Source organism: Haemaphysalis longicornis, unplaced genomic scaffold, assembly GCF_048455015.1.
Source record: "Haemaphysalis longicornis isolate Haplotype H1 unplaced genomic scaffold, Haemaphysalis longicornis Haplotype H1 scaffold_80, whole genome shotgun sequence".
In the NCBI taxonomy this organism is placed as follows: Eukaryota; Metazoa; Arthropoda; class Arachnida; order Ixodida; family Ixodidae; genus Haemaphysalis; species Haemaphysalis longicornis.
The window spans coordinates 111,425-399,782 of NW_027526446.1; the positions used below are offsets into that span (position 1 = coordinate 111,425).

A 288,358-nucleotide genomic window follows, 5' to 3' on the forward strand; every position below is an offset into this window, starting at 1 on the left:
ACAGAGTGCGCGCACGGTCAGCCGACCTATGGGGTCGTTCTCTGCATGCTTTAAAGATAAACGTAGTGAACGTTTCTCTCCTCTCCTCTGTCTTTTTCTTTGCGTTATTTTGAGAGACGCGTCTTCTCTTTTCTCTACGGAGTAGTCTGGCAGCTTCACGGCAGTCGCCAGGCATAACTGTTTTCTTCTTTTTTGTTGCTTTGAAAGACGGTTCTCGTCATATTTGAACTCAACCTCTGGCTTAAAGGTTGAACGGCCGGGCTTCTTTTCTCTAAAACATGTATTGTTCCTGTGCGGAAGAAAACACTTTTAGTTTACTTAAATCAGCATTACATCAGACTTTGGTGGTTCTGCGCGCCAAAGATACACCATGGCTATGAGGCACGGCTTAGTGGAGGGCACCGGATCACTCTAGACCCCCTTGAGATGTTAACGAAACAAACGGGCGTTTTTTGCGTTTTACCTCCATCAGAAAAAAGGTCACCACGGCCAGGATTCAACGCGCGTCCTTCGACTCTCCGTACACCTCATATAAGCCACAGCGAAGGTAATCCACTTTAATTTTTTTTTTGAAGTTGGCTGGCGATTACAATACTCCCTAATGCGATATGTGGGCGCAGCTGTTTAGCTGTTTTGACTCTGGAAAAATATGTTGAGGAAAAGAATTTCAGACGGACAGATTTGTATGATTACAGAAAATTATATTTCCAGTGGCTGACGAAGCACATGCAGCGGTTGACTCGCTCATTATTCAGAAATCACTCGGGGCTCTGGCGTCGGCGGTGCTGGGCCTCCGCTCTGGCAGCTCGTTTAGCTGCAGCGGATCGTTTAGCTGCAGGGTACGCGACCGGTTGCCTAACTCGCAGTTCAGCACCCACTCCCGATGGCTGCTGTGCGCTGAAGCAGCACTCACTCGTGGGTTCTCTCGACGGCAGCTATGGTGAGCCTCTGCGTCTGGGGCACGAAGTGCGCCTCAGGAAGGGCCCGCAAACTGCGTCTTAAACGAACGCACATCATCGCCACGCGCGCGCCCCCCATCACGTTTTCGCCAAGCGTCGCGCAGTCGAGCGCCTCGTGCAGGCACACCATATTGCCCCGTCCCTCGCTCTCCCCTCCCAATTTCTGGGCAGTATCCTCCCCTGCTTTCTTTCTCTCTTCGGACTTGCCATCGTTCGGTCGATGACACCGCCAGCAACGCTCCTCAGCCCACAAAGGGGCGCCAAAGGGCTGCGCCCTAAAAAGTTGGGCTGTTTCGAGAAAATCGCCGTGTTTAGATTAAGAATGTGCCGCATGCTCAGGCAACAGCGCTTTTTTTCTGTTGGGAAAATCGCAGGGACCTAATCGATGTCTCCAACACCAGCGATTTTACATCTCGCAGTTTCTGGTGTCACAAATCGTGAAAGCCTAATAGCGCAGTCCAACACTTCTAAAGAGCTCCATTTAACTAAGAGGGCTTTGCTCCGCCTGTTGACGCCATAAAAATACGTTTCGCATACTCGTGCGGGTCCATGACACCCCGTTGTAAGAAATAGCAGCTCGCACTTTTCGATGAACGGACTTGTTGCTTGCTTGTTTTAAAGAAGTACTATGGGGTATTTCGATGTGCGCAGATCATATGTTGTAGATTATTATTTACTGTGCTGATCGAATATTTGCCATATTTCGAAAGCTTGCGTTTAGAATTTGTGCCTTTTCGTGTTTTTGTTTAGTACCTATTTCAGGGAATACCTTGTGATGAGGTGTCGCTGCTCCAAATCAAGGAGAGGCCAATCCACCGAATTTTACGGGTGTACCCTACGGAAGACGCAAGTCTGAAGAAGAGGAGGTGGAGGAAGCTGTTCGTTCTTGGAGGCAGCATACAAATTTACACCGTATGCAGAACAAAGTAAAAATAGCACTTCAATCTATTCCATCCGGTAACGAGGAACGCAGGGCAGTTCAAGTTACTTCGATCATTTCGGATGCTGTTAGGTCTTCTCAATTCATTATCTCTTCCCAAACCCGAAAAGATGGCAATAGCCCGTGGTGGAACGAAGATTGCGCTCAGGCGTATAATCAAAGGCAGGCGGCTTGGAAGGTAATGCTAAGAAACCAATGCCCGTCTAATTGGACCAATTATAAATTTGCAGCCGCCATATTCAAACGGACAGTGTCTAAAGCGAAAGAAGCTCATAACACCCACAAGTTTGCCGCTCTCTCAAAGCTAATAATAGGCGATTGCTATACCAGTTTCTTCGCTCGAGAAAGGTGGTACAAGAGCTCCACAATGAAAATTCAGTGCTTCATTCAACACAGGAATCTATTGAAGCTCTCGAACAAATTGCACAAGAACTTAAATCCCGCTTTTCTTCTGTGTTCTCCGCTCCTTTTGTCAGTCAACTTTCTAATGTTGGTTTCAAGCCAGTGAAAATGTCGGAATAGGCTGACGTTGTTTCACAGCTGTCTGAGGCTGCTCCGGGGCCAGATGACATTACTGTGCCAATGTAGCAGTTTTTATTTGAGGAAACCAAGTTTATTCAACATAGTAAACACGTCACTGGAACATAGCTGGATACCTCCAGAATGGAAACTCTCTAAGATAGTGCCATTGCTAAAAAACGAAGGATTAGGTTACGTCCCAGATAACATCAGGCCAATTTACTTAACTAGCAACTTGGTAAAGCTCGTCGAGAGGATATTGCATGGTCGCCTTATGCAATTTCTTGAAAGCAATAAGATTTTAAGCCCCACTCAAATTGGCTTCAGACCCGGCAATTCCATTTGGAAGGCTCATATTGACATTAGGAGCCGCGTTAAAATAGCCCGTAGCCTAAAACACGTAAGCGCACTTGTTACTGTTGATATAACAAAGGCCTATGACAGCGTAGAGTATACTACCGTAATGTCACATCTTGAGAGTAGCGAAATCCCTCTATACATTCAATCGTGGATTGGTGCGTTTTTAACTGGAAGGACATTCTTCTGTTCGAAAGATGGCATATCATCTTCGCAATATCAGCAGTTTCGAGGGGTTCCTCAGGGGTCAGTCCTTTTTTAACAATCTTCTCAGATCAGTTCCCATAATGGATGGCATATCAACTTACGTTTATGCCGATGATATTGCTTTTTACTCATCGGGCAGAGACATTCATGACTTGTGTCAAAGACTACAAAAATATCTGGCCGCCCTAGTTAATTGGCTTAGCAGGCTACATTTGTCACTTAATGTGGGAAAATGTGCGGTCTTGGTATTTCCGGTTACCATCCCCATATCTTTATGCCTATTGTACCGACAGCAATCCATCCGTCAAGTTACAGAATTAAAATATCTCGGTTTAATCTATGATGACAAGCTTACATGGCGTCCTCATATTAAACATATTGCTACTAAAGAAGAAAGAGCTGCAGGCGTGCTCCGCAGGCTATGTAGCCACAAATTCGGGTTGCGTAGAGATACACTGTTAATGATATATCGCAGTTATGTCCACCTGGTATTAGAGTTTGGCTGCGTCCTATTTTCTGGTTGTGCGGCGTACAAATTAAATCCCCTATTTATCGTCGAGAGAATGGCTTTGCGACTATGCTTGGGATTGCCAAAATATGTAGCTAACCCTATTTTACACCTTGAGGCACGATTTCCTCCACTGAAGTTTAGATTCCAATTATTGACCGTATTAACCTTTGTCAAATTGTTTGGGCCCCCACCGCGTGACGCACAGTTCATTTTCCGTCTGAGGCATCTTCTTTAAGGCATTCAGTGGACGCGGTTCCAGAGACCCCAGATGGATCTAGTACAGTCATGGCTTCAGCCACTTCTCGCAGACCTTTTCCGGCTCCGCTCTACTTGTATTAGTGTGTCATCTGTTGAAATAAACTTTGATAATATCTTCCTCCCGAATGCAAAGATGTTGCCAGCCCGAATTCTAAATGGATTGCTGGAGGATCATTTGTCAACCCTTCATTCCCATATCGTCATTGCTACCGATGCCTCACAAGTTGATGAGAAAGCTGGAGTCGGGATATTCTCGCAGTATCTCGATTGGTCCTTTTCGATCAGATTACTTGATTACACGCCTATTTTCCACGCGGAATTATTGGCAATAATTTTGGCTCTTCAAAAACTTCAGCATAGATTTTCCCATGTAGTTATACTTTCTGACTCTCTCTCTCTGTGTTCCGCATTAACATCCGAAAAAGATTCTCCAATTATCAGCACATTCCGATCATTTGTTCATCATCAGCTTTGTGAGGTTCGGCTAGTGTGGGTTCCAGGACATGCAGGAATCTCATACAATGAGGTGGCTGATCAATTAGCCAGCATGTCTCTTGGTAGCCCAGTGGTCGTGCAATGTCCAAATGACAGTTTTCTATTGGGGGCGAGATCTAAACGCCTACAGCTACTCCAGGCTTATAAGCAAGACGCCCTTCTATCTTCTAGAGATTATAGCCACCTTCGTCATGCATGGAAGCCGATGTTTTGTGAAACAAGGCTATGCCAGGTAGCAATCACTAAACTTCGGTGCAAAAATTCCCCCACTAAATTTTTATCTGTATAAATCTCGTTTGGCTCCACCTCCGCAATGCCCTTTCTGCGACGAACTGGAAAATATAGAACATTTCCTATGTAATTGCCGCAGCTTCTCCCCAATGCGACGCACGCATCTGGAGTCAACCTTTAGACGCCTTAATCTTCCGCTATCTAGTTCCGAGATCCTATCACTAGGCGCTACCGCCCTAGGAGTCTGCCACAGGGATGTTGTGTCTGCCCTCCATTCTTATGTTGCGGCGACAGGCCGGTTTTCCTGCTAGCCAGCTAAACGTTCACACTTAGCTCATTTTTCTTCCTGAATCTACTTTCATATTATACATATTTTAAAAATTCTGTTCGGTATCTCCTTTTCTAAATTTTGGGATCTAAAATAATATAGGTCACATCCTCATTAGGTACAAAACTTCTTGGCCAATCCCCCGCGTGGGTATGTACCATGGTGGGAGGCAACCAACCAACCAACCAGCAAGACGGCCACCCTCGCAGTGTAGGCCCGAGGACCATAGCCGGCTCACCCGTCCGAGCCACCACCCGGGCTGTCAGCGAGACGACGGCCGACAACGAGACAACACGCTGTTGCGCCCGTCGGAGTATGGCGATGTTCCGGTGGCGTGGAGCGCGGGCAGCGAGGCCGCGCCGTGGCGCCGGCCTAAGCCATTCGTCCCGCCGCTAGCCATCGGCCACCATCAAGTCCTTGTCCAGCGGGGCACCTCATCGACTACAGCAACCTGTTCCGTAGTCAGCCCCAGAAGTGCCTATCCGAGTCGTCTCATCCACACCGTCTCGTCTCTGCGATCGCCGTCTGTGAGCGTGACTTCATAACTTCGCCCGCAATCATCTGTCCCTGTGTGTTTCCGCGTGTAGTACGCTCGTGTGCTGTAGTGTCTATTCCCGCTTTGTATATCAGTCCAGTTATTATAGTTGGTGTGTGTTCGTTTGAAAGAACGTAGTCCAGGCTCATGACTTTCTACGCGGTCCGGCCCAGCATTCATTACAAAAGTGGCGAGCCTGCCAGGATCCGCATTTTACCATCTGTAGAGGGGAGCCTTACTACTATTATTCGCTTTCGCCATACACCAAAATGTACATAGCCGGACTGGGAAAAATAATGAAAGCCTGACAGGGGCTAGGCTTGACCGGCGAAGAGCTTCGGAACTACTTCGACACCGAGCGCGAGAAACTTAAAGCGGAGTTAGCTCTGAACAGAGAAGAGAGGCCAGGCGACTTGGTGTCGATGTCGCTGTATTAAGACAAAGTTGTTTGCTCAAAGAAGAGGTCGCTAGCAATATGAGCAAAAGAAGGATGAAGAGAAAAGGGACGCACTCAGGGAGTATGAGAAGGGGAAGGACGAAGATGAACGAAGGATAGCTGCCCTCAAGAAGCAGATCGCCGCTCTGGAACCGCGCAGATGTCTCGTTCGTCCTAACTGCCTACCTCTTCCCCCCGTACATGTGCCAGGCTCCCAACCTAGCCACCCAGTGCCTGTTCAAAGAGAGCTTGACTTACAGGCACCTAACACCAATGACATTAACGCAGAAGGTCCTGAGGAAGATGAGCCACAGGGTTCACTTAGTCTCGAAGCGTGTTCAAATAACGTCCGGGAAGTCATTATACGAAAAGAACGCCAAGGTGTCAGTGAGATGTTTTCGCACTTACAAAGGCTACCGCGGAAACGAAAGAGCCGCAAGAAGACTGCGATGAACTCGGCCACGAAAACATCGAAAACATCCGTCTGTACTCCGCATGGCCGCGTACCCCAAAAGCAAGATTGTCAAGGGCGTTTTAGCATTGCGAGACTCCACGTTTGCCAATGCTGAGTAGCAAAATAAAATGCCATGTGATGCGCCACGCTAAGAGATTTTCAATCGGCTCATTATTTCGTAGGAGTGTAAGGATGTGCAACCTTTACACAGGATCAACCACCGCTAGCAGGATACCCCCGCGAAGCCGTACGGAGGGTAAAACAACTCCGTACAAGCATTTGCGCAAACGGGTTAACCCCAGACGCAAATAGAGGAGAAAGACACAAAGGCGTAAACAACGGAATATGTTTCCAAGAGTTCAAGACACACCGTCTCCTACCGGATTGTCTGAACACGAACATCCTGGAACTGCCGCACAACTTAGTACTACGTGCGCAAAGGCAATAAAACTGACTAAAATCATAAAGTAGCTTTGCAAACAGGCACTGCTTAATATTTACAGCCGATTTCTGAGATTATTACTGTCATAGTGCAAACTTGATGACTGAAAAACGTTTGCTTGTTCACCTTTCATGCCCTGATAACAAAAAAACAAACATGGATGCAGAGTAATTACGAGTACCACGCATTCTTCTTTGGTAGCAGTGACGCGCGATGACCACGCCCATTTTACACACCCAGGTGCTTCAAACACGTGTCGAAAATGACGTTTTTGTTTCAAAAATGAAAACAAAAGAGATTTTGAAAGGCCATTTGCTCATTTAACTGCAAACAGCTTTACTTGTTCGAGCAACGCCTGGAACGCTATGAAAAGGCGCTCTCAAACTATCGTTCAAATTGAACGATTTTGAATAGGCGCGGTCACGAAAGAGTTAAAAAGGATCACTAGCTTTCAAACCAAACCATGTACCTCTTGAGCGAGTTGTTCAAGCAAGTGATAAGACGCACAAGAGATGTTCTACCTGCATTTCTCATGCTGGGCGTCACGCAAAGTTGCCTTGGCCTGGCTTCCCGTGCGTGAGTTGAACCAAGTAAATCTGCCTTCGTTGACCAGCACAGGGTGGCAGAATTACTGTAGAATGTTATAACTCCTCTTAATAAACTTAACAGTGGCAATGAATATGCTTCACACTGTGCTACGATAAAGAAGCGCACTCAAGTCCTGAGTGGGCTCGCATAGCCACTGTGCCAGTGTTGTTCATATGTTCCGAAAATTGCGCTGGGTGCTGCAGCTTCGTGCCGTGTCACTGTCCGGTTCCTACAGGGACCAACTAATTAACAGCCAGGCCTGGCTTGAACTACCTTCTTTCATCATGGTACCCTGTGGGGTTCGTATGTTAGTACTAGTACGAAACCTGGTACGGCCACAAAACTTAGTACAGGATTCGGACTCTACGTTTTAGAGTCAGCCCAGAGTTCCTCACAAAATATACTACAGGAAAACAAGCATTTGCAATCACATGCCAAGTTGGATTACGGGAAAAGAAAACATTTTTATAGGGTTCATGCTTTCCTTGAACGCTTTAGTGGTACAGTGCAGTCCACTAATAATATCGAAAAACCAGAAAAAAACGATGGTATAACCAATCAATGCAGTATATATGGGCTGCTATAAAAAGTATGTCCACCATCGTTGTTGCACGTGACTCATATTTTCCCCTTGCAGTGAAAAATATAAATTGCAGAGCATACGGTTTGAGAAACAATGCCTGCATTTATTACATTTAACAAGAGCCTCAATTTGTGCCAGTTTATTTTACGACTGCCCAGGGCTCCCGGCTTATTTATTTCACAACCGCCCGCTGCTCCACTTCACCGCCCACTCCCTTCGTTAGGCCACCCGTTTGAAATGCGCTCCTCAGGAACTAAACCTACCCCTACGCAAGAGCAATGCCAGCAGCAGTGGGCCGCCCGCCCCGCCCGCCATCTTGTTATGTGAAAAGGAGTTTTTACAGGTGGCTTGGAAATCGCAGATTGTCAGCTGCACGCCAATGTTTGGAGTCAATGTTTGCGCTTATAACTTTCTTATTCTGTTTAAGAGCTTTCACTGTTCACGTTGGTGGAAGCCCCACAATGTCTGGTATCCAACCAGAGCTGTTCCATTTTTGTGATTAAAATTTGAAATCACTAAACTTACATCCCACCCCCCGCCGTTCTCAAAATATTCACATCTCAAAAATTCCTCGGGAAAACCACTGCCATGTACATCGCGTCGCAGATTCTGTGCACGCACTGTTGACAAAGCACAACCGTGTTAATACTTTTTGCCCAGAATTCTGCTGCACCATACACGCAATACTCAGGAAAACACCGACTAGTTTTTTTATGTTTTTAGTGTTATTTTAAGAGAACACATTATCAGAACACGGTGTGAAAGTTGTACATGAGTGCATGAGAAAACATCTCCAGTTACGTTGTAGACCTAAGTGACCCAACACACATTATGCTCGCTGCAACTCTTCAGTAACAGGGGAACTGCATTATGTGAGCGCAACTTATTGCACATTCATCTCAAATGTCATGGCGACGAAATCAAAGTAGCTTAATAAGCAGGTGTTCTGTTCTGACACCCCAAAAAATTATGCACATACAAATGCTTACCTCTGAATGAATGCAAGCACTGCAGCCACCTCGTTGCACCATTTTATGTTAAGGCAACAGTAGGCAGGCGTGTAGGCAAGGGCGTAAGGGGCGGGCCCACCGGTCCCATGCTCCCGCCCCCTTTCCCGAAATGTTTCGTGCCAGGCTGGGGTGCGGCTCAAGTTGCCTGAAGAACCTCCTGAAGTCGCCTGCAGGCATGGAACCTGCAATTTTAAGGCCATTCTTGGTCATATAAAGCTGAGAACAAGGGCTACGTCAACATCTGGTCCCTGTGCCTGCTCTAGATGCTGTACATCTCAACATATACAGCCCGGCTGCATTTCGCGCCGGATACACTGAGCTGCGCCGGGAACCTGCCGCCAGCCGATCGAGGCAGTCCTGCGTTTTCGCTGGCGGAACAGAACGGCTGGGAAATGGCGGAACAGCATAAAACGCCTCATATAGGCATACATGTGGTCTAAACTTCAGCCTGTCATTCCTTGTCTTTACACTGGTACAATGTGTAATAACATAACGCGGTGGGCGCTTTTCTGATGGAGTCGAAAGCAAAAACGCCCGTGTATACGAGATTTCGGCGCACGTTAAAGATCCCCAGGTGCTCAAAATTAATCCGGAGCCCTCCACTACGGCTCGCCTCATCGGCTGCGTTGCGTCGGCGCGTTAAACCCTAAAACCAATCAATCAATAACATAACAGATCATGTCACTGTATTTTGTTCAGTCCGCTATCAATCCTTGATATGTTTATTTTTCTACCGACATATTGACTATTGCAGTTCCATAATTTCTGCTGTACGAAAAGCATTGCTCTGTCCATCTTATATTTCCTCCACATCAACAAAACTACAATTTTCTTCATTGCAGAGCTTTGTCTTTTTGGCTCTATTCCATTGTTTCCTTGACCTCCCTCTTGGTTAGAATCAGCATTCTGTATTTGCTTTACCAGAATTTCACTGAAGCCATGTCTGTTCGATTTCACGGCTAGAAATAGAATGAAATTTAAGAAACGTGCAACAAGCTCAACAGTCAACAGCAATGCAATAAGGTGTTCCGCTACGCGCAAGTTTATTATTCACGTTACTAGCACAAAAAATAACAAAACGCGATTACTTAAGGACGAAGAAGCAGGTTTGCTAGCTTCACCACCATAATATATGAACGTGCCGGACGCACAGTCCACTGCGATTCTAAGGTTATCGCGTTAAAGCTACTCTTTCAAGTGAAGCAGACAGAACACCAGTTTTAGCAACTATTCCATGCCAGTTTCGTTATCGTCGGCGTAGATAAAAGGCAACCAAGGCTGTGCTTGATAACAACGAATGTAAAGCTTGAAACCAAAAGGGCGGCAAGTCAGTCATGCGGGCCATTGTTGCAGCGTGGAATAGCCAACAAAGGAGAGAAGAGTATGAAATCTTGATTTTCTTGGTTCCGAAATGAAACCATAGGTGACCTACGGTTCCGTTTCGAAAAATCAGTCAAGATTTTGCATTCTTGCCACTCTTGCCCAAGCGTGCCACAGGCCTACGAGGTTGGTGACATGCTTGGCCTTTCGATGCTGGCACGATAGCCTTCAAATCGTGCTCGACTATACTTCGTACCTGATAAGTAAACTTATTAGTCCCTTTCCTAAAGGAAAATCTAAAACGCGAATCTTGATAGTAAACTCTAAGTGTTGGCCTCCACTTCCGCCCGACGAACTTCGGGGACTGCGAGCCACTCACGAGCACACTCATGATCACACTCACGAGCGCGTGCTTGCATAACCGCCTGCTGTACGGATCACCCGTGGCCTACCGATAGACCGGCGAACGGGAATTTAGGTCATCGTAATCATGTAAGTTCCTTAAGGTGGGCTTTACTGTTAGCATTCATCATATACAAATCGCATGTTGAAGTCAGTTATTTCAAGCTTTGTTTGAAAAACAACGCACAAGAAGCCTTGCCTACACATTTCCTCCTCTCATCTTTTGAGAGACCACACACCCCCCCTCGGAAAAAATTCCTGGCTACGCCCCTGATACTAGGCATCATAAAGCAACTCCGTGGCAGAAAGAATTGTCACGTCTTCGAAGAAATTTGCAACGCCAAGAATTGCTATTCATGAGCAACTAAAGATGCGTCCACCCGAAAAAAAAAAGAAAAAGAGAAAGGAGGAAACGAATTTAAAAAGAATGTTGAAGCTAACTGTGTACTCCTCATTTGTCAGCTATAGCACGTGTTACAAATCAAAATTTCTTGAAAACTCCCTGCGTCAAAACATATGGAAAGATTTTTTGTGGACCATGATTCCTGCGTAACCTATGAAGTTCTGATTTTCAAATAAAAGAAACCGAAATGAAGTCAAGTGCCTAAAGTTATGTCACTAGAGCAGCAAAGTGTTAACAAATAAAACTGGCAAAGCAAAGCTTGTGAAAGAAGGCAGAATTGAAAATCACAGTTGTAAATGAGAATCTCGCAGTCCACAAGCCCTTTTTAATCACTCAGAATCACTTGACAACTATAGTGTGCGTGAACACGTATCCAGAACTACAGCTCAGTAGTGGGAAACATTGGTGTCTGAAAAATGAAGCAGTGTTTATGCCATTACCCGATATGGGTGAACGACTTGACTCATTACCTTTGACATCACCTTAGACAAATTAGTTCTCTCAAGTAGCCTCGCAAGCTCACCTCAAGCTCACATTTACCTTGCCTCTATTTCTGGACCTTACCTGGCAACTTCAACAAGGTGGAAATTTGGGCTGGTTGGTACATTTTTTTGATGAGCGAAAAAACAGCGCGAAGAACGGGACAAGGAAGGACAAACGGATCAGCGCTTCGTCCGTTTGTCCTTCCTTGTCCCGTTCTTCGCGCTGTTTTTTCGCTCATCAAAAAAATTACCTGGCAAGCTCGCCTCGAGGTCAGTTGAGTACAACTGAGTTTGACCTCGCCTGAGCCGCAACCCACCCTCAGCCTCACTTCAATGTTGACCACGTGTCAACCTCAAGCTCATAAGCCAGCACTTTTATCTCAAGTTGATTCGAAACATTCTTTAAAGACCTTGCGGCCTTTATGCACCTGGAATGGATACTTTATATATACTAGGCAGACGTGCTAGCATTTAGGAGTATCAATCAGCACAAGACAATATTCCAGGCAAAACTTTTCATGCATCTATCTTGCAGAGCATTGTAGAGATTTATCAGCATTGTATAATTGAGGCAAAAAATTTGCCACGTGATAACAGCGGTCAGTAATGGGTCTAAAGAATAATAAGTATATGTTGTTTTGCAGCTCATTATTCTCGAACAAGCTAGATGATATTGCATTTCTTAGAAATGACACTGGGAATAAGCACTGTGCATGTGTCACATTTGCAGCCTCGAGTTATAAGCCCTATTAGCTGCCAACATTCTTAGAGAGGTTTAGAAGGTATTTTGTTTGAAAGTATAAGTAGGTTGGGTTTCAAGAGCGCAAAAAAATTGCAAGTACACTGCAAAGTGTCTGCACAGAAAAGAATGCACACTGATATTCAAACTCATTAAAACCTAAGCTAAACACTCCATCTTATTCAACACAGGGAAGTTATTCGGTGGGGGAGGGGGGATCACATAAAAACAAACGGCCCCGCATCCTACCACTAAACCAATTTCTCACATTTTCTATGACCATATGCCATGCATTTGGATTACCACTTTCTGGCTACTGACACTCAGCCAGCTGCTAACCCTTGCTTCAAGTTACATTTCATTAGGCATGTAAGCTGCGCAAACAAGAACAGCACAGCTTCGTTTGTGAACCCATCTGCATTTCCTCCCTTGACGAGTCATTACCAAAACCAGCGCGACTTTAGCACTCATAGAAGTGACTCAACTTGCACAAAAATTAGGGGGGATGCTTAGAACTCTTCAAGAATGTGAAGGCAACTAGCATAATAATCGAACTAGTTGGACCTTCTGGTTAGACCTTCTGTTGACCTGCTGTCGATCTCTCATGTTGCTGCCCCCTGCCGCAGCTGCACCAATGGCCACTTTCCTCATGATGGCAGTTACGACGAGCAGCATTTCAAGCGGCTCAAGTTCCTTCAATTGTGGTGTACTTCTCGGTCTTCCCCGCCCGTGACTAGGTCCTGGTGCGTAGTCACTAGTGGCAATGTGGAAGGAAGCTCTGAGCGCATGCGGCAACATATACTAGGTGCGTCTAGAACGTTCTAGGATCCTTCGCCCCATCTCAGAACGCCCCTCCAGCAGTGCTGCTTCTCCTTCCCAAAGTGCGTTCTCGGCTCTGACTCAAATTTTCTCTATTACCAATTTTGTGTTCCTCACAATGCATTCCATGAAACAGAGGTTCCAGAAATCAATTCCAGATATATTCTTTTCTCAAGGCATGCAGAACTCAACCAAACAAGTGCAAGGGGTGAGCGGTAGTTGGAAGACGGTGCAGTTGTGCCAGAGCACGGATTGTGTAGTTTCCCTGGAACCCTTATTTTTAAATAAGGGTTCCAGGTACAAAATGATAATATATTATGTACTAAATTACCAAGTACACGTACCACAGGCATAGAAGGGGCAGTTTCCATCCATTCATCGAGATTTGTGGATGCCTGCAGTAAAAAGTAAGCAAATGTATGAATACACGGTAACCCAATGGGTATTTGAGCTAGCTAGCTCAAACCATTTATCCCGGTAGACGTGGCTCGACTTTTTTGTCAAGCCTTTGCAGGATAAATGCGTGCGTCCCTAACATGGAAAAAAAAGTTTCACAATGACACCATTTTAGAAAAAAGATACTCAGTTTACCAGACCAATGGCACTAGGAAAAAAAAGCACAAGGGGTGCTCAGTGACAGAGATTAAATGAGAAACCCCTCAGCAAACTTACTTGCTGAGATTAGAAGTATTGCAGTAAGGAAGCAATTTCATTAATCAGAAGTCGCGAAGGTGAAATGTGCATCAGCAAAGTGCCTGCCACATTACAAGTCCGGAAACACATCCACCATGGAATCCCAGGTACCCGAGTTAGCAGACATTGGCTTTCATACAGAAGAGCAAAACGAACCACTGGGAATAATTCGCTGCGAAGCAAGCATCAACATAGGCAGCAGACTTTTGGTTGGAGGTTATATATACCACATGCTGAACATGTTAAATATATTAATCACGGTAACACTAAGCACCATGACAGAGAAAAGGCTACAAGGTACCATTGTGGGCATACAAGCAGTAATACCTAACCCCACTCAACTTAACGTAGTCTACCCAAACTAACAAATACAATCACTGAAACCTCCAACCTACAGAACCCCAGTGCTAACTCAAATGGCAGCCTGGAACAAAATACACGAAAAAAATGTAGCTGGAGTCAAACTTCCTGCATTGCACCAAAAACCTATACGCCATCGAAGCAGCCACGCTGGATTCGGGTATGCCCGACGTAAATTTAGACACTACGCTTTTTCAGTCTAAGTCCAATCTAACAAAATAAAAAAGAAATGCATCGCTAATTTTGTTAAGTGGCGATTTGACTTTGTAAAATTTTGTTAAGTGGCGATTGACTTTGTAATGTACCGCCTTCTCGCAGTGTACCAGAAAATATACTCGAAACGCGGGTTTGGCGACGGCTCAGGGTATATAGTGCTGCACTTCCAGGTTTCGCCATGGCGAGTCCATTCGCAAGGTAATTTTTTTTTTACTTCAAAGGGATACACGAGAACTGCTACTGGGTCACACTGCCAGTGGTGCCGATAGCCACCCCGCGAAACAATAGCATCAATTTCGGCAATGTCATCAGGAGTATCGATCTCGTATCACTAGCAGATCGCCTCCCCGCTCTCGAAAAACTTCCAGCGCCACGCCGCATTTACTGTGCAGCCCTGTCGCACTGCAACGCTAATAACAAAGGCCGAAAGAGCGAACGGGTATTTCTTAAATTTTCCTTATCAGCAGCACGCGCCTCCTTCCTCTCATTCAGATCACCTTGCACTAAGCGATTCTTTACACTATCTTTCCAACTAGTGCGACAAGTGGCAAATGTCGATTAACTCCCAAAAAACAGTGTGCATGACGATAACCCGAAAAAAACAAGCTCTCCAGTATGACTACAGTATTAGAGGCACCAGGCTTGAAAACGTGAATGAACACAAATATTTAGGCGTCACGATTACTTCAACCGTCAGGTGGGATGCGCACATCTCTAATATTACTTCGGTTGCTCTGCGCAAGTTCTTTTATCTTCGCAGATGCCTTCGGTTGGCCCCTCACGCAACCAAGCCTTTTGCGTATACTACTTACGTAAGACCGGTATTAGAATATGCTAACATATTATGGTTTCCTTATACAGTCACTAACATTCAAAAGCTTTGCGCTGCTGAGCACGAGGTCGCGGGTTCGATTCCCGGCCGCGGCGGCCGCTTTTCTGATGGAGGCGAAAAGCAAAAACGCCCGTGTGTGCGAGATTTCGGCGCACGTTAAAGATTCCAAAAATTAATCCGGAGCCCTCCACTACGGCGCGCCTCATCGCCTCCGTTGCGTCGGCGCGTTAAACCCTACAATCAAATCAATCAAACATTCAAAAGCTAGAAAATGTACAAAGGAAGGCAGCAAGATTCATCTGCAACAAATATAAGCGCACTGACTCTCCCACAAATATGTTAGCAAGCTCTGGCCTCCAAAAACTAGCGATTAGAGCAAAACAAGCCCGCCCTAAATTTCTTTTTCAGAACCATTATAAAATTGACGCATCATTGTACATCCGTCCATCAGATTCCCGCGTTACTAGGCACAAACATTCACACACACTGAAAGAGTACTCCTACCGCAATGACACGTTCAAACACTCCTTTTTTCCACTTGCCATAAGGGAATGGAACTGTGTAGATTCCTCCTTAAGTAATGCGAAATCGTTATCTGACTTTGCACCAAAATTAGAAAATATGTTCTCTTAATGCGGTAACACTTGCATCCCCAAAGGCATTGCGCAACCAGTGAAAGCGTATTAGCGGAGTATATAAGTGTTAACTGGAGGGTTTGCAGGTTTGCTATTATTTGCCTGTGTACCACTGCATTTCATGCACAATTTCTCTTCTTTATGCTGTTGGTTCCTTTGTCTTGTCAGAGGTTAAAAAGGGTGACTTGATTATGCTTTTTGTTATAAGTGTGTACAGAGGTCAAAACTATTAACAACAACGCGGGAACGCGTTGCTTTTCATACGTGCAGCGCAGCCACGTGATAGCCACCGGCGTGACCAGCGTGATTAGGGGACGGCGCTGCGGCAGCTAGGCATGCGAGAGCTATTGCCGATGCTTCCTTATTTTGGGGGGAAGAGGTTCGACGCCGAAAGGCTTTCACCACGACCGCCGTCATCTACTATATCCAACATTATCTGACACTGATAACCAGCGCAGTGTCGTTTTCGCCTTTGGTATGGTTCCGATGTAAAAAAAAAGTTGAATGTGGGCCGGTCATAGCCATTCTAACGTAGGATGTGCAGGGAAGGAGGAAGCAGAAGTTGATGCAGCCGGGGACTACTTTTATTAAAATAATATATCGAGCGCATATCTTTGTGCCACACTCGTGCTCAGACGTAGTACACAATGGATGGAAGAATGGAAGAAGTTGTTCAGAGGTGAGGGGAAATGCTTCGGCATTGAGCGCATATGTGAACGATTGTTTGTGTTCTAAAAGCAGTTTCATAAATCAATTGCATTTCTTGACTTTTTTTCTTCGAGGACAGCTTTTGTCATTGTCTTCTTTGCGGGTGTGAAAATAAAAGAAACTAACGCTTAAATAATGTTGCGGGTGATTCCGCTATTAAAAATGACGGTGAAAACGTGGAGCCATGCGAGAGTCCTCGCCTCGCTTTGTGTGCCTGCGCATGCATGCTCAAACTCCACCGCGCCAATAATAAACGTCTTGAGGCAATTTCTGAGCCAACGCTTTTGTTTCGTCCTTTCCTGCACAACTTACGTTAGAATGGCTGTGCCCGACCCATATTCAACTTTTCTTTACATCGGAACCATACCAAAGGCGAGAACTACACTGCGCTGGTTATCAGTGTCAGATAATGTTGCATATAGGCGTTGGCAGCGCTAGTGGTGAGAGAATTTCGGCGTCGAACCTCTTCACCCAAAAAAGGAAGCATCGGCAATAGCTCTCGCATGCCTATCTGCCGCAGCGCCGTCGCGCCGTCCCCTAATATCGCTGTTCACGCCGGAGGCTATCAGCAGGCTGCGCTGCACGTATCAAAAGCCACGCGTTTGCGCGTTGTTAACATTTTTGACCTCTGTACATGGTGTAAGGTTTACATGGTGCAAGTTTACTTTACATGGTGTACGTTTTCAAGTGTGTTGCTCACGAATCTCAGCTCCGTATTCTTCCTAACTGTATAATTAAAAGTAAACTGATTTGTACATTTTCAGCTCTTATACTTTGTGATGGCTGTCATTTCACTACATTCCTGTTTCTGTTTTCTGCGCTGATATTTATTTGTGTACCACCTGCATGTACAATCTTTATGCCCACCTGCTATGGTCTCGGAATGAGATTGGCAGTATTGAAAAAAAAAATTAGCACCGCCCTCTTGGGATCATTAGAATTTTGAAATGCTTTATACCCAGGGAGCTTAACCATCGTGCCGGCTTCCTGCAGGGCTATAACTTCCGGCAATGTATCCCGGGATTGAGTGAGCATCTGCAAGTTTCCACGTTTATGGCGGTAGCTCCTGCAGTTCCACTGCCAGATGCGAATGACCTCAGCATCTTTACTCGATGGGCGATTCATAGTGCGGATTCATGGCAGGGCCAAATGCAATGGGATTGGTTATATGGCGTACAATGTCTTGAATAGAGGAACGCATTTCAGAGCGAACAGCCTCAACCTCAGAGCGAACAGCCTGTAGGGCGGTTACGCTAGCATGCAGCATTTGATGTAAATTGGTGTATTCGGTTTTTTGCTCCAGCAGTTCTTTCTGGAAATTTATTTCGATGTGGGCTATGGCTGTTCGGCCTGTTCCTCCTGGCTACAGGGTGGCGCGCGGGGGTCGTCGGATGTGGCTTTACGCTTCGGCGGGGGAGGGTTTGCGGACGAGGGCTCGCCAGCGAGTGTAGCTCGTTGCCCTGGAGCAGCTGTTTCCGAGGCTTGTGTTTGGCACGGGTCTTCGCTGTTTCCCCTGCATCACGGGATGGCTTTCCTCGATCCTTGGCGCCCCGAGTCTGGCGCTCGGAGCTGGTCGGGGCTGGTTGCGTGATGGAATCCAGGAAAATCGGCGGGCCCATCGTCCGGAGCCTTTGGCAGTTTTCTTTCTTCTGAAACAACCTGAGCGTACGAGGGATGTCGTTTGCGGGGCTGGAAGCGTCGGGGGCAGTCGGCGGAGCCCGTGACATGTGGGCCCTCGCACACAATGCACCCGGGGGTGCACGGGTGGTTTTCAGCGGAATTCCTTGCGCCGCAGCTGGAGCACCGTGGAGGGGGTCCTGATGTTCGGGCATACATCTTGCCGCTGCCCGACTTGCCACCAGGCCGCGCATGCCTCCGTCTTGCGACAGAAAGGCTTGTACCGGGGCATGCAATTGCCTTCGTGCTATCCCCCTTCTCAACTAATTCTAAAATCAGATAATTGCACACCTCTGCATTGGTGGTACCCTGCCTCGGTGCCATTTTACCCGTAAGAACCCGCTCTGCTGAACGTAGCGATTGAAGCTCGTAAGAATTCAGGTTTACCGAAGAGCCGCGCGCAATTAGCTGCGTTTTCAAGAACACCACACCGGCGTGATACCATTTCGAAGTGAGATGCCGGGGAAAAAAATAAGTATTTACCGTTAATTATGCTGTAATAGTAATAGTACTATCATAATTATAATATTATAATTCTAATTACTTGCCGCTTCAAACTCTCGCCCGTGCAATACACCGTCGCTTGCAGCTCACTGACTCTTTGTACTCACTCGTACAACCTTTGCGTACAGCCCACAGAAAACTTTTGGAGCGCAGGCTCGGGCAACTGTGACTCACAGCTGACTGAAAAAATGTGTCCGTTATCTGTGAAAATTACCCAACTCGCGAGCGACGCATGCTAGGGTATGTAACGCTCCGTTGCCGTCCAGCCGAAATAGCTCAGTTGGGAGAGCGTTAGACTGAAGATCTAAAGGTCCCTGGTTCGATCCCGGGTTTCGGCAAGCTTTTTTTTATTTTTTGACAATACAGCTTTGTCTTCTACCGTGTCTTGTTTTGTTTCTCATGGCCCTATAAACATGACCAGAAACGCTGCACTTCTATTTGCCTTTAAAAGCCACGCAGTAACTTAACAACAATGAAACATATTTTTCTGTCAAAGGACTGTGAGAAAGCCGACAAACGTGCACCTGCGTTTAATACATTTGGCTCACACGTGTGGATGTCCCTCGCGTTCGAAATGTTGCAATCACATGCGCATGCAGCTGTGAAATCTTACAATGGCAGGTTTTTCTGCCATTGTGAGGGCGATGCGACGCCACGTGCTCTAATCTTCAGTTGCAAAGTGTCCCAGAAATGTCAACCAGGGTTGTTTGCAATTATTTTCCTGTATCTTCTTTAACTTTGGTCACCCACATATTACGTGAAATGGCAGGATAGACTAAAAGTTATTGAATAATTAGTTTATTGGGTTATACAAGCGTGCAAATTATTGCAATATTTTCAACACTGCAGCCACATTTTGATGTGCTGGCCTCAAGCGACCGGTACCGCACGCCATGTTGCCCTGGGTCGGGTAACGAAGCGCGACTTTACCATAGAGACAGAAATACTGGTAAGAGTGGACACTCCCATAGAGCCCTGCGGCCGAATGACTGTACTGTAATGTAGCGCACCGAGCGGCCGGGTAGCCAAACTACTAACCATACTTACGTTCACTTTCGGTTTCGCGGACACCGATTTTGGCGGGTAGGTTGAAGGACTGAAAGCGCTGCTCACGGTGACGGGCATCGGTACGGTATTCGGACGCTTTCATGCAATAATTAGTGTTTATTTGAACATATTTTCAGGCTTTGTGCCCGCACGCTTTTACAAAAAAAAAAACCTTTTTTCTGAAAATGTGAAATTGCAATTTACAGTACCATTCACACTTGGTTAAGAATTCTGTCGTGTGTTCACATGTTGCCAAGCCACATAAAAGAGAGACATCATAAATGAAGAAATATTTATTGCATGACACTAAACGGAACAACAGGTTCAAATTGTCATCATTCTTTGCAACACACATAATAATAAACAGTGAGTAATACACAACAGAGATAATACACAGTAAAAGGAAAATACGTTTCCAGGAATGAAAAAAAATGCACAAGTAAAGCTATCACAACCACACAAAGGATTTTTTCTCCACGGTAATTGAAAATGCAGAAAACCCAGAAGACTCAGCCATCCACAGGTTTACTTGTATCTACGACACCCTCAGACTCTGTGCTCTGTTGCAGTCATACAAAAATATCAACCATAACATAATCTAGAGACTGGGATATTTGCAACTGTTTACAACCACTATCTCCGCAGATAATGTTTTTAGTTTGGCAATTTCTCCATTTAGGATGTGAAAGAAGGGAAAAAATTAGGCTTTGATGGCCTCGCTTATTTGATGAACTCTAATGAGGTCTATTGCCTCGGGGCAACTTCAAATCAGTAGCAGTAATTGAACAGAAATCACATTTTTGTGAAGATGCACACGCAAAAGGTTAAGAGGAAAAAAATCAACTTCCTATTGGTTCCTTGCAAGGGTGCATTTTCCCAAGAAGCCGGGTTACCTTGCGAAAGCGTCGCCTTCCCAGTAAAGGCAAAGGGCCAGGCGGGGATATTTTAGGTACGTGCACGTAGTCAACCGACAGGTTCCAGGCTCGATTAAGGCACACAAATTCATGCCTTCCGCTGTCAATACGAACAGTCTAATATAAGAAACAGGGAAGCAGTATATGCTTCTCGTGTATGAGACAATGGTGGCACATTGCAGAATCCCATAAGCATTTGACAACGTAGGTACCAACATGGTTGTCTTCATCTAGGCCAGTCCGACTACAGGCAGCACGTACGGTGACAAACGACATTTGGCATGACCTCTTAGCCTGTCAGTCTTCATAATGTAAAAGGGTTTTTGTGGATGTACTGTTTTCACAATATTACAACTAGCAGCAACAATAATTTGCGAGTGGAGTTTGGAGACTGTATACGCTGTTGTTAATGGTTTTATGAGATGAGGCATGTCAGTGATAAAAAACAGTTTGTTCCTTAAGTCAACGATAGTCTTTTCAGTGGTCGCGTCTTATTGAGTGCCGAGACTTGCGTTAGACTTTAGGTGCTAATGTCAAGGTTCAATAGATGGAATACAGTTGCGGTATCCATCAGAAGCATAAGGCAGCAAGAAGCATTGCAGGCAGTCATCAATGCAACTGAATAACTCTGGGAGAACAGTTGGCACGGCCACTTTTGTGAGTCCTGTGAGGGCAGGATCCATGAAGTGCTTACACCATATTTGGTATGGCGAATGCAGCTGGCTGGTTGGCTCTGTCTTGAGGACACCTGTAGACCTGCACAGTTGATAGGTGATATAGTACACAAACTGCTTGCAATCACAGATGACCTGCGAATAGTCTGTAAATTTCACTGCAACTAGTACTCAAGTATTGCCTTCAGTGCATGCCACCTATTTAAAACACAAGTTATTTTATTCTATTCAGCAATCATGCGGTCAAGCTATTAGCAACACTAAAAATATGGGTCTTTGTAATTTCGCAACACTGGTTAGGCACATTCTTAATGCAATTCAGCTACTGTTTGGGTTAACAAAAATGATAACGCTGCTCACATAGCCTGAATCCCTTTGTCTTTTTTTGTAAAATCAGGACGAAGAGCGAGAGCGAGCTGAACATAATACAAAGCTTAAACAAACCTGTTGCCCCACGGGCTCGCGAAAGAAACGCATCCCGAGAACGGGCACCTGGCGAAAGTATATTTGGGAGCTGTGTGGGCACCATGGCAAGCAGCAGTGAACTTCTATGTTTCTTATTTATTTTCTCTCTTGCTGTCGATATTTTTAAATGTTGCATCATCTTCCTTGTATACTTTTGTGTATATTTATTGTACCCTTGCAATGTACTTCAATGCACCCTGAGGGTATTATCAATAAATAAATAAATAAAAAGAAGCCACAAAAATTTACATTCACAGCCATTCAACTTATTACACAAATAAAAATGTGTAGTCTAATGTGTAACAAAATTTTAAAAGTATAATATTGTGTGTTAGCTTAATTTTAAATATATAGTTTTTTACCACTTGCGCCCACTGCCGGATGGTGCGTGAGTCAGGCCACTCGGCCACGATAAGCCCGTGTGTCCACTCTTCCAATTTTTTATTTCTCTATGACTTTACCAAAGCATACTTACCTGGTGCCGGAGTATCCGTGATCATCGAGGCGGAGCTCCCAGGGCGAGATGCGGGCATTGCACTGCGCTCGTGTTGACCCCTGCCACTACCGCAAACTGGGGCAGATGGGGCATGCAATTTTTGGTAGTGGGGGACTGCGTTCGCGCTACCCCCTTCGCAATCAATCCCAAAATCAGGAAATTGCACACCTCTGCATCGGTGGCACCCTCCACGGTGCGATTTTACCTCTGAGAACCCGCTCCGTTGAACGTAGTGATTCAAGTCCGTACAAATCCAGGTTTACCGGAGGGTAGGTAATGAACAGCATTTCCGAGAACTCCACACCTGAGAGATACCACTTCGAAGTGAAATGTTAGTATGCCATATTGTTAAAATATTATTAGTAGTAATTATTAGTATATATTATTGTAGTAATTACATTGTCATAATTGCAATTTTGTATTTGTATTTACTTGCCACTTCAAACACTCGTCCGTGTAATACACCGTCGCCCGCAGCTCACCGAGTCTCTTTGTAGCCACTCGTACAGCATTAGCGTACAGCCCGCAGCAGAAATGTTGCAGAGCATGCAGGCTCAGGCGACTCTGACTCACAGGGTCTGGAAGAATGCGTTTGTTATCTGTGCAAATTACGTAACTCGCGAGCGACGCCTGGTAGGGCATGTAACGGCTCATTGCCATCCAGCCGAAATAGCTCAGTTGGGAGAGCGTTAGACTGAAGATCTAAAGGTCCCTGGTTCGATCCCGGGTTTCGGCACGTTGGTTTTTTTTCTTTTTTGGGACAATACAGCTTTCTCCTCTACCGTCTCTTGTTTTGTTTCTCATAACACCATAAATGTGGCCAGAAACGATGCCCGCAAAACCCGTAGTATCTGCAGAGTGGCACGTTCATCGCATACACCATCCGTCAGGCCTAACTTTTGCTTAATTAGCTTGCGCAATTTCTACGCTTTTCTCTGTTCTGTTGTCGAAGGAGTCGTCACAAAAATTGCGACAGCTGAGACAGCGCAAAGGTATGGTTTTTAAAGGAGCCATGAAGAGAAATCACAAGTTTGGTTCATTCAAAAGATTGTCTCGTTAGAATCATACTGACACCACTTTTAACGTAAACTTCGCCCAAATAAGCTACATAATTGGGAAAAACGGGAATGGTCATGCGACCCACCAGCTCATTTCCCGCAACAGAACCTATGATGTCACATGAGCTAAGCTCTGCGATTGGCGGAGGCTGGCAGAAGCAGACGCAAATTAGGTAGAGCTTACAAACTAGACGAACGAGCGATTTGCGCTTAAATTTAGGGCACATTCTTTACAAAGCAATAAGAATGATGGGACAGTGGAAGTTACGAAAGCACATGTAAACATAGAAGTACTGATGCGTTCTGCTGTTCGTACTGCGCACAGCATGCTTGGTTTAGCTGCACAGCACTACGGGGCTTGGGGTTGTCTCAGACGACACTGGCCGATTGACGCAAGCAACGGTGTCTTACGTGACCCCATTTGTCGAGCGAGCACTGTTTCAGGGAACGAATATTTTCTCCCAGAACAAAAACAAGCCAGGTTTAAATGCGGGCAAAAACAAACCAAACGCTTGCCACGGTATGGTGGCGCTATCTAGGTTACGGAACGTAAAGAAACGCGGGAACAAATCAACACCGCTGTACACGGTGGAGACAACCTTTGAACGGTCCCGTGCCGCCGCAATTGGGCCAACTGGCTCAACGCGTTATTCTTTTCGTTACCCACGAGACCTAGCAACGCGAAACAGACAATATGATTCAAACGTCTTCAGTAAACCGCGTTGCGGCGATAATTTTAGCGCGGTTTTGACACAATGACTTGCTTCGGCGGCGAGCGAGCAACCGAAAATGGCGGCGCCAGCGTATACCTGTCTCTGCCCTGTACGGCGAATGCGTGAATGAAGGTAGTCTAGGCTGCAGAGCGGTCGGTTCCTGTGATGTCATTTGGGACCACGAAAACGCACGATTGAGCGGGAAAATCAAAATTTTAACCTAAATTGTTTAATTTCTCAGTGAATAAAGCACCGTTTGTATCCGGACAAGCGCTGGGGGCACTATAAAACACGAAATCTTTCGAATAAAACCAACTTGCATTTTCTCTTCATGGCAGGTGCCAGCCGCGGTGGCCCAATGGCTAAGGCGTAGTGCTGCTGAGCCCAAGGACGCGGGTTCGACCCCTCCGCGCAGCTGGTTTACAGACGGAGGAGAAAAACGAAAACGCCCATGTGTAGAAAATTCCGCGCACGTTAAAGACCCCCATGTGGTCAAAATTAGGGAGTTTTAGAATAGGGGGCCCTTGCGTTTGGGGCCCCCAAGAAGTTAGGGGAACCCAAACGCAACACGCTTGCCCGCGACCAGTTTTAGTATAGCGTTTTCCCCGGCCGCTTTGCGTGTTTCACTCGCAGCGCTGTTGCGGCAAACGAGCAAAGCTTTCGGAAGGCGTAAATTACAAAATTTTCAAATACTTTAGTGGGTGTACTATATTTTGCCTTCAATGCAACTAATAATGCAGCAAGTATAGTTAAAATATTTTTTTTCTTTTCAAAATATTGGAGCGTCAGCATAATGAAGTCAATACAATCCAATGTCAGTACTGCGGCTAGTTACTTCGACTGGGCTACAGTGTACTCATTTCTGTGCGCCACTTCTCACAGTTGTCTTTTCTCTTGTGTTTTCTTTTCTTTTCTCTGTACATAACTTGCAACGGTGCGCATAATTTCACCGTTTGTTTTAGCTTTTTTTCTTATTCAGTGTTGTTTGTAGTGTTCCTGATCGTTGTAGTGTTGTGCTCCTGTAGTGCTCCTCATCGTTGAACGATGCCTAAGTTGAGGCCAACCCGTGCCAGCGTCCTTTGTGACCAGCTTTTGTATTTAGATTTGAGTTGGGCGGACTTGGAAGACCTTTTTCTCGGCTACCGGGAGCCAAAGCCACGCCAGTACAAATCGAGCGGCGGCCTGCTGGACGTCAACAGCTTCGATGAAGAGGAGTTCCGGAGGATGTTCCGCTTCGAGAAGCAGCACCTCGACTTGCTCAAGGGGGAACTGAGAGTGCCGGATGTAATCCGAAGCAGCCAAGGTGTGAAAGTTTCGGGCCAGGAGGCACTCCTGATGGGTCTGCGGCGACTGCCATACCCCAACAGGTGGTGGGACTTAGAGCCGATGTTCGGTCGTCATTCGTCGTGCATGTCCAGTGTGGTGAACCATCTGTTCAACCACGTCGAGACCACGTTCGGCCACCTGTTGGGAGACCTCAACTCCCATCAGTGGCTTACCGTGGACGACCTCCCGGAGTTGGCCGAGGTTAGTACATGCTTGCTTACGTTACTCTTCAGCGTGGTGTATTGCACTCGCCAAGTTATGAAATACAGAAGGTACTGACTACAGTGACGGGGCCCATCGCTTTAAAATCTGCACTACAGTGACGGGGCCCCGTCACTTTAAAAGAATCACTACAGTGACGGGGCCCTCTCAATATAACAAAATCAAAACCAGCCGATTAGCCGCCGCTTCTCGTTCTGTGATTTTGTGTTGTGGTTCTGCCGCTGACTACGGACGTTGTAGTCCGTGGTTCGATTCTCGCACCGTGGTATTTTTTGGGTGTGTGTGTGCGTGCGTGCGTGCGTGCGTGCGTGCGTGCGTGTGTGTGTGCGTGCGTGCGTGCGCGCGCGCGCGTGCGTGTGTGTGTGTGTGTGTGTGTGTGTGTGTGTGTGTGTGTGTGTGTGTGTGTGTGTGTGTGTGTGTGTGTGTGTGTGTGTGTGTGTGTGGCTGCGTGGTTAGCGTTTTGTAACAGCAAAACCATTCACACGGTTAGAGCAGTCGGTCTTGGTTTTTTACTGAAGCGGCGAACCACTCCCGCTCACTGGAGCCAAGGCCGACGTAGCCATCGCCAGTTACGCCCGATCTCCTGTAATTATTACCAGTGATTAATAATTAACAGTGACTCTGGCTAGTCAGTGAGCGGAAGCGGTTTGGCCGGTTAGGTAAAAATCAAGACCGACTGCTCTCGCTGAAATATTGTGAAGCGGGCGTCGGGTGGCGGCTTGGAGATCCGTTCGGATAGAGCTAGAGTTAGTCCGACCATGTGTAATTATTAATAATGATTTGTAATTATGAGTGATTCCGGCTAGTCAGTGAGCGGTAGCGGTTTGGCCGGTTGGGTAAAAATCAAGAGAGACTGCTCTCAAAGCGAGTTGTGTTTCCTCTGGACGGAAATTTAGTGACAGCTGCCGTTCCTTCTGGACGGAACGCTAGACACAGCCTTTCCATAAACAAGCGCCAGGCAGCGCATGCGCCAGGCAGCTCGTGCGAACGACTGACTGGCAAAACATGTGTAGTGCATGAACAGATGAGGGGGCCCGTTACTGTAGTGCAGATTTTAAAGCGACGGGCCCCGTCACTGTAGTCAGTACCAACACAGAAACCCGGGGTCCGTCCGGCATGACACTTCTTTAAATAAGGGAGCCGAGGATCACATTCCTGCAAATTACATTCCGTGCACTGCATTGTAGTCTATGCTATGACACTTCAAAAAGTTGGCTCATAGCAAGCAGCGATGCAGTGAGGTCCACCTTTTGAAAGCTTTCTTCAATTTCAGAACAATAAAGACTACATTAAGACAAGTCAAATAGGGAACATGTATGAACAGAGCAATTGCTCCTTTTTAGTGCTAAAGAACTACTATGAGATCCTCCTGTGTTAAGCAGCCGACCTGGCATTTTTTTTTCTTTTTGTGCGTGCTAGTACGGTTACAAGCTTTCCTCGCATTGCGTGTTTAATTAAGACTTTCTTCACTGCAGGCTGTGCACAACAGAGGAGCTGCTTTGACAAACTGCTGGGGCTTTGTGGATGGCACTGCAAGGCCCATCTGCTGGCCATCCGTGGAGCAGAGGATCTACTTCTCGGGGCACAAGAGGGTCCATGCAGTCAAGTACCAGGCCATCATGTGTGCTAATGGCATAGTGTGCGAACTGGATGGGCCTTACCCAGGGCACAGGCATGATGCTGGTGAGTGTAGCTATTGTCGTCGGGTGTAGACCACAATAGCTGCGAAGGCAAAGGACACTTGTAGTGCTTGGTAAAGGGCACTTGTGGTATCGGGGCATGAGCGCAAAGTTTAACCTTTGTAGACAATAATGGGATTTTCAGCTACTAAGAAATATGAACACATAGCCATGTTTTCGACCAGCTCATTCTACAGCCATCTTTGCGTAATCTGAAGCAGAGACCTTTAACCAGCCAGCAACCGAGCAAAGCTCCGAATTCAGTGTCTCGAGGACAGCACGCCCCGAAGGTGAGATGTGTAAAGTGACCGTATTGTCCAAGAATGAAAGTAACGAAGAGCACCTTACAAAAACAAATCTTTCATTTGTCCCAATTTATTATTTTAAATGAAAAAGACGCGAGTGGCGGCTTGCGGGCACGCTGGCTGCCAGTGACTGCGAACCAGCTGCCTATGGCTTGTTACAGGCCGTCCATACTTTCGGCCAAAAGCAGGACCAACCGCTTTCTCGAAGCAGGGGGCTGGGAGAGCACCCTACGTTGCTATTTTTCACGAGAATCTTCTACAGCTTTGAATTTGACGCCTTTGGCGCTGTTATGTCAATGGCAAGGTAAAGAAAATACTAATTAGCCAATGTTTCGACACGCACGGTTAAAAAAATTCAATGCCCTTCTACTATATGAAGGATGGCCAGTGGAGCTGTGGGGCATAATGTTAGTCATCTCGTGGCTCATTGTCATATAATTTATTTTGCGATAGTTCCGGTAAAGCAACATTTACAGCCATTTCCTGTAACCCAACTCCCTCCGTGGATGGCCATGTATTGCCAGCAGACGGCATTTACTTTTCGTTTTACAACTTCACTACTGACTCAATAACACCAAATTTGGAGCCGTTTTCTGTAATCATACTAACCTGAGGCGGGCAACAAAGCAGCACGAGAACATACTAGCCGTGCTGGGGTTGTTCCTGCTCCCCACCACGGTTCTCGGTCGGCCCGCAATAGACTTCTCTCACGTGAAGAAGTCACACAGCATCACTGTTTCTGCCGCCGTCGCTATCCACCTTGACCACACATCCCTCCCCAACGCTTAGGAGCGCCTATGGCGATCCCTCCAGACTAATTCCTGCACCAGTTGTACCTTCCCACACAGACCAATTCCTGCGCCAGTCGTACCTTCCCTCACAAGGTCCATTCCTCTCAGTTCCCTTCCCCTAACTTTCTCTGTGACTGCCTTGACGCCTTCTCTCACACCATGTGGCCTGTCCTCGCAAGTCTCACGCCGCCGCCCCCCCCCCTCCACCACCTAGCCATCTGCAGCAGTGAGCAGTGGTAGGACTTGTTGGGCCACTCGGAAGCGGGGGTGCAGCTACTTGTGGTTGACCGAGCCGCCGCCCTAGCCACCGCAGCCACAACGTGTTCCTAAGCCAACTTGCTCGTAAAATAAAGGGATTTCTCTCTCACCTTCACAAATAGGTAACCATGCTTCCCGGCGAAACACTCAGTTTGGGAAAGCTAGCCTACAAAAACCAAGATCACACCGATCTTTTGAAAGTCGGCTTCACCTCTACGTGAAAATGCACTGTTAGCAGACTCACTTTAGGGAAAACATAAGCCGTCTTCTGATGAAAAATATGAAGGCCGTTGGACCACTTTTATGATTTTGTTTTATCCTCACTGGGATGTTTTTTTTTTGTTTTTTTTTGGGGGGGGGGGTAGAAAAACTTGCCTCAGAAGGAGCATGATGCGATATTACACCCGACTGCCGTAAAGCCCAGACGTAAAGCAGCTCCGCTGTTAAAAACTCCTTGCCCGACTCTGTAGCAGAGCGATAGTTGTTTCAATTAGGGCAGTATTTCTGAGGGTGCGTGAACAGAAATGGACAACGTCCCAAGTCTTAATGGTTCTGGATAACTTTGCTTCGGATATTTAGGTACGGCCACATGATAAAGCTTAACACTGCGTTCTCATAACTAATCTTAGGGGCTTTATTTTCCTAATTTATTATGTGTAGTTTTAGGGGTACGGTATATATTTCTTTTGTTTTTGTCATTTTTGATGATTATTTTTTCACACCGCCACAAGTTCGTGACATCCCGATGAGGTTTATGAACACTCACATCACCTACAAGCAGAGGCCAGCTTTTGTAGGTGCCCTTGCTTGTCACCGTCCGCCTTCCTTGCGTATCGCAATCTTTGCCGCCTGTATGAGTCCCATCTCTATGACATCGTCTTGTGTGGGTGGTGCTTCAGCGGCTTAGCATGCGGTCTTATAAATGATTTACGACCCAATCATTCAATATAAAGGGACTTGAGCGCACCACTTTGAAGCCAGTTTTGGGTGATAGCTTCACATGCCTTGGCTGCAAATGTGGAGGAGGGTGTAGTGCAACTCCTTTATGCACGTGTGGTGCTGTTTTAGCTCCTTTCTCCTCCCAGAATCAGTTGGAAGCACACAATGCGCAAGTGTTCTCTGCCCTCTTGGGGGCCCGTTTGATATGTTTGCCCCTTCGAGTGGGTGTGGATGTGAATGACTGCGTACTGCCGTTCCATGTCCCTGGAACGTGCTAGCTTCTTGCGTAGCCGACAGTCGAGTAGCTGCTCTTATGAGGTCATGCAATAGGAGCTTCATCATGCAGCCAATAGATTTGCATTGAGGACCAAATTATTGTTTGGCGCTTTTTGCCCTTAGTTGGCCTTGCGCCATTAAACTCCAAACATCATCATCATTGAGGACCAAATTGCCACTCACAAAATTTAGACTATCCAATTTATAGACCACTGGCAGCATTCTTTCCCTCCAAATTGCAATGAGATTTCATCTTTTTTACAGCGAAGCTGAATATTTCTCGGATTCCCCATTTTAGGTGTGCGGAAAAATCGGCGGCAGAAATTTTCATGGAGGGAGTTTGGTTACTGAAAAGGGCTGTCATTTCTGTTTTATCAAAACTATACAAAAATGTATGAAAATCAGCTGCTCCGACAATTCTTAGATCGAGCATGTGTCCCAGGTTTTCAGCAGCAGTCGGTGTTCCGTGAATGTGTGGGGAACCGTAACGAGGAACTGCCTTGGCCCCCTAATTAGGCTTCCACGCCTTTTCAACCCACCCACATCCTGCCAAGTCATCGAGAATGAGCTCATCCCCAACGCCCTGAACGGGCCCTTCAAAGAGGGGTGCTACATCTCACAACAAGATCGAAGCCCCTTCCGCACTTTCAAAGCTGTTTAGCGGTTACTGGAAGAGCGCGATGTCCGGCTGTACGAGTAGCCTCTGAATGGGGCCGACTTGCACCCCATAGAGAGCATTTTTGGGGAAACGAAATAAATTTTCTACCTCACCACGACGACCGCCGACTATTTGTGGCTGGCTGTAAAGGCGGAATGGGAAGTCAGGGCATGGTGAGGTACGCCTCATAGGTACGCCTCATTTCCCCGCAGAATTCATGACACCATTAGGGTGGAAGGTGCTTTGTAGCATGTAAATTACTTTCACGTAAATTATTAAAGTAAACCATTTTCATGTGATTTTTGTTTCAAAACATGCAAATTATTTTCATGTATTGAAAATTTAAATTAATCGTTCAGTCAAGAACCTACAGTTTACTATAGTTGGGTGTGGTATCGCCTCACACTCCTTCCGGAGCAGGTTTTCCTGCCACGGAAAAAACCAGTTCCCAGTATAGACAAATAGATAAACCTTATAAAAATAAAAAAAGGTACTAGGACATCCATATTTTAGGGAGGCTTTTATTGCCCCTGCAGAAATGCCTTCTAGCAACGCATCTGTCCTAAAGGTGAAGCCAACTAACGAAAAATCAGTGTAAGCTTAGTTTTTGTAAGCTGGCTTTTCCACATTGCCTGTTCCGCAGTGAAGCATGGCCATTTACGGATATAGTATGATTACAGAATTTTCATTTTTAGCATAGCAATACCGTGTTTGCAAGGTGTGCCCCACTATAGCGCAGTGAGGCTTTTGGAAGACCGTTACGCCCAATATGGCATGCCAGCAAAGCGGTAATTAAACATATCAGATAGGGCGGCAAGTGCAGTGCGAACGCACTCTTAGACCGGTGCTCCTTGGTTCCCGTCGGCACCCATACGCGGTGCAGCAATGCAGTTTGGCCACTGCTTGCGTGCTCCGTTTACTTCTGAGCAATCCTGTACATGCATGGTTGTCTGAGCAGCCTTGCTTGTGCGACTCAACAAAGTTGTTTTCCAAAAGGGAGTTGAGTGCACTAACACGCTATCTCATTGTCTGTATTTTTCGCAGGTATGCTGAGGGAAAGTGGGCTGTACGAAAAGCTGCAACGGCTGGTGCAAGGGACAACATACACGATATATGGCGACCCTGCGTACCCGTTGCGGCCACTGCTGATGCGGCCATATGCAGGCTCATCCCTGAGCCCGCAGCAGCAGAACTTTAACAGCACCATGAGCACCGTGCACCAGGCAGTTGAATGGGGTTTTGGGAAGACAGTAAATCTGTTTGCCTTCCTTGACTTCAAAAAAAATCAAAAACTTCTGCTACAGAATGTGCCACAAATGTACAAGGTGGCTACAATTCTCACAAATTGCCACACGTGTGTCTATGGCAGCCAAGTAGGCATGTTTTTCGGCCTGCGGCCACCATCATTGCATGAATATTTGCACTAACCTACCGTGCTGCATGTTTAGACATCCAGAGTAGTATGAAACGGCACTCTAGCCATGCCTGCAGCGATCAGCTAGAGTGTCATTGGATGACACTCTAGACACTCCGTATATTTTTTCCGTGCAGGCTGTGAGTAGATGTGTACTCTTGAGCAGATGTGTGTTGTTGTATGCCCTTAGATAAGGTGGTGGTGCTGATTGCTATTTGATTTTTAATGTATAAATGCAATATTCATGCATGCGCGGCCTGCACTACAATTTGTATTTATAATTTTGCGTGACTTGTACATTAAGTGGCGCAGACCCCGTCAAGTTGCTTTTGTTGGCTTTTTGTCGCTGTAAACATCTGTCCATGAGCACCACAGCTTGGCCCCTGGCGTTGGGTGATTGTGTTTACCATGTCTCCCTATTCTAAGTAAGCATCGTTGGACACACATACACATTGTAGTGTGTGAGGTGAACCGAAAGACAGTCAGTTTCTTGGAGCAAAAGAACACGCAAAAGTGGCGAAAGTGTTTTGCGTTGTCTCAAATTACAGGGTGCAGACCAAGTTGATGCCTTATTTGTGGGCGATCCCTGGTTTGCAGCTACCTGAGCCCAGTTGCGCAGAGGTGGGGTTAGCAATGGGGCACAATGTATGCCAGAAGTATTGGTCATGTTGAAGGTGGGACGTTGTTTGTGCAGACACTCTTCTGGGGCCCAGCTTGAGGAGGAGGTGGTGGTTTGAGACACCACTTGGGAACCAGATTTAGGCGCCTTCTTTCTGTCTGTTTGCTGTTTACATCTGCTCCTTTTCGGTCGATGTGCGCGCTCCACGGTGCTTGAAGGTCCACCCCCCCCCCCCGAAGTAAAATGGTTGCGCCCACTTTTGGAATGCAAGGCTTTTTGTCCGTGCTCTTGACATCTGTATGTTTGTGTATGTCAAACAAACTTATTGATTGATTGAAGAGTGCAACAGATTGACAGATGCTATTGTCAAGGAACCCGTTTCCTTTAAATTAAACTGTTTGTTTTTTCTTGTTTCTTCTTTTTTTCATAGTTTGTTTACTGCCACCGATACGTTTTGGATATCAGATTAACTTTTAACCATTTTGTTTCACGTTCTCGATTCCTTTTGTTGTTTGCTGCTACCTGTATGTTTTCGTAATTAATAAACTGTTACCATGAATTGCATTTTCATTGCCATTAGTGCTTTTGATTGTCCCCACCCCCCTCCCCTCAAGGCCAGCAGCACTTAAAATCTGACCTCTTAAAAACCATAGACTGCAAGATACAGAAATGACAGCCACAGTATGGGTGTGCTGGTCCAATTGGCCATTATAAATTGGAAATTGTAAAACCGGAATTGAGAAGAGTGCAACCATTATGGCTAGTACGTGAGCAGTGGCTGGAGATGTTTTGAAGGCAACTACAATTCTCATAACAGGCATTGCCATGGATTGGCTGTTATACCCAACTTTTTCCATTTGCTGGGCTTGCAGTAGTGACAAAGCAGCTGACTGTACATTTACGTTTTTGCTGTTTGCATTGTCTTTTGAATTTTCCCTGGTTAATGCCTTGGCGCTGCAGGGTAAACTAAGAACACCTATTCAAGCGGCCTGTAAAATGGCTTTTAGAGGGTGCTGCAAGAGCCAGTGCAGGCTCAACGTTCACAATATACGAAAAGCGTGCATGCCCATTACGCCCCTTGCTCATGTGCCCATTGGCACGTGCATCTCCGAGCCCGCAGCAGCATCGGCACTGCATGCCAAAAAGTGAGGCCTCTTTTTAACAGCGAAGCTGTTTACCAAATCGTTTGACTTCCACATCCACAGTTAAAAGAATAAAAAAATGCCCAGCGCTCGTGTGTGTGCCACGCGGCAACTAACCAGCGTCCCCGGCACACATTTGTCAAGCCAAACATACGACATTGTTGACCAAGATTAGATGAAAAAAAAAAAAACAGTGTATGCACACACTGTCTAGTGATCATCACTTCCAAAAAAGTGAAGGGAGCTCATGCGTATAGTGATGATGGAGTAAAGACCGTTGCAGCAGCAGCGAAGAAGTAAATTGGCTACGATAGTGGACTTAAATTGTTGTTGTGGTCATGAAAGTTGCATACAGCTTTGCTACCTTCATGCCTTAAGCATAACTGTCCCCCCCCCCCCTTTTTTTTTTAAAGGCCGCAAACTTGTTTGCTTTCTAAAAGCTTGAGAATTAGGAACCATTCCACTCTGCGAAAGTGGTTGACCAGCAAAGCGGTTTAAAATACACATCACACACAAGTGGTTATAAAGCTTACATATATTTATTTCCCTCATCATTTGGTAGTGGCAGGTAAGGGTGAATCTCAAAAAGAAAGAAGGAAAATCTTGAAAAGTAATAAACCGAACATGCAATCACTCAGTGCCAGGACACACGAAACCTTTCAAACAAATTTGCACTTCTCAAAGAGGACAACAAGGATAGTGTAAGATAGGCTAAACGACAACCCAGAAATGACAATCACAGATTAAGCAGGTGTGGGGGAACAGCATGTAGGAAACAAACTAAAAAGCTAACTTGGAAAACGAAGGAACTACTTGTGAAACGTAAGATCATAAAGGTGTCAAGTACGGTGAATCAACTTCAATCAGCAGAGCTGACAAAGCTGATTACTACAAGTTTAGCAAATGACATTCGTGCGTACAACATGGCAGTGATCCAGGAAACACTGGAACTAGGAGGAAGTTTGAAAACAGCTAAGAGGAAGACAATGTATGCACTCAGAGACAAGAAGGGCAACATTACACACAACATAGACAAGGCAATAAAAGTAGCTGAACATTTCAACACCAGCCTGTATGCCAACGACGTTATACCAGGGGAAACTGAGGGAATGAGCTTAGCTTGTAATGTCCAACTACAGTCGAGCCCGCATATAACAGCCCCACTTAAAACGAACTTTCTCTCATAACGAACAAAACCTGTGTAACGGTCAAAATATACGTTATTTCAATGACATGAAATCCCATGTACATTGAACGACTTTGAGCCCTGCCGATCGGTTACAGCGAATGACCGCACCGCGATGTGGGTTGAAACGACGGCCTCTTCCCAGCTCTGCCGGCGACATGCTACTGAAGTGGTTCATCGACGCACGGGCTTGCGACATTCCATTAAGTGGCCCAATGATGCTACGCAAAGCCAGAGACTTCGAATTTTGCCCAGGCAATGGGTGGCTACATCGGTTCAATGTGCGGCACGGCATTGTTTTTAAGTCGATTGTCGGCGAGGCGGCGTCCGCAAGTGACCAAGATGCTGCAGCGTGGCTTGAAAAAAATGGAGAAGTTATTTCAAGCTATGCGAAGTGTGACGTATATAACGCAAATTGAACGGTGTTATTTTGCCAGATGTTTCCCGATAAAACGCATGCTATGAAAAGCGACACATGCACTGGCAGGAAGCATAGCAAAGTGCACGTCCCACTATTTCTGTGCACTAACATGGATGGCAGCGACCGGCGCATGCCCTTCATCATCCTAAAATCGAACGAGCCACATTGCTTTAGGAGCTATGTGCCTGTGCACTACAGGCCTAACGCTGAGGCGTAGATGACGTGCGATTTATTCGTGGAGTGGCTGAGTGAGTTCGACCGTGACATGCAGAAACAAGGCATGCACGTGCTGCTCGTAATTGATAACTGCTCTGCGCTCCACGTGCAAACTTCCCCGACGGCAGTGACCCTGCTTTTCCTGCCACCCACTACCACTTCGAAAGTGCAGCCGGGGCGGGGCAAGAGCGATGCGAAGGAATCTGACGTGGATGATGACGAAACTTCTGAGCCTGCGCCTAGAGTGCGCCGGTTGTATGGGCTACATAGAGGACCTTAAACAACTTGTTTACGCCAAGGGCCTCGGCGAAGATCACGCGGTTGCTCTAAATAAACTGGAGACCGCCCTCATCAAGTCTGCCCCGCAGAAACAAGCAGCCATCATGAACTTCTTTGCGAAAAAAATACATTCTCTTTTGACTTCTGATTTCTTTTTCTTTACTTTTTTTTACACGGGTCCATTTACTACAAACTTCGGGACATAACGAATGGAGGCCGCGTGACGCTCAGGTTCGTTATAAGCGGGCTCGACTGTAGCAACTAAACAAGTAGAAAAGGCTGTCAAGGGCATGAAAAGAGGAAAAGCAGAACGTGACAAGGACATAATCTTGCATTTCTGAGAGGAACCCGCCGCGGTGGCTCAGTGGCTAAGGCGTTGCGCTGCTGAGCACGAGGTCGCGGGTTCGATTCCCGGCCGCGGTGGCCGCTTTTCTGATGGAGGCGAAAAGCAAAAACGCTCGTGAACGAGATTTCGGTGCGCGGTAAAGATCCCCAGGTGGTCAAAATTAATCCGGAGCCCTCCACTACGGCGCGCCTCATCGCCTGCATTGCGTCGGCGCATTAAACCCTACAATCAAATCAAATCATTTCTGATAGGAGGGGGAGATGGGCTGGGGTGCACCCTGCACTCATTCACAAATAAAAGCAGCTACCTCTTTCACTTAAAAGAAGAATATACAATGAAAACATGCTGCTGGTGATGACATATGGAGAGGAAACTTACCACCTCACTAAACAACAGGAAAGCAAAATAAGGTTGGCCTAATGAGCCGTGAAGCGAAGAATTACAGGAGCAACACTTATGGACAGGAAACGACCTTCCTGGATCAGGGAACAAGCAGAAGTAGATATCATACATGAAAAAATAAGTAAGTAAAAGGAAATAAATTAACTGAGGCTGGCTGTGTAGTGAGATGAAAGGTAACAGTGGATAACAAAAGACGGGTCTAGAAGACGGAGAAGGCCAATAATATGATGGAGGGACTAACTTGGAAAATTTAGAGGTAAAGGATGGATTAGCCAGAGGCAATTACTTTTTTATGGCGAGTGCTCGAATGACATTTAAAAGTGCCTCCTGCTGAGCCATAAACATGCGGTGTTCCTCCGCCCGCTGCTGGAGGAGAGCTTCCTGCTGCGCCAGCAATAATCGCCGTTCTTCTGCCCTCTCCTCTTGCTCCTGCTTTCTCTCCCTCCGGAGCTCGGCCGCCTCCTCCATCCGTAGCCGCCGCTCCTCTTCTCGTTCTTCACATGCAGCCTTCCATTCCGCTTTTCGCTGCTCTAGTGAGGCCCACTCGAAATCCAGGCGCTTTTCTTCTAAGGCGAGGCGCCGAAGCTCCCTTGAGTTTTCTTGGTCGCGCCATCCATTCCCGTGGGTTAGTCTTCTTTGAAAGAATTGGAGATTGTTCTCCGGTTCTCTGGGCCTGCTAACGCCTACAAAGTACCAAAAAAAGAAACACAAGATCATTACACTTGTTCTCCAAACAATTCTTTGTAACAGCCTTTTATTGAAATTCAGAGTGGCACGTATTGAGGTTTAAAGTTGAGTTCATAAGTGCTGTGGCTGTATTTTAATGAAGGTAAAATGGGACCTCATTTAAGGTTATAGTGATGGGAGGAAAAAAATTTACGTGTTTGCAGTTAAGCTTAATATCCCACACACCTCACAGCAGTGTGTAGCTTGGTGGCATAACAACTAAAGTGAGGTGCCACCAACTTTGTTCCCTTCACAGTTTCCTTTGCTTTTCCACTTGGTTTTGTCAATTGACTTTGTGTGAGCACTTGTCCTTGTTACATGTCGAGGCAGGCTTTGGGCCTTGTCCATTCTCCCCCGTGGACTTGTTTTTATATATGTCTTATTTAGTCGACTTTTCATTTCACTGTACTGGCCTAGTTAGTGTACAGTCGAAAGCTTTACGACAATAAACACAGGAGATCGTGCCGCTCTGTGCCTGCAGAGCACTCTGGTGAAAGGCTGACACACTCTGAAATACATTTAGTGGACACACTCCCTAAAGAAAAGTGCTGGAGCGTGCCATTGTCTGCGGTAGTTCTGTCAAGGCACGTGGAAATATCAGCGCGTGAAGATACAGCCCTTTCTATCACCCTGTTGGAAAATGAGAAACAAACTTTTTTGTTGCTTGATTTAAAAATAACTGTCTTATTGCTAGATAAAATGCCCCAGATCTGCAAGGGCCTTCTCTGCAATCGCTTCCAGGTATTGTGACGTAACTACCACAGCAGAGAAGTGTGTGATCAAGCGATATCAGGGAGAGTGTCTGGTAAACGTGCAAACTGTGAAAGCATGACAGCCTGTCACCAGAATGCTGTGCATGTAGTCAGTGTACTTAGTGTACTTAGTCTAAGTTTACTTTTTCAACTTCCTTTGTTTCACCCAACCATTGTTACTGCCGCAGAATGAATGTGCATTACATTTTTAATGCAATCGCTAGTTCTGCAAGCCCTGCCGAATTTGCATTTTCAACGAGTAAGTGCGTACAAGTGTCCCGAAGCAGAAAAGAATTATCAACTTGCCCCGTCTTCCTTGTGGAGCGTCCCTGTTGGGGCCGGTGCTCTGGCTGGTCGGTTGCGGGGGGAAGCTTGAGGTTGCCCGCGCACTTGGGACTTGGCTGGCACTGGTGGGGCGGTCGGTGCTTTGGCTCGTTTGCTGCGGGGGGAAGCTTAACAGTTCCCGGACACTTAGCACTTGGCTGCCACTGGCACCTCGGCCATGACTGGAGCTGGGGCCTCGGATGGTGGTGCCTTGCAGGTCATCACTGGGGCCCTCCTCACCACTGCTCCGCGTGTCTTCCGGGATGTCGTCGTGGTATCTCGCATTGTCTTCATAAACATACTGAAGTACGTCTGCGACGCCAGGCGATATACCATGCAGCCCTGGAAAACATTTTGCGTAATGCAAAAAAGTTGCAAATATTTTAAACACAAAGTATAATAATATAGCAACGATTTAAATGGTAGAAAATCGGCAGTTTTTTACGTGCATCCGACAAAAATGTTTTTCAATGCAGCTTGTACGTTCTATCAACAATACCAAAAGCACAGTCAACCACATGACATGAAAAAAGAAACTGCTGGACTCATTGCGCCCCAGTAATAATTTAAGAGTACTTTTTTACCACAGTGTACGATGAGCAACAACTCTGCAAAATGTTACTGCACACTTTTGGGGGACCGCTCCGAGCAACGCTGTTACAGCTGGGCAAGTAGAGTCGAACCTCGTTAATTCAAACTCAAAGGGGCCCAAAAATTTGTTCAAATTAAAACAAGTTCGACTTAACGAAAGCAATTGAAATACACATAACTTTGGTAGGACCGCAGCATCAGTTCGAATAAGCCACAAGTTCAAAATAAGTGAGTTTGAATTAATGAGGTTCGACTGTATTTGAAAATATTGTTACACAGTGGCAATACTCGAACCATGAATGATTATGGATGATCTATTTACAATATTTACAAGCAGCCGTGACAGCCTATGCAGGCTGCTTGCCAGCCTTTTCCTCGTCTTCGATGCCTGGCCGTGGCACCATGGGGCATTGTCCACCCGTGACAATATATTTCACAGCAAATGTTATCTGTTGCAAAAGCCCAATTCACGACAAAACTATTGGGCCGTGCATATTGTGCGAAAGGAACTATTATGTGAAGCGTAATTTTCTCTGATCGAAGCCAACTATGAAGCCCAGCCAGCCTCGTTTGGCGGGGAAGGTGCTGGTAACTTCAACAATTGCACTAAGAAACATCTGTATATATATATATATATATATATATATATATATATATATCTGAGGTTTGCGGGTGACTGTCATTTGTGGGCGTAGTGTATATTTTACCGTTCATGACAAAAACGTAGTTCTTCTACAAAAAAATGTTATAGCATAGTAAGGAAATGTTGCAGTTGTTTGACAGGGTTGCTGAATGTTGTCAAGTAGGAACTAATGATAGGGCAACAAAACGAAAGTTTTTCACGAAAAACGGAGCCAAAAAAAAAATCGATGACGACAGGCAGATTTACCACCACAAAATAACCGCAGGGTAAAGGTTTGATGGTCTGTGTTTCTGTGGGCCAGACCACAAACAGGAGCGCATTACCCTGTGTTTTTTTTTCTTGGTCGGTCTTTTCAGCGCCAGTTCTCAAGATAAAACTTCCTTAAAAACCGGACCACTTTTTTTTTTTACCAAATGCTTCCGTATTTGTACCCGGCACAAAATTTTCTCGGCACCAGACACCACTTATTTTTTTCACTCGGCGCCCCCGTGATGACACGGGCATCGGCGCCTACACTTGCAATCAATGGGCACGCGGTTGTTTTCTTGATTTCAAAAATAGCATTCAAAAATCAAAGAAACATGCTCGTGGCGGTCACTTACACTCGGGATTTTCCGGCTGCGTGAGGCTGTCGGCGGAGCTCCTGCTCACAGCAGCGGCCGCCGCGGTGTCTCGTGCAGTAGATGCCGCGGTCCGCTCTGCCGCAGTGTCGGAGCGCTGGTGCGAGCGGGCGACGGTTATTTTTCGCACCGCCGACCGCTTAATCTGGTAGCCGAACTCCTTTGCCAGATCAAGCGTATCTTGCAGTAGGTGGTGCTTTTCGTCATACTGCTCTTCAGTACCGGACCTGTAACGTAGCGCACGAACTCCTGAACTTCTGTAGGCGGCAGGTGACAGGCAATGAAGCAAATGCCACGCTTTCTGTCAACAAACGCAAGTGGTAGAATTGGCAAACGAAAGCAGCACTTACTTTTTTAAGTTTGTGCGATCTTCATGCACGAGCTGTGCGAGCAGCAGGTCGCAACGATCGCGGATGGCCCGCACAGTGAAGATCCTTTTTGTGCCGACTTCGATGTTTTTGGTGATGACCAGCCACGCTTTTGAGTCCTTAAATGGATTTTCTGCGCAAATTTCCTTTAATAAATTTATGTCATCCTCGACGGTGAACCTCGCTCGGGTATCTTGCCCTTTGGGGTCGGCCATTTTTGTCGATCACGCGAAGTCTCGCTGCCTGCGAGAGCGACGCAAGCTCCTCTTGGGGCCAGCTTTGGGGCGCCCGCTATTTCAGCAAAATAGCGTGCGCGCTAAACGCAAACGCAAAACCCCAAGGGCGGCTTGGGTTCTGCGCATGCGCAGTACGAGGCCCCAAGACGCTTGGGGGCCCCAGAGCGTTGGGGCCCCCTATTCTAAAACTCCCTATTAATCCAGAGCCCCTCAATGACCAGGTGTAGCCTCGGCGCGTTAAAATCTCCAAATAATTAAGCTTTTTAAGCAAGGAGAATACCGTCCTTCTTCAGGCAAACGTCAACCAATGTTTCCAGTGTTCCAGGGCCGTAGTCAGGGGAGGTGCACAACGGGCCCCTGCACCCCCCCCCCCCCTCCACCCCCGAAATTTTTGACGCCAGGCTCACGTGCGGTTCAAGTCACCTGAAAAAATGCCTGAAGGTTCCACGCCGGCAGGCGCGGAACCTTCAGTTTTGAGGACATTTTTGTTCATGCAAAGCTAAACACAAGGAATAAGCTACCCACTGATCCCTTTTGCCGCTCCAGATGCTGTACATGTCAACACATACAGCCGGGGGGCGTGCCCAACTCCGAATTGCTCCCGCAGCATTTCGCGCCGAATACGCTGAGCTTCACCGGGAACCCGCAGCGAGGCGATTGAGGCAGTCCCGCTGGCGGAACTCCACAGACGGGAAACGGCGGAACACCAGGAAAAGCCTCCTATGGACATACATGTAATCTGAACTTTATAGCGTGTCATTCCTTGTCTCTACTATGGAACAAAGTGTAATAACATGACAGAGCATGCATGTCACTGTACTTTTAAGTCAACTATCAATCCTTAATCTGCTTGTTTTCCTACCGACATTGCCTTTCATTAACTACTGCAGTTCAATAATTTCTACTGTATGAAAATCATTCCTCTGCCCATCTTGTAGTGCCTCCACATCATCAAAACGGTATAATTCTTTTTAATGCGGAGGTTTGTCTTTTTTTCACTTTTGCATTACTTCCTTGGCCTCCATCTTGGTGAGAGTAACCATTATGTATTTATTTAACGTCAATTTTACTAAAACCTGGCCTGTTAGAATTAACAGCTAGAGGGAGAATAAAATTTAAGAAATGTGCAAGAAGCTCAACACTCAACAGAAGTGCAGTAAAGTGTTCCTCTGAGTGTAGGTTTACGAAGGACGTTACGAGCCCACAACAAAATAACAAGAAGGCGATTACTTAAGGACGAAGGCGCAGGTTTGCTTGCTTCGCCGCCAAGTTACACGAATGGGCTGCAAGTACAGTGGAGTGCGACTTGAAGGTTATTGCGGAAGCGCAACTCGTTCAAATTAGGAAGACAAAACACCAGCTTTCGCAGGTCTTCTCTGGCAATTTCGTTATCGTCGGCGTAGATAAACCAAGTCTGTGCGTGATCACAGCGAGTGTAAAAGGGTGACAAGATGGTCGTGGGCGCCATTTTTGTAGCACGGAACAGCCAACAAGGAACAGAAGAGTGATAAATTTGGTCGTGGCGAAATCTCGATTTTCATGGTTCCGAAACGAGCCGCTAGGCCCCTGGCACGCTTTACCGCTCGATGTTCTCGCGATAACCTTCAAATCGTGCTCGACTGTGCTTCATAGCTGATTAGAAAAATTATTCGTCCCTTTCCGGAAGGAAAATATAAAACACGCGAATCTTGGTAATGAACACCAAATGTTGGCCGCCTTTTTCCGGAAAAGCCTGGCGAACTTCGGGGTCCGCACGCCACTCACAAGCACGCTCACGATGCGCTCACCAACGCGTGCCCGCATACCAGTGTGCTCTTCGGCCGAACGAATCACCCGTGGCCAGCCCATAGATCGGCGAACGTGAATTTAGGTAATCGTCGTTGTAATCATCATCATCATCATCTAAGCTTCTTGATGTGGGCTTTACTGTTAGCGTTTAGCATACACATGTCGCACGTTTAAGTCAGTTATACCAAGCTTCGTTTGAAAAACAACACGCAGCAAGCGTTCCTACCTACCCCTTCCCACGTTTTGGTCTAGCGCGAGCTTCGTTTGAAAAACAACACGCAGCAAGCCTTTCTACCTCCCCCTTCCCATGTTTTGGTCGAGCGCGGGTCCACCGGAAAAAATTCCTGGCTATAGCCCCTCAATGTTTTCGTATACCAGAATTCAAATTACTTCGAGTTCCAGCTTTCTTTTTACGCTGTGGCTCCTTTCTGTAGCACCATCGATAATTAGATGGAACTACACTAACAAAACCCAGGAATGTTTTTACGAGAAGATTTGTTACAATTTTCACGTGCTCATGCACGTTAGCACTGCTCGCCCACGCACTCCTGGCGCCTGATGTATGTACGATTCATGACATACTGCCGCTCCAACCGACTTTCTGCAATGGTTAGGCTGGTGTAGGTTCCCAAATATATACCCACCTCTGGTTTCTTCCAGTTGTCTACACGACAAAATAGTAGAGTCATATGGGCGTCCTGTTCCTTTCTTCTTCGTTCGCAACAAAGCAAACAGAAAGATGAACTTATTTCGCCGTTAACTAACCTACCTAGGTGTGACCCACACTCGCCCCTCCCGCACGAAGCCCCGAGACTAGAGAATAAACGTAATCACAACTGGATTTACCATAATCCGCTGCGATGGCGTAAGCACGACGGCCGGACGCGGTATGAACCGCACTTACTGTGTTCCCTGATTAGGTCATTGACTAACTGAAGGCCGTTCGTTCGTGCTTAGCCTACATTTGAACGCCTGATTCCCAAGTAGCTCGAAGCTTGCCTTTGCCGTCTGACTTGTTTTAGTTTAGGTCTGCCAGCTGCGAAGGGGGCCCGCGTAAGTATATTGCTTTATTGTTTTCCTACAGGCCTTCCAAAACGGGCCCAAAGTCTTGTTCTTATTCCCGCAAAGCGTCCTTAACCGCGTAAGAAAACAGTCATTTCAAATCCTCCTTGATGATCCCCAAACGAACCAGTGCGCGCTCGACCGCACGACGGCACCGAACGCTTCGCTTTTTCTGTCTCCACGATGGGCTGGAAAAGAGGCGATATACGCCAGCTCGGATCCGCGCCGAGGCCACGGAGCAGCCGGGGGGAATTCCACTGGCGAGCACCCGCGGCGGAGCACCCCGCTCGGACAGTTCCTTTTTTGAGTTCCAAGGAGCCAGCCGCATGGCATTCCTTCCAAGATGTGGGCCACTGTCCGCAACCAGGCGGGAGGCCCGGAGCGCTCGTATCGACGCTCGATTGTCGGAACGACGTAACACTTTCACTCGGGGGCTGCGCTCAGCGAGTCTCGCATCGCTTGCTTCGTTGGCCGAGAGTTCCCGGCCACCTGTGCGACAGGCACGCGCGTGTTCACACACTCGCCTCCTTTCCATCTTTTTTTCTCCCCGTCGTTGGTGGGGAATGAAAAAAAGCGATTGTGTTTGCGTGTTGATGCGGACCCGCACTGGTAAATAGTTTTTTTTCTGCTCTCGCGACAACCGTTCTGGCATCTCTGCGTACAAATATTGTTTGGCCTGAATGTTCTCCTTCGAGACTTGCACAAACGCTCCCACATCCCGGGGAGCCGAGTAACAACATTTTTTGCGCTATCACGCTGTGTGTGTGCATCCTTGATCGTAGCTGTATGTCGGTGCCATTGCACTGCACAGGCTACGGCTCTTTGAAACTTACAAATTACACTTTAAGTAGCGCTCCTACATTTTGTTTAGGGGCCGTCGTTGCCCTTTTCTTTTCATCCGTTTATATTACAAATGCCAAATGAGATACCTCATCATTCTTTCCTCGCGCAATATACACCCTGCTGCTAGCACAGCAAACTCAGCACCCGAAAACGTCTTCTTGTTACATTCTTTTCCACCGTCAGCGCTATGGGGCCACGTAGCATTCTCCTTCATCTTGCTCTTAGCTCTATTTGTTTTGTTGCCCGTGGAGCGTTTTATTGTTCGCTTGGGCATTCCAAAATTTGGGTTTTGCGCACTGAAGGCTATGAGGCGCGCCGTAGCGGAGGGCCCCGGATTAATTTTGACCAGCTGGGGATCTTAAACTTGCGCCGAAATAGTGAACACACGGGCGTTTTAGGGGCGAAGCACCTTAAGGCCGAGGCTTGTCCGTCCGGCGCCGTGCTCATGGCACAGCACCGTGTAAATCGAAACATCTGTGAACGAAAGGTTCGCAAAAGGTTAACAAGAACAAAATAAAAGGTTCACAAAATGGTTGGAGAGAGAGAGAGAGAGAGAGAGAGAGAGACAGAGAGAGAGAGAGAGAGAGAGAGAGAGAGAGAGAGAGAGAGAGAGAGAGAGAGAGAGAGAGAGAGACGCACAGCACCGCGTAAATCGGAATATCTGTGAACAAAAGGTTGACAAAAGGTTCACAAGACCAAACATAAAAGGTTCACAAAAGGTTAGAGAGAGAGAGAGTGCTTCTGGAGAGCCGTGCTGCGCATGCGCGAGGAGCATTGGATTTGATTAGATAGGATTGGATTTGTAATGGATTAGATTGAACTGTATTGGATTGGATTGGATTTTATTGAATTGTTTGGATTGGATCGGAAACCGTTTTCGCAGCAGTAAGCACTCTCACGGGTGATTTACGGTAAGAACGATCCCCAGTGCTTCCCCCACTCGTCATGATTCACTTCGTGGAGATGCGTAAATTTTTTGCTTTTCGTCTCCATCGGAAGAGCAGCCACCGAGGCGGTCAGGATAGCAACCGCTTCCTTTGGCTCAGCAGCACGGTTCATTACGACACGTTGCTTTTATGTTGCGCTTTTCTGCTTTGAGCGTACAGTTTTTTTGTTTTGTTTTGTTTTGTTCAGACATATGACTGGCGAATCCTAAACAAGGCAGTCCGTGCACGTTAAAACGACGGTTTAAAACGACCTGCTTCATGGGCATAGTTGAGTTCATTGACTCAGTATGCTTTCCGAGGAAAAACTAAAGGCGATTTTTTTTTTTTAAAGACAAATTGACCGAAGGTTCGTCCGCCAGCGGTCAGCGCTGCGAGTCTACGTGGTCAAGAGCTTCTGGGTGAACGAAACGAACGCAGGGCAGCAGAGGCCACTGGTCAGTCAGTGCGGATAGTCCTGGGACAAAAGATTAACGACCGAACGGTTGGCGGACAGCATCCTGGCTCACAACGAGCCCCCGAGCGAGCGCTTATGCGATAGCAAATCTTAATGACTGCTCCTTTCTGGCCGCCGGGAAAGGAGCTGCTCCGTACAGCCAGCACAAGAGATTAACCTTGGCGCAGCGCGATGCGTCGCGTGCACAGTGGATGTGGGTCGACTGCGCCACACGGGAGCAGAGTCCTGGGGTAGACTGCTCCGCCACGGCCCTGCGGGGACACAAGAGGAAGAGGGAGTCCTTTGGAAGTTTGATGACAGCGGGAGAAAGCGAAAGCGCTCGTTTGTTTGTGTTGCTGAGGCTTTGATGTCGCGTCGCATGTGCGCTTAGGCGGACGACGGGCTAATGAATGCAGCCTGCGGAAGTGGCGCCATATCACGTGCTCGTATGTAGCGTTTACATAACGTGCATACAATACGATTTACACGCCGGTTTCATATCTGTGGACTCGGATTCACGTAGCAAAGTTACACCTGAGCAAAGTCATAAACAGGAAAAAAATCAAGCAGCAATGTATTTTATTTGAAAGAGCATTGGAAATACCAGTTGTGTATTGCTGTTTTGCCTCAGACACGCCTATTTTTTTAAAGACGATGGTCTTTTCTTGGGCTACTTAAATCCAGAAATTTTGGTCTGTCTGTATTTCTGTATGTCTATTTGTCTGTCTGTCTGTGACTCGATTCAGCCACCCGGCCAAAGTAAAACAATGCCTGCGCAATAGTCTTAAATAGTCACAGCTAAATGTGCCCGTCTAAGTGCGGTGTAATGTTCATACTTGTCAACATTGTAGACGAATAACAAGGCATTATGCAAATATGAGACAACAAATCAATACAGAAGAGATATTTGCAGTGTTCCTTTATGTAAAGTCATACATGCTTGACTTTTGCGAAATTAAATACTTCATCAACTGCAGAAAAAAATTCACTCCGCCGTCGCCTGCTGTCGCCCGCGCCACTATAGCTTCTGGCGCCATTTTAAGAAATCAACCGGCAATAGTTACGCAAGGTTCCACTAGATAGGTTCCACGTTCTGCTTGCAACGCACGTGGAGTAGGGAAACGCGGTTCTATAGACGTTGAAGTAGGGCGCCTTGATTCACGCGCGTCTTCGCCGTACGGCAGCGTTGGCATCGAGACACCCGGTTTGGAGCAGTGGAACGCGGGAAATTTAAAATGATTTAAGCAAACATTTGGCGTCTTTACCTTGGGCGGAGCGCGACGCAAGAGGAACAACATGAGAAAGCGAAGGGAGGCATTTACTTGGCAAATGTCGACAAAAGATATCGTCTTTTGACGACATTTGCAACGAAAGGAGCAGATACGCGGCCAATTTTTCTTTTTGCTGAACCATGTTGACAAGTGTGAAGTCTTTCCAAATTTAGTGGTTTGGAAATGTTTTGCCTATATAAACTTCTCGTTCAAGAATTCTTTTAAGTTTTGGCCGGGTAGCTGAATCGAGAAACAGCCAAGCAGACTAGAATTTTCGGGTTTAAGACGCCAAAGTAGTCTATCACTTTAAAATATACGCGGCAATTTTGTGCATGCCGCGAAATGTGTGCTCCTCGTCACCGTATAATTTTGAGTAACAATTTTTGTCTTGCGTAGGTTATTTTGCGGCTCCAAATTCTCACGGCGGGGAATAATGCACGGTTCTCTAAGTGCTACAGACTATAGCTTATCCCTGCACGATCTAAATAATGATTCCACCTTTGTAGAGGGGGCTAGTGTAGAGTGTCGCTTGCCGTATTAGGTGGGAATTTTTGCGTGAACCCAGCGAGCCATTCAAATAGTGAGAAGCAGAGGTGAAGTACCCGTTAGGAGATGTATTCATCCCATTCCCAAGGATAAAAAGAGCTCCCGCAGATATAAGGAGATTTATTTATTTATTTATTTATTTATTTATTTATTTATTTATTTATTTATTTATTTATTTATTTATTTATTTATTTTTCTTACAGGTTCCCATTGGAACATTGAGTAAGAGGTGCGAGAGCATCAATAACACAGATTGAACAGAAGCAACTTACTATAAACATTACAACGTGGTCGCGTAGTTTTAATAAACACAAGAGGTAAGATGAAAAAAAAAACACTACAGTTACAAACAGAGGTGTCTAGTATAATGGCAAATAAATTCAAGAATGTTATACAAAACAAACGGTTCAGGCAGCGTCTACGACATGCGCACAATACTGTACACGGCAAGACATTGTACAGCAAAACAAGTTATACAGAGGAACAATGCCCTACACAATGGGCCAGTTAGGTACTCGCAAATAAATAAATAAATATACTCTACGCGTGGTTAGAGGTCTCACGCGCTTCTTGAATGTTCGCCGAAATTTCGCACTGACGGACTCTTTTTTTATATGTGGCCTCCCACTGCCGAGAATTGAATCCAATGCGTCTGGCACGGAATTATAATACCTTAGGCAGCGCGTGACTCCTCGCAGGGTGACGGAAGCGGGATTCAGGTGCGGTAAGTTAACCCCGGGATACAACAAAACTTGTTTCTGAACTAGTTGGAACGTACTTAAAGAAAGAAGAAACTTGGCGCACACTAGACGGGGACGAAGAAGACAAGAAACTACGTCTGTATCTGTCGCCTACATGTACCTGTCTTTTGGCGCCTGTATCATTCGGTTCTGATCATCTTCGTCCTTGTCGAGTTTGCGCCACGTTTCTTCTTTCTCTATTCCCGGGATGTGTGCCCGTATGGGTACATTTTTTTAGATGCGACGCTGAGAGGAGCATCTCTTGCCGGCGGCCCTGTCCCGCGTGCGTCCGTCATCCGCGTCCGCACAGCTGCGTCTCTCCTCCGCTCGCCTCCTCTTCTCTCTCCGATAGCGAACACTCTCTCTCAACATCTGCGGTCACGCTGCGCGCAGCTGCGCACTGTACGCATGTGCAGTACTCTCTCTCTCTCCGCGGTCTCCTCTCCTTCGGGCGGGCTGCGCATAGAAGCGGAGTGCCGTGCTCCTTCCGGTATCTCAGTCGACGGTCGTCCGCGCTTGCGTTTGCGCTTGCTCTCTTGCCGTACCCGACGATTGCTTGATGCGACGCCAATGGAACCTCCTTCAGCGTCGCATCACAGCAGGGTTCCGGCGAGGGGAGGTGGGCGTAATTTTTTTGAAGTTTGACAGTAAAGAGCACAAGAACACACATTTCTATTCGGTGATCAACCTTGGTTAAGTGAGAAAAATTTTCAGACGTAGGACATAAACGATGATGGCACGAGGACAGCGCCGGTCTTCGTGTTTCACGACCTTCGGCTGAAAATCTTTCGCGTTTTACGGTACATTTAAAAGAAATGAATTCTAAAAAAATAATATAGGGAAGCTTGCACTGATATGGAATACTTGAATCGCGAAGCTGTTGTAGGTGACCAATGTCAGACGCATGGGTATTTTCAGTAGCACCCTCTGCCTTTCGGTCCGCGGCCACTTCCACAGCCTTGCGAAATATCCGCGGCCTGGCCATGCCCAGAACTGCGAGGACGTTGCACGCGAGGTCTCTTGTACTCAGTGTTGTACACGTTCCTCTAAAATAGGAACTAAAGCTCGTTCCTCGTTCCTCGCCAATTTGGAACGAGTTCCCGTAACAAGTTCCTATATTGAGAAATGAACGCGTTCCAGTTACACTTCGACCATTGTAACTTGTCGTTACATTAACGTTACATTTGATTTTTTAAAATTAAAATATAGTGTCGGATAATTCCTGAGGCAAATTAAAGTGAGCAATCCTACACACACATCGAACTACAATATTATACGAATATGAACACCACCGGCAACAGATTATCTGGAGATAAAAAGAATCCAACGGAACGCTCCTAGACTGTTTTTCTCGGGGAGCAGCGGACGTATTCCAGAAATGCCTAAGTACAATTGTGGTGCTCATCTATGACAAGTGCAACATATATGGCGCTTTCCAATTGAGTCTTCAAACGGGCATTCAAGATACTGCGTTTCAGATGTGCAAGAAGCAATTTACTCACGTGCATGAACATAAATATCTTGCACAAAAAACCGCATCGAAAGGAACAATACATATGCGTTTAATGAATGCTCATTCAATATTACAGTATGAGTGGGGGAAGAATGTCCGGAACACATTTTGTGAACTTAGAAGTGTCCTTTGTTTGAACTCAGCAAGAGTTGCATCTCCATGTTGGTGTAGGACCAACGAACCCGTTTCTTTCGTCAACACATCGTTGACGATGTTGAACAGCCGTTTCACCAAAGTTCCGTGTGGTAATTGAGGATAAGTTTTTTAAGTCCCTCAGGCTCAGGAGACCGCCACCGCATGTGCTCATAGGCGTGTGTTAGCATGAAACCCGCCTCTCCGCGGACAGTGGTTGTTTTGTGTATATTTTGTTTGACGGTCGTTAAAACACTTGTGGTGCCGTACGCCTAACTTTGACCGTTGTGGTTTGCTCCTTAAATTTTCCCAAGCGCGAGCGTCGGTGTGTCAAAAACGCAGCTTCGGAGTGTTACTCTGCCGAATCGGTAATTCGTGTTCACCTTTTTGTCCCAGACTTATCTGCTGTACATTTATGCTACAGTTTTTGGCCTCCGGCTTCTCGCTGTCAGAACAGAGTAACTCTGCGCATGGCAGCAGCCACCAGCGACGTTACCACGACTCGGCTCGCTATCGGCGCCCGGCTGAAGCCCTGGTCGGAACCAGTCCGTAACAAAACACCACAGCCGTCGCACTGCTATGATACTAAGGGAAGGCGGCACAAAAACTCCCACCAAAACTGGAAAACAAATCGTCAAAGTATAACTGCCACATCACGAAACCGTAAGTTCGCTCAGTGCGGGAGAAAGTTCACGGCGGCGCGTTCGAGCGCCATATCCGTGCCGTGGGGCGATGGAACGTCCGAGGTCAGATTCGGCTTGCAGCTCTCAGTGATGGTTGGTGTTGCGCATGAGATGTAGCTCTCTTCTCGCTTTGGGCGACAGCGGCAATATTTCAAGAATCCTAGGTTGGGAACTTGACGTATACACGCGGTAAGCGCAACGCTGGCGACCCAGCCGAGAAGTCTGGTACGGGCCCTTCGACTGGCTCGGCTGCCTGTACTGTAGAAAACACGCGTGCGATAGACACGGTGCAGACACGTATTCTCCTACTCAGCTTTCACGTTTCACTCTCATCTACAAAACAAGAAGCCACGGCAGAAGACGAATCAAAGGAGCACCGAAGCACCGGTCTCATGCGCATATGCAGATGACGTAGCGACATAGCCGTGCGCACCCGGTGCAGCCTGCCCGACAACCTGCAGCCTGCCGCGTGGTTATTCTTCTGCCTCTGACTTTCGAGGAAGGACGCTTTGCAGCAGGGCGGGCAAATTAAGCATCTTATAGGAAGAGAAATACAGTACTGGCCTGTGGCTCTTCGTACTAGCTTCAGCCCTGAAGCCTTGGCATCAAAAACAGTAAAACCATAGAGATGGAACGTTTACAGAAGGAACGACGCTCCCTCTGCCGTTCCTTCGTAAACGTAACGAGTTACCGTTACAGTTACACACACTCTTAATGGAACGGTGGCGTTGCTCCGTTCCTCCCAAAAGAAACTAGTTCCAGGAACGCCGTTCCGTACGACACTGCTTGTACTATACTGAGCACATGCGCACGACGATGCGACCTCTAGCGCGAAGGGCGCTCCTACGATACTGAGCGCACGCGCACGTCCCCTCTCGAGTGTTGTGCAGGGTTACCAGATGCTCCAACCAAAAACCGCCCAATCATCAAGTCAAACTCGCCCAAATCTCGCCCAACGCAAAAACAAATCCCGCCAAATTTGGCTTAAAGCCGCCCAAAGTTTTGCAAGACATTAAAAAGCACATTTAAGCTCACGAATGTTTAAAGATGAAGGAAAATAATCTTGTAGTTACGCAACAGGCAACTGTCCAGAAAACTAAAACAACTGCGCTATGTGGCGCGCCATTGTAAAGGGCTCGTACACACGGTCATTTTAATATTTCGGCTTCATCAAAAAAAAAAAAAAAGCGGCCGCAGCTGGGATCGGCAACTCCTTTACTATGAGTGTTCACAAAACACACTAGACAAAGACGGCAAAACCGGCGCAACGGCCAAGATCAAAAACAGCACCGATCAAAGTAAGTACATCACTCGGCGTCACCTCTCGGTCCATATCAAACACAAGATTGGAACCGGATCGAACACAAGATTTGAACCGGAAAAAAACGCTTCGCTTGGTTCGAAGCTTTTACAACAATATCCGCTCCTTGCCAAAGGAATCTTAACATGAAGAATACTTTCTAGTGTTTCGTTAGACATACGGTTTCTTGGTCACATTTTGTTAGATACCTGACTAAAACCACGTTCTACGGTAACGTTTGATATCTATAGAGCTCCGGGTTTTCAGATTATACCGAAAAAATCGGAAAAACACTCGCCGGCAAAATTTTCCGCAATTCGGATTTATCCAATAAACACCGATTATAGAGCATGCAGCGGTAAAAACTGACAAAGTTCGAACTTCAAGCTAGCTAGGCTTCAAGGTAGCCGATTTTCAAGTGAGTGTTTCTTGAAACTGTTGACATAAGCCAACTCTTGAAAGGTTTTTCGTACTTCCAGAGCTATTAAATAAGTAATATTGTTGTGCCCCTCTCGTTTTAGAGAGTTCACACTGAGCAGTGGCCAGTGCTTTCTCGCTTCGCGCTCAGGCTTCTCAGCGAAAACCTTGAAGGACCCGCCGCGGTGGCTCAGTGGCTAAAGCGTTGCGCTGCTGAGCACAAGGTCGCGGGTTCGATTCCCGGCCGTGGCGGCCGCTGTTCTGATGGAGGCGAAAAGCAAAAACGCCCGTGTGTACGAGATTTCCGCGCACGTGAAAGATCCCCAGGGGGTCAAAATTAATGCGGAGCCCTCCACTATTGCGCCCCTCATCGCCTGCGCTGCGTCGGCGCGTTAAACCCTACAATCAATCAATCAAAACCTTGAAAGGCCATTTCCTGTTCTGAAAATCCTAACTTGAAAGGAGCGCGCTAGCATCAGCGACAAAAATCTAGTGAAATATGCTGGCGTGTATCGCAACGAGATGTAAAGTTGTAATAGGAGAAACGGACATGTTTTGTCTTAACTATTTGTGCCTGTGTACAGTCATGAACAAAACAAATGCGAACACGATAATATCTACACAAATAGCGCGGGTTTTTTTCCATGCAGGTCAGATTGATGCACGGTTTTATTACTGTATCAAAGTTGGCAAATGAGGCTTTCAAAATATTCCGATAGCGCACCCTTTCGTTACCTCCACGAACTGTAGTTTTCGATTTGGCGTGTTCCGGTTCATATGTCTAAGTTCGCCTTTCATTTGACCAATGCTGTTTGTATATGCATGTGTCTGCCTGTGAACTTTTGAGGCAATAAAAATTTGCTCCGAGCGTTCGGAGGGGTTCGTGTTCAGACATCATTTCACTCATGATCTGGGGTGTTTAAAATACTCCAGATTTAAAATTCGAATTTCGGAGAGTTGGATATTTACAAGATATAAACTCCGAAAAACATCGAGATTTCGGTAAACAATAAACCTCGAAAAGCACCCTCCTAATTTTACCAAAAATAAACTCCGAAAACCCAGAGCCCTAGATATCGGCAAAGATAAAAGGAAGACGACAAGCTCAGAGAGGAAACATCAAATTTTCTGCGGTATTTCTGGCACTTTTTACGTTTTTCCAGAATTTCATCGCGCACGTGTCCGACAGGCCATCAACATTTGCTTGCAGAATGCGATATTCATACAGGGGAAGAAGTGATTCTATTTTCTCGTATTGCCAAATAATCAAACATGGTGTACAGGTTTTAAACCCCCTTGGTACCGACACAACCGAGTGGCTGTTTCGAAAAAATTATAATTCCCAGTTGCAATGATCAAAGATATCAATGCGCAATCGGTGCACCAAATACCAGCTATAGGGACGTTTCGAACTCCTGCAGATATTTCGCTTACGCTTGAAATATTGCCTCAATTTGGTGCACGTGCCCGTACCGAAAACTCGCCCAAAAGCCGCCCAACCGCCGAAAAAAAATTTTTCCAGCCGAACGAAAGCGAAATTCGCCCAATTTGGCGCTTTTTCGCCCAATCTGGTAACCCTGGTGTTGTGGCAGCCGCTATCACGTGTCTTTCCGTCGTAGAGCGGGTAATGCGGCAGCGGCGCGACGCCTACGTGATAACGGTCCTCGCGGGGAGTTTTCAGCGCGCACGAGCCCCGAACTTACGGCCAGTAACAACAGCTCCGCTGTTATAACTAAATTTGAATAGAACGTCACGCGTGTCGTGAGACCAGCGAACCACGACACCAGCCTCCTACCACGAGCGAGTGGCACGATCGAACAATTTCTGCCCGCCGTCGTCTCAGCACCCGCAGTGTCCTGCATGTCGGCTCGCCCTTGCGTAATGCGAGGCGTCGGGGGCATTGCCCTCTACAAGCTCTTGGCCGCTCACGGGGACAGCAGGAAGGGCATTACGAGCACGGAGTGAAGGACAAGAGCAACACGACGTGGGCGCGTATGTGCACTGCATCGGCTTCCTTCCGGCTTCCGTGTCCGAGGTCTTATTTCCGGAAAATATGTCACGCCGTCGTGCGACGATTCCGGGAGCCAAGCACCGCCCTCACGACGAGACGTTCTGGAGACGCGTGTCCTTGAACTGCTCTCGAGGTACGCAGAGGGAAAGAGGAAAAACAACGAAGGAGTGCGTAATAAGGTCCGCACGACTCGCGCGGAGCCCGGCTCTCCCGGCTGTATTCATGCAAGAGGGGACCCGTTGGTAAGTGATATCTCGTAGGCACAATGAGCACGGCACTTCACCCTTACTAGATACCGGTCATTGGACGTGCTGACAATACTAACCAAATGTTATCTAACTCGTAGGCGCCTACCTGAAGGGTGGGTGCACGAGTGCCCGCAACTGCAATTTTCCCTCGCCCCGGCCATGTAGAAAAGAGGTTGCCGTAAGAAGGCGTAACCGCCTGCCACCCTACCACCACTTTCCTAAATTTTGAAGAAAAAGATAAGTATCTTCCGGAAAAAAGAAACCCGCCCCGATAGTGGCGTAAAAGTCAGCGGAGTTCACTGGGTTCTTACCGTCATCATGCTCCACATTATCTGTCGTTTTCTTTTTGTATTCTGAGCAGTATGATCGACTTCCTCGTGGCTTTGAAGCAGCTATGTCCGTGATCGGTGGTCTCACGCAATAAATTAATGTTCCTACTCCCCTTATATTTGGTCACACAGATCTCGTCTCCCTAAGCGTAAGCGTTTCCAGGAGGCACATGTTGCGCCAAAACACATGTTTGTATTATGCGTACTGACTACAGGTCGCGTCTACACGCGTTATGTTTTTTTTTTTTATTTTCTTTGCAAGTGGGCCCTGTAAAAGGCCGTACTCACTTTTTTGTGCACAACGATAGAGCTGCCACACATACAAAGTATTAGAACGAACATCGTTTCTTCACAGAGACGAGGATCATTTCTGACGACAATGCGAGCAGCCACATCAGCGAGGAGACAACGGCGCTCGCTCGCAGACCTAAGCTGCTCGTCAAGTATGTCAGGCCCATCCAGCAATTAGGCCCCCGGATTGCGTTACCTCGGTTACAGCGGCACCTAAGCAGGCTCGTACACTTCGCGACGGAAGGGTGTACGAGAAGACGGCCTGCAGATCCGCCGAGGCAAGCTTCGCGAAATTACCCGCGAGAGAGCTGTCGTTACGCGCTTGGCGTAAGCAACGTCTTCTTCATTTCAGGGGCCTTGAGTCTCACTTTCCGACAGAGGGCGTGTCCGTAGCCGCCTCGACGTTTTCCCGGGCAGAGCTGAAATTCCTGACGCAATTTGCTCGCTGCGTACCCTGCGCGCAGTGTGCAAAAACAACAACTATGCCGTGTGGGAGCGACTCGCCCCGTTAAGACAGTCGGTAGCTGCGCTCCCGTTGTCTTCCCCGCCTAATTCTGTTTCATAATCTCGGCCCTCGCACCGACCCGGCGTGGTTCTCACGGTGTGCCGCTCAAAGCGCGTGGGTTTCTGTCTCACCGTGCGCGCCTCGTGTTCGCGCGAGCGACCTTTTCAAACCCACCGGGTTTACGCAGGCCTGAATAAATGTTGTTTCTCTCTCTCTCTCAAAACTTCGCAGCGCCGGCGCGAGCAAATTATGTCCGACACGTGGTCGCGTGCGTATCTCCGGCCGTCCGCGTTTAGTACGTCCTTTGTTCCGCAAGACACGCGAGCCGGGTTTGTCTCACGTCGAGGCGACCTCGGTCCACTCTCGGTGGTGTCGTGGTTAGTCCGCTCCGAAACCGTTCTTATCTCTCATAGCAAGCCGGTGTTTGACGCTGGCAGAGTAGTGTAAAATGCCCCGTGCGGCAGTGCTGATAAACGTTTGCATTCTTCCCTTCAGGACTGAAAGCACTGAGTGATTTGCTCTACTACACATCGCTACTAGTGTCTGCTTTCCTTTCGTAGCGATTTTTTTTAAATCGCTACCGAATGCGTTCGTTGCTGCAGCTGAAAGAAAGCTGGCCAATAGCCACATCAGTGTTGTACACGTTCCTCCAAAATAGGAACGAAAGCTCGTTGCTCGTTCCTTGCCAATTTTGAAACGAGTTCCCGTTACAAGTTCCTTTATTGCGAAAGGAACGCGTTCCAGTTCCACTTCGAAAATTGGAACGTGTCGTTACATTAACGTTACAATTAGGTTTTTAAATTAAAATGTAGTGTCGAATCATCCTGGGCCGAAATTAAGTGAGGCATTTAAAACTCACGTCGAACTACGTATATTATACGAATATTAACACCACCGGCAGCAGATTTTCTGGAGATAAGGATAATGAAAAGAAACGCTCCTAGGCGAATTTTTTCAGGGAGCACCGGACAAACTCCAGACGGCTCGAGGACATTTCGGTGCAGGATATTTCGGTGCGGAAATTTCGGTGTACGGACATATCGGTGTGCGGACATTTCGGCGACCAAATTATCCGGTGCTTGCCTGTTTGTGACAGCCGTTATATTTTTATTTCCGCTTAACGTGGGTTATGGACAATAATCTGGAGCAGTGAATTTATTTTTTTTTATTGATGCCATGTTCGATCTTTGCCAGGTACTTTTAGATTTTCTACATTTATATATTTCTGTTTAATACCTCTCCCAGGGGGACACCTGTTATGCAGCCGATTGAATTCTTGACACACGTTTTTTTTTTTTTCATTTATGCCAGGTTGTTAATTTATATTCGCTCTTTTTTAGCTAAGACAATTACCCGTGTTTACGATGGTATACCGCCTCTTTTGTATTTTTTTTTTAAATTACACACCCTCAAATTACATAAATTCCATGCACACTCTGAATATCAAAAAAGTAACAAACATTAGCTAGCCCCCCAGAATGAAGAAAACCTTATGAAGAGTATTTCGTAGGCTGGGCTGCCTTGCTAAAATGAATTCGCGAACAGTGGTCTAGGATATTGTCGGGGAGGAAAAACGGGCCTTTTGGAAAACAGCCACATGTTCTAATGTCCTAAATGCTCAATAAGCGCGTACCGGTTGTGCATACAAATTCCACCCATTGTGTTCGGGACAACCAAACTTCGTTTAATGGTTACAAGCCTACATTTACCAAATTTTAATTCTTTGTTCTAGCGCCCCCCCCCCCCTTCTCCCACCTCCCGCCTGTACGCTAGAATATCGACCAGATTTCTTTTTCAGCCATATTATTTTCTGTTTCCCCTGAAAATCCTACTGGCGTGGTGGAGTTCACGGTCTCCGAAGCGACACCGCAGTGATTTTTTATTTTTTATTTAAAACATACTGCTAGCCCTTTTGTGGAGGCTTTTGCAGGAATTGGGTGATACATTCAGAACAATGACATAGCACACTTCGCGTTTAAAACAGAGAAAAAGCTTTACATTCACCATGGGCGCACGAAACCTCTATAATGTGACACAAAACGCCACCCAAAAAGCCGCTGAGAACACAATGGCCACTGTCGTTTGCTGGCTACGCCCTTCCACGCGTCGCGGTCATATCGACGGCGCCCCCACTCCCGGAATCGCTCTTTCTGCGTCTTCAGTCTCCCCCTTGAGAATTAACTCAGCAAGTCGCGCAGATCATGCACACCCCAGGTATACATCGCTTCCTCCCATTATAAGGAGCAAAAAAAAAAAATGAATAGGCTAGTGTGACGAGAGCGGCAACAGTCGTCTTCAAGTTTTCGAAGTCCAGTAGAGGCAATGGTGAAGCACAAGTGACACCCCTCTCTCTCTACTTAGGGGATGATTGCCGGCGGGGCTCAGCTTTCCTCTCCCCTAAGTAACGCCACCGTAAGTGCGATCGTTGGTTTGTTAGTTTTAAGTAGAACTGACACCGAATGCAACGAAGGCGAGATTGATTGAGAGAATAATTAAAACGAAATGCACCCGCGCCTAATCGACCTCGTATTTCTGTTGTTTTTTCGCCGAAGTTTTGCGGGGGGGGGAGGGGGGGGGAGAATAGGCTAAAAGCAGCAGCGTCTTGCACCGTTGGGTGAAGTGAAAGCAAAGCGCTTTGGTAACACTTCAAGTATTGGGGTTGTTCACATGAATGTTAAAATACAAAACAAAATGGTTGAACGGATCCAATATAACAACGTTAATTTTTACCATCTGCTACAGAAATTGGGTTTCACGTGGCAATGCTACGCCAGGGTTTAGCGTTCCTTTCCACGAACGGCGGCGCAAGCACAAGTCTGGAACGTATAATCATATCAAGTCACAAAAAATTACAATATTAAGCTAAAATGTTCAAAGAATGCCTGGGACATCCCCTCACTCAAAATGTCTGGGCCAAGACGTCGTGCACCGAGTTCCGTGCACAGAAATGTCCACACCGAAACGTCTTGGACCGAAATGTCCGACACCGAATTCATGTCCGGATCCCGTTTAGCAGTCCGTCCGTTTTGTTGGCTACGTTGTTACCGGGTTTACCGGGACCGGTCTGCTCCTGAGCGCGCGGAAGGGGGAGTAGGAAGGGTGCGGAGGCACGGACATGGCGAAGGCAGGCCCGCGGAACTAATCCTCCTACCGCGACGAATGCCCAAGTGCCCAGCCGGGTCCCGGTCAACCCAGTAACAAGGCATATGACAGAACGGACGGACTGCTAAAACTCTCTATTCTTTCCCCGCCAGGGAACAATTCTATCGGCCAGACGCGCATTCTGGCCTCCCCAGACAAACGATGAAGGGTGAAAAGCATTCTCGCGGCTACGCTATTCACCCGTCGAATGCCGTGTAAGCAACCAGCATGAAAGCAAGCACAAGCTGCGGCCTGCTGCATGGTTATTCTTCTGGCTTTGACCTTCGAGGCAGCACGTACGGCTGAAGGGCGGGCAAACTGACCATCTTATAGGAAGAGAAACGCAGTAGCCCTTTGTGGATTTTTGTACTCGAGCCTTGACATCAAAAACAGCCAAATCCTAGCGATGTAACGGCAGGAACGCCGTTCCTGCCGTTCCTTCAAAAACGTAACGAGTTACCGTTACAGTTCCACCGACCCTTAATGGAACGGTGGCGTTCCTCCGTTCCTCCAAAAAGGAACTAGTTCCAGGAACGCCGTTCCTTGTAACGCCGTTCCGTACAACACTGAGCCACATTATGGCTCGAGTGACGTCATTCGAGTCTACAAAAAACGCCCTGAACGGACAGAAGAGAAAAATCTACTGACCGATAAATATAGAAACAACTGGAGCATGCGCAGCATGCGCCACAGTAGGTTATCACAAGTACGCATATGTGTCAGTCAACGGAAACGCTCGAAAAAAGATTTCTCCCAGTTAAAAAGGACCACCGACGTATCGATCATACAATTATCGCCTTTTTGCTTTTTCGAGCGTTTCGGTTGATTGACACACATGCGTACTTGTGATAACCTACTGTGACGCATGCTGCGCATGCTCCAGTTGTTTTTACCAACTCCGGCAGTGATTAAAGTTCGGTTGAACGTTAGCGCTTGTCCTGTCTCCTTTCTTGTGTACCGCCTTTGGATTTTGCGCTAAACATATCTAAGGATGAACCAACCAGCACCCCAACAAGTCTTGTTGATTTGATTGTAGGGTTTAACGCGCCAACGCAACTCAGGCGATGAGGCGCGCCGTAGTGGAGGGCTCCGGATTAATTTTGATCACCTGGGGATCTTTATCGTGCGCCGAAATCTCGTACACACGGGCGTTTTTGCTGTTCGCCTCCATCAGAAAAGCGGCCGCCGCGACCGGGAACCCAACAAGTCTTGCTAAATTATCTACTGACCGAGTTTCCGAGTTATTTGATGGGCGTATTAGTAACCGTTCAAAAAATCAGATTTGGGGGTTTTTCGGATTTTGGGACAGACAGCCGATTTTCGTCGAATATATTTTCTCAATCCCAAATGAAATGGCATCACTTAGAACACCTTATCCCGAAACGGATTTTCTGATGCGCCCTAGAACTTTTGAAATCGGAAATTTTAGATCTACCAACCATACGTGGCCCGCCAAAAGAATGCTGGCAGGCATGCGAGTGACCCTTGCGGCAACATACTTCAAACTGCAAGTAAAATGAAAAGAGGTACTTAAAAACTTTTCCCCGGCTAAAACACCAATAACCTTTCGTTTTCCTTTATGCGGTTTTTAAAGGATGCGTTGAAAACGACGGAGTTGGTTGGACACGTACTTCAGTGTCGCGTTCAGACACTACATCGTGCCAACTTTCAGACTTCATAAGTTGTAGTGCAAAATTAAAATTATTTCCACCTGTTTATTTACAAATTCCTTGTGGTTACCCGGATATACAGGGTGTCCCAGCTGTCATGCACCGAGACTTTAAAAAGAGCAATGGCGTTACTGGAACAAAAGCTAGCGCACAATCTTTCCAGTACAGTGGAGTATCGACCAGTACTTTTTTTGTTAATGAGGCTTAATTAGATATAATAATTGTCTAACTCTAGAAGTACTGCCCTAATCATTGAAGTGTCAATGAGGCACCCGCAGTTAGATTGCTCTCGTGGTTACTTGTAGGTACCCACGAGAGCAATCTAGCTGCGGTATTTTCAGCGACGCACTAATTGCGTACTCATTTGTTCTGACTGATAAAGAAACCCCGCGGAATATGAAAAATATCGCGTGATGGCGCTCAAGCGCGCATCATAAACCATCGCCCTCAAATAAGCTGATTGAAAGCAACTGCTTCGCCTGTCGCCCGCCCGAAGAGACACCGCATCACCTTGCGCATGCATGAAAGAAGCAGGAACGGCCAGTTTCGCGGGGCAGATGTGGCAGATAAGGCCCAAACTCGGTCGCGATTTCTTCTTTCTTTTGTTTATTTTATTCTGGTTAACTCAGACGCAGCCTGTTTGAGGGCATTACTTGACGATGCGCGCGGAGGCGCTTTCACGTGGTATTTTTCATATTTCGCGGGGTTTTTTTCAACCATCAGAATAAATGAGTACGCAATTAGTGCGTCGCTGCAAATACCGCAGTTAGATTCCTCTCGTGGGTACCTACAAGTGTCTCATTGACACTTCAATGATCAGGGCAGTACTTCTAGAGTTAGACAATTAATTATAACTAAATAAACCTCATTAACGAAAAAAATAGTGTCCGCTACTCCAGTACATTGGAAACATTATGCGCTATGTTTTGTTCGAGTAACGCCATTGCTCTTTTTTTTAAATATTGGTGCATGATAGCTGGAACACCCTGTATAAAAAGCGGTGGCTTTCAATTGAGTTAGAGGGCATGCACTCCACAAAAATAGGTTGTTTGCCGATTTAACGCGCGGAAGCTCCACCTGGGCGCGCTGTAGCGCAAGGCTCCGGATTAGTTTTTACCACCTAAGGGGTCCTCAACGTGCGCCGAAATCTCGGGCACACGGGCGTTTTCGCTTTCGCTTGCACCAGAAAAGCAGCCACCTAGGACGGGATCGAATCTTTTCCAGTTCTCCCATACTTCCCCAGAGGGACGTTGCCTTCTTTTAAACCTATCCCATAAAAGTTAAAAGTTAACCTATCCCATAAAAGTTTAAACCTATCCCATAAAAAGTAGCCAGGTGGGGCGCGAATTTCAACAATCACACGAGGCCCCCATTGTGTCCCTAAGTACTAAGAACAAAACAAAAATAAGAAAAGATCTTACGGCGAGTACTTGGTTTTTAGATAAACTCTCTGGATAACGATTGTTGGCAGGTCTATTGCGCATGAGTCGGTTTAGCTATAAATACACGATGCTATCTTCGCTAATAAACAGTTGGAAGTGTAGCAACTCTCTCGTGTCCTCTTTCTTGCGTGTTTCTTTGCGCTACTCAGTATGTTCTCAGACCTTTATTAAGAGACAGAAATCAATCGTCTCAATCTTGTGAAGTCGGTCTATTCGCCGTGAAGTATGGTTTATTATTTTTTCTTATTTATACTAGAGCCAGTCTTCGAACTTTAGAAGAAACCAGCTGAACGTGGAAACAAAGGACTAACTGTTAACAAAAACTGACAGGGACAATGCTGGACTAGCAACTCAACGTTTATTACAAAGGTAAAACACGTATACCGGTTGTGAATGCTTATCACATATGAAGATATACATAACTTGCTGCGTCAAACATGTCCCTTCAAGGCCGAAAAACGATATCGCGAAAATGGGTCCTTGTTGCCCGATGTACTAAGACTTGGCACATGCCTGCCTAAGGTACAGCTTTTTCTTTTCGGTCAGCTGTACTGACGTGCTGACGGGCTGCTCACTCACGTCAGTACAGCTGACCGAAAAGAAAAAGCTGTACCTTAGGCAGGCATGTGCCAAGTCTTAGTACATCGGGCAACAAGGACCCATTTTCGCGATATCGTTTTTCGGCCTTGAAGGGACATGTTTGACGCAGCAAGTTATGTATATCTTCATATGTGATAAGCATTCACAACCGGTATACGTGTTTTACCTTTGTAATAAACGTTGAGTTGCTAGTCCAGCATTGTCCCTGTCAGTTTTTGTTAACAGTTAGTCCTTTGTTTCCACGTTCAGCTGGTTTCTTCTAAACTTATGCACCAACTCGCCCAGCAATAAACTCTCCTGTATTACCAGTCTTCAAAGCATGGCTAGCCGTTGTCTGTTAACTTTCGAAACCCACTCTCTTCAGTACTCTCCAAAGGAGAATATGTACACCACCTAAGAGAAGCGACGATTAAAGGATTTTGTACTCCCACACCATCAGCAACCAATTTTCTGGTGGTTATGAATCACCTTAAATGTTCAACCGGTACGCAGCCTAATTCCGAGTGAGTGAAGCGGAGCGAAAATTGCGCCAATTTTCCGCCACCGTATACATTTCCCAATGTATCACAGAAACAAATGCAGCCGAAGTAGTAGAGCGTACAGGAGTGGCTTGAGAACCCGCAGTCGCGCTCGAAATCAATAGCGGGCGCTCATCCCCTGTCCATTCTTGGCTCGTCCTACATAAGGGCACTCCTTTTGGAGGACGGAATGCGTGTGGTCTAAAAGTTAAACCTAGCCCCTATAGGCGTGGCCCCACTTTCCAAGTTCGATATGCTCTTCGCTTTCCGATGGCGATGCGCTCTAATTACGGTTCCTGGTGGTCGTGTTGCGCTCTGAATCTGCAGTGCTGTAATCACCCTTCTGCGGAAGGATGATTTGCGACTAAAACTGTATAGAAACGCAAAAAAAAGAACGGGCAGGTTTTTGATGGGAGAAACACTTACCTCAACAGTTAACAAAATCGGAACAATAATATCGGGGGTTGTTGCGCGCCACTGCACACATAAGTCGAGTCGACTCCTGCCATTACGCCGAACACGCGCATAGGTTTACGTTCCAAAATTCGATGTAATTACGTTCACTGGTCTGTCTTTTGCTGTTCGCTGAGGTTACTTCTACCTTCCAGAAATATTCTCGCCATCAGCTTATACCCATGTCAAACGTGCCTATTTAGGTGCACTTACGCCAAGTGCACTCGGGGTTTCCGAATGACACTTTGGCTGCGCGCTGCTAAACGACGAAACAAAGTGCCCTTGGCCATGATGTCATTTACGATAGAAGGCGTAAATATTATGCAAAATGACTTGAAATTTTCGTTATTTATCACGCGAGCAACAATGTAAACATTACGTTGTGTTTGCATTGTTCAAAATCGCAATCGGCGCCTCGCACAAGTCCACAGAAAAATGGAGTCGAGGCGGCAACTGAACACCGGCGCTGATATCTTCACTGTTATTCACTGCGACGTTATTCGCAGCAGCATTATAATTTGGGGGAATTATCCGAAAGCGTGCAATATAACAGACAAGGCTGAAACGGGAACACCACCACAGGGCCACAACAAGCCCCATAAGAAAACGCCGCCGAGAACGGCCGCCATGGAGCAAAACCCCACCAGGCGGCGCTGGCCCGTCGTTGCGAGCGACGTTATTTTCTTGTCTTTCATCGCCGCTTCTCTTTTTGTAAAAATAATTGAACAACAAAAAAATAATTAACTTGTAACACAACTTATTAACATCTAAACGCTCGCTGTTTTATGTTATCTTTCCATATTTTTCACCCCCAAGGCCTAGACGACGCACTCTGCGAGCCGGCGAGGGTGAAGTGTCTTTCAAAAACACACTCAGCTTAAAGTGCATTTGGTGGTAAGTGTCATTCGGGTTTGCCGTTTAGCTGCGCCTGAATGACATTTTAGCCGAACGCACTTTGTGAATGTGCACCTAAATAGGCACGTTTGGCAGGAGTATTATTCGTCTTTCAATGTATGTAAATAAAATCATTTTGTCAGTCATGCATGCTTTGCCCCATAAAAACTTGCCCATGTGCTGTATACGCATCGTAATCAACAGCTTCCCACTAATTTGGGTATTGAAGTATGCGAGGCATGCGAGGTAATGCGAGGTAATACGCAATGCCGCTACTGATTGGAGGCAGGAAACGCTGGCCAAAATATTTAGCTGCGTTGAAATACGTTTCGGCTCCTACGCGAGAGCCTTGTTCGCAACGAAACCGTTGGTACATTGGGACACGTTCAAGCGAAGCCGAATATGGGGCGCTGGCGTTGCGAGTAAACTGGAGGCAAGTTTGCTCCAGTTTACTCCCTTCACCCCGTCCGATTCAAAGTTCGCTCCGTTGTTTGTATGACCGAAGATTTCATACGAAAATACTGCGTCAATTATTTCTATTTTAGCAGTATAGAGCTCGGTATTGGTTTTCGGAAACGTAAAACAAGCATCGAAACCATATGATGGATTATAAGGCACCTGGGAATCCCCTCCGCATGTTTTCGTGGCGAAGATTAGGTTTGTAACTGCTCTCGAAAACGGGGGTTGACGTCTTTCGATGGTGAGCGTATGCGCCAGTCTTTGCCGCCAGAGAAGCCGAGCACAATTAAGCGACAAGCGCCCTTATACCCTCCTCCATCAGCATGTGCAGTGGTCTAAAACAGCTTCGCTGGACATCCACTTTCGCATCGCGGGATGGCGGCCATTTTTATTTCACTCTTCTAGTGGTGGTGGTGGCAAAACGTTTAATGAGCCAAAGGAAATGGGTATAAGGGCGCGGTTAGCCTCCTAAGTCCAGGAGGCCTCTTGTCCGGGCTGCCTCCAGTGCGCGCCGCATCAGGGCGAAGTAAAAAAAACAATTAAAGCCGTTCTACTCAATGTGAAAGCTGTCTTAAGTGCAGAGCAGTGATTCGCCATAATGGACAGTACCGCCGTTATCCTCTTACTGCTACCACTCCATGCAATTCAAATTTCCCGCCTTCGCAGTGCTCGCGCGCCTCCTGCCTGAAACTGCGCCAGCAGGAGTTCTGTTCTCTTTGTGCTTTTCTCCCCGCACGTGCCGGCGTTGCACTGCCACATTTTGCGTTTACTGTCGTAGAAACCAACCTAAAGGGCGTCGTTAATTACAGGAACGCGGGCGCTGCCGGTTAACTACGTATATTTTTTCCTGAAATGTACCTATAGCTTTCTTTGCGATAATCAACGGGAAGATGTATGACAAGCGCCAGCGTTTCACGAGTTTCGAACGCTAATGATTATATAAACCGCTTGGCTTTCGAAGCCTTTGGGGTACGCCGCGAACAACAGCGTTATCCCGGGACGCCGCCATGGTGCTTTATATACTTGGGTCGAGCGAGCGAGCTAGGACGACAAGGCGAGCGCCTAAAGTGCTCTGCACTTAGAACAAAGAAATACTAATTTGCGGAAAAGTACTCGGCGCATGCTTTACCAACCCTGGCCTCTCACCTGATGGAACGAATAGATGATTTTGGCAATTGCATTGAGTGTCCCACTGACGTCGTATTCACAGGCTGCAATTTTTTTTTTATTTTTTACGCCCTTAACCATAAACGTGGCTGCCGCAGCCTGAGGAGCAGAACTCACAGCCACCGTGTCGCCTGGACACAGTGGGAAAAAATGCGATAGCATGAGTTCGGTGAATTGAAGCGATAAAAAATTGCGAAACGCTTCGTGCGAGAACTGATAACGTTTGTTAAACAGGCTGCACTAGTTTTTTACGCATTCGTGGGGGTCGCCGCAAGCGGAACCGCCGGCATAGCAATTACGTCCTTCGTCAAAGCGTGGGAATAAGCCAAGCGTAGCCCCCATCAGCCTTCGTGTGCAGCAACGCTGCGTGTCTTGTTTGCCAAGATTTTTAGATCAGTTTCTCTCAACGCCAATTTAATATTAAAGGCCACAAAGGAGAGAATGAGGCGAAGGGTTGCGGATAGGAAGTTTAAGTAAGAAGCAGATGCAACATTTCCGCGTTATGTCACAATGACAGCAAGGGAAGGGCTTTTACATACCTTACGGCTACAAAAGTACATCGTTGTGTGCACAAGCAGCGGTACGGGTGAACGCAGAAAGGTCGAGAAAGTTTTCAGCTGGAAACCTTGTGTTTTTCTTATGACAAGTTGAATTTCCTGAAAGGGCAGTTGTATTTCCTGCCACTCTTCATGGCACCAGGGCACCAGGGCTGTAATTCTGAGTTACGTCTCTTTCGAAAATGTGCATTTCGCGCCTATTCCAATCGTTACACAGTTGCACCAGCGAGGCCTCTGACCAATGATATGCACAGAAGCTTCACACGGAAGCCTTGCCTGTCCTGCGTCACATCCGGTCGTCTGTTTTCAGCCAGTGAGGACTCGCTCGAAATGAACGCCTTGAAACGGAGATGGAATGTACACAAGTGAGAATTCCGCCCCCGGTTCGGCGGCCCGAGGCGCGCGCTTGATTGGCCACACGCGGTACACCAATGCACGTGCCACTTGCACTGTTTCTGGGTGGTGGGTGCGGAAGCCTCAGCCTCGCGAAGAGAACCGGGCCTCGTGCAAGCGATTCGCAGCCGTCTACTATTAGGTCGCCTGACGACCGCTCGTATAGACAACCGTGCACGGGCGCCGTTAATCCTGCCACGCGCCTTGAGTAATCATCCTTCTTCGGAACACACATGTAGCTCGCAAAGCCGGGTAACCCATTCTTGGACCACTTCGGAAAGGTGCGGGGGAGAGGACAGGGCCTTGCGGAGTGCCATGTAAGAGACAAGCCGAGGCAAGGGTGGTGTTTACGGAGGAGGGCAATCTAGGTTAGCCCGTTCCTTTCCCCTTCACGCTTCCTCTTCCCTGCGTCAGTGTTACCTCTCGCGCTTTGTCTTGGCCGATTCCTCGTCCTCCCCCTTCCAGATCCTCCGGCGGCTTCTCTCTCCCTCCCCTGTCTCACTAGCGCGGTATCGCCGTCGAAGTGCCGTTAGTCGTTTGGGATACCCCCATGGCGACGGCGTGCATGGGATTCCTCGGCGTCTGGGTAAGTGTCTCTGTTTACGGCGTCCGCGTGTGTGAGCTCGCATTGAACGCCGGCCGGCCGCCCGGTCACGCGCCGTCGCCTCCTGTTATATTTGCGCTTTCCGCAACGCACATACGCGCCTCGTGCCGGGTGCTTGAAATCAATATGCATAACTTCACTCGGCAGTGTTCCGACCAAGGCCAGGTTGTTTTGTTGCACGTTTCGTTTGGCGCTGCTTCATCTGTGGGCTTTTACGTACCTGTGTATGTTTTGCGAATGATGATCAGGAAAAAAAACTATTTTACCGCGGTTCGTCTGTGCAGTGCTTGGTGACATTTTCCACCCATAAAATTTCTCTCAGATCATTAAGATGACCCAGGTAAATAGTCTAGAAACCTAGAAAAATTTGTCTAGAATCTAGATACGTGAAATTTCGGAACGCACAAAAAATGTTTCATAGAACGTCCAATAATTCTTGTGCAATTCATAATCACTGACCGTATATTTAAGCCGATAGCTTCGTTGTATCTTGAATATGGTAGAAGTGTTTCATGAACACGAAATTACTCACCTCCAATATCGAATATGTGAAAGCTTTTCGCTTAAAATTGAACAACTCTTTAAAATCGTCCCTGAAAGAACTGAAATGCGCTGCTAAGCTGCTCCAGCGTAGGCAAGTTTAAACAGAACCGGCTTCCCTAGTTCTCACAGATCTGCACATAAATCACGCCGGTAGGTATGTCTCGGCCCAAGGGATGCTACTCCACATGTTTTAACCCCGCGAATATGGACAGCGTGCTCAAGTGGAGGTATATGTGTGACTTTGTTCTATACGCGCACGGGGCAGTTCCTCGCCGAGTGTACACTCAAAAAATGGATAAAATGCGAATACGTTAACTTCAGATTAAACGAAGTTAAAACCTTTGAGGGCTCCGGATTCAGCAGCAGTCTGATGATGGGGCTAGTTAATGCGGCTGCCTAAAACTTGCCGCTGTTCTAAATGTCAGGTCCATGTGCGTTTTCGCGACAGTGGGGCTAAGGGAAAAGCCCGTTTGGTTTCGGGCGAAACGAGTGACGTCCACTGCTGTCAAGTACAGTGTTTTCTCGTTCACGTTTCTCACCTTAGTGAGCAGTAGCGAGGTCAAATATGTACGCTTACAATTAAATGCAGTGGCCTTCCATTACGCCCCTTCTTAACGTCGCATGGAAAGTGGGGCTATGCCGGCCCATCTCTTTGACGCAGGCGTGCGCCTAAAATATCTTGAGAGTATTAGACCAATGCTGTGAGCTAAAAAAAATCGTTGGTGGATGCCCAACACGAACTTAGAGCATGTATCAGGTGTGCGCAATCACGTAGATCATACTACTCGTACACGTGTGAAAGGGATGTTCAGAACTAATGTGCACGTTCCCAAAGTGAGAAACACGTGGACGTATAATAAGTAATGATGCTTCATAGCTCTTTCGCTCAGAGGAAAACGAGACAAGTTTCATCCACAAAGTTTTACAACAGGTAAGCAGTACAATAATCTCCACATTGGATAGGGTACGGAACGGTATTTAGAAATCATTTTAAACCTTTTCAATAGCTGGTTGCCTATACATATCGGTAGGTAGGTAAATAGGTAAAACGTTTACTGAGCGAAGAGGGAAAAAATTATTTCTGCATCGCCGTTTTTCGCAAGCTCATTCATTCAAAAGTGGCGCAGACTGTCGGTGCAAGCGACACAGCCCAAATGGACGCACAAACAGTTTTCCCGATGTGGCAGTTAAATGCGAGGCCGACTAGTTTAGGACCGGGTTCGGACCCATGGTCGGCATCAAGTCGGAACCGACTGCGGCATACCCGCAGCATTTCTATTCCAGCCCAGACATTAACGCGCTCAAATCAATGCAGCTACTCGCTTACATGTCTCAACCAAGAAATCTATATAACCTCACAGATATATACCCTGAAACATTGCAATTGCTTTTTATGGGGGAAGCATTTGTTGGCACCTCCATAAGCCACTCGTAATCGAATTCCTTCCTTCCGTCCTTGTGCCCGGTTTCGTTTGTGTACTTACAAGCCTTCGCGCTGTCCGCGGTCAACGCCCACAAGCCTTCAAGCAAGGCTGTCCGGAGCAGTGGGCCGTCTTCTGCGGCCTGTTGTTTGCTCACGCCCGAATGGCTTCATCCAAGGGCAGGCAAGAAAGCTAAACACAACGCGCAACGGCGTCCCTGCTTCGTTTAAGCAAACAGGGCGAACGACGACCTGGCAGAGAACTGCGTCGTCTACATTCTTCGCCGCACGGCTGCTACAATTTCCGTGCACGTCTTCGTAAAGACTTAGCCACGACCCCACCGTGCCTTCGTGTAGGACCACGGAAGAAAATATCGCACAACAGCTTCGTGGAATTCCTCTCTGCTGAAACGCTTCGCATTTAAAATGAGATGAAATAGAGCCTTCGTTCTCCACCGTGACATTTAAAGAGGCTTAAATAACACCAGCCGAGGAATTTTGTGGAGCCGCAGCTCGCCTGTTTTTGCGACCGTCTTCTTTGCGATTTGCCGTAGCTTTGTGAGCATTGTGGGGAGACGACAGTGAGGCTGGCAGTTTTTGTTCTCGTCTGCACCATACATTTACACACATGGGTTGCAAATATGCGCTAAAACGAATCCCTAATGTAACGCCTTCGGTATTTTAAGGCGACAACATATAAATTCATCTCACTTGTGGAACTTGTACAGCATCTGTGTTTAAACAGTCGGGCAGGGGCAGAAGCCTAACACATCATTTCCCCGTTTAAGGCTAAAGCCACAAGTGCCCCATACTGACAGAAAGCGCCGTACTTGGTGTTGTAGCCCCGTCTACGAAATGGCGGCCGCTGTATAAAAGAGTAAATGCGAAATACGAGGGAATAAGGTTCCAGTGTTTTCTTTCTCTCTACTTTACTTTGTGGGGAGGGATGGGGATGACACGCACAGAAGCTATAGACCCGGGCTATGAAGCGCGCTGTATTGGAGGGCTCCGGATTAATTTCAAACACCTGGGGATCTTTAAGGTGCGTCGAAGCCTCGACGCGCGAGCGTTTGTGCGTTTCGTCTCCATAAGAACAACGGGCGCAAGAGCAGCGACCATACATTAAGCTACCAGTGTTGGCAGATTCTCAGAAGGTAATAGCTTCTACCCCGGTATATGCTCGTTTGAATTCTAAATCCTCTAGTTCGAGCTTCTTCAACCGTGAGAGTGTCTTCTATACAAACCACTGCATGCCAAACACTATTAGTTGGTGACGGAGATCCCTCTGCCTTCGTAAATAAAGCAAGCAACCGGAGCCTGGCTACTGTTTAGTTTCCCACCCCCCTCCCCCTACCTTTAAGTTTAATTGCTATTGTTGTCACGGATATGAAGGGTGTCACCAGATTATATCCACTCGTTCGCAACCTTTCTGAGCGTGTGCGCGTGTGTATGTGAGCGCCCGCGTCCCAGTTTGTGTGTCTGTTACTCCTGGTAACCGCGAAAGCGCCCAGGAGTATTTCGCGTCGTACTTGTGTTGCTTGCTACTTTGCGTAATCTTTCTTAATAGACGGTAGCGCACTTCCGGGTTCGCACCAGTGGGGGTTTGGTTGATACCATTGTCTACGCACCTTCAGCAGTACGCAGCGGGCCGTACACAGTACGCGCCGTCTGCAGTACACAGCGTCACCGACCGAAGTACATGGTGTCCGCAAGCGACAAAGTGTAGATCGCGCCTTCTCGCAACGCACGTAGCCCCACCGACAGAGCGCATAACTAGCCCGCGCGCATGCATTGGTCGAGAAACGAATGCGGATATTTTCTTTCCTAGCCCGCGGCAGACGTGCAAACAGGCGTGGCGACCACGCTGCAGCAGTCATTACGCAGATCGCATCAAGCCGGCTACGGCTCGAGCTCATGGCACCTTTCGCGATGCCGCCCACTTAGATCGCGGTGAATGATAGTGCAGTGCAGATGGCTCCGTTCGGGCATGGGCATCTTGCAAAGATCGAGTACTCGTCGGTTGGCCTGGCTGTATTTTTTTTCTCTTTAGATCTCCGTAATTGCTTTTAGCACCACTGTTTAACCCTTGCGCTTTTTGTGCCTGTTGAGTTTGTTGTAGATGAGGCCTTTCCTGTTCCATGTATAATGCTTTCGAAAATGGCAGCCAGTTATTGAGGAGAAAGGGTGTCTCACCAAACGCGAAAAGTGACTGTAGTTGTAGTCGTCATTGTCACCGGTGTCGAAACAAATGGTACCAAGATGGCCACCGCTGTCGAGAGAAAAGCAGTTGGGCTCGCGTGGTGTTCGAACCCGGGGCGCCACCACAGCAGCAGCCAGGTGCGCTAACCGCAGCGCTAACCCCCAGAATGAAACCTAACTTGGCTCGATCGTGTGCCGTGGCGGGTGCACGTGGCGGCACTTGCGTAGAACGGGTGCACGTGCAGGAGAGCACCGACTGTGAGGAAGCTGCATCGTAGAGCGGCTAGCCTGCCCAATTTTCGTCCAAAGACGATTAAAAAGAAGACGGAGACGCAAACACCATGTAGGCGTTCTGAAGTCTTTGACAATCGCTAGGCTTTCGCCCCCAAACCACGTAAGCAGGCTTAAGTGTAATGAGGTAGCGAATTGGACGAGTTGGAGCGCGTACATAATGGTCAGCGCAGACAAAAACCAGACAATAAGAGTAAGGACGTACGACACAAGCGCTGTCTAGCAATTGAACTTTTATTCAAAAAAAAAACGCGTGTTATATGAGCAAAAAAGTGAGATTAAAAACCACAAACGGCTCACAAAAACTTATGTCCCGCCACCACTTAGACGCCCCACTTGTCTAGGCAGACAACCTCATCATCTGTAAGCTAAATCATCATCAACAACCTCATCATCTGTAAGGCATCTTGAGTGACCTCAAGTCGTTTGGTGTCTCCGGCAACATGCTGAACACCCTCGCTATCTACATGTCGGAAAGGACCTTTCGAGTGAGGGTTGGCAGTGCACTTTCCAATGTATATGTGCAGGAAAATGGCGTTCCTCAAGGCGGTGTCCTGAGCTGCACACTATTCATTGTTAAGATGAACTCGCTCCGGAAGGCATTGCCACCAACAATTTTCTGTTCTGTATATGTAGATGACGTCCCAATATCTTTTAAGTCGTGTAACTTCTCAATTTGTGAACACCAAGTCCAGCTTGGGGTGAACAAACTTGCTGGCTGGGCGGACACAAACGGTTTTAAACTGAACCCTGTAAAAAGTACTTGCGTTGTGTTCTCCCGGAAGCGCGGAATTCATGCGGACCCTGATATCTCTATTAATGGTGTCAGAGGGGAACAGAAGTTTTTGTTCTGTTCCCCTGTCAGAGGGGAACAGAAGTTTTTGGGATTAATATTCGACAGTAAACTCACATTTATCCCTCACTTGAAACACCTCAAACACAAATGCCTAAAAACAATGAGCATTCTTAAAGTCCTGTCACACCAATCTTATGGTGCTGACAAGCAGCTCCTCCTGCGGCTTTATACTGCAGTGGTAGGATCTCGCTTGGATTATGGCAGTGTTGTGTATGGGTCTGCGACGAAGACGGCGCTAAAAATGCTTGACCCGGTGCTTCATTTGGGGCTTCGTCTTGCCTGTGGCGCCTTTCGCACTAGCCCCGTTGAGAGCCTCTATGCAGAGTGTCACAAATGGTCCCTGTATTACCAGAGGGCATACACTAACTTGTTGTATGCCTCTAAAATCATGTGTATGACAAATCATCCTTTTAATTCAATCATTCATGATGCATCATCAGAGCAGCTCTTTGCAAATCGTCCATCCATTTCCATGCCGTTCCCTCTCAGAGTGAGAGCAGAAGCTTCTGAGCTGGCTGTGTCATTTTCACACATCCACAGCACACCCATTACTGATTTTATTGCGCCGTGGCAACTCCGGGCAGTTTGTTGTGACTTGTCCTTTCTGCAATTTGACAAAAAGAGGGCACCAAGGGTAGCCATTATTCAGCATTTCCTCTTCCTGAAGGAGAAGTATCAATGCGCAGAGTATTACTGCGACGCCTCAAAGACAGCTACGGCTGTGTCTTGTGCTGCGCATGGGCCGAACCTCAACGTGTGTAAAAGAATGAACTCCCACAACAGCATTTTTACGGCTGAAGCACACGGCATTTTACTTGTTTTACATCACATCGTTCAACATCAAATTTCAAAGTCCATAGTGTTTACAGATTCTCTTAGTGTTGTACGTGCACTTTTTATGTGCAGCTTTCCCGCTCATGGCAGTCCTTTCAAAAGTGATTGCTCTGCAATTTTTTAGCGAAATGAAAAGTTCTTTTGCAGAGGTAATATTTGGGGTGAATAGTTACTTTGTGCACAGTTTCAAGTCGCGCACTTTGCGCGACTGGGTTCCTGAGCCATGGGAACTATCCCATAGAAATGCATGGGGAGTTTGATTTGACAGCGAATTACACAAAAAATTATTCAGAAATCTGAAATATTCTTTTAGCGTTTTAATCTTCGAGTTCACTTCTAGCTTTATGCCAAATATCATTTCCTTAAAGTGGTTTTTCTAGGTTCCCGAGAGGTTGTAATTTTGAGCGAGAAAGCTGGGTATGGTCAAGAAAACGCTCAAAAAATTATGTAATCAATCTTGTTTTTAAGGCCCTTATGTCGGCATACGCCTCAAGTCTTGGAATAACAATATGTTGGGTTTCTGGCCACTGCGGAATAGCCGGGAATGAAACCACAGATCAAATGGCCACTGCTGGTACACTCTTAAATACAGTGGACATAGCAACAGTGCCGTACACAGACATGAAGCCACACATTGGACACCAACTTCGCAACGCATGGCAAACACACTGGAGTGAACAAACAGATAACAAGTTACACGTAATAAAACCACACTTTGGAGCATACACTACCGTGACTGACACAACAGACACATTGAAGTTACCTTAGCTAGGTTGCGGATAGGCCATACACATGTAACACACTCACACCTGCTCACTGGCTCTCCAAGACCCATGTGTAGCAGGTGTGGGGAGGGCCTATCTGTAGTCCACATCTTAATTACATGCAAGGCACTTGACACAACAAGACACAGACACTTCAAGGAACTATACAGACAACACATTCCGTTACACCCTTCCTTGTTTTTGGGTGACAATGCCATCGTCTCTGTGCAACGCGTTTTTAAATATTTGTCTAATGTTAACTTTTTAAACTTCATATCCTATCATGCGTAATCAACACTGGCCCTATACACCAGCCATCTCCATTGGTTTTATTTGATTTTACTGTTATTCTGGCTTACACATTTTAGTAACCACTGTTTTCTGTTGTATAATTTTGTTTGGCGCTCTTTGCCCCAGCTGGCCTTGCGCCAAAAAACCCCAACCATCATCATCATGTAAGCTAAATTAACGGATGGCTCACGCACGTGTCTCCGCTCTTTATAATCTTATAAGCTTCGGCTATTTCCCGCGTGCGCTGGGTTTTGCTTCTCATCATCACGACTGTCCAATTAAACTGAAGGGCGTACCATCCTCGCACTTGTCCCGCCACTGCAAAGAGTGCGGCTTTTTCTATTGGCGGTGAGCGCGACCACGGGCGGCGCTGCGAAGCGCGTCTCCGTGACGTCGGCTTAGGGATTCTCGCATTTGTCGTCTGCTTCACTCGGCCTCGCTCTCCCTGTTGTTTCTTGGCGCTCGGTTGACTTTTGGTGCTTGTCCGCCCCAGAATTTGCGTGTGCGTAACTTTTTAACATAATAAAAGACTTAAAATCGCATACACTAGCTCAAGGTGTGATTCAAAGCTTAGTTTTTGATAACGCTCTGGAAGAAACATTGCTGGCGTCGCCCAATTCCTATGAAGCCGGTCCTGTGCGGAGCGCGAAGAGTCGGAGCTAGGCAGCTCCTGTAGCCAGCAATCCTTCGAACGAAGCGAACAGCCAAAGTCAGCGAAAATGAAAGACGAATTCGGATCCAGGCTTTCGGGGCTCTCGGCTTTCGCAGGAGGCATTACGATTCCCGGTAATCGTATGTGGTAAAACAGTTTTTGCAACCTTGCCGAACGCTCGAAAGTATTGTATTATATCAATTTACGTTGTCATGGCGTGAAGGTATGCCGACATGCATTATGGGATGCAAAAAATGTACATCGGGTTCCAAATAACCTACTGTGTGCCTAGGCGCATGCTGGTTTTACAACAGGCTGCTAACCAGTATGGATGCTTGTTGAGAAAAACGAGTAACGTGTACGGTAAAAATACAGTAGCGCTATGTTTGTTCGGACCTCGAAGGATATGTCGGTACATTTTCCACAGCCATATCTTCCCAATATTAACATATGCGTTATATTAAAACTGCACTCCAGATGAGGAGTAGCAGGGGAGAAAACTTTATTTTGTTAAATAAAGTTTTCAAAATAATTTATTTATTTATTTAACAAAATAACAAAAGTTATTTTGTTAAATAAATAAATAAAACGAGCTCGATTTTACTGTTGTAAAATCGAGCTCGTTTGTGGGCGGGCTCCTCCATCCAGGACAAGACAGTTCATCCCGAGTAGGCCAGGAGCTGTTCTTTACGCCCGAAAGACTTGGAAAACAATAAAGAGCTGCTTGGACATATTCATCGGTTTCGATTCTTGTTATACTGAAAACCGTCACGTATACTATTTATTGCGTTCGTTAGCAAGTATATCAAGCCTTCAACACCTTATTAATGTCACAACTGTTCGGGTTGAGATTCAGTTCATAACGATAATAGGGAGTTTTAGTATAACGTTTTAGCTGTAGCGTTAACGTTTTGCGGGCCGCAATCGCGAACGGATAGCGCCTCGTTATGCTACGGTTAGCGTGCCCGCTAACGCTATGGGCACGCTAAAGTGGTGCTTTCCGCTATACTAAAACTCTCTAATGATGGTTACGATAGAAATTCGGGGCACAAAAGCCGCCTTCGAGTGCTCTGGACAGCGTTGCTTGCGCCGTTTCGCGGTGGCGTAGAACGCATCTTCCCATCACTTTTGCATGTAAATAAACAACGCGCGCTGAAAATATGCACCTTCTTGTACGCAGCCATAACCAAAGCCAATTTCTGAAGAAGGCACTGTATGCCTTACAGCGTGAAGAAAATATCCACACGAACTTTATGAGCCTCCCAAACATCCCCAAACCTCCTAATAAAACGTTTGTGACGGTGTAGAGAAATTAATGCGTTGGGCACAGAAAAAATAATCATCTGATATGTACAAGTAAACAACAACGAAAGAAATAGAAGATAGCCGTTTTATTTCCCGCTGTGCGATGCGCGTGTAGGAACCCGCTTTGGCGCGTAGCATATTAGACTGTTCAGTCTTGATAAGAGCATCTCAAAAATACTTTATGGAAGCCTACGTATTTTGAATACTTATCGATGAGCTCTGAGCACTGAAACTCGAAAATAAGGTAGAAAGGACGAGTTACACACGATCATCTGACCGATTCTCTGAAGAAAGTTGTTCTCTGTCTCCTCGTGTGTTGCAAACCTGCGCGGGATGCAGCTTGAAATTATTCAGAGGTGTCCGAGGCTGGCAAATGACTGAATTACTGGAAATACGCCTTTTAATTCACTAAAGCATCAAATCAGGCGATTTCTAGCACAGGCACTGCTGCACCTCACAAGCGGGCGACCGAGGCGCGACCGTATAGCAGCGGCGCGAGTGCAGCAGACGACAGCGGCGCGAGTCCCTAAGCTGACGTCAGAGCCAGGGGGCGCCACTCAAACATCTCACCGCCAATAGTAAATGCACAAGAGGGAATTTGAACCAATACTAAGTGAATGCAAGAGCCGAGAAGAGCTTCCATATAGCTTAAATTCTTGCCTACATGAAATTGCGTACATATTTGAGGGCGGATAAATTTCCATGCAACAGGGTATTGTGCCTAGAGCACTCGTTTGTCGACTGCGATAATGCAACCATTTTTAAGTGCCGTCTCGCGCAACAAGGGATACTGCAACTCATTCGCCAGTCACGTAACGACCGGCAGGCCAAGCAGCAGCAGGTCGGTGGACGTTATTGCCAAGCAAGTGATTTGCTGCCTGTCACTACGAAATAAGGACGTAACGTGTACGCGGAAAGACAGGCTGACCAAAAAAGTATAATTTTCCGTAAGGTTGTGCGTTTGAGCAAAGTAATTTTATAGTGTACATGAGACATTCTTCGTTTGCGCCTTACTTTTTACGCACACTTATACACCAGCTATTTACTTACACAGCCGCACACATAAAAACAACGCAGAACAATCATTCGTGTTCGACCTATACACATTGACACGAGGTAGACTAGACGGCTGTTATGGGGCCGCGGTTCATCCAGCTAATCACCTCTTTGTGGGCAACGACTCCTTCATTTTGTAGCGTGAGCTACACTGGCCGAGGTTGAGCAGTTTCGCGTGGCTCCTGAAGAGCCATGCTGCGCATGCGCAATGAGCAGTGACGTGACACGGCGCACAGAACGTTGCTCGCTGCCCGGCGTCTCTCACACACCCCACGCGCCCAGCGCCTTCGCCGACCTCCGTTCCGCACGTGGCGGCCCGGTCCACTTTATGATCATGCGAGGGGTGGCCGGGTGTGGAACCGATGGCTCGTGCGTCGCAGCAACACCGGCGTGCGTCTGTGGAACCAGCTTAGATCTGGGGCGATTGGTGACGCTGCGCCGGAGCCGTTTCATAAATATACACGTGTCACATGATGCGTATACCGCGTTTTTGTCATTGAAGTAGCAGTAAGTATGATTATCAAGCTAATCCTAGACAACCAGGAAAGCTAACAATAACCAGCAACGCTACGTGCATCCTGGCATAGCCGAGCTAAGCCACTGCTAATTTTTTTATTCTCATGTCACATTTCCTGCTCATACACTTTCTCACCTACAACGGCCTCGACCGGGACGCTATGTCACGAGGTGACGACGAGGGGGTCGTTGGGACATACCGATGCGGTGTTGAGGGAGAACTATTGACGAAGTCGGAGCTGTGGCCGGCACGCACGTAGCCTGCGCTGGTTCTGTCTCACGGCCGACATGGGGCAAATACCGTTAAATCGGGATACAAAGAAGTCGACTGAAATTCCCAATGTTTCGTTGCACCCAGGTTTTCGTTACATGCCGGTTTCGTGTTTAGGCTCGCGTGAATAAAGCAGAAACGAAACCAAAATGACAAAATGAAATGGTGACAAACCTAAAGTGAAATTCAGATCGGTGGTGGTAAACTCACTCTTCAAGGATTTATTTCACAGCGAAAACTGCGTGATTTGCGCCAGCTGCTTTCCCAGTAGCTGTCACTACACGGCCCTGCAAAGAAGCACTTAGGTGTCACTTTTGCCTTTTGAGACTTCTTGGTGCCCTAATTCGTTTCAAGGACCGAACTAGCGCTGGAAGGGCGCCTTTTCATGAACTTGATGAACTTTAGTCTCTTTTCTGCACTCAAAATTGGTGAGACGGTGCTAGCGGGGATACTGGAGACGTTCTTCTTTCTCGCTGGCGGAGACGGCATTTGAAATTGCGAGCTTGTCTTGGAAAGGCGAAACTTTTTGTTTCCTGGCAGCAGAATTCATCATCGGCGAAGGGACGCCACAGATAGCAGTGGAGACGCCCGAATACACGCCTAAAGGCGGGCCTGTAGTTTGCCATGTGGGCGAATGTATCTGAATTAGTGCAGTTCTCTGGCCGATAATTCGGAGAAAAAAGTGCAAATACAATGACTAATCAGCGTATTTTCAGCCGATTTCTCAAAAAAAAAGTGCGGAAAACAATGACTAATCAGCTTAGCGAGTTCGTTACATCAAGGTTACCCGTCGCAAGGCATTCGTTATATAGAAGTCCCAAATACATGGGCTTCAAAGGGGCCAGCAATGGGCAATTAAAAAAAAAACTCGCTAGATGCAGGAATTTGTTACATAAAAGTTCGTTACATCCAGGTTTAACTGTAGTGTTAATACATCGCTAATCATCTACCATGGTTCCTCTCATATTTGCCAGGGCACCACGTGATAATATTTTTGCCGCGGTACGAAATTAAAGATAAATTAAAGATACCTGGCATTGTAAACTGTTCCCAAGTTCGTCACAAGATAAACTTATAAACGTTTTCTATAGCTTGGAAGTCATAGCCACATTAGAGTGCTCACGGCGATAGGTGAAACATCTCCTGGCATTTGAGGAAGTCTTGCTTGTGCGCCCCCAAGCTGCAAAGACGGATGCGGAAGAGGTCGGTGGTTGCCCAAGCGGCGACAGCGTGGGAGAGTATGCGCCGATGGGTCTCCGGCGGGGATGGCGGCGGGGGCTTTGCGAGTAGGCTTTCCCGACAACATGGCTAAGCACTGGCTGTTTGTCGTCACGAAAACCAGCCGGGTAGCTATCGGACTGGGCCGACTGGGCCGGGTAGCTGTCGGACTGGGCCGAAAAAATCTCGGACTGGGCCGAGATATAGGAAAAAATCTCGGACTGGGCCGAGATTTTTTCATATTTTCTTTTTTGAGGTTGGACAAGAACATTTTCTTTCTCTTTTTTTTTGCGCTAGCAAGGAAAAATTAGCAGTGGCTTAGCTCGCGGCTATGCCAGGATATACGTAGCATGAGCTAAGGTTCAGCTGGTTATTCTTATCTTTCCTGGTTGTCCAGGATTAGCTGCATTATCATGTTTACTGCTGTTTCAATGACACACACACGGTATACGCATTATGTGACGCATGTATATTTATCAAGCGGCTCCGGCGCAGCGTCACCAATCGCCCCAGAGCGAAGCTGGTTCCACAGGCGCACGCCGGTGTTGCTGTGACTCACGAGCCATCGGTTCCACACCCGGCCACCCCTCGCATGATCATAAAGTGGACCGGGCCGCCACGTGCGGAACGGAGGTCGGCGAAGACGCTGGGTGCGTGGGGTGTGTGAGAGGCGCGCCGGGCAGCGAGCAACGGTCTGTGCGCCGTGTGACGTCGCTGCTCCACGCGCATGCGCAGCACGGCTCTCCAGGAGCCACGCGAAACTGCTCAACCTCGGCCAGTGTAGCTCACGCTACAAAAAACAAGATGTTGGAGCACGGAGGCTAGCTGGCCAGAAACTAGAAAATGTCTCTTAGTTTGACGACAAGGACAGAATGACGCATGCGCACACGTGCGCGCACGCACACAATCACATATACACGCACGCACGGGCGAATGGAATAAACCACCGTGAGGTTTACAACCGTTTACATACCATACTGTACTGTGTGACAGACCTTGATTTTACGCGCCGTACTTCTATACACGTTTGCAGACTAAGAACATAGTTCATTACGAGATCCAAGGGTTCCTACGCACAGTAGTGCTGCAGCCAGAAATATTTTTCGGGAACTGTTGTACGTGAGCTGTAGAAAAAATAAAGATGGCCTGCGCCCAGACATATTCTCAATCATTTTTTTCTTAATACAGCCAGAACATAAAGTACGAGACGAGCCCACCTAAGACTCTCAGGTGGTCTCGTATTTTAATTTTCGCACAAGAAACATTCGTAAGAAAAAGAACGCAAATGTACCAGAACATTTCTGAATAATCACTGAAATAAAAACAATAAGGCGCGCTGCTTGAAATTCAACACCAAACTGTCCGGCTAGGATCGAGAGCGCTATTCAAATGTGGCCGCGGCAATACATAAAACCCGTCTGAGTTATTTTGCAAGCTGAACATTACGTAGTATTGTCCCTTCATCCCCGAATCTTGATGTATAGGAAGTAGGAAATGAGCCTCTGTGCTCGCGTTCAGGCTTATAGCTAGGCGGCTGCGAGACCTATGGGGATGTTAAAGCAGGATAAAAGCATTTTGAAACAGCTGAGCTGCAGATCCGGAAGCATTGTAGCTAGCTGTCTACACGTCTCAACGCTTATGTACGCTAAATACAATCTTTTTGCGGGTATCGGAACTTTCACATATCGGAACTGTTACATCGGAACTTCAGTGCATGTAAACGGGGACGCAACGACAACTTTAGCTTGGGGACGCTTTCTTTGATTTTGCTTCTACATTTTAATATATCAAAGCACTTCGTAAATAGATTTTTAGTATATTGATGTGGCGTGTAAAAAGAATGGTCGAAAATTAGCCCGAAAGGGAGGCAGAGCTCAGAAAATTTCAGGGCGTGTTCTGACACCTAAACAACTCTCCTGGTTATTTCCCCGACGCGATGGTTCGATTGAACGCCTCGACGTCGCGAGCACAGCGCAGAGCAGGTGCTCCACATCCTCGCGAGCGAAAGTACCCTCGGGCACAGGGCTGTAACTGCCGCTGAATTATGCAAAGTGACTCCCGTTGTCGCTACTCATTCCAATGCGGAGCATAAGTGGCTTGGTCACGCCTGCACGCACCCTGGCGGCATAGGAAAGCTACAGCTACGTAGGAGGTGCTGTGGAGGAAAGCACTTTACGTCTGGAGCCAGGAAAATGTTCGGACGAAGGAAAAGTTTATATTTACTTCATTTAAGTGATCGGTTCTTTCTGCTTTTTTGTTATTAAAAAAAAACTAGCAGTGGCTTAGCTCGGCTATGCCAGGATATGCGCACCATGTGCTAAGGTTCAGCTGGTTATTCTTAGGTTTCCTGGTTGTCTAGAATTAGCTTATTACCCTGCTTACTGCTGCTAAAACGATTTCCAATCCAATTCAATCCAATCCAATCCAATCCAATGCAATGCAATCCAGTCGCGGCTGCGGAGGCTACGGCGCGCCAGCTGTGCGCCGTGTGATGCCACTGCTCATCGCGCACGCGCAGCACGGCTCTCCAGGAGCCACGTGAGACTGATCAACCTCGGCCAGTGTAGCTAAGGCTAAAAAAATAACTTGACGTGCAGTATATTTGAAGAAGGGGTCGACACAGGGTGGGGGGGCGGTGTTCTGGAATGCTTTCGGCACATGGGAGCCCGTAATGTCGACAGTATGCGGCCAGGTAGGTGGGCTTGGGTGAGCCTTTGCTTTATCACAGGATGTGTGTGGCGCTACGTGCCCCATGCCCAACAAATTTTACTTCTTGTTCCTCTCGACGTTGGTGATCGGGACGCGCCCTGGCGGCTCCTTCCCTTTGTTGGATGGTCGCACTACCCTGACTAAGGTCCTAGGCAAAACGGTGAATTTGAAAAGTATAACCGGTGCGCGTGCGGCACGGGAAACCGAGTAAGCAACACCCTGCCGCCACCTCCTACCCTTCTACCCCAAGAAAGAAAGATGACTAAGAGAACAGCAAACGGAAAGGCCGAGAGGTTATCCGGGCTTAGAGCTCGGATTGCTACTCGACACTGGGGAAGGGGTGTGCAGGGGATGAAAGAGAGGGTAGGCAAAAAAGAGGGAAAAGGAGCAGGGCCACGCACACACTTGAGTCCCTTTGCGGGCACTATAGTCTTTCGGCTAAGCCTGTTTCCTTCATAAAACGCAAAAGGGCTTTCGTTGCCTTCTGCGAAGTCGATCGTTGGGGTCGGTGTCCTGGAATAGTCTCTACTATGAACGGTTGACTGTTCAATCGGTCGAGCTCGGCGGCCAAAACACGTTTTTAAGATGCCTAAACTTACTAACTTAGGCAGGAGGAGCTTGATGGGAACAGTGCCAAGCTTAAACATGATAGCAAACTCAATTTCTTGCTTGATCATATCTAAATACCCATTTGCGTGAGCTTTTTGATGTCCTACAAATATAAAACCCCATTTTCGTACGCAGTTGCAGGAATTTCAATCCCAGTTTCGAAATATTGCCATTGTCACAGCTAAACATATCGAAAAACATGGTAAACAATCATTTGTGCTAGATTTACTAACTTTTTTTTTTTTTTTTTGCTGTGGGGAGGAATGACATCTACAACTCCTGGCATTACAAAATTTTCTCAACAATACGCGAGACAATGATCGTTGTAGTTGAGGATGGCGTTTTTTTGTTTTTCTTAGCACCGAACGCGAACGCCTAAGCGCTTCTTGTTACCTAAAATAGGCTATTAAATCAATGTTTAATTTGAAACACGTTACAAAGCTCGCTTTCGTCCGTACTCTTTCCCTTGGGGACTGGACACGATTTGATCATTTGGTAACCCATCCCGCCCAATTCTTGCAACGAAAGATTTTTGAAGACGATAGTCTTTCTTGGGCTACTAAAACGCAGACATTTTGGTCTGTCTGTCGTCTGTCACTCGATTCAGCCGCCCGGCCAAAGCGAAACGGAAGCTGCGCAATAGTCTTATATACTCACTGCCAAATCTAAACCTCTAAGCCCGGTGTCAGTGTTCATATATGCCAACATTGTTGAACAAGAACAAGAAATTATGCAATTATAAGGCAGAAAGATCAATACCTAAGTGTACTTGCAGTGTTCCTTTATTCAAAAATTCACGGATGCTTGGTTTTTGCGATAGCAAATAAAATACTACATCAACGGCAGAAAACCGCCGCCTGTTGTTCCCAGCGCTACCTCCTGGCGGCATTTAAGAAATAAAACGGTAATAGCTACGAAAGGTTCCACTAGATGTTATCCACGTTCCGTTTGGAACGCACGTGCAGTAGCGCATCATGGTTCTATAAATGTTGTGGTAGGGTGCCTCAATTCCCACGCGTCTCCGCCGTATCGCAGCGCTGGCATCGAGACACCCGGCCTGGAGCAGTGGAACGCGGTAAATTAAAATTAACTTGAGCAAACCTCTAGTATGTTATCTTGGGAGGAACGAAATGGAAACAGCATGAGAGGTGAGCTCGAAAGAGTCGGGAGGCCTTTACTTGGCACGGGCGTCAGTCGACTATCGTCTTTCGGGGACATTTGCAAGGCAAGGAGCAGATACGCGGACATTTTTTATAGCCTCCAACGGGCGAGTGCCATGAATTCAGCATCTGTTCACTAAAGATTTTATTCATGCATGCATTCAAATGAGAAAGTGCGAAATATTTAAAATTTTCAATTTTCACGTTACACGATGTCAGTAGTGAGGCAGAAGGAACAGCGCAAGCATAGGTATCTATTATTGACCCGTTAGCAATAAAGTGATACGATCAAACAGAATTAAAGATCCAATTACAATCACATCGTCATTTCTTGGTGGTGGCTTTGTTTGCTGGCCGTCAATCGTACAAACAATTAAACATCCAGTGTCGCTATGAAGACCCGGTGTCATAAAGACATTTTCTGGGTAGTACGAGTTACAGAACCAAGCATCCATTATTGGAAACAGTTTAAATATCCTCTCACCCAGTCGATTAAAATGCAACTAAATGATCGAAGTAAGAATAAATGGAATCAAACGTGGGATAAAGAGGGCAGGGAAACCGCAGCTTATCAGAGGGCAAAAAACATAAAAATTATGCAACCAAAGGTTCCTTCCAATTACTACACAACGCAAGCGTATCAGGCCTTGATAGCTTGCCATTTGATTACTAAAGTCAAGATTAGTGACAGTATTACCTACAGATGTGGTCTAGCATCTAAAAACTTAGACCATTGCCCCACAAAGTGCGAAATTACGCAAAAGGAACGCGACAAACTAAGCAAGTTATTTAAAACAAGCTTACCCCGATCCAAACAGGAAATTATCAAAAGCAAAGCATATATTCACATATCAGAAAAGCTGGTCAATACTATTAATGATAACATTGCCGAACAATGAAATCGCCAAATTACATTGGCGTTAAGTCTAAATTTTCTGAGGCTAAACGGGAAACAGGTCCGAAATGCAGGCTTTCATTATTCTATTGTTATTATCGAAGTCATTATCATTTGCCAGAGCCCAGTCGCGTAGTGCCGAATTTCAGTACCATGAAAAGGAGGCCTCACAGAGTTATCGCGGATACCGGGCCTCAGCTACCACTACCAACGTTAAATAGGCCACAAATTGGCAGCCGCACGTTCGAACCTATCCGCACACTCAGTTTCAAGCACAGCGAGCCGTCTAGCCGTCGAAATTCGCATACAGACATTCGTACGCTGGCGAGCCGGAAGGACTCCGACGTAGTTCCACCGATGTGCTGAACACGCATTGAAAGTCAATAGTCGACCCAAATTCCCCAGCTCATTGTTTGCTTATAGCCCAGGCGTATTAACTCGGTTTAAGCCACCTCCTCGGCGCATTCCACTGCGCGCTCTGTTTCCGCCTGCAACAAAGGCGAATCAATCGTCCGAGTCCCCGAGAGCGAGGAAGGTGGAGAGTACGGACTTCGAAAGCGAGTTCTGTCCCACGCCGCGGCGGCTGGCGGCCTAGGTCGATGCGTTCCCGGCGGCTCCGGCGGCGACTCGCTTACACCGCTTTTTGTGCACTTGTTTCACTCGCTGCCTCCGTTGTCTTCTCTTCTCCCACTCTTGGGCCGCCTACAACAGCGAGCCGTCGTTGTCATTTCTGCGGCATCGCGCTTCGTTTTCGCGAAGTACGCCGTCCTCGACAAGTCTCGGTACCATCCGCAGGCGGGGCGCCGCCGCGATGGCCGCGCGTTTTCGTGGCACGCGCGCGGAATTTTTGCTCAAAGAACAAAGTCGGCCGAGGTCACCGGGGGCCTCTTTTTCTTCCGTACCCGCATTCTCGCTCCAAGCCTTTTGAGCAGCACCGCTTTATTGGCTCTAGGAGGTATATATGTCGCGCGGGTCGTTGAACGAGAAAGCTGCAAATCATGCGCTCTTCGTTGGAGGAGCTAGTTCATCAAATTCTGCGAAGACTTCGCATACACAAGATTTTTGGAGTCGTACGTTGGGCATTCGGTGCGCGCGGGTTCCTGAAAACTCGGTTGCATCCTTTTACTTACCCTGGGACCCATACAACATTTGTTTCGGGTGTCATATTTTGCGTTTACTGAAGAGAATTACAAACGCAATAGTGTAACCGTTACAATTTCCTGAAAACTGGGTCCCAGGTGTCAAAGTTTGAGCCAACTGAAGAGAATTGCCAATACAACAGTGAAACAGTAACAAGAAAGAATACGCTGTTGACAACGCGTAAAGGCACGCAGAAAAAAAAAACATGATATGCCGTTTTAAGCGGAAAGTTAGAGCACGAAAAACCCCGCTAAACTTCGGTGCGAGGGCCCGATGCCGTCGAGCGAACACGTAACGGTCGGGGTGGGGACAACGAGAAACGTGACGAAAGATGGCGTCCGACTGCCGGACGCAAAGATGGCCATAAAAGGCTGTGTGAACCCTTATTCACACAGCCGTCACCCTTTCCGTCACGTCAAGAAACCGCGACGGAGACATAGCGGAGTAGCGTTTGTACTGGAGCTCTCCGTCAGATTACAGGGTCGTCTGCCTATAGTGATCAGTTTAGCCTAGAATTGAGCGTGCTTAATCTAAAAAGTAAAGAAAATGGCTTAGATTTTTACGTGTGCTCAGTTTTCGAAAAATTTAGCCGTAAAAATTTGCTCTCTGCTTGGCTGGTTTACTAGGGAGCGTGGTCCCGTCGCGTTGACGGAACGGAAACGTAGTGCTCGGGGTCCCGCAACCGTCGTACCGTTTTCGGCGAGAAATCGCCCGAGAAACCGTCGCCCAGACGGAAGAGGGTGACGTACGTGACTGTGACGTGACGGTGTGAAAAACGGCTATGTGAATGAGGGCACCGCACCGGCACCACGCCAAGGCAATACCCGTTAAACGAGAAACTGAGGAAAGCGAAGGAGTAAATTTAGCTGGGGGGTACAAGATGATCAAAAGGAAGGAGTGCGGTTATCGGGGTTCCTGACGTGCACGTCGGGTGCGTTGTGAAAGTGTGACGGTGGCTTCGAGTGAGGAAAGGGATTAGACAGCTGCTGTGGAGACACTCGTTTCTTGTGCAGCGCTGTTGGTTCTATGAGGCGGAGTTGCCGCTGCGTCGGAGTCGTTTTAGGGGCGAAACACCTTAGGACCTCACTTTGTGCGGGGCTTGGCGTCCGTGTACACAGTGTTGCGCATGCGCGAGGAGCATCGGATTTGGATTGGATTGGATTTGGATTGAATTGGATTGAAATGGATTGGATTGGATTAAATTGAATTGTATCGGATTGGATTGGATTGGAATTGTATATACTATACACACGCGTTGCCACTTATTTACATCCGCGAGTGGGCAATGCCACTGGTGATTTACGGTACGAACCATCCCCAGTGCTTCGCCCACTCGTCATGATCCACTTCGTGGAGATGTGTGAATTTTCATGCCGTCACGGAACTTAGAGATTTTTCCTGTGTTCCTCGTAAAAAAAACTTCTTAGCACACGTATTTAAGGGCCTACCACAAAAAATCGTATTTGATTCTGTCGAATGCCGCCTCGAATTGGTCGTGCGTCTACGGGTTGCCTGCCTTGTCTTAATGGGTTCCCTTTCTTCGTTTGTGTGTTCACTTGCTTTCTTGCTCGTTCGTTAAAGCGAAGCCCTCGATGTATCACTAATGGCGTATGTCAGGTCAACACACACTGCAGGAAATCCAACTTTCTCTGACGCTGATGATGATCCTGGAAGCACCTCAAGAAAAAAACTGTCCCTTTGGTAGGAATCGAACCTGCGTTCCTCGCGTTGTGAAGTCGACGTCTACCCGATTGCGGCATTCCGCAGGGCTGAAGCAGTTCCAACTCCGGAGGGGCGGTGCATGGATGTGCAAAATTATACAGAAAAATCATGCACCCCTCCGTCCAACGACGACGATGGTTGAACGCGAAGCTTTCGTTGTGAGAAATCGAATGCCGCCGGGTCAAAGTCAAAGCCGCTGCGATGAAAGATCCAAACTCCGTGCGAGCCAAAGTACAAATCGTCTGCGAGTCGAAGTCCAAACTCAGACTACAACCGAGGAATCCACGAGAAAGCTTCGCATTCACGATCGCCCTCGTTATACGGAGGGGTACTGTTTCCTACCTGCACGCGTGTACAGGGACGCGTGATCGTGCACATGTTCCCTGTGCTCTCGTCTGTGCTTGTGTAGCCTGTGTTTCATATCCTTCGTTGCCATGGGCTGCGAATGCATGGTTTTGGTCTGTCCCTGCCTTTCTTGTGTAGATGCACTGAAGTACGAACAACGGAGCGCCTGGCTTCCCAGTGCAAGCTACGTACTCTGGCGATCGGCGCAGCAGCAATAATTTACGAGAGTTCGCGCACAACCTGGACATGGAAGGAGCAATTGTTCAGCGCGTGAGACCATTGGTTTTGTCCAGCAGCGCTTTTCGCGCCGGTTCACGCTACCGTCATCATTGTAGTCTCTGCTTAGGATGAAAACGGCGCACGACGAAGCTGGCTTGTTCGGTTTTGAGGCTGATTTCCGCATTGAACGTACTCAATGGTCTTCTCGGGAATGCGGGAAATAACATTGTCATTATAAAACCTTTTCCTTTTGTTAGTGGATCTCGAGGCATAATAGCGCACAGCGCGACAAAACGAGGAGAGTGACAAGCGACGGGGTGCTGGCTATAAGCTACCTTTATTTTGACCTGCCCTCGGCACAAACATGCAGTAGACAAAGAAAGAAAACTGTACCCGTAATCCTACGCTCCAAGCAATCAATCAGATGCGATGCTGTAGCTGGAAATGTTGACTTTCTAGTACAACCGTATGGCGCAAGTTTTAAAACAATTAAGGAAGGCCAAATGTTAGTGTACTATCTTGATCACAATTAGGGTGAACACGGGGGCGCGCGTGTCATTCCGAGCGCGGGAGCCGCCTGTCGGTGTTCCGGGTAACTTCGCACGCGCATCACATAGCCTCGTTGCAGACGAACTGCGCATGCGTGCGAAGTTATCCGGAACGGCGACAGGCGGCTCCCGCGTCCGGAATGACAAGCGCTCCCGTGTTCACCCTAACTGCGATCAAGATAGTACGTTCCATACCAAATATGTCTCGAAGCTACCCATGCTCGTTTGTCTCGGCGCACTAAGGACCATCCGGGCCAAGTCCACGCCTGCGTGGAAAAGCGACCATAACGTGATGCCGCTGAATGGTACTCGGGCGACGTGCGGGCTGAATATAAGTAGGCTCGATCAGTATAGAACACAACGGCAAGTCGTCTCGCAAACGGCGCACGGGCGGACGGCAGCGCAGCCGGCTGACCGGACCACCGTGGTCGACTGATGGCAGAACGGCGTGCGTCCACGCATCCATCCAAACAACCGGCCGCACGAGTTGGCGTCGTTTGGCCGCGGAGGCGGCACTTAACGTCGTCCCCCTCGCACAACGCGTTCCCCGCTAAGTCAAGTTCACCGGGCGACGCTAAGCACGGCAGGCACGCGTGAGGCACGCGTGCTAGGAAAAACAGGTCCTTCACCCGAGAGGGCCTTCCCATGTGTGTGCTTACAAACGAGGGCCATTACCTTCCAGAGCAACACTTACGGAGGCAAAAAGCGGCACATTATACAGTGCACGACTGTAGCGTCAGCGACGTGGTTGTGTCATCGCATTGCCGATAAGTGTAGCGGGCTTTTGACGCGTTTTTTTTTTTTTATGCGCGTTTACTGCGTCTTCCCAGCCTTGTAGCTTGCTAGCGGCGCTCGATACCATCCCTTACGAAAATGCTATATATGGCCATATATAAAAATTGCCATATATGGCCACGTCAGGAATTGGGCATATGTGGCCATGTATGGGTGTGTCATATATGGCCATATATGCCAATTCCTGACATGGCCATATATGGGTGGGGCCTTATATGGATCTAGGCCATATATGGCCTTATAGGCCCAATTCCTGACGTGGCCATATATGGGCGAGGCCATACATGGGTAAACCATATATGGCGACCTAACATCATATATGGCTATATATGGATTGAGTTTATGACCACGTGGATAGCATATATAATGAACTTCAGTTAACAGCAGCAATTAATGCTGCACCCTAAATGCTGACAAACACTTCAGGACATACCTTCCACATTTTATTACAAAAATGATGCGCGTGCATGCGAATTAAGGTGGTTGCAGGTTGCTTTGTTGTGCCGATGGGTCAGTGGCTGCATTCTTCTTGGCCAGCTTGGCCCCTTTGATGGAAGCACAAGTTTCTCACTGCATTTATTTATTTTTACCTCTTGTATCTAGCTGTGGCTTTACTAATCTTGCAAATGAAATGAAACAAATAGAGTTATCATTAGTCAATGTACAAGTTCTTTTTTCATTAATCCTGAAAATAAATTTCTTAAATATACTGTCACGTCCTCAAATAATTAGAGGGCCTGAACCAATTCTCCCCCTTGCTAATACTTTTATTCTGCCTTACATTCTTCACAACAGGATACAGAACGCAATTGTTATTAGTGATGCTGAAAGGTAATTGCTTGCAATTTTGTCACCATAGTCCATGTTAAAACCTTTATGCAACTTTTAGAAAATAAATTTTATTTGTTTACATCGAGAACTCCTTATTTTGACAATTCAGCTTGAGGTTTAAACAAATGCACTTCAGCTATTCACTTCGTCAAATGTAAATGCACATTGCAGCCCACAGAACATTTTTTCTGCTTATGTTGATAAGAAAAAAAGCGGCCCAAAATGGCATCAAATCCTGCATGGAGAGGTGTCTGCTGGATGGCTGGAATGTGCAAACATTTGGCTTTTAAACCCTTTCTGGAGAATGCGACGAGGCAAAAAAGCACCTCATTATTCAACCCCACTGTAGTGCTAATACCGAAAACAACAAACAGAAATGAGCGAAAATTCATTAACCACATTCAGCAGGAGAGCATGCTCATGCAAGGGGCATATTTCTCGGGCAGATTTGACATGGCGATAGTGCTACTATGATTTTCATTGACATGCATTTATATTCACCGATTTTTCTTTTAAGTGTAAGTGAAAGCCCCATGGATATTATTTTGCTAAGATGCGTAAGCTATATTTAAATGCCCAGCGGAATACAGATGAACGACGCTATAACGAACGCTAATATAGCGAATTATCAGCTGCAGCGAACTTAATACGAACTCTGTTTGGTCACGCTCCAATTCAGTGGCACATTCTTTTTATAACAAAACTAAAACATTAAGCCGTGTGCTATATCGGCTGTAATAAAGCAATATTTGGCTAGCACGGATCAAAAAAATTTAAGATAAGACATTATTTTGAAGAAACTTGGAAAAAACGTCCGAAACAGCACAAGTAGAAAACGCCCTTTTGTGCGTGGACACCGTGAAAAACTTCATCCTAATCCGAGCTGTGAAAAGCCACGGGATAAAGACCGCATCCTTCAAATAAATGAGACCGCAAATCTGTTTTGCCAAACAAGCGATGCTGTTGTTCTTTCACGTGCTCATGTTGCGGTCAATTACCCAGCGAATGCATTAAAATGTTTACTTTCACTGCCCTACTGAGTGATAAAAAATGCGTTATCTTCCGCGACGTAACTAATGCAGCAGGCAGCCGCGCGATAAAGCGGTTTCAGGGAGTGCGCCCACTAAGTGCACAAACTGCGAGGGCGCGTCAGCCTCCCAACAAAGTCATGTGCATGTATTGAGTGGCACGCGCTCCCGTGTTTACTGACATAAAGCATTCGACTGTACAGGGGGGATTAAAAGAAATGCGAACAACGGAGCGCACAGCCTCCGACGCATGCCGCACCGTCTGGCTGCACCGTCACTAAACTGCGCGCATGCGTAGTTGTTTCGGAGCGTTTGAGAGTGTGGCCTACATTTATGGGGAATACTTGATCAAGAAGCGACGCCGGTCATTTATTTTGAGGGGCCTTTTCCCGCTGTGTCGCCACTGAGCAGGATGATCGTTGAATGGCATGTGCTATCTGCAACAGCTTGCTGCGGGCTTGGCTAGCGAATGTAGTAGATAACAGTATGCCCAGTGGCCACAGATCATAAAAAGATGCCTCAAATAAATGACCCGCGTCCCTTCTTGATCAAGCGTTTTCCCTAACAGTAGGCCACAGTCTCAAACGCTCCGAAAGAACTACGCATGCGCGCAGTTTACTGACAGTGCAGCCAGGCGGTGCGGCATGCTTCGGAGGCTGTGTGCTCCGTTGTTCGTATTTCTTTTAATCCCCCCTGTACCTACACCGAACTAGTGGCCCGCACTAAGTTTTTGAAAAATAGATGCAGGAAACGGCGGTAAAACAGGGAAATACAGTGTCCAGGTTAACAGCTCTGAAGAAAACTGAGCGCTACCACCCTTACAACTTTTGGAAACGCATTAGCTGCAACCTCAACACGTACGTACGCGCACGACAAATTTCCGAGAAGAAGCACTTACGTTAATACGATTTTCTTCAGCGGAGGAGGGGACGGAGAGGGTGAGCTGTAAAACAGCGCTTCTATTAAAAAAAGTAGGGTTGCCGCGGAAACTTTTCGAGAGAATTCGGAAGCGTAAAGCATCGCGTGTAAGAACGCATCAGACGCACCACCCAGGTTAAGCGATTCTCGAACCACACGCCGGTTCCACTGGTTCTAGCGTGTTTATACCGGTCGAGGCTCGGACAGCAGTTGTTGGAGTACACTTGTACCCGCGAGAGCGTAGGCCAGTGGCTTGATCTGTATGCGTGGCTACACGGATAATATCCGCATCCGCGAAGGGTAGCTCGCATACCTAGAAAAAATATTACCTCCAATAAGCAAAGCCTTCGGTGCTTGTCATACAAGAGTGCGGCTTGGGAACCAGTTACACGTGCACGTGTATCCTCTTGAAATGAAAGCGGAATTCTATACCAAAATGAAAAAAAAGCTTACCCTGGAATTCTCGGTGAGGCTTTCTCGCGGCACACGTGTATCCATGCATTTCTCAGTCTTTCTTCCCTCGGGAACGTGAACACGTGTACCTTCGTGTCCGCGGTGTAGTCGCCGCGGCATCGTTGTACACAGCACTTGCACGGCATCTAAGCGTACTTACTTTGACATTGCCAAAATTTGCAGACGCGGAAACACTCACAGAAACACACAGAAAACGAGCGACTGGACGGCGAAGACGCGCACGTGGAAAAAGACACGCTGGGGAATGCGGAATGTGCGGTGCAGCAAGGGCATCCTGCAGCCCAACGTGTGATTCCAAGAAGTCGGAGTGACAAGACAAGAGGGGTGATCGCCTCCGCGGGGCTGCTTAGGGCGAGTGGAAAGGGTGCACCTGCACAAAGCCTTTCTCCCTTTCCAATCGGTGTTCCTAGGACCCCTACGACCCCACCGCGAGCTGCCGAAAGAGAAAAAAGAAAAACGTGCAAGGCTGGACAGCATAGCCGCTCCCCAAGCGGAAAGCTGAGGAGTGACCTTTTGTTTACTTTGCGGGAGACGCCTTCCAAGAATGGCGGACCGGCAGCCCACATGCTCACATCGGTGCTGGAAAAGGTCCATTTTTTTTCAAGGTGCCATGCGCTGTAGGGCTGTTTGAATGATCTGAATCACGCGCCACGCACGTCATGCTGTAGGTAGCGACCGCGATATTGGGTAGGCGCAGCAGGCGGCGCCGCTTAGGCGCCGTGCTCTAGCTATCGCTAACCGATCGAGTTGCGTTACTGTGTAGCGTCCTCGATAAACATGCACCAGGCTTGCCCCCAAATCCGGCGCGTTGTACAGTGCCCCGCGGCGGTGCGCACCTGCCCAAAGCATTAATAGAGGACAAATTGAGCGGTTCTACCCAAATGCCATCTCGTTAGCTGTGAAAGCAACTCACAAATGCTTTCACAATGGCAATAAAGTAGTGCAATATGACACATCACTACTAAAAAGAGATATTTATTGGGAGGCAATGATTTTATGTGGAAGAACACCATATCTTTCTCAATTTGGAAAAAAAATCACAATAGCAGAAGAATTCTAGATTGATTGATTGTAGTGTTTAACGCGCCGACGCAATGCAGGCGATAATGCGCGCCGCAGTGGAGGGATCCGGGTTAATTTTGACCACCTGGGGATCTTTAACGTGCGCCGAAATCTCGTACACACGGGAAGAGTTCTAGGCCAGAGTGTGATTTGTGAACATTCTCTTTGTCTACTGAACGCAATTTTAAACCTACTCGCGAGAGCGCTCCGATTAATAAACAGGTTTCAAGCTTTCAAATGCCACCACTACTTATTTTTTATACTGAAAATATCTTTTTCTTGTAACTAATTAAGGCGGGAACTGCGAAATGTTTTTCACAGCAAGCATAACCAGCTATTGGACGATGCTGTACATAAATGCTGTGTTGAAAAAGAAGGAATGAAAACTGTTTGTGGTGCTGTTGCGTATATGACAAATAAAGAACTAAGGCAGCTGCAATAAATATAATTGCAGTTTTGAAGTATGCAAGGAAAGATCTCTGTATAGTAGAAAAACTATCAGCAACGTAACTGGGTAATTAAAGAGAAAGTGTTTTCGGAGAATTTATACTGACAGGCAATTCATATTCCTGTGATTGTTAATTAAATAGTTAGAGAATTTGCATATATATTACTTTGGAACTGCGTTAATCAATTGTATATATAAGTAACTGGCCGCATATCTGGCTGCATTTAGTGTAATACATGAATCTGATTGTGTCACATAGCTGTTGTTCAAGCCATACAGGGTGTCCCAGATATCATGCACCAAGATTAAAAAAAAGAGTAAAGGCGTAACTCGAAGGAAACCTAGTGCATAATGTTCGCAGTACTGTGAAGAAGTGGGCAGCATTTTTTGGTAACGAGACTTAACTAATTAATTGTAAATTATTTTCTAACTCGAGAAGTACTGTCCTAATCACTAAATTGTCAATAAGGCACTTGCAGGTACCCACGAGGGGCATCTAACTGCGGTATTTTCAGCGGCGAACCAGTTGCGTACTCATTTATTCTGACTGATAAAGAAAACCCGCGAAATACGAAACATACCACGTGACGGCGCCTCCGCGTGCATCGTGAAGCAACGCCCTCAAACAGGCGGCCTCTGAGTTAGCCAGAATTAAATAAACAAAAGAAAGAAAGAAGAAATCGCGACAGAGTTTGTGCCTTATCTGCACACGCGCACCGCAAATCTCGCTGTGGCTGCTCCTTCCATGCATTTCATTATCAAGGTGATGCGCTGTCTATTCGGGCAGGTGACAAGGGAAGCAGTTGCTTTCAATCAGCTTATATGGGGATGCTGCTTTAGAATGCGCGCGGAAGCTCCTTCACGTGGTATTTTTCATATTTCGCGGGTTTTCTTTGTCAGTCTTAATAAATAAGTAGACAATTAGTTCATCGGTTCAAATACCTTAGTTAGATGCCCCTCGTGGGTACCTACAAGTTCCTCATTGACACTTTAGTGATCAGGACAGTAATTCTCGAGTTAGGTAATTAATTACAATTAATTAGTTAAGTGTCATTAAAAAATTACTGTCTGCTTCTCCACAGTACTGCAAACATTGTGCACTAGGTATTCTTTGAGTAACGCCATTGCTCTTTTTTAAATCTTGGTGCACGATAGCTGGGACACCCTGTATAACAAACAACGTAGCGCCATATATGGATGTAGAAGGCGCCAGATATGGGTTGACCAGGCCATATACGGTTGTACTTGGCGCCATGTATGGGTTGGACGCGCCATATATGGCTCCACGTGGGGCCATATATGGCCATATTTGGCGCCATATATGGGCTGACCACGCCATATATGGCCCTATTTACCCCCATATATGGCAAGTTATAGCCTGATATGAACACACATATAGCTATATATGGCCACATATAATTTATATATGGGCCATATATGGCATTTTCGTAAGGGATCTAACGTCGTAAACCGACCAACCTATTGCAATCAACTGGGACGCCTGCTTAGATTTACTGGTCCGCCGGATTCCGATCTGTTCTTTCGGAATCTTAACAAACTTCTCAAAGCAACGCGTTCTTTTTTTTTTTTACGCGCTACTCTGACTTTAAATAAGCCTTTAACAGTTGTTGCGAGTAACATTCCCCTTACATTTGCCGTCTGATCCTTTCTCTTGGCAAAAAATACGGCAAAATAAAGTAAACACATGCTAGGGAGAACGTAAACATTGTACGCTGGACTGCCCGTTCAACATTTCCTTTCGGTAGTCTTTACAAAAATTAGCAGTGGCTTAGCTGGGATATACTATACGTAGCGTGAGCTAAGGTTCAGCTGGTTATTCTTAGGTTACCTGGTTGTCTAGGATTAGCTGATTATCATGCTTACTGCTGCTAAAACGATTTCCAATCCAATCCAATCTAATCCAGTCCAGTCCAGTTCAGGTTCGATTCCCGGCCGCGGCGGCCGCTTTTCTGATGGAGGCGAAAAGCAAAAACGCCCGTGTGTACGAGATTTCGGCGCACGATAAAGATCCCCAGGTGGTCAAAATTAATCCGGAGCCCTCCACTACGGCGCGCCTCATCGCCTGCGTTGCGTCGGCGCGTTAAACCCCACAATCAATCAATCAATCAGTCCTTGCTCCTCACGCATGCGCAGCACGGCTCCCCAGGAGCCACGCGAAGCGGCTATCAAGCGGCTCCGGCGCAGCGTCGCACTTGGCTACTGCGCAATGGAGGCGCGAAGCTTGGCACGCGCCGGCGCCAGTGCGTCTGCCGCGGCTATGACGTCACTCCTCTGGAATGCGCTGACCGGCGAATCTGTATACCCAATTCTCTACGCACCCGTACTCCAATTGAATTGGATTTCCAATCCAATCCAATCCAATTTAATCCAATCCAAATCCAATCCAATCTAAGCCAATCCAAGCCAAGCCAATCCAATGCTCCTCGCCCCTGCGCAGCACGGCCCTTCAAGGCACACGCTAAACTGCTCAACGTCGGCCAGTGTAGCTTACGCTACAAAAAAGCACGGCCTGCCATGCAGTCACTGTTCAGCAGCTGTTAATAAGTTCTCAGTGTGTTGCTAAACAGCTGTTCAGCTAGCCGTCACAGTGTAATAGCACTTAATGCAGCAGCGCTATATACAGTTTCACGGCTGGGAATGCTGAAATAAAAGAAATGATTTTGGAGGATGCTTGATGTGAGGCCGCTTGAATAACGGGGGAACCAACGACGTTGTGCCAGCCTTAAAAATAATGGCGGAGTTAACGCGCACCACTTACTTTGCATCAGTGGGATTTTTATCCCACCTCACAGGAAACAACATCTGTGATTTAAAAGCTGCTGTATTTTGCTTGCGCGTCGTTCGATGTTACTTTATGTTTGCAAAAGAAAAGAAGTTCGAATACTATCGGCAAATGGTAGTGACGGCAGTGCCACCCCTCGTCTTTGACGTCTCGCCATGAAGCAGGACTGTAAAGCACACTGTGTGAGTTGTTAGTAAGAGCATATCATGGACAAGTATCGCGTACCGCGTCAATCCAACCGTTTAAACGGACATACAGTAAAAGCTCGATATAACGAATCACTTGGGACCGCCGCAAATTGTTCGTTATTTTGAAATATCGTTGTAATGAAAATCTTGGGTTTTTAAGCCAGTGCTCAAACCTAGGAATAAAAACGCGGTACCTGGGCAGTAGGGGTTTGTGCAGACAAAAGCAAGCTCTCAAATAAAAATTTTGCGCTCACACCAAAACTGATTTATTTTAAGAAACCAGGTATTTTCTTCCAACTCGTGCAGCACACACGACGAATTAAGAGTACCTCTACATCTCCCACTTTTCGCAATGCCTCACTGGTACATCATGGCACCGAGCGATGAAAGGGCGGACTTGGTACATGTGCCCTAAAACACCAATGTTCGACACGATCTCATCTTCTGCTGTGTTCAGTGACCCACAGTCGTCTTCCTTCGCGTCGTCATCGTCACTCTGCTTTCGCGTCTTGGCTCCGCGCGCTAGCTGCATTCATGATTGGATCTCGCACAAACTGCGCAGCGAGATCACCCACAACAAAGAAATACCTTCCTGCACTCATGAATAGTGCCAAGAGCGACCAACCAGCCACCGACACCCAACACAACGAGAGAGAGAAGAGGCAAAGGCAGCTAGGACTGCTAGACTACTACGCACTAGACCCCAGCTTTGTGGTGGCGCTATTATTGGCATTCGACATGCTGATGATGATAGCTACCGCACTCGGTGAACACACACAGAAACGGCCGTTTCTGTACCACGCGATAGTTGCGGCGTAGTTACTTTTAGCCAAATTCATAATACTGATGTTCCTAGATTATAACGAAGAAAAAAAATTACGTGCGTTATTCTGAAATATGCGCTATATTGAAATTCGTAGTTCTGAACTATTTTTACATCGAAAGCCTAGGAAATGTGGCGGGGATTTTTAAAATATTCGTAAGTTTGAGGAGTTCGTTGATGAGGGGTTCGTGGTAGCGAGATTTGACTGCAGTACAAGTGGGAGAGCATTGTTTGTTGGCAAATATACCTCTCGGGCGGCTTTTTTCCGTTACTCCGTTACAAAACTCCTCTTTTTCTTGAGCAGGGTACTCCAGCGGGTTGACACGAAGAAGTATCAGCGGCGGGCTTTGTTTTTATCCTTAGTCTCTATACTGTTAGTTCCGTCATCTTGTGTTTCCGCTCTGTTTCATGCCAAATTATGTACCAAATGGCCGGCCTTCGATCCGTGTCGCAGTTCATTCTCCACTGGTGCATCAAAAAAAGCCTCCCCCGCCCCCCCTTAGCCTCCAGCCACTGCGAGGGACACAATAAAGTCATTTATTCATTTACTCACTTGGTACACTAAACAAACTACGAAAGACTAGTTAACTATAAAGCAGTGTTGTAGTATATCCCACCGCTTCCCCCATAAGTCCTCTGGTCAACTTGTCCCTTCTGAGATAGTCTTTATCTTGAGCATGTAAGTACGTACGTACGATGTTAGTGGCAGTGTGAAATCTCCCCCTAAAATATTAGGTTTTGAATTGACTGACACATTTTTGCTTCTTGGTTTTTATACTGTAATCAACACATCTTCGCCCACTTCTAATAAATGTATGTAAATGCAGTTACAATGCATATGCTTCCAGCTGTTTTGATTTCGGTCGCCGGCAGCACAGATGGCAGTTCTGAGCCATGCCAGACGGTATTACATCCCACTATTGTGACCGCAAAACCGGAAATTGTGGCGTCAATCAAAAACCCGTGACGTCACACGAGTTTTCCGCATCGCCTGCGGTGGTCTCACATGGTCTGCGTTGGCCCTCCTGATCTTGCGGCTGCAAACGGGTCGCGGGAATATTGAAAACTAATTTGTAAGTTCGTGTAGTTAGACGTTATTTACTGGGTTTCATTTTTAATTAGGACACATTTCAGTTTCATTTCTGTCCATGATGCCGGCCTTCTATTAGTTGTTTTGGAAACAGCGCTCATTTCTTACCACTTTGCCAAAGTTGACGATGCCGTTGAGACACACTTCTTGGTAAAACGAGACCGCCAAAAACAGTAGCGCAGGATAGTGTTTACAGTTCCGTACATCGCTACCCGACGTCACCCAGAACCGGCCGTCTCCCAGAACGAGGGCTGCATGCCTTTCTTCACGCTGATCGCGATTTCGCCGCCGCTTGCAATCCGATGTAGCTTGCGGCAGGGCCAATTAAAATTGATTTTCGGTCTGTTTCCCGATGCGGCTGGTTGCGAGAATTGCTATGCGACATCCTCACTAACTACTGAAGCCAATTACAATATTTTTTGAGGTTTCTGATTTTTTGTGTCAGTAATCCTTTAAAGATAGGCTAGAGGGAAGGCCTCGGGCATCGTAATAAAATAGACCCAGTAACTAACTGCATTACAATAATTTGGAAATGAACTCGGTACGAGGAGTTTTGATACGCAAACACAGGTTTATTGCGAAAGCGGTTCCGCGTGTGTGTGCCATCTGCTTCCAAAGCTTCTGCTGTTAGCTATAAGGTGCTGGAGTACGTAACTCCGCCTGCTTCGCGAGGAAGTTCTCCTTCCTGCACGTCTCAAAAAACACCCTCTCTAGGCTTATTTCGATGAAGATCACCAATTGGCAACCTCTTGCAGAACTAAGTCACGCGGCTTGTGTGTTGCTTTCTTAGAGCTGAGAGGGCCTTTGGGTCCTGTGCCATCGGGTTGCTGTGATGTAGCAGGGAGAGCTAAAACAGTTAAAACTTTCAGGTATTCATCGAAACATCTGCGATCGTATGGTTTGCAACATAACGTTCTTTGGGTGTGGAGAGTTTCATCGCATTGAAAGCGTTTGAAGCGTCAACCGAACGCTTAGCGCACCCGATTGTTTTAGTTGCGAAAAACAAAGGATGCCCTTCTACTGATTTCGTCAGCCACGCCATCCCATATTCATCCTGAGGCTATAGAATCTAGCCCCTCGGAAAACTTGAAAATGTCATATTGTTACGAGAACCAGAAGAAGCGGACACTCGAGAGTAACTGCAGGGTACCCAGACTTCAATGAAGCAGTGGAAGGCATGGACGCCACTACAGCTCCCATGGCCGCTTGTAAATAGATCGCATAGTTCTATGCCAACATGATATAAACACAGCGCTTTATCATCAACCATCGTTCGTGTCAGCTGTCCTTCCGCCGAGTAACAATATCATCCCCCCTGAGTAAAGGCTGCGAGGGCACGCGGTACGCACGAGAAAACAGTGACTGAAAGCGTCTCTAGGCACATAACGAATTCAGCGAGTCTTTGGACCAACGCTGGTGTATGAAATCCTTTTGTAGCGTGAGCTCCACTGGCCAAGGTTAAGTGGTTTCGCGTGGCTCCTGGACAGCCGAGCTCAGCCACTGCTAATTTTTTCAATCGAGGCAGTGAAGTCGGTCGCAAGCGCTCGTACACGCTCGTGCTCGATGAACTCGCGCACGGGAACTGCTGACAACCCGGCGTGCGCGCACGCGGAAGGGCAAGCCCTTCCTGCGCCGACGAAAAGTAATATCGACAAGTTACGAGCGTTTGTTTCCTCACGACCGAACGGCGTGCAAGCGGTGATACACGACGCCGGTGCGAGCATCGACATTTGCATTTGGGACGCCGCAGGCGCGAATAGCAAATTGTGTTTGGCCGAGCCCCTGTGCGTCTCCTGCAGCGTGTTCTGTCAGGCGCAGAAAGACCGAGGGACCTCCGCTACGAGAAACGGAACGCGTGGTGCCAAATAGGCCGCCGAAAGTAGAACTGCCTGCTTGGCGCAAGAAGTCACAGCCGTTTTCAGCGCGTCGAACTGTCGAACCTTCGAGATTCATGGCTATGACTGTCGTAACACCAATACAGCTTTGCGCTTCATGATTGAAACACCCACAAGGATAAATTCTGTCCCCTTGTTTCTCGCGTAACGTGTATGATGACAAGAGAGAACGACGAGGTAGCCTAGCCACCGGCCACCAGAACAGTTTTAAGAGTAGTCTTAACATCAAAGCTGTCCATGGGTAATGTAGAAACTTTCTACCTCAACAGCCCCTAGCTTACACTGAAGCGTGAATGCGTGCGCCTGCATCATTGGAGGCATAAATCCAGCTTGTCTTCAACCGCCACAAAATCCCACTCATCCTCCACTCACCCTCCTCCACTCCCACTATACAAAGAGGTCTAAAGCCTTCTCTTCTAATAAAAAATTAGCAGTGACTTAGCTCGGCTATGCCAGGATATACGCAGCGTGAGCTAAAGTTCAGCTGGTTATTCTTAGGTTTTCTGGTTGTCTACGATTAGCTGTTTATCATGCTTACTGCTGCTAAAACGATTTCCTATCCGAACCCAATACAATACAATACAATTTAACTCAATCCAATCCAATCCAATCCTATGCAATCCAATCCAATCTAATCCAGTCACGGCGGCGGCGGCTCCGGCGCGCCAGCTGTGTGTCGTGAGACGTCAGTGCTCTTCGCGCATGCGCAGCACGGCTTTCCAGGAGCCACGCGAAACTGCTCAACCTCGGCCAGTGCAGCTCATGCTACAAAAAAAAGTACCGCAGACGCCAGCAGGAGCAAAGACACCTTGGGCGTCATGAAACTCGCCGCAGGACTAAATAGTCCTTCCCTTTGGACAGAATAAAGTTTTATCCTCCTCACCCTCCTTCTCCCCCTGCTCTTCCTCCTTGTTCTCGTCCTGTGTTGTTGAGGAACAGCGTTGTTGGCCGTTGTTGAGGAACTGTGCCCCGGGCCATGGCACCGCTCAGAGCGCCTTTAAGATGCGGAGCATCTCTTGCTCGGATGGATGTCACTTGTCCGTTCCCCATCCGCAGCGCCTCTGATGATGATTGTGGCAGGGTGTCCCTAGGGATTGGCCGACGAAAAAATCCATCACGAGATAGCTTCACGTTCAACCACCGTCGCCATATTCCCGTAGAAGAACCGCTGAAGGAGAAGAAGGAGAAGAAGACACAGCTGCGAAGAGGAGGGCGTGTACGTTTCTCTCAGCCGGTGCACCAACGTCAACAACCTTTACCTCATCAACGCTTAGATGCGAAGCATCTCTAGCTCTGGGGCATGTCACTTGTCCGTTCCCCATCCGCAGCGCCTCTGATGATGATTGTGGCAGGATGGCCCAAGGGATTGGCCAACCATAGAATCCATCACGAGATAGGTTCGCGTTCAACCACCGTCGTCATCTTCCCGTAGGGGAACCGCCGAAGAAGAAGAAGAACGAGAAAAAAAATCTGCGAAGAGGAGGGCGTGTACGTTGATAATTCATCACGATATAGCTTCGTGTTCAACCACCATCGTCATCTTCCCGTAGGGGAACCGCTGAAGAAGAAGAAGGAGAAGAAGACAAAGCTGCGAAGATGAGGGCGTGTACGTTGCTCTAAGCCGGTGCACCAACATCAACAACCTTTACCTCACAGACGCTGACGGAGACTACCGATTCTACCACAGAGAGAACATCGACAAGAACATGACGGACGAGTTTCGGCGCCTCGAGAACCACCGCCTACGCACCGTCACACAACAGTACTTGCGTGCCTTTGCCACCGGTGTGGACCCGGGCGCGAAATTTCCTCTTGCGCTACTAAACTCCAGATCACTCAACATAACGGCAACACAATGGAACCACACGGAACCCCCATGATGCTTCGCATCCTCATAAGGGTTCCCCACGGGAAGATGGTGTAAGTTTGTTAGATGCGACGCATCTCTTTCCTTCCTTTCCTTCCTTTCCTTGCGCCATCCCGTGAAGCAGACTACGTCGCGCCTGTCTACTTACCGCCGATTTACGGTAACGTCGAAACGTCGTCACGTTTGTCTAGTTTCGCCTGGCCCATTTGGGACAGTGGTAGCCATTCGTGCGAATACAAAACCAGAAAGACAATACAGAAAAGGCAGCCTCTCCACTCCGTGGATGATGGCGAGGGTGCGGAGTATGAGGACTCGAAATGACGTCCAAGTGCACCCCGAGTGACATCCGATTTGCTCCCCGACCGTCATTCGATTTGAGCCATGAGTTGCACCTTGATTATTCCCTAAATGAAGCTGCAACTCACGGCACAAATCGAATTTCGGATTTTCGCTTGATGGTGGTGTGCGCACGGATGAACGCGGACGGACATTGGGAGGTCCTAAGGTACTCCGCGCCGTTACAGGCGAGGGACTAAGCCGTTTGTCTCTCGGTCGTTAACTCACGGTCGTAGCCCAATGGGTAAGATGACTGACACTAACTGTGCCTGGTCTACCAGACACAGGCTCGAATCCTGGCGGTCCCTGTGTGATTTTTTGCTATTGTAAATGCTATGCGCACGGACACGGACAGACATTGTGCGGTCCTAAGGTATTCCACACCTCATAAATGAGTGCACGTACCTCTCATGACGATGACCAGCGATCAACACAATGAATGAGTTTGCACCTTTGTTCAAAATTGTGTAGCTCTGTGTCAAAGAGCGACATCGGTCTGTGTCTGTGTCGCTCTGTGTCTGTCTATTATCTACTTTGTGTGGCCTTCATGGGCACGCCACTGACATCGTAACTGCTGAGCGCACCCAGAGACGAAGGGAAGAGCTGTGGGAGCAGGGGTAGGGCTCTAATGCATTCTCTGCACTCGAAACAGATTTGTCAGGGTATTTATTCAGATGAGCTTGGCGCCCATCGATGCAAAAGCCGCACCCTGCTCCACTTCTCACGCGGCGTGCCAATTTGAATTTGCCGCCGAATCACGTGTGGGTGCCGCAACGTAACAGCGGTGTGAAGGGCGTTGCGGGCTTACCCGTCCCGCGTCACACCTCCGTGCCTCGTGGCCAGGAGTCGATACAGTGGCGTGAGGCCATTATCATATAACCTATCTGTACCTAGTTTTTCTACTTCTTTGCTTTTCCGACAGCGCTGCCGGCTGGCCAGTTTTCTTCCCGGACACCGGCGGTCTCGGAGGGGCGGACGGGGCGCGGCCGCCATGCCCTCCTCTTTGCTGCTCCTGGTAGCAGCGTGCGCGCTGGCCGTGCGACAAGCCAGCTGCCACAGTCCGATGGGGCCCAAGTTGGTGGACCTGTCGTATGTCTTGGACAAGAACACCGTCTACCCGTCCCCGTCGGCCAACTTCTCGCTTGACGTCCACTACAGCAAGACCAAGCACGGAGTCCGGTAAGTATACCGCAGAGAGCGCACGTTTGGCAGATTTTGACCCGCTTCTGTGGGGACTGCGTATGCAGTGCATCGCATTATGGCCACTGCGGCTTTACTGCACGAAGACGTTGTTGTCATGCAATAGCCTTAGGGCACTACCCCCACTTCTTCCGGGATTTTTTTTCTGCGGGATGTAGATTTAACCTGAAATGTGAAATCCGTCACACGCACATGTACTTACGCATAGACACGCACGCATATCGTGAGCGTTTATTCGGGCAGGCAACATTATCGCTTGATTGCTCAATCACAGCGTTTCCTTAAACATTGCCCATTCACCATCCGTTGGTGGGATAAATATCTCATAGCATCATCATATTTGGATGGTCATCCTCATGGGCCGTTTATTCTGTTATATGACTGCCGGTGACTTGTCTGAAGTCTACTGTCTTCTAACCGCATATATTTATTTCCAGATGAAGGGTTTGTTGAAAAAATACGATAACGATAGCCGGAAGTCTAGCAGGCTAAGGAAAGCATACAGGAAGTGGTTTTACTGTTTTTCGAATGAGCATAACCATTTTTCGAACAATTCGAAAATAAAGTGGAGAAACGCACGCGCACGAGTTGGGGACCGAGCTCGCGACCTTAGAATTACACGTCCGATGTCTTACCGGTTCGGTTTATTGGGTAATTGACAATGCGGTTTAACGCGCCGACGCTACCCAGACGACAAGGCGCACCGAAGTGGAGGGCTAGGGATTAATTTTGACCGCCAAAAAATCTTGTACGTGCGGCCACATCTTTAACAACCGAGCGTTTCCGCTTTTCGCCTCCATCAGAAAAGCGTCCGCCGTGGTCATGAATTGAACCCGCGTCGTTACTTGCCAATGCGGTTTCCCGAACGCGTATATGCATTTCCTAGTCGGTACCGCCAGCCGACACCTGAGCTTGCTTAAAGGGGGTTATATCACAGCATAAACGTACCTAAAGCATACAAAATCACCCGAACTGAAATAAATAACAGCCAAAACGGAACGGCAATGGTTCAAAACCACGGTGTAAGAAAATATTCAACAGAAAGAGCCGAAACTGACCTAAAAGGGGGGAAACCCGCAAGAAGCAGTGGCTGAAACTGACCAAAAGGGAACGAAAATACCTGAAATCCCATTTATAATGCATAAAGATGTCATAAATAGATTATATGTGTGATAACAAATGTTAATATTCAAATATGACAAATATTTGAAATTAAAAAAAAAGCCGTAACGGGATTTGAAACCCGGTTAGGATATTCGCTTCGCGGAGCGGAACATCTATATTACGAGACCAAGCAGTTATGATAGATTAAATTGAGGGCCACATGCACGGGGACATGGCTTCAAACATGCCCCTAGATGGCGCCATGCGTCGCTTTGCTGCGCTGACTAGGAACGCCTATACGCTTCCCGGGCGGCTGTATTCTCAAAAGGGCAGCGAAGTAAGCGGGTTGGAAGATACTGATGATCCAGCGCTAACGAAAAAAACGGCACAAGAAGAGAGGATATAACGAAATTTTTATTAGAAAAAAGCAGCTTATTTAAGCGAAAACGAAGGATTTAGTGACTGGTCATCCCCAGGCTACACAACATTAACAGGGAAAAAATCAGTTAGACAGTGCCTGTGTCGTCCCCTCGCTTATTGTCCCGTGTTTTCGCTAGTGCTGGCCGTCATGACTGTATTCTCTTCCACTTTATGGAGAATTTATGTTTATGTAACTCGATCCTGCGCTTGGGGGTGGGCAGCCAGCGCCGCTCCACAGTTAACCTCATTACACGTTTCGAGTTCACTCGTCACCATAATCATCCTCATCAACATAACCATCACCCCCAGCAGTATCAGCACCCAGCCTGCAAGTTGATGCTCAGTGCTTAGCGAATCCCCGCGCACCTCACTGACTCCCAACCACATACTTCAATCTTACGACAGACGAATTAACCATCTGCCCCCTCCTCCCTTTATTATCCCATTTCCTGTGAAGTGAACACCCTGCGTGCTAAAATTTTCCGGACAGGCAACAAGTGCACTTGTGGAGCACATACTTTTTGGCTGCAAGATATGCCATGGGAATATCACGCATGTTTTACGGTGCGACTGACTCCAAGACTCAATGTGTTTCAGTTATAATTATGAGCCAGAAAAGGCAACTCTTCCACTCTTTCAGTTCTCACAGAACCCAATGCAAGTGGTTTCGCGTTCGACAAAGCACACCTACACTTTTACGAAGTGTTAAAAACCAACCGGCGAGTGGTGCTCCTTTCGTTCAGCGAAAACGCAGCGTGCGGATAAAGTTCGCCAGACTCGTACGTGCGGAAAGGCCGTACTTCTTGTTTCCTCGTGACCCCCACAGCCCCGCGTGCCAGACTTTCGCTTCTGCGATCTGGAAGCATCCTTCCACGGCTCAATTTCCTTGCCAGCCGAGGCTGGTTGACGTGTCTGTCGCAGCCGAAAGCGGTAACGTACGTGCCCATCGTGAGATAGTCGGCGTAGTTACTTGTATTCTTTTCCTTTCAAAGCGAGGAAAAATCTTGTACCGGAAGATCGCAATCTCGGGCAGCGAGGCGCGGCGAGCGCGTCTCCTCGACACGTCTTCGTTCGAGTTGCCTTGTTCTGGGATGCTGCGCGGATCTCGAGCGCTACAAGGTGCCTTTCGCCTTCCTGAAACGTCTGCTATTCCAGTGCGTAAAGGCTGCTTCCTAGATTTGGCTCCCGTGTATGACGTGTATATATAGATACTACTTTCTCGGCGGTTTAAAGGCCGGAGTAAACGGAGGTAAACGACTTCCTAACGCCTTACTTCCAGATTTATGCGATTTTCTTCTCGAGTAGAGCGACAGAACGATTGTGTTGCTGCGTTCTCAGAACGCACGCACGCGTTTCAAGGTGGCCCTATAGACACGCTGTAACCCATAGGTCATTAACGCTGTGAGCAGGTCATTTCGCGTCAGGGAACCGGCTCCCGAGCTGAAAATCCCGAAGAAGCCGGCATCGCAGTGTCTCTCGGGGGTTCAGTAGGTCATGCGGGAAGCCACTGTCTATCTACGGCGCCGTATAAAAATGCCCGGAGCCCATCCGCTTACGCTGGAGGCCCCACAGCCCACACTGCGCGATGGCGACTTTTTTTCTTAATATCCCGCATTTTATTTTAGTAGAGAAAACTTTCCTTCCAAAACGCTTCGTTTCGTGCAAATATAAGTGCCGGCTTCCTGGAGGCACCAGGTGGAACGACGGGCCAGATCTTCGACTTCTGGGCCGCCCACAGAGTGCATGCGCATTGAGTCGACGAGAAACAAAAGAGAGCGGCGTGCGAGCCTTGACGCGTGACCCTGATTCGCAAGAATGGAGACGAAGAATCTAGCGTAGGGGGAAGTAAAGAATGAATAGGACAAAGGAGATTGAAGCGGAGGGGTTCAAGGGAAAGGTTACGCGCAGCTCATTTCTCGTCCGATATGCCAGTCATTAAAACCTGGGGTGATGAAGCCAGCGGTACTCTTTCGGTTGCATAGTGGGAATGCATTCAATGCCTCCATAACCGATATGACGTGCAAGTAGCATACTAATACATTCGTGAGTCATTATCGGTTATAGCATATATTTTGTTATCTGCACTCACTGTCTGCTTTAGTTATCTATGCTACAATCCACGGTATATAACTTTTCAAATTTATAATCACGTTGTTACAAAATAGCCATCATGCCAATGCTTAATGACAACAATAAAATTCACGCATCTTCACGAGTGAATCATGACGAGTGGGCGAAGCACTGGTGATCGTTTTTACCGTAAATCACCCGTGGCATTGCCCACTCGCGCATGTAAATGAGTGACAACGCGTGTGTACAGTATATACGATTCGAATCCAATCAAATCCGACACAAATCAATTTAATGCAATCCAATCCATGTCAATCCAATCCAAATCCAATCCATGTCAATCCAATGCTCCTCGCGCATGCGCAACACTGTGTACACGGCTGCCAAGCCCCTAGCAAAGCGAGGTTGCTTCGCCCTAAAAAAAACATTTCGAGAGTAACGAAAATGGTTAAAACAGCGGTGACTGGACAGTCACTTTCTCGCACTGCCCCTCTGCGACATTGCAGTTTCCCCATAACGACACAAACTGTTACCAATAACAAACATGATTGTGCGACTGCATTGGTGGCTCTGGTACTATTTCGTCGCACTGCTTGAATGCTCTTATGGAGTTTTGTTTTTCGGTAACGCTCTGCTTGCGATACTTCGTCAATGTCGTCCCGTCTGTCTGTGTATAGCAAAAAATTTGAAAGTTTGTCTCTATTTCTAATCCTTGGCGTGTGTGTGTGTGCAAACAACATTCCTTCCAAATAAAACATGGAAGTACCACATGTTGTTTTTATGGTCCTGCAGACCATCTTTAAGTAAAGGAAGCAAGTAAAAGGCAGGAATGTTCATCGGATTGCAACTATAGTTTTCTATCCTGCACGTGAAAAATGGGTAAATGACCAGAAATGGGAAAACAGAAAAGTGATTTACGGTGAATGTCACTAATTGTAGGCGTTCCCAGCGTTAATACACCACGTTCGAGTTTAATGATTGCCTCTAGAATCGTCCGTACAGGTTCGCCATTCGCGGAAAGCGTAAGAGATCCTTTCTCACCTTTGTGTTTACATGAATGTTTCAGTACGACATCCGTGAGAAAAAAACACTTGACTTAGGTGTTTCATTCCACACGCACTTGAGCGATATTTCTTTTAATTAATTTTAGGGGCGGAGCACTTTAAGGGCAAGGCTTGTCCGACCGGCGTCCGTGCTCACGGCACAGCACCTTGTAAATCGAGACATCTGTGAACAAAAGGTTCACAAAAGGTTAACAAGAACAAAATAAAAGGGTCACATAAGGTTAGAGAGAGAGAGAGAGAGAGAGAGAGAGAGAGACGCACAACGCCGTGTAAATCGAAACATCTGTGAACAAAAGGTTCACAAAAGGTTAACAAAAACAAAATAAGTGGTTCACAAAAGGTTAGAGAGAGAGAGAGAGAGAGAGAGAGAGAGAGAGAGAGAGAGAGAGAGAGAGAGAGAGAGAGAGAGAGACGCACAACACCGTGTAAATCGAAACATCTGTGAACAAAAGGTTCACAAAAGCTTAACAAGAACAAAATAAAAGATTTACAAAAGGTTAGAGAGAGAGGGAGTGCTCCTAGACTGCCGTGCTGCGCATGTGCGAGGAGCATCGGCCTGGATTTGAATTGGATTGGATTGGACTGGAATGATTATATTGGATTGGATTAAATTGTATTGTATTGGATTGGATTGGAAATCGTTCTAGCAGCAGTAAGCCCTCTCAAGGTTAATTTACGGTAAGAACGATCCCCGGTGCTTCGCCAAATCGTCATGATTCACTTCGTGGAGATGCGTGAATTTTTTATTCTTTTTTTTCTGTTATTAAGGGACATTCTATGCGCTTGCAACAAGGCCAGCAACAGCTTAACGAGCACGCCCGAAATTGAAAGCGTGCGCGTAACAAACGGTCTCCTGCCCCGCCACAAAGTGGAGCACACCTGGCCAGGGACAAACGGGCCGTCTTTCAACGAGAGCGGGCGAGCAGAATTCCCTTTGCCCAAAGACACCGCGGGTTGCCCATTAGCAGCAGCGAGAGCGCCGCATTCCGAGAACGACGCAATTAACCGCGACCTCACTGTCGCTGCGAAACCTCCCGCGGGCGAACCATGCGCAAACGATTCGACGCCACGCAAGGCATTGTGGCTGGCGTCAACATTAGAGCCACGCACACAATGCTCGTCTTTTACGGGCTGCTTAAACAGATCAGAATTTTTTTCCAGTTGTATACTAAAAGCTGCAAATGAGCGCAAAGTGCTAAAATCGTCTCCGAAGCGAGAAGGGATCCTGAGCCTATGCCCCGGTGAGCTTGTCGCCACATCACTCACTAACGCACACCCCGTTTTAGATGCGACTGCATCTCATTCACTCGCCTTGTCCCTCCATACGGCGTTGTCCGTCCACACCCCTCCCCCTACACTTTAAAGAAAATGAATAGTTAGCGGCGCCCGGTTTCGATCCCACGACCCTGTGGGCGGAACGCGAGGTACATGGTGCTCTTCCCACTGCGCCACAGAACCGAGACAGAATCAAATGCTACGAACGCGACCTTATATCCTTGACTCATTCAAACAACGTCAAGATGCTACTGATACAACGCATGATGGGGCAATGATTAACGCTTGCAATAAAAGAAAAGAAGCTCCCACTTACAGCAACAATGATGGAGTAAAGGTCGTTGCGACAGCGAAGAACCCAAGCATACCACTTCGGGAGATTGACCGAAATTGGCCAATAAAACATAATAATAATCATAAAACATAATAATCATACGCGTTCCCGACACGTTTCACGCGATTTCAGAATCAATCCAACGGAAACACCAAGTGAACCCTCCGATGCGTCGCATCTACACAGGGTTGCCCTCGCGGTGAGGTGGGCGCAATTTTTATTCCACGGCCGTGTGAGACTCTCGCGTGCACGTCATTCCGGAGACACGGTGTCGTAACGTGTAACTTACTAAAGGTTTGGCTCCGTGCAGGCTACTTTGCATGAACTCAAGGAGGCTCACTATTTGATCGCGTTTAGATCAAATATTGAAGCGTTATGTGGGACCCGCAAGAGGCACAATGGCTACCTCGTTGAGAGCATTGCTAACCGAATTTACTGGCTCGACTCCAGAGACCGATGGCGTTCGGATGTAGGAAGAGTGGAGAAGCACCCGTGCATAAATGAGAGCGGCCAGTGCGTGCGTTTACGAACCACATGAGGTGCATAACGTGTTATGAATCCTTCTCGCGTACGACGCGCCGTGTGGCCTATATACATGTGAAGCCAATTATGTCAACACGTGGAAGCTGGTGGTTGCGCCCAACAGTCGATGTCACCGGAACGTTTTCCGGCTTTTCGTCGTTGTTGTTTTTAACGTGAAGCGTTATTCGGATAATCGCCCAGACAGAGGGTGAGACACAGAGGCATTGTTTTGTCGACACATAGGAGGTGGAGGGAGAGATTGTACAGAGCATTTCGACGTTCCGAGGAATCGGCCCTGGCTTCTGCTGACGAATGAAGTTCGTTGGGTCATGTTGCTCTTCTTCTCCTCTAGATGAGGTCAGACACGCACTACTTTCGTGGCACGTGGTGTGCGCGTGGCATCCTCCAACGACTGTGGAACAGGTGGTAAGATGTCGAGTGAAACTGTTAAAGCGGAGAAGTAAATAATGGTAAAATGTAGCGCAGAAAAAACACACGGGGCCGAAAATTTAAATAATGGTAACATCTAGCGCAGAAAAAACACACGGGGCCGAAAATTATACACGCGGACTAACGCTTGTCCGTATGTATACTTTTATTCTCGTGTGTTTTTCCTGCGTTACATTTCACCACATGAATTACCAGCTAGCCCAGTCAACAGCTTTACTAAAGAAATAACGCTGTGTTAGGGAAAAAGACGCATAGCTAGTGTGGCGTGATTCACTTCGGTAAACGTCTGGAACATTCTGAAGCAACCGATTAGAACCCTTGCAACCGTGTTATCGCTGTGGACGACACTGTTGCTAGGGCGCACTGCATCCTGGGTATGAGCGCGTAATTTGAAATCACCCCAACGAAATCGACGAGGCGCTGTTGCGGACACTGTCATGGCTGGGTGGTGCCTGTGCATCGTGCGTGGCTGTAGATGCCGCTTTTTTAGCGTGAGCTACACTGGCCGAGGTTGAGCAGTTTCGCGTGGTTCCCGGAGAGCCGTGCTGCGCATGCGCGAGGAGCAGTGGCGCCTCACGGCGCACAGCTGGCGCGCCGGAGCCGCCGCCGCCGCGACTGGATTGGATTGGATTGCATTGGATTGGACTGGACTGCATTGAATTGGGTGGGAATGATTTGGATTCGATTGTATGGTATTGGATTGGAAATCCTTTTAGCAACAGTAAGCATGATTATCAGCTAATCTTAGACAACCAGGAAACCTAAGAATAACCAGCTGAACCTTAGCTCACGCTACGTATATCTTGTCATAGCCGAGCTAAGCCACTGCTAATTTTTGATAGGACGCAGTGCCTGGGGCAGGGGGGGGGGGTACGAGCGCATAATTTGCTTGAGAATTATTGGCTGGGCTGATTGGATTGGATTGGAAGTGCTATGTATGACCTTAAAGGCTGTAAGTTATCAATCAATGGTTTAAGTTAACAATGGTAAGTTATCAATGGTTTAAGTTAATAATGGTAAGGTATCAATGGTTTAATGCACCATTGCTATCTCGTGATTAGTCTCTGTTGCCCACATTTCGTGTGCCCCCCACGATTGCCTAGCGGCTGTCTGCCCGGGTGTTTCCCTTCTTCCTTCGTCAAAGGCCGAATACCTGCCACCATTTCTTCCTAAAGATTCAGAGGTCCGCAATGGCACCGTGGTTGTTTCACACGGTGTAGACAGGAAATAAACGCCTTGTTTCTTCTTTCACGCTTCTTCAATTTCACCAGTCGTCAAAATAAACCCTATGCTTACATCATTCGGTTTCTCACAGAAACCCTACGATGCCCTGGACGCTGCGCCAGACATTTCTGTTCCGTACATTCGTACGAAGAAAAGTCAGCCTCTCTTTGGAACAGGGATGCATGTACGCGAAAAATATTTCACTTTTCAGTGTTTACACCATACTCGCTCTCTTTCAGTAATATACGTGCAATGCAAGAATTACCAGTCTGCCCAGTGTTCTCCTTACCTCTGCAACACGTCTTTGACGACGTTTTTTTTTTTTTTTTTAACACAAAATATTTTATGCCCGGGTGCACCAAGATCTTTCCAGCGTCATATCCGTCACGGAAATGACGTCGCCGGAAAAAGTTCCATTGACGCGGCTGCGCCCGGAATTGAGCCAAGAACTCTCTCGCCGCAACGCGAGGTACACAGCTGTCTGCCCACTGCGCTAGGAATTCAAGCGCAGGTAGGTCTCCGAACGCGCCTTATATCTTTCCCACTACTTTCTTCATTCAGATGCCGTCTAGGAGATGCTGCCGTCTAGGAGAAGTGAAGCGAAGTAGTTCCATACCCAGCTTTCTCGCTCAAAATTACAACCTCTCGGGAACCTAGCAAAACGATTGTAGGAAAATGATATTTGGCATAAAGCTAGAAGCCAACGTGAAGATTAAAACGCTAAAGGAACATTTGAGGTTTCTGACTATTTGTTTGTGTAATTCGCTGTCTAAATCTAACTCCCCATGCATTTCTATGGGATAGTTCCCATGGCTCAGGAACCCAGTCGCGCAACGTGCGCGACTTGAAACCGTGCACAAAGCAAGTATGCACCCCAAATATTAGCTGTGCAAAATAAGTTTTCATTTCGCTAAAAAACTTGCAGAATAATCACTGTTGAAAGGACTGCCATGAGCGTGAAACCTGCACACGATCATGACACTAATGAGCACCGACAGTTGGCGCCTCGATGCCAGCGTTTTTGTGTACGCGGGACGCGGAGGCACCCTTTGCTAGAGCTGCGCACAGGCCGAAAATTTGGGCCCGAACCCAGCCCGGGCCCGGTGCTTATCGCAGTAGGTCTGGCCCGACCCGACTAAGAAGGCCAACGGGCCGGCCCTGGCCGGCTGCATGTTTCCAACCCAAATACCGTAGGGGCCCGTGCCTGATCGGGGCACGTTTGGAAGCGAAAACTACCTAAAGGCGGAAAAATTCACCTTAAGGGAAATGATAACAGGCAAAACCAACATTAAACGGGCAAAACAACCCCAATTAAACATAACAATCATGCACATATCCCTACCGCAGCTGTCCTTCGCTCAGCTACAGACAGACAGACAATGAACTTTATTGAATGTCCTGAGGAGCACTGCTGCCGTTCAGGGCGGCAGCGCTGCGGGCCGCTCCCACGTGGGGACGGGGAGGCCGAGCCTCACCGCCGCGTCGTGGGCCCTCTGGACGGCCCTTAGCTGGTGCATTAGATCAGGGCTCTCCAAGTCGGAGCGCCATTCTTCCTCGGTTTTGCGTTGAGGGCCCCGAAGTGAGGGACACCGCCAGAGCATATGATCTAGATTGCTACGTTCGCCACAATCCGGGCAGTCCGGTTCAAAAGTGTCCGTGTAGCAGCTGAGAGTGGATAGACTAGGATAAGACCTGGTCTGCAACATTCTGAGTGTGGCTGCCTGCGGCCTGGAGAGTTTCTCGTGCGGAAGAGGAAACGTTCGCCTGCCCAGCTTATAGTGCTGAATAATCTCGTTGAACGTGAATAAAGTGTCTCTGAAGACCTCCCAACCAATCCCCGAGGAATCGCCTCCGTCCGACCCGGCGCGGTGTGTTATCTCGCGCGCGCGGGTGTGGGCGACCTCATTGAGATTAGTTAATGACAAGTGCGACCCTAGGTGAGCGGGAAACCAGATGATAGTGTGTGAGGAAATGACCTTATTACCTAGGATGTGAGCTACCTCGGCCGAAACGGAACCTGACGCAAAGGCCCTAACGGCTGCGCGGGAATCGGTGTAAATTCGATGCCGGCTGTCGTCAAGTAAAGCAAGAGCCACCGCGGCCTGCTCGGCTCTAGCCGGGGTGGTGTTCCTGAAGGACGCAGAATTGAAAACTTTGCCACTGTGATCTACCATAACTGCCGAGAAGTTTGCCGATCGTCCGTACTGCGCGGCGTTGAAGTCTCCAGCAACTACAAGCGGAGATCCTGCCGCCTTTCTAACCGCCTTGGAAATGAGAGAAGTAAAACGCTGCCTCATGTCTCGAGGAGAGCTGTAAATGTTAAGTATGAAAAGGCTATCCCTCAGCTGGCCACTCGGAATGATCTCGATTAGCGAGTGCTCCGTTTTACTGTGATCCATGAAGAGATTGTGAACGGTGAAAGTGAACTTTTTCGAGACGAGAGTACTAATGCCTCTCTTGCCGTCTCCGTATACCGTATAAGATTCAAATCCAGAAAGTGAGACCGACTGAGCCAATGTCTCTTGGAGTAAAATGACGTGCGGTTTGTTAGGATGGGATCTGACGAACTGCTGTAGGACTGCCTTTTTAGCTACATACGAAAAAATTGAAACCGACATAAAGGTGACCGAACCATCCAACCTAAAAAAAAAATGAATAAAAAACCCCCCAACCACGGACATATTCATGGTGATATTGAAAAATATTCAAGAAAAGTAGACAAAACCGAAATGGCCCAACCCACTGAATAGTAAAAAAAAAAAGAGCTGCAGCTCACCTAACCGGAACAAAACCACCCGAAATTTTGTGTAGAATTTCATAATGTTCCATAAATGAATTAAAACAAGCAATTAAAAATAGAATGGCACCTTGCGCATTTGAACCTGATTCTTGCTATTGCTATCCGAACCTGTATGCCAGGGGACCAGCCGGTTCGTGTTTGTTTAAACAGGGTGTGTACTTGCTTTGTTGTTTTGTCAGTATACGTTTCCTTTTCTCAAGAGTATATAGGGCTGTTGGACTCGGTCCCTTCTATTTATCAGGACGCAAAGTACACGCGTGCATTTATGCACATTTTATCGTTGCCGCTTCACTACGTTCTATACCGATCCATATCGCTTATCTATACAGTTTCAATTATATTAAGTGTTACTGTTTAGGCGGCTGTTGGCGCATTTAAACCACCCTACTCCACTGTTGCGCTTTTCTTTTCGTCTTCGTCTGCCGGCCACGACGCCCGAGGGCACAGGCCACATCCTACCACCAGCTACGCTCGCAACGATTTTTTCCCACCGAAACAAAGAGCAAAAGTAAAGTTGAATTGGCACCTTGGCAGCTACGCTTTTGTTGGCTCAGAGAAGGAAACGCAATTCTGAATAGGGCACTCCTACAGAAAACAGATGGAGACGCAGGTTTCTCTGGCAGTGTTTGCAGTTCAAAGTGTTCCACCTTGAAAATTTGTTTTCGCCCGAAGTTAGAGGTGGAAACTAGTCACGCTGAATTGTCATCGTTGTACTTCCCTACGCGGTGTGTCGCCGAGCCGCATGTGTTGCTCAGTTCATCGCAAGACATGCAGTTGCAGATCTCTCACACTTACCGGCTTGCCATACGCCCACATGTGCCTCAGGGCCTAACGATACGTCCCGTGGAATATAAAAAGAAACCTGACCCGTGCTTTTACCGCGTCAGCAACATGTAGTTTCTGTGATATCATAGAAAACCTAAGTATTGCTTCACTGTGCCGGGCCAGCCCGGGCCGTCAGGACGGCCCGGCCCGTCCGAAGCATTTACATTTCGGCCCGAGTCCGCCCCGGGCCCGGGTGATAAGTAAGTCGGGTGGCCCGAGCCCGTGCACACCTCTACCCTCCGCCACCTACTGCTTTCGGTTTCGGTTCCGTTTCGTTCGCACGGTTTTCAAGGGGCTGTGGTTTCCATGCCCAGCTTTCTCGCTCAAAATTCCGACCTCTCAGGAACCTAGCAAAACCACTTCACGAAAGTGATATTCGGAATAACGCAAGAAGTCAACGTGAACATCAAAATACTAAAAGAACATTCCAGGATTCTGAATATTTTGTGTGTAATTCTATGTCAAATCTTACTCCCCATGCATTCCTATGGGACAGTTTCCATGGCTCAGGAACCTAGTCGCGCAATGTGCGAGACTTCAAACTGCGCACAAAGCAAGTTTTCTCCCCCAATGTTGGCTGCGGAAAATAAATTTACATTTCGCTGAAGAAGTACGGAGTAATCGCTGTTGAAAGGACTGCCATGAGCGGGAAAGCTGCACATGGGTAGGATTTGCGCAATGTTCCGGCGCGTGCAATCCAGCGTCTAACGTTGATGCGTCTAGCGATGCCATAGCGACGTAATATAAATAACGATGTGCAAGTTCGTATGGATGCCCAATAAATGCTCCTGTGAAGTTACATTTCCCTTTCGTGTTTTACCGATTCCTATGAAAGAGGCATCAACCACATTTTTTTCGAAACATTTCTGCACTTACGTGTCGTAAATATCTCCGCCGGATGTGTTTGTCATCGACGAGCTTGCCAGCTGGACTAGTTCATGCGCACTTAAAGCAAAGTCGTGTTGAAAGGGGCTCGAACAAAGAGTAACTGACAGAATCACATTGGACGTCAATCTCATTTCATTAAGACCTAGTTTTATGGTTCTAATTTTACGCTTGCAATCCAGTCGTACATTTTCACTGGCTTATCGGCCTGGCCACACATGCATGTCACTGCTGTTCGGTTCATGGCTCTACGGCCAGAGCTTACACGCTCAAACTCCACTCACGTATTCCGCCACACCTTGCTTTCATCTACATCAGCGGCTGCAATTAAGGACGGAGGGTTTACCTTGCTTACACGGGCCACAGTTCAGCCTTCTAGACCCATCCGCATTCACCAGAGAGGGCGAAAAATTTTCCGAGTCGTCTGCTGATACGTAAGCATGTTTCACAGCCGCTCCGCTATGCATCAACCAACTCCAAAATCGGTTTAGCGCAAGAACACATTGCTGGGAAGACATTTTAGAGGGAGCATTGTAAGCAGCCGCATATCAAAGCACTACACGTCACGTTTCTTTCAAGTTGGCTTCACTGCCTGAACACAAATGCACTGCTAGTGCACTGTGTCACACGCTTATGTTTTTTGTTGTTGTTGTTCAGTTCTTTCTTATTATTTCAGAAGATAAACATGTTATCTAGAAGAATTACGGATTCATTTTGTCGATATGAACCACCCCGCTTTTTCGATGGGGTACTCGCCAAGGAAAGCTCATGCATTATAAGTGGTGGCCTGGCACGTGTCTTGCGAACACGCCGGTATTCCACCTAATTCATTAGCAGAGGTTGTAACGCAGCCTGCAGGTCACGTGACCCGAGGCGCCACCCTACGCAATACACGGAAGCCGGCACAAGCGGGCGTTGTGCGAACTATACAGGCTGCCCGAGAATGCATTCATTCATGCGACCGCTAAACTCCGGTGGTTCCCCGCGAGGCAAATACATATCACCGTTGATTGCGGAACCCGCACTACGAATGCTAGAAGTGACGCCAGTGAAAGTTGTCCTCTATGGAAGGCGAGGAGGCGGGAGAAATGAAAACGACTTAATGAAGAAAGATTGACTCGCGCTAAAGCCTCGGGGTGCCATAACTACGCGCAGGCCTTATTCGTAGGTCAACATGCGTACAGAGGCGCACATTTGCCTGGGAGCACTTGGCAGGGGCCGAAAGTCGAAGCGCACCACGTTTTCCAGGACCAAAGGCTCCCGAGAACTTGCTATACCGCCTGCGTGTCGGAAGAGGCAATAGAGCACGTTCGGTGTCGCTGCCCTAAATATTTATCGGAAAGTAGTTGCCACCTAGCTAAGCCGATTGGACAATCCACCGTTCACAGCAGAGAGTGTACCCTAGGTCATTGGTCCCTACCATCAACTTCGCAGAAGAGCGCTTATACCTTTTTTGAAAGGTACGAGTTTACACGAAGGAATGTAGTGCCAAAAACGGGACTTTAGTGTGCGCGTGCATTTCCGCTCCTTTCTCCTCCTCTTTTCCCGCCCTCTCTTTTATCCCCTGAACCCCATTCTCCCAGTGTAGGCTAGCAAACCGGGCTCTACACCTGGTTAATCTCCCGGCCTTTCCGTCCGTTTTCCCCCTCTTCCCTCTGATTGTGAGTGCAGTTTTACGTCCCAGTAACTTGTGACGGCTCAAAAACGCTTCAATGAGAGACTTCGCTGTAAACTGAAGAAAATTTGCAAGTTATTTTCGACCTTTCGTATAGGGCTCCTTTGCACGGGGGTGTTTTGCCGCGGTGAGTCACCAACTCATTGGGAAACTGGGGTCGTGAGAAAAGCACCTCGTTACATTGTCGCCCCTGTTGCGTACAAATGGCGCATGAACTGCAAAAAAAAAACACTGGTTCTTGGCATTTTCCTCCAGTGGAGATTTTACTGGGGTTCTTTGAAGGATTGTAGTGCAGTTAACAGTAAATTCTCGCTCTGGCATGCCTTCGTTGTGTTGAGAATCGTGCGTTTATTGGTGTCGCCATGGAAGTATTCCGGAAAACTATGTCAAGTCTACATATGCGCTAAGGAAGCACGATGAAGGCAGGGAGGGAGGGAGGGAGATAAACTTTTGAGCATTTTAACACGGGAGTGTTTTATTCCGGACTGCACAAAAATTTTCATGACGTCATATCCGTCACGGAAGGGACGCCAGTGCAACGAAGCAAGCGGCCTGTAAAGGGTGCACCCCTTCACACAGGGTCTTCTTGCGGGGAAGCAACCTTTAGTACTTAAGAGTACCTTGTACTTAGGGTTGTTCATTTTCGGGTTGTATATTTTAATACGAAATTGTTTTTATGCCGGGATACACCAAGATCTCACTGACGTCGTATTCGTCACAGAAATTACGCCAGTACACCTTTGCCAAAGCGACCCGCCAGCAGGACGTCGCTCGCCAAGCACACCCGCAAAACATCCGCCGATCGCAAACAATGCTCAGCTGCAGATTACGCTGCACATTTCACTTTCATTTTTTACCGATTCCTATGGCAGAGGAATCAACCACAGTTTTTTTTTTGCGTGTGAGGTGTTTTCTAGTGCTATAGTCGAAGTGTCTTCGCACGTTCTGCCCTCTCCGTCAGCATGAGCTGATTGTCGTACAGCTGGACAGCGCTGGACAGCGCTGGACAGCGATGTCTCCCACTGCTTTAGGTTGGGGTTAGGGAAATGGGGTGGCAAGTCCGGGTTAGGCTACATTCCCAGTATCTGAGGTACAGGGAGCCCGAATGTCTCCAGAACTATCATCGAGGTAAATACTGATTGGAGAACTGCATATGAAGACGGACTGAGGGAACGTGTTTGTTTGAAGAAAGCGAAGTGTAGATTCCTGTTTTTTTTGCTTAATTGAGGGTGTAGAGGGGGGCAGATTCTACGTTATAGCCTTTAATTCTAGGTTGTATTGTGGTAACCCACAAGGTGGCGTGAGGTTCTCCTTTCGAGGTATGACTGGCGGGTGAACAGACTGCCAGTGGAAGCGTGGGTGATCTAGGTTGTTGCAGGTATACTGATTGAACATCGACACAGCGCTAGCGTGCTCTCTGACGACATGGAGTATTTTTCTGTGCCGCACGCTACGCTCGACGCACTTGTTTGGAGCGGGAAGCTTTCGCGGTGAACAGTCCAAGGAAATCCAGGACTATTGTTGAGTCCGTAAGCTTTCAGGCCGTTGAACGGTAACAATTGATAGAGCGGCGCTAAGGCATCACCCGATGTGTGGGATCACCCGATCCCCGTCGAGTCGCGAATTCAGTCGCTCGAATGAAACTGCAACACCGTAGCACGCAAAGTACAGCTGATAAAGGTCCATGTGCTCAGACTAAAACAGCCCTGCCCTGCATGCCAGCTTCACGTCTTAGACAGTGCTTACAGCTGACCCAATGAGCCTATATTTTAGCGCCTTTTGGAGGTTTCTCTAGTCCATATGATGGCGTGAACGACTTCTAATGGATAAAAATAGTCTAAAAAATCGCTTTGCAACATAAAATACAATGGATCGACTGCCACGCAGGGCATAAATTTGCGCATCTTATTTTTTGTTATGGTTGTTGTCTAATGCGTAAGCGACATATGGGTTGGCGCCAGCGAATTTTCCATTAACATAACCAATTAATAAATAGCGGTTAGAAAAAACATAACACGAACTCTTATTTAGAGGCACAAGTTTGCGCACGATCGAAACCTCATATTTTATTCCTTCAGGCTTCGTAAAGAAAGTGCATGCCGAGCTTTCTCCCTCAGCACCCGCCGCGGTGGCTCAGTGGCTAAGGCGTTGCTCTGCTGAGCACGAGGTCGCGGGTTCGATTCTCGGCCGCGGCGGCCGCTTTTCTGATGGAGGCGAAAAGCAAAAATGCCCGTGTGTACGAGATTTCGGGGCTCGTTAAAGATCCCCAGGTGGTCAAAATTAATCCGGAGCCCTCCACTACGGCGCGCCTCATCGCCATCGTTGCGTCGGCGCGTTAAACCCTACAATCAATCAATCAAATTTCTCCCTCAGCATTTGTGTTAGAACACATGATCTTGTAATGACCGTTAGTAAATAAAATGAATTACTGCGCCCCTCTAACACCTGTCGGTTATACCTCACTTCGGTTGTACCTCACTGAATAGTTTAGTTACCTAACCCCGCAACACCGACACTTAGAATGATCCATCACGCCCTGAATACCGTACCCCTATCATAGCTTCCGTTTTTTGTGTGTGCCTGCATTTATGCTTTTTCTTTTTTCGTCCGCCAGTGGGTCCTTCTTTCGCTCAGTGGCTTTAGTGCGTATGTGGCCAGTAATTTTACAATCGCCACAATAAATCTGGTGTGTTGAAACCTGCGTTCCTGGGTTCCCACAATCTCAAAGACTGTTCGTGTGCTTCACTAGCACGAAATGCTAGTGTGACGTATCTGGGATTAGAATTGGATAAGACGCTGCCGGGTTGCACTCACGTCGAGAGGATATGCAACAAGTTACGTTGTGTTGCCGCGCAGCTGTATCAGTTAAAAGCATTATGAATGTTCAGTTAAAAAATATGGTGTATCGCGCACTGCGGGAGTCGATTTTCAGATACGGACTTTCGCTTTATGCTTTTTGTTCTGACACACTGAAAAACACATAAATAAAATAATCCTAAAGTGGGCAAAGAGTTTTATTAAGTTAACAATCCAGATAACCTGGATAAATAAAAGCCTATTCAAAGGGGTAGGTCTTGAAAGGAGCCATGCAGACAAAATACAAGTTTGTTTTATTCGAAAGATTTCGTGTTTTATAGCGCCCCCAGCGCTTGTCCGTCAGAAAACGATGCTTTAGTCACTAAGAAATTAATCAATTTAAGTTAAAATTTTGATTCCCCGCCAAATACTGTGTTTTCATGACGTCTGCAATGACATCACAAGAACAGGTCTTCAAGCTTCTGCGGAGCCTTGTTTACCGTTAGTCAACCTAGATGGCGCCACCATACCGCGGCGGGCCGTTTTCTGCCTTTGCTTTGTTTTTGCCTTATTTTTAACTGGCTTGTTTTTGTTCAGGTGTAAAATAATCGTTTCGTGAAACATGGTGTTCGCTCGACAAATATGGTCATGTAAGACCGTCGCTTACGCCAATCGGCTGTGTGGTCTGAGACAACCCAAAAGCGCCGCAGTGTTGTGCCAGCAAAAACAAGCATAGTGCGCGCAGCAGTACGCATTGATACTTCTATGTTTACGTGTACTTTATGTTTACGTTTACCCCACCATTATTAGTGCTGTAAAAAGAGCATGCCCTACAATTAAGCGCTATAGCTTGTTCGGCAAGCTTTTAAGCCCTGCCTAATCTGCGTTTGCTTTTGCCGGCCTCAGCCGATCGAAGAGCTGGCACAAATGACGTCATATGTTCTGTTGCGGGAAATGAGCTAGTTGGTCGCATGGGCATTCGCTTTTTTCCTAATTATATAGCTTTTTTGAGCCAAGTTTTCCTTTAAAGTGGTGTCAGTAGGATTCTAATGAGGCAGTCCTTCGAATAAACCAAACTTGTGTATTGTCTACATGTCCCCTTTAAGTCGAACAGTTACGAGATTACGTGATTTAGGCAAGCCATTATTTAGATCATCGCGTCAAAGCGGTGGAACCGAAGAATGGATTTAATTTTAGAAAAAAGCGAATATTACAGCATACCACGGATTTACACCACTTACGGAAAAAGGTAAGCACAAGAGTCCATAAGCGTCGCAGACTTTAGAATGACTGCAATGTACAGTGGAAAAATACTCTTACTTACTTGACAAAGAAAGTATTTTCTACAATATTTATGCAAAAACAATGATATCATTTTTATGATTACAGACCGCACGCGATGTGCTTATCAACGTTTTGCTTGCGTCAACGTTTATATACTTTTATTTTGTATTCGTACATTATCTCACATCTTGCAACCAGCCATCCGCGAGAAAGAGCTCCAACGCGCGTCCGTCGTATATAACCGAGCGCCTTCCGTGCGCAATGTGTCGGAACAAAAGTGGTTTAAGTGGCGCTCTGATATTTTCTTCTTTCGCGTCTCCGCCTTCACGCAGGTATCAGGAGGAAAACGTGTGCTCCTCGACGCGCGGCGGCACGCACGTGGTCGCGCCCCGGCACCTGCTCAAGGGCCGCTGGTCCGTGACCGACCTGCCCCTCAACCGACTCGTGGCCCCCGGCGCGGTCATCGACATCGTCATCCACGTGCTGCGCAGTCGAGACTACCGACTGCGCATCTCCGACGTCATGCGTTGGGAGGACATCCACGGAAGGCTTCCTCAAGGGTGCGTGCTCTTCGTGCGCACGGGCTGGTCCCGCTTCTGGCCGTCCTGGTACAAGTATCACGGGCAGCCCGCGGTCAACGGCACGTCCTCGCCGCTCGACACGAGGCCGCACCACCCGGGCATCCACCCCGACACGGCCACGTGGCTCGTGTCCAAGCGCAAGGTGTACGGCGTCGGCATCGACGCACCGTCCCTGGACTACGGCATGTCCAAGGATCTGGGCGCGCAGCACATTCTGCTCGCGGCCAACGTCTATGGACTCGTAAACGTTGCGAACCTCCAGGAGCTTCCCTCCGTCGGTTCCACGCTGTTTGTATTCCCGATGAAGATCCGGGGAGCCGGCGCATCTCCTGTACGCATCCTGGCTGTAGTACCCTGAGCTTGAATCACGAGTGTTTGAAGCTCGTCGGACGTTACCGAATGTAGAGAGAAAGCGGAAAGCACCGCGTGACTAGTGCTCGCCAGAAAGACCCCGCTTCGTTTTAGCCTAGCTTTGACTAGGCGTTGTTAGAGGCTTTGCCGCAAGAGTCTGGAGTCATCTCATCCGTTTCATTGCCGGGGTACAACGCGTCGGTTTTCCTTTATCCGTCAAAGGTGTGCCTGGCATCGTCGATGTTTCAAGGTTCATGGTTGGCGCACCTTTTGGTGCAACGAAAAGTAATGTATAGATCGTAAGTTGCTGAAGATGTCCTTGTTATATCGCGACGCAGATTGTTGCCTGAGTAGTCAATGGCTGGCCCGCTTTCAAGATTAGAAATTGCGTTCTGTTTGTTCTAAAGAAATCTTCGCTGCATGGCGTGTGGGAAGGGAAGATAAGAGGACGGCGACTGGAGTTGCACGTCGCAATGTCATAAGCTGAAAGGAACTTCAACCATCACACCTTATTAAAGCAACAAAGTCAATTATCTGTCATAATATCGCGTGTAGCTGGTGCGTTGCCTGTCAGCGTGCTGAAGACAGTTCTAGCTGGCACGGTGGCGTACGGTTCTGCACAACTGTATTGTTTTCGTCCCAAGTGACGGCATCAGTTTTCACCATCGAGGCAAAATGGCAAAAAAATTCTTCCACATGTAGTGCTGGTGTACGTAAAAGGGTTCAAAATGGTCGAAAATATTTCATCACCCCCCGTCGCAATGTGTCTCATACCTCAGCTGTACCTTTGTTGTACGGAATGCTTTAAATTTTAATTCCTGGCACGTTAACCAGCTTTTGCGTCAACACCCATTCACCAAAATATTTAGCACGTCCTTTGAATTTGAATTTTACCCCAAGCCATTTACTTCGCTATTTATTTCGCTTGCAAAAAAAAAAAGGCCCATATTAACAGTCACTATCTTGCATTTCGCCTGTTTGCTCGCACAACACACCTGCGCAAAAGGCTGTTCCATCAACGCCTTCCAATCGTATTAAATATAGCAGCGACAAAATTCGAAGTAGTAATGTATGAAGTTAGAAATTGTGGAATGGAATTCGCAGGATTTGTTATTCTGTTTACTTGTGTTACTGTGCGTATGATTTGTCACCATGATTTAATGAAACCCGTAGGGCTCTACACGCAGTAAAGTTACTTGCCGCGTATGAATGCATAGATACACAATGTTCGTGCATGCACTTGTATAGCCTGCTACAGGGTCCCCTGAAAAAATTAGCTATAGCGTTGTGTAGTCTTGCTATCATTGCTCTACACTGGGTAACAGCCGAAGACTGTGCGTATGGGCACATTTCTGCCGCCACTTATGATAACGCAGGTCATCGGATGACATGTCGTGATGTCTGTCAGGCGGTGTTGTGATCACGGTTTGCTGCCGTAGCGTTCCGAGGTCATATGTCATGGTATTCTCCAGCGCGTGCAATCACCCAATTAACCTCTCGTGCTCCGGATGCTCTTGTATTTCCCTCATTGTGGTCGAAGATTATGCGCACGGCCGCGTATTTCGACTTTGCAAGTCTACGCTCACGAAATGCACATTTGTTGCCCATCATTTTATTATAGTTCACAGCGCATCTGCTTCCCTCGTGTACGAAGTGTCATCATGTTGGTGAAGAAAAGTTGACCCGCTTGTTTCGGCTTCAACCGACTCATTGTAAATAAAGGATGGTGTTCTTTTACCGTTGACCTCTAAACGTGCGTCTTTACTCAATTACTGCTTCCTGCAACTTTACACTCACTTCAAACAAAAGGAGTGGAGTAAAGAAAAACTTTCCGCTTTGCACAGGTTTCTTACCAAGACATGAGTTCACCGCTTTTAGTGACCCCCTCCGATTTCGAGCAACCAAGGCAACATCCGAATAAAGTGTATATCCAACAATGAATCACATTCACGTCGTCAACCATGTAATGGAAAAATTTGGGGAGTATAATCAACCTTTTTACATGCCAGTTACAGATAACGAAAAATCATTTGACTCAGAAGAGGTGCCTGCAAAAATGGGTAGCGTGCAGATAACAGGGAGCGCAAGGCACGTTCCTACTGCGCTATTGGAGTTCATCTAAAAGAAATGCATGGTCGCCGTTATAGTTCCCCAGGAGGTCAAAATTATTCCGAAGCCCTCAAATATAGTACCATTCATAGCCTGCGGTGTAACTTGGGAGAGTATAAACACCCCATATTTAAAATGTATATGAGCATGATGTTTCAACAAGAAGAGCGGGAAGTTTCCCATTAGGTAGGGCGTAAGGCAATGGAACACCATCTCACCGAAACCGAGGTCACGAGAAAATGGAGAATATTTGCACCGTTTGACATTTGCGAATGACATCATCTTGCTCTGGAGAAAGACTACAGCAACGCACGCTTTAGAAACTGTACTTTGGAATATGTTGAAAGAGAAATATGAATAAATCGAACGCAATGATAAATATGCACGCAGAAAGCACCCCCTCCACCAACGGCAGTAAAATACTAGAAGAGATAGGCGCACTATCCTGGCAAAGTTGTGAAAGCAATTCAAGCACCGAGAACAAAATCAGCCCTACAGTCACAATGGTATATAGAGTGCATCCAGTCACACTCTGTAGTAATGAACGGTGTCCTACCTCTGGCATTTTGAAGGAAGGTGCACAGCCACTGCGCACTGCCGGTGATGACTCACGGGGCAATAACTTGAGGAATTACTGAGCACTTAGAAGGAAAATTTAGGTCGACCAATTACAGGAATGACGTATAGACGTGTGAAACGAGCGTCTTAGGTAAGGGAGGAAACTCAGGTGGGAGACATCCGGATGAAAGTGTGGCGTTAGGCTCGACATGTGATTCGGAGAAATGACAGCCGGTGGACACCCGGGGTAGCGAAATGGTTGCCAAGAGAGGCCGATAACTAAATGGAGGGATGAAATAAGAATATTCAGGTACAAATAACTGAACACACCCTGTTCAAAGGCACAAGACAGTAACTGTTGGAGGTTTATGGAGACGTGTGATAATTGGCTCAGTGGCTAAGGCGTTCTGCTCCTGAGTCCGAGGACGCGGGTTGGACCCCGGCTGCAGTGGATGCTTTTCATATAGACGCGAAAAGCGGAAACACCCGTGAGTCGAGAATTCGTCGTACGTCAAAGATACCCCCAGGCGATGGAAATTAATCTGGAGCCTTCCACAAAAGCGCGCCACATAGCCCATGCGTATATAGATGTATAGCTTCGGCAGGTTAAAACTAAGAATCAATCGCAGAGAGATCTGCTGTCGATAATAGTAACGAGGACGATGGTGGCGACGACGATGATGATGATAATGGCGAACACGATTATTATTATTAGGGTGGTGACGGTGATATCTTCAGTGTACTTGCGACCTTCATCGAACTAGCACTGATGTAATGAGAAAAGTCGGCCTTTTCGGGTCTCGGTTTATTTCGACGAATAGAACTCAGCAAAGGCAGACACAGGAAGCGATACGATGGGCGATATCGGTTTTATACAACATCACATTAAATTTCGAAGTGTTGCAGTGCTCCTACAAGCAAGAGAACTGTTGGACGTCAGTTGCACCATTTTCAGGAAAATTGTACCGCTAATGACCTGAGGTTTGATAACGAAGCCTCATTACATTTCATTTCATATCATTACATCTCAATACATTTGATTTTATTACAGGCACACTTCCGAAATGAATAATAACGCACGGTTGCGCACATTCTCGTGATACAAGAAGCGCGCATTTGCTTTGGAAATATCGTACTCAAAGTCTGTTTACGGGAGTGGTTGAGGTAATTTTTTTACTACTGCGTTATTTCTAAATACGTGTTTATTCCAAAATGTGCTCGCGTGGCACCTTTTTAGTCACAGAAAATAAATTCCGGCTGGAGGTATGTTTGTAAAAGTGAGGAAGAAAGAAAAATAAGAAAAATAAGAAAGAAAATACACCTAGATGGCATCGGGCCAATTAACCTGTGCGCCCCAGGGCACGCATTCCTACTTTGACACGCTTTACTTACTGTCGGGCGCTTCGACGCACCAACTGGCGCGGGCCGTGGGACGAGCAGTGCACAAATGAAACGCACGTGTCGCGCGGCGCCTTGAAACGCCGCGCATTCGGAGGAACGTTGCGCCTGCTAGCACCGGATGCGCTAATGGCCACCACATGGGGTTGGACCCCCACGAAGGACTCGCTCTTCCCCCTTCCCCGGCCCCAGCGGCAAGACGAGGGGATGAAGATAAGGGAGACGCGGTCCGGGCGCGGGAGAGCTCGGCTCGCCGTCTTCGAGCTCCGCGCGAGTCCTGTTTTTTAGTCGCCCGCCGGGCTGTAAATAAATGTACAGTTTTGTATCAGAGGCTGAGTCTGTCGGTTGAGGATACCCGGGGTCAGATCCTCAGCGCTGCTGCGGCTTGGAGGAGAAGCCCCGGGGAAAAGAACATCACAAAGATAACTCTTACCTTTGCCGAAAAAGTCAATGATGAGACCTTGCTTTGAAAGTGTGTTCACACACTGTTTACAGAAGACAACCCCGAACGCGTGTAAGCCCCACGAGCCGAATGGCCCGGAGTCAGCTAACGGTTATAGCACTCCCAAATTCGAATTTTATTTATAAACTCTTATTGACCCATACGATGAAAAACATAAAACACACCTTCTGTGCAGTTTATATATGTTTTTATACTAACTAATAACAGTTCAGCAGCGATATTCCAGTACAACCCGAAAAAAAAAGCAATGTGCAAAGAAAACTTCTGTTGCGGTGTTGTCAGCAACCCTTCGTTATTGCCAACTCCGTGGTTAACAAATTCACGTTGAGACTGTTAGAAAAAGGGAACTTTAATTGCACATACCATTGAGACAGACAGTAAGTATTAAAACAGTCAGAGCGAGAGCAAAAAGCGTTTGCAGTCAATACATAGAAGAAACCAAACCTTGCCGAACATTTCATTCTCCTCACAACCCGCGGTCGTGTCCTGACTCTGAACACTTCCCTACGTCTGTTTCGCCACAATGCAGCCGAATGGCCAGTCCGTACGTGCAAAGTAACAAATGTACCAAGGCCCGTCACACGAGAGAGAGAGAGAGAGAGAGAGAGAGAGAGAGAGAGAGAGAGAGAGAGAGAGAGAGAGAGAGACTTGGAAAACTAACAAGGGCGCGACAGTCCCAGTGCTATTAGCTTTCACGGATGCAACGCATTAGGGTTTGGAACAACAATGCAATCTGCACGGTGACACAACGCAGTGCAATGTGTTAAGCCACATGGAACAATCGTAGAGTTGCTCTATATAACTCTATACAGCTCCATATAACTCTCTATACAGCTCCCTGCGAGAGCTAGACGAACCCTACGCAATCCCTAAGCGCAGGCCCCATTTTTATTCATATCTTGCGCAGGGTCTGATCACTGAGCTCTTTTGCCAATTTAAGCGCAATTATTGGTCATTGAGGTGCAGTGGGCTGAAGCAGACGAAGGGAGTGCACTTAATTGAGCGGGGATGATTAAACGGTCAATCGTTTAATTTTTATCACAAAAACTGTGCCAAGCACTCTGGTAGTACTAACTACGCGATAATCCTTTTTTCTAGATTTAATTATTGTAAATATGAATATGTTCGTAGGTATTCAACAGGAAGGAACAAGCAGGCCTGACAATGTAGCAGTTCTAACTTGTACGGCCCTTCTTAGTACGTGCGAACGACATGCCTATCGACAACAATAAAACTAAAAGGAAACGAGAACAACGAATCGGCAACGCCGGCAACTTTTTTGGCCAGCACAGTATTTCTTCGTTAGCCCTGTCCGCCGAGGAAAGGCAGCAGTCCTCCCAGGAGGTCCCCATTTAGAACGGTGCCGAGGATGCCCGTGAAGATCTCTGAAAAGAAAAAAAGTTCTCTCTTTGGCCGTCATCGCCATAGGGTGTCTTCACTCGGATTTCTTATGACCCCAGTCTTTGATAGGGAGCGTTATCGGTGTGTACCGCAGGGGACCGCCGTGGGTGTTGTAGAAGAAGTAGTTTATCGACTCTTGTAAAAGAGGAAGTTTACACGTGAAGATATATCCAGACGAGGGTCCCATAGTTGATACTGCACCGGGACCCTGGATATATGATTACATAGAAAACATACAGTGAAAGCAGCTAAGGGCAATTTAAATAGTCACAAGTCTCAGAGTTACACTTATGGAGATAAAGTAACAACAGAGCAATACGAACCAAGAACTCATGTAGTAACGTTACTAAGCAGACTCAATTATAAGAAAAGAATGAGAAGGAAATAAATACAAAAGAAAGACAAAAGAAAGGCGTTCCCTATTTTGGATAAAGTGCATTCGCCCAGGCGTAGAGGACACTAATGACGGCCCTCAGAAGAGGCGGAATGGCAACAGGTCATCCGTAGCGTGGTGCTTGTGGTACGAGGCCCGAAGACCTCAGCATGGACCGACCGGCAGAGCTGCGAGAGTGTCTCCCTATGTGTGCGGTTCGTTGTGCGACGATAAGTTAGGAGAGGGTATTCTGTATCCCGAGGTGCAGTAGGTTCACAGTTGATGTGTGTTGGGGGAGGCCGAGCGTCCGCTTGTGTGTCATACGGATGATGCTATCAATATTCTCCTACTCCGTTTTCCGAACGGTGAGAAAAGGCAATGGATATGTAACGCGCGAGATGAAGAAAGCCTGCATCATCTTAATGCGGTTGCACTCCTTCATTCCCTTGTGCCAAAATCGCACGCGACACATTCTTTCGTAGGGGTCATGACATCATGGAGCACGTTTGAAAATGATAAGGTCCCTTTTTGTAGAAATTAGCATAAAAAAGGAAGGCCAATGAGTAACATTTTTACACCAAACAACTGCTTTTGTTTTAATTAAGATATGGCAAACAGGAACAAAGCGGCACTTGCGGTGGTCGACTCCAAGGGGAGCCGCATCGATACACCATCTGTAAGCTGCGCATGCTGCACAGAGGCAGAGGAAATTGCAATCCGTCTAGCCATAGCCCTCAGCCGGTCTCCACATCTAAGCATCATAACTAACTCCAAGTCGGTCTTACTATATTTTTTTAATTGCAGGGTATCACTTAGAACGGTGGCAACACTGCTGCAAGGGCCCACAGCTGGCTTAACACTCTTACCTAACGAGAAAGGAGAGAGCCAAAGAGACTGCTCGAGATATGGTTCGCCGAGAGCCTCGAAGGACCCCTGAAGATAGCCCGCAAGGTTTTGGTTATAAGGACCATCTCCATACTTTCGGTGATATTCTCGACCATTTCCGCCAGGATAGTGCCTGTTTTCCACCACCGGATCCATAACTCAGTCGCAGGCATGCTGTCCTTCTCAGGCAGATTCGAACACTACCATTCCCCACTCCACATCTCATGTCCATCGTATATCGTGCGGAATATAAAGATGCTTGCTCTTCTGTTCTGTAAAACGAGCCTCACTTCACCACATCATTTGGTCATGCCCAGTCATCCCGTCATCAGGTAGAAGAACGCATCCCATACTTCATAACATATCATATTTCCCAGAGTGGCAGGCTACCATCTCTAGCCCAACTGCTCTCGTGCAAGAAGCCCCCGCCCAGTTTTCTGAAGACATCGCGCCCACAAAACATCGGTAGCCAGATGACTGAGTGAATAATTCAGTGGTACCAGCATCACAACTTTTGGACAAAATAAAGGTACTACTACTACTACTACTACTAGTACTACTACTATAATGTCAGATCTTAGGACAGGTCTTTCGAGCTCGAACATGTTTTATTTTTCTATTAGGTTGTTTTACAAGACACCGAACCATCATGCACAGCCCTCTATGAAGAGAATGTAAACTAAACATGGCTGCCGGGTATCGGCGGAGAACTTGAATGCGTGCGCGCCATATTCTACGACACTATCCTTGTATCTTTTTGTTTGTTTAAAATAACAACGTGTCTAGAAAGCAACTCAGCGTTCTAAAGCTCGTAGTATCAGACCGAAAGCTCTATTACTCCAGGTACAGGCACAAAAAGCGCCCCGTTTCGTCAATTTGACCTTCCAGATCCGCCAAGGTCAAGCCAGCGCCTCGTGCGGTTGTCCGAAGTGAAAACGTCTAATCGCCCGTTCGTTCCAATGAGAAGGATGCAAAGGGGGGCGTAAGGGGAAATATAGGTGCGTTCAATCATAAAATGATAAGTGCTGGCTGCATCTTAGTTCGTGGCGCGTTCGCGCCGACTATACCTAACAGCGTGTGTGTTTCTTTTGCGCTACAATTGTGGGCACTTTCACTGCGTTCTCTGTGCTCGAAAATCAAGCTATCGCTCGGAAAACTAGGTTTAACCGCGTTCAACCATGGCAGTTTTTTTTTATCGTCAGACTGTTCGTGCAGTATTTTCCATTTGACGTTCACTCTCGCCCCTTTGTGTCAATGATGCGCCGCCCAAACTTGAGGCTTGAGGCCTCGTAACATCGTATAAACTCGCTTCATTAAAAGAGACGGCACATCACTCAGACCCACTATCTCCATGCGATTGAGTAACATACGCTTCGCAACCCTTCAGCAACCCTCAAAAGAACCTCTCGCGATTTTTTATTTGCGTTTAGACTTCGTCTACCTGTCTGCAATTATGGTCATAGCAAGAAAAAACAGCTTAATAGCCTGGTGCGGTGACGATGAGAGAGGCGGAACTTTGGGATGACCAGCCGTCCCAGTACCACTCGCGTATCATCGCGTTAGTGCTATCTGTTTGCCCTGGCCTTTACCGCTTTCGTTGCCAATAAAATCGGTACACGTCTAAGTTTACAATAGTAAACAGCATCTTTGACGTCTGTCGATAGTTTTGAGCAAGTTGTCAAATAATCCGGCACTTTTTGTTCATTGAACGGAAGAAACCTGTGAGATCCAGATAAGAAAAAAACATCAAACCACCGTTTGCGCGATTAAATGGTTATTCTCTCTCTCTCTCTCTCTCTCTCTCTCTCTCTCTCTCTCTCTCTCTCTCTCTCTCTCTCTCTCTCTCATAAGTCAACATTGTTATCGGAATCAGAAGTATACACTGGCACTGGCACTGGCACCCGCTAACGACGATAAAGCAGTGGGTGGCACGGTATCAGCTCGAGTTGAGTCCGTGCCACCCTCTCATCACTCAGCTCACCTATCACTCACTCTTGTTCACCCTTAGTGACGGTGACTGGTGGGCTATGTCGCAAGAAGACGATGAAGAGAGCAGTGGGGCTGCTCACAGCCTCCGACGATGAGGAAGCTCTGTGGAAGCACCAAGCCTGCGCGGGTTCTGTCATGGCCGCCATGTCCCTACTGTGAATGAGGCGATCGCATCTCTTTGCAAATTGATCCCTTGGCCATCAAAGAGGAATCGTCTCATCTTTGTTCTGCGGTCACGTAACATGTTTTGGTGGGGGTTGCGGTGTTCGTCCCCTACCTCCCCCTCCCCCCTCCCACCAAGCTTCACCCCATCATGGCTCCTGAAGCGATCGCCTCAAGGCTTCTGGTTCGCGTCGACCCGCCACAGCCCCGTGTCCCCAGACAACGAACAGCCGACCTGACGCGACCTCACCCGAAGCCGAGGACGCTTCGCTCCCCAGTTCTCCGGCACGACTCAAAGGGCTTTGGACGTCTTTTCGTGGCGTCGGCTTCCATGGCTGTTCCGGGCCAATCTTCAGCAAGCCCATCATCGTCATCCGTGGCGACGCGGGCTTCAATGTATTTTCTCATCTCAGCTCATCGTCCCTGCAACCGCCCATGTACTGCGGCCTGTATACCAGGACGGTCGCTTTCGACGAGGGGGCAATGTCACGGGCAGCACAAGTGGACCCTGGCACATAGAGATCCAGAGGACCCACGCAAACGGCACTAAAACAGTGGATGGCACAGCCTTATATCGAGCTGTCAATGTCGCATTGTAAATTAATTCCTTCTCTCTGTAAATAGACTTCAGCGTCAACCCTGGATCTTCCCATTTTTGTCCTTCGGCCGCGCAACATTATCAATCAGCCCAAATAACGATATGTGTATTTTTATTCTGGTTTCGCCACTCACATTAAAGATGAGTCCACGTTGAGATGGTGAGATGCAATCACTGCCCTGACAAGTAAACAGAGATTCGACCTCGCAACTACACCAAATGAGTCAGATACTAGGTAAAAATGAAAAAGGAGGGGGAACAGTGCTGCCATTAACGAGAAACTATTTGTCTTTGTTTCTTAGAAGAGTATTGTTTCTCGTAAGAACAAGAAAGAAGGAAAGAATCGCCCGTCTACTGTCGCGGTCCTTTCACGTCCCACAAACATACCAGAAACATTGTTTTATCCCTTACAGTTAAAATAAATTTCTAACAATCCTTTTTTAATACGAAGGCAGAATTTTCTCCAGTCGGTCTCTTCTCTCACACTCGCATGGCTGCACTCGGCCACATACCGCAATCACGGAGTCGATATTACATGCCATTTAATAAAACTGCTGAGTGATGTTATGGAACTGTCGTTAGAATTCAGTAACGTTAATTGAACCCCCGTATGAAAGCAACAGCGTTAACACCCACCTGCGCCAATGGAGACGAGGTTGAGCATCCCACTTACAATGCCCCCAATGCCCTCGTTCCCGCCTAAGTTGAGGAAGCCCGTGCCGAGTCCGGCGACGCTTGTGCCCGTATCTGCGGTGAAACAGCAGTGCAGCAGCAGTGATAAACAGCAGTTTCTGACATATAGAAAATGGTGCTGATTCGTTTTGTGCACCATCAAGATTATACCGATGATCTCCGCAGCCTCAAAGGAAAAGAAAAAAATCAGCCCAACACTTACTGACTAGATTTTTGACGCCGTCCAATACGGCGGTGAAGATGCCATTCAGCTGTCGCTTGTGGCGAACTTTCTGGGCAGCATCTGTTTTCAAGGTAAACAAAAGGATTTTCGCGTGTGTTAGCAACTCATTAACGTTCTCAAGGCATCTGTTTTTTGAACTCATCATCGTTGTTTTATTTCGAAGGAATTTCGGCCAAGCACCCGAAGAGATTCTGATCTGAGCGGGAGGTGGTTGGCTCGGAAGTGACGTCACAGCCGGCGGCGTCATTACCTCTGACGTCAGTGCGAAAAGCGAAGCAATGGTGGAATAAAAACTAGAAGATTATGCCGCCAAAAAGGAAAACGGAAACGGGTAGAAAATCTCCGTATACCATAACGCGAAACAGAAAGTCTATAAGGCTTAAGTTTGGGTCTGTTAGAAATGCATAATGCTTTGGACTAATAATGGTTTTTCCTGTCAATTTCTTTTGTTCGGGGCTATTTGGTTTACTATGATAGTTTACAGAACAACAAAAGCAGTGACTAGGAGTCGTAACAGGCAGAATCAATGACGTAGTCATGGTTTCGGGGGTGTCATTCTCGCCGAGTTCCTGTTAAGAAGCAATTACAAATTATGCTCCTGCGGGGACATGAGAATGTCTCTAGTAATCAGGGATACGGGCCTCGCAATACAAGAAAATAATTTCACCGTTGAGTTTACGGCAGAAAATGTCGACCTAGACATCGGAAGTTGCACTTCCACTCGAACCACCATTTCTAGAAAATCACTGTGAAGTGCCAACATCTTCGTGAGAGACGCCAGGGAAATGGCGGAACGTACCAGTGAACCCCGTAATACGTACAGTTACCATCGTGCACCACTTCGCGCCGCTGGGAAGACAAACGTAAAAAAAGAACATAGCAGAGCGTGGTTTCCAACCACGGACCTCTGTGTTATGGGCCCAGCACGCTTCCACGGCGCCACTCCGCTAGGCGTTTTTAATTACGGAAAACAGCGACTACGTGTTCTAACATCTGGAGCACGCACTCATATTGAGACCGATAGCCGAATAGAAAATAAAATTATTCCGCAAAACAAAGAAAAACATAGCAGAGCGTGGTTTCGATCCACGGACCTCTGGGTTATGGGCCCAGCGCGCTTCCACTGCACCACTCTTCTTTTTTCCTTTATTTCCAAACAAGTCCCGATGGTACAAGCAGAAGCAGTAGTATAAACAAAATAAAGTTGAACTAAATTACAAAATCATAATACCCACTTTGAGGTATAGCGCTAGTGGCCAAAATATTTTCATCTGTGTTAGCCTTTCCACCTGTGACAACCACTCTGGTTCATCAATTTGTGCCTTTACAACTTCAATGAAGAAGACCACAGTCTTAGAAAATAGTCCCGGACAGGACGCGCATCAATGTCGGAGTGCCGGACTGCCATCCGACACCTCCATATACTGTGCAGGCCCAGTAGCAGGATTAAATCCAATGAAATACCACGTTCGGTTTGAACGGACAAATACCGAATACCGGGAGCGTCGACTGGAAGTTCTTTTTTTCAGGGTTCGTTGCAGCTCATCTCTGAAGAAAACCCCGTCCCAACAATCAATGAAAATATATTCAATTGTTTCCCTTTTTTTCACAACCAACAATGTTCCCCCCCACAGCATAAAGAGACCCTTTTCTTGCATCCACGTGCTAACAAGGAGAATGCTTGTATGCAGTTTAAAGAAAAACGTTTTAACCCCCGGTGCCACTGGCAATCTTTTAACTCGTTCTAATGCATCTCTACCTGGGCCTGCAAAGTAAATGATCCTGTACAAGGGAACTGGAAACACAGTGTCACAAAGATCACCATACAGTTTTTTCCTAGGTAATGCACTCAAATATTCCGATTACAAAACGAAAAGAATAAACAACTTCTTTGAAATACCTGCGGATACCTCCCGGCAAACACAATGTGGTAACTGTAAATTGAGGCAATACCCTGCCTAATCGAACTTGGCAAACAGTTCGCAGAAATCTCGCGAGAAAAGAAAACGGTTCACCAACTTCCGCAAAAATAGATGCGCTAACCCTATCCCCCCATCCTGTACCCTTCGGAAGAGCTTTGTACGGCTCGTTCACTCCCAGGATGAACTCCAGATGAATACTGAGAACATCCTACGCAACTTTTGAACATCTGCCCTCGAACAGTGGAGTACTTTAAACACGTACCACAGTTTTCTCACCGTGAAGAAGTTGCACACCGCCGCACGAGCAAAAATGGATAAACTCCCTTCCACTTTTCTGTCTTCTCTAGTAACTCCACTGCTTGTCTCCTCCAGCAAGGATCACCGTCGGAATAATACTCAAGGGACACGCCTTACATTTAATCGGCGTCGTTACCCACTTGATATTCTGAAATACAACTGGTGCAGTGTTCCACCTTCCGTGCCAGATACCCAGGCACTTACCCCCGTTTACGACACACCCGCTTACGTAACAAAACCATTTCACCTTGTTTACGACGTCAGTTACGCTCTGCTGATCTGCGCAGAAAATGGAAATATCCTTCGTTTATGCAAAAACCTGAACTTCCGCGGCATGAAGTTGAAACTCTGCTAGACGCTCACTTTTGGAAAAAAGCATCTACGTGTTCTAACATCTGGAGCACGCACTTGTGTGAACATAGATGGACGAATGGAAAATAAAATTATTTCGCAAAAAAAAGAGAGAAAACATAGCAGAGCGTGGTTTCGATCCACGGACCTCTGGGTTACGGGCCCAGCACGCTCCCACTCCGCCACTCTGCTGGACGAATGTGAAGGCAGAAGCAACTGGTGGTATGCATGTTGGCAGGCTCTGAAACCCACTATACACCACCTTGTATGGAAGTCACTGGTGTCGTAGGGCCACGCTCGACCCATCGGCCTGCCTGGGTCCTTGCTTATGAGGACCGAATTCGTCTACAGAGCCACATCAAAGAGACTTCATCCGCATTATGGAGGCTAGGTCATGCCTCCCCCATGCTAGGACATAATTGATGCCTTCTTCTCCCCTCCCTCCTTCTCCCTTTCCCCCATGCGGGCTTGAGCCATCCCTCCCAATTAATGTTCGTTTGTTTGTTGTTTGTGCACACTCATAAAGAAGTTCCCGCTTAAAATAACTTGATTTGAAGCACTCGCCCCTTCACGTGCTTACTTGTTTTAAAATCATAAGAAAAATGTTCTCGGTATGGCATTTTCAATGCAACACGTTTTACTTCAGGGTGCAGTTGCAAGTACACTGCTCTTTCTGGTGCTGCTATGCTTTGTTGGATAAAAAAACTCCCACCTCCCCTCGCGGGAACCCCTGTGTAGATGCGACGCATAGGGGGTTCATGTTGCAGCGTTGGACAGCGGAGGAACGGCGCTGGAACGATGGAACGGAGCGGCGCAGGCACCGCGTTTTATAGCACGCATAACGGTGAGGGGACTCGCCGGCGCCAGTGCGTCTGCCGCGGCTATGACGCAACACAATCCAACACAATCCACTTTAATCCAATCAAATCCAATCCAATCCAAGCCAAGCCAAGCCAAGCCAAGTCAAGCCAATCCATTCGAATCCAATCCAATGCCCCTCGCGAGAGAGGGTTCGCTATCGGAGAGGAGATGGGGTGAGCGGCGGAGAGCGCAGCTCACGCGGCGAGGAGAATGGGGGAGGGGCGGACGCCGACAACAACGCCGACGCCAGATGCAGGGACAATGCGAGTTAATGAGATGCAGTCGCATCTAAAAAAAAAACAGCCGACAAGAGGAACCGAATTTTTTACGTCATTCCTTGCCTGCGTTTTGAAGATCATACCTCCTTTCACTACACTCAGTAACGATAACAAACAGAGTTTGCGTTCGGTCGGGTTCTTCTGATGATGATTATAAAGATTACGGTGATGACGGCGGTAGTGCCGGAGATGATGACGGCGGGCTCGCCACAGACGCCAGGCCCCATTTGGATGACTTAGCCCACCGGTCAACGATGCAGCCTTGGTGCCATCTGTACGGCCTAGAGGCACTAAGACCAATGGGAGTGAGTAACCCGCAGCGCCAAGAATGGAATAATTACAAGCTTGTTACACCCGCCGTCATTTTAGGCTTAACGGCACCATGAAGACAAAATACAACCTTGAAAAGTTTGAAAGAAGTAGCATTTCGTAACTACCTCATCTCCATCCCAGCCCCGAATGACCGGGAAGATGCAATAAATACTTTAAAATTTTCAAATTTCACGATACAGTGACTTACAGTGGGCATGAGTGACGTAATATGGACCAGCGCTGGAAACATAGTGATCAGTGTTCTAATTGCACGTTAGCATTTAAGTGATATGACCAAACATAACTAGAGGCCCTGTTATAATAGCAGAGTCATTTTTCTTGGCGGTTGCAGCTCGGCGTACGTACGCCAGTCACACAAACACGATTATGTGACATCCTTGAGAAATCGCCGGAAAGTGTCTGGGGAGGCGCCACCGCCCCCGTTTCGTGGGTTTTCTTTATTAGCTCAATTATTCGTTTGAAGTCTGTGATAAAACTGGTATCACTGTTATCGGAACGAAGCGGTATTTTAACTAGCCAAACTTGTGTTTTGCCCGTGTAGAGATCACCCGGCAGTTAAAAAAAACAAGAAAACAACGAGCGCTCGTCTGCGCATGCAACGCGGCGACCACCCAGCGTCCCTAGCGCACGTTTGTCAAGCCAACATACCCCTTGGGGAGATTGGCCAAGATTGGAAAAATAAACTCCAGCGTTCGCCCCAGTCGTGGCAACATTTTCGCTATCGCAATCACACTGCTCACGTGAAGCTCACTCTTATAGCAACAAAGATGCAGTAAAGGTCGCTGCGGCAGCGAAGAAGAAGCACATCGGTTGCAATCATGGACTCAAACCGTCGTGATGGTCGTGAAGGTTTTAGCTTCGCAACCTTTAAGTTTTACTTGTTAGTTTGAGCTTAGTTCCGTCCATTTTTTATTTTATTACTCCTTTAGTCTACTGAGGCTGAACACCGGCGTGACTCAGCAGTTGTTCAAAAGAAAAGACCTGTTCCAAACGAACCAGTGGATGGCGCTGGGTGCGTGCAAGCAGTGCTGGACGTGTATGCCTATTTAAGAATGGAACGTTGGCTCGGGTAGACCTGTTTTAGCGCGGGTTTTCTTGCGTCACCACGCTTACAAAGCCTACCAGATCCAGTAGTAGGAAGCATAACTCGAAGACAAGTGTGGTGTGTAGTTTTTAGCATAACTCGGAGACAAGACAATCGTTATGAGGTGCTCGTTGCAAAAGTCAGAGCAGCTGTCGCTACTGCTCACACATATCGACCTACTCCTATAGTCGGTGCACAAGGTTGCCTACCGGACGGACAAGACTGTCACGCCTATGCGCAACCCTTATGCATGCGGCTGGGTAAAATTTATCTACTGCGGCGGTCCTCGGTAGTTCGAAATTTTCAAGTCACGTGATGAAAACACCAAAATAAGGGTGCCCCAGCGTGCCTGCAGGTACCGCGACGCACAACGTTATTACATCCCCTATTCAGGAACTGTTGTCCTAAGTAACACTCGAAAGTGTTAGCTTTCACAGCGCAAAAAAAAAATACTGAACCAATCCTTTAGAGTCCTCTTCACCGTTAAAAGATTACTAGAGGTTGAATGACCTTTTTTTTTTATTTTAACCGAGGGATCACACAAGCTTCCATAACTCTTTCGGTTCTTGTTCGGCGACAAACGATGCCTTGCTTGTTCAGAAATGAATAATTGTGATTGCATTTCCCTTTTAGTTTTTTTCCCTATCTTGGTGCTGTTAGAAAGACCTACGAAGCGCATAAAAGCATATAGAAAGTTTATTTTTCTCTATGGGAAAGCCCCGTTGGCCACGTCCTAACCGGACACACACGTGAGCTGTCGCACGTTTGCTGTATGTCCAGGAGCGTATAGTACATGGACAAATCAAGGATTGACACTCCCTTCCAGAGGAGGGACAGAAAAAAAAAGCGTTATTCATATATAGCCCTGTTCGGCGTAGCAGGTGGCCAGCGGCCTCAGCGGCTCAGTGGCCTTGGCTGTTTTGTCCGTCAGGGTTTGCTGCGCCGTCATGTCAGGGCAGACCAGCGCCGCCTCCCATAGCTCGAGGGGTAGGGGTATGGTGTAGGGAGTCGTCGGTGAAGGCCCACTATGGCGTTGTACAGTGGACTCTGTGACCTCGTGAGACATATTCTTAACTAGAGTGAGCCGAAACTTCCAGAACAGTTACCAAAACCGTCTTATGGAGCTGTGTCCATTCTTCGGTGATTTCAAGTTTCAAGACATTAAAGAGGTGTGTTGCTGATGCTTAAGATGTTTCTATGAAGGGTGGCTTAAAACTTCGTTTGCAACTGAAGTACGTCATGAACCCGTTTCATTATATAAAGGTACAAACAAATTTTTGTTGAGTACATTTTCTTCATCCCAAATGAAAAACAAAAAAAAAGAAACACTTAGAACGCTTTACCCTGGAACGGCTTTACTGATAGGGCCCTAGAACTCTTCAAATCGGAATTTTTAGATCTCCAGCCCGCCTAATGGAATGCCGGCAGTTGTGACGGTGAGCTTTGCGGCAAGATACTTTTAACTGCATGTGATAGTAAAAGAGTTATTCAAAATGTTGTCCCTAGATAAATCCCCAATAATTTGCAATCTCTCCTATTCTTTTATGCGGTTTCGGAGTCACGCGTTTAAATCGACTGGTTCGGATTAAAAAACCGGTTCGGATTATGATTTAGCCGAACCGAAACTGAACCGGAACCAAATAAATTCACCCGAAACGTAACCGAAACGGTATTTTTTTCGGTTCGACACGCCGTTTTAAATACCCTGAGTCCTGCCCATGGCGTTTTCTATTATCAGAAGAAACTTACGCGTATCAAGAGGTCTGGTGCATGCTTCCTTGAAACTCACAGCAAGCGTGAGAGCGGTGAACAGTACAGTGACAGCGCGTGTTCGCCTCGTTTTCGTCGGCTCCATTCGAATGCGAAACACGACTCCTCTTACGCGTAGTCCCAAGCGCCCTTTCAAAACGTGCAGCGGAAACCCGGCTTCCGAGCGTTTCCAGGCCGCGTCTTGCGTCGCCACGCGGATAACCGTCCATACCTGCCTGAGTCAACGCAGCCTCGTCTCGGACTCGATGTAAATCCACTATTGTTCCAGCTGGCTGTCGAGTGTGCGCAAGGTTACCGCACATGGCCGGCCCCAATTCCTAGTATCGCCCCGAGGCGGGCGTAAGATGGCAAAAGTAAAAAAAAAATCAACAATCTAATTCGGAAAAGTTAAAAACCCGTTACAGGCTTCATCATTGGAGGAGAACGACTAATTCATTCTTCTAACGGCTACGAAAAGGTCTTCAGGATTGTAAGATATCCATAGCTTGCGCCTATCCATATAACGTGCATCTGGTGCGCGCAAGGGGTCAGTTCAGGCAGCGCCCAGTCGAGTTCACAGTAGAAGAATATAGTTCACAATAAAAGAGAAGAACGCAATAGAATAGTCGAGTTCACTTGAACGGCTTTGTGTGCCTTGCTGTTTAAGAACCCGAGGGACACTACATTAAAGCTGAGCAATTAAGAGCTGCTTCTTCATGATATTTTATTCCGAATGCAGACGATGTCTTCTTTATACATGAATTATGGCCTACCATAGGCTGCCGGAAGTGCAGGATGTCTAAGAACCTTGCGTGAAATAAAGTTTTGTAACTCTCTTTGACGGACTCCGTCAAAGAGAGTTACTTGCTCTTGTGACATCCTGTACATAGGCTCTATGTAAGGATCACAGGATATTTATTAATAGGACCGACTACACTGGACTCTTTGAACGAGGTCTGGTGGTAGCGGGCTTGTAAAAACGACCTCGAAGTGGTAATCTGAAAGGTAACAAGGTTCCTGTATTGACTTTTTTCTAGAGACTATGTTATAACTGTGAAATCTAAGGCAGCTTCTACTGGAGCATGCTGACTTCTTTACTCACCTTGCGACCAAAGGCGTTACACGTAATTCTATTGGGCGTTGAGTAGGAGGAGGAGGAATAAACTTTTATTGAAGCCCAATCCCACTCCGTGTGTGGAGGCAGACGGGAGACTTAGTACAGGAGTCCCTGGCTCTGGCTGGCAGTCCGGGCCCGTCTCACCAGGTTAAGCTGGGAGCCGGGTTCAGCGCTGGACAGCTGCGCCGCCCACTGTGAAGTGGAAGGGTTGGGATTGGGAGGGAGGTCGGGTGTGTGGGAGCATTCCCATACTATGTGATAAAGTGTACCCCTTTCGGGACAAAACTTGCACTGTGGTGAGTGAGAGGTGGGGAAGATCAAATGCCAGAGTAGCCCCATTAGCTCCGTGTACATGGACGCGACGGGGGCGGTGGGAGTTGAGTGGCGGGTTCAGCTTACCTCGACGCGTCCGAGTTTATATGAACCCTGTCCAAAGAATCGAGGTGAGGGGAGCGGCGGTGTTCACGGAAAAGGGGCTACCGTATTTTCACGATTCTAACGCGCACCCTCTTTTGCTAAAATGTAGCTTAATTTTTGTGTGCGCGTTACAATAGGGCTCAAAACCGAAACAGGTTCCAAATCGGCCAGCAACATTGCCATAGGCACGAGGTCCTCCCAAACTCCAACTCAATCCAATAAAACAATCCGTCAATATCACGTGAGTGAATTTCGGCGCACTCATTCCTGAATGACATAACTTGGTCAGCTGTTACACATTTTTCTACCATTGCTATTAGCCCGTCACACGCATAGGTCGGCAAAACAGAAAGAACTCTCTCAAACTCAATCACAATTTTTTTCATTCACGCTGTACTCAATCAAACTCAGACTCAAAAAGTTCTTCTGTTCACAAAATCACTCGTACTTACTCATCAAATACTCATTTGTAATCGTACTCACTTGTACTCAAACTCATTTGTCCTCACGAGTATTCGTACTCAATCTGTACTCATGAGTACTGAATCTGTACTCATGAGTACTCAATGAGTACTACTGCTCATGAGTACTACTCATGAGTACTACTCATTTTTCACTCATGAGTACTACTCATTCTGCACTCATGAGTACTCAATCTGTACTCATGAGTACTCAATTTGTATTACTCACGAATAATCAACTTATCTGCACTGTTAGCTAGGTCGTAGCTCGAATGAAAGACAAAGTAGAAAAAAATAAATTGTTTAATTGATTAGAAAAACACAGGTTACATATAAATCAGGACAGAGGAAGAAAACGTCTGACGCGGTGCACTGTCGTTGGGCGACTTACTGCGCGAAGGCAAGTACATGTGAGAAAGCGAAACGGAAGGTAAGCACTCGCGTTGCGTCTGGTGTCTCCTCCTGTTCTCAGGCCGGGTCGGGCTCAGGGGAGCTCGGGGGTTGTCGGTGCAGCCGTGGCCGTAAACTGCGTTTTTCTGCGTGTCTTCGGGTGGCAGCTTTTGTCGTCCGTTTTCTTGTTTGCACTACTGTACTCAGGAGTGCATATACTCAAGAAAGAGTGCAAGCACTCGCAAAAATAGTATTCATGAGTATTGTACTCATGAGTGCTATGTACTCATGAGTGCTGTGTACTCATGAGTACTGTGTACTCATGAGTACTGTGTACTCATGAGTACTCATATTCATTAGTACTCAAACTCATGAGTACTCATACTCATGAATACTGTACTCATGAGTACTCATACTCATGAGTAGTGTACTCATGAGTACTGTACTCACGAGTAGTGGACTTACCCCTATACTCACTCGTCATCGTACTAACTGTTTTTTTCTGGGTGTGTGATCACTCATCATCGTACTCACTCGTGAGTTTGAGTACAAATGAGTACAAATGAGTGTACTCACGATCGAGTACGCCGACCTATGGTCACACGTAGAATTATGAAGGTCAAGACACCTGAAATCGCAAACAGCTTCAATGTTTCTCACCATAATTGTATGCCCTGCGCAGGAGCTGGATAAGCAAGTTTACGAAGCACAATTTATTTTTGGCTACCACAGTTGCGCGCGCAAAATAAAATCTCCTTCTTCTAGATAAGTAGTGTCATGTACTTTACATCTGCGCGGTAAAGCCGGCGTCCAATTATGTTTTCGAATTTTCCTGCGTGAACCCACCCGCGCGGTACAATCGGTGGCGCGTTATAATCATGCAAATACGGTATCCAGCTCCCCACCGCCCGCCGACTCAGCCCGACGAGCGCGTCAACCCACCCCCTGCCTGCGAGTCGACCGGACTCGCCCCGACGGCTTTTCGACTCACCGCGTCCGCTTATACATGGGGGTGTCGAGTCTAAAAAACCTGTTTATTTCGACTCAACGCGCCCTCCTCGGGTCAATGTAAACGGGGCTATTTACACTGACCCGACACTGAGCTTCGATATCGGTTGAAATTGTTGGCCCGTCCACCCGCCAGACTATTAGCCTGTGAAGCCAATACACTGCACAAACGCGGGGCAACAAAGCCGCAAAGGCCAGAACCCGGATATATATATTCTAAGAAAACTGCGCCTGTCTCTCACGAAGCCATGTTCATTCTCCGAGCTGGGGCTCCCCGCTTCTTCTGCCTCTCGCAGTCGGTGGCTGTCCTCTTTAGTATCGTAGTAAATTGACCACTGGCAGAACTTCATGTGCCATGATTAAGATGAACACTAGTGCTCTCTTGTAACGTCCACAATGCAAAACCCTCCGCTTAAGACGAATTTCTGGTAATACAAATTTTCACAGTCCCCTCGAGTTTACCTTAATGTATATATATGTATACAATGTATATACATATATACGCTAACCTGCTCCCCGTACTGTCGTCCGCTGTGCATTCTGTGCAGCTACAGCAATCACTAAGTGGGCCCAGATGGGACCTTGCTTGTTGTCTTTATCGTATGTGAATGAGACTTAGCATAGGTTGCTCCCTTTGTTTTTTGTTTGTTTTTTTTTTGGGGGGGGGGAGGAGAAAAGGGCGCTTTTCAGGCTTGAGACACGTGCATGAATTTCTTGTGGTCAGCCCTCCAAGTGCTTCCGCACTATAACAGTACCCTGTCCTTGCCAATCCCTGAGAAAGAATGCGCCATTCTTCAGTGCACACACAGGCTTCACTCAACAGCGGGCACAATTTTACAAAGTGGGGCACCTAGTGCTCCCGCATAAACATAGTGCAGGTGCAAACATTATCTGTTCTGTAGTCCTCTAAATATCTTGGCTGTGACCCTCATAAGGCAAAAGCTGCGCCACCAAGGGCTACTGCTGAGCATTTTTAAAATGAAACTTGCTCCAAGATCAGACCAAGCTTACACCGAGTTGTGCACAACTTCAAAAAGGTCTCCTCCAGATGAAATCTTCCAACTGTGTTTTTGAGTACCTTTAAGTGTGCCATGCTTTGTACAACAACAACACGAGGAAAGATGCAAATATTTGGGGCAAGAAGCATGCTAAGCCCCTTGTTAGATGTGCGATGAGACACCTCTGACTCGACGTGAAGCTTACATCGGCCAAACCACCTTATCCATCAGTGACCACTTGAAAATGTGCACCTTCGGTAGAAAATTACACAGGCCATTTGAGTGCAAAGGTTGTATTCGTACGCCTCAGTTGATAAAAAGAAATATGACTTAACAAAACTTGTTGAGCTAGTTGGTTCATGCTTATTGGAAATAAAAGCGGCGCTAAGCAGACGAAAACGAAGTAGAAACATACGTACGTGCATGTTTCTACTTTGTCTTCGTCTACTTAGCGCCGCTTTTATTATTTCCGATAAAAAGAAAAATAGTGGAAGAAAGCAGGGATGTAAGGGCACATAAAGTAGCAAACTTTTTGTATCAAATGAAACAATTTGTGTGAGTGAGCCCCCCCTTTATCGATCTGCGCCAAGGAATGCGCTCTTGCCAAATGTCTGTGACCTTTTCTTTATGCTTCTCTTATCCCTGATCGATATACCCTAAATAAATAAGTTGCAAGTAGTGCCCGTCCTGTCAGTTCAATGGCCTTGTGGTACGTCTTCGCGCCAAGAATTGATGCAAGTACCAACGCAGCTCCTGGACGAGTGGTTGAAGGGTAAAAGTGGCTATGGTGCAGCTGTTCCACTAGTAGAAACAGAAAATTCCAGGTGATTGGGTATAAAACAGATTTTCAGCCAAGGGCCAAAGTGGGTATAAAACAGCACATCACCCTATTCTAACGCCCAATGCAAGCACAAGACAGTGCGGCACTTTTCTGCTGTATATGTGGCAGTTACCTGGAATGCAGTCTTTGTGCCTGCCTTGCTGACATAAATATAAGCGAAGCAGACATTATGGTGGGTAGCACAGGCCACAGCTGCAACTAGAGCTTCTATGTACAGTTAAAAAGCATTGTGCGTTTCGTTGTTTAACCCTTCGCACAAACTCGTCTTTGCCTACATTGTTCTACTTTTATTCCGATGCCGTTGTGCATCTGTTTATTGATTCGGCCGCTTGTGCCTTCAGCTTCAGATTATGGCAAGTGTCAAGAAGCCTCGAAAGGAAAGCACGTGTTTTGTTCCGCTATGCACTAGAGGGTGCCGTTCTAACAGGGAAAATATGTCGCTCTTTAAAGCATCGACTGACCCTTCACGGTTGTCAGAGTAGGAGAAGCGGATCAAGAGAGCGGACAGGAAGCTGACGCCAAATGCGGCAGTATGCGAAAAGCACTTTGACGATAACTGCCTTGAGCGTTCGTTCAAGATAACAGTGAACGGGCGTTGTGAACGAGATCCCTTGCGACAAACTGCGCCTAAGCCGGATGCTGTCCCTATACAGTATTCGAGGGATACCCGATGCACCTCATAACGAAGGTTGTATCGAAAAGAAAGGTCAGAGACCTTTGTAAGCAGGAGCCGGTTGCGAAACGGCGCAGGGTGACCACCGAGACGCTGAACGAGGAGACGACAAAACGTGGCCGCACCTGAAGAAAACCACAGAAGCTTCGATCATCCCGAACCCCTAGGAGAAAATTAGGTCGTCATCCTTTTGATTCCTGGATGAAGCTCGCAACAGCACCAGCTGACACGTGAACTTACGCGAGGTGTAACACCCAGGCGAACGACTTCTCCCATATTTTTATTGAGAAATGGTACTTATCATTTCTACATGTTTAACTGCCGTTGTATGGTGGAATAAACTATGAAATGTTGTTGAATTGTATTTATTATTTATCAGCCAGGCGCAATGATTAGGATCCATACAAAAATGCAGTCCGTTTTATCTGCCGAAGATATGACCGCGATTTTTCGGCTACGTCCAACTTAGCAACTTTGGGTTTAACTCCGTTATCGGCTCGGCGCCATTCAGAATGCTTAAAATCCCTGTACACATTGATTAATTCACCGCGCTTGCCCTCGCTTCACAGGTATCTGCAGTTTGCCACACCACCCTCTGTTCGCACCAGAAGCCAACATGCGCTAAATATTACTCCATTTCACCCCAAAACTGATTTATTAAAATATAGTTTTTTTTCCTTTGACTATTGAGCTCTGGAACTCGCTACCCGGTGATACTCGCGGGCTCCCTTTAGATCAATCTCTGAGTTCAATATCAAATGAGTGTTAAGTATAGATTTCTTTGTTCTTTTGCTTTCTTTGGTCTCGCCTTTGTTCATTCTGTATCTTAGGTAGTTTTGAGAACCAGACAATCTGTGCCATGCGCTCGTGTTTTAGATGCGAATTTCATTCACTCGCCTTGTCCCTCCATACGGCGTTGTCCGTCCACACCCCTCCCCCTACACTATAAAAAAATAATAGCGGCGCCAGCTTTCGATCCCACGACCCTGTGGGCGGAACGCGAGGTACATAGTGCTCTTCCCACTGCGCCACAAAACCGGGACAGAATCAAATGCTACGAACGCGCCTTATATCCTTGACTCATTCAAAGTTTCAAACTACGTCAAGATGCTACGTCAAGTGTGACACGTCTCTCTTCGGCTTTTCGGTGTTTTGGTCGCGTTTCCCGGGTTTCAACCTTGGACCTATTGCCAACAGTGCTGTTTCTTGACAAAGGACCTCTGGCACCTCAACGACCCGTCAGTAACGACGCCCGAGGCGCTCATGTAGGCCCCGGGCCAGCGGAGCATCATCGTCGCCGAGTAGGCCTAGCGTCCGCCGGCAACGCTGGCATTAGACCTAGGCGCGCCGTGGTTGCTATAGCAACGCCTGCGCTACGCTCGCTGTGCATGGATGCGACGCTGCAACGCCACAGTATGAACGCTGAACTTGAAGCGACTCCTGCTGCCCCGGATCCAATGGAGGACGAGCCCATTGCGGCAACGGCTAATGGTGGTTCGACTAACACCAAGAAGCGGACATGTGATAAACCATCGGACTCGCCTGCTACACCGACTCAGGACACTTTTGCGCATAAACGTGGCCGTGCATCTGGAGTGCATACGGTGACCCCCGGGCTATCTCCGCTATACAAAGTGGCGATAAAACCACGGGAGTGCTTCAATGTGACGACGCTGCCGAACCGTGTCCCCCAAGCCACATTGGATTCCTGTTTCCAAACCACGGGGTTCCAGGGCTTCGCGATTCACCGGCCCACTAACAGCGTCTCCGTGTGGGTGCGTTCGCTCAATGATGTCGAGCGTCTCCATGGCCTGAAGGAAATTCCTCTACCTGGTCGCACCGCACTGCCCGTTCAAGCGTACCTGATTTCGGGGTCAGATCTCCGCAGATATGTAGTTTCCGGCGTTGACCCAGACGAGTCCCTGCACAGGTTCTTGCGGCAACACTTACGTGCACTAATCACAAGATCTTGCAAGCCCGGTACATGGGTCGCAGCCGAACATGCCTTGTCACCCTTCAGCACCCGACGTCTCCGCCAGCGCGCATTACATATTATGGCTGCATACTGCAATTCCGCCCTTACAAGTCAGGCGTAATATATTGCTACAGGTGCTTTCGGCCTGGCCATATGCGTACCTCCTGCCCTCAACCTGAAGACACCGCCGAGAAGTCCCAAGAAACTGCCAAATATAAATGTGGAGCCTGTAAAAAGGATGACCACGACGTCGCATCCAAGGTCTGCCCCGTTAAGCGCAAAGCTATCGAAACTCGTCGCAAGAATACTCGCGACCGTAAAGCGCCAATGCAAGACGGGTCCGACGGTGCGGTCAAGACTTCTAACCGGTACGTCATCTTGACTCCCACCGAGGAAGAGTTTCCTCCATTACGCGTGGATGATGAGCCCGAAGACGTTCTTACGTACAAGGACGCAGTCAAGCATGGCAAGGTACGGCGCAAACGTCAGAATCCACCGCATGAGTCAACTATGCCAGCTCCCGAGGAGGTGGTAGAACTTGAAAAGCGGATTGCTACGCTCCAGGAAGAGGTCCGACGTCTTCGTCACCGAAGGACTCTTCTGTCCCGCTCTTCTCAGCGCTCAGCAACCGCTTACACTCGCTCGTCTGCTCCTGCTACGCCTGTCCCACCCGTGTCATCGCCAGCGGGCAAGCTGTCTCCGATCGAACTCATCCATTTTGTGGCGCAGCAACTGCAACAGCTCTCGTCCGTTTTGCTGACTCACCTTTCATCGTTGCAGTGATCCAAACGAACCACAAGTGCGTGCTTCAGTGGAACTGCTGGGGACTCGCAAATAAGGCTGGGAAGCTTCGCTACCGTATGCATATCGGAGGTCTCCCCGTTTTGGCTCTGCTCCTGCAAGAGACCAACTCTCTTCCGAGTCTCCCCGGATTCAACGCCTACGCCTCGCCCACCATTCCGGATCGTCGGTGTAACAGTGTGAATGAACCTCCAGGCAAGGCTGCTGTCTATGTCGCCAGCTGCTACCCCCAGGCTCAGCTGAAATTAGAACCGTGGTGCAATTAATGGCAGGAAGTGGTGGCCGTGTTAGTGCGCCTCCCTCAAACTGACATCATACTGGTGTCATGTTACGTGCGCCTGCACAGCGGACGCTCCCCCGTGTTGCGTCTCGGTTGGAGTGAAAATCTTCCCGCGCACCCGGGGTGCGCAGTGGTGGTAGGTGGAGATTTCAACGCGCCACATCCGACTTGGGGATACCCCTACTCTAGCGCACGAGGAGGTCTGGTGTTGGACGCGTTCACCGATGCGCACCACCCGCGCAGCCCTTCGTACTCCCCTGACCTTTCTTGGTGGCTTTGAGCGCAGCCTGTGTCTTGGAATCGGGAGCCGGACTGCTGGGGCAGTGATCATTATCCCATCCGCATCGGTGTGGCTCCCGTTGTAAAAAGTCCGCACCGCCGCCGCTGCTGTGTCACAGCCTGGGACTTGTTTCGGAGAGCTCTGAGCACCTCATAAAGACCCATCTGATCCCCTGTATGTGCTACGTGCGGCTCTCCGGGATGCCACGCGGACTTCTTGGGTAGAAGAAAACAAGCCAACACCAGACCTACATCTCTTAAATTTGTGGGCTGCTCGCCGCCGAGCGGAACTGGCAGCCAATAGAGATCCTTCAAATCCAGAATTGCGCACCTCGTTGCACCGTCTGACGGCTGCAGCTCGCCGCCATGAGAAGTCTATATCGGCAACGGTGGCTGGACTGGTGTGCCTCACTAGGGCCATCCTCTACCATTATCTGGCGCACTTTTCGCCGTATGGAGCTCGGTGGACGCCCCCAAGAACCGGCTGCCAATGCGTGCCTCGCGTCTGGACGGACCCCGTGCCAGTTTGCTCCTCAAGTGGCCAAGGAGTTCTTCCCAAAGTACGACCAAGCTCCACCACCATTTGCCTGCTCACCTACTCTGCCCCCAGAGGCTGGTTCGCCTCCCAGTCAGGAAGACCTTGACGGGATTCAGGCACCATTCACCATGGCTGAGTTTCTGGCGGCAATAGACAAGGCGAAGTTACGCACAGCAGCAGGCCCAGACGGTGTGACTTACGAAGCGTTCAAGAACATCGACGGTCCAATTGTCTACAGTGGCTACTCGACTGGCTGAACGCTATCTGGACCTCTGGTGACGTTCCGGTCGCCTTGAAGCACGCCGAAGTAGTGCCAATACTAAAACCTGGGAAGCCTCCTGACCATCTGAGGAATCTTCGCCCAATCGCATTAACATCGACCGTCTGTAAGCTCCTTGAACGGATGCTAGCCACGCGCCTTACATGGTGGCTAGAACGATACGGATGGTACCACCCGGCTCAGATTGGGTTTCGTACACACCTTGGCACAGAAGACGGTCTAGACCACCTCTCATCTATGGTGCTCTTAGGTGGCAGATCGAACAAAATCCGCACGATCCTTGCTATATGGACGTCCAAAAGGCCTATGACAACGTGAGCCACGCTGCAATAATCAGTATTCTACAGTGGCTCCTCCTTCCACCATTGGCTGGTTGAACTTTATTTGAGCCCATAGAGGGGTCACCATCAAGGCGGCCGATGGGGTGGTCCCCTATTCTCGGGGCCCGTATGCTTCCAGCACCTCCAGGCCCCGAGCAACGAGGGCTATGTGGGTCGGCACGATAGGGCTGGACCGCAAGATCTCCCATCGCTCTTTCGGTGAAGGGTTGGGTGAGGTGAGGGAGGTCAGTGGTGAACATCGTTTGCATATACGAGGCAGAAAGTGTCCGGTATTTCAGCCAGCTTCCATGTCAAAGGCAGCATGGCCACGTTAAATAGCACTGGGGACAGCACAGAGCCTTGAGGCACGCCTTGCTCCGAAACAAAGTGTCCCACGCATTCTTTTCCAATGCGGACTTAGAAGGAGCGGCTCTGAAGAAAAGACGCTACGAAACGGCATACTGCTGGTGGAAGGAGGCCGCTCGAGCCTTCTCCATCCGCATTGGAAAAGAACGCGTGGGATACTTTGTTTCGGAGCGAGGCGTGCCGCATTGGAAAAGAATGCGTGGGACACTTTGTTTCGGAGCGAGGCGTGCCTCAAGGCTCTGTGCTGTCCCCAGTGCTATTTAACGTGACCATGCTGCCTTTGACATGGAAGCTGGCTGAAATACCGGACACTTTCATATTCCTCCTTCCACCAGCAGTATGCAGTTTCGTAGCGTTTCGTCATTTTCCCATAGGCGAAAATTGTTTTTATTTATTTTCAGAATACACAGGTAAGTACCATCGTTGCTCCCGGTATCAAACAAAATAGGCCACAAATTACGACCTTCGTGGCAAGTTTGAGCGCGAACAGAGCGGCGGTTCGCTCAGAAAAAAATTTTAAAGTGTTCCAATAGACCCTATGCGAAATTGCTTGGTGATCTAGCAACACTGATGTAAACAAGACCGTCCGCCATATTGGTACGGGCGACGACCGCGAAGTCTCGTATTGTTTACTGTGGAAGAGTAGGTGACGGTAACGCGGTATGGCTCAAACTGGACTGCGTTTTCCGGGTCCCGACCACGGATTGTGGACGAAGGACTCGTCTGCGCTGCCGACTGTGTCTGAGGACTCGCACCACTCGTGGTGCCGCGCCGAAGACCCATCCGAGCCCAGCGCAGCAGGGCATGCCGCCTAGCCACCGAGCCGCATTGCTCGCCTTCATCGGTGTGGACAAACACGTGCGACTCGCAGTAAGTAAAGCTTTGTTTTTCCTTGACGCGAGTTAACCGGTATGAGCATTTGTATAGCACTTTGTTCACCGTTGTTTACCATGTAAATGCGTAGCGGGGACCCTGTTGCAGTAACCCTGAAAGAGGAAAGCGACAATCGCCAGACCGTACCACTAGTGGGTGGATTAGGTATTTTCAAATGCTGTACATGGAATTTACGGGACGATTTTTGGCGCAGATGTTCACGGAAAGGTTGCGGCCGTTTTCCGTGACGGTCGTCAGCCGGCGCGTTTGCCGCAAAGCATTCGTGCTTTGCGGCGAAGTCAACTACAAAAGTGCACATGCGCCTTGAATTTTCTTTTTTGTGTGTGTTTTCATTATTTATTGCGCATGTCCTGCCGCAAAAATCTGTTTGTGCGTCTGGCTTGTCCTTTTTTGGCAGTGGGGTGGTTGTGGTAGTTTCTAAAGCGCATGTTTTGAGTGTGCCCGAACAGATAATACCGTAAAACCTCGTTAGCTCGAACTCACTGAACTAAAAAAAAAAAAAAAATTCGATGGGTCATCGGTATAGCCAGAATGTTTACTTGTTTATATCGAAAGGTTTTGGAAGTGAGTTCCAGATAATCATAATCTTGCTTGCTTAAGTTATGACGAACACGAATATGCGGGTACTGGTATCATTACCCACAATGAGGTTCTCTTGAAAGTACATTAACAAAGCATGCAGCGATACTTGCACGCTCGAACTTGAAAAACATTTTTGACATCATTGCTGTTTGAGGTGTAGATTATTGCCCTTGCAACAGTGTTAAGAAAGACACAAAATCTTGTCATTTTGAGTCTGTTCCTTGCGGCCACTGCTTTCTGCTCTGTCCCTTTAGCATAAACTGTAGCGGACTAGTCCTGTTCTTCCCTGAGTGCTATTTACTGTTACTCTCTCTGTTCTTGCAGGTTGGGCCTCATCCATGTGGTTAGCAGCTGCTTTCGCTCCCAGAGAAAAATTGACCGGCCCTATATGTTGTGTGCCTCACCTCTGAGACGGACAGTGGGGAGATTGTGGAGGCAGCGTGCGAGTGCCCGGCGGGTTGCAGTGGAGCATGCAGTCACATCCTGGCAGCTGTGCACCTACTCGTCCTCTTGCAAGCCCAAGGTTTTAAAGAGGCGCCACCGGAGCTTGCGTGCACAACTGCCACAACAGTGGGGACGTCTGAAACAGCAGGGCATCAAGCCAGCGAGTGTCCAAGACATTGACAGAAGAATCCCGCAAGAAAATGGCCCCTCCCTTCCCTTGCCAATGCGTCTGTTCGGCGCACGTCGAGTGCAGGAGCAATGCGAGCAGCAATAAAGTGCCGTGCAAGCGCTCGGGAGAAAACTTGGTAGCTTTTGGAATGGGTTTTTTGCCTCAGTTTTGCTGGCCTCACCCCCCCCCCCCCCCCCCCACACACACACACAGTAACAGAGACAAGGACGGGCATGGCACCTGGAGGGTCACCTATGAGCTACCAGCAAGCATTCAAGCCACATTTCGCCGTGGTCATCTCGCGAGCACGCAGCGGCTGGGCAACGTCGTGTTTACTAGACAGCTGCATGCAGGGGTGCGCGAATGCTTCCCTTTGTTCCATTTATATCCACAGTTTGCTATACTGCACGCGCTAGAAATCAGCGAAGTATTTTAATTTACTTGGATTTTTACTGTGGATACAAAAAAAAGCAAAAGCACTCAAGCTGATGCGCGGCGGACTGATGCAACTCTGGCCGTTTTTTTTTTGTTTTTTTTTATGAAAACTTGAAAATTGTTTCAGCTACCTACATCAATGGCCACTATCATTACGTCGGAGGCATGCATGCAGTATGTGACCGACTAGAGGAGTGAGAGTGTATTTTAGTCGCAAAATATTCGACAGTAAATACATCGCGGCTGAAATGACAATGGGCAACAAGTTAACTTGACGTAAACAAACCTGTCAGCCCGGCAAATCGGAAACCAAGTGCAGAAACTCGAATTTTCTAACGTCAGATCATCATAAAACAGCGTACGCCACTTCCGCAACGACACGCGGCTAAATGCACCGAAAAGAAACTAACAACATACTCCGATACCGTGCGCGCCCGCCACAGAGGAAATTTTCAACCGCGCCGTGACGGCGTAGTGCGGCAAGAAAAGTTTACAGCCCTAGGTAAGATAAAGGCTCGTGTAGGGGCTAAGCGGTACCATTTAACAATGAAATGAAGCGGGCGTAGAGCCACAGGGACGAGTGAAGAAATAAAGCCTAATTTTGACAACGTGTGGTACTGTTTCCCCGCTCGAGCGCCGCTGTCAGTCATAAATAGGTGACGCACGCTCAGGCTTCATTTATAATACAAAGGCTGAACCACGGAACTCCAACGCAGCTGTATTTTTCATCCGGACAGCGACTACGAAATCCCGCGCTTAGCGAACCAATGACAAATATTCGCTCCCAGCGCATCGCGCTCAGCGTGTCACAAAGGTTGCTCGCGCCGGCATAGTTCGCGTCAGAAAGTTCGTTCAAGAGTGTGGAACTTCACGTGCCTTTTCTCCATCTGGACAGGTATTTTCCCGTTGCGTGCACTGCAGCACGTAACACCCTGAATTTGACAAACGAAACCGAAACAAACACATCTTGCGTACTTCGGTTTGCCGGTCAAGTCAACCAACCCTGTTAGGGGCGATGCCAAAATGGCGCTGCACACAGCTGATTGGAGTCCGCTGGGCAAAGATGTTTATTACAGGTGTGTTTTGTCTCAACTTCTCCATCAAAGCAAGGGTGCGCAAACGCTGCCTGTCTGATTAAGGTTCCTTGACTTTCGTCTACAGTGGCATTATATACTTTCCCGCTGTGTTGGTCAAAGTTCGGGGCGGACGCTTGTTGTTGAGACGAGATTCCGCGAAAGTTTTGTTTTGACAATTACTGCAGCATTTAAATTGCATTGAGACGTGTGTTACCCTTCGCCTGTCTGTGACTGCATTTAGTGGTTCATGCAAATTTTTAAATTTTGCTATTACAGCTTTCGTAACGCTGCGATGTTTCTTTTCCTCAGAGTGTTTGGGTTGCCACAATAACCATTCTGTTTTGTACCTGTAATTGTATGAATTTCATGACCACCGGAATTCCAGGTAGGACCACGTTGAAACATTTGCGAGTTATAACGCGAACCCCAGGTGGTGCGGCGAACGTCGGGGCCAGTGGTCAGAAAGTACACTGGAGTTTCCATAAGAAGTAATGCTATGGTGGTGGCACGTCAGTGAGCGAAAAGAAGAAGAAAAAAAAGGTAAAATGTAGCAGACGGAACAATTCCCCAATCTGACTTGGCCAATCCCCCAGAGTGGGTACGCGCCACTGAGTTTTGGCTCCAACCATCCAACCAACCAACAACGCGCCTAGAAGGTTGCAGTGCCATAGTTCCCATTTCCTAGACAATGTTTCCCTGGTCCCGCGAAGGGAAGCCACCTGACACCTTGAAATTGTCCTCCTTGTGTGTTAGTTTCATGCGACAACACAGCTGCTTATTTCAATGGCTTTCAAGTTAATTAAAATGCCTGGTTTGTTTTCCCATCTGTAATGGGTGTATGAGTAAATCGAGTCCCATTTTCCAGACGCGGCTGACTGACTGACTTTTCCAGTAGTTGGAAAAAAAAAACAAGACCTATGGGAAAAGAAACAACATTACAGAATCGCCTGTGATTTCTCCCCCTTTTCTTCTTTTGAACTTCTTCTTGAGCTCTTTGAACTTCCATTTTGTTCAACTTCTCATTGGCCAAACCTGACAAAAAGGGACAACAGCGTTGAAGGGCTTGATTCAGTCTTCCAAAGTGAACATACTGGAAACAGCATGCAAACTGGATGGCAAGAAATACAATAAACACGAGCGCTGACGAGCAACTTTTATTTATTGCGGCAGGCAATAGATATAAAAACATATGTGGCATTACACTCGGCACTATAAAAACAGTAAACGAGGCAACAAGGACTTGAAAAGTGAACACAATTAATAATGAAACACGGACGACTAGGGCACAAGGAGATAAACTGGCTGCTGATTGAAGCCCCGTATCTGTCAAGATATTCAACCTCACCGGCAGGAAGAAGGGGTGCTGACACAGCGATCAGCGGCAATTACAAAAACCCATAAATATTGCGCGTGTCCCGTTACCTTTTCAGTATCTGGATCACCTCAAATTGTGGTGAAGCGCTGCATAAGATCGCTGCTGGGGGATGCCCTCGGGAAACGTAATTTTTAGGCTTCTGTTGACGCATGTCTTCCCCACATGAACTGACGCACGGCTTCATCATGGCAGGCCACAAATCGTTCTACGTGCTTTTTTACGCATGTCCATCTTAACTGGGCATTTCTCACCGTTTTTCACATCTGTGCCAATTATTTTGGGCTCTGCTGAATCAGCCAGTGCGCCATGCACTGAAGGAATTGCATTCTGCTGCCTCCCCATGCCTTTCTCACGTGGCATCGGATTTTAAGCTTGTCAGCAGAACACTGCCACCACACAGGGTATCCCGCCATCTGCAGCCTTTCTCCCTGAGGGCATTCAAAGGTCGTCAAGCACGACATAGTCACTCCAGTGCTTCGGAAAGCGGTTGCGCTGTCATGACCCTACCTTCTCGGGCCGTGGTTGTCAATGTTTCACCACGTATCGGATCCACTTTTTGTGCATCTTTGTTGTTTCGTTTACTGCTTTTATGACATCAAAGAACATCGCATGTGTTTTTCCATTTACTGCCTGACGCAGTAAATAAAAGCCAGTTGTTAGTCAGTGCTCCTGCTTGTCCTTCTCGCCCTCCTGCCTTCGCGCCGTTTTCCGTATGTTCAGATCATACCAACTAGCCTGACATGGTACTCTTCCAGGGTGTTGTCTGATCTCATACAACATGCGTTTGAATTTCCTTTATACGCACTGCTTTCCAGCAACAGCTCGCGAAATATAAACTCCAGGCAATGGAGAGCAGTTGGGGACTTCCCTGCACGTGAAAAGTTCTAAGGCGGGAAATTCAAATTTTGGGCGTTTTTAAAAAAGTGCCTTATCTACATTGGGCTGTGAGGTGCACCTGGGGACCTGGGTGCGGGCTGAAATTTGGACACACCGACATTTTCGTACTTCAGAAGCAGAAAATTAGAAAGTTCATCTTTTCTTGAGGCTAGATAATATGTACCGGTGCAGGGCTCTCTGGCACAAACAACCATCACACAACAGGTCAGCATGACAGATTTTGGTGAAGGATGCACATGATTTTTTGAATTACTGCATCTAAAAAGTTATGAGGTATGAGCTTTTAAAAAGTCGAGCACTATCGATGAGGTTCACCCTCCCTCCACTCCAAATCTATTTTAAAGACGATAGTCTTTCTTGGGCTACTTAAACGCAGAAATTTTGGTCTGTCTGTGCCCGTCTGCGACTCGATTCAGCCACCTGGCCAAAGTGAAACAAAAGCTGCTCAGTAGTCTTGTATAGCCACAGCCATAAGTCCGGTGTGAATGTTCATACTTGTCGACATTGTTGAACAAGACATTACGCCAATATAAGGCAAAAAAATCAATACATCAATGATATTTAAAGTGTTCCCTTACAAAAGAATTCATGGATGCTTGATTTTCACGAAATGAAATACTACATCCACTGAAGAAAAAAAATTCACTCCGTCGCCTGCTGTTACCCGCGCCTCTATAGGTTCTGGCAGAATTTTAAGAAATCAAGCAACAACAGTTACGAAAGGTTCCACGTTCTGCTTGGAACGCACGTGGACTAGGGCAACGCGGTTATATAAACGGTTATATGGACGCCGTAATTCAAGGGCGTCTCCGCCGTATGGCAGAGTGGGCATCGAGGCACCCGGTCTGGAGCAGTGGAACACGGTAAATTTAAATTGACTTGAGCAAACCTTTAGCATGTTTGTCTTGGGAGGAGCGCGATGGAAAAGGAACAAAATGAGAGGTGAGTGGGAAAGTGAAGGGAGGCATTTGCATAGCAAATATCGACAAAAGACTCGTATTTTGTCGACGTTTCCAATAAAAGGAGCAGATACACAGCCAGTTTTTTTTTTAATTTTTAGGTTAGTAGCATCTTCTTGCACATTTTTAGGGCACATTTTTTAACCCTTTCACTGTCGGGTGTTTCTGGCCATGATGCACCCCCAGTGTCGGCTTGGTTTCCGAAATATGAGGGAAGGAACATTGTTATTTATTTGACTATGATAGTGTCCGGGGGGTAACGTGTCAAAAGGAAAGAGCGTGGGTGAGAAATCGCCTTTCTTCCAGATATTTTCAGCTGGCCCTGCAGGCTTCCGGGACTACAACCGCACCGTTTCAACATCGTAATCTGACGCTGGGCAACTCGCACCCCTTCCTTGGATGAGAATCTCACAATGCGAATCCAAGCTCGGCTCGTATTTGGATCAGAATCGAAGCACCATTGCTCCTGTCCGCAGTCGAAGGCCCCTCGCGGTCAGCAATCCGAAAATAACCGTGCTCATGGAAGGAGCACTTTCAGCATCCCGCGCAGCGCACAGAAATGAGCGAGCGAAAGCCGTGATTGATTCATGTTTCGGTCTATTGGAGAAGCAACACCGAGCTGTGCTAACCTAGCGTGCCGTAGGAGCAACGGGAACAGAATAACAACAACAACAAAAAAAAAACCTAGAAACCCATTGCACAACCACCCTTGCACCCCTAATCGCACGTGTGCCGCATGGTCACTCATCCCAACAGAGTACAGCGTGCGGAACAACCAAGCCCCCCAGCAATAAAGGGTGGGTGCGGTCGCTCCGTACTCTTCAATATAGGCTGTATTCACTGGCGAGGCACGCATGCAGGCAACCATGTCAGTGCGCCGTCACTGGATTGCAGTACTTGTCCGTGCTAAGCACGTGATGTGTGTTGGACGTTCCAAACTCTACCCAACCGGACACAAAGTAATGCCTCGACTCCAATGAGATTGCAATTAATAACATCTCTCTTGACACCACCATTGAGAATTGGGTTGAAAGAGATCCTGAGCCCGAATGCATGCACAGAACATCACGGTGGTGGTGGACAAAACGAATAGGTGGCGACGAATGTGCGGAGATGGGCATGGAAAGGGAAACAAGAGGCAGGGAGCAGGTGTCTCCCTCAAGAGCCCTGGGAGCCTCTGGATCGTTACTGTCCTCAATGCCAACTATAAAAAAGCAGCGTGCCTTTCACCCTTTCGCTGTCAGTGACGCACGAGTACGTTTCCGCATTTCCCTTCCGCAGTGTCACTGACGTACCGGTGGGTTCTCTATTGTGAGTTAAAAAATTCGCACCATCTGCCGAATCTTTCTAGTGGCTCGTATTTTTTTTCACTTTTGCTGCTGCGGCAGCGTTCAGCTTCATGTTCAGCCAAGATAGCTCTTGTAACTCGAACAAAAACAATGCGGACAGTGGGGCAAAGAAAGAGAAACACGCAAAGCGTGCCTATGTCCTGTGTTTTTTCTTTTTGTCCCGTCTACTCTCTTTTCGAGTTGGAATACACCAACAAAGAATCCTTCTGCATTTTAGCTTTCACGATGTTACATGCTACATCGCGCCACCCGATCCGTTTCTTGCGCCGCAGGAAGTTCGAGCTTTACTCCATGGACTGGCAGTCACAGAATGTGGAACTTTCGGATTTCATAGTCGCTGCTGCACCGTTTGGAGGGCCCATCGGTGAGCACACTGCCTTTCTCTTATGTGGGGCAGTACCTCCCTGAAATCTTTTTCCAGGGGCATGTTCTTGTGTATTAAAGTAGCTATTGTGTTGCAGCTATTTATTTATCTTCTTTGAGCTCTCTGTATTGCCTTAGGACAATTAAACAACTGGTGCGACCTAAAATGCATGTTCCCGTTTCAGCCCTTATCAGAGATGACCGCAAAGCCGGCCGGATCAAGCTTGGCAGTATACGTCTCATACACCTGTTCTCAGCAAGCGGGAAAACGTTGGGGAACATCAAGGTATGTTGTCTGTGCATGTATCTTCGTTATGAAACTTACCTGACGATCACACAAAAACGAAATGCAAAATTGCGCTTTGCTTGGCCTTGCCACATCTGCTGCATTACCCGCCGCGATGGCTTGGTGGCCGAGGCATTGTGCTGCTGAGCCCAAGGATAAGGCGGGTTCCATTCGTGACTGCGGTGGCAGGTTTTGTGGAGGCGAAAAGCCAAAGTGCCCGTGTGTTCGAGATATCGGCGCACGTTAAAAAGTCCAGGTGGTCAAAATTAATCCGGAGCCTTCCACTATGGCACGCCAAATCGCCTGTGTAGCGTTGGTGTGTCAAACCTCATAACCAAGTTTGGCTAAAATTATCATTGTAATTGTGATAACTTATGTTTAGCAACCAGCACTGTTATAGTTTCCCTCTCCTGTGGCTGCCTTGCTAGCTCCACCTCAGAATAGCTGGGCTTGTTACGAAGCTTCCTTGATGATGATGCCACTGACGGGCACAGGATAAACAGATTGCATCCTTCCCACAACTCTGCAAAGTAAATGAGAACGAACAGCTGCTCTTACTTCTTGCAGGTCTAATACCCCCGTCCTGCACAAGCCCCAAAACACATCCCCATGGTTACAAATTTAAATGCCATTTGCGTTGAGGTAATTTGGGGTGGTAGAAGTTCCCTGCGGGTCATTTGGACTAAACTTTCGCACTGTGCAGCGCAACTCTGAGCACGGAAAGTTAAGATGAGAATCGTGCAGGATGCTTACGGGTGGTCGATAGCTCCGCATTGCAGCTGCTTTTGCATGTGCTAGTTCCTCGCCTGTTTGGAGGGAAAATGAAAAAAAAAACAGTGAGGAGAGGGATCTTGACTCTCAGCAAACACACATTGAAGGGGTGCTGTGAACCAAGCATCTTTGCAGTTTCCCACTGAAGTGCCCCTGATGCTGTGCCTCCACACATGTGCATGGAAGGCTGAGAAAGTGAAGCTCAATCATAGGGGTCACGTGGCAGTGTTTGGTTCTTCACGCTGGGTTTCCTCGGGAGATTTGCCGTGGAGGAATTCCCTTTGTTGGTCTGCAACTTTGACTATGTGATTTTTCACTCTGCTCGAATGGCCAGATGAGACTTGTGTTACCTCTGTCCAGCTTGCAGAGTGATAAAGTGAGGTGAGCAGTACGATTTATTTGTTTTGATGTGCCTACCAGGCACTGTGCCAGCAATTTTGCAGCTTGCGAACAGGGTATGAGTTGGTGAAGTAACGAGCAAGTTTGAATGCAGTTGGTTTTTAACTGGGGCTGGTGCTGTATACATATCATCCTGTGCTCTGTTTCCTTTCCCCTGGTTGCCTCTCCGAGTCTTAACCCCTATGGGAGGACCATGCAAGGGTGCGCACTCTGTCTCGCAGCATGATGCCGGCAGCATTGTGGCCATGGGTTGGTCGAATGTGGAGAGCCTGGTGGTGGTCCAGAAGGATGCTGCGGTCACCGAGTACACCCTGCAGGGAGGCATTCAGACGACCTTCACAATGGGCCAGGTCAGTCACAACCCCTCCTTGCTCTGCCTGCTTGCACGTCCGAGACGACAGTTGTTCGGCACACTCTATGCGTGCACACGTCGACCGAAGGGGCTGGAGCTAGAGAGAATCGACGCGTACTCGAATAACGTGACGCCAAAACTATATTTTCAGTGGGGGGACTGAAGTGATTTTTTTTTTAATTTTTTTATGTACTTCAAAATTTTTATGCTAATAAAATCAGTTTCGCTTGAAAGAAAAAAACTGGACTTCTTTTCTATTAACCATGTAAAAAAATGTTTTTCTTACCCACTGCTTATTCTTATCTTTAAATGGTGTGTATTATACAATCATTGGATAAAAAATAAACAGGATGGGGAAGGGGGGAAGAGAGAGAATGAGTTGTGAGTGGCCATCTTAGTCAAGGTAGGCCGCGTACTATTAAGCAAGAAATAGAACGAGTTTTCACTGACCACATGTTTATGCGCATTTGACATATTATTCAAGCAACACAATCTTTGGTATGTTTATACCCTGGCGCAGAAAACAAGCGTAATACAAAGGCAACAATGGCAATACCACAGTACAGACAGCCACGCTATAGTACATGCATACAATTGCCAATATTGCACACAAGCAGCAGACTTATCAGTCAGTGGTGTTACTGCTATAGGGGCCAAGGTTGGCCAAAAAAATACTTCAGCGTTCGCCGTAATCGTGGAAACACTCGCTCAGAACGAGAGAGACTCCAGCGTTTGCCGTAGTCGTGGCAACACTTGTTCGGAACGAGAAAGACACATCATAGCGTACGCCCCTCCAGGTGATAATGATTATCACTTCCAAAAAAAGTGAAAGAAGCTCACACTTACAGCAAAAAGGGCGGAGTGAAGGTCATTGCAGCAGCGAAGCAGAAGCAAATCACCTGCAATTGTGGACCTAAACCTTCGTGATGATCGTGAAGGTTGCGTGCAGCTTCGCTACCTTCAAGTCGGACGCGTTAGCGTGACCTTCCTTCATTTTTTTGTATATGTCGTTGCTCCCATGGGGCTCCGTGGAAGGCTGTGCAGCATGATGCTGTCAATGTTGTTTCGATTTTGCTTATACCTATCTGCAGTTGCAGAGCTCTTACAACATTTGGGCACCTGTCATTTCTATTTTCAAAAAAATCAACCTCGCCTTCTTTTATTTTGTGTAACATCTAGCTATTTTTTCCACCCAAAAACTTAGAAGTGACAAGTTTGAGGGGAACTTTGCAGCACAGAGTACCTGTAAAAAAGGTGCCCATGGGAAATGATAGCAGGAAAGTGATATTGGACGACTGTCAAAACCGCGTGCCAAGTTCCACGAACTGACGGCTCTGAAAGTCTGGGAACAACATATTGTGGTTTGCAAAACTACCACGAAGAATAAATTGCGAGACGATCTCGTGCGAATCCATTCTAGGTGGAGCAAGCAGCCTCTTTTGGTTCATTTGCGTGACCAAACAGACCCATGGGAATCTTGCTTGTTCTGTGTTAGCGCAAATTCCTGCTTATAAAGCGCTTTTCGATGCACAACTCTGAGGGCATGGGAGATTTTACTAAGGCACACAGATTTATTGCGGTCAGCCCACCTTGACTGAGAAGTCTGCAGGTTTCAGTAACATGCTTGGCCATAAAATTGGACGCAGCTAACAGTTTATGGTGATTAACGTTGTAAGGCTCGTAAAAGCACCTAGGCTGTTTAAAAGCATGAGAACTCGTGTCAACTTGCGCTCTTGCAGTGGACTTTGAAGGTGTAGTGAAGGATTCTGTCATACATGTAGTCCCCCCTCTGCATGTGGTGTCATCAAAGAGAAGAGCGGAAAATATTTAAGGAATGTCGGGCTGCTGTAGCACTTGTCGTGTTAGAGAGAGCCACCTTTCCTGTGCTGCCCTGCTCTTTCAGTGAGCAGCTTAAGTTTAAGTTCATACTATCAGAATGAAATAGAATGAAATAGCGGGCCTGAAGTGCCTGTGCGCATTGGTGGTGGGTACGATTCCCCTCTACTGCAGGCTCCCCGAGACACGGGCGTCCTGGAAGCCCGGGTGTTCTCCACCAACAAGCGGACGGCCGTGGTGGTCCTGACGGGGTCGTACAAGTTCTTCCTCGTGGAGAACATCTCCAGCTACAAGACCTGGCAGCTGGGGGAAGTGCCAGGCACGTATGCCCCCCCTATCTTCTCCTTGTGGGCCCAGCTGGGTGCCGGAAAATGAGGCTGGCTTGAAGCTGGGTGAATATAAGCGACTGTGTAACTGCTTGATTTATAACTATAACCCTGTGTGAATGCCACAAATTTATCACCGAGGTGAACAGAAAAAGATACTGTAGGTCGTGTTTCGATACACAGTCAAGCCCACTTGTAGCGATGCCGTTTATGTCTCGGACGTAATGATGAACAGCTATGGCACCGTCCACTTTTGTATGCATTCTATGGTAAAATAAACCGCTTATTACAATGCTCCAGCACTGCGATATTGGGTATGACGATTAAATCCAGTTGCAGCGTGCACCGAAAATGCGAGCAGCTGCCAGCACCGCCAGCACACGGTGTGCATCCCTTCCACCCCTCAGAAAACGAGTCGACTGTGCCACTTGCGAAGGAGTGAGAGGAGAGGGAGAGCAACTTTCCTACACAGCGCCGCCGCTTTAACATCGCCCCACACCTGCTTGCGAGCTCAGGCGCCGCACATCACGCATTTGCCCGTTGTATCACGTGCATGCCACTTTGAATTTGACTGGGTGCCTCTTCAACTGCCTCCGTTTTTCCGCGGAAGGGACGTCAGGGCCAATTTATCAGAAACGCCCGAGTGCCCGCTGAAGAGGCGAGCGTTGCACGGATATGGGCTGCGAGCAGCAGTGACAGTGACGACTCTAACGCCGCGGTTGCCCAGCCTACGAAGGTAGCTTCTTCTCAGGAGTCCCAGCGCATGATACAGACCCTCAGGGACTTTGTTTCCACCAAGGACTTTTTGCTCAGCTAGGTGAAGCACCCATAGATGCTCTTCAAAAAGACGTGCGCTAGCTTTGCGTGCAGAAAACAAAGCTGACCAACTGTGGCATCTTTTCTGCAAATAAGTACTACCCGTAAAATTCCGAGCAAGCGCCCCCACCCGTGCAAGCGCCCCCCCACCACTTCAGTGCTAATTTCAAATTTCCGCGCCATTCCGGGAAAGCGCCCCCCCTCCCTCCACGCAGTTATCACGCACCACGTGCAGGCAACACTGGCTTGCTTAAAGGGACCCCGAAAAGCTTTGTGAAGGTGGCAATCAAATGCATTGAGGTGGTAGATCACATAACGGGGGATTTTTGAGCCAAGTGTGAGCCCCATACGTTGTACAGATAATTTGTAAACAATTTTTGAAGATCGCCTTTCTCAGGCGATGAGCGCGACGCCGCAGCGAGCCGACCGCGGGTGACGCAACGGCGACCGTGGGTGACGCAACGGCGATCGCTGCTGACGCAACGGCGAAGGCGCCCCCTGATTCGCCCAATCGCCGGCAAGGTCGCCGCCGCCGGCGTCACTGTCATTGGCTTCCGGCTGCTCTTCCTCCTTCCTGCGCGATCCCAAGGCAAGGCGGCAAAGGCGGGTCCGCAGTGATTGATGCGAGCCTAGGCGCAGGAATGTAGCTAGCTGCTTTGAAGGAGGCAGAGAGGGAGGAGGAGTCGATCGGCAAGTGGGGAGAGGTGCATTTAATTGCTTCTGGCGCAGCTAATACTGAATGTAGATCAATAATTCCAACGGCATTGCATCGCTATATTGGTGCTACGTGACAACACAGGCCTTTTGTAACTTCTACAGAAGGCTTTTCTGGGTCCCTTTAAGCCAGTCTAAGAATCCAATCCAATCTGCTTCAACTGAATGCTACACGCCATTTGTTTCTTCGTTTTGGCGGTGATAGGTCATGCATTCCTACACAGTGGCAAAGAAAATCGAGGTGATCCGATGGCACCGAGAGCACGGGAAAAACGTGCACCAGACCTCTCGACAGTTCAAGCTCGACCGAAAGCGCATACGTGAATAGGTGAAGAATTTCGACAATCTCCTGCAACAAAACTTCGGAAAAGCAAAACTTCGACGGAAGCTAAGCAACGGCGCCCCAGTGTTCAGCGAGTACGTGGACGATACGCTGTTCGAGTTCTTAGAGCGCGAAAGAAGCGCGGGACGCGCCGTTAGCAACCGGCTGCTGTCTGAAGAGGCTGTGAAAATAGCAAACAGCATGCAGTTAGGTAACTTTGTAGCTTCCAGCCACTACATAAGCAGGTTTGGAAGCAGCGGTTCGGCGTTGCAGTGTGCCACGCCATGTACGAGAGTCGGAGGACGCCCGAGGAATCTGCGGAGGCATTAAGCGCCTTCCGAACTTCCGCGAACTTCCTGCGATGGCGAAATGACGTCCGAAGGCAACTTTAAGAAGCCGCCACGGCAGCAGGTCCTTGTGGCGCGCTGCATCAAGGGGTGCGGCATTGCAAACGCAATCGATGGCTCCGAGGACGGCGACCTGCACGGCGGGCTGGCAGATGTCGGAGCCGTGGTGCCAGAAGACCGGGGCGGACTGAAAGACAAGTGCGCTGAACTGTTTTTGGCTACAGACTCTGAGGAGCCTTTCGATGGTTTCGAAAGTGACGAACAGCAGTAAGATCAAGCCGTGGCACCCGAAGACTGAGGCAGCAGAGTGCAGCGAACTTTTTTTTTGCTGCTAAGTTTTCCAGTGGTTTCCAAAGTAACTAACAGTAACATCTTTTGCGTAATAAAGTTCATCTTCCTAATGAAAGTTTAAAACCACGCGCACTGCGTTTGTTTTTTCGTAAAAACAATTGTCGCCGCCATCTTGAATTTTGGTGCCGTTCCGGGATAGCGCCCCCCCTTCACTTTGCCGGTAATTCCGCCTTGCTGAGGGGGGGCGCTTGCTCGGAATTTTACGGTAGTAGCACAACCTTGCTTGCATGTGAAAAAAAAATGTCTTGCTCTCTGCTTCGTCTTTTTCTGTTGCAGCCCGCTTATAACAATTATCGGTTATAACGATGAAATTTCCTTGGCACTTGAATATTGTAATAAGTGGATTAGACTGTATGAATGCTAGAACCCCAATAATATGACTTTGTTTGGACCACATGAAAACGTACGATCAGGGTGTGGGTAGCTTAACACATGGTCTGGTGAGACGTGTTCAGTAAAAACTTGTTTAAAGTACTGCATTTACTGGGCAACTTGTGCCCTCGCATAATTTGCTAACACCTACCATAAACTGTGCTCCGTGTAATTTACAAGCCCCCTGCTTAGCTCCCGAATTCCTCAGAGAAAAATGAAGTTACTCTCTATATTTTGTGCGCTCTCACGCTGTTCTATGCTAGCTTGCCAGCCGTGCACTACTTGAGAAGGCCAACAGGGCTGAAGAAGGCGAGAGCACAAGAAAGATGCCTGCAAGCAAGTCGTAGGGGAAGAGGGAAGTGTACGTCGGTTGTTTGAGAAGACGGGAGCAGCAACTGGCTGATGCAAGAGTGGGTGATGCGGACTGTTGTAGCCCCGTAGTCTTCTTTGGCACTTGTCCACTTGTTTCGATCCTATTGTCAAATGTCAGTGGCATCAGAGGCAGGAAAGAAACAGAGGGTAAAGCAGTGAAGGGACGGAGTGGTATTGGAGAAAGAGAAGGCAAGGAAAACAGCATGGAAGATGGGAGGGATGCTCGACCGTCATTGGGCCGTGGTTGGAAGCGAGACATGCGCACTCGCGCATTATATTCTTGCTCACTCGCTGAACAAACATACGGGGGTCACCGCAATTTTATTCTACGAGTTCTGGAAACAAGAGGGCTTTTCGAATACCAGGTTCCCAGCAAGTTGGTTGGTTTAGAGATGCCCAATTTTCCAAAGCTCAGTTATGTTTGTGTGAAGCCATGTGCACCTCCACTTGTTTGTATTGCAACTTCCCAAATGGTGTGTGCAAAGTAATGCAAGTGCTGCAATGGCTGTAATGTAAATTAATGCTTTGGCATTTCATGGAGTTCAGGGCACTTAACAAAAAAAAAAACTTCATTTGTGTAGGTAACTTAATTTTTGCATCTTCAAGTGTAAGTATAAAGTGAACAGGAGAGGTCAGACTTTTATTTGGCAAAAAAAAAAAGAAAATAAAAAACTGGAGCAGAGTGCAGCTATAGTCTCCCTGGACACTGAATTCAACCACTGCCTGACTTGAAGAACGTATAGAGGTGTAACTCGTACTTGTGTGGATTGCATTGCCAAGCACCTTGCTTAAATTTTTTACTAGGGGTGTGCGAATATTCGAAACTTCGAATATTCGATTCGAATTTTTTGGTATTCGATTCGATTCGAACGACACTTTTATTGTTCGAAATATTCGAACCACCCAAAACTAAAAAAAAAAAAATTCAGAGCGTGTCTGTATCGGTGTTTATTTACAGTGGACTCTCGATTATACGATTCTGGGGGTGCGAATTTCGGGATGATACGAATTTCCGAAAAGTCCCGGCTAAATTGCATCGTTTGCAATGGGAAAAATTTCGGCTGTTACGAACGGACCTGCGCGGCCCGGCGGAAGAAACGAACGAGCCGGCGAGGCACCCGACTGCCGAGCGAGCAAGGGACGGCTCTCGCTCCCCTGTTTGTCACGGCCCGGCCTGTTGTTTTCTGCTCGCGAAATCGCTCTGCGCACGCCCAACGCGCTGACACCGCCGCGAAACCACCCCCACGCTGCGCGCGGCGCGGCCGGCGGCGTCAACCTGGCGTCGGCTCCAGCCGCGCAGTGGCGCGGGCGCTCGTGTGACCGCTTCTAACCGCTCTTTAAAATGCGGCTCAAGGGAGACACGAAGTTGCTTGCGCGGTAAAGGAGCTGATAATGCATGCGAAAACGGTACTATAAAACATCATCCGCGCCGCTAGTGAAAGCGCCCATAAAATATTTGCCGGGGTGCTAAGCCTAACCATCTCCGGCGGAGCCAAGCCGGCTGTCTCGATTTCATCGCAAGTAGTCAGGCTCCTCCATTCTGCCGCGCGCGTCGTGCGTCATTTTCTGACCGAGGTAGGCGCTACCGCGGGCGCGAAATCGTCGATGTGGGCGTGAAAATACAGCGCTCGCAGAGCCGAGGCGAGCGAATCGCGTGCAAAAACGCACCATGCGGTTCACGCTTGGCTGTTGCGGCGCGTAGCGAGCTTGGGCACAGCGAGCGAGGACTCCGAGGAGACGAGCGCGAAGCTTTACGTGCTCCAGAAAGGAATGCTTTGCGACACGGGGGTTAAAAAAAGCAGAAAAAATCACGAATTTCTTCACGCGAAAGTAGGAAAAGAAATAAACGAAAACTTTTTTCAGCGCTAAATTTTTTGGTCTGTGTTGGTTCATACGAATTTCGGATGATACGAATATTTTTCGCAGTCCCGCGAGATTAGTATCATCAAGATTTTACTGTATCAGCGCGCGGCAATGTGCACGGGCTCGAGCATGCCAGCTACTAGTGTCTCAAAAAGTGAGCGGCTGTTTTCGGTATCTGGTAAAGTGGTGACGAGCAGGAGGTTGTCACTGCTCCCCGAACATGTCGAGCAGTTAGCCTTTCTCCATGTTAACATTTAAGTGAGTGCAGACCTTAACCTGTTCAGTGCAATGGTATTGTGTATTTCCTAATTTTACTTTGTGTGATTTGTTGTGCAATAAAGTTGCAGTTTTTGTGTCTCTAGATGGTGAAAACATTAATTTTACAAAAAACAATAAGTATTCGTATTCGAAAAATATTCGAAAAATATTCGATTCGATTCGAACTTTGTTTTTATTATTCGAATTCGCTTCGAAATTAAAAAATTGATATTCGCACACCCCTATTTTTTACCCAAGAAAAGTCTTGCCTTTCCTTTTCACTTTATACTTACACTTGAATATGCAAAAATTAAGTTACCTACACAAATGAACAGGTTTTTTGAACCTTGCAACCTTGTAAATGAATCTTGTAAATGAACCAGAACCTTGCAGCCTGCATCTGTGCAAGATTTCATGTGTGAAGCGAAGTAGTGTCTCTCCCTCTGTCCCATACTGGAGGTGGATTGGAAGGGACCAAAAAGAAGGTCCCGGCTTCCATAATCGCCTGCCTCGAATGTCGATCAACAGGCTTGGATGCCCCGCCCAGTAGCTGGTGTGCGGTGCTGGAGGAGTCGAGCACCAAGGTGGTGGTGGCCAAGGATGACAAAATCTACATCCTCGTACCCGGGGGAGCACCAGGTGCAGCCTAGAGGTCAGCTGCGTGTTCATCCATTTGTGCCTGTTGCGGGCCCTGAGGTGCAAGTGCCTTTTGGGCACTCAAGCAGTTGAATTTCTAATTCGTTAGAAAACCTCAGAGGGGCCTTGAAGACAAAATATTAGCTTGGCTCACTGAAAAGGCTGCTTTGCCCTGATAACAATTACCTATAAGCCAACTTTATCGCAAACTTCAACGAGATACTAAAGAGAACAGATTCTAGCCTTGTCTCCTCCGAGACATAACGGAGACTTGTTCTGGCAATTGGCATCTGCTGACCTAAGCCACCCTGCCAAGACGCATCCTCCAGTTCCGTTTGGTCATGTCACTTGAATGCTAACGGGTGGTTAACACACCCACAACTGAATGCCAGTCCATTCATATGTTCTCTTCACGGCTCCTTTAACGTGCATTCAATGCCTCTGCGATATTTCTATCGCTGTATTGTGCAATGAAGCAGGACCGTGCGGCGGCGTGGGAAATGAGTCTCAGTGCGAATGCTCCCAGCGGAGTCCCTGTCAGCGTTGTCTCCTTTGTGTTCCAGGCACCGCCCATCAAGTCCGTGTTCAATTCCATCATCGAGATGGCCGTGTCGTTTGACTACCGGAACATTGCCCTCTTTCTGGACAACGGCCACCTGTGGGCAGGCTCCAGCGACCTCAAGGTCTGTAGCCAGTTGCCCGTGGACCAGATAGGCTTAGTGTCCATCAGTGTCCATATGGGCTTGTTGAAAGTGCAGACACCTAGGCTGATTTTTTGGGGAGGGGGGTGTCCTTTGGGCACTGGACCGATTGCAATGAAGTCTGTGCAAAACCAGTGGTTATGGCATTGCACCCTCAATATCTGAGCACCAAGGAGGGGACCGCTCAAATTGAAGTAATGAATTATTATTGAGTGCTTGAGTACTCCTACGGGCTTGTTTGCTTTTAAGTGGTCACGGCATTGCTTACACGTGCCGCAACCCCTTTCCCCATTAGGGTGAATGATCCCCGTAACAAAATTGCTACACAAAGCGGCCCCTTAAAAGCAATGCAGCCATTTGCCGCTTCATGCGTTTATAGTGCCTGTATTTGATCTTCAGCCAATGGTTGTGTTGCCTCAAAAGCCTGAAAACTGCTTGGTTGCCGGCTCCAGATTTTTTTTTTTCTAACCGCGTACAGAGTTCTGGTTCAATTTTATTTGCAGACGGTGTATTGTGAAATAGACACCAAAGCAAAGTCACGGCCTAAACAACTGTTATGGTAAGTTTTACCCACTTTGAAGCTACATTTAATGGAGCCGCAATGACAGTACGCAACTTTGCTTTGGTCAAAAGAATGCGGCATGGTCAAATCTGATGGGTCAGATCTCACGCACACCTAATTTATTCGGGCCCGCTTATTAGGAAAGGTGAAGGTGAGGTTAGGGCAATTGTTGGCATATCGAGTCGCTCGTGTATCTCTGTGGGGCTGTTGTAACAATGGCAGTCCTGCTTGCGAGTCAGTATTACAATTTTCACCGCGTATTGGTGATAACTGAGTGTGAATGGAATTGAATAGTTTTGAACCTGACTCTCTTCTGGCTGTGCAAATAGTGATTTCTACATAGAAGGGAATACAAAGCAAGCAACGATTTTGTTTTAGTAGTTTCGAATTAAAGGGAAATATTTAGCAATTTCTAATAAAGAAACTGAAAGTTACAATTTTTCAAGGATACTTCTGCAACTGGCTCACAAGGAAAAAAAGGCTTGCTCGTTAATCAAACGTTTGAAAATTTTCTCAATGGCACAAAAAAAAATATAGGGAAGCTATCCTGCAGCTTTCAGCTTTATTTATGGTGTTATATTTTATGTGGAAGCAACTGCCGCCTGGCTGTGATTTAACAGCAGCTCGATGCTTTCTCATTCTTGTATCAACACAGCGGCTGGTCTGTCCTACCTGGCATTTTCCACAGTGCATAGTGGGACCATGTACACCACACCCACATTATAGCCAGCCTTGGCAACTCCTTTTTTTTCTTTTTTGCAACATTACACATTCATGCAAGCTTGCGTAGTAGCACCTAAAATACTGCCAGGATGCCACATTTCCCAGCCACCTTCTTGAAGCAGTAGGACACGTATGGCACAGCCACAGGGCCCGCCTTTTTGCTTTTGTGCGATACAGTCAAACCCGACTATATCGAACCCGTTTACATCGAATTATCCTCTATATCGAACTATTTCTGTGCACGGAATGCATTCTATGAGAATGTATAGCAAAAATTACGCTTACATCAAACAGAAATAGAAGCATCTACCGATATATCGAACGCCAGCGGCGCAAAAGTGGCCCCCCAAGTTGGCTTTCTCTCGCGGCAGAGGAGAAACCCGCCCACACACCCTGGAAAAGTGTTTTAGCCCGGCGGTTCCTGTGAAGCTCCTTCACCTCGCTCTTTCTCCCTCCCTCACTCTCGGGCTGTTTCCGCGTCGGGAAGCCGCCGTCGACCCCCAACATAAAAATGATCCTGGCCCTCCCGCCCCGTTTGCTCAGACAGCCAATCACAGGCTGTTGCCACTCTAGTTCTCTCGTCGCTGGAGAGGCGCGCGTTGTTCTTCTTGCTGTTTTTGTGTTCGGAGTGTTCGAATTGTCGGCGTGTGTTGGACTTGTACTGTGTAGCCGTGATGGCTAGCGCGAAGCGGCAGAACCTGTCTTTCGCCGTGAAGCTCGAAATTGAGGAATACTTCGTGCGGAAGTGAGTTTGTTTCACTAATAAAGTGCTTTCAGAAACGGTAGGTGCTTTTATGCTGTACAATTCTTCAGCATGCATATATCGAATTATGCCATATATCGAACTCGCGGGCGTTTTTTGGCGAGTTCGATATAACCGGGTTTGACTGTATTATACTATTATCGCATTTACTTGCGTTATGATCGCACTCGCGTAATGATTGCACCCCTAAGGTTCGTCGTCAAAGTTCGATTTTTTTTATTTCCCATGCAATGAACGCTCCTTAAAACTAACCGCAGCAATGTTCGGTATGTGTGATGCTCTAGGTGATGATGGTCATCTGTAGCTCTGTTTCCTTTCCTTTCAAAGAGGACATGGCTCTGTTATTGCAGCAGACTTGCCAATATTGGCGATATCGGCAAGCATGCGTTCGATATTGATGAGGAAGAAACTCTCACAAAATGCACATAATGTGCTCACAAGACAAAGAAAAAAACCCGCTCAGGTTGCTGTGGCGGCAGCCATGTCTGTTTTGATGTACGGCACTGGGACAGTGGCAGCCACTTATTGGTTGAACTGTTGTCACCTCGCAGCAAACTCGTTCCGGCGCGTTCTGTAATTCATGAAAGCACTGCACTTTGCATCACTGTGCAAAGAGGCTGGCGGCGGTGGGCGGAGTGTTTATTATGTTTTTATTTATTTATTATTTTTATTATGTTCATGAGACCTATTGTAAAAATTTTGACCCACAACTTGCTTGCATGCTCGAAACTTTTTCGCGAAAAATTTATCCCGCGAAATGAACGCACGCCTAAATTTACATGAAATGTTTTGAAGAAAAAAAGTGTGATCATTATGCGAGTAAATACGGTACTATGTTTAAATTTGTGAACATCACTTTAGTTACAAACACTCTGAATCGGGTCGCTGAGGCCCCTGTCAGGCCACATCAAATCAAATCGAAAAGCCTCAAACAAGTGACCCATTTTGTGAGAAACTGTTGTTGCTGTCCAGTCAAGAGAATGGCCCCTTCTGTAAAGACTTAGTAAATAGAAAACACGCACGGGATTCGAACCCTGGTCGCCACAGTAGCAGCCCAGTGCACTACCATCTCCACTTTTGGTGGAGCAAAACTTAGAGCAGTGCATGCCACGTGACAAGTGAACCTCCTGGCACGTGAGTAGGACAGGTACATCCCAGCCGTGCACAACACTGATTCTGGCGAGGCTGTGGTGTGTGTGTTGCAAGTTTAGTATGCAAGTATTTTGCATCAAAACACGATGGAATAAAAGGAAAGAAGAGATGCGAACACGGTGTAGCAGCCTGTCGAAGTACCGTATTTTCACGCGTATAACCCGAACCTCCTGGCACGTGAGTAGGACAGGTACATCCCAGCCGTGCACAACACTGATTCTGGCGAGGCTGTGGTGTGTGTGTTGCAAGTTTAGTATGCAAGTATTTTGCATCAAAACACGAAGGAATAAAAGGAAAGAAGAGATGCGAACACGGTGTAGCAGCCTGTCGAAGTACCGTATTTTCACGCGTATAACCCGCACCAAAAATGCGAAAATTTCAGTGGCAAAGTAGGGGTGCGGGTAATACGCAGGGTTTTTCCTTGAGTGTAGCTTCACGGCAATGCACGTTGTGCTGTGAATCTCTTAATAGCTCTAGCGAGAGCAGTGACACTGAGTGAATTGTGACTTTTGCCTTGCTGTGAGTGTATTCTACTTGCTAAATATAAGCTTTTTCTGTCTACATAGTATGTGATGTGTTGCTGGAGCATTAGCTTTGGTGCAGCCTTTCCTGTATCAAATGTGCAGGCAATACGCGAGGATTTTTTTTCTTTTCCGGTGGGCTGAAAGTGGGGGTGCGGATTATATGCAGGGGCGGGTTATACGCACGAAAATACAGTAATTTGCACCCAAAGACAATGAAACACAAGGGAACAGAGAGATGCGAATGCGGTGCAGCAGTGGACACGCTGCCCATAAGCATCGCCAGGCTTTCGTCTTCAGAGCGTGCAAGCAGACTTAAGTGCCCAGAGGAATTTTTCGGGTTCAAGCTCTGGCTTCGCGAATGCATTTCTTTATCCGGGCTTCTTGCTGTGAAAGCCAACAAATATGCGAGAAGGCCAGCATTGTGCAGGCTTAGTGCTTGGAGCTGAAGGCTGCACACAACCTACTGCACACGAGACTTTTTGAGAGAAGTGCAACGCTCCTTTTCGCAATCTTGGAGCGGGCCAAATTGTAGAGCTGAAGAATGGTTTTTTTGGACCGTGGCTGGCATCTCCAGTGCACCTGACCGTCATGCAGGAAGACACTAATGTCAACAAACTGAAGGCATTCTCTTCACGTAGGGCTGAATTTCTGATCTGTACATTTTAATGGCGCCTACTTACACCAGTGCTGCTTGGATTTTAAGTGCGAATGCACTTTATAAGCGACCCCAAACCATCCACCGCCGGTGGCGGCGGCGGCGTCGGCGTCGGCGTCCGCAGTCCTCCTCTCTATATATAAAAAAAAACAGCATCCGGCGCCAGGTTTCGATCCGAGGACTTTGCGGCCGCAGCGCGACGCTCTACCGACCAAGCCACGGACGCGACGGGGATATCAGTGTCAGTGACGCGCCTTATATCTTTAACGCACTCAAACTACGTCGTCAGCGGCGTGCGTTGGCGACTCAGCGGCGTTATAGCGGCTTGATAACTGCGTGGTGTACACGTGATACTACAAACCCGATGGAAGAGATGGAAGAGAAGTCGGCGAGGCGGTGGGCTGCGGGGGCCGAGCGCAAGCGCCGCAAGCGGGCCGACAACCGTGCATTCGCACTTTCACATTCTCCCCCTCGGGGAAATGCGGGGGAATTTTTTTTTTCAGGTGCGGCCGTAGGGCTGTGATTGGACATTGGAACAACGTCGTCTTTGTCGTCGGCATGGACAGGGACTTCATAAAATATCCTTTGTGTCTCCCTGCTTTTGCGGTTCAGGGGCTTCATGTTGCGAGGTTCTACGCGCTAGCATAGCAGTTTATGTGGAAGTTTTCTTGATGTGCTTGTCTGTAGCTTCTAGAAATGTAAAAAAAAAGAAAGGGGAAACCAGGTAGACACATTGTTTCTCATCTAGGGGGGCAATCCTGAAACAGCTGTTCTTAATGCACGCAGCAGATCAGGCTGTCTGGATATTTTACAAGGGACAGGCTTTTCAAGTGTACAGTGCTTTTATGAAGGGAGTGTATTTAGAGGGGCCGTGCAGACAAAACACAAGTTTGGTTCATTCGAAAGATTGCCTCGTTAGAATCATACTGACACCACTTTTGACAAAACTTTGCTCAAATAAGCTACGTAAATAGGAAAAAAGGGAATGGCCATACAAATCCTTAGCTCATTTCCCGCACTAGAACATATGTCATCATATGCTCAGCCGTGTGATTGGCTGAGACCGGCAAAAGCAAACGCAAGTTAGATAGGGCTTATAAGCTTGCAGAAGGAGCTATTTTCGCTTAAGTGCAGTGCATATTCATTTCATAGCAGTAAGAATGGTGGGCTGAAACAATGGAAGTTATGAAAGTACACGTAAACATAGAACGACCAGTGTGTACGGCTGTTGGTACTGCATGCCATATGCGTGTTATAGCTGCACGGCAGTGCGGCGCTTGTCTCGGACGACACCGGCCGATTGGCGTAAGTGACGTTGTCTTGCGTGACCCTATTTGTCGAACATACCGCATGTTTCACGAAACAAATACTACCTACCGTAACATAAACCAGCCAGGTGCAAATACGGCCAAAAACAAAGCAAAGGCGAATGGCGGTGTGGAGCAGCATGGCGGCACCATCTAGGAGGAATTATGGTAAACAAGGCCCCGCAGCCCGCTGCAGGTTGAACACCGCACTAGAAGATCGCTTGAAGACCCGTACATGTGACGTCATGGGAGTCTGTGTGTGCGCTGTGTGCACTGCGTGAAGTACTAAGTGGTTGTTGTCATTTTCGTCCAACTATGTCCGTATGCAGAAAGCGGTCGTAAACTTTTTTTTTACCTAGTGTCGATAGAACCGAATGGCAGCTGTCGAAATGGGCAAGAATATGCAGTGCCGACTCCGTTGGTGGTAAACCATCGACAGATCCAAGATTGCTGTCATACGCGCCTACAGTTTTCCCGCTGGCCTACCGCAAAAGGCCTATGATCGCCGGAGACAGACTGTCTCGTTATCGAAGTTCAGTCTGTTCCCTCTGTTACGTTTTAGCCGCTAATTATTTTCGGGTCTGGGAATCGTGTAAGCCAGTCCCAGCTTGTAGAATGAGCGTGCATTTGGTTGGTGACTATGAGCATTATTGTTACCTTTTTTGTGTCTCTGCTGTGGGAACTTTTTTTTGTTTTTTTTTCGAGTCGTCGCTGGTTTCTATCATTCGCTGCAAGCCACCGTATTTGTCGATTAGCTGTAGAAACTGTTGTCCACTAGCAACAGTGCCAGTGAGGTTACTGGTGCCAATGATCTGGGTAAGAGAAAAATAAGCGTTCGCATACTGTTTCACATTTGGTGAGCGCGATTGGTTTCGTTCTTGTGCAGTGTGCTAAATGAAGAGTAAGCGCAGTCCAACTGCACACGAACAACAAACCGACTTTTATTTTTGTTTTTATATTGTAATGCGGTGTGTAAGTAACATGGGAGAAGAGAAAAGGCTGAGAGGGGGACGTACGGCGCTCAGAAAATTTTGTAGGGTGTGCTGACACCGAAACACCTTGCCTGGCTACGCCCTTGGGTTAGAATGCCCTTGTTGCACGCAATGCTCACACGTGTAAGACGTTTTTGCAGAGTTTCGGCGTGATGCAAAAAAAGCCAACTAAAAAGGGCATGTCGTGGAGTGAACCATCAATTGGCATGTACGTGCTTCAGGGCTACTTTTACTGTGCTAACTTCAAATATTTCGGTCGATAAATCTGCACTCCGAATAGAATAGCAAGTACTATATTCGCAAAGTATTCAAAGTTTCGAATATTTGCACACTCTGTTTTTTCCCCTCTGGGTGGTTGACTGGCAGGCGTTTTACATGCAGGTTTCTATCTATTGTATATCCTAACGTGGAATATGAGCAAGTTCGTGAAGCATGATGAAAAAATAAGCAGTGTGAAAGGTAAGAATGAGAGCTGTTAAGAGAGGCTGTTTCAGCATTTTTATATTGACAGCAAAATTTCAACACTTACACCTATAGGCAGTAACGACAAACCTAAACCCGGTGGTGTGACAACCAAAAAACACGGTAGTCGGGACTTTCAAGGTGACGTACGCGCGAAGTAAGCATCCTTCTCGTTGAGCATATCGTTCAGCTGAACGCTCGATTCGTTAAGCCGGCTTTAATAGAATAAAGGCACGCTCTTTCACTTTCTTTTCGAACCCTTTCATTGTCGGGTGTTTCTGGCCGTGGCGCACCCCCAGGCTTGGTTTCCGAAATTGACTATGATAGCATCCGGAACGTAACGCGTCGAAAGGAAAAAGCGTGGGTGACAAATCGCCTTTCTTCCAGATATTTTCAGTTTGCCGTGCACGCTTCCTGGACGACAACCCCCACCGTTTCAACATGAGAATCTGACGCTGTGGAACTCGCACCCCTTCCTTGGATGAGAAACTCTCAGAATGCGAACCCGAGCTCGGCTCTTATTTAAATTGGAATCGAAGAACCGTCGCTCCTGTCCGCAGCCAAAGGCCCCGCACGGTCAGCCATCCGAAAGTAACGGCGCGCATGGATGGAGCACTTTCAGCAAATTGCACAACGCACAGAAATGAGCGAGTGAAAGCTGCGATTGAGTCACGTTTTGGTCTACTGGAAAGGCAACAGCGCTCTGCGCTAACCTGGTGCACCATAACAGACGTGGGAACAGAATGAAAAAAAAAAAAAAAAACCTAGAACCCTGCTGCGGATGGCACGACAACCCTCCCACCCCTAATTGCACGCATGCCGCATGGTCACTCATCCCGACAGAGTACAGCGCGCGGAGCGACCAAACCCCCCAGCAACGAAGGGTGGGTGCGGTTGCTGTGTACTCTTCAGTCGCAAACTGTGTACACTCCATGGCAAACAGCTAGCGAGTGAAAACACGAACTACTAGAACAATGCGACCGATGGCGCAAACAGTCCAGGCTTTGCGCTATGGTGCGAATTTTTGAACGCACAATGGAGAATGTACCGGTACATTAGTGACACTGTGGGGGCGAAATGCGAAAATGTACCGGAACGTCGTGACAGCGAAAGGGTTAATGAAGAAATCGCATGCTGGTTCCCACTTACAAAGACGCAGATAAGAACCGTTTGTATTCGCTAGGTGAAGATGGGCAGCCACTTGTGTCGATCAGTTGCATTAATCTTTGCTAATTTACAAGGAGACAGCTCTAAAGTGAAATAATAATTGTTGAACACATGGGTTGCAACAGCGTAAGCCTCCTTGATTACGCTTGTTTGTCTTATGCAGCAACCTTTGACAATGGTGCAGTGTGCACCGTCACTTACCTCGGACACGTCGAAAACGTGTTTGCTGCCGTAAAGTTTGGTGCCCTTTTCTTCATTGGAGCCAATAAAACAACCAGGAGCAGTCGATGCGGTGAAATACAGCTGGTTAGATTACACTGTTCGCCTTGCCAAGTGCCAGCCTAGCAGACGACTGCCGCGGAGCTTTCCCGCTGCGGGACGCCGGCACTGCCAAGGCAGAGCAGCAAGCCCTCTTTAGGTGTCGCACGCTCCCTACAAAATACCAAGTGTTTCGAATAAAACAAACTTGTATTTTGTCTGCATGGCCCATTTAAAGGGGCCGTGAAGACAAAATACTAGTTTGTTTTATTCGAAACAGTTCATGTTCTGTAGTGCCCCCAGCACTTCTCTAGAAGCAAACGATACTTTATTCACTGCGAAATTAATCAATTTAAGCTAAAATTTTAATTTTCGCCCCAAAACGTGTGTTACCGACGTTTGCAATGACATCATAAGAACGGGTCTTTCAGCTGAACTTGGTGTGGAGCGGAGACTTGCTTACTGCTAGTCAACCTAGATTGCGCCACCACACCACGGCAAGCCTTTTTCTACCTTTGGTTTGTTTGTGACCGTATTCAAACCTGGCTTTTTTTTGTTCATGGAGAAAATAATCATTTCGTGGAACATGGTGCTCGCTCGATAAATATGGTCACGTTAAATATGGCCCTTGCGCCAATCGGCCAGTGTCGTCTGAGACAACCCCAAAGCCCCACAGTGTTGTGCATCTAAACGAAGCATAGTGCGTTGAGTACCAACAGCAGTGCGCATCGGTACTTCTATGTTTACCTGTGCTTTCGTAACTTCCACTGTTTGTCCTACCATTCTTACTGATATAAAAAGAATATGCCCTAAATTTAAGCGCAAATAGCTCGTTCGGCAAGCTTGTAACTTCTGCCAAATTCGCGTTTGCTTTTGCCAGCCTCCACCAATCGCAGAGCTGGCTGGTATGACATCATAGCTTCTGCTGCGGGAAATGAGCTAGTGGGTCGCATGGCCATTCCCTTTTTTCCTAATTATACAGCTTATTTGAGCGAAGTTTAGGTTAAAAGTGGTGTCAGCATGATTCTAACGAGGCAATCTTTTGAATGAACCAAACTTGCATATTGTCTGCATGGCCCCTTTAAAGAAGTGTATGCATTGCACAAAAAGCCGTTTTCGTGCAGCTTGCTGGCACAACCAGGGCCTGTTTTTGCTTTCCTCATGACTTGTACCTTGACTCCTGTGCACTTACCCCTTTGACACCTCGATATACCTGGTCCAGGAACTGGATGGAGCCCGCATCATTGGCAACATCAGCCACGAACTGCTGCAGAAGGTTCCCGGTAATTGCACCCTCTACATTTCCCTTGGCAGATTGGGCGTGAAACCCGCTATTGAGTGTTGAACATCCGTGATGCGCACACTGGGCAGGGCCACTGGGACGCTTAGTGGCTGCCACTTCCACTGGGATCAGGGGAACACTCGGCTAGAGTTATTCTACTTATGGAGTTGTGGAACAAAAGCGGGTCTCTAGGCTGCGGTTTTTGGCAGTTGGCTGATTCCATGGGAGATTGAACATGCGTGACACACGCATTCTTTGTTTTTCCTCATAGTTCTATGAGTTATGCGCAAGCCAGGCCCAGAAATGCAATCCATTTTTCTTTAGCTAAAGTGTGTACTTTGCGAGGTAAAAAATTGCCAAGGTGGAGCGGGAGACACATGGTTTCCGGCAGCTGCAGTATTTTTCAACTTTGGGGCTTTGCTCACGACAAGGTGTAATGGTTAGGACTAAAATCTGTTTGAAAACAAAAACAACGCCAAAATGACAAACAGTTCAAAACGAACTTTGCGTTCTGCCATGAACAAAAATATTTGGAAATAAATCATGATATTGGACTAGACGCTAAATTGTCGCTCACTTTGACGCCGCCTATCTTTGTGTCTGTGACAGTGACCAACTTGTAGGTGATAGGGTAAGTGATGGGACAGCTATTTATAAACATATCTGCAAAATGTTGTCGCAAGGGGATTAGCCTGAACAGATTGGTTACACACCAAGGCAGCTGCTGCGTATCCTACGGCGAAATAAGGTGTTTGGTTGTCATGTCTGGCAACGTCGGAGGAAATGGCTGATACTCGCAAGCTCCCGTCTGGCTAGAGCTGCTCAGTTGTCTCCACATACACCAGGCTTCACCTTGCTTCTTTCTTCCCCGTAACATCTTGGTGGAGTGTGCGGGGTGCCTCATAGCATCACAAAGCTCTGTAGCGGACGCTATGTTACGCAAGTAGCAGTGATGCATAGCAACAGGGACCCTGGTTCCACCACACCACTTGTTGTCGTTTCCAAACCCCACGATTCAGGGAAATTCAGTGGAACTGACAAAGTGGATGTTGAAGGCTGTCGACGCTATCATAAATTAGTGCCGCCGCTTCGAGCAGGGGAAAAGCTGCCGTATCACATCGCAATTCACCCGACTCCCAATCATAGCCACCACCTCATCTTGTGAAGACCTCTAACAACCAGCTCACCCACCTATCATCTTATCGGACATGACCGCTGCTCGAGACCTGACAAGAATAGTGCACAGAGAACTAAAGGCTATGGCCTAGGCCGTCCTTCCTCACCACGTTTCTGAAGACACCAGACCCACTGTTCTGTTAATTCATGCTGTTGTGCGAGATGAACTGGCCAAACTGGGTGTTCAGTCACTTTGTTGCATCAGCCGGCCAAACTTCTAAATTAGCCTACTTCGGCCTACTAATGACGGCCGAGCAAGCTACGGCCCAGCGTACTACCCAAGCAGGAATCCAGCCGATTGGAGAACACCTGATGATCGTCCTATCGGCTTCCACTGCTGTTGTATTGGCCACATGGTACGCTACTGTCCAACCCATTGATTTGTGCCCCCTCGACAACAATCTCCTAATTTTAACTACCCGGATGAAGGCTCTCGTCGCCTTTACCCTCGTACTCCACTGCACACCCAAGATGACAATGATGCCCAAACGCACCGCTACTACGGCTCCCCGTCGCTGCAATGCCGCTGGTCTCCTACGCCACAATGCCGCCACAACGCCGACACTTCCACACTCAATTCTAACTACCATACCACTGCCAGCCGCATTCAGATCCCCTTTCTAAATTTCAGCTTTGACAAGCAACTCATACCTAACGGCATATCCCTGGCCACACTGCATCTTATCGCGGAATACGAAGTGCAATCGAGTCCACTCATAACGATATCATTTGTTATAACAATTTATCGGATATAACAATGAACAGCTATGACACCGTCTACTTTTGTATGCTTTCTATGGTACAATAAACCGCTTATTACAATGCTCCAGTGCCGTGATATCGGATAAAACAATTGAATCCGGTTTTAATCCTGTTCCACCGTGCACCAAAAAAGTGGGCTGCCGCTGGGGGCTTGCGCCGCATAGGCCTCGAATCCCTTCCACCCCTCAGAAAGCGAGTCGACTGCACCGCTTACGAGAAAGCTACGGGAGGAGGAAGGCAGTTTTTCTTCCGAACTCCCCATCCGGCGCCACCGCTTTGGCATTGTCCCCGCGCCCACTCGTGCGTTAAAAAAAAGTGACGCCCGAAGAGCCACACTTTCTGTCGGGTCTTCGCCATGCAGGTGTACTTGTGCTTATTGAGTGAAACATCGCAAATAAAAAACAAGAAAACTGATTCCTCGATTAGAAGGATGCAACAGCTTTGACATTCCCTGCTGTGGCCGCAGAACATGAACAGACACTTTTTTATCAAAGCGCAAAGCCAGAAAAGCAGCGGCAGTAGAGGAGCACAGGCACGGAAACGCGACTCGAACGCGCAAGTTCAGCTGCTTATGACGTCGGTACAATCAAAATAATGCCACATGTTCTTCAACAATGTTGTTGGCCCTCTTTAAGAATCTAGTTTCCCCAATTTTGAAGACAATTGAGAGCGGGTTCTTTTTTATGTTGATTTTTAAACTTGCGCATTTTTAGAAAAAGGATTTTTGCGTATATTTTTATTTTTTCTGGACAAGCCATATTTTACAGATATGCTTATAAATATCTGGCCAACATTACCTACCACACACAAGTTGGTCACTATCGCAGATACGGAGATTGGGGGCATCAAAGTGAGTGACAATCTAGCGTCTAGTCCGATTTCGCAATTTTTTTCTAAATTTTTCGTTCATGGCAAAGCACAAAAGTTTCTTTTGAATTGTTTGTCATTTTCGTGTTGTTTTTGTTTTCAAACAAATTTTAGTCCTAACCATTACACTTTGCCGTGTGCAAATCCCCAAAGTTGGAAAAAACCTGAGCCGTCAAAAACCACGCGTCACCTGCCCCACCTTTGCAATTTTTTATCTCGCAAAGTAGGTGCACCTGCTAGAGAGAAGCAGATTGCACTTTTGGGCTATTCCCTGGCTTTTGCATAACTCATAAAAATTAAAGAAAAAACAAGAAATGTGCATTGTCATGCAATTTAGATTTCTCGTGGTAATCAGTTGCATATTGGCCCTCTGTCTGTTGACAGCAAGTTGAACTAGTAAGTAATGTGTCATGATATTGTCACCTAGCCAAGAACGATGGAAGGTTCTTTCAAAGTTTTATCGGAGCGAACTTGCGCTCCGCAAAAAACTTAAAGAATACACAAGCAGCAAAGAAACGGTCAACAAAAAAACACGTACATTAGTGCGTCGGTGAAGGGGAATGCTGCGGCATTTTTTCTGCAAGCATTTATCTCTCCATGTTATGCTTTCCGGAACTGTCAAATCACTGGCTATCAAAGAAAAACATGCTAGTCTAGTGATGACAGATCAAAACGCTCTCCGCATCAGATAATATAAAGGAAAGGGAAGGAAACACTTGCCCTTCTTTGAACACAAATTAGACAGCTGGGTGTGGCTAGTAATTAAACACATAATTCAACGAAATAGAAATCATGGTTCACGGCAATACTTAGTGCATTAGAGGAATATCTTCAAGTTGCTGGGATGATCGAAATGGCCTGCTTTTATTGCTAAAAGAAGGCTCGTAAAAGAATTTTTGTTCAGCTGTTGCTTTCCGTATGTTTTCTTTTTTCTTGTAATCGGGAGATGTCCTGCTAATACACAAATTCTCAAGGGGAGAATGATGTGCTTGGACGTCATATTCTGAGTCGTAGTTTTGCAACTAACATGTATTGGAGAGGGACAGGTTCAGTGTTCAGTGGTACAGAGCGTGATACCTCCGGTTACAACGCCAAGCAGAGCCCAGGCCCGAACTGCTTGCTTACTTGCCTTTGAAGGGACACTGCAGTGCACTACAAACATTGTCTAAACACCCTTCCAGGTTAAAATCTGGAATGTGCCTGCAAGGGTGTGAGTTCATTTGCATGATTTACATTTTATCATGAGAGGAGATTTTATATTTTTATCGCTATTTAATCTTGTTGATGGATCTTGTTGGTGCAAGTGATTTCTTGGCAAGCGCAGTGCACTGCTGTGTCAGGCTAGAACATAGACCATGGGAGTTAAGAGCATTAAGTTGGAATGCCTCAGCGTCTATGCTTGAACAAAAAGAGACGGAATGGGCAAGACCAGAACGTTGTCAACATTTAGCACTGGACACCTGAGTATGTAGCAAGGGCTAGACCTGTCGTTGGCTCATTGGTGGCAGTGCTAGTTCTTTTACATTGCTGTGCTTGTGTTAATGTTTTGTCCACAATAATGCTGAGTTTGGCAGTTTATTGGAAGCATGCTTCACCAGGTATTTCTGGACCAAACTTGTTTGCGTGTGTGTTGTGCAACTGTGTTGTGGTTATCACTGTTCATGAAAGCATAGTTTTTATTTTACAAGTTGTGTAAAGCTAGCTGATCATCAGCTAGAAAAGATGACTGCAGCAGCAACAGAAGAGCAACCCTAGAATTGGGAAATAAAATATAAATTATAAAAGATCGTAGTTCTTAGGAATCATTCAAAAAGGATTAGCCCTTGGTCAAGACACGCAATGATTGCAGCCAGACAACTTCACACTGCAGAAACTCTATTCTCATGGTAACAACTGCCATTTGGAGTACTTGAAACCCTCTCTCTTTGGCCAGGTTGTGGTTTCAGCAGTTCAATTAAGGGCTATATTTTTGCAAAAGTACTATTCCAATGCCTCCATGTTGTTCTGTATTGTTGCAGATGTTGTGACCGACGTCTTCAGTATTGGCTCCATCAAGCCCGGTGCCTTGCTTGTTGAGGCTTCTGTGGAGTTTGAGGTTTGTATTCTCTGCTCTAGAATGAGGAGTCAGTGCAACAAACATGGGAATATTATTAGCTGGCATTCACAGAGTTTCTGAAAATTGCAGTTAATGTTTGTGCATGCAGTGCTCGTCATGCTGCTTCTGCTACATGCAGTAAGCATTCTTTTGGTTTATCTATAGTGCATCACTTGAAGGGACACTGAAGTGATTTCTAAACATGGCAGCATTACTAGGGAAAATTGTAGTCTGGAGTCTGTAGACCATTTTTTGACCACTCTCGCTGCGTGTGCGTGACTTTTTCCAGTAGAAAAATCAATTCGAAAATGCTGTCCTACTCTCTGCATCCTCCTTACTTATTTCCTATGACGTTTCGTATGATTTATTATTTATTCGAGTACCGACAGTGCCCAAATTTGCGCATTATAATAGGGGGTAAAAGACATAAAACTTAATACAGGGTATGAATACCGATCACAAAACAAGTACCATATTTTCGCGCGTAAAACCCGCCCCTGTATATAATCCGCACTCCCACTTTCAGCCCGCCGGGAAAGAAAAAAAAGATCCTCGCGTATTGCCTGCACATTTGATACAGCAAAGGCTGCACTAAAGCTACTGCTCAAGCACCACATGACATACTATGTCGACAGAAAAAGCATATATTTAGCAAGTAGGATACATTGACGACTGCAAGGCGAAAGTCACAATTCCCTAATAAAATTCAGTTGTTAGAGTGCGCATGCACTTGTTTTTTTTTTTTTTTTTTTTTTCCTTCTCCTTGCATGCTTTGCGCAATCACTGCCATGGAAGGCTTAGTCATTGTTACTGCATAGGAGCTTCACGGCACAACGCGCATTGCCGTGAAGCTGCGCTAAAGGATAAACCCCACGTATTATCCGCACGCATACTTTGCCACTGAAGTTTTCACATTTTTGGTGCGGGTTATACGCACAAAAATACAGTACGCCTCGGCTGAGGTCTCTAATGATTCCGAGCTGTGCTGGCAGGCTTATCTGACACATTTTACAGCTGACAACATGGCAGAAGCGCGGTATGCCGATTGCTGAGATGAGAATGCCCAGCTAACGATAACGTCGGGTGCCAAGCATGTTATTTCACAGAACCAAAACCGAAACTGGTTTGAATTCTAATCTTGGACATCGTCCAGCCACGGTACAACTTGTATTGACGCCACTTCACTGCCTTTAGTTGGTGCGGCCACTGCCGACCGTGCATGGTAGTTTTTCTTCTTCTTTGAGGCTTTATAAAATAAATGTTACCTTGTCCACCTGATAAATGATGAAAAGTGTGTTTATTTGAGCCAGTCTATGCAATGAAAGCAAAAACAGAGGCTTGAGAAATTCACTTCAGTGCCCTTTAAACAGGGACTGATTCCCAAATAAACACTGTATGCTTAAAAATATTTTGTCCTTAATTAGAGGGTAGCTTAAACCCTGCAAGCGTTGTAAGCTCACACAGAGTTTGTAGCCTTCTAACTTGCCTTAAAGAAAGTGTAAATGTTGCTGCCTACAAGGGCAACTCTAAAACATGACAAACATGTGGTGCCTAGTACTGCAGTAGTGTACCAACATTTACCTCCTCACAGGAGCCCTCCCTCCTCTCTCTTTGTCTGCCCCCAGAAAAAGAGCTACAAGGCGGATGAGTACCTGCGGACCCTCATGGAGAACTCTGAGCTGGAGCTGGCTGTGCAGCAGTGCATCGACGCGGCTGCACACGAGTACCAGCCAAAGACACAGAAGAAGCTGCTCAGGGTGAGCAGGAGGAGGAGCGGGATTTTCAAACGCGCATTACCAACGGGAAGGCTGCTGCTCCTGGGGTGGTAAGCACCAGCCGAAGAGGTTATCAAGAGGCTCAGAACGAATGTTTGTCTGAACATGCAGGTATGACGATGATGGGTCGCAATGTGCCGTGTTTACTCGATTCTAACGCGCACCTTTTAGGGGCGAAGCACGTTAAGGCTGAGGCTTGTCCGGTGTGCAGTGTCGGTGAACACAGCACAGCACCGTGTAAATTGAAACGTCTGTGAACAAAAGGTTCACAAAAGGTTAACAAGAACAAAATATTAGTTTCACAAAAGGTTAGAGGGAGGGAGGGAGGGAGGGAGGGAGGGAGGGAGGGCGGGAGAGGGGGGGGGGGAGATGCACAGCATCGTGTAAATCGAAACATGTGTGAACAAAAGGTTCACAAAAAGTTAACAAGAACAAAATAATAGGTTCACAAAAGGTTAGAGGGAGGGAGGGAGGGAGGGAGGGAAGGAGGGAGGGAGGGAGGGCGGGAGAGGGGGGGGGGGAGATGCACAGCATCGTGTAAATCGAAACATGTGTGAACAAAAGGTTCACAAAAGGTCAACAATAACAAAATGAATGGTTCACAAAAGGTTAGAGAGGGAGAAAGAGAGGAAGAGAGCTCCGTGCTGCGAATGCACAAGGAGCATTGGATTGGATTGAATTGGATTTGGATTGGAAATCGTTTTACCAGCAGTAAGCACTCTCACGGGTGATTTACAGTAAGAATGATCCCCAGTGCTTGTCATGATTCACTTCGTGGAGATGCGTGAATTTTTTTCTCCAAAAAATACGTTTCAAAATCGGATGCAGCATAAAATCGAGTACCAGCTGAAACAGCACTGCATGGAAACCATAGCCACATGTTTGTGCAAAGTGTCAGATATTCCACAGCCCGTGCCAAATCCAAAATAAAAGAAATTACAACCACGGTTTATCTCTGCGGGAAAAAAGGGCACCTACTACTGCTTCCAAGGCACAGCAATGGACACATGCACGCAGGAAAAAAAATTCTCACTGCACTTTGGGTGGCTGGTTGGTGCGGGTGTGTTATCAGCGAAGCACTTGCCATAGAGGCTCAGTGGCTAAGCCGTTGTGCTGCTGAGCCCGAGGACACGAGCTGGAATCTCGGCTGCAGTGGCCGCTTTTATGCCTGGGGTCATGTGTTGAGATTTCGGTGCACGTTAAGGATCCCCAGGTGGTCGAAATTCATCTAGAGCCCCTACACTATGGCGTGCCTCGCTGCCCATGTGTAGCTTCGGCACGTTAAGAGGTCACATTCCTTGCTGATTCGTGACCCACGGGCATAAAAACCATCAGGCACCAAAGCCAAAACCTTTACAGATCCATGATCTGGCGAACTGGGAGCATCCCAGCAGAATGGAAGCATTTGATTATCTACCCCATCCCGAAGCCAGAGAAAAAACCCAACAGCATTAAGAACCTCCGACCTTAGCTTTAACGTCAACACTATGCAAGCTCCTCGAGTGCATGGTGCTGACTCGGCTCACATACCACCTCAAGGTGGAAAACCCGGGTTTTTTCAATTCAGCCCAGACATGCTTCTGGCCAGGGCTGTGCGCTCAAGACAGCCTTCTGCTACTGCACTAGCTGGTGAGAGAGGGGGCCCGGGGGGGCCACCTTAAGGGGGCCGCCTTAAGATTCCTGGCATCCTCCTGGCAGTAAACTTTCAGAAAGCCTTTGACACAGTGGCGAACTCGACTGACGGCTCTCGAGGGGGCTGGAATTGGCACCCGGATCATGAACTTTGGGTTGTCCTTCCTGGCAGCCCAAATGTTTGAGATCAAATCTATCTCCGGCCAACTGAGGACGTTCTTAAATGCCAGGGGAGTACCACAGGGTGCCATCTTGTCACCAGTCCTCTTCGACATCGTGATGAGAGGGCTGGCTTAGAGCTGCAGAAAATCCCACACCTGGGCTTGACATTCTACGTGGATGACATCACGCTGTGGGTGGACCCCAAGGGTATGAACTTAACCACAGCAGGTATACAGGGAATTATGCAGCAAGCCTTGGACGCCATCGACCGCTACCTCCCTTCCACTGGCATGCAGCCCGTCACCGGAAAAGACTAACCTTCTCCTGGTGGGTGGCTACGACTCGGAGCGAGCGAAGATCAGCTTTACATTGGCCGGCGAGACCATTTCACGACTGGCGGAGCAGTGGGTGAGGATCTTTGGAATTCCCCTCAGCGAGGTTGGTGGACCGAAGGAAGGGGCTCGTCAGCATAAGCCAACGTGGCACCGACACCTCCACCTCATCCGCCGCATAGGCAACCACTTTGGCGGAGCCGGCACACGCACCATCAGGACGTTATGCCTGGCAACCCTCACTTGCAAGGCTTGTTGGGTGGTCATCTACATAGACAGTAGAGAGGTTAGGAAAATCCTTGGCCGCACCCCCAGAACTGGCATGCTTGCTCATGGGATCAAAATGGCGAGCACAGTGCTGTACAGGCACTATGGAGAAGAGTTGAGAGTGGACTGGGGACCAGGTCACGCCGGTGGCCTTGGCGATGAAGCTGCAAAGGCGTTGGCGTGCGAGCATATGGACGACCGCTCTATCCTGGTGACCCAGACTATGCCCGCACCAGACGACCCCGACCCAAAAGCCAAAATTTGGGCATCCAAGAAGGAGCGAAGATGCGCCCTCTGGCGGTACATCCCCACCCACTGCCCCGAGGACTGCCACGGGGGGCTCAGGTCCTCATCCACAAGGCACGTGCGGGGGCCGCACTGACAGAAGACGTGCTCACAAAATGTCAGGCCCACCGCCGCTGCAGACCCGGGGCTACTGAGCACGACAGTGACGATGACCAAGAACAGGTCCCATTAGTGAGCTGTTCCACGTGCACCATGGAATTATGCTATGCCCAACAGTGGACCACGTGCCCAGTACTTGCCACCGCACGTCAACACCCTGCACCAAAGGACCACCCCAAGCAACAACAGCCACGACACATTGCTTTCCCTCTGGGCATTCGCTCACGAGGCAGGCATTGATTGCCGCATGTGATTGTGCTGTGCATCCACACACATGTGTGGATGCACATTTTTCTTTTCTTCCTTTTTCCAAGCTTGCACCCTTTTCCCCTTATTAGGCTGAAGAGCCATCCTACAACAAAAATATAATAAAGACTTTTCATTCACTCATTCATGGAAATGATCATGACACCTGGTATTCTTATTTTAGAGATACTATATCACTTATGGTCTGAAATAAACAATAAGCACAGTTAATGACTGGTTTGCACTAGATGGTGCTTGTGGTTTAGCAAGCAATTTTTTTTTTAACCAGCAGCAGCCACTTTCGGAAAGTTTGCCGATCCTGGCCAGCACAACCGGAGCAGCAGCCGATGCCTATGTTCAGTCGTTTTCACCACCCTGGAATTGCCCGAATTCTGGGACTGCCACTGCGGAATCGCCGGTTTGGGGTCAGCTTTTAAACAGCTGGATGAGAGCACCGCACCCTTCAGTGGGCTAGGCAGCACGACCAAAGATGGGCCGTGCAACTTTTTTGTGCGTTTTTCGAGTTGGTGTGCCTGCAGCACATGGATCCTCCTTCACTGCATGTCACTTGCCATGCCATTAGTGGCCAGCCTGTTTCAAGCACCAGTCTTCAGCTGTTGAATTGACATCTGAATCGACCAACCAGCAGCAACAGCCACGTTCGGAAGGATAGTGGATCCTGGATCCTGAATCCTGGGACTGCCACAGCACAATCGCCGGTTCGGTAGCACCTTAGGACAGCCGGATCGGAGAAGCGCATTCTTCAGTAGGACGCTGCAGGACACTAAACAAGACGCTAACAAAACTGGGACGAGGCGCTTGCGCCTTGTCCTAGTCCTATTTGTCCTTGTATACAAAATGCAATTCGATATGAAGAAACGTAAACACACGGCCACGAGACTGAAATATGGGTTTTCAATGAACACGCCAGAGGGCATTAGTTGTCTGAATAGTTGACCGTATTTTCAGTTGACCGTATTTTTGCGCATATAACCCGCACCAAAAGAGGGAAAATTTTAGTGGCAAAGTAGGGGTGTGGATAATACATGAGGTTTTTCCTAGCTCCCACGCAGTAACACTGACTAAGCCTTCCATAGCAGCGATTGCGCAAAACATACAAGGACAAGGAAGAAAAAACAAGGACGAGCGCACTCTAACAACTGAATTTTATTAGTCGGTTGTGACTTTCACCTTGCAGTCAGTGTATTCCAGTTGCTAAATACAGGCTTATTCTGTCTACACAGTATGTGATGTGTTGCGATGTTCTTTTCCTTTTTTTTTTTTTCGGACGAGCTGAAAGCGGGGTGCGGATTATATGCCGGGGCGGGTTATACGCGCAAAAATACGGTATGTGCCAGTACAGGGGATTCAATTCAGGCATGGTCACTAATGTCCTCCCCCCCTTCTCTGAATCGCAGGCGGCCTACTTCGGCAAGTCATTTGTGCAGGGCATGAACCCGGACAGCTTCGTGAGCACCTGTCAGACCCTGCGGGTGCTCAACGCTGTGAGGGACCACATGGTGGGACTACCGCTGACTTTCACCCAGTATCCCTCACCCTAATCATTCTGTGCGCTGCTTTCGTATTCACCCTCTTGTTCTGGTGTCTCCTGCTGTCGTGTTGCCCACATAATCTGCGTGGAAGGAAATTAATAGGGCACACAAGGAAAGTAAAGCAAGCTTGAGGAAGCGGGGTTAAACCACTCTTTGGGGGTTAAATCCCTAACTTGTCATGTTAACAAGTTAGAAACATTACTTTTTTTTCTGGTTGTCTGTCACTCACGTAATTGTGGGGGTGTTCCTGTCAGGCTAGTAATGCTGAAACCGATTGCCATCACAGGCACCTGCAATGGGTTCTATTGAGAGTTTGGAACAAGTCCTCTTCCAGTGCTAACAAGTGTCCAACATGGTTGACAAAGCAACCCATTTACTCTAACCATTTCACTGACGGGTGTTTCTGGCCGTGACGCACCCCCAGTGTCGGCTTGGTTTTCTGTAATATCGGTGAATCAGCATAGGGATTTGTTTGATTATGGTTGTGTCCAGTACGTCAGTGACAGCGAAAAAGTTAAACTTATGTACCATATCTTAGGCTTAACCTTTCGACAACAAAAGACAGCGCGGAGAAAATACTCCTGCGTCAATTGTATTATCAAACAAAGGTTTTAGATCTGGGTCCGGCACTCGTGTTGATCAAAGGCAGTGTACAAACGTTGCCAGAGATCTCACCGTACGAAAGCGTGCATAGGAAGAGGATGACCCAGCAGGGGTAGCAACGGGCCACAAACGCTTGGCGTCAAGCGTGGCACGAAGTTTGGCGCTTGTTGTGTTGGCCCCTTGACCCTCCGTGGGAAAGGCTGGAGTGCCTGTCGATGGACGTGCTGCTGGACAGGCTGGTGCTGCGGCAGCACTACTGCCTGGCCCTCAAGATCGCCAAGTTCTTGCGCATCCCCGACCTGGAGGGCACCAGCCGCATCCTCGCACACTGGGCCTGCTACAAGGTGCACTGGCCAAGTTGGCCCTCTAGCTAGAAGTCTCACTGCTTGGGAAACTTGGACCAAGTAGAGAATCTTGTCCAAGTTTTCCGCACTGTTTTGCAAGCAATAATGTGTACCCAGCGTCTTTTCCTGGCCAAGGCAGCATAAGAACGGACGAGGCACAAAAATAAAAGAAAAGGGCAAAGAAACACCGCTCGTCTATGTGGCCTGGAAAGGAAAATTTGATGCCCACCTGAAAAGGAGTCGTGTGGCTAGAAAGGAAAGCCATACAGCTTTCTCAGAAACTTGGCAGTTGGGGAACAATTTGTCCTCGTCCAGGATACGAACCCGGGACCACAGCCTATTAGGGGCAGTCGCTGCACCAACTGAGCTAACCAGGAGGCTACATACCGTATTTTCTGGTCTATAAGTCGCAATTTTGTGTAGGTCCCACTTCCTTCAAAACAACAGTTTTTTTGGGGGGAAAAAAAGAAACGTATATAAGTCGCACCCGCGTACAAGACACACTTGTTAGTGAGGTAAACTCATAGAGGATCTGTTTGTTAGAAAGTGCGGCGAAAGTACATGGTTGCGGCGGCTGCCGCCTCTGAACGCATCCCCCGGTAAGCAGTGCTAGACATGTGCATCTACCGTCCAAAGTCTAGACAGAACTAACTTCTCAAAAAATGGTTTACTGATACACACAGATGGCATGTACTTACAGACGGCATTAAGGCAAAACCATCCAAGCGTTGTTCCTCCGACTCGCTAGCAAATAATTCATTCATTTAGACCATAGAGCTGTGTTTCTTAACGTGCACTGACATCACGCAGCACACAGGCACCTTTTCAAGCGCAGATCATGCGCGGCTGCCATGAACCGGATTTATTCCGTACATAAGTCGCACCAGTGGATAACCCGCACCAACGAAAATTTCAGAAAAAAACCATGGCTTATACACCGGAAAATACGGTAGTCGTTTGTAGGGCAAGAGTGAATTGTCGATTTACTTCCCTGTGGGGATTTCCCCTTAACTCGGGTCCCTCAGTTCAAGTTGTTGATCAATTTGCGCTCACACTACAAATGCCTAGCCTCCAGGTTAGCGGGACGAATTGTTCTTCAACTGCGGAGTATCTGAGAAAGCTGCATGGCTTTCCTTTGTGGCCACACGACTCCTGTTCAGGTGGGCGTCAAATTTTATTTTGCAGAAAGTTACTCCGCCTTGGGGTTTTCCCCTAAATCCGGTTGATTGATGCCTGCGAACACTACTCCGTTTTTACATGTTTCCCATTCTTTTAGCCATATTTGTACATTCTGCCCTATTTTCTTTCTTGTGGAATGCCGTGGCAGTACACAAATTGCAATAGGAGAAGTGCTTTAGCAGCAAGATGTTTGGGTTCACGCAGATCTGATGGTGAGGCTGTATCATGTGAAAATAAATCTTGAGCCAACGAGTTTCCAGGGTATAAACAAACAGTGAAAAAAAAAAAAACAGTTGAGAAATTGGCAAGCATTGGGCACAACTGCCTGAATTGTGCAAGGAAGCGAGTGGAAACAAACAGATAGACCTGGATAGGGTTTTGCCCTCTCTTTTTTTTCCTTTAGTATCTGTGCTGTAAACGTGCATGCATTACGCATGCGATCGTGCGTAATGTGGGAAAATTTGAATGGAGTTCCAGCAAAAGCATTTCACACTTCAGACAGACTGAAACTGGCACATGAAGGTTCGAGTCCTGCATTGACTCCATTATTATGGCATTTGTAGAGCCACGTCTCACTAGAATCAAAGTTTAAGTTGTCCGTGACTGCTCAAGGCTTTCACGCACCTGCAAATGAAATGCTGCATAGCTTTAAAAGCATGGGAATACGTAATTTGCCAATTCCTTTTGGCTCATTGCCTCAAAGAATAACTCGTAAGCTATTGAAATGCCCGCTTGAAGTTTTGATGGTCCATGGTGGTGAGACTAATTGGTGATTTCCTCTGCTGTGTTTTGTGACGCCCCTCCCAGGTAGCTCAACTGGACGTCTCAACAGATGAGGTTGCCCGAGCCATATCTGAGAAGTTGGCTTCATCCCCGGGCATTCTTTACTCGGAGATAGCCAGGAAAGCGGTGGACTGTGGACGGCAGGACTTGGCTATTAAGGTTGGTGTGATGGGCTGCTGGCGCTGGGAATCTGGCGCCGCGGTCACGGGCTGCCGTGGGTGCCGCCATAACACCTGCGAGCGTTACCCACCTATACACATGGTCACCTTTTGCTCTTGAAGCCGAAACGGGTAACACTTTTCTTGTTTGTTTTGCACGGAGCTCCTAAAAAATTCCTGACTAATAAATGGTAAAATAAATAAATAAAAGCTCCACCTTTATATCAATTAAACAAATTTAGGTAATCTCTCGCAGTAATATTTTCCACCCGCAGGCAACTTGTGGGTGCGCCATGCCAGGTGTAGTGGAGGGAAGTTCACCCACGGTACTTGCTGGTGCACTCGCTGAAGCGCAGTTCGCCTGGACATGGGCTCCAGATTACCCTCTAGTACTATATATCATCATCATCATCACCAGCCTATCTACACCCACTGCAGGGAAAAGGCCTCTCGCATAGATCTCCAGTTAACCCAGTCCTGTGCTAACTGTGACCAATTTATCGCCGCAAACTTCTTGATCTCATCTGCCCATCTAACCTTCTTGGATTGGGAACAGGTGGACGTAAGGGCTAATGGAACAACCTCAGTAACCTCAGATTTGCTGATGCGTTGCCTTGTTAAGCAACTCGGGGAACGAATTGCAAAGCATGATTACTGCACTGGACAAGAAGAGTAGAACCGTTGGCCTGAAAATCACTATGCAGAAAACTAAAGTAATGATCAATAACCTCGGGACAGCACAGCAGTTTGAGATAGGTGGCGAGGCAGTGGAAGTGGTAAGCGAATATATCTACTTAGGCCAAGTTGTGACCCCAGATCCCAACCATGAGGCAGAGATAATTAGAAGGATCAGAATGGGGTGGGGTGCATATGGCAGACATTCTCAGATAATGAATAGCAGCCTACCATTGTCGCTGAAGAAGAAAGTGTATGACAGCTGCAGCTTACCGGTACTCACCTACGGGGCAGAAACTTGGAGGCTCACTAAGGGGGTTCAACTTAAACTGAGGACGACTCAGCGGGAAATGGAACGGAAGATGATAAGCGTAACATTAAGGGACAAGAAGAGAGCGGAGTGGATCTGGGAACAAACGCGTGTTAAGGACATATTATTTAGTAGAAATTCAGAAGAAGATATGGACGTGGGCAGGGCATGTAATGTGAAGGCAAGATAACCGTTAGCAGAGTCCTTCAATGCTTTTCTGGTCACGAAACTCCGGCCGAAGTTTCATTCAGGGACAAAAGCTGCCGCTAGGATCGCCCCTGTTAACGTGAAGGCTTCGCCGGCGGTTGACGACGCTTCCTGGCCGGCTGTTTCTCCGCCGGCACGCGCCTACTTTCATCTGCTCTTCATTTCCACCAGTAAAAATGCGAGCGAAGTTTTTGAGTCAGCTTTCGAGTCAGTCAGTTGTTGTTTTTGAGTCATTTGTTGTCCCGTAGCTCAGCTGTGAAACTGAGGCAAGACCACGGGTGTTACTGAGGCGCATATGTTGCAGTGTTCGTTCATTCCGGCAAGCACCGCTACATTCTCGCTTCAAAAAGGCGGTCATCTGGCGTTTTCAATTTTCGACTAGCCTTTGCAGCCGCCTGCATGATTTGAGTGAACTAGCGCCAGAATTAAATCTGTATTTACCCCTGGGCGCGACATGCTGCGCTGAGCAAATAGGTGTGCAAACGTACAACACGTTGGGTTAGCGCTGTGTTTGCGCTATTTTATAGCGCGCTAATAATTTAAAACTATAATCGAGATTCGGAAAGTTAGTGTGGACAGCAGGGAAAAAAACGCTCATGAAATGGAAGCAGAATAATGGGCGCGCGGAGGGGCCAGGGTAGGAGTAAATGGGGTCTAGGCCCACTCGTCACAAGTCCACTCGTCATAGGCCAACTCGTCACAGGTAAACTGGTCAGAAATGCTAACTCGTCACAGGGCATTTCGTACGAGGAATTCTCGTATCACCGGAATATTCGTCACACGGAAAACTCGCATTAAGAGCTTGTTTTGGAACGTTAAAGCGATGTTTAAGCCTGCTATACGTCGCCCATTTAAAAATGATGCAGGCGAGCGAGTGTTCTTTTAAAGTTTTGACGTAGGAAGTTAGGTGAATATGCCGTCATATTCAGTTATTTATATTAAAGTGATAATTGCATGCAAATTTGTATTAACTGGCACGCAGAAAAAGTAGACAAATTGATATAAATGACGCAGTGAACAGCTTGTGCATGGAATAAAAAAAATGTTTATTGCACTCGCTTTGTACTGCTGTACTATTTGCAGTATTGCACTGTTGTCTCGCTGTCTCGTTGTGTAGGCGTCATCAACGCTCGGTTCCGACGTTGTTCACTGCATCAGTTCAAAAGCGAATGTTGCGGGCAATATGCCGAAGCGTGTTGACTGGGGCTTCGCTGTCGTGATCAGCCAGGATTCTTGCGATGCCATCGTTGACATCTTGGTATTTGCGTGCGAGCCGTGGGGGGTGCTGTCCGACGATGACTACTACTACCACCGTGAAAAGGGGTAAACGGAACATGTTAACAAACAATTACCCGCCGCGGTGTCGTAGTGGATATGACGTTGTGCTGTGGAACCCAAGGAAGTGGGTTCGATTCCCGGCCGCGGCGGCCGCTTTTCTGATGGAGGCGAAAAGCGAATACGCCCGCGTGTTCGAGATTTCGGCGCTCGCACATTAAAGATCCCCAGGTGGTCAAAATAAATTCGGAGCCCTCCACTACGGCGTGCTTCACCACCTGTGTAGCGTCGGCGCGTTAAACCCCCACAATCAAACAAATCAACAAATAAACAATTTCAAACATAATGAAATGCTTGGTGGTGTGTCCTACAATGTTTACATAGAAAGAAATCCTCCAGCTTACCTATGGTTCAAGCCTTGCGCGAGTTAGTGCAAGCTTCGCCAATTTTTATTTTTATTATTCGCAAACTGAAAGTGGGGGTTCGGGTTGTATGCAAGGGCAGGTTATACGCGCGAAAATACGGACGTACACCATCTCAACACCCCTGACGATCAGCACCAATTGAAGTGCAGGTCGCGCCGACCTCTCCCCCCCCTCCCTTCCCCTCAAAGAAAAAAACAGCTCTTTATGCACACCTGCTAGTCACACAGACTTCCACACGCCCTCCTAAACAGCCGTAACGAATTTACCATTGTAGAAAGCCGCCTCAGACCGGCTTTCAACGCCAATTTCCGGTCAGGGCTTCCAGGCTTTTATTCACACGGCCGCGGTGTAACGAAATCTATGAGACAAAAAGGCACCTTGCACAAGAGTTCCTATCTCGAGATGGCGCACTGTACCAAAGGGCCGGTGGGACGAGTTGGCCTCTGACGAGTTTTCCGGTGACGAGTGGGCTTGTGACGAGTGGGCTCGTTCCCGAGTAAATGCTACAGTTTTGAGCTACTTTCTTGGCTGTTCTCATAGGCATAGGGTGTCAACAGATAAAAACTCGCCCGCTCAGTGCCTGTCACACCCCTCCCACCCAAACGGCAAGTTAAAAAAACTTTGATTGATTGATTATGATGTTTAACGTGCCGACGCTACACAGGCAATGGGGCGCGCGCCGTAGAGTAGTGCTCCGGATTAATTTTAACCACTCAGGTATCTTTAACTTGCGCCGAAATCTCGAACACACAAGCGTTTTCTCTTTTCGACTCCATCAGAAAAGCGGCTGGGAACCCGCATCCTTGGGCTTATCAGCACAACGCCTTAGCCCCTGGGCAAGCGCGGCGGGCAAGTAAAAAATATATATATATATATGCAGGCAAAGATAGCCATGCCTCGCTTTCCAAATTCAAAATATCTGGTTGGATAACCAAAATCACAGTAGCTGCAGTCCGATCTTTGTGCGGCGACGAAACGCGACGACGTTTAGCAGACGGATTTTCTCGTTGTGAGCGCGATCGTGGCTTGAGCTTCGTAAGATACGCCGGCAGGTTTTCAAATATCCGGGGCAACGCGGAGCTTGAGCTGCTCGCTGCAGAAGCACAGGTTGCCCACTTATTTTGAACTCATCGGCTCGAATAATGTCCGTGGGGTCGAAATATTTCCCGAACACACGAACGGCCTTCCACTCGAAGCTGAAAGCGTCCGTCTCCTGTCGTGGAATGGCTCGCTTCCACCTGCCGCGTTGTTCGCGGTCGCTTGGGAGGCAGAACAACGAAGCCTTTTCCGTTGTATTCCGATAGCCAGAGCGGCAACCAGGTACACAGCACGTCAGAGGCGTGGTAGTTCACATAGTTTGCCCATCGTGATGAGTTTAGAAAGCTATATCACACAACAAACACCAGCAAGCTCGCGCTCCAACGCACGGCAAATACGGCCGCCGCCGTCCAAGCCGCCTTCACCAGACTCGTAGCGCCACCGCGCGGGAGCGTTGGTCCCCATATGAAGCTCTCCCATAGCGTTACGGAGAAGTTTCGTGACCAGAAAAGCATTGAAGGACTCTGCCGTTAGTCATTGAGGGTAACAGAGTGTATCCCTAGAGAAGGCAGGCATGGCAGGGGGCGGCAGTACTATATATATTAATATGAAACTGTGGTGCCCAACGTGCAGATAGCGTTTGCTTCTGGGGAGCATGCGGCGAAAATGGTGGCGCCGCTTTTGCGGATCCAAGTGGAAATGCATGGCAGAAGAGCCGGCTGACCATGCAAGCGGGAAAGGGGAGGCAGTGAAAAATGACGTGTTTCGCGATGTCATCGTAAACTTTGCAAATAGAGGAGTTATTGCGCACAAGGAGCGCATTCGTCATCCTCATCGGGATCACACTTTCAAGAACATCAATAAATAATGAAAAAGGTAGCTAACGAGCAGCAGGCTTTTTTCAGTTCTGATTTCATGGAAACGTTTTGCCCTGCGACATCCATACGAGTGAATGGTAGTGCCTGCCGCACCTACTTACCAGAAGGTCATATACTTGCACCAGCCAGTGGCGAAATCACATGTTATTAGCACAGTCAGCTTGAATTGAGATGGCTTGAGAAGTTGCATGTGTATTTTAGACGGCTTCTCTCAGGTGGCATGATCGAAAGGGGCATAGCCAGAAGTACATTTCTGGGATTGTTATATGCCACTGGGAAAATTTTAAAAAATAAGAAGAAAGAGAGGCTGCGGTGGACACCAAAACATCCCCGCCGCCCCTTGCTTCGTCCCTGGCATCATGTATTTGAAAAGTGGCGCTGGCATCATCGAGCCCTACCTACCAACTTTTCCTGGGTGCTGTGAAAAAAACCAACCCTTCCTGATTGGCTTTCATGGAAGTGAAAGCCAGTAAAAACAGGCGTTCAGGACGGAGAGCTTGCTGCGGGCACTTTGGTACGTGGTTTTCGACATCACAAAAGAGATGCAATTGTAACGGGAGAGAGCACTATGAACACTATGCAGCTGTAATTATTTACTCCTCCCCCGCAACAAGGCCGTCAAATGAAAGCCAATAGAGCTTCGGAACGTGTGATCTTTCAGCTATTTTACAGCCCTTAGTGTCCCTTCAAAAGCCCGTGTGGGCTGTTTGGCAGAGTGATATTGCCACGAACTATGCATTCTGTTTGCATACTTCTGTTATGTTTTTATCCCATCCGGCGGCGCCCGGCTGTGTTACCAGTGTTTCAAGCAAAGTGCATGTATTCCTTTACTTTCTTTTGAATGGCGCACGGGCTATCTTACTTTGATAGGGAGAGTGTTTGGCCCTGACGTCACTAGCCTGGAATGATCTTCTTTGATCTCCAGAGTTCTCATTGTAGTTCGACGTTTCTAGAAACAAACATGCCGGAAGATGAACATACTCGAATCACCGACGCCAGTCTGCGCACGTCACTTTGTTGACTGCTTGTGCATCGCTTGTATTTTCTCTGAGTTGTAGCGGAGCACAAGTTTGCTCTAGTAAACTGTGTTCCTTGAAGAAGCCTGCGTCGTCTCTTGGCAACGCGACACTCTATTCGTGTGCACCCCTTGCCTGGTTGTGCCCCTCCCCCAGTGGGGCCGTGTGATGGCCCTTTTGTTCTGCCCTTCTCCCCTCAGCTGCTGGACTGTGAGCCACGGGCCTCGGAGCAGGTGCCCATCCTGGTGGAGCTGGGGCAGGAGGAGCGGGCCCTGGGGAAGGCCATCGAGAGCGGCGACACCGACCTGGGTGCGTCCTCTCTCTCTCTGCAGTGTGGGCGAGTGCCGTCACGGAGATGGCAGGAGAGAAGTCTTAATGCAGTCGGAGGTCACTGTGCCCCGCCCTGTGGTGGGATCAGCGTAAATATGTATTAAGGGGGACACTGCTCTTGAAACAACTTCTTTTAATTTTTGAGTAAACTCTGTGAAACTTGTCAGTCTTCCTGCTTTTTCCCCACTAATTTCAAATATGCTATTATTTTTTTGCGTAAGTCAAATTGTTACCAAGATAATTAACCATTTTTGGAAGAGCACTAGACAAAACGGTGCTGGTCACAGCACTGTAATCTTTACATTTTCTAATACTATGAACACTGGTGAATGCAATAAGAGAAGCGGTTTCTTGGTGCATCGCTTGGAAGTAATGTGACAGCCCGTTAAACTTTGGTGGCACCAGTAGCAAGGAACCATTTTGAGTGCTCATTTCAAACACCAAAGTTTAATGAGCTGTAAAAATAGTTCCAAGCGGTGCATCCAAAAACCGATTCTCTTATTGCATTCACCAGTGTTCGCAGTATCAAGTTTCACAGAGTTTGCTTAAAAATTTAAAAAATGGTTTTAAGAGCCATGTCCCCCCTTAAACATAGTCATAGTGTCTTCAGCATTAATCCAGAAACGGCCCACTGCAGTTTTCTTTCGTATTTTGGGGGAGAACAGTGGGTCACTTTTGTAGCGTTCTGGGATGGTGAGGCCATGTTTGCTCTCTTGCTCTTTTTTTGTTTAGAGAGAGAAAGGGGGAAATTATGCCAAAAATGTGGCGTAAGGTTGTGGTGGTCAGGTGTACTACGATCTAGAACAAGATACCCACTGTTGTGCCTTCTATTTCATTCGTTAGCACGCAGTGGTTTTCTTGTTAACGTGTGAAGCGTTGTGCTTGCAGTGCGATTCTTTGTGAATGTAGCTGTCTGTAATCCACCTCTTTCACAACACTACTGCGCGTGCATATGGCCCTGGCGGAGGAGGCCAGAAACACTCTGGCAGGGGTCGGCCGGTCTGCTCTGCGGTGACCACCCACTGCTGTCTGCGGCTATAACTGCGCCCGTGTAGTGAAAGCATACTATTGGGTTTGGCCTTCATGGAGAAAACAAAATGCAGTACGTTTTACAAATGCAACTGTCGGGCAAACCATAACATGAAGGGCGAAATTTTTGTTTCTATCAACACACGCCAACCCCGAAACGAGAGTGAACAATTCAGGAGCTGGCCACCACGGCACCATGTGCAAACGCCCCATTCTGTGTCTTGTCGCAGTCACAACAGGCATTTACACCACCCGTGACGACAGCCTGCTGGCACGGCAAATCCAGAGATCGCCTTGTCATATTACTCCGACAACGATACGAACACACCGGCGGACCGAAAGTTGCCGTAGTACAACAGGCTCGTTGACCAAGGCGGCCAGTAGGCCCCGACAAGATTCAAACCGCGATGAATGTGCCTCTATTTTGTTAGTTCCTACAGCGTAATAAACTTCATTAGGTCAACAAAGCGAACGTACCTTCGTACTATGTTATGCGATCCGTATTTCGTGGCTAGCGATGCTTCGCAGACTTCGCTTAAAACCGAAGCTCCATTTGTGTACATGGCTGGCACGCTTTTAGAAAATGTAAGGCATGTAAAGTCCAGAAGAAGAGTTACTCAACCTAATCCAGGAAACGAATAACCCAAATCAACCAATGTTTCCATCATAAAGCGCAATACAAAAGTACGAAGAGCACGTTTTTTTTTGACGGGTGGACTCGCGATCTGTTTGCGAGCTAAAATTTGCGATCGTATTTTCTGACTGAATAAGTAACGCAGTCTCTGGGTAACAGGTATTCATGGGGGGATAAAGAGACGCTTAGTGGACCAGCGCTATTCAAAGAATAATCAGTCTCTGTGCCAGCAGTACTAATAAAAAAACTTTTTCAGAGAGGTGCAAAACATAATAAGCTAAGCCTCAGCTTTGTGTCCGCTGCGCTGTGGCCGAGGGGTTTATTTTTATTTTTATTTTTTTTTTATTTTTTGACCTGCCATGTTTGTGGAAAGTGAGGCATTTCGTCTCGTTGTAATCTGCATACAGCCCTCCACTGCTGGGAAACGTATTGATCCAAAAAACAAGGAGCTTGCAATTTCAGTAGAAATGTAGTTCCTCTACACCACTTTTCCTTCGCCCGTGATATTGCCGCTGTTTAAAACGAATGAACCAATACCAACTTTTCAAATTGACAGTTCCTCTAAAGAGGAAAGTGTTATCGTGCGACTAGGATGAGCAAGTGCGGTTGCGAGAAAAATTGCACCACAAAAAGCATTTTTCTGAGATATGTCGGGACTTCGGTTGCTTTGGACTTCGCTTGCTTCGGTAAATACGCTCACAAAACCAGAAACAGAGGTAAAAAATTAACGGCAGAATTGAACTGCAGCCACGTATAATTTTTTGCATAGCTGAAATCTACTTACCAGCCTTAGCCAATAATTTTTGTAAAGGCCATATTAAGTGCCTCTGTTTATGCTGCTGTATGACAGATGCCCATGTCCCCCTCTCCTCACTTTTAAAAGCTAGACAAAAAAGAAAACAGAAATGGCGCGAGAACATCACTTCCACAGCCTCAGATAGCCACCCTCCGGTACTGATGCTTGCGGAAACGCTGCAAAAATAAACGAGCGTCGCACGCTTGTTCAGATGTATTCCACGCTGAAAACACACGTAGTTATTCCTTTTGCAGCTTTAGGCTGGCTATACAATTCACGTAAAACAAATAAACACCAGCAGTGCAGACCACTGCAGTGGTGGCCCACTTGCACCCCTGCCATATCGCTTCTCGGCAGTGCTACCAGAGGCCGCCACAGCGCAGTGAAAAAGGCGGATTCAACCGTGAAGCCTAGTTGGTCAATCAGTGGCGAGCTTTGCAACACGCGGGTGCGGGGGGGCCCTGTGGGGTTGCAGTGTACATGGTGGTGCTGAAGCTGAAGGAGATGAAGCCCAACCAGCTGGACATGATCCTCCGCAAGTTCCCCGTGGCCTGGGCCTTCTACCTCAAGGTCAGTCCTGGCTCCCATGGATGGGCAGCCTTCGAGCACTACTTCGGGGCACTGGCAGATGCTTGTTTGCAAAAACGGTGCGGTCATGCTTCATTCAATTGCTGTTTCTTATCCGTGTGCATCATGCAGTCGCCCCCTGGGTGACCACTTGTCCGGTGTGCCATATGTCATGGCAGTTGGCTGGCACTGGCAGTGCGTTACGTGCATTTTAAGCTGCATGCCGAATGGTACCAGGAAACGCAGGAAGGAATGAAACGAGCGAGAGAGAGAGAAAAAGAGCCTAGGAGGAAGCAAATGCTAGCGGTGGTCTTAGCTGATGATGGTCCCAGTGCCTTACACAGTAAAGCAAAAGTATGTGTCCAAGTTTGTGGTTAATTCATCCATTCGTAAGGTCCAAGTTTATGCAAATCTGTAAACCGTAACCCTTTCGCTGTCATTGACGTTCCAATATGTTTTCGCATTTCCCCCCCAACAGTGTCACGGACGTACTGGTATGTTCTCCATTGTGCTGTTCCAAAATTCGCGCCATAGCGCAACGCGGGCGCACCTGGACTGTTCGCGCCATCTGTCGAACCTTTCTAGTAGCTCATATTTTCACTGGCTAACTCTCTGCGACGGTATATTGAAGAGTACGGAGCGACCGCCCACCCTTCATAGCTGGGGGGCTTGGTCGCTCCGCGCGCTGTACTCTGTCGGGATGAGTGGCCATGCGGCATACGTGTGATTATGGGTGCAAGGGCTGTTGTGCCATCCGCAACGAGTGTCTAGATTTCTAGGGTTTTTTTTTTTTTTTTTATTCTGTTTCCGTGTCTGCTACGGCGTGTCAGCTTAGCCCAGCGCGCCGTTGCTGCTCCAATAGACCGAAACATGACCCAATCGCGGCTTCCGCTTGCTCATTTCTGTGCGTTGTGCGGGATGCTGAAAGTGCTCCCTCTATGTGCACGGTAACTTTCGGATGGCCGTCTGCGCGGGGCCTTCAACTGCGGACAGGAGTGATGGCTCTTCGATTTCGATTCGAATACGAGCCGAGGTCAGATTCCTATTCTGAGAGTTTCTCATTTGAGGAAGGAGTACGAGTTCCACAGCGTCAGATTCTCGTCTTGAAACAGTGGGGGTCGTCATCCAGGAAGCGTGCACGGCAAACTGAAGATATCTGGAAGACAGGCGATTTCTCACCCACGCTTTTTCCTTTCAACGCGTTACGTTCCAGACGCTATCATAGTCAAATACATCACTACATTCCTTCCCTCATATGAAGTTGGTGCAAGAGTGCAGGAGCAACGCAGATGCCAGGCTCTGGTCTCATAGACTACCTTGGCCTTGCTACAACAGAATCCCTTTTAGTGTCAGTTACTATAAGCCAGGAAGGTCCTATATATTAAGTTCTGTGGGCGGCTTGATTTGGCAATGGTGTATTAACGTGCAGTAGTGATTGCTGTGTTTGAACTGTTGTATTGATAACACCAAACGTGGTAGCTATATTTTTAAGTAGTTAGAAGTCAGTATTTGTGCCACGCCCCCTTCTGTTGTCTTCATCTGCATTGAGCTCTTAACACTTTCACTGTCGGGTGTTTCTGGCACAGCAGTGCGCCGCTTTGGAGTTGTCTTAAATGACACTGGCTGATTGGTGTAAGCGACGCTGTCTTGCGTGACTGTTTGTCGAGGATACCCCATGTTTCACAAAACGATTAGTTTCTACCGAAACGAAAACAAGCCAGGTGCAAATACCGTCAAAAACAAAGCAACGGCGGAAAGCAGTTGGCGGCTCAGTATGGTAGCGCCACCTGTGAGGACTGACGGTAAGCAAGGCTGCAGAGCCTAATGACGCACTGAAGTTCGTTTGAATACCGGCCCTTGTCAGACGTCGCGAAAACACACAATTTGGCGGGAGAATGAAAATTTTAACCTAAATTGACTAATTTCTCAGTGAATACAGTATCGTTTGGTGCCGGGCAAGGGCTTTATAAAACAAGATGTCTTTCGAATAAAACAAACTGCATGCATGTCTGTCTGCATGACCCGTTTAAGATTCGGTGGGCTTGCCAAGCGTATGTTTTTGAAGGCTTGTTGTTGACAGCCGGCAAAGTGAGGGCAGTCCCACAGAATGTGTGCCGTATCATTATTGGCTGAGCATTGTGAACACTCGGAATCATCTAGGCTGCCGCTTCTTGTAGCGCGACAATGTGGTGATCTCGCCAGCGGGGTTTTAATCCTGTGAGTGATAGTGTGGACGGAACTCTCTGACGCAGCTATTTCGGTCACCTTCCCCTAGGTGGCAGCACTGCACAGGAGCGTGGCCAGTGGGGCTTGCTTTTTGCACGGCTATGAGCTTAAGTTTACGGGCCATGGTAGCCAAAACTAACCGGTGCGCCATCCGGTTGCACAGCGCCTGCTGTCGAGGCCCACACATGGTGCGGCCACTCAGTCTTGCATGCGTGATACTATCACTTCCTTCTTTGCCTTATGCTTCCATATATCAGCGCCAGGGAACTACGCCCATCAGGGGAACACTTGTGGGCACCCCCGATGTCTGAAAACTGTGAGAACCATTTGGCATGCCGAAGTTCTTCTACATGGCACCGTTAGCATGATTTGGCTACATCGGGCCGTTGCTTCCTTATGAACTCTTTCCTTAACCCTTTGAGGGTCACAGCCGTACATGTACGGCATCGGCAAACAATTTCAAAATGGTGAATGACGTACATGTACGTCATTGCTTCTATGTTTAAAAAGCGCGCCTTTTTCGCCAACTTCTCTTGCTTGGCATGTCCTGCCACACTGCAGAAATACATCAAATTTTTTTCTTGCCCCAATGGCTCTTCTTGTTATTTTTTTATGGTATACTTCAGCGGCACGCTGGCTATAGCTTGCGTATCCGGTAACGAGGGGCGCGCTGGGGATCGCCCACTGGCCTCTCGCTTCTTGCGCCTGCCACAGACCAAGGTCGCCTGCGAAACTGATGAGGCTCTTTTCTCCTTTTTTTGTATTTTATAGGAGCAGTGCGCCATGTATCGCTCGCGCATCCGGCCGTGCGCGCACAGCGGCTGGTTTCGGTATCGCCCTCGGGGCGCTTCCTGCTTTTTACGCCTGTGAAACTGATGTCTATCTGATTTCGATCCACTGAAGAGGTGCCCGCTTGTTACTGTCTCGTTTTTATTTAGAATTTTTCTTGTGTTACTCATGAATAAACTGCATGTATGTAACAACACAAACGATTTTTTTGTAACTTTAACGTCACCCTAAAAAAATTACGATATTTTTTTCTCGAAATAGATTCATCCGAAGAATTTAAATCAGCAATAAGAAAAATCGACCCTGGGGGATCGCATTTGGCGAAAAAATTCGACCCTCAAAGGGTTAATCACATGAGTGGCCATTGAAGGCCACTACACCACGCACTAATATTGTGTAAACTGATGCATGGGTATTCCTTCTAAATAGAAAGCTATGCATCTTTTTGTTTTACTGTGAAGGGTCACATACAATACTCTTATTCACTTGTAATGTTATCAGAATCATTAACTCCACAAAATTTGTGCACACACAAATGCAGTTTCGTACATAGGTACCTGTTAATAAAATACGTATGCACGGAAACTGTCAGAGTTGTATTAAAGTTCAAATAAATTTAATTGAAGGGTATAGTTTGCGTGCACTTCCATAGTTCCTGAGCATCCACAACCTTTGCCCAGTTGAGTGGTATCTCTTATTGCAATGGAGGCTGCGCTGTAGCTGAAGGAATTGCAAAGCTGCAGGTTCCTCGGCAATCACGAATGTGCCAGGCACCGAGCACTCACACGCCAACTCTGCCGACCAAGCAGTCTTACCGCCGATTACACGAGCATACTGTGTCCATAGTTGTTCTGACTGCGAAGGGCCAGTGAGCTTCCCCGGGCTCCAACTTACGGTAGCGTGAGGCAACCGCAAAAAAGCGAGCAGTAGTGGCATAGGTGCTATATACTGATAGGCCATGCCTGCACTGTCCGCGACCTCGACAGCCTGCGCTGCACAACCAGGAAGCGCAGCGGTTAGACTTGGCCACCACTCCCATGGTCCGTAAACTTAAGCTCATGGCTGCGCTTTGTAATGGGCTTTTCCAATGTCATCGCAAAATAAACTAAAACGGAAGAGAGAAATTCCAGCTTTAGTTTCTTATTTCTGAGCAAACAATGCGTTGGTGAACAAAAGCCAAAAGAGCCGGGAAAGGTGCAATCTCCAAGTGATAAGAAAACGTCTGGCTGGTTTTCACATTCCTTGAACGCAATGCGTGATGGTGTGTGCTGTCTTGCCTGCCCGTGAAGCTGTGTGCACTGGCCACACAGACAATGGACTGAGCAGAAGAAAGACACAGCATATACAAAGCACAGAAAATTTCCATAGCAAAGCTATAAGCTGCCCTCCGGTGGTGGTTGATGTCCATCTGTCTACACATCGCATCGGCAGGAAATGATTTTTGTCTCCCTTTTTCATGAACGCTCTGTTGCTCTCAGTCTAAAATAGTTATCTTGAAAAAAAAAAAGAAAATCGCACTGAAATTGGCCAATAGGATGACTCGATCTTTGACTGAGTCTCATTTCATCGCGTCATTTGACCATGAAGTTGTAAACATCACAAAATTCCTGGCTACTGTCAATCAATACATGACCGTCTGCAGAGCACAATAGGAAACGACACCCGCCCCTGGTATACAGCGATGCCGCCTCGTATCAAGAGAGAGGAACTCATCAGCATTGGCAGTGGCACAGTGTCTTGCACAGTGGCAAAGCAAATGGCAATCGGTCTCGCTATGGCTCACAGCCATCACAGCTGATTCCAAAAGCGCCTTACTGAATTTTGTAGGCGGCCGGGTATCACCTTGGCCACCCTGCTGCAGGGGCCCACACCTAATAGGCAGACCCTCCGCCTAATGGGAAACGAGGCTGCTCAAGATATGGTTTCCTGAGAGCCTCAGAGGAACCCTGAAGATGCCCGCAACCTTTTGGTTGTACGGACCGTCTCCGTTCTTTGGATGATATCCTCGACCATTTCCGTGAGGACCGTGCCTGTTTCCCGCCACCGCATCCATCGCAGGCATGCAGTCCTTCTCAACAGCCTCAAACGCTATCATTCCCCACTCCACGTCTCATTATGAGATTTTCAAGGGCCAAATATTTAGACGGGGGACAAAAAGGACAGAGACATGCGCCAACCTACAACTGAAATTTTATTTTCAAAACAACATATAAATATGCAACAATGTTAGCAAAAAAAAAAACATGTATGCATAAGCTTTAACTGTCGTGCCATTGGGCAAACAGGGCGGTGCCTTGATAATCAACGCCTCCGTGAACATGCCAGTCGAGCGGAAAAAGGCACAGATGGGAACTCAGCTACTGATTGCCACAATTGCAAGCGTTCGCCTCTGTTTAACAAATGTATGGTTGTGTTTTGTGACCCCGATCAGCGCACACGGGAGATTGTGGAGGCGGCTGAGATGCATTGTGGGGGTGAAGGTTGCATTAGCATGACCTCCGTATCTTTGACAGCGAAAGAGCTGGCCTTCCAGGGTGCACGCATGACATAGGGGATGAGGTGCTTTGTGTGCGCCTGTACACTGTGCACATGCTCTGTTTTTAGTACACTGCGCGCATATTCTGTTTTAGTTTTTTGTGTTTTTGTTGGCACTGTTGCACTTATATATGTTGTTTTGGAAATAAAATTTCAGTGGGAAGTTGGCGCATGTCTCTCCTTTTCGTCCCCTGTCTAAATATTTGGCGCTTGAAAATATTACATAACGGATTACCAACTGGCTGGAACCCACATGTTGTTGAGCCACATCTCATGTCCATCCTGCAGAATATAAAGATGCTTGCCCCTTCGGTTGTGCGCAACAAGCCTCATGCCCAGTCATACCGGCACCACGTGGAATCCCGTCCTTCATGACTTGCCGTCCTTCCCAGAGTGGGTGGCTGCCATCTCTGGCCCAGCTCCCCTCGTGCCCTGGACCAGTTGGCTGAAGGCACCAAGCTTACAAAACACCGGGAGCCCCGCTGTCTAGATGGCTGAGTGAAATGTACCGCTGTTCGGTGGCACGATCACCACAACTTTTGGGCAAAGAAAGTTACTACTACTACAGAAGAAATGTGGTCACAAAAAACGGCTGTAACTCGTGTTTTATTGAAACTATCCCTAAACAAGCTACATAACAACTGGCTAGTGAGATGACTCTTTCATTACGCTCGGTTTTATTTAATTTCCCATGTTAGTATTAGTGAACAGTGAAGTTGTAAACGTTACGGAATTCCTGTCGGCTGTCAACACATGGGCTCACTGCGGGAGGGAAATGGACAGCCCCACGTTTATCTGCTAGAATGATGTCCTTGCAAGTTCCTTTCTGCAAGGACTCCATTGGAAAATAGAAACTTCAAGCGTGTTTTGTTTTAGGCTCTCCTTGCGCTGCATTGAGGTCAGTGCTTATTGTCGCTTGAGCTCGCCCTTCGCAGTGTGGATTGCTTTTTTGTGTGCACCTGACGTAAGTGATTTTCTTCCTGCCTATAGTTGGCTTTTTCATATTGCGAGTGGTGCGGGGGAGTGAGAGAGAGAGGCGTGTCGAATTCCCCTCCCCATCCAGGTGTGCAAGGAGCGAGACCTGCACAAGCTGGAGAGCCTGCACGACCAGGAGGACAACTACGCTGGCGTGGCCGAGTGCCGTATCATGGAGAGCTACAGGACCTCGGTGGGTGCCCCAAGGGGGAAGGGTGGGCTCTGCAGCTGATGCCGGCAGATTGGAGGCGGTGCAAGTTATGGGTGCAAGACGAATGGGATAGCTGAAAGCCACTGTGGCAGTAGTGCCTGGTGGTAAAAAAATGTCGCCTCATTTGTGTTTTTTCAAGTCCACGTCACATTATAAAATTCGTACCTGGTGCGTGAATTTGACTACGAGGGCAGAATTAACCGAAAAGCTTGAGGTACCATTGTTAGGGCCCTTCACTTTTTGCGATGAAACATTTCAAATTCTGCGATTCTAGATAGGGGAATCTGCAAAATTCCGCGACAACATTGAAATGGCATAAGGTACATGTAACAGTTCATTTATTAGACACTTCAGACTTCTGACATGCTATATTTTATTTACAACTTTAGGAAGCTGTTGTGGGTGAGCATCTGGTGATGCTTTGTGCTTTTTTCACCAAGAGAATGGTGCTTGTGAGGCACGATGTCACCATAGCGACTGAATGACTTTTCTGCGTCAACAGAGTTGATTGGCACCGACAGGTATTTAAGGGCAATGGAAGAAAGTGTTGGGAGTCAGGTGTTCCATCGCAGCCCAGAAAGCCAGGACATCAAAATCTTCACCTGGCTTTTCTTGTTTAGAAAGAAATTGTGCCACTAGTCACTAGACTTGAGGTCTTGGGCAGACTTCAGATACTTGCCATTCAGCAGCTAGGGCTATAAATCCAGGAACGGCCCCAAACTCTGATCTCTTCTCTGAGAGACACCCAACTTGCTGGGGATCCAAGCACCTCACACTCTTGAAGAACTTCCAAGTGTCAGAGTTCTCCAAGTATACTAGCGCCTTGCTAGCCGCTTTACTCATTGCATCCTTCATTTGTTTGCAATCTGACTGGCCTTGTCGTGTGCAATGTTCTCTTTCTGTGGCTATGGCAACGCCCCTTGATTAGGGTGTAGGCTGCACCACCTAGCCACTTTTATTATCTGATAAGGTAGGAATACACAGATACAAATTTAAATTTTCAACAATAAAAACGTTGCAGACAATTAATAGAAAGTATTTTGCTATTGCTAATAGAAAATACCACTTTTCTGCCACATTTCACCGAATATATCGTTTTGGAGACGTAGCGCCGCACTTTTAACGGTTTTTTTGGAATTCCGCGAAAACACTTCAATTCCGCGATTTTTTGCAAAATTGCGGAATCGCAGAAAGCTAGGGGCTCTAACCATTGTAGCCACATGTGGAAAGGTCATAGGATACTTAACCATGATTGCTTTCGATATTTGGATTTTTAGTGCAATTTTGCATGGCGACTTCATGAGGCATGCTTTCGCTCAACCATATGATGTGTTTTTTGTTGTTGTTGTTGTTTTTAGAAACGAGCCTGTAACGCAAATTTGAGAAACAAGCGGAAGTTTGTTACCGGACCTAAATGCAGTGCCGTCAAAGTTATTATATGATGCATTTTACACGTCAGCAAGCGAAAGTTTATGTCCACAAGTATTAAAAAATTATGCCGTAAATTTGAGCAATGTTAAGATGATAACTTTGGATTTGGCTCGCATTGAATTGGAACACTCAAGTTGATGCAGCACTCTTATGAAAACTTTATTTAAATTGACTATTAAGAATGGCGCAATTGAGCTTTAGCAGAAAAGGCAATAAACATAAGAACAGGGCTTCAAGAACAGTAAAACATGGAGAGCAGGTGAGTCGCCTTTGCACCATTAGCAGCTCTTTTCGAATTCTTCGCTAGGATAATATCCTTGGGCACGCCTGAAGGCACTCGCGAAGTAAGAAAGCTCTTTATTGGCGGTGAGCGCGACCACGGGCGGCGCTTCGAAGCGCTCCTCCGTGACGTCGGCTTAGGGATTCTTGCATTTGTCGTCTGCTTCACTCGGGCTCGCTCTCCCTGCTATTTCTTTGCACTCGATTGACGTCTGATGCTTGTCCGCACCAGATATTGCGTGTGCAGAGTTTTTTATCCTAATATCAGAATTAAAATCGCATACACTAGCTCAATGCGTCAGTTAAAATGTAGTTTTGGATACCGCTACGGAAGAAACATTGCCGGCGTCGTCCCATTCCTTGCGAAGCTGGTCCTGTGCAGAGCGCGATGTGTCGGAGCTAGGCATTAGATTCTGTATCGAGCAATCTTTCAAACAAAGAAAACAGCCAGATACAAGTGAAACTACAACAACGAGAATACAAGGCCAAAACAAATTCCAGGCCTTGTGGGCTGTCAGCTTTGGCAGAAGATATCACGATTCCCAGTAATCATATTTCAAGTAAACAGTTTTCACATCTCTTTACGTTGTCAGGGTATGAAAGTATGCGGACATGCACTATGGGCTGCAAAAACTGTAGGTTGAGTTACCAATAACATACTGTGTGTACAGGCGCGTGCTGGTTTTATACTAGGCTTCTAAACAGTATGGAGGTTTATTGAGCAAAAGGAGACACGTCTACGGTAGAGATACAGTAACGCTATGCTTGTTCAGTGGATTTCCCACAGCCATATCTTCCCAATAATTAGATATACTTTATAGGAAAATTGCACCTAAGAGAAGGAGCTGACTAGTAAGCCGGGTCCTCAGTCGAGGACCACAGAGCAAGAGTAATTTTCTTTAATTTATGGAACGCCATCCCGGGAAGTCCAGAATTTGTTCTTTACGACTGGAAAGGTTGGAAAACAATAAAGGGCTCCCTGGGAATCATCATCGGTTTCGATTCTTGAAATATATGCACGTATATTATTTATTGCGTTCGGCAACGAGTGTATCACGCCTTGAACACCGTAATACTTTCCTAATTGTTCGGGTTGAGAGTCCGTTCGTTATTATAACGATGGTTATTCGGAGCACAAAAGCCGCCTTCGAGTACTCAGATAACGTTGTCTGGGGCGCGGTCGCGGTGACGTAGCACAAACCTCCTCAATGTATTTACATGTGAATAAACAACGCACGGTGAGGATATGCACCTTCTTGCACGCAGCCATAAGGAAAGCCAATTTGTGAAGAAGGGAATGTATGACATGCAGCCAGGAGAAAAAATCCACATGATCTCCGTGAGCCTCCCAGACATCCCCAAGCCCACTAAGGCGACATTTGTAACGGCGCAAAAATAATAATGCGTCACGCACAGAAAAAAAAAACAAAAAAAAACATTCAGTTGTCACAAGTCAACGAAAACGGAAGAAATAGAAGAGAGCCGCTTTATTTCCTGCTGTGCGATGCGCGTGTACGGGCCCTGTGCTTTGTACATAGCATTAGACTGTTCAGTCTTCATAAGAGCATCTCAAAAGTACTGTAGAAGAGCCCACTCTTTTTGAGTACTTATCGAGGAGCTATGAGCGCTGAACCTCGCGAATAAGCTAGAAAGAACGAGTTACGCACGACCTTCTGACCGATGCTCTTACGAAAGTTGTTCTCTCTCCCCTAAAGTGTTGCAAACTTGTTGGGGACACAGCTTGAAATTATTCAGAGGTGTGAAAAGCTGGCAAAAATAACTGAATATCTAGAAATACGCTCTCTAATGCCTTAAAGCATCAAAGCGGTCGATTTCTAGCACAGGCACTGCTGCCTCTCACGACCAGAGCGTAGCAGACGACAGCGGCGCGAGTCCCTAAGCCGACGTCAGAGCCAGGGGGCACCACTCAAACATCTCATCGCCAATTGCGTTGCCATGAATTTCCATAACGCTTCATGAGAACGCTGCTTATATCTTGTTCTTCACCTTAAAGGAGCACTGACACCAATTTTCAGCGTTAATATTATTGCACAGTTTGCTTCCTTCACTCAACAGAATACCCTGGCTGAAATATGAGCGGCCTGCGACGCGAAGAACATAGTTCAATTGGATCTCATTTAATGCGCTGACGGAGCAGCGTGCAGAGCGGCACTCAGCAAATGGACATCAGCGTGTCATCACTCCAGGAGAGGAAAAAGAAGTGACGCGACAGCGCTCGTCAAAAACTCGTGACGTCACTTCACGCGCGCGGCCCCACGAGCGGCGAGCGGGCGCAACACCCTCTCAAGCGGGTGCCGGTCACGTCCGCACAAAGCGGTGAGGTCAGGCAGGGAGTGTCATATGCGCCGTTCGGGATGAAAGCGTGGGAATTTGAAACAAACGATTTTCAGGCCGTTCAATGTAATTAACTATTGCGCGCTGAAGTATTTGAAGTGCTGTTTCAGGTTGGCCAGACCATTAAAGGGCTACTGAAGCACTTTTAAAACCAGGCAAAACTCTGCTTTTTACAATTATTACATTGGTCAGTTTATGCCTGCAAAGTTTTTTTCGTCATTTTTAGCTTGGGGACAGCGGTATTCGTCGTTAAAGTTGGCCCTACGCCCCGCCCACTGCTCCCTGCCGCATCGCCGGAAGAGCGAGAAACCGAGAGGCAGTGACCGGAAGTAGCGTCATATTCGGAAGACGGCCAGCGCCGCGCGCCGCAGCTTCGCTGTGTCCCAGTTTTCTGGGCGAAGTTTGGAATTAAGCAGGCGTGTAATCTGCACTTTATTCATCATCATTCTCTAGAGTTGCCTCCGCGTCGATGTTTAACCGTAATGCTACTGTGTGATACCCTAAAGCGACTCCTATACCAGAGATTTCCTACCCGAGCGCCCGTGGCTAGTACATTGCCTTCACGAGTAGTCGCGGGGCCAGCCGTGTCGTCGGGTGCTCTGTGCTTCATACGCGAAGCGACGGGCTCAAACAAATAAGGAGGTACCCCAAGTTCCTAATCCATTATTATAAGGGAATTAGAAAATTTTTGGGACCACAGCGCTCTGGGCTTCCCGAACTTCTTGCTCGTTTTCCCGATCAACGTTGTTGGCTGTGACGACAGCTTAGCTGAATAGCTAGATTTTAAGAAGAAATCAAGCAAGCGGAAAGCATGAAGTGTTTTCTGCGCGCAGAAGCGCTCCACACACTCGCCGGTCGTGCATGCCCGTACGGCGCACGAAACGGCTCCGCACACTCGCCGGTCGTGCATGCCCGTACGGCGCACGAAACGGCTCGCACCGCGCATGTCGCGACAGCGACCGCGCGCTCTTCGCTGCCGTCCAGAATCAAGGCCGTCGCGAAAAGCAAGGTAAACGTGCAAGAGAGGATAATAGTGTGGTGAAAAATTGTGCTAGGGATTGTCATACAAAGTGATTTCGAAAGAGGTGGTCGAATTTGTATCGCGATGCGGAGCGCCGACCGGTTGCGGAGGTTCGTCGACGGCACCAAACGAACCTGCCCGAGCACGAGATGCGGCGAGAGGCCGATGGATGGCGTTACCTGCACGCAAGAATGACCACAGCACCGATCGCTAGATTGGCTATCAACGTAGGAATAAGGTTCCACATGCGAGAAAGGGGATGATAGTGTGGTGAAAAACTGTGTTAAGGATAGTCATTCGCAATTGTAGAGATAGCGGTGACCAACTATCTCCCCTGGTGCTAAGCCTAGAGTTCCCAACATCAGCAGCGACTCCGTGCAACCTGAGCCGGCTGGAGCTGTTGGGGAAGGCGTTCTAAAGCTCGTTGGGGACCAGCGTGAGCTGCGCTTGGGTTCCTATGACTTTTGGGGGGCGACCAACGTTCGGCTCCCCTATTCTAAAACATGCGTATGTGCAGCAATGCCACGTTCCGCTGACCGGCCGAGCAGCGATCCGGCACCAGCACCTCTGCGCGACGCGGCAACCGGCGGCGGCCGCGCTGCCCGTGCGCATCGCAGGCCGCTGCACAGAGCTTGTTGCCGCCTGTCCAAATGTAAAAACAAAGTTCCACATTCCAGGATGGGGATGATGGTGGGTTGAAAAATTGTGCTAGGAATCGTGACTAGCGCTGGTAGTGAAAGCGGCGAATCAATATCTGCGCAACTTCTCTGCACCCGAGAAACAAGTCGGCCATGAGTCGTCGGGGGAGAACCCCTTTCTAAAGCTCGCCGCGAGCGTACCGGTTGCGTTTATACTTCCCTCAGGCTCTCCATTCTAAGGAAAGATTGTGTGAGCACTCCATTCACCAGAGGACCTTCTGGCCCGTATCTGAACGGGAACAGAGTGAGATCTTCAGGCCGAGCGGTCACCGCAGCGCCGGCACTTCCGAAAATGACGTAATCTGCCGCCAGCCAATCGCGAAAGGCAGCTAGGGCTCTCACCGCGCCCGCGGGCAGGGGTCGTTTGTTTTGACGAAAAAAGATGGTTTGGGTGTATTTACACATAAAATAAACATGTTTTTCGAATTCAGCTTCGAGAAAACCATAAGGTAACGCCCCCAACAAATTTTTTTTGAAAAGCTCTTCACCAGCCCTTTAAGCATCGATAAAAGCAATAAAAGTGTAACATAAAATTTTCGTCAGTGCTCCTTTAATGAACTCGTTTGTACTCTCACAAACCAGGGCTTGTAAGCGGCGGCTGTTGAGTGAAGTAATAAAATGGTAAATATCGGAGTTAAAAAAATAACTATTATGAGAGTTGTTTCTTAGGGATGGAGGGACGAGATGAAATCATTGTTTCACGTCTCTCAATTTCATTTCGTTCACTTCTTCCGTTCACTCTCCTGTTGACATCTGGGGGCAGATCTTTCGCCGATCTCCTAATTGCCGTCTGAATTCATGATAAGCCATCTCCGAAAAGCAAAAAGAAAAAAAACTTCCGAAAACACCCATGAAACAGTCTGAACCGTCAAGCAAAAAGCAAACTCCCATGGGGTAATGGATTTGGCTCATTTTGATCCGTGAAACAGTAGGATGTGGCTCATTTTCGACATGAGCTACCACCTGCGTGCACATTTTCAGGGAGTTATCTCACCTATTTGCTTGCTACCCCCTTTTTTAGGGGAAAGTTGCCGAGTTTTTCTTGTCACTGCAGTTTTACCCGGCTGAGTTTCGGTTTCTGGATCTGGCTCATTTCGGAAAAAAACGCCTCATATGTGATGTCGCCCTGTAAGCTGTATGTGCGGCTAATTTTCTGTGCATTTTTAAGAACATGCCTAGCGCATGGCGAGAGAAACATGACCACTGGTGACTGTTCCAGCGCCCCGAGCAGCGGATCGCGTGCCTGCAGGCAGCGGCGGCCAAGTACAGGCAAGGCAGCAAGAAAGGCAGCAACGACTTCTGTGCTGTGGTGAGTGTGGGGAGCGTTTTGGCCACGGTGTATCCTACTAGGTACTGTGGAAATTTTAGCTCACTAGTTCATAACTTTCAAACTGTAGTGCCGAAGACCTTGGGCAAAGAGTGACTCGTTCTCTGTCCCGGGTCTTTCGCACTGCAGTTTGAAAATGCTCCCAAGGTGCACAGTGCTGGTGACCAAAGTGTGATCCTTCCCTCTTCTGGCTAAGCTCCAAGGTGTACCTCCTATTAACCCTTTCGCTGTCACTGACGTACCGGTACATTTTTGCATTTCCCCTCCGCAGTGTCACTAACGTACCGGTACATTCTCTATTGTCAGGGCTTTTGCCCTGCACGTACGTTTTCAGGGCTTTTGCCCTGCAGTGGGCGTAGACAGGCTGTTGATGATGATGAGGGAAGTCTGTCATTGGATTCTTTTTACCCTCTCTCTCTCTCTCTCTCTCTCTCTCTCTCTCTCTCTCTCTCTCTCTCTCTCTCTCTCTCTCTCTCTCTCTCTCTCTCTCTCTCTCTCTCTCTCTCTCTCTCTCTCTCTCTCTCTCTCTCTCTCTCTCTCTCTCTCTCTCTCTCTCTCTCCCTCCCTCCCTCCCCCCCCAATGCCGATGTGCATCGGACCTTGCTTTTTCAGTTATTTTGCTTGTGCTTTATTGCTGACTCCGTGGTTGGGGGGGTCACGTGGCAGAGGTGGCAGCTTCAGCCGTGGGTCTTTCTTTATTGTTTCTCTCGCTGTCTCCTTCGCAGCATTGGAGACGCAGGTTCGCTTTGCACCATCGCTGTTTAGCAAAGCGTTATTTTGCGTGACCACAGTTACAACAGTATCAAGAAAATGCCAAGCACCTGTGGGTGCGTGCCTCGCGGCAACTGCCCAGCGTCCTTGGTGCACATTTGTCAAGCCAGGCATATACCCTCTTAGGGAGATTGGCCAGGATTGGCCAAAAATAACTCCAATATTTGCCGTAATCATGGCAAGACTTTCTTCGAATGATAAAGACTCCAGCATTCACCGTAATCGTGACAACCCTTGCTCAGAACAAGAAAGACATGTCATAGCGTAGTATGCCCCTCCAAGGTGACGTCCTATGATTATCACTTCCAAAAAAATGAGGGAAGCTCAGACTTATAGCAACGATAATGGAGTAAAGGTCATTGCGGCAGCAAAGACAAAGCAAATCGGCTGCAATCTCGGGCTTAAACCATCATGATGGTCGTGAAGGTTGCGTACAGCTTTGTGACCTTCAAGTCTTACGCGTTGGTGTCAGCTTCCTTCATTATTGTTTTTTTTTTTTCTCTTCAATCGCATGAATGCCCTGCCAAGCATCAGGGGTGGCAGCCAATGCAAAAGTTCGTCTTAGCAGAAGCATACAGTTGAGGTGGTTCGTCTTAAATGGAATTTTTTGTTTGCATTGAGTCTGCGGAAAGCCAACAAACATATTCATGTTGTTCAGCAAATCCAAGATTTTGGCTTAATAAAGTTCATATTAACAGGAGTCTATAGTATAATAAATAAGAGGAGTTGCGGTTGTGTCAATAACGTGCCAAACAGGCTGAACCTGAATGCTGTTGTATCACGACAGCAACTATTGATAATGTCTGAAAGCACAGATATGATTTCGCTTTCACAAAGAAGATCTAGAAATACAGTTTTAGAGCATCTCTGTAAGTAAAAATGGAGCTTGTTCATGACAGGGTTAGATTCAGGAGGGAAGAACATGTTAAAAAATTAAATCAGTTCCACTTAATGTGAAAGCTGTCGGAAGTGCAGAGCAGTGATTCAATATAATGGGCTGTAGCGCCGTTATCCGTTCACTGCTACCACCCAACTCATTTCAAATTTCCCACTTTCGCAGTGCTTGCATGCACCCTGCCTGAAACTGCGCCAGCGGGATTTCTGTTCTTTTTGTGCTAGCTTTTCCTCCCACACGTGCCGGTGTTGCACTGCCACTTTTTTGCGCTTATTGTAAAAACCAACCCATCGAGCGTTCCTAACTAAATGAGCGCGGGTGCTGCCGGTTAATTACGTATATTTTGCCTCAGATGTACCTACAGTGTTCTTCGCGCTAAACAACAGGGAGATGTATGACAAGCGCCACCGGTTCACGAGTTTCGAACGCTTATGTAAGACTATATAAACCGCTTGGCTTTCGAAGCCTCTGGGTTATGCCGCGATGACAGCCGCTACAACAGAACGCTGTGTGGCTCTGCTTGGGTCCAGTGAGCGAGGTACGATGGCAAGGTGAGCCCCTAAGGTGCTCTGCACTTAAAGGAGCCATGAAGAGAAAACACAAGTTTGGTTCATTCAAAAGATTGTCTCGTTAGAATCATACTGACACCACTTTTAACGTAAACTTCGCTCAAATAAGCTACATAATTAGGAAAAACGGGAATGGTCATGCGACCCACCAGCTCATTTCCCGCAACAGAACCTATGTCGTCACATGGGCTAAGCTCTGCGATTGGCGGAGGCTGGCAGAAGCATACGCAAATTAGGTAGAACTTACAAACTAGACGAACGAGCGATTTGCGCTTAAATTTAGGGCACATTCTTTACAAAGCAAAAGAATGATGGGACAAACCGTGGAAGTTACGAAAGCACATGTAAACATAGAAGTACTGATGCGTTCTGCTGTTCGTACTGCGCACAGCATGCTTTAGTTTAGCTGCACAGCACTACGGGGCTTGGGGTTGTCTCAGACGACACTGGCCGATTGACGCAAGCAACGGTGTCTTACGTGACCCCATTTGTCGAGCGAGCACTGTTTCAGGGAACGAATATTTTCTCCCAGAACAAAAACAAGCCAGGTTTAAATGCGGGCAAAAACAAACCAAACGCTTGCCACGGTATGGTGACGCCATCTAGGTTACGGAACGTAAAGAAACGCGGGAACAAACCAACACCGCTGTACAGGGTGGAGACAACCTTTGAACGGTCCCGTGCCGCCGCAATTGGGCCAACGGGCTCAACGCGTTATTCTTTTCGTTTCCCACGAGATCTAGCAACGCGAAACAGACAATATGATTCAAACTTCTTCAGTAAACCGCGTTGCGGCGATAATTTTAGCGCGGTTTTGACACAATGACTTGCTTCGGCGGCGAGCCAGCAACCCAACATGGCGGCGCCAGCGTTACGTGTCTCTACCCTGTACGGCGGATGCGTGAATGACGGTACTCTAGGCTGCAGAGCGGTCGGTTCCCGTGATGTCACTTGGGACCACGAAAACGCACGATTGAGCGGGAAAATCAAAATTTTAACCTAAATTGTTTAATTTCTCAGTGAATAAAGCACCGTTTGTATCCGGACAAGCGCTGGGGGCACTATAAAACACGAAATCTTTCAAATAAAACCAACTTGCATTTTCTCTTCATGGCTCCTTTAAAACATTAGTGAGCCAACAACCAGGCACTCAACCCCCTTACATGTGACTTTATCAACAGGTATTTTATGTGTGGGATTCGCGTCCAGCGAGTGAATCTTTCTCTACAGTTGATCAGGTTGATCAAGTGATTCGAATTGTTTTTCATAAAAATGGTTTCTTGCAGTTTGTATGCAGTATAATTGGTTTCTTCATTTGTTTTTTTTTAATTTCTTTTATGGTGTTGACATCTCTCAGTGTAATGAAGAATTAATATAGCCTCTTTTTTTGCTTGATGCGGCCATATAATTCTTGTGAAATCCATGGTATCCTTACGTTGAGATGTTTTTGGTCTCCTTGATGGAGTGCTTGCTGTATATCTTTATGAAAATATAAATATTCTGTAAGATTTGTTTTCATCTGATTCTGTGTAGACATTACTGCAGTCCACTGAGCATAGTTCTGCAGGGAAGTTCTCGAGGCATTTTTGTGTAACACATTATTGAGTTGCCTATACGTTACGTTGTCCCCCTTTTTGTCATGTGTCTCGAGATCGCTTCTTCCTGTGGTTCCATTTCGGGCTTGCTAAGGAAGTTGGAACGCTTGCCCAGTTTTGCTTCCTTCAAAAGGTTAGTCTACCTCACAATATTCTTGTTTGAAAAACAAACAATGCCGGCGTTGTGGAGTAATTTGCGACTGCAACGAAGTTTCACCCTGGCCAAATTTATTTTGAACGGGCACTGCGTACCACCAAATCATGACTGGTAGCCCCGTGAAATGCTTTGTTAACCAGTGTGAAGCATTTAAAATAGCCCCATAGAAGTCGACGTTGCCCCTGTCTGCGGATTGGGCAATCAGCCTTGAGGCGGAAGTGATATTCTGGCCGGCGGGGAGTTTAGTGCGCTGGCTGGCGACTCGCTGGTTAGCTACGTCCCTTCAGCTTTGCCGTAATGGCTGTGCTCTTCTCAAACTCTGGTGCAAAATTGCTGATTTCCACAAGTTGCTGGCGGCATGCATGCACATATTTCAGGTGTCATATTTTCCATCTTGCACTTTTTTTTAGGCGGGCTATACGAAGATATGGTTTTCAAGGGGCAGAAATTCTCACCGCAGTTCGCCTCCAGAGAGTTGCCATTCAAATTGCCGGAGTTTGGAGCTCCCAATCGAAGTAATGTGTGTACAAGTGTCGATGGGCACGCAGCCATCAGCGACAGAGCACGATTGCGCACCCAGCACCCCAGCTTATTTGGTAGCTCTAACAGCACCTGTACAACATAAAACAGTGACGACAGCTGCTGCCGAAAGTTTGTAACTTTCAAAGCATTCGTGGTGACTCGCTTAATGCTGTTCACCATATCACCCAGTAGGTAGGCTAGCCTGGTCATCTTTTAACAGGCACACTTGGATGTTATAACCGTGCTTTGCCTGTATAGCGAGCATTAGGAGATTTCCTGCCTCCAACTTTTTTTCTGACAACTTGTACCTAGAAAGGAACCTCTTCTAAGATATTACAATAGCGTTGAGATTGGCTATTATACCCTGCAGGAAAAAAAATTGCCTGCATGTATGTCTCCGTCCTACAGGGACAACAAAACAAAAGGACTCAATGAACAATAGTGGGAAGCTGTGGTTGTATCTTTACGGCAGCCGTCTTGATGTGGCTGTGATGTGGAGTCCTCACAGCCCCATTTGCACTGCAGCAAACGGAGGACCAGCTGCGGCTGATGAAGTACCAGCTGAAGCTCAACGACAAGTTCCACGACCAGTTCCTGGACCTGTCCGTGCAGGAGACCATGCAGCGCCTCATGGAGATTGGCGAGATGAAGCTGGCCGAGGAGCTCTGCAAGGACTTCCGGGTGCCCGACAAAAGGCCCGTCCCCCTCTTCCTGTCTCGCATTACCCCGCCTACGTATTTTCGCGCGTATAAGCCGCCCCTGCATATAATCCGCACCCCCACTTTCGGCCCGCTTGAAAAGGAAGAAATATCCTCACGTATTGCATGCACATTTGATACAGGAAAGGCTGCACCAAAGCTACTGCTCAAGCAACTTATGTAGGCAGAAAAAGCTTACATCTAGCAAATAGAATACAGTGACTGCAAGGCGAAAGTCACACTTCACTCAGTGTCACTGCTCTCACTAGAGCTATCACTTGAGTTGCAGTCCTCACTGTTGTACACAAGGTCATCTTCGGTTCCATCCATGTTGTTTATGATGCGAATTTTTTGAAGCTTTTTGCACCGTCTCACCTGGAATCGCTTTCCATCCCTTCACGCCTTGTCCTTTTTATATTTTGCGCAATCGCCGCCATGAAAGGCTTAGGCAGGGTTACTGCGGGGGAGCTTCACGGCACAGCGCGCATTGCCGGGAAGCTGCGCTAAAGGAAAAACCGCACGTATTATCCGCACCCCTACTTTGCCACTGAAATTTTCGAATGTTTGGTGTGGGTTATACGCGCGAAAATACTGTATGTTTGGGGGCAGAGTGGCTCCCGATCAGTGGAGTTCTGTTCCCACTTTTTATCGCCCGCTGTGGTAGATTAGCAGCAAAGGCCACGTAGAATGAGGCGTTACAACTCCCTATTTGTCTTGTGCGGGGGAGGCAGGTCTCTTTTTTAAGCAGAGCTTTACTAATCTCGTCGAGCAGTTTCGCCATCACAAAAAATTTGACCTTCATTTGACCGCAGCTGCTACGTACCCTTGGCAATGCATCACGTTACTCGCCGGGCCGAGCTCTGCCAACAAGTTCGCTAGCCGCCACTGCTGCAAGCTTGGCGCGTGCATGCTCCACAGCCGGGTCACCGCCTGACCACGTTACTTGCCGCTTGCGTGCGAGCTTGGCCATGGATGAGAGCGAGCCCGGGCCGTTTTCTCTTGAGCGTTGCACAAGAGCTAGAGGCTTTGAGCCGTTGTCGGCAAGCGGCGTCTGGCCTGTGGATATCACCTGAAGAGCTGCTTTGCTGTAGAGGGTCCGGAATGCCGAGCGCACGAAGCTAGCGTCGGATACTGAGGAAGAGCGAGCCGCTCTGCTTGCAAAATGCCGGAAAAGGCAGGCTTTGGACGAATAGTTTATAAATTACAGCAAAAACAAAGGTTAGTCAAGTGAAACCAAGGCTTAACCAGGCTAATGCAAACTTTTGCTTCGCATATCCAGGATTAGCTGAGCGAAGCTGCAGCCATTTTTTTTGTGTTTCTTTCATGATACCTGGGATAACCATTGCTGATTTGGGAGGAAGTGGCTCGACATCTGTTGGGTTTTGTTCCAATTTTTTAATCACTTTCTATGGCACTAGCTTAGTAGCAGATGCATTGTGCCACTTAAAACATGCTCTGGAGCCTCTAGAGCACCTGATAACGCAAGTGTGGCCCTGCTACATAAAACCATGGCTAGGACTTGTCGATTGTCATTGTTAAGTTGATCGTGCGAAATGACATGCCTGGCAGAATTACAGTGCGAAAACACAAAAGTCACGGACACTCTGCCCAGCGTATTCCAAACACGCAGTGGGAGCAGAAGACTGCCCGCAAATGTCTGCTACTCATCTGTTTATCCAGTCGCTTTATATGTTGGGAAAGTACACATAAACATGCTAGTACCAGTGTGTACCACTGTTGGTACTGCGTGCACCATGCTTTTTTTTAGCTGCACGGCAGTGCAGCGCTTTGGGGTTGTCTCAGACAACACTGGCTGATTGGCTAAGTGACACTGTCTTACGTGACTCTATTTGTTGAACATACCTCATGTTTCACAAAATGAATACTACCTACCGTAGCCAAAACAAGCCAGGTGCAAATACGGCCAAAAACAAAGCAAAATTGAATAGCGGTGTGGAGCAGTATGGCGGCGCCATCTAGGAGGAATGACGGTAAGCAAGGCCCCGCAGTCCGCTGCAGGCTGAACACCGCACTAGAAGTTCGCTGGGAGATCCGTACATGTGACGTCATGGCAGGCATTATGAAACACACGATTTGGCGGGAGAATCAAAATTTTAACATAAATTGATTAATTTCTCAATGAGTAAAGCATCATGATTAATTTCTCAATGAATAAAGCATCGCTTTCTGCCATAAAATCACTGGGGGCACTATAAAACACCAAACCTTTGAAGTTTCACGTGCCACATAGGCTTGCTGTTGCTTCGAAGCTATGTTCTCCAAAAATCGTCACTTGTAGCAGGCTAAGGCGGTGACAGATGGGGTCCGCTCCAGAGGCGGCTGTGCGTAATGCTGCCGCCAAAATTCAAGAATGCCCTGGAGCAGTGGTTCGCAATAGCCCGCACGAAGAGCACTTCAGGGATCTGCGAAGCCTTATTGAAACTCTCTCCCCTCCCACTCTTCTTTTCCCCTTTTTTGTGAAATCTTGTCAACAGTGCAAAAATTGGCTCCAGTTGACGCTGTGTAGGGGGTTGGAAAGCAAAATTGGAAGCAGCACCTACAACAATTGCCCATGTGACATCACCTGAAGTCGCACATGTGGATCTACAAAGAGTGAAACCAGAGATTCTGCCTGCCATTGCCTAGAATTCGCAGAAGCGTTGGCCACGGCTGGGCTAGAGCGGCGGACGTTGCCACTGTAGCCCTGTCATGCGCCGGCTGAAAGAAAACGGCGGGGAGCGTCTTTCGAAGGGTGAAACAGCGGAACCTAGCCATCCTGATGTGGTAGCTTGGGGCTACACCACTGCGCGGCACAAGCGTGGACGCCGAAACAATTCGGCACTTGAGCTTTGTGATTCCCATTTATACCGGTTTAAACTACTTAGTTTAGTAAGTTTGAGAATTGCGAGAAAGCTGAGGGAACTGTTATAATCGCCATTTATCAGAACCAGTTGCTCCTTTCATCTTTTGTAATACCTGTTAAAACAACCGAATCGGTATTCACCTATTCAGAAAACGGAGTCCCATTCGTGGCAAGCAGCGCACAACAAGTAGTGCTTGTCTAGTGACCGGATGGCTGTACTATGTGGTCTCTACATTTTGTTTTCGTGCCCTGCAAACCAATCTTTAACATATCTTTGCCGTGCGACCGCTTAATTCCGTCGTGTCCAGGTTACCCAGGAGGTGCTGTCGAACAATTTAATCAAGCCGTGTGAAGGAAGCGTGCAGTGGATGCGAAGCTGCGCCTAAACAGGCGCAAAACGACCGTCGCTAAAGTAGACGACAAAGCCAGCCATGCCGATGCGCCCGCTGGCGGTAGCGTGTGGGTAACGCTGGGTACATTCGCCACGCCATCTACAGTTTGCTCGGTGAGCGATAACCATCCTCACCCTCCCCAGCCACTTTGCGAATTTCTTGTCCTGCATGCCACAAAAGAACCGTTGGCTGCTAGAGGTACAAAGCTTTGCTTTAAAAAATTTGGCCGCCTTCTTTCTTCTCCCGCTCTTCTTTCTTCCTTTTGTCAAACCCCGTCAACGATGCAAAAAAGTGGCTTTGCCACGTGGCATATTTGTAATTGACGTTTTGGCACGGGTTTTTAAAGTCGGCTTTTTGCACAACATTGCAGAGGTGCAGGAAGGCTAGATATACAAAATTCAGGCAATAGTTGTTTTTTTTTTTTTCCAGGTGTTTTATTTTTGTACAGTTCTTTTTTTCAGTTCTTTTCTTTTCTTTTTACAGTTCTTTTTACAGTTCTTTTTGTACAATTCTTTTGTTCAGTTCTGTTTTGCGCAGTACTCTGTGCTGCTTAATTAAGCATTGTTGTGCTGTTTGGGTGTGGAACTCGCATTCAGTGACCACGCATGATACACCACCAATAAATTTTCTTGGTGATACGTGAAGAAATAACAGAAAACAATGCACACACCGTTGTGCCTTTTAGAACCACCATTTCACTCAATTAGAGGAACAGCACGCTGTGTTTTTTGTTTTCTGTCTCACAGTACTCCTGTGATTACACAAATTACGCAAGTACTTGCCTCGCTATATTGAGGTTAAACATACATGTCTCCCAATGGGCATTACGTTGTGCTTATACTTTGTCACTTTGTTATATCAAGTATTTCATAATGTTAAAGTTTGTTATACCAAGGTTTTACGGTATTACAGTTTCTCCTGATCAGTTTTTCTGTTATCTCCCTTTTCAGGGTACCTTTATTTTTACTCAAATGTACAATGCTTGATTTTTAGTCTCATGTACAGAGGTGGGCATGCTTCGGTGATTTGCTGTTGAGAGTACATAGTGGATTTTTTTCCTTTAGGTTTTGGTGGCTAAAAATCAAGGTCCTGGCAGAAAAGCAGATCTGGATGGAACTGGAAAAGTTCTCCAAGTCGAAAAAGTCGCCTATCGGATATGAGGTAGTGTATATAACCACAGCTGCTCGGTCGTTCTGTGTCAAGCGTTGTGATAGATCGCTGTTAATTTTGATGCAAAGTATCGGGACATTTCATGGCAATGCATGCTATCTTTTCTTAACACATTGCGTGACAGAAAAATAAAAACATTTGTGGCATATGGACCCACTTCACATTTCAAAAAAAAGCTTTAAATTAGGTGCCGTTTAGTAATTAATTAAAAATACAGGTCATTACACGACACACAACACCCACTTTTGTGCAGTGCAGAAGTGCTGGACAAGCTCGCAGTGCTTGTTGTTCTGTTTCGTTTTATTTTGGCCTTTCCTTTTCACAAGTACAAGCTTGACGAGCTTGGCTCTTCTTTTTGAACTTTTGGAATCAAACGGCAATAGATAACTCCACCTAACCCGCGGTTGCCTCAAAATATTTCTTGGACCACATCACGGTAGAATTCAGGACTGCCTACGAGCCAAATCGCGTTTCCTGACAAGCTGAGGGTTTTTTTAACAGCGAAGCGGCTTAGGAAATCGTAATTTTTCGTGTCCGCGGTTAAATATACCGAGAAATTGCGAGAGTGCTCACATGAGCGTGCACACGTGAACACAGACCTCGCGGTGACCGCCCGGCAGTAAACAAAAACAAGCAAATGCCTAGCACTCGTGTGTGAGTGCCTCACAATGACCGCCCAGCGTTCCCTGCGCACATTTGCCAAGCCAAGCATACCCATGTAGGGAGATTGGCCAAGATTGCTAAAAAAAATACTCCAGCGTTAACGACAATGTAGCGTCATAGTGCATGCCCCTCCAAGGTGATGTCCAATGATTATCACTTCCAAAAAATGAAAGAAGTGCACACTTATTAGCAGCAGTGATGGAGTAAAGCTCGTTTCGGCAGCGAAGAAGAAGCAAATTGGCTGCAATCGTGGGCTCAACCTTCGCGATGGTCATAAAGGTTGCACAGACCTTTGCTACCTTCAAGTCTTGTGCGTTAGTGTGAACTTCATTATTTTTCTCCTTGTTTTTCCATCTAAAGGGGCTAAACTATTTTTTTTTTAAATATGAGGTATTTACGAGAAGACAAAAAAAGTTGGAAAAAAATCTTAGCTGCAATTTTCGAAAATGCCTTCTGTTTTGAAACGAACCTTAATAGGAGGTGCGAGATTACATTATCATGGTCACATACAAAGAAACAAACCCGTTTAAATTGCTAAAAACAGGCGCGAAGTACCATGTAACAAACTTTGTTTGGGTAGTTTTCAATGGCTCCTGGTTTCACACTTTTGTTCAAAGTCGAACACGCATGCATGCCGTTTAAAAATGAAAGTTTGTTATGAATGTTCATTAAAAAGCTCTGCGCGTTGCTGTGAAAAGCCACAATTTTGTAAATATAACTTGCGTCGCTTTATCGATCCAAGTCAACCCACTGATCCCCATTTTCCCTACAACCTGCTTGCCTTCAGCCCTTTGTGGATGTCTGCCTGGAGCACAACAACAAGTTTGAGGCACAGAAGTACATGCCGAGGGTCAGGGAGGAGAACAAAGTCAAATACCTCGTCAAGTTGGGGTATGTAGACGCCTTTCGCTTTTTGCACTGGTGTTCCAAATTTTTTGCTTTTGCACTTGTTTTGCACTTGCCGCTGTGGTGGTGCAGCGGCTAACTTGTGCTGCTGAGCCTGAGGACTGGGCGGGTTCAACCCCAGCCCCGGTGGCTGTTTTTCCGATTGAGGCAAACTGTGAAGCACCCATGTGCTCTGATTTGGGTGCACATTAACTCTTTCGGGACTGCCGGAAAAAAGTGATGAAAAAGGGAGGTCTCGGTACAAATTTTTTATTACATAAAGCAAAGGCACCATCCTGCCTTAGCATATACCAAAATGCAGCTAATTATATGCTCTTTGACATACAATACCAAGTTTTACTTCAACATTGACGATAAAACCATGAAAAAATCTTAAAGTAAGAACTTCGTAAAAAAACTACACAAAAAGATAGAAAAAAGCGTAAATATACAAATATTAAAAATAAATAAAATTATTTCAGGATATACAAAATCTAACACAATGCTTTGTTTCTTCATGGTGAAAGTTTGATGCGGCTAGGTGTAATTGGTTCTCTGTTTTGTGTGTGATCTCTTTGGCACTAGGGCCATGGCTACGTCGTTGCCCAGGTACACGCCGGGCTCTCGTCTCGGCGAAAACTTGATCTGTTTCTGCGCTGGTGGCAGGAAATCACCACCATAGGTAGTTAACACCCTAGCGAACAAATATAAACCAGCCAGAACATATTTCGAGCGCACATACCTACTCCAGAGCCAATTGAAACCGAAACCAACACCCACCTTCAAGTGCGATTTGATGTTCCAGGCTGATCGACACCCGAATCCTCACTCGAGCTGAAATCCGATCTCTAAAGCCGCATTCCGACTCTTCACTGCCACTCTCATTGTTAAAATCCACAGTAGAAGGCGAAGATATGTGGGACGAGACGAGGCGGATTTCTTATCGCGCTCGCCCGAGGATGACGCCATGTTTGTTTACATTCGAAACCACTGCCCGTCAGAATAAAATATCTGGTCCGTTGCCGCCTGGCGATAAAAAAAGAAACTTCACAAAAGAGAAAACTCCAGTTTTCAAACTATCTCCTAGATGTCGCTAGGTGTTCCATCGAGCGAAAATTTTTATTCTGGAGGCTCGCGAAACCATCGATCATATGTGATCGATGGCCTATGGAGCGGTCCCGAAAGAGTTAAATATCCCCAGGTGGTCACGATTGACCCAGAGCCCTCCACAACGAGCCCAGGTGCGGCTTTGGCACGTTAAATCCCCCAATAAAATGTTACTGAATACATGGACCTCCGTGTTCGACTACAGGCCAGCAAGTGCTGCTTTTTTCGTTTGACTGCTGAAATGGCACGCTGATTATTCTGCGTATTTCTGTTTTTTTTTTATTTAGTTGGCTTCCACAGCGCCAAGATGGCAGTACAGTGAGGAGGGATACAAGAGAACACAAAACTCAAATTGCAGCAAGTGCAGGACAGTAAAAGCAGACAGTAACGTGTATACTAAATATTGTACTTACTCACGTAATGAACCCACTTTTTCTTTCTACAAAATTTGTCATGAATTTTGGGGGAGGGTTTGTTATGCGAAAAAAATTTTCAACGGATTTTTAAAAGTTGAAATTTCATACAATAAAGCTGCTAAGACAAGGCGCTATCAGAGCCTTACCATTTTTGTAAAAGCATGTAGGTAATTAAATTTATTCGTTATTCCCAACATGCTAGTGGCCCCCTACTTGCCGTGGAGCTGTCCTCAGTCAAGTCGCTTGCGGCTTCACATTCGTTGTCGGCCCGCAGCGCACCATCTTCCGCGCCGTCAAGGCACTCTAAAACTTTTTTTTTTTCCCACACCTGGAAACTTCTCTTCTTTGGGGCCACGAAACACATGGGGATCCCTGTTCATCGCCCAAAAACGTCTCACACGCACACTGAGTCAACACTGAACTGCTGCCCAGCCACACGGTTTTCATGTGCATCAACGCATGCTCCACTGCCTTCACTTTAAAACCAGCTGTGTAGCTCACGTACTAGCCGCCCATCGTACGGCGCACTCCAGGAACACAAACAAAGGTCGGAACACAACTGAACAACAAAACCACAGAGCATAATGGCGACATCGCGGAACAGCAAGAGCAGAGGAGCGCAGAGTACATTTAGTGCTTTGTTCGCATGCCGCCAGAACCAGCCGGTAGAGCAGAGAGCAGGGAAGGAGTGTGGAGTACGTTTAGTGCTTTGTTCGCACGCCGCCAGAACCGGCTGGTAGAGCAAAGAGCAGGGACGGAGCGCGGAGTACATTTAGTGCTTTGTTCGCATGCCGCCAGAATCAGCCGGTAGAGCAAAGAGCAGGGAAGGAGCGCGAAGTACGTTTAGTGCTTTGTTCACATGCCGCCAGAACCAGCTGGTTGAGCAAAGAGCAGGAGAGGAGTGCGGAGTACGCTTTGTGTTCAGCAGGTGGCACTACGCAAGCGCTCAATGGACGAAGGTCAGGCGTATCTAAAAACTCATGAAGAGCATTTAAGAAGAAAGGCAGAAGAATTAATCAATAAGTTGGAAGGTGTCCAAAGAAAAGCGGTAAGGTTTATCTTTAACCGACATAAAATGAGCGACTCTCCGACACAGCTATTAAAACAAGCTGGCCTATTCACCCTCGATAATAGAATCAAGATAGCCAGATTAAAATTTTTGTTTCAACTAATTCACGGTCACCTAAATTTAGAGGCCTCAAAGTATATATCCGTTGATCGTACAAGGCTAACCAGACTAAAACATCCCCAAAGGCTAACAGAATACCGGTTCAATGTAGACTGTTTCAAGTATGCTTTCTTTTCATTAGCAATAAGGGAATGGAATTCTCTAGGCAACTCAATAACTGGTACCAAGAGTTTAACAGAGTTTTTAAGACTGGTAGAAATGAAAATTAACGCGATGTGACTATTACTTGTTATCACTCAAGTGAATGTGTGTATCAACTCATTTGTGTATCATCTTTTCACGAAATCACGAATTTTTGAAAAGATTTGTAATGAAGAGCATTAATCAGTAATCCCGTATGCAGAGGAATGTTGTAACCTGTATTATCAAAGCATGTACGGTATGTTACATATGAAAAATGCATGCGTTCCTTGTTAATACTTATTCAATGAAGAGAGTATAATGTGTACTGCAGTCCACCGATTGTGTAACCCCACAGTGCTTGAAAAACTCTGACATGTACTGTGTATATGCCCTTTCTGCGAGAATCCCGTGAGGGATTGGCAGTATGTTTAAATAAATAAATAAATAAATAAACGCCTCTATCATGAAGCACAGAGCACTGTGGGGATATAACAGATATGAAGTAGTGAGAGGAATCTGGAAGGGAGTAATGCTACCAGCACTCACCTTTTAAAACGCAGTAGTGTGTGTCAAATCAGAGATTCAATCAGGGCTAGAAGTAAATCAGAGGGCCGTAGGTCGATTGGCATTAGGAGCACACAGTAAAACAACAAATGAGGCAGTGCAGGGAGACATGGGATGGGCATCCTTCGAAGTGAGAGAAGCACAGAGCAAAATATGTTTTGAAGAACGACTTCGAAATATGGATGATCAGAGATGGGCGGCCAAAGTGTCACGGTATCTTTACATGAAAAGCGTGGACACACAATGGAGGGAAAGAACCAGAAGGCTCAGGACAAAGTATATGAAACCTGGAAGTGCAGGGGAAACGACCAAGGCAATAAAAAATGAAGTGAAAGAAACAGAGACAACGACCTGGAAAAAGAGGATGGATGCGAAGAAGTGCTCAGATATCTACAGGATCGGGAAGCAGGAGATCAAAGGGAAAAATTCTTCGATAATACCAAAGGGAGTGCATTGCTTTTTGAAGCCCAAGCAGGTTGCTTGCGGACAAAAACGCTTATCCGAGAGCCGGTACAGGAAGAACTATACGCAGGCTGCGGAAATGAGCCAGAAACCATGCGGCGTATTGTGACGGAGTGCAAAAGTATGCATCCAGTCCTCAGTGATGGAGCCATCCAGCTTCCGGAGGCCCTTGGCTGGGGGCACATGGGTCTTTGATCAAAAACTTTATTTTTACAGTTATTTTAATAAAAATTGGGGGGCACATGTAGTTTCTCATTCTTATTGTAGATATAAAATTTGTTTTTGAGTAAAATGATTATATTCAAATTTATTTGGATTTTTATATTCAATTTTTTTACAGCCTTTGTAAAAAAACTGCTGAAGGGATGCAGTTAAACAGGGAACCAGTGAACTGTGCACAAATCAAAGAGTGCAATAAGACTAACAGTATCGTTCTATCTGGTCTGTAGCAGAAGTTACGACCATTTAAAGTTTAGGCCTGGAAGGCAAAACCGGTTTTTCTCATTGCCCTCCAGCAGTTTTTTTTTACAAAGGCTGTCAAAAAATTGATTATAAAAATCCAAATAAATTTGAATATAATCATTTTACTCAAAAACAAATTTTATATCTACAATAGGAATGAAAAACTACATGTGCCCCCAAATTTTCATCATCATAACTGCAAAAATAAACTTTTTTGGTTTAAGACCAGTGAGCCCCCCTTAAGATCAGCGGAAAAGTGAACTGGGCAGCAGTAGAGGTTAGTAAAAGGAGGTTAGAATGTTGGTAGGAAAAGAGCAGAGAACAATCTGGGAAGACATGCGAACAAAGAAGTCAGACTAGCACAAAAATTTCGTAAAAGTATTTGCTGTTTATTTTGACTTTTTTTTTTTTGAGAGGTGATTGTACAGTAGCGTTGCGACTAAGGCCGCTGTGCAACGCCACCCCATTACAAAGGGGAAGCCACTAGGCATCATCATCATCATCATCATTTTTAAATTGTGAGCCACGTCATTCACGCTCACGTCTCTGGCTACCGTTGAGATTTTTTTTCATTGGAATGCATTTTTAGCATGCTGAGATAAAAGCATATTCTTGCTGCGTTTTCTATTCAAAGTGACAAAAAAGAAAAGTGGGGGGAGGGTTCATTATGCGAGTAAATACGGTACAAACGAAACTGTGGGTACAGAAACTCAGGTTGACAGGTTAAAAATTATTCTTTTAAGCAGCGCTTAAACAAAAAGAGACTCATTATCAGTTCAGCAATTCAGCTGTCTTTAACGAAGGACAAAACGAAGTACGACCAGCAGCAACAACAATTGCTGCAGCCAAGCGAATTCCACTGGAAGACTGTTTTGGGAGAGTATGCATTACTGAATGATGCAGCGTTGCATCAGTACTCCGGCACTTGGTGAATGTATCGGCTCGTCCAGAGGCATAGCGCGGTGGAAAAATGTAGCTGTCACGAGGATTACAGGTTCAAGATGAGTCAATATCGTGGAAGAGTTTCACATGGAAGGGCTTAGCTCGCCGTGTCACCAACTGTTCCCATTTCACATTTTGCTTGCGGAGCATCATGCTGAAGTTGTGGCCATACCAGTGTTTTCCAGGACTTATCGCACGGCCATATTTTGCGCTTTTTCTAATTTATCTTTGTCGAGGGCAGTGGGCGGGTCCCATACGGTGCACATGTAATCAAGTATCGACCGTACGCAAATTTGGTAGAGCAATTCTCGCGTGGACTGGGAAAACTCGCACGTGTTCCGCAGCAGGAACCACAGTGATCGGAACATTTTGGCTGCAGCATATAACCAGCGTGACGGTGCCAACACAACATTGGTGTTAACAGTACACACAAATGCCTATATTCCGACACTATATTTACAACCTTGTTCTTCACAGTATACAAAGGCAAAGCTCTATCCTTCCTTCTGGAAAACATCATACACACTGTTTTATCCAAATTCAGTTGCATGCGCCAATTTTTGCTTCATGCATTTATGTTGCCTAAGTGTTCTTGAACTGCAACCCAATCATTTTGCACTTTATTATACTATAAGCAATGCAGTAATCTGCTAACATTCTCATGGTTGACCTTACTTCCACTTAACATCGTTAATATACAATAAGAACAGCAACAGTCCCAGTACTGATTCCTGAGGGATCCCTGATACCACACTGGTAGTGAATGACTGTTCATCGTTCCTAACAATGTACTGCTGCCTTGAATTTAACTGTTCTGCTAGCCAGGCAATAACTTGCGAGTTAATTCTGTATTTCGTCCTTTTCTACAATAGTTAATTATGCGGCACCAAATTACACGGCTTTCAAAAATAAAAAAAAATGCAGCCGGCACTGGTTCAGTTGTCTAGCTTCTTCATGAGTAAATACTAAATTCACTTAACTGGGCGACACAGGAATGGTTCGTGCGGAAGCCATGTTGACATTTATACAACTAGGAATTGGCTTCCAAGTGCTTCCTTATGGACAAGCACAAGACATGTTCAAAAATTTTGCAGGAAACAGCTGTTAATGATATAGGACGATAATTTAAAAGGGGGGTGCACTGGCCTTAAACAAAAAAGTTTATTTTTGCAGTTTTGATGATGAAAATTGAGGGACATACGTAGTTTTTCATTCTGATTGTATATACTATAACATACACACACGCGGTGTCCGTGTGAAGTTTGGGCTTGGAAGGCAAAACCGGTTTTTCTGGTTTCCACCTTTGAAGCTCAAACTTCAAACAGTCGTGATCATGTTTGAAGCTTGAGACAACAATGTGGCTATGATTGGGCGAGTCTTATTTGCTGCAAAAGTGCCTAGCCTATGTGCTGTGGAAGCCGCCCCCTCGGGGAGTTCAAACTCAAGAAAACGTGAAAGAACGCCCCGGACGTCTCAGATGGGTTATCAGCAATTCCATACAAAATTAAGTTAACCATTCGTGGCCTGTCCTCCATTTCATTCAAGCGTGAGTTAAATGTGCAGCTCTCCGCCTGGATTGCCTCTGTAACAGTCCGTTCGATGTCAATTGCAGCTGGTACTACGCCTAGCCTTTCCACTATGGATTCAACGGTGTCCAGTCTGGCCGCAAGGTCTGACACCTTTGCTGCTAGTGCTGCTTGAGTTTTCTTCAGATCGGCAGATGCTTCCTCCTCGTGATGTTGGTCGTGTTTTGAATAGCGGCAAGCAGTTCCTTGTGCTGGGAGTTGGGATCAACACGAGGGGGCTCAACATTTCCACAGGGAAACATGTAAAAAATGAAGCACCCTCTGCTCAAAGAAGAGCGGTGCGTTGAAAGGCATTGTGGGTGCTCTCCCGTGCCCACTTCTTCTGTGTCTTTTCGTATGTTTTGTCAGCCTTCAAGGAAATCAAAATGCTGGCTCTACTGCAGGGTTTCTGTGTAACCACAACGCTGTGCTGTTCATTAGCAGCAAGCACTGAATTCGGAAAGCTGTGACAGTAAAGTGAAATCTTCTCTATATGGTGTCGTTACTACAGTAAAACCTCGTTACAAGAGACACTGTTACAAGAGACACTTGGTTATAAGAGACATTTGAATGAAAGCGGTTTGGCTGGTTTTCCTATGTTCGCCATGTTAACAACGTCACATACAAGAGACCTTAGTTACAAGAGACACATTTTTTGGTTCCCTTGAGTGTCTCTTGTAACGAGGTTTTACTGTATGTAGTAAGAAAAAAAAGAGCCGAAAGGATCAGGAATTGTACTATCTCTGTGATTTCACTGGTCTCCACTGTTGCACTCAATTTTGGATGCACCTGAAAACGTTTGCCTTAAATTTCAGCTCTTAAAGATGGTTGTACTGGTTGACTTTGCTCGTTTTCTGAGCAAACTAATAGGCACATAGATGCCAAACCTGAATGCTACGAAACTCAAATGTTTTGTTCAGTTATCGAAGTGCGTTAATTATTGAATGCACTGCAATCGGACAAGTTTGCAGGGGACATTTGAGTTGAGTGATCTTGAGTGTGCAACTGGTGGGAGTTGATCTGGCGTGGTTCCATCATTGTGCATTCGTGGACGCACAGAACTATGCGAGGTATGGGCTGGCTGAGGATTGGGAGGGAGATTGGAAATAGAAAGATTGGTGGGGCTATTCAGAGCAGCACAAATTTCACTTCATTTCATTTATTTTAGTGCAGGTGTTGCAGAGAGGAGTGGGGTGAAGAGGAACATTTTTAAAGGAAAAGGAACAATTTCAACCTATCTACTGGGATGCTTTTATCTTCCCTAATGGTACCATTTTCTTATAAATAAAAATCGGCATAAGCGGTTTACACCTACCAAAGTAATGCAATCCACATTTTTTTGTTGTTCCTCTGAAATATTTGTTCCAGGAAATCGCACCCAATGCATGCACTGATCGAGCTGCGTGCCTATGGCTGCACTCCCCAGTTAAAGCGTTAATAAAGGAGACTGAATTGAGTTTGCCAAACCTTTATTCCTGGTTTCCATCACGCGGTGCAGTTTATGTAATCTGCGGAAATCGAAACGTGCTAAACTTTGCAAAAGTGAAAGGTCCCGAATTATTGCAGTGATATCAGATGGGTTTGAAATGGGATTTAGTGCCAAGTGAATCTTGTCAGCTTTAATGTTGTTATTTTTGTGATTGACACTAACTTCTCCTAGCGCCTAACTTTTATGGGATGGACAAGTACTGCACTGTAGAGTTCAATTCAATTTATTTATTTTCACACATTATTGCAAAAGAAACATTGATGTCAAAAACCAATGTCTCATCAGAGGAGGATGGTAAAATTAAATCAGCGCACTTTTCTCACGGAAAAAAACGCCCGTAAATTTGTGAAGAATGTGGGCTACATTTTGTGCGCCTAAACATGATAAAGTGGTTCTATAGGCAGTGTGCTTTAAGCAGGGAGTCAGGTGTTGTTTAGCTGGTTGGCACAAAGTTGTCTTGCCTTTGCAGCAACCTGGAGGAAGCCGCCAAGGTTGCCTACGAGCAGAAGGACGACAGCGCGCTCAACTTCATCCTTAGCAAGTGCACGGCAGCCAACCGGGCAGTGAGCGAGAAGATTGCCACCATGAAGCAGCAGCTGGGCGGAAAGCGATGAGGTCCCTCGACAGTTGTACATAAATGCTGGCATTAAACCAACATTCTTCTCTTCTGCTAAGTCTTCTAGCGAAGTCATGTTGAGTTTCTAACAGAGGGGTTGTTTCAGTGTATTTGCAGTCATTAATTCTGGCATTTAAATTGTGTGGTTCAAGAGCTTTTGTAATAGTAAGTGCCCATTGGCTCATTTGAATGTGATTTTTTTTTTCTGCAAAATAAAAGGGAACTTTAGTCAAGTTAAGTGTTGGAAGAGCAGTAGATAATTTTGGTAATGATGCTTGCAACACCATCAATTGTGCGATGATTTTCAGCGTCACAGTGAGGCAACAGAGGGGCCTGATTCTTCCAAGTGCTTAAAATTAAGCAGCTAAATGGACGTTCTGAGTGTCATAACTTGTGAGAAATGCTCGTCACTCTCGTGATAAGCTGCTTTGTCTGCTTTTGCCGAGTCGTGAAGGGCTTTGGTCATAAGAACCTAAAGAATCTTAGCAATCTATGTAGAAATTTTCTCTTCAGCAGCAGTAATGCCACTTAAAACACCGAAGTCTGGGTGTGTGAATATTCCCAACTTGCATATCAAAACTGGGCATCACCAATGAAGGAACCAGCAGAGATGTGCTGTGGTAGTTAATCAAGTGGAGATTCTTGGTCCCTGATCATCTTTTCCATTCATTCTTCCAAGAGGCATCAGCTGAACGATGCAAATGAGCTTACTTGTTTTCGTGGGGAGATCACGTCTGTCATCACCAAACGTACGAAGAGTGGTCTTGCAGAGTGTCGTGTTTGATGAGAGCACCGAAATGGCTTGTGCAACACTCAACAAGCGCTTGTTCTGCGATATGTACATGTTAATTTCCTCTGTGGGGACTTCATTTAGTAGAGAGAAAAAAAATTGGCTCTAATCCACGCTGTGACGGTGGTTGAATTGCAAAGTGTAAATGACACCCGCAATGATTACCCATGCGGCAGCGTCGAATTCACACGTGGCTCTACAAAGAGTGAAACCAAAGAGTCTGCCAGCCGTTACCTGGGATTCGCCGGGGCAGTGTCCCGAACGCACAGCGTTGGCAGAAAGAGAGTGGAGAGGAGCGCCTTTCGAAGGGTGAGGAGGAGGGCGGCACACGCGGTTTTGGCGCCATCTCTCTCACTGCCTCCCCCTCACTCTTGTTTCTTGTGTTGCCTCCCAAAAAGTACCCTCCCCCTCCCCAGCCGCTGAATACAAACCAACGTCCACCTCCACGTGTAAGCGTAGCTTAGTTGGCAAGATGACAGGCTCTCGCTCCGCTTCTCCATTAGGGCCCCGGTTCAATCCCTGGCGGCGCCAGTAGTTTGTTTGTGTAGCCTGGGTGCAGCCAATAGTAGCCCGGGAGGCTTCTGCTAGTGCGAACACGAAAATTCCCTTGGCTGGTTAGAGGTAAAATTGTGCGAATTGCTTGCGCGAAATTGTACATTCTGCTTCGCCGTAAAATTCTGCAATGAGCGGTTTGAAGGAGGTAGTAAGGTGAGTGGTATTTCTCGGGCCATTCATCTGGGGCACACCTTGCTTGACCTGACCAGTCATCTGATTGGTCTAAACGACTGGATTTGAACAGACAGGTATTGCACAGTGGTGTCCCAAATGAAGCAGCGGTTGCTGAGGTTCCGAGAGCACACCTGGTTTATTTAAATGTCGCTTCTATACTCTTGCACTGCACATGTCGATCTCGAAGCTGGACCAAGTTCAAGCAGTGATGATGGTATCCTACGTTGTATTAGTTTCTTTTGAACAAAATGTTATTGGTAAGGAAACGATTGCAAGACAACTTTTGGGCCACTGCAAAACAACATGGATACAATGTCATTGGAATGTTTAGCAGCGCGCATATGTTCCTTTAATAACTGAAACCTTCAAAACAACAGTTGGTTGGCAGAAGCAATAATGTGCTTCCAGAACGGCCACTCTTGTGAAGTTGGTTTCAGACCTCTGCTTTGTTGTGGCTGTGGTTGAAGATGGAGTCTCGCCCCCATCCTTCGAGCAAGTTGCTTCAGGAACAATCACGTGACATTAAGTCAACTCGAAATGCTGTACAGGACCTCTTGTCTGTACTGTGCGAGAGAAACTTAAGTGAAGATGAATTTTTTTGTTCTTTTCATCAGGGCCACTGCCCTCGGTAAACAAATTGGTGCAGAACTTCGCCTTCTGCATGTGACAAAAAAAAATTGCTGAAGCTTGCACTAAGTCGTGCAAGGCTTGAACCATAGCAAAGCTGGAGGATTTCTTTGTATGCAAGCACTGAAGGACACACGACCACGCACTGCATTAGGTCTGAAATTGTTTATTTACATGTTCTGTCCTCTCGTTTCACTGTGGTAGTTCATATCCATCTACGTCGTCGTCTTCTGCATGCATGAGTGGTGGGCCTGAATCGTTTTGTCTGCAGGCTTTCACATTTCCCCCAAGGTGGAACGCATCGGCACGCGTTAGAACCGGCGCCAACTGGCTTCACAAACTGGGTGTCAGCTTTAAAGCGAGCTGTCTTGTGTTCCCCCCTGCTTGAGGCGCGGACGCACGTGAACTGTTTCTTTGGTATTTTTTGCGAGGGCCACGCGCAAGCCTGGACAACGCCGGGCGCTCCTCGTAAAACGCATGCTCACGAACGTGGTAAACGCCAGGAGTAACTACGGCCCAGTTTTTTGATGACGCCACACATCACGCACATTACGGCCAGCAACAACAGATGCGCTGTTAAAAGGACGTGCCCACTTCAGAACGAGTCCGTAGGTTACATCACCGCCTGTTCTAGGCCTGCCCTATGGGACATCATCGCAAAAACCCTTAAAAGATTGTCCCGGTGCAATCAGCTTGTTTTCCTTGGTGCCGTGTTAACACGTTCACTGCGTAGTGGGTCACGGGTGGGTCATGGCCTGTGCTCCGCCTACGCGGCAGCGAAGTTGCGAGCCTGCATCTGTTCACGGTTGCAATAATTTCATCACATGTGAACGCGGATACGCGATTCTTTTTGCATGAGGTTATAAATAGCTAGAATACTTTTCTGGTATTAATGCTGTGACCGACCGATGACCCACGGCGCACTCAATGAGAACGTTTTCATGCGGCGTGCAGTGTACCGGTGACCCACGCTCAAGAACGCTGCGTGATGTGCTGCCAGCTGAAATCGAAAATGCGACTGATGTATATTTATCTATATTTATTGCATTAGACGTGTGACGGCACTATTCTTTGCAAGAAGCAGAGTTGCGGCCTATTTCTGTAGTCTGTTGCTCACCAGCATTTTGCCAGAGTTCTTGACATACATTCGACTCGTATTTCCTGCTGCTCGGAAACATGGTACCACTCTTTAAATAAATGCGCCAAACTCCAGCAAGAAAGATTGCAGAGTCATCTCTTTTGGAGCAAATGAAACAGGCATAGGTGCGTAGCCAACCGGTGGGTCACGCCACACGTGGGAGGTATGCTGAATGGCCCAGGGGTGGGTCACTCCACACTTAAAATGGCACCTCAAAAAGGCATGCCGCAGCAAACGTTCAAGGGGTCATGCAGACAAAATACCAGTTTGTTTTATTCGAACGATTTCGTGTTTTCTGGTGGCCCCAGTGCTTGTGCGGAAGCAAACGATGCTTTATTCAATGACAAATTAATTCATTTAAGTTAAAATTTTGGTGTGTGTTTTCGTGTGTTTTCGTGATGCCTGCGATGATGCCATGTGTGGTGAGAAGCCTTGTTTATTGTTCGTCAACCTAGATGGCGCCACCACACCGCGACTGGCTGTTTTCTGCCTTCTGTTTTTGACCGTATTTCTACCTGGCTTGTTTTTGTTAAGGTAGAAAAAATTCATTTTGTGAAACGTGTTTGCTTAACAATAATCGGTCACGTAAGAGGCCGTTGCTAACGCCAATCAGCCAGTGTCATCCGAGACAACCCCAAAGCGCCGCAGTGGTGTGCTGCTAAAACAGCATAGTGCGTGCAGTACCAAGAGCAGTACACATCGGTACTTCTATGTTTACGTGCGCTTTTGCAACTTCCTTTGTTTCAGCCCACGATTCTTACTGCTATGCATTGAATATGCATTGCACTTCAACTAAAATAGCTGTTCTGCAAGCTTATAGGCCCTATCTAACTTGCGTTCGCTGTTGCCGGCCTCGACCAATCACACGGCTGTGCATGTGACGTCATATGTTGTATTGCGGGAAATGAGCAAACGAGTCGTATGGCCATTCCCTTTTTTCCTAATTATGTAGCTTGAGTGGAGTTTAGTGAAACGTGGGGTCAGTATGGTTATAACGAGGCCATCTTTCGAATGAACTGAACTTGTGTTTTGTCTGCATGGCCCCTTTAAGCAAGCTTCCAAAACACGGTCGATACTAACAGAGTTTGCACGCACGTTGCAGGGAAATGGCTTGAATTGCTGGTGCAGCCAGAGATGGCGTTGAAAAGTCACTGTGCGGCAAGTACGACGCCAGGCCGGTGAAGTGCTCCCTCCATACAGAGGGCCTTAAGAGAACCCCACGTATTATCCACACCCCTACTTTGCCACTGACATTTTCGCATTTTTGGTGCGGGTTATACGCGCGAAAATACGGTATTACCATCAACGCAAAGGTAGTAAATTCCACCATCATCTACTCATTTCATTTAGTATTGAAAGTTAAAAAGAAATTCGTCGGGGCAGCTAAGTCCAGCTAAGTCGGGTTATGTGCTTTTGAAGGCACATAAGGCCTGAAGGCTTTTGAAGGCCTGGCGATAGTTATTAACTTGCCTACTGCAACATCGTATTTGCTTCTCTTTCTCCACTTCAGTTTCTTCATAATGCGGCAGTCTCCAGAGAATGAAACACTTTTTTGTAATCAACAACCACCTTGCAAAGGCGTTGATTGCGCTCCACCAGTTTCACTGTTACCTGATCAGTGACACGAATGTTTGCCTTTTCTATATCCAGCCCGCTCTCTCGGATGCCCGAGACCTAGCACGCCGCTTCTCTGGTTAACCGGCATTTTGGCAAACAACTTGTGCACAACCGGGAACAGGCTGATGGGTCTTTAATTCTCCATCTGAGATTGCATATCCTGTGAATCACAATAATGTTGGCATTTTTCCGTGCTAAGGGCCAACCGTTAAAGTCTCGAGGCATTCCAAGAATAAATTTGCAAGCCTTTCTAGGACTACATCACCGCTATCCTTTAGTGGATCTGCAGTTATTTAATCATTGCTTCTGGCTTTGCTTTTGTTTATTCCCATGAGCACCTTTCGTACCTCGTCTTTAGTTACTGCTAGAACCTCACAAACCAAGCTACTCCATTCAGCACTGTTAACTTGTCTAAAGCTGCTGGAGTATAAATCTGCGTAGAACAACTCTGCAATTTTGTTTATTGTGTTACCAGTTCTGTCCCTCAGTGCCTGCATTCCGCCTCTATATGTGCCAATAACAAGCCTCCTCTTTGTTGCCCTCAGGCTCCCACCTTTGGTGAATATTTCTTCAATCATCCTTTCCGTGTCATAAGCACAGATGTCATAAGCTCCTGTTAATCAATTTTGACAAATCTGCCAACCGGACTTGCTCTTTCGTATATGCCTTCTTTCTCATTCCTGCATTTTCTTAATCAGCTCCTTTAGTTTTAGCATTCCATAAAAATAAAGGCGCAAGCTCATTTCAAACGTTAACGATGCTAACCATTAGAATTGGGTTGGTCCAAACAGGAAACACGCCTTTGCAGCAATAAGCTCTCTCACTTACCTGTAGCGAGTAGAAAGAAATATAGAACCTAAATACCATGCAAACAGCCTTCAGAACATGAAAATAAGCTGCGATGCTACAAATCGGAATGAATTACACTCATAGCCGACTGAGAGATACAAGTGGTGTGATGCATGCAGCTGCTCGCACTTCTTATTGTAGGGGGTGAGTAATGACAAACTCTGCGTCATTGAAACATCTAAAACAATTTATTGATAAAAAATACAGCACCAGCATCTGTCTCAAGATTGGGGAAACAAAAGAAAAAGGGGGCGGGGGCGAGAAATAAATAGAAACATAATTACAAGTTCATTTGTTGAGAGCCTACGTGGAAAAAAAAAAAAAAAAACATGCCGTAGCAGTGGCGTCTACACACTGCCACCCCAGATCTTGATGTTTTTATTTAATTCGTTCGTAATTATTACTAGAACTTGAATGTTTACTCAGTAATTAATGTTTTTTTTGTTGTTGTTTTTTTTTTTTTGCAACACTTTTCTGCTCCGAGAATATACTGTAGCTGAAGAATATACGTTGCATGACAACCATATTGAAATGAAAAAAAAAAAAAACTAGTGAAAAGCAACACTGCAGCCTCAGTCTCAACAAATGGAGGGAGGCAAGGCAGAAGAAGAGAAGGCAAACAGAAATCCCTCGCAGATGACAACAGACATCCTGATAAAAACTCCCAGCACACATGCACAAACACTCTCCTCAACGTATTCTCAAGACAAGACACTCGTAAACAACACGTCAGACTCCTTTCGCTCTCTCTCTCTCCAACGAACAATGCGATGATCACACCTTCAAGCACGCGTACACAGTTGATTGATTGTAACTCCCTCTCTATCACTCGCTTACCGACACTTTGTAAAAATTTTGGTCTACTCTGTGGAACTTGCGGAAAAACTAGAACTGTACGTTCCCTCTGCAACGCACCACCACTCGTTTGAAAACGTCCATCGGAGGGAACGCTCGTGGACTTTTCTGGGAGCCCCCTTGGAATCTCGGTGGGCAGGCACACACTCTCGCACCACTCGGGGGGGCCTCTCCGGATCACCGCTGCCGGCTACTTCTGCGTGCAACGCGAAAGCCACGCCTGGCAGATGACGGCAAGTCGGAGAGGCCCGCTACCCTGCAGCGCCACTCTGAACACATAATATCATCACAAAGGCTCTTTGCCACGGCCACCCCATCCCCCTCCCCACTGCACGTAACTGTGAGCTTGATCTTGAAGCAAGTGAAGGTTGTCATGGTGTTTGTGCAGTGTCGCTTCCATTCAACCCCCGCTGCTGAGGCTTGAAGAACGCCAATCACAAAGGACTTCCACGCCAGGCATTGACATTCTTCGCCATTTCTTCCTTGCCGATGTTTTCGACACGTATTACTGCTCACAGAATGTTTGCGGCAACCTAGTTTCCACTCCCATACTGCGAAATGCAACACAGTGTTTGGCCAATGACAGCAAATGATTCGAGGCACTAATCTGACGATGACAGTGCACTGTCCATAACTCTGACAAGCTTCGGCGGTTCCTGCGTACTTGGTAGAGCTATCAGTCAGTCAAGTACAAGCCGAAGCTTTCTCTCTTAAGCACACCTGGAAAGTGCGCGGGCTAACCCTCTTTTACAATGTGAAGCACCAAGCCCTGGGAGAGGTACAGACGAAAGTATGTACCTCTTGTACAGCTTGTACAGTCTCTCCAGCTCTATTGGAAGCACATCAGCTGGCAATTAGTCCCGATTTCTGGCATTTCTCTAGTTCCCTCGGGATTTGCTAAGCCAACCCTACGTGCTGACAAGGGTTCGGCCCCTAAGTCTGCGCCGGGAACTAGTCTTACCGTGAAAGTACTCGCCACTTAGCAAAACCTTCACAAGATGCCCGAACAAATAGTAACAACATCATCTGGACGCTCGCTGACAGCGTGGCTGGGAGTTAAATTTCTGCTGGCTTGTACTCCTTGTATTGTTCCCTTCCTGACTGCATTAGTTCTACCCTTTAAGCTTACCACAACTACACAATTAAGACAGGCTGGTCAGGGCAAAGGCTTCAGTAAATTTAGCTACGATGTGGGCATCCCACAGATATGCCAAAGCCACAGGCTAGGTGGAAAGCGACAGAGGACAGACACGCACACAAAGAGAAAAACAGCGATTCTTACGAGCCTAGCGAACGAAAAGGCAAATTATCCCCTCCTATGGACACAGTTCTGGGGCAAAGCACTTTTAAGTGTGCACAGGCTTTCTCTTGCACTCCTGATCGAAAACAGTGCAAGAAACACAGGTTGTCCCCTCTTCTTTTGTGCCCGCGTTTCTTGCGCTGTTTTTCATCGCGAGTTTGAATCTGAAGCAACTAGCCCAACTTGCCATCCTATTTCGCTTGCACACTTATCCCCTCCCTCCTGCACAGCGCTCGACTGCGTCCGGACAAAAGTAGTACGTTTGGGAGATGTGAGCACGACAGGCATAAGAGCACACAATGGTCCATTCCCACAAATGTAGCCATCGTTCACCCGTTCACTTATCTGCTGCGGCGACACCGTTCAGCTCCATCCCGTTCTTTTTTGAGAACGAGATGAAAGAGACGGCAGCAGCAGACGACACAAAGTTCCACATGCTCACTCGGTACAGTCACACTCAAGCTCGCACCAAACATCGACACGGCTGTGGCAGTGTCCGTGGCAAAACACGCTTTTTCGCGCCACTACACCTCTACCCTGTTTCCATGACCTAGTGCCGAGAAAGGCGTCCACTCCGACGTCTCTTTCTCTTCTGGCTGGTGGTTGCTCTCGCCCTCGCAGAGGGCCCACCACACCCCATCGTTCACCCGCGCCGGCATTTCTCCCAAACGGAAAAAGACGCCTCGCGGTTTATCACAGCTTCAAGACTTTCGTACCACCCTCGATCAACCCTCCTCCTCTGTTGCTTTGCTGTTTGGGGGAGATACGAGAACCGAGGGATTATTACTACCACTACACGACACACACGGCGACGGTCTCCCCGTTACAAGCGACCGAAAAACACCAACCAGGAACAGATTCTGAGAACCGCACCACAAGAAATAAACATCAGATTAGTTCACAAACTGGCACGAGATGATGGTGACGTGACTGGCAAAGCGGCTTTCATTCAGTCGCCGACGACTCGAGGGGTCCTTTCAGGAGAGGAACCCTGAGATGCGCACTGACTGAGCGCAGCTCGCCAAGCAAGTGGTATGTCAAGTTGCCAGTGGCTGCTACCACAATCACCGACATTGAACGCCGAGAAAGCGATTCCCATTCAAGGACAAACTTCTTTCTCAAACACAAGAGAAAGGAGGAAAGTGTGGACAATGTCAGCGATACGCTGAGCCGTGAAAGAAAAGTTGTTCAGAAACAGAGCCTCACTCCTACGACATCAGCGGCTGCTGCATTCATTCTGTAGTCCCATCACGTTACACAACGCCACCTGATTAAAAAATGCGGTGGGGATTAGCAGCTGAGGTGCGCTGCTAACCAAAACAGACGAGGAAGCTTAAATCGATACATATTACTCTTTCTTTTAAAGTTAGAGACGTATTCCTTCACCTTCGTAAGCACATGCCACTTTGTGGATTTCGTGAGGCCTGATTAACGTGAAGTTTCTTCAGAGCACATCGGTTTAAATCTCCGTGGAGCCCTTATACGCAAAGCCAGAATTGTATGCTTTCACGTACAGGTTAGCGCCTCGTTTTAAGAACTGACAATTCGCAGAAAAGGCTGCTTCACACAAGGCACAAAATTATTCATTGCAACACAAAGGCAAGAAACTTTACATCATTTTTCTGTTTTCGGTGAAACGGACAAAAATTTCAAAGTTGGGTAAGTTAGAGAAGCACAATTTTTAACACCGTAAAAAACACACAGTTAAAAAACATTAGTTTGTACCACTGAATACTTCCAGATTAACATGAACAACCAAGCTGTTGTCAATAGGCACCTAACTTGAAATATTATGACCGGTTCTGCCCAGCCGTAAAAACCATAGGACCTGTCCACAATGCCACTGAACCAATTGGAAGTGCAACTGGTTCCAATTGGTCAATGGTGTTTTGGACAGGTCCAATTTGACTTCCGATTGTTTTTTTCCGGCTGGACGGTTAAAAGCAACAACACCAATCAACAGCTGTGATCCTTAGGCATGTCCTCTCTCCCTCTTCCCTTTTCTGTTTTCAATGATTGGCTACCAACCAAAGCTGAAACTTTGAAAGTGGCAACAAAAGGAAAAAGGTTTGGCGACATAAAAAGTTGGCCATCATTCACATGCTTACATTTGGCTTTCCTGCAATACCAGCTCTGCTAGTGGCGCAAAAGGCTGCGCTTATAGGCGCCTAGCCATCGCACCTTTTCAAGGACACATAGCTAGTTGTACTGAAGTGATGATGATGGTGGTGGTGGTGAGACAACACAGTAAACACAAAAAACTTGCACTTATAACAGACAGAGGTTCTTGCACTCCTTGCACAGCGCTCCGACTGAGGCCAAAGCAAAGGGTGCATTAGTTTGTGCAGGACTCGATAGTATTTTGAATGCGCTTGCTGAAAACAGGCCTAGGGGCTCAAGTACAACGAAAAAGCTGCTTCACAGCCTCGCAGCTTGAAGGCAGACCTTGAAAATCAGAGAGCACTTTTATCAGTGGCTGCGTCCCACAAGAATAGCCACTTTTTGATGTGAGAGCACTATGGGCGAACCCAGGGATTTCTGAACTGGCAATCGCTGGTGTGACAGCATGCCGAGACTTCACAAAACCTAATTATGTGAACTTGCCGATTTCACAAAAATTTGTTGATTCCCCAATCGTGAGGCATCAATCTGTTCCTTGCATACACGGATTTTCAGTTGTCAGGTTACTTTGTAAGCAACTTTGTAAAAGTGTAACGAAAGTACTGCTTACTAGAGGTGCCCTGCCGAGTAAAGCAATGCAGTTAGTGGCGTCCAAGGCAGCGCACCTGAACTTACCAATCAGTGCATGCTAATGGGCGGCACCTCATTATCTCTCTGGGTCCAACTATAAGGTCGCATAGGCAATTTTGGAAGCCAAGTAGTGATCTTCATTAGCAACAATTTTTGAGCTCGGCTTGTGCTAATTTTCACTACTGGTTAGTGAAGCTTATTAGCATCCTCAACGCAACTAAATGTTGCCTACGAAGTGGACCTGTAGGACAGTTTCAGGTTGGGCGAGTTGGTAGATGTTCTTAACTAATCACAGCACGACAGACGAGACTGACAGCGCTCGTCCTGTTGTTATTCTTCTGTCTGTCTCGTCTGTCGCGCTGTGATTAGTTATGAAGTGGACATGTCACATCCAATGATGGCACGACCATAATGCTCTCACATCAACTTGACTCCCAGATGAACCGAACGCCACTCAATTCTTCACGTTCACTTCCAGCCAAGAGCTACTCTGCCGGAGGCAATTCACTAACGCACAGCAACTTTTTCAGTCAATATGTCCGCACGAAAAATGTGCACTGGCCTAACTTGCACTCGGGGCGCTGACAACTGACTACTTCGGTGCCTGACAAACGATGTTTGTATCTCTACGCCGCTGATCCAAATTAGATGCTTGCACAGATTTATAAGTCGGCAGTAACTCGCATCTGGGACTTTCTTTTTCCTTCTTTGTTTTTTCCCCCCTTGACCATCACGAACTGGACTTCACCAAAGTGGACAGCTTTCTTTCCCTTCTTTCCCTGGCTCAATCAACATGGGAGACATTTTATTGTCTCCCATGTTGGAGCCTGTGGAGCCTGCGTGAAATGCCTGTGGAGCCACAACTGCCCCTCGATGAACTCTGTCAAAAGGGAGCAGCAGCTTACAGCCTTGCCAAGCACGGTTCAACCAGACTGCACAGAGCACAGGCTGCTCACGATGAACGTCGGAGAAAATGAAATTACTAATCAGTACCGTATTTTCGCGTGTATAACCCGCCCCTGCATATAACCTGCACCCTCCCTTTCCGTCTATGAATAAAAAAATATATCCCTGCGTATTTCCCGCATATTTTATACACGAAACGGTGGACCAAAGCTAATCTACTCAAGCAACACTACACAATTGTTTATGCAAAAGAACGTAACTACCTGACTACATAACTAGATACCTTGCCACATACATTTTTTCAGTTGGTATATTGTTGCACTGGGTGTGCGAAATAAGCGCTGTCAATGGGCTAACAGTGGCTATAGTCGCTATTACTGTAGTAGGGGAATCATGGCCCAATGCGCATTGCCGTGAAGCTGCGGCAAAGGAAATACCTTGCGTATAATCCGAACCTCTACTTAACCCCTGAAATTTCCACATTTCTAATGCGGGTTATACGCGCGAAAATACAGTACATTCACTGCACGTTTGAACAAAGTCATAACGGCCCCATTAATGACGCTCACACACACGTTGCAAATGAAGTTTCAAATAACTGACACGGTATATTTTAGTACAATAAAAGTGTAATCACTACAAATTAAGGTTTTAGCGAACAAATGTTGAGTGGCTGTCAGGTTTATCGTTAGTGGGCTCGACCCTATTTTGGCAGACATGACACGGAGCAAGCTGGAGCAATAGCCTCGAATTTCTTGCCCAAAAAGATTAGTCGTCCTCCTTGTTAAGTGTCCTCCAAGTTATTCTAAGTTTTCGAACAAAGAACGCTGCAGTGGCAAAGCTGTCGCCATTGGTGGAGGACATAGATGTAGATCTGTTGCCTGTGTTCCTCCACAGGCATGGTTGGGAATGCACTGCCGACGCTTGTTGCAGGAGTAAAAAGGAAACACGGCAATTACAGTGCAAAACAAAGATGAATGCACACAAGAAAGGCAAAGGTTTTCTGAGTGAGACAAGCTTCCGTTGAGAACTGAATTAACGTCTGAACTCGGACCAGTTGGTTCATTCTGAACATACACACAGTGCAAAAAACGCAGACTAATACCCCTGCTACACTGGGGTCTAAATGTCATTTGAACCAAATGTCATTTGGCTCAAATGCCAAGTTGTGCTGCTGCACTAGGTTTTTAAATGCCATTTGGCTCAAATGACATTTGAGCCAAATGAGCACCGAGAGAGACATTTAAGATTTCAAATGCCATTTCCAGCACTCTCGGACGCAGCGTCTTCGATCGGCAATAAAAAATACAATACTTTGTTCGTAAAACGAACAAAATATTGTTGTTTGTGAAACTTTGTTCACTGTTTGTTTACTTAAAATACGAAATCAACATATTTAATTTTCATACTCTCAAAACCAGTGGGTCAGTTGCAAAAAACACAAACAAAAACAACGCAAGACAGCCATATTTAGAGTCAAAACTGGTGTCTCTTCTAATTTCATATCATTTTACTGCCTCGGACTGCTCCTAAGTTTGATTGTTGTATTAGTGTACGAAAACGGAACGGGGCAACAACAGCGCCACTACAGCACAGCGAACAGTTGTGAAAGCTTTCAAATGCCATCGAAATTGTAGTGTAGCACGGCGGATTCTGAATGGCATTTGAAGCAACCCACTTGATTCAAATGACATTTGGTTCAAATGACATTTGGACCATAGTGCAGCAGGGGTATAAGAGTGAAGGAAAACAGAGACAAGCACTGAACAAACAACTGTTTGTTTGTTTGTTCAGCGCTTGTCTGTGCTTTCCTTCAATCCTAGTCCTTGTTTTTTTGTGCTGTGTGCATGTTCAGTTGAGAGCCGGCGCCTGTCTAAGTCTTTGCCTCTCTCGTGTGTTTTTGCCCCTTCTTTGAGCTTTAATCACCACAGACCATAACCAACTATGTAGCCTGCTCCTTCCGTAAGATGGACACGTCTTTTCATACGGGCAGGAAAGAATTTGGATTCCTTAGCATTCCTCGATCAACCAGTTAGGAAAGGCCTTGGGTGAGTCTTTTTCCCTGCTCTACCAGTGCTTAAAAGGAAACTGCCGCATATGCTCTGAGCGGTACTGCCAGCTATGTGAGCGCCCCGAGTGCAAGCAGCCAGTAACAAGCGACGCGGATATCGGCCCCTACGGTCGTCAGGCCTCTCTGGTGCCTGTGTGCTGCTGCTGTCGGCAGCGCTGTTCCACCGCTGCCGCCGAGGGGGGCTGCGCTGCGCCGCCCACAAACGGCAGCAGCGACAGCGGCTGTCCCAGCCCGTTGAGGGGGGCCCCCTTGGGCTGCAGGGCGGACAGGTACGTGTGCAGGGGCAGGGTGGTGGGCCGTGGCGGCCCGCCTGCCGCCGCCGCCTCCTCCTCGCCGTCGTCCCTGCAGTTGTCGTTGATGTCCTTGCTCTGGAGGAGCGGAGACGTCTCCGCATCCGCAGCGACCACCGGCCTGACCCGGCAGCCCCCCTCCACCATCTGCACCTCCGTGTGCACGGGCTCCCCCAACGAGCCCCCCAGGCCACCCCACAGGGGGGGCGGCGGCGCGCACGCCGGGCCCTCCTGCGACGAGCGGCGGCCAAACAGCGACCGCAACGACCGCCGCCGGGGCTGGTCGGCGTTGTTGTTGGGAGCTGTGTTGCTGTTGTTGTGGTTGCTGCTGCTGCTGCTGCTGCCACTCTTCCGGAACATGGCTGCAAAGGGACGGTGCTTTTCCGTGGGCGGCTTTTTGACGGCCGCCGGCAGCTTGTGCCCGTTGCCTGCGTTGAGAAGGTGCGATGCGAGTCAGGCGAACAGTCCCTTTTGACGCTCTCGAAACCAAGGCTGGTCTGTCTTCTCTGAATGTGACGTGAAAAACAGAGGTGCCATTAGTTAAACTCGGAACTGACAAGTGCGGTGAAACGTCCTGTAGAGGACGCCACCTGAGGAGGTGGTGCCCCCACTCTGTGTAAAGGCATTGGTGTGCATTAAACGTGGCTTTTTGCTGTCCGTAAAGTGGGTGTTGAATGTTCATTCTTTGGGGACATCATGCCCACATTCGGCCCGGCTAGCGGCGTCCACGCTACCCGGGCGCATCTCTACAGTCTAAGTGGCTGCACTAACCTGATTTGTGACTCATTCCATTCGACTAATTTTATTTGCCAAGCAACTGCTATAATAAAGCTCCTTTCGTGTCACTTTGCATTGCGTAGAGGTATGGGAACATCAAGTTTGAGTGCTAATTATCAAGAACAAAAACGTGGGTAGTAACAGAGTCCTTCAATGCTTCCTGGTCATGTGTTAATTCGGGAGGCTGCTGTGGAAGACCGGCATCGTGACAGCAGTGTTGCCCGGCCGAGACGGCAAAATCCGCTCTTGTGACGTCAGGGTGCCGCAGGGAAATACAGTAAAGCGACCGGTTCAGCTCCTGTTCCCATTGGAAACAACATAGCGTAGAATGAGCCCTGTCTCATTCCGGGGGGGAGTGTTAGAACTGTGCGCGGACCCTCCGTCCAGTCGTGGAGAGGGAGAACAGAGAGACGACAGAACGGCCGGGCGCAGGAAAGGAAAGGCCATTAAGAGGCGCCTCTGGCCGTAACGGGACACCACGACTGGAGGGAGGGGGCCACTCGTGGAATTCGGGGAAGTGAGGGAGCGGCCCGTCTTTTGGTGACCGCGAAAGCGGAAAGCAAGGAAACCGACTCGGAGGGGCCCACGGACGAGCATCGCTCCGGCGACTGCTCGAATTGGCTCCAACGAGAAGTGTGAATAAACAGTTTGACAAACGAAATATCGAAGTGCTTCTTCTGGGTTAATTCAAAAACCTGCAACGACAGGAGAAGTATTCCTACATCCTGGTCATGAAACTCCCGGCCAAGTTTCGTACGGAGAGAAAGGCTACCGCGAGGGGCACCACCGCAGATCGGAGGGCATCGGGCGGCCGCCGCTGCTCTGTAGCCAGACTGGCAGGCAGCAACGCGGTGGCAGCATGCCCGTTCGCACCAAATTTTTTCGCCACTCACAAAATGATAAGTTCATTTGAGCGGCCCACGACACGTAAAGCGAAAGCGCACTGCTGATAAGGCAGCGAGCGTCTGTTTTATCTTACTCCGTGGTCCGTTCCCTGCCAAACGCGCTCTGACCACGCCCCCGGCTGCCCTCCGATCAACACCAGCGGCGCGGCGCGGCAGCGTACGAAGCTCTCCCATAGCGTGACGGCGAAGTTTCATGACCAGAAAGGCATTGAAGGACTCTGGTAGTAATAATTCGAGGCCGGATTTTTAGTCATTAAAAAAGTGCGTTTTATGCGCCTAAAATAGCCAGGCAAAGCGTTTTAGGCCTCCAACGCCATAATTATGGGCACAATAAACTTTTACATAAATGCAAATAATTTCAAACGGAGACGCGCGCGACCTGTATCTACGACAGGAAAACCAAAGTTGTCATTGCTAATGCTAGCACAAAGGCGCCAACAGATGAACATGGCCGTTTGGTTGTCCCATAAAACTGCTAAATTAGTGACTGGCAATTCGCTCCATTCAACAAGCGTGCCACTGCTGCTTGCTCAAGCACCGCATATATATAGTGAAACAGGCCTAAAAAAGAATACTTGAGAGCTGGCAGCACTGACTGAAAAGCGCTCCTTTATGCGTGCCTGGCACAGGGACCAAGAGCTATTGAGGAGGCGCAACAAAGCTTGCTCCGGCAACGCGATAAAGTCACGATGCCGGGCACGGCACCGACGTGCCCTCTGTCGCGAGAAAACGGGCGTGGCACGCTTTCCAAAAAGGCTCGCCGGTTCAAGGTCAGTCAGTGCATAGCCGGCTGCCGTCATGGGCAGACGACACTGGTGAATCCCTCACGCGACTGGACTTTCGTTGGAGTCGGTTTGCGACAGAAGAAATCTTTGCGTTTCAAACATCCTTGTCGTTAGACGAAGGGGCTTTGATTTCTTTTTAGAATGCGAAACTTACACATAAAAAAAACGTGGTTGAGAAGCTAGGTACGACGAGTTCTAGAGAATGATGGTTCTCATCCTCTATGCCATTGGTTCATATTTAGACTGTCCTAACTTCCCCGCAAATCTGAGAAGCCTGCAAGAGGCGAGAGCGGCGAGAGTGAACCACTCGTGGCCGGAAGGTGGCGTCGGCAGACGTCGTCTGCTCCGGGATTCCTTCTAGTGCTTCATTTCAGGCGCGCTATGGCTTGTAAATAGGGCAATATTCGTTAAAGGAGCCATGAAGAGAAAACACAAGTTTGGTTCATTCAAAAGATTGTCTCGTTAGAATCATACTGACACCACTTTTAACGTAAACTTCGCTCAAATAAGCTACATAATTAGGAAAAACGGGAATGGTCATGCGACCCACCAGCTCATTTCCCGCAACAGAACCTATGATGTCACATGAGCTAAGCTCTGCGATTGGCGGAGGCTGGCAGAAGCAGACGCAAATTAGGTAGAGCTTACAAACTAGACGAACGAGCGATTTGCGCTTAAATTTAGGGCACATTCTTTACAAAGCAATAAGAATGATGGGACAAACAGTGGAAGTTACTAAAGCACATGTAAACATAGAAGTACTGATGCGTTCTGCTGTTCGTACTGCGCACAGCATGCTTGGTTTAGCTGCACAGCACTACGGGGCTTGGGGTTGTCTCAGACGACACTGGCCGATTGACGCAAGCAACGGTGTCTTACGTGACCCCATTTGTCGAGCGAGCACTGTTTCAGGGAACGAATATTTTCTCCCAGAACAAAAACAAGCCAGGTTTAAATGCGGGCAAAAACAAACCAAACGCTTGCCACGGTATGGTGGCGCCATCTAGGTTACGGAACGTAAAGAAACGCGCGAACAAACCAACACCGCTGTACAGGGTGGAGACAACCTTTGAACGGTCCCGTGCCGCCGCAATTGGGCCAACGGGCTCAACGCGTTATTCTTTTCGTTTCCCACGAGACCTAGCAACGCGAAACAGACAATATGATTCAAACTTCTTCAGTAAACCGCGTTGCGGCGATAATTTTAGCGCGGTTTTGACACAATGACTTGCTTCGGCGGCGAGCGAGCAACCGAAAATGGCGGCGCCAGCGTATACGTGTCTCTACCCTGTACGGCGGATGCGTGAATGAAGGTACTCTAGGCTGCAGAGCGGTCGGTTCCTGTGATGTCATTTGGGACCACGAAAACGCACGATTGAGCGGGAAAATCAAAATTTTAACCTAAATTGTTTAATTTCTCAGTGAATAAAGCACCGTTTGTATCCGGACAAGCGCTGGGGGCACTATAAAACACAAAATCTTTCGAATAAAACCAACTTGCATTTTCTCTTCATGGCTCCTTTAATAAATGCTGCTAAAATGTCCAGCACTTCTATTTATTTATTTCACAGAATGAAATCTCGCAATTTTCTCAATATATTCGATGACGTTACGATTTTTGTGCGTCGCGTCCGTAGAAGAACATGTAAACTATGGCAACGTGCTTGACGCGTCATCTGTTGTGCTGCTCCGCAAGCTGCATTTCCTCCTCACCAGACAGTGACATTAATGCACCGCCCACTCGCGCTGTCCCAGTCCAGCGCATTCCCCTCCTCGAATACTTCTTTCTCCGTGGCCTGGCGGAATTTCAATTACAACGCAACAGAAACGGACACAAATAATGAGTGCAAGAAAGTCTACGATTTACCATGAAATTATTGCATTCTTAGTACTTGCATGAGGATTTACATACAACTCTAGCAATTGTCTCTTATACAGTGATATACCAATTGAACAATCAAGATGTCCCAACACTGGCAAACGCACTGGCAAATACACTTGAAGAGCACTTTTCAAACGGCGTTTTGCAGCTGAACAGATTTTTGAGAATTTTGACATTTGGAGATTTTTGAGCCAGACAAGATGTCCAGGAAAAGCGCACTTCAGAGCACGTTGACAGTTTTAAGGCATAAGGAAATGCAGCTGCGCAGTGATGTTTTGCCGTTGGCTTTTCAATATAGGTGGTATTCACTGAAAGGTTTAGCTGTCAATTGTTTTGCTTGGCAACACTGGAAACAGCCACAGACATGGCCGATGCGCCACAGACTAGGCATGGCTTGTGCCACTGCACCCGCACACCGAAGAAAAAAAAAAAAAAACACCAGCGTGCGTTGCCTGTTCCGTTTCAACCCAATTCTCAACGGTGGTGTCATCAGAGATGTTATTAATCGCACTCACATTGGAGTCGAGGCATTGCTTTGTGTTCGGTGAGGTAGAGTTTGGAACGTCCAACACAGTCATGTGCTTAGCACGGACAAGTACCACCATCCCGCGGAGCCCGATGTAACCAGTGACGGCGCGCTCACATGGTTGCCTGCATGCGCGCCTCGCCAGTGAATACAAGCTATAGCAATGATATGCGAACTAAGGCGTGTTCGATGCTCAACCGTTGCGTCGAAAAAAAGAGTTGGATTTGAGTGAGAGCGCGAGGCACGCAGTCTAAGAATCACTGTGAAAATTGAGCAAGCAACAGCAAACTACCACCATCTGCAGGTTTTTCTTTATTCGAAATGGTGCCTCTTGTCACTGAGAATGGCTGCCCCATTCTACTGGTGCTAGCAGTTGTGTTCCGGGAGTTGGCTGAACTAGAAGACTATGTTGAACCCTACAGAGTTCTGAACAGTCAATGCTGCCGGTATACCGTAAAACACAATCTAAAACTGCACCCGAAAGCAAAACTTGGGGCTAAATAGTGTTCATATAGCGGCCGATATTGAAAATAGGCATTGAAAATAGGCATTCACGGGCATTTCTTGGCATTTCGGCACAAATGCCAAAATAGGTGTTTCATAGGTGCTATAAAAACACTATAAAATCCCTTCTAACCTCTAATTTGTGCTCATATATTAAAATGGCACAATATCCCAATTGATATTGTCCCAGTATCTTAATGCCCCAATATCCCAATTGAATATCCCAAAGCGCAAGGAACAGAGTAGGCATTTGCCTAAAATCCAGTCTCTAGTAATAATACACTTAGCATACAGCCCAACTGTTTCAAGTGGCTCCAATAAACACTCTGCTGAGTGTTTGTTAGCCCTTCAGCACCTGTTGCTGCGATAATGGAGAGGACCAATAAGCAGATTTCCTATAAGGATTGATAGAGCAGATTTCTGCAATTTCAACAAAACTCCGTCTGGAAGAAAAAAGCTGACGTGTACTGCTGAGCTTTTGGACTGAATTCTAGTGGGGAGTCCATTGCTCTACACGCATTAAACTTGGCCGTGCTAATAGATGAATACATCGAAGGAGTGAATACTTAAGGCTCTGGAAGGTTCAAGTGCATAGTTATTTTCCGCACAGAATGTTACTTGTACTAGTAGCAGGTTACCGTCCTCAACCACAATGACTGTGCAGTGGTTGCACTAACACTTAGTCACGGCTGTAAGGTAGAACCCTACACAAGTGGAGTTTGAGAACGGCACTATTACTTCACAACGTGCGAGTAGATCTAACTACCGATCAGCTTTAGTTCTTCATCGCGCCGCCACTGCAGTCGGCATTCTCTGGGGACTCCTAGAGAAGGAAAAGGGAGTTCTCACGTCAAGCATTTGTATTTCCAGTGGAACTTCCTTCAAGAGTGGCTCCTGTGAAAGCACTCTCCAGAGCTGGCCTCCTACACCTCCCTGCCTTTCATTCCTGAAACTTGCTGTCGAGGCTGACAACTGCTCTATCGGAGGGGGGCACAAAGTTATTGATGAAGTCGCCTTTATTTCCTACAAAGTGGTTAGCCAAGTCCCTATAAAACCCCCACTGCATGGCAGGAGGCACACAGCGCAAGCATGTACTTTCTGAGAGAACAAAGGCCTTCTCCACTTCCTCCAATAAAGCGATGGCACTCAACAGCAGCACCCACCTGGCAGGTTAGGCTGCTTGGGAATGACGGTGGAGACGTGCACGGCGTTCTGCACGTAGGGGATCGGGTGGCAGGTGCGGGCGGCTCCTCCTCCTCCTCCTCCTCCTCCTCCCCCGGCCAGCAGCAGGTCTGCCAGGGCGTGCGCGTTGTCCTCCAGTGGGGCCGGCGTGGTGGACATCTCGTTGAGGCGTGTGTACGGGGGCAGGCCCTTGCCCCGGCCCCCCAGGGCGTCCTGCTCCAGCAGCGTGTTCCCGCTGATGGCCACCTAGACGAAAGAAAGGTCGGCTTTTCACGTATCGCTGCAGAAACCAACGACCCAAAGCCATTTTGAGAGTTGCAATATATTGCCACGAACCACGCTGTCTGTTTTGTTTACCTTTCTGTTACCTTCATGTCTTATCTGTGTTCAGAGCCAAGCGCATGTTCCTTTCTTTCCCATGCCACGCAGGATATATCTTATTTGGCAGAGAGAGTGTTTTGCCCTGTTGCCACTAGACTGGAACATTCTTCTTTGGTCACCAGTGCTCTCAACATAATCCAATTTTCCTGGACAGAATAATGCTGAGAGAGAAATGCTCGCAAGGCCACAGCATTCCATTTGCCGACACTCTACTGTGCATGTCGCTTTGTTCACCGCTCCTTCGCCGCTTGAATTTACTTCTCGTTTCAGGGAAGGAACAAAGTTCTCGCCAGAACGTGTTGTGTCGTCAGTCCCTTGCGACATGTGCTGCTAGGTTTGCCAACTCTGAACCATTAGTCATTATGGTTATTAGTCATTAAGTTTGTTGACTTGTAGCTCACAAGAAGTGTTACTACGAGGCTTTGTGCCTTCAGGTTTTCAACAACTTAGGCACTATGCGCGGGGAGTATATGATCACGCTCAAACCAGAGAGAGAGAACTTTATTGACTAGTAACGGTTTGGTGGCGCCGATGGCATCATCCGGGCCAGCCCTAGGAGCTTCAGGTCAGGCGTCCGGCGCTCGGCCCCAAGGGGCTCGCGCCACCTACCCGTTGCCTCTCCAGGGCCTCCCGGACGCACTGGACGACTAATTTCTGGGTGTTGTAGTCTGACGAGGTGATGGCTCTTCGCACTGTCACTGGTAGCTGTCGGATGCTTGAGGGTGCGGGGTCTTGGGGTGTGCACTGTAGTATGTGGGCCAGCATGCCACGAGTGGCGTGGCAGATGGTACACTCGGATGCCTCGTAGATTGCGGGGGCTATGTGGCGGCCCAGTACTGGTGTGAGCACAGAGTCTGTCTGTATTTGGCGATAGAGGGTCCCCTCGCTTCGAGTGAGGTTGGGGTGTGGGGCCGGGAACCGTCTTCTGGTGTCTCGGTACCACTGCAGTATGGTGCCATAGTCTTCTAGTGGTGTAGGTAGCGAGTAGGGCGCATCTTCATGGAATCTCCGTCCGGGATTCAGGGGCGTGGCGGGAGACCTCTCCTGGGGGGCTGCCCGACTGGTGAGTTCGCGAGCGGCCCAGTCCGCAGTGATGTTGCGGTTGCGGGCGCGGTCTACCCCGGGGGCCTGCTCCTCGTGTGCGGGGAACCATTGCAGTCTCAAGGGTCGGGTGATAGAGCCTGGAGCGTTGCTGAGAATTCGTGCCGCGATTGCCGCGACAGCGTTGGTACCGTAGTTGCGTATGGCCGATTTTGAGTCACTGAGGATGACTGCGCAGCCGGGGTCGGTTGCGGCGAGGGCGATGGCGATTTCTTCTGCTTGCACCGGTGTGCTTGCTCGGAAGCTGGCCGCGGTGACTGTGATGCCCGTGGTCGCTGTCACGACCGCTGCCGCGTACTGCCCGGGTCTGCCGTGGTATGCGGCCACGTCTACGTATCGTGCACTCTCGTCGTTGGCGTACAGTGTACTGAGGCCTCTAGCCCGGGCTTTCCTGCGAGCGTCGTGGATGCCCGGGTGCATGTTCTTCGGAATGGGCGCGATGTGCAGGCGGCGAATGAAGACCGGGGGTAGGGGTTGTGCTTGCGGTGGGGGATCGTAGAGAGGGCGAAGTCCTGCTTTGTCGAGGATGTGGCGACCGGTGGGCGTGCTTGAGAGGCGATTTAGCTGGTTCATGCGTTGGGCTTCAGCAATCTCAGCGAGTGTGTTGTGCACACCCAGCTCAAGAAGGCGGTCCGTTCTAGTGCATCTGTACAGTCCTAGGCTCTCGCGGCATGCCTGGCGGAAGGCCGCGCCTATGCGTTAGGTCTCCGCCGCCGTCCAGTTGTGGTAGGCCGCGACATATGCAACGTGGCTGACCACGAACGCTTGGACTAGCCGTAGTGCACTGGCCTCCGGCATCCCAGCGTGGTGTGTGGCGACTTTGCGGATGAGCGTCATTGCCGCAGTGATCTTGCGTAAAAGCCGTTGCACCGTGTGCGAGTTGGCGCCGTTAGCTTGTATGTGCATGCCGAGCACGTGCAGCGTGTCCTTTCGTGGTATGGCGCTCCCGTCCGCCGTGTGGAGGTTGATGTTGGGCTGGACTCTGTATCGAGTGCGGCTCGGTGCTATGACCAGCAGTTCCGATTTCGTCGGTGAGCATCTAAGTCCCGTTCCGTCGAGACTGCATTCTACTGCTTGCACCGCCTGTTATAGAGCTTCCTCGATCTGACCGTCACTTCCGTGGACGGCCCATACGGTGATGTCATCGGCGTAGAGGTTGTAGTGAACGCTCGGGATTCTGTCGAGGGCCGCAGCGACTCTCATCATTACCAGATTGAAGAGGAGGGGGGATATGACTGAGCCTTGCGGTGTGCCTGTGCTGCCTTGCCTCTTAGTCGGGAGTTCCAGGTCCCCCGCGTGGATGGTGACCGTTCGATCCGACAGGAAGGCTTTAACGTACGCTAAGGTCCTTTCTCCCATGTTGAGTGCCGAGATCTGTTCCAAGATGGACGCGTGCTTCACGTTGTCAAACGCTCCCTGCAGATCTAGTCCTAGGATGGCCTTGGTATCGCTGGTTCACCTGTCGTAGATGGCCCGTTTGAGGAGGAGCATGGCATCCTGCGTGCAGAGGCCCTGGCGAAATCCGGTCATGGTGTGGGGATACCTGTGATCCGTTTCTAGGTAGTGGTTCCAACGATTAAGGAGCGCGTGTTCAAGCACTTGCCAACGCACGAAGTGAGTGAGATCGGCCTGAGGTTGCCAATATGGGGCGGTTTGCCTGGCTTGGGTATGAGGATGGTCTTGGAGTCTCTCCAGCTCTAGGGTAGGTGGCCCATACGCCAGCAGTGGTTGAAGTAGCAGGTGAGTCTCTCTAGGGATGTGTCAGGGAGGTTGCGTAGCTCTTTGTTGGTGATGCCGTCTGGGCCCGCCGCCGAAGTGGCATTGAGGTTCTGGAGCACGTTCTGCACTTCCCAGAGTTCTATGTCCCGGTCGAGGTCAGGGTTGGCAACTCCACCATATAGTGGAAGCTTTGCAGATGGGGTGGTGGGGAGATATTTCTCTTGCAGGTAGCGGATCGTGTTTTGGGAGCCGTTCTCTCGCGTCGCCCGATGTATCGTACGCTCGAGATGGGTACGCTGGGTGGTCTTGGACTTCGCTGGGTCTAGCAGGTGTCAGAGCAGATGCCATGTGCGTCCGACATGAAGTTGGCCCCCGGCTTGTTGGCACACTGCGTGCCACTGTTGACGGCAGAGAGTTGCGCAGTATGTCTCAATTTCCCTGTTGAGTTGGGCAATTTTCTTGCGTAGGTTTTGGCTGCTTCGGTATCGCTTCCACCTGCATGTGGGCTAGGTGACTGTCTACACTGTCCACCTGTTCGGGGACCTCGACGGCCCGCGTGGTGCGCTTCTTGAATCGTTGGAGTGTCTGTGTCCACTCCGTGATGGCCTGGATGTTGTCTCTGCCGTCGAGGGCGTCAAGCTGTTCGAGTTCATGCCGAAAAGCGTCCCAGTCCGCGAGATGTTGCGTGCGGCGTTTGGCCGACAGGACCGCTTGACTCGTCGGGACGAGGACTTCGAGGATGTAGTGGTCACTCCCGAGGGAGTGGCCCGTATGGCTCCATTGGGCTGCGGCGCAGTGCGGGGCCGGGCGGTGGAAGGTGAGGTCGGGATTGGTGTCCCGTTGCACCGAGGTGCCGATGCGGGTGTGGAACGTCGTGTCATTGAGGAGCAAGAAGCCAGTGTCGGCTGCCTCGTCATGCAGTGACCGGCCTTTAGCTGTCGTTCGGGGGTAGTCCCATGCTTGATGTGGGGCGTTGAAGTCACCTCCGACGAGCACTGTGTTGCTTCCAGCTAGTTGGATCAGTCTTCGAAAGAAGTGGCGGAATCTCTGTCTGTAGTGTCTCGGATTGCTATATGCAGTGATTACGAAGATACTTTCCTTGCTCTTACGTCTGCCTAGCACGATTTCCGCTACGCCGTATTCTATGGGGCTGGCAGCGATGGGTGGGTGTTCGATGCATGTGATGCCTTTCTTGACTAGGATGCTGACGCCTTGAGCTGTTCCCGCACCTTCACCCCGGGCGCTGGGGGTGTTTGTGCTGCTGCTAGGACGGCGGACATGATAATATTCGCTTCAACTCTGGCGACGTTAAGGCCTCCTCTTGGGCGGATGATAATCTTGGTATCGGACTTCGGTAGCACGTTGGGCATGCGGGCTGCTTTAGTAAGACGGGCGGAGACGCGTTGGGCGAAGTTAGGGTTCCGATCGGGGCGGTTGGACTGCCGCGGTTCGGAGGAGCCAGAGGCCGGTGGTGTTAGTAGATGCTGGCTTACTTGCTTTGCTGATATTTTCCATCCATCGGTGTCTAGTGGTGAAAGGTCTTCGCCCTCTACGGCGACGACGCCGCGGCCATGCAGGCGAAACGTGTCTCGGGGCGGCGGGGCTTGCGACGTGGTCGAGTCCGTGCTGGGAGCCGGCATGCTGAGATCCATGGCCTCGGCGGCTCCGTCCGGAATATGAGCGTTAACTGCCGTTGGTAGGTCATGGTTGATGTCGGTGGATGAAGGCGATGCCATGGTGACGGGAGCGAGCGAGCGCAGCGAGCGCCCGCCTGGCGCGAGCTGCCGACGCGGAGCGGTAGGCCTAGCGGCCAGCGCTGGCGCGCCGCTGAGGAGCCGTATTCGTGCGAAGCCTAGGCGTGGCTGAATAGGCCTAGCGGGGGCTGGGCACAAAATCGCTGATATTTCACGAAAAATCCAGTCCTCGGGGCCAAAATTGGTGTCGATCAGTTCTGGGGAACTTCACACACACGATGAGCACAAAATCACTGCGGTCAGATGTAATTAACACGGCACAATCAGTGAAATATGCGGAGCCTTTGCGGAGCACGTCCGCTCAGCGTGGCGACCGCCTTGTAAATTCCACGCTCAAACCAGACACGCAATAAGTGCACCACGCTGGATTCCTATACCACTTCAGGAGCACGTAAAACAGGAGCCTGATAAGATGGAACAAATGGGCGTCACTTGTAAAGTCGAGGAGCCAACAGAGTGGTGCGCCAGCACTGTTTCATTACAAAAGCCTTCAGGACACGTAAGGATCGGTGCCAACCTTACACAATTGGAAAAATTTGTCTTGAGAGAAAGGTATACATTGCCCGCTGCCGACCAAGCACTGGGCTCACTTGCCACTGCAAAACGGTTTTCCGAATTAGACGCAAATTCCGGCTTCCATCAGGTGCGACTGAGCAAGGCCTCTAACTGTTGACAACGCTCATTACGCCATTTGGGCGGTACTGTTTCACGAGGTTGCCATTTAGAATTACGTCAGCCCCAGAGTACTTTTAAAGGAGAATGCTTAATAAAGTCCTGACAGGCCTTCCTGATGTCGTTAACCTGATGGACAATATTTTAATATTTGGCGACAACAAAGAGCAACATGACTCGAAGCTGTCGAATATGTCTTAGCTGGGTTGGCCCCATTTAACGTTAGGCTAAACAAAGCACAGTGTGTATTTGGCACAAGCACGGGTGAGATAGCCGAATAAGGTTTGGGAGCAGTTTTTGGAGCAGCAAATTCTTGATTTGGAGCAGAAGAACGACATTTATTATGTCACCTTAGGAGCCTAAAAAATCAAATTTTTTGTCAACTCCGGGGGAGTGCACTTTTTAATCGGCTTTGAATGTACATAACGCTGAAACAGCTTTCAACAAAGTTTTTTTCTACCAGAGTATCACAAGGTAGAAATTGCACTACCTTTTTACAAACCATATTTAAATTCTTAACCTCTATGCATTGATAGAGTGGAGGTCTGTTGAAAATATCGATCTGAAAAACTAAGCATTTGTAAAGCACTTTTATTATCATGTGAATGCCGAAATTGTTGTTTTTTTAAACCCAGACTCGGCTTTACGCACAAGTGTAGACTCGCCACGGCAAAAGTTGCGCAAAACAAAGTGACAGTCGTCGCACCCCACCAGCCCTCCCATTTAAATACCCAAGGTGCACCTTCACTACGATCGTAATTTTAGTAACTTTGGTATGTTCAGCCACCTCCCTTTTGGCATTAAACTTCACTTCAGATAGAAGAAGCATTATTAATAGTGTGCAATAATAGCCCGTCTTGCTATCAGACACTGCTAAAACATTATCTGTCGATGCAGCCTGCGCCGCCACTTATGCAGTGTCGATCGTCCCATTCCCGCCACTCGCAAGCTCGCTGTCAAAGGCAGCAATAACTTAGAGTTTTATAACACCGCAATGAGTCCGAATTTTCACTTCATGAACGCACTGCGCCTCACACTCAAGGCCGAAACACGGCGAATTCGCGGGCACCACGTTGTTTTCGATGAACTCCCGTCTTTCTAGTCGCGCAACTCCCCGCAATAGATTGAACGACTAAATGTAAACCCAGCCACCCCCATAACCACAACCACGGTAGAAGTCAGCGGAGAGCACCCTGCCTGAACCACGAGCAACTGCTTCACCCACCGGCCATGTTTTCCAATCTTCACCACAGCGAGATGGCAGCGCCCAGTAATGTCGTTCCAGAGATACGGCGCTCTGTGTTTGCCGCCTCAGTACACAGAAGTATTTTTTCTACAGGACTTTGCAATGATTTTCGATGGGAAAGCTTTAAAAACTCACAGAATATAACATGTGCAACCCGACATTGTGACTTTCAAAAAACCTATCTCGGGGACAATTTTATGTGGGTTTTTTATTGAATGATCTATCCATTAAAACTTTACAAACAGCATCACTTTGGAGATGCTGGAAAAGTATGCCGCCAGTAAGCATTTTTCCCCACTGAAACTGACCGGAGCGTTACAATCCTTGGCTCTCAGACCGTTTTGGAGCAGTTTGGCGCAATCTTCAAAATTTTCAACCTTTTGGAGCAGCCTGGCACAGGAAAACAAATTTGTATCAAAACTGCACAATATGCGCAGCTGTCTCACCCCTGCACATGAAACATGAGCCTTCTGTGTATAGAAAGTGGATACTTTCTAAACACATTGAGCAGTCAACTTCTAATACTGCACGATAATTCGTTACAAGTGCACTACCACCTGCCTCACTAACTGCTGCAGGGTACGTGGTAAAATGCAACAGTTAATTTTAAAAGTTTAGTAAAAACTATTTTACTCATGTTTGTATTCTTTAACTATACACACATATTTGATATTTGATTCGATATTCAAAGACAGTGTTTTGCCTCATTCGTATTTGATTTGTATTCAAAAACATCAATATTCGTGCAGCCCTCCCATAGAGTACAATGTATACCTGGCTCCAGGGGATTTATTTTTTTACACTGAATTTATTTTTTTCTCGCACTTACGTTTACGGATAACAAAAATCACATCTGTATGTAGCTGCGTGCACGTTTATTAGGATACAAAATTGAGCGTCTCGGCTTTCCATGTCACAAATGCACTGCACGCCAACTATAAGTTTCATGTCTCACGGCTACACCGACCCAAGCCACAATACAAATTTATGATGCAGAGCCCAGCTAAAACCATCATCTATAGTACGATGCTGAAACAATGTCTCCACAAGACATGCAGCGCTTTTTCTACAAGCGAGACTGTGACTACCTTGGTCTCCTCAGAGCTTTTTTTCAGCATAACATAAACAGGAATTCTCAGTAGAGGTGTGCAAACATTTCAAACTTTGAATGCTTTGCGGATAGTGTTTGCAATTCAGTGTTTGCAATTCAATTCGCAGTCCAGTTTTACCATTCACGGTATCTGAAACTCACAAAAATAAGCGATAATAGTTGGCTGGGCTGCCACACAACAGTCAAACTTCCAAGCTTCACACATGCCCCTTTGGCTTGGCTTTTCCGCACGACATCGAAGCTGCGCTAACAGGCCTAGGACACGCAAGCCGAACACGATGCGACACCGGACTACTAGTCGTTTCAAACGTGTTTGCGGAGAGCGGAGTTGGGTTCCAGGCAACCAAAGTGACCAACGCCTCCTCACCTCCTGTGCGGGCTCCATCATGAGGTTGCGCTCGAGGCAGGGGTTGCGCCCCTGGTGTGGCTGCAGGGGCATGCTGGGAAGGTGCACCACATTGTTGCTTGCGCAGTTCTTGTTGCTGCCGGGCTGCCCTCCGCCATCGGAAGAGGACAGGCTGGTCGAGAGCGTCGTCTCGGCCGTGTTCTCGCTGCGGTCGAGGTCGCGCTGGGCGGCCGCGGGGCCCAACAGGCACGACGGGGGGGCTCGGGGCGGGTTCTGGGGCCACGTGGCGTTGATGGTCGGGCTCACGCCAGACACGCTCAGGCCCGCTGCATCGGAAATATCCGGTTTGCTTGCACTCACTCTGTGGAGCTGGGCCTTCAACACATTTGGGGTCACTTGTAGGCCGTAGTTAGCGTCACTAAATAAGCTACGCTTAAGAGCACCGCCCCTTCGTGCACCCAGAACCGCCTGGGGGCCATTTTGTTTCTGGCTTGCAGTGTTCCCATCTCTCCCAATAAAACTGCCGCCGGTTGTGGCGGGCAGAGTGCGACCGGCCGCTCTAGCGTCCGCGCAGCAGAGAGAGAGAGAGAGAGAGGTGCCCAGAAACAAGATGGCTGCGCCCATATGTAAACAAATATCACGTGGTGCCGACCGACGAATGAAAATCCTGGCGGAACATAACCAATGAGAGAAAAGAGTGCCGTTACTCTAAAAGCCTTTGTTTAATGACGCTAGCTGTAGTTTGTGGATAGGAGGACATCGGTTTAAGGTGGACACTTGATGAAGTGCGATATATGTTAGCGAGATATTTACCACAAAAGCAAAAGGCTCGCAGAATTTCCAATGGGTGTGACACACTCCACAACGTGTGCATCATAAGCAGAACTCAAGGTAAAAGAGTGCACCCATCTGCTGCAAAGAGTTCCATAGTGTGTGCATCAGAAACGAAAAGAAATAAAACCCAACACGATCCACAAACATAGCATCGACTTTCAACCGCAGTCAGTTGGCTTTCAGCTTCTGTGGAGGCAGTGTCACAGTAGCATGAACAGTGACTCTGCAATAAATAGCCACCGCGAGTCCCATGTCCTAGTTTACAGCACTGACAAAAAACTTGGCACAGAGCCAAAGGAAATCCTTTCCCGTTCCTACCTTACAAGAACGTGCTGAAAAACCCTCAGCAACTCTTCTTTTTTCCATATCCCAAGAATGTTGCTACACTCGGTGACAACTTAAGAACGGCACCGGAAGTTGCCGCTGTGCCTTATCACCGTAGCCGGATGTTTCTCCGCACGGCGCAAGTAGGGCGTTACTGGGAATATTTTGAACATGGCGTGAGCCATTCCCGTGATTTTTTGGACTTAATATGCTTATAAAAGACTCCAGTGACGACAAACAAACTGCGTGAGACTAGGCAGACGATATCACGCATTCATAGCAAGCCCCTTTCAAAGCGCGCACGCACTGACGTCACGGGTCCGGCACTTTGGCAGAGTGATACACTACATGAGGTGGTGCCGTTCTTGAGTTGTAACCAAGTATAATACGTCTGTTCCACTAGGCCTTGTGTTGTTTTTCTTTTGCTGTTGTTGCGAACAGCAGCGTACTTTGAAAAAAAGATGGGCGGCTTCAATCGACCATTTATGTTTGTCCTGAATTGAGGCCCCATCGATAACAACTTGTCTTTCCAAAACATGAGAAAGACGGACTATGATAAGCAAGAACATCAAATACAGTTTTCCCTTTCCACGACCATGCGAGAGAAACCAGCTATGGAGAGAATGCACAGAAGACGCATCGCGCGTTTCCCGTGGCAGCCCTCAGGAAGCCCACCTTTGTGCCTGTCCCAGAGCACGGGCAGCTCAGCGAGGCGCTCTTCTACGCAGACCGCCGTCAGCCGCGCCTCTGCGTCGTGGTCCCAGCAGTCTTCGATGGTCTCCTTCAGGGCCCGCACGGCCTGGGCGTGACGACAACAGCACAATCAGCTTCCGCAGCATGCACCAGGGCCACAATCAGGAAGCATGGGAACAAGAAAAAAAAAAACTCCTGCCAATTTAGAAACCAAGTCTGCTTCCGTGGCCAATGCAGTTGTGGTCCTCAGACTCCGCAGTCATAGTATCACTGAATGGCCCGTGGTAGTTTTGAAAAAATCACAAGTGTTCTCAAGTGGCCCCGCAAAAAGTATGGCGAGTTGGGCTAGTTGGTTGACAGTCATGGTTTCAAAAGCAGCACGAAGGAGACAGGAGGAATGGGGGCAGCGCTGTGCCGTCGTTCCTGCTACTGTTGTCCTGTTTTCTTCGTGCTTTTGCAAAGCAGGCTGGGAGCTTGCACACTAGATCTGCCCCTTTGCTAGCTGCATGTAATAGAGACCCAAACTTCAGGTAAAATGCCCTTTTTTTTTTCCCTTGAGTCTGTATCAAGACTATTTGACGTATAAGTAGGGGTGTGCGAATATCAATTTTTTTAATTTCGAAGCGAATTCGAATAATAAAAACAAAGTTCGAATCGAATCGAATATTTTTCGAATACGAATACTTATTGTTTTTTGTAAAATCAAAGTTTTCACCATCTAGAGACACAAAAACTGCAACTTTATCGCACAACAAATCACACAAAGTAAAATTAGGAATTACACAATACCATTGTACTCAACAGGTTAAGGTCTGCACTCACTTAAATGTGAACATGAAGAAAGGTTAACTGCTCGACATGTTCGGGGAGCAGTGACAACCTCCTGCTCGTCACGACTCCACCAGATACCGCAAACAGCCGCTCACTTGAGACACTAGTGGCTGGCATGCCCGAGCCCGTGCACATTGCCGGGCGCTGATACAGTAAAATCTCGATGATACTAATCTCGTGGGACCGCGAAAAATATTCGTATCATCCGAAATTCGTATAAACTAACACAGAACAAAAAATTGAGTGCTGAAAAAAGTTTTCGTTTATTTCTTTTCTTACTTTCGCGTGAAAAAATTCGCGATTTTTTCTTCTTTTTTTTAACCCCCGTGTCGCAAAGCAGTCCTTTCTGGAGCACGTAAAGCCGTAAAGCTTCGTGCTCGTCTCCTCACTCGCTGTGCCCAAGCTCGCTACACGCCGCAACAGCCAAGCGTGAAACGCATGGTGCGTTTTTGCACGCAATTCCCTCGCCTCGGCTCTGCGAGCGCTGTATTTTCACGCCCGCACTGACGATTTCGCGCCCGCGGTAGCGCCTACCTCGGTCAGAAAATGACGCACGACACACGCGGCAGAATGGAGGTGCCCGACTACTTGCGATGAAATCGAGACAGCCGGCCGGCTTGGCTCCGCCGGAGATGGTTAGGCTTAGCACCCCGGCAAATATTTTATGGACGCTTTCACTAGCGGCGCGGATGATGTTTTATAGTACCGTTTTCGCATGCATTATCAGCTCCCTTACCGCACAAGCAACTTCGTGTCTCCCTTGAGCCGCATTTTAAAGAGCGGTTAGAAGCGGTCGCTCGAGCGCCCGCGCCACTTCGCTGCTGGAGCCGACGCCATATTGACGCCGCCGGCCACGCCGCGTGCAGCGTGGGGGTGATTTCGCGGCGGTGTCAGCGCGCCTTGGGCGTGCGCAGAGCGTTTTCGCGAGCAGAAAACAACAACCCGGCCGTTTCTGGAGAAAGAGTGACAAACAGGGGAGCGAGAGCCGTCACTTGCTCGCTCGGCAGTCGGGTGCCTCGCCGGCTCGTTCGTTTCTTCCGCTGGGCCGCGCAGGTCCGTTCGTAACAGCCGAAATTTTTCCCATTGCAAACAATGCAATTTCGCTGCGGCTTTTCGGAAATTCGTATCATCCCGAAATTCGCACCCCCAGAATCGTATCATCGAGAGTCCACTGTAACTACGAATAAACACCGATACAGTCTGCAAAAGCACGTACCGTTCGCCGTGTATATGCTCCGCGACTTTGCTGCTGAGACACGCTCTGAATTTTTTTTTTTTTTTTTTTTTTTTTTTTTTTTTTTTTTTTTTTTTTTTTTTTCAGTTTTGGGTGGTTCGAATATTTCGAACAATAAAAGTGTCGTTCGAATCAAATCGAATACAAAAAATTCGAATCGAATATTCGAAGTTTCGAATATTCGCACACCCCTACATATAAGCACAAACTAATGGAAAGAAACACTTTAAGCAATCATTTATTGTGCCTCCTAGTGCCTATTTGGAGGTTCGTGTCTATTAGGGCTGATGAACGTCTAAAAATGTCTTTTTTTGGTTACATATATATGCTTTTCCGGAGATTTTTCGAGTCCATGTTCTATTGGGACTGTTGTCACTCCAGAAGCCCACAACTCAGCGTCCATTGCACGCCATTGTGAGTGCAATCTGCACTGTACAAGGTATGCTGAGACGCGAAAATCGTGCTCGAACTGCCACAACCTCGACCTGACGTTACCCCAAGCAACTAAACTAGGCCGCCAGAGGCCCCAACGCAGCGACACCGGAGCCAACCTTGCCACCAGATGGGCTTGACGTCACCCCTGTTCTATGTCGCGCTGTATTCTGTGTTCTTCGTTTTATGTTCTTCTCTCACGACGAAAACTTTTGCTTTCCATTGCCAACTTGGTACATCCATGTGCTTATTTCACATTCTTAGCAGCAGAAAGCATTGAGCAGCTGAAAACTTGGGTGCCACTCTGACTCAGAATGCTAAGCTCATTTCGAATGTGCAGGACAGGCACGCTGCCATACCCGACGGACTGGTTGCTGACAGAGCCACCGCCTCAGACATAAAATTTCTGGACTCCCTGCGCTAAAAGAACTGCCAAAGATTCTGAAGAGCAAACATTCTGACACTTCCGGTGGAATTATGTACAGTGAAACCTCATTATAATGAGACGGCCAACGAAATAATGGATATAACGAGCAAATCGTAACTTCACTTGGAAGTCCCCATAGAAACCAGTGTATTTATTTAAGACCTCGTTTTATTGAGCTAAAATTTGCCCATTATGGGATAAAACTAACAAATTTCGTTAGGAAGTAAAAATTTGATCCAATTTCACGACAGTGTACCAAGCAGATTTGAGATGGTGCGCAATGTGAAAGCTGTATTTAACATTTCAAAGCTCCCGCCATGCAACTGCACACAGCACGCAGCCACTGCGCGCGGCACACACTGCGCGCACGCCTGCAACTGCTCTCATTTGCCACCGCGCGACTTATCTTTTGTCATGCTACGCACATGATTCGAGCCACATGAACTTGCCAGGTGGGAAGTGAAAAACCACAAGGCGGCTATGATAAACCCCGTTACATCCTGCACGAAGCTGTCTGAGCCATCATTCGCATCAGAAAGATGGATCAGCGTCCAATTACAGACTTCTTTGCACCAAAGTCCATTTAAAATACGAGTTACTTATTTTGAAGTGCAATAAAGTAGGTGCGTGACTTTTTCTTTTTATCTCCGGAATGCGGTTATTTTGTTGTGTACCACCATGCAGCAAGATCCAATTTCGCCCGCTGTTTGTTTTTGGCAAGTACAGTGCACAATATTTGCAGTAACTACCCGCTATGGCTATAACGAAATATTGGTTATAATTAAGCGACCAGATTTTTGCGAAAATCCCCAAGGTGTTTCTGCGAAGGAAAGTTTGACATCTAAGTTATAACGAGCAAATTGTGCCATTTCTCCAATTTCGTTATAATGAAGTTTAACTGTACATCATGAAGCTTTCTTAAATACAAGCACACTACGCCAACATCAGTAAACGCTCAGCATTCTTTTCTTGCACAAAAATAAAGATACAAATGAGGTACAACTTCAAGCCATGTAAACATTGAGATGGTACTGGTTTGTCATGGCTTTAAGCTTTTCTTTCAAGCCGACTTGCCCTTAATTTCACAAAAACCTGTGTGGCTTACTTCCACGAAGAAAATAAAATCACTTCCCACAGCACAAGATTTGTCAGATGTTTTCATTGCAAGTCAAAAATTTGTCCTAAAACATGCTGCAGAAGCAAATATGAATTGGGTCTATGTACGACAAAACGAGAGTATTTGACACCTATTTATCCCTAAATGACACTTATCAGTGCCTATTATAGGTGCCCAAAATTTTGATTTCTCGTGCCCAAAGTTGCGGTCTCTAGTGATCACCGGGGGCCACATCAAGACACCGGGAGAAAAACTTGCATTTTTAAACTCCTCAGGGCGATTTTGCTTTGCATTTCCTCGGTGCCTAGATGGCGTGCTGACAACATGTTCACACTGAAACTCTGGTCCATGAGCCATGGAACAACACTTTGCAGCACAAAAACGACAGTATGCCAACGGTGGTAACCGGAGCCACACACGCTCTAGAGGCTCACTCCAGACTCCTGCAGTGCACCTCTATGAAGCAGCTGGTCGTCTTTCTTGGGAGTTCAGCCGGTGGCCAGAGCTTACCGGGTTGCTGTCCTTCCAGATGTCAGGGAAGAGTGGCCGTGCCTTGTGCCTGGCGACGAGCACCTGCATCTGGTCCTTGCTTGGGTGGATCCCCACCTCCGCCTCGAAGGGCATCTTGTAGTCGGGAACGCTCAGCCCTGCAGCGAGGGACAAGGAACATTGTCCTACGCCGTTGTGCACAAGCCGACGAGACGCATTTCCGCTCGCACGATTGCTCCAACTCTGACCTGTTCTTTGTTTGCTATGCGGCATGCAAACACGCAGTACCAGCACGTGGGAACAGCACCATCAGGTATCAGACCACTTATGATTCTCCGCGATATGCAAACAAACAGAATAAGCCGCGTGCCTTGATAGAGGTCCGAGCAGCGAGTGGCGATTTCCCAGAAGACGAGGCCCAGCGCATAGACGTCCACCTGCTTCAGGGACGTCTCGCAGTCTCGCAAGTTGACGGCCCCTTCGAGCACCTCGGGGGCCATGTACCGCAGCGTGCCAACCTGCATCAGGTTGGGGCCAATGGGAAGCAAACGCAATGGCTCAGATCCTACACACTGCAGCCCCTTCGCTGAATCTTTGTACATTTGAATCTTTGTACATTTGTCTTCCCTCCAAGCTGACGACGGCACATTTTAGTGCCATCACTAAATGTCGTTGTATTAGGGGGGAAAAAAATATATTAGTATAGTGGGTGAAGAGTGCCAAGTAATTGTTGACCAACTGTTTAGTTGTGCACAGTGCTGAAAGCAACGAAGCCACGCCAGAGGGAACACCGTGCCACACTAGATAGTAACTACAGCACCGTATATAAACCATGCATACCAAGGCACCCAGCCGCCACTTCCGCAGCCGATTAAACAGTTACAAGCAAGAGAGCACACCGTGGAGTTACATCCACCGCGTTAAGAGAGAAGGAACTTACGTCAGCCAGAGAGTTGGTCTCTGCGTTTTGTTCCTCCCCGTTCTGGATGTACTTGGGACCCGAGATTCGAATGGCGAAGCCGAAATCACACAGCATGCAGGTCCCATCGTCCTTGACCAGGACGTTTTGTGAAGTGAGATCGCGATGGGCTATGCACGGTTTGTTGGGCTCTGCAGGAGAAACAGAGAAACGGCAGTGCTGCCGTGCGGCCACCACTAAACTGCCGGCGGTCGCTGTAGCACGTAGAAGGTCAGCAACATCCTCATTACAAAGGTGCAAGCACAGAAGCAACAGAAAGACAGAGGAACTTTACTCCATGCTTAACTCCCACAAAACTACCGTGTTTTCCGGTATATAAGTCGCACTTTTGTGTAAGTCACACCCCCCTCAAAACGAGAGTTTTTCCGAAAAAGAAACGTACATAAGTTGCACCAGCGTATAAGACGCACCGGTGTACAAAATGCACTTGTTAATCAGGTAAACCTATAGAGGATCTGTTCGTTCGGAAGTGTGGCGAAGGTACAAGGTTGTGGCCGCCGCCGCCTCTGAACGCATCCTCCGGTAAGCAGTGCTAGACACGTGCATCTACCGTCCAAAGTCTAGACAGAACTTCTCAAAAATGGTTTATTGATACACACAGATGGCATGTACTTACAGACGGCGTTCAGGCAAAACCATCGAAGCCTTCTTCCTCCGACTCGCTAACAAATAATTCATTCATTTAGATCATACAGCTATGTCTCGTGTGCTGACATCACGCAGCACACAGTCACCTTTTCGAGCGCAGACCACACACGGCCGCCACGTGCTGGATTTATTCCATACATAAGTTGCACCGCACCAGTGGACACGAAGCACCAACAAAAGTTTTGGAAAAAAAGCGCGACTTATAGACCAGAAAATACGGCAGTCAAAACGCACCAAGATATCATAAACTTTAAATGAAAGTGTATTTCACACTCTTCAATTGCATTGGGTTGTCACATTCATCACAAAACTGAGCAACAACATGCCTGTGACTGTGAGAAATTACCAGAAGACCAAAATCAGAGCCCTTCGACACTGAGAGAAGAAAAGCACAGCAAAGCTGGCACCCGTGATATTTGCTATGTTAGGGTTTAGCTATACCGGGGATTCGGTATTTTGAATTATAAGGGCAGTGGCGTGATCACAACCTCACAGAGGACCCACACAATAGGTGTGCTAAGAAAGTGACGTCTCTAGTGCGCTGCACGCCTGTGGTCACCGAAGAACGCATGCCATTCTGCAATGTCAAGGTGGTAGAGAGAGTGGTTTCTCGGGCGAGTTGGTGATCCACGACGAAAAAAGCACTTGGGGGGCCGAAGCGCACGGCCCTGTCTTCTTGCTGTGTCTCCGTCCCCCCAGTGTTTTTGTAGAATGAGCTACACCGGCCGAGGTTGAGCAGTTCCGCGTAGCTCCTGGAGAGCTGCGCTGCACATGAGTGAGGAGCAGTGACGTCACACGGCGCACAGAACGTTGCTCGCTGCCCGGCGTCTCCCACGCACCCCACGCGCCCAGCGTCTTCGCCGACCTCCGTTCCACTTGTGGCGGCCCGGTCCACTCGATGATCACGCGAGGGGTGGCCGGGTGTGAAACCGATGGCTCGTGTGTCGCAGCAACACCGGCGTGCGCCTGTAGAACCAGCTTAGCTCTGGGGCGATTGGTGACGCTGCACCAGAGCCGCTTGATAAATATACACGTGTCACATAATGCGTATACCGTGTAGTGTGTCATTGAAGCAGCAGTAGGCATGATAATCAAGCCAATCCTAGACAACCAGGAAAGCTAAGAATAACAAGCTGAACCTTAGCTCACCCTATGTATATCCTGGCATAGCCGAGCTAAGCCATTGCTAATATTTTTTTGTTGCGGGTGAAAGATGGCGACGAGTATACACAACTCAAGAAAGAGGCAGCAGCGGAGTAGAGCAGAAAGTGGGGCTGTAGTCCTACTTCTTTCCCAGACGGTCATGTTTCACAGCAATGCATAAAGTGGGAAAGCCACCTTACAAAGACCACGCTTACACCAGTCACGGGCACGTAACCGGAAAAAAGTAACAGCGTTACAGTTACAGTTAGTTACCTTGAGCCAAAAAGGTGACTCTGCAACAGTTACAGTTAAAAAAATGAACTTGTTACAGTTACTGCGAAAAGGTAACGTTGTTACTTTTTCGTTACTGCATAACACTAATAGATCACAGAACAAATGACAGCTTATTTAACTGAAACATGCGAAGGTATGTGGGTAGTCAACATTGCACCTGGTAAATTCCTGGAGGAAGAGAACCTATAATGGAGGCAAACTCAGGCCCAACACCAACAATCTATGTGTACACCTCATCTCGTTGCATCAACTTTTTTTGTTGATGTGCACTCTTCGTGTCAAGGACTTTACTCGCCAAACTCATTTTGTAACTGAGGATGAGTTGTTTTTCAAAGTTGGCATCCTGGAGGTTTTCTCTTTGCGGAGGTTTAATTTCCAGTTTCGTTTCCTTTCCCTTTCTTTTTTGGTTCTTTTCCTGTTTCCGCTCCAATCAAGGCGAAGGAAAAGTTTTAAGACATCACGTTCGAGACTAACCTCCGACCTTGGTTTTCTGCAGCAAAGGTAATCGTCATAGTGACCTGCTCTCCTAAACTGCAAGGGTAGCTGTGTTGTGGAAAGATGAAAGGTGGACGGGATATGGGAAAGAAGGAAGTCTTAAAAATTGGAAGGCGTGAAGGGTATGGCAGCCTTTCATGAGTGGTGCTGTTAGATATCTTTTCATAAAAAAAGGAAGTAACTGTAACAGTATTTTCGGTTTCAGTTACTGTGTAAAAAGTAACAGTATTACAGTTATGAGTTCCTCTAAGTTAAAAGTAACTAGTTACACATACAAGTTACTGTAAAAAGTAATTAGTTACCGGTAAGATGGTACTAGTAACTAGCCTAAGACTGGCTTGCACTGATGCCCCTAAAGTCAGCTGCACCTCTAAACACAAGTGCATTGCTAGGAAGACATTCTTTCAACGGCAGTACAGTGGAATCTCGATAAGCAGAAATCGCTAAAACGGAGCAGTAGCCAGTAAGTTGGTTGGTTTTTTTATTCAGGCAACGCTAATAAACTCTCGGTAATCGGAACTAAAATGTCCGCGTCACCGTGTAAGCGAAACCAGAAGTGAAGATGCAGTTGCAAAGACTCGAAACAAAAATAATTGATGCATTTTGTAGAGCACAGCGACTCATTGTTGCCAAATCAACTTTGTGAATGCTGTGCCTAAACCTCTGGTAGTTTTCTTTGCTTTCTGAAAAACTATCAGTTACATTCACCTGCTATTGCTTAGAGTTCCATGAAATGGTATTAAGAGTGTGTACACACATAAATTTGCACTTTTACACATCGATCTCAGTAAACGGAACTCCTGTTCAACGGAACTAGTTTTTTCGGTCCCTTGAAGTTCCGTTTACCAGGAGTCTACTGTATATGCCATGTTATATCAAAAAATAGAGACCGTGGCCTTATTTTAATTTTTTATGATTTTTTTTCTGTATGCTGAAAATTGTTGGTCTATGCCCCATACTCGGCCTGTCCCCATAGGCAATCTACTGGATCCTAGTCATAGACATATTCGCTGCAAAACTCGCTGCTCTATGACAGTCAGCCTGAAACCTTCGCACCCTTTCGGGACAAAGGCACATTTCCAGTGCAGGAGCACAGCAGGCGTACCCTCTGTGTGCAGAAACGCTAGAGCCTTGGTGATGGATTGAGCCATCCGGCACAAGCCGGGCCAATCCACTGTGGTCTTGCGCAGCTGGTCTTGTAGGCTGCCTCTGGGCACGTGTGTCAGCACCAGCAGAAACTCCCGCCTCCCGTCGGGACACGTGCGTTCGTCAGAACCTGCAGGTCACAGGGTCCCGTTTACTTCGCACTCTATAAAAGAGACCCAAGGCAACAAGGTTTTGGAGGTTTGAGCTCAGCATGCTGCCACTCCGTTATTCGACCAACTCCCCTCGCAAAATACTCAGAAAAATAACTCCACTGCATGTAGCGCTCCATGTAGCCGCTATAGGAGGTCGAGTCATGCACGCTTTTTTTAAAAAAAATGCTTCTGTGTAATAATCTAACAAATGTTTTGTCAACTTCCAGTTACAATTAATGAGATTGGGCTGCACCTTTGTCACAAGTGTTTGCTCAGTTCATTCTTTGCTGTGCCTTTACTATAAACGGCTTTGTGCTTCACTTTCGTGTGTGCTCTGTTACCGTATTTTCGCACATATATAACGTGCCCCTGTGTATAACCTGCACCCCCACTTTCAGTACACGAAAAAAAAAATGTCTCAATGCCGCTGTCTCAATGTACGCTTAACTCTTTCCGTACGGCGCCATAGGCCATTGGAGACGGAGTTCCGATGATTTCAAACGTCCTGCGGAAGCTAAAAACGGTGCCTGTCGGGCAACTAACGCCATCTGGCGAATTTATTGACAACTCATTTTTCGATTTTAGTATGTTTTATTGATATTTTGCTTGCAGAGACTGTGCCAAGAGTGAAATTTGAACCCGCAGTAGTGGCGAGTTGTGTGAAAACGGCGTCCGCTGTATTTGGGCTGTATTTATAAACAAAACGGACTTCCTCTCTGACGACTGCGGCTTTACACATTGATGTGTAGGGTCTGGACAATGTACGGTAGGGATATTTTGCCAAATGCGCCGTGTCATGTCGCGTTATCACCTTCATGATAGCCTGGCACTCGTGCCAGATTACCGCTACAGAGCGATGCACGACACTTCTCAAGAGCGCTGGATTTTTTTTTCTGGTTTTTTACCACTAAAGTAAAAAGGGTTTTGTGTCACAACACAAAAAAGTGTGCTTGGATGCGTGACCGACTTACACTCGAGTGGCTTCGAGGAATGGCACAGCCGTCAGTTCCACTAGGTTGACGGGCCCACAAAAATACAAAACTTGGTGTACAGCGTTGATATACATATTGAATTATAGCCAAGGAATGTAGGAACAATTTGTATATCTTAGAATTCCTAAAATAATTTTTAGGCTCATTACAATCTATATACGTTGTGTGTATACTTTTTTGTGCATTTTTTTCTGATAATTTGACTAATAAACTGTAAGTAAGTGTACCTTTCACAAAACTGCTGATATGTGTTTGTAAGAGCAATCTATAAGCTACAATTACATGCATAGCAATGCTAAATGTGTTCACAAGCTCAAGAGAAAAAATAGTTTTGTGGAAGCACTCAAAATCGGCCGTTTTTCCGTGGTAACGAAAGAGTTAAGGGAGCATCATTCCTCTTTGAAAGGAAGGCCCTACACACCCCTGGCACTGCACTGTTCGGACTGCGGCTGTAAGCCATGCTTCACAGACACACAAGTGCTTTTTAAATACCAAAACCGTGCTACCAGGGAACTTGCTGAAGCCTTCCATATCCGGATTAGGGGCTCGGATTGTATAAGTCACCCGTCGCTGAGTATTCTAGATAAAGAATTGATACTTCTTAAGGAGAGGGGTTAGAAGAAGAAAAAAAGAAAAAGAAGAGAAGAAAGGGAAGGGGGGCGGTTGTCCTGTTGTACGGCCGCACGCATGTGCGACGGTCACATGTGCCTTATTGTTGGGTCTTGGCATGGTATACATGTGCTTTCGATTTTAATATAACTTTCAGTTGATAGTAAGCGCTGGTGTCGTTTCCCTTTCTTGTCCCTGTGTCAGTTTGCGCTTAAAGTTTCACTCATGAATGGGACAGAGTTGACAACTTCATCAACAACTGCAAAGAATTAAGACTCCACACCAAGAGATCACCCCATTTCAGCCATCTGTAGTCCTTCTGTAGTTAACGAGCCCGAAGTTGTGTTTTAGGAAGAAATCTGCTGCCTTATCACGTTTCAGAATGTTCATTTGCCTTTGCGAAATTTCCATTTAATGGCTGCCCCACCCCACTTTTTTTTATTGTAGATGTTAGCAGTTATTATAGACACGACTTTCGTGTCTCTTACTGAAAGCTTGGGTTGATCTACCCATTACTGAATATTTATGTATACACTGTCAAATAGATAAAAGTTTTTGTTGTTATTATAGCTGGTGAATGCACATACATTTCTCCTAGTCAGCAAGTACCAGCCCAAAAATCGGCCTAATTCGCAGAAGTACGAGTGGCACGATCCAAAATGCTCACTTTGCTTTAAGACAAGCTCTTCTTTTTTTGTTCCTGCAAATTCTAAGAAAGAAATAACAAAAAAAGAATCTTCCGGGTGATTATTAATAAGGGAAGACTTTACTGGCGGACGTTTCTTGGCTTTTTTTTTTCTGGTTTTAAATGAAAACACGCTACCCTAGTGGCATTTTATGACAAGAGTGTTCGCAGCGAGGGAGCTCATTGCACTCGCCTATCAAGCGGGGCAGGAAGGGCAAGTCCTCGTGGAAGAGCCTGTAGATGTCCTTCTCGTTGGCAAAGTAGGCGTGGTGGTGCTGGGCCAGGATCTTCACCGCCACCGTGCAGTCGTTCAGGGAGCCCTTGCACACCGAGCCGTACCGACCCTTGCCGATGGTCTCCTGCACAGCGGGGCCGTGGGGCAAAGAAGTCACGCAACACTCGCATGCGGGGAATGCTGGAACTGCTACAAGAACAGAATCGACTGACGGGGCATAGAATAATCTTATTAACGACAAATTTCTGAAATCAATGTGTACAAACACAGCAACGATGACCTTTTTTGAGGCTACCTCTTCATCATCGAAATGCTCCTTAAATCAAATAACTAACACTGCATGCAATGGGAAAGCGATAATACAGCTCCCCTTTTAATAATAATATGCGGAGCATCATTCGGAGCGTTAAATGGAGTAGCACATAAAGTGTCACATAAAGCATCATACGGAGTATCGTACAGAGTATCGTACGGAGTATCATACAAACTATCATACGGAGTATCATACAAAGCATTCCACGGAGTACCATATGGAGTATCATACAACGCATCACACAAAGTATTCCACAGAGTACCATACGGAGTATCATTCCGAGTATCTGGTTCGCCTGTCAGAGCATGCATCCCTGAACCCTGGCGGCGGAGGGACCCCCGCAAGAAAGAAGTGAGACCTGTATCTTGAGGCTGTCCATGTCGAGGGTGGGCGACTGTGGGTGCTGGGGCGCCTCCATGAGGTGGGCCGAGTCGAGCCCCGGCTTGCGCTGCGGGGGCAGGGTGCGCCAGTAGAGCAAGACCATGCCGATGGCAAAGGCCGCCACCAGCAGGCACAGCACCACCACCAGCACCAGCGTTTGGCCACCCTTCTCGCCCGGGAACTGCTCCGCTGCAGCACGGGAGACGGAATGGATGCACGTTTGTACCAGTAGAACTTCCTGCCGGGCCCGCTGGTGGGCACTTTCTATGGTTTGCAGTTCAACAAAGAACACAAACGGCGAACACCAAGGTACACAGGACAGGTGCTAACTAGCGTCACTAAATGAAGGCTTTTAGAGTATCGACACTCTTTTCTCTCACTGTTATGTGCCGCCAGGATTTTCACTGGTCGGTCGGCACCCCGGTATGTTTGTTTACATATGGGCGCAGCCATTTTGTTTCTGGGCACCTCTCTCTCTCTCTCTGCTGTGCGGACGCTAGGGCGGCCGGTCACACTTTGCCCGTCACAACTGGTGGCAGTTTCGTTAGTAGAGATGGCAACACTGCAAGCCAGAAACAAAATGGCGTCCACACACTTCCGGGTGCACGAAGTGGCGGTACTCTTAAGCGTATACCTTATTTAGTGACGCTAGTGCAAACTTTCTAGATGGCTGCACCCAGAGCCACTAGATGAGGTTTCAGAGCAGCAGCACTCTTTTCTAGAGATGTGTCGCTCAGGAGAGAGCCGGATCTTTTGAGCCACTATTTTTAAAGAGCGAGTGAGCCGTGGCTCAGTAAAAGTGAGCAGCGGTTCTTCGGGACAGAGGGAGCTGCTTCTCGCCCGCTCAGTGATCCGTGTTAAACCAGGTCAGACCGAGTGAGCCACAGCAGAGCCACTGAGCTAACTGAGCCGAAGAGCCGGATCGCCGAATGAGCCGGGTCTTTGCAGTGAGTTTCGCGCCATCTATTATCAGCCATCATCATCACCAGCATAGCTTATTTAGTGGCTCTAGCTGCACCTTTTGTGGGGGGCAGGCAGAGTTCTTTGTGACCGTGGTTAGGGCAATTCCATTGAGATCTCCCAACTGCATCACCACAAAACACCCCTCTTTGTCCGACTGCAGTAGGCGCAAGTCGTTTTCCCAGAACTTCACTGACTTACCGCGTTTCAGAATGCGTTTCATGCTCACATACCTTTGCAAAATTTCCAATTAATTGCTGCCCAACTTTATTTGTTAGCAGTTATTATAGAACCACATGTCTGGTGGATTCCTATGACTTCCAAGGGTGTTTTTCAATGGTCTTGGCCAAGCCGTCCACCCCATCCAAGATGCATCCTGCTGTGTACTTTTTGTTTGCCATTTGTGTGCTGCAAACCACGGGCCTTCATTTGTGCTGGGCCTCACACAATGTCGTGAAAGGCAGCTCGTTTGGCACCAAAAGCAAGAAACGAGTGCATGCGCAGGCACACATAATCGGGAGCAGGATCGTATAGATCCTTTTCCTGAATGATCGTTACGCTAACGCACTACACCCTTTTCTTAAAGGCAAGTTTTGCAAAAGCTTCGTGTTCCAAATTAACTCCAAGCGGGTCAGCCCACCCAGCATCTGTGCCCTTGTTTTCAGGGCTCACACCCACGCCCAACGCAGTGCAGTGCAGTGCGCCCCTTACGCAGGTATGTCTCGGTGCCCTCGTCGTCGGATGGATTGTAGCCGTCGGTGACATTGATGTTGCAAAAGTCCCCCAGGCAGCAGCAGAACTTGGTGTTGTTCAGCACCTTGGAGGGCTTCTTGGTGGAGACGCAACTGGACGACTTGCAGTCCTCTTCGCCCGAAGTGCCCCAGCAACCTGGTGACACAAACGCAAGGCAGGGTCTTGGAAAAAGGCAGCACAAAGGAAAACAGCCCCACTGGGGAAACAGCACAGCTGACAGGGCATGCAATTGCGATAGTACTTGAGAACATACTTTCCACCTCTGAATGACGAGCCTGGTTATCTGAAGGAAGTTGTTTTGCCAAATTCTCGCCTACACGCTGCCTGGAAAAAAATTCGGAGGGGTTCCTGCCTTTATCCACTAGCTTCAACTTCTCCACAGTTAAACAAAAAATGATGAATTCCTGTTTTAAGTGCAGAGCATTTCAGTAACTCACGATGTCACCCGCGTTGTCCCGTCGTAGTCCGCACCGTCGTTGTCCGCACCCCTCCCCCTACACTATATAAAAGAAAATACTATCCGGCGCCTGGTTTCGATCCCTCGACCCTGCGGGCGGAACGCAATGTACATGGTGCTCTACCCACTGCGCCACAAAGCCGATACAGAATGGGACGCTACGAACGCGCCTTATATCGTTGACTCATTCAAATTACTCCTGACGAGCGCTCTCTCGTCAGCAGTTGCCACAAGTGCAACAACATAACGTAACGCAAACTACTTAACGTCGTGCGCCCCCGGAAATGCTCTGCATTTGATCGTGCCCCTCGCAAGGGGGATGTTTCACTGCGTCGCCATGCGAACAGTTTGCCACGCTTTAGTTTCAGTTCTTTCTTTGCTGGGGTGCCGACGAGCGCGCCACCTCCTCGCAATTCGCCGCGGGAGGATCCGCGGCGGGAGCGAGAGATGGCGCTGGCGTCTCCGCGGCCGCGTCTGCGGCCTCCGCGGGCACCGGTGCTGGCGCGGGGTCATCTCATCGCGTGTAGTTTCGGCGATAGTGAACGGATTTTTTTTTTGAATTGTAGTCTTCACAGAGAAAGACCCTGCAGACATGATGTTAATGGGGCTGAAACTATCAAGTGTATGCTTGTTTTTAACAGTGGAGCTGTCGTACAACAACATATGCGCCTCCTTACACGCGGACCCAAATTACACTCATGCGAGCGTCTTGAAGACGTATGCTTCGCCTCCGGTACTATTGGCGCGGCATGTACAACTTCGTGCGCAAGTACGTCCGCTCGTGTACAGAATGTTAATGCCGCAAATCGCCACCATCTTGATTGACTGGCCCGTTGCAGCCTCTACCCTGTCCCCCCAAGGCCTTTCGAGCGTGTCGGCATCAACCCAGGCCTGTATGGCCCACTGCCTATTACTTCTGCCGGAAACCGATGGGTTATAGTAGCTGTGGACCACTTGACCCGGTACACGGAAACCGCAGCCAGGGTTTGTACGAGCTTCAAAAGCAAAAATTCAGGGGTTTTCAAGGACTTTCAAGGACCAAAAAACACATTTTCAAGGTCCCCATCTTATGTTTTATCTGGGATTATTTATAACTTTTTCAACAAAATGCAAAATTTTGATATTGCCTAATACCTAAGAACATTAATGCACATTTAGATAGGCACTATGGGTTCATGAATGCTACCCCAGCTTTATTTTTTTTTTTCATAGTTTATATTTAGAGGTTTTTCTTTTTTCTTGTTTTGCTGAGGCTGTTTGATTTTAAAACTTAGTTAATGTTGCCTGCATGTCCTGCTTTGTCAGCAAGAGTATCAGCTGAAATTAACTCAGCAAGTGTTGCAGCAAGGCAGGATGAACTATATACACGTCCACCATTTGCATGTAAAAGCAAATGCAGATGGAGTGTATGAGGCACAGCAAACATGCAATGAAAGGCCGTCCACAGACTACATGGAACATGCAAGATAGATAACAGAAGCCGGCTTTCACGGGATTGTATCGTGACATGAACTCTATTGAGGAGTGCTGCTCCCAATGTTGCCTCGTAATAATGAGAATCCACAACTCGTAATTTCACACAATACACTAAACTTAATTGTTACAATGTTTCTTTGCATTTTTAACATTTAAAATTCACGACAAACACTTTAAATTCTTGTGAAAAGATAGGGCCATTGGTTATCTCCAGAAAAATCGAGGGTTTTCAAGGACCCTTTAAAAATTCCAGGACTTTTTAGGCCTTGAAACTTACACTTCTAAAATCAAGGGTTTTCAAGGTTTTCAAGGACCTGTGCGAACCTTGCGCAGCCCTCCTGCTGCGACAGTTCAAGACGTTGCCTCCTTTCTTTTCCGCCACTTTGTTCTTCACCACGGGGCATTTCAGAACACTAGTGAGCAACTGAGGCTGGGTGTTCTTGTCAGACGCTATTTATTGAAGCCGTACGCGCTCAACGCCATACTGTTCACCAGACAACCACGCCATACCCCCTGCAAACGAATGGGCTCGTGAAACGCTTAAACCATACCCTTGGCGACACGCTCTCTATGCACGTGTCCTGCAACTAATCCAACAGGCACCTTGTCACGTGCATTTGCCTACAATACAGCAACGCAGACCACCACAAGGTTCTTGCCATTTTTCTAGTTGTACGGACCTCAGCCGTCCTACACACTGACACCATTCTACCCTATAATCCCAACGCCACCGAATTTACACCGATTTTGGAGCTTACCAACCACGCTGAAGAATGCCGTCAACTGGTCCGTTTGTTTACCTTGGCCAATCAACAGCTTCAGTAACATCGTCATGACGATTCTACTGAAGCTGTTGATTGGCTGAAGCGCCCACATTTGACCCCGGCTCACTTGTGTGGCTTTGGGTCCCCTGCCCAACACCTGGCTTCTCTCTGAAACTCGTAGCCAAGTACCACAGCCGCTCGACTGCATGCACGAGGTGCGGCCTGCGACGTCGCCCGAAACTGGCGTGACGAGCCTAATTCTCCGCGCCACCGCGCCGGTGCCACTGCTACAGGACAAGCTCGTGTGGGAGGAGCCACTGTTTCTGCATGCTTTGCGCAGCAGCCACGCTACGCGTTTACATTTTATTGACACAACATAGTGCATTGCATTTCCAATAAAAATGTTATTACCTCAATGATATGAACATACACAAGCCTGTAACGATATCAACATACACAGGAGGTTGGTATTGGGGCGCTAATGGACTCACATAAGCCCGAACGGCCCTCTTGCCGCTGGTTTCGAGCTGCACGACCACCGTTCAAGATAACTAGCAAGTTCTTTATCGCATGCTTGATTACCTGCTGCACTTGATGCGCTTGTTTGCTGTTGAAAGAAAAACCCCTAGATTACCATTTCTACAAACATGTGCAAACTGACTTATAGCAGAGTCCTTCAATGCTAAGGACTCTGCTTGTAGGTTTGGACAAATCATTTTCTGATAGTTCTCTAATTCCAGCTTTGTAGAAAAACGAGGTCGAAGTCTACAACTGATCGCACGTTCAACCGCAATGGAAACGCGTTTGCATCTAAGGATGGTGATGCGAAGAAAAATTTGTTGGCCGTGAATTGAGTACTCACAAAGTTAAGAAAAAAAAGAGATCAAGAAAGGTTGAGTCAAGTTCACTTCTGTATTTACAATATGTGCA

General features: G+C 47.5%; 6 protein-coding genes and 3 non-coding genes across 9 annotated transcripts in view; 6 read left to right on the forward strand and 3 right to left on the reverse strand.

The window, feature by feature from the left end:
• The first annotated feature begins 18,908 nt into the window (after nucleotides 1–18,908).
• Trnaf-gaa (transfer RNA phenylalanine (anticodon GAA)) lies at nucleotides 18,909–18,981 on the forward strand. Its single transcript has one exon. It is a non-coding gene; the product is annotated as a tRNA-Phe (tRNA).
• A 3,229-nt stretch (nucleotides 18,982–22,210) lies between these two features.
• LOC144150856 (U1 spliceosomal RNA) lies at nucleotides 22,211–22,374 on the forward strand. The gene has a single exon (XR_013318583.1). It is a non-coding gene; the product is annotated as a U1 spliceosomal RNA (small nuclear RNA).
• Nucleotides 22,375–22,902: 528 nt separating this feature from the next.
• On the forward strand, nucleotides 22,903–22,975 carry Trnaf-gaa (transfer RNA phenylalanine (anticodon GAA)). The gene has a single exon. It is a non-coding gene; the product is annotated as a tRNA-Phe (tRNA).
• Nucleotides 22,976–24,521: 1,546 nt separating this feature from the next.
• On the forward strand, nucleotides 24,522–32,984 carry LOC144150840 (uncharacterized). Its single transcript, XM_077682197.1, has 3 exons — nucleotides 24,522–25,537; nucleotides 27,034–27,241; nucleotides 31,509–32,984. Exons 1-3 carry the CDS (start codon nucleotides 25,055–25,057, stop codon nucleotides 31,889–31,891), a joined length of 1,074 nt encoding a protein of 357 aa, XP_077538323.1. The 5' UTR covers nucleotides 24,522–25,054; the 3' UTR covers nucleotides 31,892–32,984.
• A 3,787-nt stretch (nucleotides 32,985–36,771) lies between these two features.
• On the reverse strand, nucleotides 36,772–40,932 carry LOC144150847 (uncharacterized). The gene is made up of 4 exons (XM_077682209.1): nucleotides 40,496–40,932; nucleotides 40,128–40,372; nucleotides 38,274–38,633; nucleotides 36,772–37,172 (listed from the first exon to the last, which is right to left on the reverse strand). The coding sequence occupies exons 1-4, from the start codon at nucleotides 40,726–40,728 to the stop codon at nucleotides 36,772–36,774; spliced, it is 1,239 nt and encodes a 412-aa protein (XP_077538335.1). The 5' UTR covers nucleotides 40,729–40,932.
• A 26,507-nt stretch (nucleotides 40,933–67,439) lies between these two features.
• Nucleotides 67,440–126,426, forward strand: LOC144150843 (isatin hydrolase-like). Its single transcript, XM_077682198.1, has 3 exons — nucleotides 67,440–67,688; nucleotides 104,750–105,006; nucleotides 124,088–126,426. Exons 1-3 carry the CDS (start codon nucleotides 67,653–67,655, stop codon nucleotides 124,692–124,694), a joined length of 900 nt encoding a protein of 299 aa, XP_077538324.1. The 5' UTR covers nucleotides 67,440–67,652; the 3' UTR covers nucleotides 124,695–126,426.
• Nucleotides 126,427–129,328: 2,902 nt separating this feature from the next.
• Nucleotides 129,329–142,623, reverse strand: LOC144150829 (uncharacterized). The gene is made up of 4 exons (XM_077682188.1): nucleotides 142,415–142,623; nucleotides 135,519–135,599; nucleotides 135,260–135,370; nucleotides 129,329–130,600 (listed from the first exon to the last, which is right to left on the reverse strand). The coding sequence occupies exons 1-4, from the start codon at nucleotides 142,518–142,520 to the stop codon at nucleotides 130,518–130,520; spliced, it is 381 nt and encodes a 126-aa protein (XP_077538314.1). The 5' UTR covers nucleotides 142,521–142,623; the 3' UTR covers nucleotides 129,329–130,517.
• Nucleotides 142,624–156,647: 14,024 nt separating this feature from the next.
• Vps16a (vacuolar protein sorting 16) lies at nucleotides 156,648–239,822 on the forward strand. The gene is given in 24 exon segments (XM_077682211.1): nucleotides 156,648–156,758; nucleotides 161,611–161,702; nucleotides 161,887–161,987; nucleotides 163,379–163,507; nucleotides 165,520–165,664; nucleotides 171,615–171,704; nucleotides 171,707–171,738; nucleotides 172,286–172,405; nucleotides 172,927–172,982; nucleotides 177,306–177,380; nucleotides 182,177–182,271; nucleotides 187,094–187,170; nucleotides 188,796–188,927; nucleotides 193,408–193,535; nucleotides 194,345–194,489; nucleotides 196,476–196,610; nucleotides 202,634–202,742; nucleotides 205,698–205,792; nucleotides 212,403–212,507; nucleotides 219,529–219,618; nucleotides 224,671–224,840; nucleotides 229,163–229,259; nucleotides 230,719–230,822; nucleotides 239,605–239,822. Coding segments are annotated over 24 exon segments (2,520 nt in total). The 5' UTR covers nucleotides 156,648–156,705; the 3' UTR covers nucleotides 239,750–239,822.
• Nucleotides 239,823–245,670: 5,848 nt separating this feature from the next.
• The window catches only part of Wit (kinase protein wishful thinking), a 154,607-nt gene continuing 111,919 nt past the window's right edge, over nucleotides 245,671–288,358 (reverse strand). The window contains exons 3-13 of the mRNA XM_077682212.1: nucleotides 284,690–284,866; nucleotides 282,996–283,207; nucleotides 282,283–282,448; nucleotides 279,611–279,781; nucleotides 275,887–276,056; nucleotides 275,317–275,464; nucleotides 274,968–275,104; nucleotides 270,399–270,522; nucleotides 268,587–268,891; nucleotides 260,217–260,481; nucleotides 245,671–254,102 (exon numbers count right to left, since the gene is read on the reverse strand). Coding sequence (XP_077538338.1) covers nucleotides 253,498–254,102; nucleotides 260,217–260,481; nucleotides 268,587–268,891; nucleotides 270,399–270,522; nucleotides 274,968–275,104; nucleotides 275,317–275,464; nucleotides 275,887–276,056; nucleotides 279,611–279,781; nucleotides 282,283–282,448; nucleotides 282,996–283,207; nucleotides 284,690–284,866 — 2,480 coding nt within the window. The 3' untranslated portion in view covers nucleotides 245,671–253,497. The remainder of the gene's footprint in view (nucleotides 254,103–260,216; nucleotides 260,482–268,586; nucleotides 268,892–270,398; nucleotides 270,523–274,967; nucleotides 275,105–275,316; nucleotides 275,465–275,886; nucleotides 276,057–279,610; nucleotides 279,782–282,282; nucleotides 282,449–282,995; nucleotides 283,208–284,689; nucleotides 284,867–288,358) is intronic.

Coding starts and splice junctions, on each gene's coding strand:
- LOC144150847 (XM_077682209.1), bottom strand. CDS start 40,728: ATGGCCGACCCCAAAGGGCAAGATACCCGAGCGAGGTTCACCGTCGAG. Junction 38,634..40,127: donor GCAGCCGGAAAATCCCGAGT/GTAAGTGACCGC, acceptor AATGTTTTCCAG/GGCTGCATGGTATATCGCCT. Junction 37,173..38,273: donor CGCTCCACAAGGAAGACGGG/GCAAGTTGATAA, acceptor GGTACTTTGTAG/GCGTTAGCAGGCCCAGAGAA.
- LOC144150843 (XM_077682198.1), top strand. CDS start 67,653: ATGGCGACGGCGTGCATGGGATTCCTCGGCGTCTGG. Junction 67,689..104,749: donor TGGGATTCCTCGGCGTCTGG/GTAAGTGTCTCT, acceptor CTTTTCCGACAG/CGCTGCCGGCTGGCCAGTTT. Junction 105,007..124,087: donor AAGACCAAGCACGGAGTCCG/GTAAGTATACCG, acceptor GCCTTCACGCAG/GTATCAGGAGGAAAACGTGT.
- LOC144150840 (XM_077682197.1), top strand. CDS start 25,055: ATGCCTAAGTTGAGGCCAACCCGTGCCAGCGTCCTTTGTGACCAGCTT. Junction 25,538..27,033: donor ACCTCCCGGAGTTGGCCGAG/GTTAGTACATGC, acceptor TCTTCACTGCAG/GCTGTGCACAACAGAGGAGC. Junction 27,242..31,508: donor AGGGCACAGGCATGATGCTG/GTGAGTGTAGCT, acceptor TATTTTTCGCAG/GTATGCTGAGGGAAAGTGGG.
- LOC144150829 (XM_077682188.1), bottom strand. CDS start 142,520: ATGGAGCCGACGAAAACGAGGCGAACACGCGCTGTCACTGTACTGTTC. Junction 135,600..142,414: donor CACCAGACCTCTTGATACGC/GTAAGTTTCTTC, acceptor CCTTGAAAACAG/ATGCTGCCCAGAAAGTTCGC. Junction 135,371..135,518: donor CGGCGTCAAAAATCTAGTCA/GTAAGTGTTGGG, acceptor GTTTCACCGCAG/ATACGGGCACAAGCGTCGCC.